We start from the raw sequence: 288358 nt of genomic DNA on the forward strand, positions 1-288358 counted from the left end.
GGGCATCTTGATAGGCACTTTCTTCCGGCACCCCCCGGATCTGGAGATTGCACCGCTGGGATCTGTTCTCCAGATCTTTCAACTTGTCCCACATCGCCAACTCCTCCGCTCAGACCCCCGCCACTGCCTGCTGCACAGCTATAATGTCCTCAATCATGGTGTTGATATGGGCTTCCACCGCATCCTGCCTCTTCACCTGCTCCTCCAGGTCTCATTTTAAATCTGCTACAGCTGTGGTAACATCGTGGCGCAGGGACTGCAGTTCTCTACGAATGTCCAGCAGCAATTCCCTAAGGGACTCCAGCGTCTCCACGGAGCCTTCCTGCACATCTCCGCCTGGTCGATCCGGATGGTCCATGCCACTCCCCACAGGGGCCTCCGACACCGCCATCCTGGTCGCCTGTGGTGGACTGGCTCCCGCCAATTTCGGGACACTCTGCTTCTTTCCCGCAAATCCATAGCTGTCCAACTTCTTCCTTGTGGACATCCTACGCGTCCGATTGTTGACTGCGGGAATACAGGGTGCAGGTGGGCGAGACAGCAATCCCCTCCACTGTGGCAATCTCCCAGGCACTCGTCACTCGGGGCTCTCCACTAGCAAGCAAGGGTGGCTATCTCCACTCGAAGGCAGGAAGGCTGGACACCGGGGGCCCCGAGCACACAACCAGCCTTCCCAGACCGGGCCAAACTCTTGCCCCTTCCAAAGGCTGAGCCTGTCACCGCCAGAGCTCTGTATGCAGGCTGCCAACTCTGTGTTCCAGCTGGGCCTCCAATCAGCGCCGAATGCACTCCCTTCAGGCTCTGCAGGCACCTGAATGCTCTGCACCCTCGCCACTTCTCTCCCTGGTCCAGGTAAGCCACGCTGAAGTGCTCTGCGATGGGTACACTTGGGCTGCTCCAGACCACAGTGCCGTCTTCCGCTCCTCCACTGGCCAGGAAGCAGGGATGGAGGGCACCGCTCACGCTGCATGTGGGGGAAGCAGGCCAGCAGTCCGCCGCTCAGCTGTCACCCAGGGACCACTCAGACACGCTCCGATAAGGGAAATCTGGGAACCCGGCAAGTTCCCCTCCTCAGGCTCCGGCTTCTGTAAGGCAAAGCCTCCGCGTGCTGGAGGGAGATCGGGGCGGCTTTCGGCGAAGAAGGAGCCTCTAGTTTAGGCTTCCATCTTCTTGGGCGATGTCACTTCCTCCTCAAGGATAAGGATTTTAACCTCTTATATTTGTAAATTTGAGACTTGGTTCAGAAAATAACAACAATAAATTATATTTTTGTACATTGGTTGAAATACTGGTGACTAAGATGTGGGTATTAATTGTCCATCATAAATTGGAGTCACTGTTAAATTTCTAGATTCACGCTGACACTGTAGCTGGGGGTCATTTTCTTCCCAAACTACCTGACCTTTGCACCTCTTATCAAGTCTGTTGACAGACTTCTCCCCAGGTTCTTTGTTTGCTACTCTTCAGTACTGATAACTTTGATGTAATCTAGGTTTGTCCAAGATTAGATATGAAGGATGTAACCTTCCATAGCTTTTGCTCACTCTGGTTAAGCCAATTTTTAACTGCATTGCAGAGCTGACACTGAGAAGAGTGTTAAGTTATAGGAACCTTTACAGTAATAGTCTTTTATTCATGTAAATGGAAAGTCTACTTTTCTCCTTTCGATACTAATGAAATTGCAATTTAATAGTTATGGTATTTCATGTCTTTAATTGTGAATGAAAAGTTTATTACAGAAAAAAGTGGGTAAGTGATTACAATGTCACTGAATGAACTGTCCCAGATTTGGAATGTCTTCCGAGATAACTACAGATAGGGTAAGCTATTTTTGAATCATGTTATTACAAGAATTAATAGACTCCTCATTGAGTGGGCACAAATTAAAATTTGGATATTAATTGTATTTTGGTAATTTGATGAAAAAATGAATTACTGATTCATAAAGAAAAACATTATGCCATTGGAGTCTGAGTATCAGACAGCAATATGTGCCAGCTGTACTACCTAGAATTACTATGACTCCATTTTACAGTATCCCTGGAAGATGAATGCTCCTTGCCTTTTGGTCATTTGGGAATTGTATCTATGTGGTATTGTCTCTGATTATATTGTAGATGGTAGAAGCTGAAGACTGCAGATTGCAACAGGCAGACAGGGGACCTATCCAGACTGCATATATGAAAATCTATGGACAGTCATATTTCTCTGATCTTTTGTGACTCCAATCTATGTTTAAAACAGTTTTATTAGGTTTTACATGTACATAGAGACAAGATCAGCCAGATCATCAAGCAGTTTACCTAAACATCACAACTGTACCCAATAGGTCCCATCACCAACCCCCAACCCCTGCCAACCCCCTTCAAACCCCCCCCCCCCCACCTTCCCACCCTCCCACCCCCCCGTGGGAACAGCCTCTAACAGTTAGGTCAATTCAACAATCTACTGCGTACAACCGGTGTTAGCGTAGAACAGAATGGTATCCAACAGCGTAGGTACAAAACACCAGCCTTAGAGTTCATGTCTGTAATAGATAATCGCTCATAACCTGCCAACTGGATCATTTGCGTGCGCCAGTGGGAAACTGTTGGGGTATGTGGTGACAACCAGCATTGAAGTATAGTTTTAAGTCCCACGAAGATAGCCTTTCTGGCAAACGCCGCTGCACCCGGTCGAATGGGCTTCATAGTAAGCTTTAACGTGAATAAATACGTATTGGTAGGTATCCAAGTGCATTTCCAAAGAGATTGTACATGTAGGCAGATACGTTTCCAGTATGCCTGAATGCCCGGACAGTGCCAGAACATATGACCCAAAGAGGCTCTCGGGGCCATACACTTCAAACAACAATCAGTAGGACTGATACGTGCCCGAAATGCCCGAACAGGAGCAAAATATGCCCGGACTAGAAACTTGTAGTATCGTTCCCTTTCTGCTACTGACAGCTGAAGTTTCATGCCCATTGAAAAGCTCCGTTTCAGTATGTCCACTGAAATAGTAATCTGCAAATCTTGTGTCCATTGCGATGCCAATAAAGCATAGTCCAATTCTCCAGCCAATTCTTGTAAAAATCTATGGTGGGTTCGTAGTGGTACAGGTTCTTGTGCCGTTAGGCAGATGGCTTCCGATAGGTGGTCTCGGATAGAGTCAGATAAGGCCGCTTCTGACAAGGTAGTGACATAGTGATGGAGCTGCCTGTGTTTGAACCAATCCGCCGGTGTTAGTACGGATGAATCACATAGCATTTGAAAAGATTGTAATTGTCCATTAGATTGCAGTACATGGAATAAATAAAATAGCCCCCTCCCTCTCCACCAGGTCTGGGCGCCCATATCCATACCTGGGGGAAAATCTCCATTACCAGCCACCGGTAGATATGGAGTCACATTAGGTCGAACGGCTAATCGCCGGCAGAGATTCCTCCAAAGTCTACGCAGGGGTAGGAGAAACACATCCCCATAATCGGCGTCCCGTTTGGGAAGGCATTTGACATGTAACATATAACTAAAATGATAGGGGGCATGTGCCAAACACTCCACCCTCGTGGCTGAGAAGTGAGATGTCCCACAAAACCAGTCATTCAAGTGCCGCATTAAACAAGCCTCATTAAACCTCCCCAAGTGCAAGAGACCCAGACCCCCTTGAGAGATAGGCAAAGTTAAATTGCCTAGGGGGATTCGGGATCTCCTGCCTCGCCATAAAAAGTGAGACAATGCACGATGATGAAGCCGGATATGTTTGTGTAGCAAATAAATGGGCAAAGTTTGTAGAACATACAGCCACTGTGGGATCATCATCATGTTGTATAACGCAATCCTGCCCATTAGTGTCAGTGGGTAGGATCTCCATGCCTGCAACCGTTGTGTGGTTTGGGTAAGCAGTGGGTGAACGTTAAGGGAATAGAGTGTTGCCAGATCTCTCGGTATACGGATTCCCAAGTATCGAATAGATGTTGGGGCCCATACTAAAGGGAAGGGGTCAGGCCATGATTCACACAGTGAGGGTTGTAATGGAAGCACTAGAGATTTCTGTTTGTTTAATGTCAGGCCGGAATATATGTGGAATTCATCCAATATCTCCAAGGCACGCTTCAAGGAACTGTGTGGCTGAGCGAGTGTAAGTAAGATGTCATCGGCAAATGCCAGTACTCTTATCTGAGATGAGCCCTCCCTCAGCCCAACCATAATATCATCCTTTAATAAAGTTCGTAGGAGAGGGTCTAGATAAAGTAGGAATAGCAGCGGGGATAGTGGACATCCCTGACGTGTGCCCCTACCAATATTGAATGGCTGTGTCAAGAAACCATTGACCAAGAGGGACGCTGTTGGAGACGCATATAACACCCGCAAGGAAGACTCAAACCAACCCCCTATTCCCATGTATTCCAGTACCTTAAATAAGTATGTCCAATCAACCTGGTCAAAGGCCTTTGCAGCGTCTAGACTGACCAATATGCCCGGGTTGGACGCTTGTTGGGCTCTGGACATTGCCAGCAACACCCTTCTAACATTCACCACCGAATGGCGGCCTTGGACAAACCCTGCCTGAGCCTGGGAAATCACTAATGGCAGGAGTGGAGACAATCGATTTGCCAATAGGCGGGCCAGTATTTTTATATCGACATTCAGGAGGGATATCGGACGATAGGAGTCTACTTCGTCTGTAGGTTTGCCTGGTTTCGGTATTAAGGTTATGGTGGCCGCATTGGCATGCAAAGGAAAGCGGCCCTTCTCCAGCGCCACCACAAAATATCCCAGGAGAGGTTCACACACCTGCAGAGACATTGTTTTATAAAATTCTGTGGAAAACCCATCTGGTCCCGGGGCAGTGTACGATTTTAGTTGTGTGATTGCTCTTTGTATCTCTGTGCCCTGGATGGGTCTGTTTAAGGTTGATCTCTGCAGGTCAGTGAATTTAGGCATACCCGCGTCTTCCAAATAATCTAGAACATCGGGGCCCATAGTTGTCGTATGACTAGCATAGAAGTTCGAAAAGTGTTTGTAGAACGCTTCAGCTATGTCGGATGGTGTTGTATGGTAAGTGTGCGTCCCAGACTTCACTCGGGGTATATATCGGCCATCCTGCCAGTGTTTAGTTAGTGTGGCTAGCAATCTGCCGGTTCTATTACCATAGCGGTAAAACCTATATTTTCTGTAGAACAAAGAACGCTTGATCCGTTCGTGTAATAATGCATTCAAGGCTACTTGTGCTGAGTTCATGTCCTCACTGAGCTGACGCGACGGGTTGTGAAGGAATTTGGCTTTCAATTGTGTATATCGCTTTTCCAGTCTAATAATACCGTGGGCGATTCTCTTGCGGCGTGCTGATACATACGATATTATCACCCCTCTAAGTACCGCCTTGGCCGTGTCCCAAAATAGGTCCGGGGTTTGTACATGTTGCCCATTAGTTGCTAAAAATTCTTCCCAGTTAGTTTGTAAATATTTTTGGAAAGATGGGTCATCGGCCAGATAGGAGGGAAATCTCCACCGGAAGTCCCCCTTGGGGGGAGCAGTCCAGGATATATCCAACCAAATAGGACAATGATCGGACAAGGCTAATGGCCCTATCGTCGCCTCTGTTACTCGCGAGAACAAGGATTCTGTTATGAGGATATAATCTAATCGGGAAAAAGTTCCATGTGCTCGTGACTGGTGTGTGTAGTCTCGTTCGAACGGGTGCAGTAGCCGCCAGGGATCCACCATGCCCAGGGACTTGCACAAAAAGGGCAGTCCCCTAGTGTCGGTTGCAGTTGGAGACCCAGACACTCTGGATCGATCAAGGGAAGCATCTAGAACTTGATTGAGATCCCCCACCACTAGAAGAGGAATTGAAGTGTCCTTAAGGCCTAGAGTAATCAACGAATTAAAATATGTGGTCGAGTAGCTGTTTGGCCCATAAGTTATTAGTAATCGGAAAGCAGTGCCTTGCAGGGTTATATACAACAGCAATGATCTACCTAGCTCGTCTTTATGGCATGAGGTGACTACACATTTTAAACCCTTTCGTATTAGCAAGCAAACACCAGCTTTCTTGCCTGTAGAGGAGGCATGAAAAACAGATCCTACCCATCCCCGCTTCAATTTCTCATGCTCCTCAGCAGTCAATTTAGTCTCCTGCAAACAGGCCAAATCCGCCTTGTGGCGTTTCAGTTGTTGCAGGATTTTGGACCTCTTTACAGGAGATGTTATACCGGCCACATTCCAGGAAATTATTCGAAGTGTGTTATCCCCTATGTGTACCCCCTATAAATTGCATAGTGACAGTGAATCTCCAAACCCACGTCTGGGCGCCCAGCCTCCCCCAGACGGTCAGCACATGAACCCAATCCATTGGCATTAGCAGCAGTCGTAAACATAGCAGATACATCTTTAATCTGACCTGTGAAATACACAAAACTGATTCCTGTTCTGTCCCCCAAGGCTGTTCCCACCCCCCCCCCCTCAAGCCCAACCCCTCCCCCCACCTCCCCAACTATCCCAACTAGCATATCCCGGAGGTATATGCAAGAGGTTCGAGGAGACACCCACGGTGCCCCAATCCTTCAAATATTTGACATACTGTCTCAAACTAGAAAGCCGTAACATAACAACAGATTCAATTGTGTAATCCTGAAAGTACATCCTAGCCAAACCCCATACAGTTACGTGATATGATCTTCAAGGAGGGTCCCCCTGGGATTCCAGCTGGGTGTTGATGAAGTCAGCTGCCTCAGAAGCCTCTGTAAATGAATGCCATGTATTTGCATGCTGAATTTTCAGGGTTGCCGGATACAGAAACAGAAAACGCTGTTTAAGGTCCTCCAGGCGTTTACAAAGTGGATAAAAGCCTTTTCTTTTTTCAGTTAGAGCCGTCGAGTAATCTTGGCTAATGCGGATAGTTGATCCTCGCATCTTTAAGGCATCCTTTTTAATCCTGTAGTGGTGTAAAACTGCAGCTTTGTGCCTGTAATTCAGGAATTTTACTATCACCACTCTCGGTCTGTCTTCCTGTGCTGGCCTCCTACCCAACCGGTGAGCCCGCTCCAGGCATAGAGTGCCAGCTTCCACTGCCTCCGGGAATTCCAATTCAAGCCAGCTTTCCAATTCCGCAGGTAGATTAGCATCAGGGATCAGTTCTGGGATCCCCAGAAACCGCAAGTTGCTGCGTCTGGACCTATTTTCCAGGTCATCAATTTTTTCAGCCTGTCTGTGCACGGTTTCTTGTAAGGAGGCCAAGTCCATTTCATGTGATGTGATAGTATCTTCAGATGCAGACACCCGATGCTCCAGCTCCGTCGTGCGGGCCGTGGTGTCAGTTAGAAGTTGTTCCAGTCGGGTCATTTTGGCCGTTAGAGCCTCCAACTGCGGCCCCAGTGCCTGGGTCACCGCCGTCTTGATGTCAGTGAGGGCGGCATCAGTAAACTCTGCAACCGCCGTCCCCGATGCGGCCGCCATCTTGGACGCGACCGGAGCAGTTTTTTGTTTGCCAGCCCTGACCGGCTTCGATCGCGGCGGTTCTTGCGATCGGGTCAGGTAGTGGTCCATCGAAGCCCGATGCTGGGCGTCTGCGGGGGACCCGGCCAGGATGAATTTCAGCGCGGTTTGTCTCGCGTGTGTGGATTGGGGCCCGGAGCCGATGTGAGAGACGTCTCACCGGCTCATAGCGTCACGTGACCTCTTGTGACTCCAATCTAAAGGATATACACTTACTTTTATAGCTTCACAAGACATCAAGATAATAACTGTGGTTTCCCGGAAGAATCTTTGGTAACAGCTGCGGGCCCGATGGATATTTTCCTCCAGCATGGGGCTGGAACGAGTGAACCGGAGCTTTCTTTGGCTAGGAGAGACATGCTCGCTGAAGCGTCAGTGCCTCCCTCAAAGCAACATCGCTATCTCCGGAGAAGCGGAGTCCTCCGAGTCGCCCTGGGGCGTTAGAGCAGCAGATGGAAGACGGAGCGGCCCGGAGTGTTCCCTCTTCAGACCAACCGAGTTCGGGAGTTGTCTCGGCAGGAGGAGTTGGGAAGCCAAGTCAGTCATCAGAGCACCCGGAGGAGTTGGAACAGCAATTGCCTCAGGACTTCCTATCATTGAATTAATCTCCAGCTGAGGCTTCAGGTACTTTAATTAAGTGGCTGGGTTCTGAACTAATACCTATGCAGAGGCCCAAGGTTTTCAATATGGAAACATTATGGGAAACAATATCCACTTTACAAATCTCTTTGGGGACTCAAATGCAGCAACTTACTACACGTTATACTACTGTTGTATCTGAAAATTTGGAATTGAAAAATAGATTATTTAGCATGGAAATTAAAGTGGATGGTCATGAGACCAGAATAAAAACTGTGGAGTCCCAGGCCTCGGTGTGAGTAAGGGACAGTGGAAATCTTAACTTCAAGGTGGAAATGCTGGAAAACATGACCAGAAGATGTAATCTTCGGATTACAAATTTTCCAAAACTACCATTTACTTCAGCGCAAGATATGTTTAAGAAATACTTGAAAGAGATTTTTGAAAGTTTCCAAAACCTCTTATCCACCTCTCACTAAAATATACTATTTACCAATTAGATCACCTGTTCAGAAACCAAACCAGCAGAATTTGTCTGCTGATAGTTTGGATTTGACAAATTTCCTTGAGAGGTCAGATAATGAGATACCGGCAACTGCAACGCTGCTTGTACAATTTGCTATTGACTCTGACAGAGAATGGATGCTCAAGTTGTTTTTCAAGTTTAAGGACATATCATTTATGACAAAATTAGTGAGAATGTATCCTGATGTGTCAGGAATAACCCAAAAGAGAAGAAAACAGTTTCTCATTTTGAGACCGAGGACCTTGCAGTTAGGGGCTACGTTCATACTCAGATACCCTTGTATCTATCAGGGGAATAGATTTGTTTATTTTGAATCTCAGCAGTTGATAAAATTTATTTCTGCTAAAGAGCAAACCTAGTATTCTTGAGAAATTTCTGTTCCAAACCTGCTCAGTCTAATTAGATTCTAGTTCCCACTCATTACCATCTTTATTTTCCTTTTAATGTTTGGGGAAAAAAATTCAGCGAATGCACAGCTTTCTCCCCCATTAATTGAGATCTAATAGTACAATCCAGTATATTTAGAATTGATCTTAAAAATGTTCTTTTTCTTATTTTTGTCTTGTTTCTTTTTATCTAAATTTTTCTTTTAGATTATTCTGTTAACTTAATGTTAGAACTGGTATTGTAATATTTCTTTGAATTGACTAATAATTATGTCAAAGCTATAAAATGAAATAAAGATTAAATTTTTAAAAAAAGATAAAACTATGGTTAACTACTGATTTTGATCGTGTTCATTCCTATGGTTGAGAATTTGAGAAGCAGAGAGACGGTTGTGAATCTGTCAGAAGAGTTTGCACAAGTTACCAGCCTGTCCACACCTTCTTTACACTTGTTCTATGATGCCTTATTGTCCAGAGGTTTTACTTTGTTTAGGTGTTAATGTTAGTTATGTAATTTATCTGGATTTTCACATTTTTCTCTTAAGTCTGCAACTGTTGTGTTTTTCCTTTTTTTCAATTTAACAAACCTGTACTATGGTTTAGAAACACTTGGGTTATGATTACCTTTCTACCAAAAAATAAACCTACACCATGCAAGCTATTTATAGTAGCACTGCAGATTTTCAGAGAATTCTCTACATTTATTGCCATTATACCTTAATTTACCTTCTTTGAATTGCTTTATTGCGTAATCTAACAGGCCCATTATGCTATTTTGATAGCTGTTGTATTTTCTTTATTATTGTCTCGTGCATTGTTCTCAGAAAATAACTATTTGTTTATCCCATATTTTTATGTACTGTAACACCTGTCGCAGGTAATAGGCCTGTCCCACATGTGGCAGTGATTTACATTTTTGATTATTTGCTGACACATCACAAGTTCTTTTTAACGATTTAAATTTAATTTGAGAACTTGGCCCTTGCACCACACTCAAAGAAGACAAAATCTGTATTGTGTATATTCATTGCTTGTATCACCTTCACATAAGTTACCTGTACATATTATGCATATATTTGGGCTTTTAAGGGTCTCCACTGGGCATTTCTTCTTCATCTTAATGCATTTAATTCTAGGTTACTATGCCCAGCACTTCTGGGTATAGGGAAATTAATCTTGAGGTTCTCTTATTTTAGGGACATCTAGGGATTTTTTGATATGCCTCACACATCTACTAGGGAATGCATATTAATGCCAGACCTCTCAGTCTGGCTTAGGCAGATATAGGGACTCACATTTTTGATTATAATATATGCACCTTATTAGTAATTATTGAATATGCGATAGATATGCCTGTGACGTGTTTGGGATCCCAGACTGTGTGTGAGAATGTGTTTGATTAGGTGTGTGAATTGTGGGTGTGTCGTTATTTGAAATGTGCATACAAAAATAAAACACTTTAGATTTTGAAACTTATGGCAATGGTTAAGTTAGCACCAAAGGGAATAGGGAAGATTTCCCAACTAACCAATTTTATGACTGAAGATGAAATATCATATACCATGTTTACATGATGGGGAAAAGTAGCCCAAAAATTACCCTGGGATGCCATGACCATTTATATCCCCAAAGTAGCAAATCACAAAAATCTGTCATGTGCTAAGGTAGAAAATTGTACTAGAAGTTGCTTTAACAGTGGACTAGCTTTATGGAACTGTTCGCATTTTTTTAATATTTCATATATTAATGCTCACCTTGTCCTTCCTTCAGGATGGTTTTGCACATGTGGAAAGCGAACATAGAATTACATTCCAGCTAATTTGACACACAATACCCAATGCTGCCTGAGTAGATTAGTGCCTGTATTAGTAAATAAAAAGCAATTGATTAATCCTAGGATTACTAAAGCAAACGCTCTGTCTCTATCCCCTCTGATAGTTATGCCTTAACTGACCAGTGTGATAGTAATGTTAACTTGCTCTCAAAAGCTGAAATTGTCTGTTTGGCAATTTCTTTAGTTGGTGTACCTGGGTTAGCATTATATGTATAAAAAAAACAACTTTTAGCCCGATTAGTTTGTGCATTCGCTAAAAACATCGATCATACCTCACACGCACTTAGCTTGTTAAATCCAGAACAAGATAACTTACCACAGTGCTAGAATGCTCTATGGTCTGGGTTACCAACTGGCCAGTGGTTCCAATCATTTTGCAGTAACTACTCATTGGAACAGGTCTCTTAATTACTCTCTGTTGTTTTATTCAATGCCTGCCTTCTTTTTTTGCTTTATGCATAAGGCCATGTCATGGTCATATCGCAAATTATCCCGAGCAGATTTGCCTTACCTCCATAAAGCCCTTAAAAATAGTAAAGTAAGGGGAAATGAAGGGACAGAGTTCTGATACAAGGCCAGATCAGCACACTGATCTTAAGCCCCTGTGAATGAATACTGAATCATTCCCTCTCTCCTCCTTATCTGTCACACATTAACCCTTATTTTATTTAAGCTGTCCATATATGGAAAGAACATCAGCTGACAGGCATTGAGGATGTGCAAAAACACAGGTATTGTCTAAGTGCTGAATTGGAGGGTGATCACGAGGTAAAGCACGAGGTAAAGGGAGGGTGATCACGATGTAAAAGCACGTATCTTTGTATTCACCAATGTAAAAGCATGTACCTTTGTATCCACCAATCATTAGACATGTAATCGAGGGAGTTACTATGATGTCATTAACATAGAAGCATAATAAAAGGGACACGGAGCTAGCCACTGGCAGTGCCTTCTTCCCGACTCGTAGCCTGTTTGTGTGTGTTTCCTGTGTTCCATCCCTACACATATATACATTCATTCATAAAAACATTAAATAAGTAAAACTTTTAGTTACCTAAATGATTGTTCTTGTACAATCCCTCTGTAGGCTGAACAGTAGGGTGATCAGTCCCTTCCAATCTTTATCTGTAGGGAACTCCAAACCAAAGTCTGACCCCTCCTCCTGTGGTTCTCTCCCGTGATACTCCCCTGGAGCCTCAGTTTCGTTTCCTAGAGCCTTGCTGTAGGGGCTCTTGTCTTCTGCTCGTGTTTTATTTTCATGAATTCTAGTAAATTAATTTTATATTTGGCGCGGGTCTTACCCTAGTGCTGCGGATTCACCCTGTGGGGACATCCTACTGTGGGAGATCGCAGACTTTTCTATAAAAGATTGTCTGCATCCAGGGGGTTCCCTGCTGCTGCAGTAAGCCCCCTGGACAGCCTGCAGGTCAGATCGGGGCTCTGGAATCGAGAGCTAACTCTCCCTGGGTTTGTCCGCTAAGGGGTAGGGCGCAGGCTGCATGGTTCCATGGAGGTACACCTGGGATTGGGACTGAACTGTGTATCTTCCCTGATTATCCTAGAGGTCCTGGTAGTCACTGACTGGGGTGACCGGGCAGGTAAGGCAGTCAGAAGACTCAAAATCCAATTTTGTCAGCTTCCTGAAGTATGATCTCTTTACTTGATTGTTTAAGCTTGCCTGCCATGCTTTTCTATGACAGCACAGAGCTCTGTGAGTAGCTATATGCATGCTGGTTTGGTGATTTGGAGGTGGGGTCCTAAAAAGGGTTTTTTGGGTGGTTTCCCTGCATGTCTTACTTCCTCCCCTCTAAAAATGCAAAATTGCCACCTACGGCAGCCATCTTGGATTTTCTTTAAACTTTTCAAAAGTATATTTTTTGCACTTAGGAGCTTTGTTTTTGTTCCAAAGTTCACAAATGGCCTCCTCAGGACATGATGGCATAGATTCATACCTCGTTTGCGGCAGATGGCTGTCAGATTCACTGCCGGTTTCCCACGAGGGGAGAGAGGAGTGCACAGTTTCCGTGCTTTTCACCTCCAGTGAGATCCCCTTTGGGCTTACTGCTACCAGCGCCATGAAATTTGCACATGGTAACCCTAATAAGGGTACAGACAGTGCTCCGGTGAAACACAAGTGCAGTTCTGGGGCCAAGTTTCATATGTCATATAAGCATTCTATATCAGAAGCATGCAGAGCGACTCTAGCCACCGGATAATTTTTTCCCCCTGGAATTTGTTAATATGATATATCTGGTTTAAAAAAGTCCATGTCTATTTCCTCAACTCAGAATCCAGCACAGCAGGTAGGATCTTCCCAAGCCCTGGATTCCAGCATGTCTCTATGGTCTCTCTCAGGGACCCCAGAGAGCAGGCAGGCAGTTCCGCAATCACTTCTGCTTCAGTCTTTATGCCCCTGCTTTCGCAGGTATTCTCGGCAGCATCAGCTGATGTGACTAATCTCACAGATCTGCATGATCCTTTTGAGATTGGGTCCCATGATCTTGGGGATGACCCAGCTGTGAGCAGGCTGTTTGAATGTAAAAGCCTGATGGATATTATTGCCGAGTCCTTATGAGAGTTGAACCTGAATTTGGATCAAACCGAACAGGTGGAATGTTCCCTGATGAGTGACCAGCATCCACATCCGCCTCATTTCTGGATACTCTGGATCTGGCTAGGATCCTTATGAAAGTTTGGGAGTCTCCGGTGGGTTCCCATTGCGAGGTTGTACCCCATGGCCCCAAAGTTCTCCAAACTCCTGACTCCACCGAAAGTAGTTTCAGCTGTGGTGCAAGTCACTAAGCGCACTTCTTGCCCTCTGATGGAGGGGTAGTCCTGTAAACTGTTCAGGACTGATGAGTGGATTTCATCCTAAAGCGCCTTTTCGATTCTATGGCGGCAGGGGTTAGGGCCACAGCGGCTACCTATTGTCGCCTGTGCTTTTCACTCCATGCTCCTCCATGATCCCAAGGATGTAATCCTCCAGGACCTAGAATTTCTGGGCTCCGGGGTGGATTATTGGTGGATGCGCTATATGATATGAGGTAGGTTTGCTGAGCTAGGTGCTTACTCCTTGTCAGCCAGAAGGATGCTTTGGATTCGTCAGTGGTCTGGAGATTCTTCCAAGGCCACATTGAGCAGGTTGCCCTTTAAGGGTCTGCTTTTGTTTGGCTAGGGTCTGGATGACCTCAGGGCCAGTGTACAGGACTGTAAACTAAAAGTCCTCCAGGGTTCTAAGCCTCGCCCAGCAAGGGGCTCAGGACAGCCAAATTTTAGTTCCTTCAGGCGTCTTTCTCCAGTACGCTTGGGCCCTGGCTTCGGGCACAAGATTCGGAGTTTCTTCCTGACCTCGTTTTGGGGGTTCAGGCTGCCAGCAATCCTCCAACAAGTGTCTTCCTGACCCAGCTAAATAAAAAGCAGTTCTGACACCAGGCCTCTGGCACCTCTCCCTCAAGTTGGGGGTGGGGGCGTCTTTCGGCCTTCCTTTCGGAGTTGGCAGAGGGTGACTTCAGACCAGTGAATCCTTGAAGTGCTCATAGACATCCTCAGATTGGAGTTTCACCGACCTCCATCAGATTTCTTCCTGGCTTCACCCATGAGGCATTCAGAAAGAGCTCTGCGCGTGTGGGCCACAATTCGCAGGCTTCTAGCTTTGGCAGCTTTAGAACCCATCCCAGAGGATGACTTAGGCTCGGGAAGATTCTTGATATACTTCATAGTTCCAAAGACATGTCTCAGAAGATTGGTGACCAATTCTGGATCTAAAGGCAGTGAATGCATTCCTGTGAGTTCCACAATTCTGGATGGAGACGGTGTGCTCAGTCCTAGTGGCAGTGGCACCAGGGGTATTCTTGGTTTCCCCGGATCTCCATATCCCCATGTTTCGGGAACACAGGAGGTTTCTGCGATTCCACGTGCTGGGACAGCACTTCCGGCTTCTGGCTCTGCCGTTTGGGCTGGCTTCTGCGCCCAGAAAGTTCACCATGTTTATGGTGGTAGTAACTATGCATTTTCGCTTGCAGGATATCTTGGTCCATCCTTATCTGGATGACTGGCTGATCAGAGCTCCCTCCCTTCTGGAGGGGCACAGAGCGGTACAACCAGTGGTTCAACTGCTGGAGCATCTTGGCTGGGTGAGAGCCACCTCGAACCAATGCAAGACTTAGAGTGCCTGGAGTCAGGTTTCACCTGGCCAGAAACTGGGGGTTCCTTCTGGACTCCAGCAAGTTCAAGATCCAGAACTCCATTCAGGACATGTTAGAGGTTCTGGCTCCTACGGTCTGCAGGTCCGGGGTAACATAGTAACATAGTAGATGATGGCAGATAAAGACCCAAATGGTCTAGCCAGTCTGCCTAACCTGATTCAATTTACATTTTTTAAATTTTTTCGTCTTAGGTATTTCTGGGCAAGAATCCAAAGCTGTACCTGGTACTGTGCTTGGGTTCTAACTGCTGAAATCTCTGTCAAAACATACTCCAGCCCATCTACACCCTCCCAGCCATTGAAGCCCTCTCCAGCTCATCCTCCCCCAAACGGACATATACAGAGACAGACCGTGCAAGTCTGCCCAGTACTGGCCTTAGTTCAATATTTAATATTATTTTCTGATTCTAGATAACTCTGTGTTCATCCCATGCTTCTTTGAACTCAGTCACCGTTTTCCTCTTCACCACCTCTCGAGAGCGCACCATAGCTGGTTGCGACCATAGAGCACGGATTTGGCCCCTTCAGAAGTCATTGTTGTCTCAGAGAAATCCACAGCAGGATCCTCTGAGTTTACCACTGCCTTGGACAGCGGCAACCCGCAGCAGCATGCAGTGGTGGTTGAATACAGTGACTCTGGACAGAGGACTTTCTCTGAGGGTCTTGGATGGGTGACTCTGACTACGGACACAAATCTTTACGGCTGGGGGGGGGGGCAGTCTGCAAGTCTGCCCCAGCGCAGGGCAGGTGGTCTGCCCTGGAGAGCGGGTGGTTGTTAGATCGCCTGGAACTGTGGGCAATGCGACTAGGCATGCTACATTTTCAGCCGTTTTTCCATTGTTAAGCTGTACAAGTGTTCTCAGGCCATCCACAAGCCTTTGTCAACCTACAAGATAGCACAAAGAGTCCTCTGCTGAGCCTGGAAGCTCAGATGCTCTTTTCCTGGGGAAAAGCATCTGGTGACCTTGTTTGCTGCCCACATGGTGGGCGTTGACAATGCTCAGGCAGACTTTCTAAGCCGGCAGACTCTGGATCCAGGAGAATGATCCTTGTCAAGGAGAGCGTTTGGGTCCATTGTCCAGCAGTGGGGCTGTCCAACTTTGAATCTGATGGCGTCCGCCAGGAACCAGAAGGTGGACAGATTTTTCAGCTACCACAGAGAGGTCAGCAATGAAGGGTTAGATGCCCTGGTACAGCCTTGGCCTCCGTGGGAGCTCCTCTAGGTCTTTCCCCCATGGCAGGGCACATTCTGCGCTGGGTGACTTCTCACGTGGGCTGGGTGTTCCTGATGGCTCCGGACTGGCCAAGAAGGCCATGGTATGCAGACCTGGTACGCTTGAGCATAGAGAGGGGTCTGCACCTTCCGTGACTACTCACGCAGGGGCTCCAAGATCTGATCAGCTTTGGTCTTATGGCTTGGCTCTTGAGCACGCGGCATTGTCAGCCAGGCGCTATTTGCGATCATCGCTATGCTCCTCCAGAGTATGAGAAAATCCACTGTGATGGTCTATGCGAAAGCCTGGAGGTATTTTCAGGCATGGTGTGGCATAAGTCCTGGACTTCTTGTACGCTGGCATTAGGAGAGGACTTGCAGTTTCTTTGCTATGTGTTCAGATTGCAGGACTCTCGTACTTGGGTCCCGCTACTCTCAGGGGTTCCCTTGCGTCTCATCCGGACGTTGCCTGCTTCTTGCAGCGGCCTCCTTTGCAGCTGACTTGTCTGACATGGAATTTGAACCTGGTTCTCCACATGTTGGGTCGTCCGCCATATGAACCCCTGGATCAGATCTCTGAAAGATCTCACCATACACACTGTGTTCTGGTAGCAGTCACTTCTGCGTGTAGGGTATAGGAGCTTCAAACTCTTTCGTGCAGTGCTCCTTTTCTCTGCATCACAGATTCCACGGTCCTCTTTAGGACTGTGCCTTCCTTTCTTCCAAAGGTGGTTTCAGCGTTCCATGTAAATCAGGAAGTTCGGCTTCCCGCCTTTGTTCTGAGATACCTAGAGGCAACGAATGCCTTCCGACTTTCAGACCATATTTTTGTTCTTGCAGGTCCTACCCAGAGGGGTAGGCCTGCTTCTAAGGCTACCATCTCTAGATGGATCCGTGCAGTAATTGCTGCTGTTTATGTATCAGCAGGAAAGAAGCCTCCCCTTGGGGTGAAGGCTCACTCTACCAGAGGACTGGCTTCCTCTTGGGCGAATCAACAGTGACTTGGGCCTTTCTCCATACTTTCACAAAGTTCTACTGCCTTGATGTGGCGGCCAAGCAAGATGCGGCTTTTGGGGCTTCGGTCCTGGCAGCGGGCTCATCGGGCACCCCTGAGGTTCTGGGTCTGCTGACACGCCCCTACTGTTCAGCCTACAGAGGGATTGTACAAGAAAGAACATTAGCAAAGGTAAGAAACCTTTCTTGTAAATCTCCTCTGTAGGCTGAACACCCACCCAGAGTTTTCTGTCCGATTCGCAGATTGCTTGACAAGTAACTGGTAAGCTGGATTTCTGTCTTTGAGTAGTCTTGCTGAGAATTCCATACTTGTCCTTTAACGTGGCATATGAGGGGTTCTGAGGTGGTTGCCCCCTTCTGAACTCTCAGGCTGTGTCTCCTTTATCCAAATTTGTACAGTTCCAAATTGTTGATTGTTCTAGTTTGCTGTTTATGCTATGTTTAGCCTAAGGCAATGATGGTTTTTAAATTGTTTATCACGAGCAGATTTGTTTATGCAGCGGGAAGTCCCTGCACCCCCTCTATCTTTTTATTTGTTTCCTGCTTTGATATAGTTCTTCCTGGCTTGGGCACTAACTGAGGCACCAGGGGAGTATCACAAGAGATGACCACAGGAGGAGGGGTCAGACTTTGGTTTGGAGTTCCCTACAGATCAGGGCTGGAAGGGATTGATTACCCTACTGTTCAGCCTTCAGAGGAGATTTACAAGAAAGAATATTATCAGAGGTAAGAAACCTAATCTTTCGTTAAGAGCTGAGGTCTATCTCCGTAGCTCACAAGAAGGGAGGCGGAGCAGTCCATTTGGTCACAGAACCAAAGGCAGGAATTTGAAGTCTATTCAGAACTAAAAGACGCCTCTTTAATTTTTTTATCCCTACAGATGTTTGTGCACATAAGTTTGGATTCCATCGGAATTTCAGGTAGGGTGTGGAATTGGTTTCAAGGGTTTTTGAAAAATAGGTCTTACCAGGTAGTCAGTGCTGGACAATACTCTACCAGATGGGTAAATGAAAGTGGAGTCCCTCAAGGTTCACCGTTTTTTCCAACTTTATTTAGGGCTCCTTTTACAAAAATGCGCTAGGGCCTTAACGCGCGGAATAGCGTGCGCTAAATTGCCGTGTGCGCTAGTCACTACCGCCTCCTTTTGAGCAGGAGGTAGATTTTCAGCTAGCACGCGCTATAGCGTGTGCTAATCCAGTGCGTGTGTTAAAAACACTAGTTCACCTTTGTAAAAGGAGCCCTTAATGTTTATCTAGCACCTTTATGTAATTTATTACATAGTTTACAAGTAAAATTGTATGTTTATGCAGATGACATTTCAATACTCATCCCTTTAACCAAATTCACTTCAGAAGTGTTAAATTAAATAGCTTTTATTCATACTCAAGTGGAAACTTGGACATCTACATTTAGATTGATATTAAATCCAGGTAAATCAAAATTATTTTTAGCTAGTCCTAATGAAAAAATTACTGCAACAACTCTACTTTAAAATGGTCAATCTTATTCGATTTGCCCTACGCTGAAAATTTTAGGAGTTATTTTAGATTGGTCCTTATCTTTTAAGGCCCATACAGATTCACTGGTTGAGAGATGTTTTATTGTTCTTTGGAAGCTGCGTACTATTAGGAAATATTTTGATTTTATATCATTTAAAATCCTGGTCCAATCTTCAATCCTTTCAATATTGGATTATTGTAATGTTATTTATCTGGGATCGTATAAAATAGCCACTAGCCTATTAAAAATCATACAAAATACAGCTATTTGTTTGATTTTTAATCTGAAAAAACACGATCATATTAGTGTATATTAGATAGGACCCTAGCATTCCAAACAGGATTAATGAATTTATGTTTGAATCTTCTTATTTCTCCATTTCTTACTTACTATCAATTTTGAAAAGATCTTAAAACCCATTTATTTAAACAATATAATATACATTATTGATTTTCATATTATTATGTAGTTATAATGTACTTTTTATCTACACTTATTTTAGCTGATATCATGTTATCCTTATTCATTAGTTTTAATGCTTGTATTAGTTACTCTGATTTTATTATGTATGATGTTATTATCATATTGTATACTGTGTACCTAATTGTGTAAACTACTATGAACTGCTGGTTAGGCGGTATATAAATAAATTATTATTCCTAAATCCTGCTTAACCAGCAAATTACATAATTGTATATATTATTCCTATGATTTTCTCAATATTCATTTCTAATTTAGTTTTTCTGGTTATTACTTGCTTAGCTGTATCATTTATTTCTATATCACTTACAAAACTTTCTTACATGCTCTTTAATATGGGTGTTTCCTTATTTATCAATTTTATTTCTAGCTAGTAAACCCAAGAACAATAAGAAAGTAGGTGACTGTTTCTTTTGTTTTTTTTATGCGTGTATATATCAACCAAATACCTTTTACACTGTCCATCTTAGGATGGCTTGCCACACCTTCATTTATTTGAGCCAAAGGGCCACATCCTCAACAGTTAATACTCACAGCATGAGTGAAAAAGGCGTGTCTGTAGTACCTTCTGGCCATTCTTTCTCAGGAGTATCTATATTGGAGATAACTCCTCTTCTGGCCAGGTACAACAAAAAAATTATGTTCCTTGAGGAGGAAAGCCAGGCCAGCAGTCTGGAATTGGCCTCAGTAAAATTTGGCTGCCTCCTGTTAACTATTTTTGTTCAAAATGATCTCTGTATAAAAATCGCTGATCTGATGATGTCAGAACACCAAAACATGATTACATCATTGCACACCACTAGGACATCCTTGAGATGCCTACAGAACGGACGCTTCAAGCATGCCTAAGTTCTGTCTACTGAAATCATGCCTAAATAGCTTAAAAGACCTAATTTGGAAATAGACATGTGGTTTAATGGTTGATTGTGTAACACAGTGGTTAGAACTATAACCTTAGCACCTAAATGTTGTTGGTTCATATCCCCCACTGCTCCATATCACAGAATAGAAATAAAAAAAAAATTAAAAGATAAATAAAATATAATACTGGTGCTAGCATTTCACTGCATACAATTTTAATGAAAAACGGCATGACATTCGCATTCTAACAAAAATAAGAAGTCCCCTTTAGCAGATTGCCACTAAAAAAATAGGAGCCCCTACCTAGACAAAAGCACCTGTGGATCTATGGTTAAAGGCACTTCTATCTGCCAAAAGCCATGGGTTCAAATCCACACGACCTTCCCTAATACCTTAACAGCTTGGTTTAACACCTGAGTGTGTGGTGCAGTGGTTAGAGCAGGGATGTCAAAGTCCCTCCTTGAGGGCTGCAATCCAGTCGGGTTTTCAGGATTTCCCCAACGAATTTGCTTGCACTGCTTTCATTGTATGCTAATAGATCTCATGCATATTAATTGCAGAAATCCTGAAAACCCAACTGGATTGTGGCCCTCGAGGACCGACTTTGACACCTGTGGGTTAGTGCTACAGCCTTAGCACCATGATGTTGGTTCAAATCTCCCATTGCTCCCTGTCACAGAAGAGAAATATATAAATAAAATATAATAGTGGTGCCAGCATTTCACTGCATAGAATGCTAATGAAAAACAGCTACTCACACAATAGCTATCCTTCAGAGCAAATGGATGTGCCTGGTGCACAATTTTGACATAATCAAGATGCACCTAGATGGCAGAATGCCACTAAAAAAAATAGGAATATGTTCTAGGGCAGGGGTGTCCACACTTTTTTGACTCACGAGCTACTTTTAAAATGACCAAGTCAAAATGATCTTCCAACAATAAAATTTAAAAAAACACAACGCACACTGTACGCATATAATTGTTAATTATCATTCCTATTCCGGGTTTTTTTCAAAGAGGTCAAAGCAGATGACTCTATGCACTGTCACCTCAGTAACAACCATACAAAAATAGACAAATACCCACCCCCTCCCTTTTTACTAAACCACAATAGCAGTTTTTAGCGCAGGGAGCTGCGCTGAATGCCCAGCGCTGCTCTCGACGCTCATAGGCTCCCTGCGCTAAAAACCACTATTGCGGTTTAGTAAAAGGGGACCATTTTGTAAAATATAGACAGCAGATATAAATTCAGACACATTTTGATCACTAAATTTAAAATAAAATCATTTTTCCTACCTTGTCTGGTGATTTCATGAGTCTCTGGTTGCACTTTCTTCTTCTGACTGTGCATCCAATCTTTCTTTCAGCCTGTATGCTTCCTCTCCTCCACACCTCATTCCCTCCCCCAACTTTTTCTTCCTCTCTCCCTGACCTTTCTTTCTTTCTCTCTTCATGCCCCCTTTCTTTTTTTCTGTTTCTCTTCTTTCCTTCTGTCTCCCTGCCTGCCCCCTTTCTTTCTTTCTCCCTGCCCTTCCCCAAGCCACTGCCACTGCCGCTGCCATCGGGGAACAGGACCCAAACCGCCACCAATGGATAACAGGCCCCAAAGCCGATGCCGCCGACGCCCCATGCTCTGCCTGCTTCGGGCCCACCAGCATTCCTCTCCCCGACGTCAATTCTGCCATCGGAGAGGAAGTTCCGCTGGCCAGAACTTCCTCTCCGACGGCAGAATTGACGTCGGGGAGAGGAAGGCTGATCGGCCCAAGATCGACCTATTGGGAAAAATGCTGCCGGGTCCTGCCTTTGAGGAAACAGAAAGTAGGCAGGACCTGGCAGCAAGAAGAGCAAATCGCAAGCTTCACTGACCTGTCTCCCGCTTTAGCCCGCAAACGGGGCTCTAACATGTGCGTGCCGGCTTCCCTTCTCTCCTCCTCCCCCCGGACATAACTTCCGGTTTCAGAGGGAAGCGAAGGGAAGCCAGTACAAGCACATGTTAGCCCCCGGAGCATAAGTTCTCCAAGTCGTTTTTTTTTTTTTTTTAATGTTGAGCAGCGGAGGCAGCAGCAGAATTCAGGAGCAGGCCAGTCAGGAGGGGAAAAAAGAAAAGGGAACCCGCTCTGCGATCGACTGGGGTCGCCTGAGCGAGCGACCTGTCGATTGCGATCAACACATTGGGCACCCCTGTTCTAGGGTATCTGACCATCCTTGGGATTTTAACTCATGACCTTTGGAAGATGGAAGCAGTGCCTTTAACCACTGAGCCACAGGTGTTTTCTTTTAGGCAGGGATTCCTCTCATGTGAGATCATAGGCATCTCAGGGTAAAAATAAGTTTCCCTCTGGACCCTGGAAAGGGCAGAGTGCTAATATAAATGGCAAAGTCTACAATCCATACACTCGTATTTATTTATTTATTTAAAAATTTATGTACCGCTTAATAACAATGCAAATTACATGCATACATATTTCACAAGTGCTAAACATATTTCAACAAGACAAACACAGTAAGACATTAACAAACGGTATCATTATCAAAATCTTTAAATTCATCCTACAAGATGGAATCACAAGATCCAATAAAATCATTTATAGGACAGGAAGGCATTAAAAGAGATTAACATTAGCACAGGAAGGCGTTGACAAATAATTATGTTTTCAACATTTTCTTAAAGTTCAATCTCCCATCACAGAATCGCAGAATACTAGGCAGCACATTCCAGAGCTTGGTGCCAGCCACAGACAGAATTGTTGCCGATGCAAGGAGCTGGATAGCCTGAAACTGCAAGTCCGGCTGCTGGAGGAAACTGTGATAGAACTGGATGAACTCCTTGCCAAGAAAACAGAAAATCACATGCAGGAGAAGTTGCTAGGGGAGTACAATACCAGCAAAGTGATTGAGGACTTGGAGAGGTTTATTGAGGAGGCCCATCAGCAACATGTGGAGGTCCCAGGGCTGGAGATCCAGACAACCAGAGAAGAGGGCCCAGGCGATATGGAAGGAGGTACCACTACAACTGATGAAGAGACTGAGGTGGAGGTTAAGGACGACCACACACTAAGCGGAAATGAGAGACCGTCTGGGGATCCACCACAGAATGGAGAGGACAGATCCTGCACCATGGATACAGACTTGAGACTTCCTAAGAATCACTGAATAAAGAAAGCAGGGATCATCGTTGGAGATTCAATCATACGCAATGTGGACAGCCATATCGCAGGAGGAAGGGAAGATAGAATGGTCACCTGCCTGCCTGGTGCACGAGTGAAGGATGTGGCCAGCAGGATCACCAGGATCATAGACAGCGTGGGAGGAGAGGACACTGTTGTGATTATCCACATGGGAACCAATGATGTGAGTGGACGGAAGTACAACAGGGAAGAAATGAAGGACCAACTCCGCTCACTTGGAAGAAAACTGAAGGTCAGGGAGGTGAAAGTGGCCTTCTCGGAAATCCTCCCGGTGCCGAGAGCAGATGGAAAGAGACAGGATGAGCTGCAAGAAATCAACGCCTGGATGAGAAGATGGTGCGACGAGGAAGGATTCGACTTCGTGCGCACCCGGACGGCATTCTGTGGAAGAAGCAGATACTATAGAAATGACGGCCTTCACCTTACCAAACAAGGAGTGAGAGTCTTGGCAGATAACATGAGGAAGACCATTGAGAAGGCTATAAACTAAGGAACAGGGAAGAGCCGACAGTCGATGGCCCGGGCATCAGATGATCCCAAAGATGGATCAACAAACAACTGCTCAGATAAATGGGACGATCAAGTTGAAATTGAAAGTGACAAGGAAAGAGTACAAGAAGATACAAAAAGGGCTGGGAAGACTAAAAAGTCCAAGAAGACAGCAACAAGGGAGCTCAACTGCATGTACACGAATGCCAGAAGCTTGAGAAACAAAATGGGGGAACTGGAAGCACTAGCAAGACGAGAAGAACTAGATATCATTGGAATAACTGAAACTTGGTGGAATGAAGAAAATGTATGGGACACAGCACTGCAGGGATACAAACTATACAGAAGAGATAGAATAGGGCAAAAAGGGGGAGGTATTGCCCTGTATGTTCAAGAGGGAGTAGAGTCTAGCAGAGAAGGAATGACGGATGGAAAGGATAAACTGGAGTCCCTCTGGATAAGGATCCCAAACCAGAGCGGAGCAGACACAAAAATTGGCCTCTATTATCGACCCCCAACACAGATGGAAGAAACAGACGCAGCAATGAAAGAGGAAATCAACCACGAATGTAGAACAGGTAACGTAACGATCATGGGAGACTTCAACTTTCCGGGGATAAACTGGAACCTAGGAACCTCAAACTGTGGCAGAGAAACAAAGTTCCTGGAACTAATAGGAGACTGCTTCCTGGAACAAATGGTGGGAGAACTGACAAGAGGAACTGCAACCTTGGACTTGGTCCTAAACGGCATAACTGAAAGGACATCAGATGTGGAAGTCACGGTCCCACTAGGGACGAGTGATCACAACAAGATCAATTTTAAAATCGGCATCGGAAAGGGAAAACGAACCAGGACTCAAACCACAACCTTTAACTTCAGAAAAGGGAATTACGACAGCATGAGAGCCATGGTTAAAAAAAGGCTCAAGAAAAGGACAGCTGAAATCAAAACTGTCGATCAAGCATGGTCCTTACTAAAAACTACTATCACCGAAGCGCAGAATCTCTACATTCCGCGGATAGCCAAAGGAAGGAAAAATATGAACAAAGGAAAACCAGCTTGGCTGACTAAAGGGGTGAAAGATGCGGTAAGGGAAAAGAGGAACTCGTTTAAAAAATGGAAATGCGAACATACAATGGAGGCCTGGAACTGTCACAAGGCCGACCAGAAGAAGTGTCACAAGGCAGTAAGAGACGCCAAAAAGGTCTATGAGGAAAAGATAGTACAAGAAGCCAAAAACTTCAAGCCCTTTTTCAGATATATAAAAGGGAAAAAACCAGCAAAGGAGGCAGTAGGCCCTCTCGATGATCAGGGAAGAAAAGGGTACATCGAGGAAGACAAAAAGATTGCTGAAAGGCTAAATTCATTCTTCGCGTCTGTCTTTACCAGGGAAGACACTGCATCAATGCCCGAACCAGGGAAAGTATTCAAGGGAGAAATCAAGGATAGCCTCACCACAGTGAGTGTGAACCTGGACATGATATACTATCAGATCGATAGGCTAAAAAGTGACAAGTCCCCTGGACCAGACGGAATTCACCCGAGAGTGCTAAAGGAACTTAAGGTAGAAATCGGAAAGCTCTTAAAATCCTTAGCTAATTTGTCAATCAGAACCGAGCGAATACCAGAGGATTGGAAGATAGCGAATGTCATTCCAATCTACAAAAAAGGATCGAGAGGAGAACCAGGCAACTATAGACCTGTGAGTCTTACGTCGGTTCCAGGGAAGATGGTTGAAGCGCTAATCAAAGACAGCATAGTGCAGCACCTGGAAAATCATGACCTGATGAGAGACAGTCAACACAGCTTCAGGAAGGGGAAGTCATGTCTGACGAATTTACTTCAATTTTTTGAGAAGGTAAACAAACATATTGATAGCGGACACCCGGTGGATATAATATACTTGGACTTCCAGAAGGTGTTCGACAAGGTTCCACACGCTAGGCTTCTGAAGAAACTACAAAGCCATGGAATTGAGGGGGATATGCTAAGATGGATAGCGAATTGGCTGGAGAGCAGATTGCAGAGGGTAAGCATAAATGGGAAGTTCTCGGACTGGGAAAAGGTGACAAGCGGTGTGCCCCAGGGCTCGGTCCTTGGGCCAATCTTATTCAATATATTCATAAATGACCTGGAAGAGGAAACAATGAGTAACATAATCAAGTTCGCAGATGACACGAAACTATGTCGGTCAGTTGGATCACAAATGGATAGTGAAGAACTCCAGAGAGATTTGAACCAGCTAGAGAAATGGGCAGAAAAGTGGCAGATGAAATTCAGAAAAATGCAAAGTGATGCACCTAGGCACGAAGAACAAGGAACATGAATATAAAATGTTAGGTGTGACATTGAGCAAGAGCGAACAGGAAAGGGACCTGGGGGTACTGATAGACCGGACACTGAAACCGTCAGCACAATGCGCGGCGGCTGCAAAGAAAGCGAACAGGATGTTGGGCATGATCAAGAAGGGAATCACAAGTAGAGCGGCTAACGTCATAATGCCGCTTTACAGAGCAATGGTCAGGCCACACCTGGAGTATTGTATCCAACACTGGTCTCCCTACCTAAAAAAGGATATAACCCTGCTGGAAAGGGTACAGAGGCGAGCTACAAAGCTAGTAAAAGGTATGGGAAATTTGAGCTACAAAGAACGCCTCAGAAAACTGAGCTTGTTCACTCTAGAGAAAAGAAGAATGCGTGGAGATATGATAGAGACTTTTAAAATACTAAAAGGACTAGATAAAATCCAGCAAGATGCATCGTTATTCACGTTGTCAAATGTGACTCGGACGAGAGGTCATGTACTGAAATTGAGAGGCGACAGGCCCAGGACAAATGTCAGGAAGTTCTGTTTCGCACAGCGAGTGGTGGACGCTTGGAACGCTCTCCCGGAGGAAGTTGTGACGGAGACCTCCATTATAGGATTCAAGGGCAAGTTGGATGCATACCTCCTTGCAAATCACATTGAGGGATACAGGTAAACAAGGTCTCATTATGAAGCACCTAGTTGGGCCTCCGCGTGTGCGGGTCACCGGACTGGATGGACCAAGGGTCTGATTCGGTGAAGGCATTTCTTATGTTCTTAATCGTAACATGAGAGACTAACATCTTAACCCTCCAAAATCAGTTTCATACTATTTTCAGATCTCAAACATTTTCTGGATTGATAGATTTAAAAAAAACCCAAAAAAACCCTTTAGTACCATTGGAGAAACTTCATTCTTGAAACCTGGTAATCAATCTTGCAGAAGAGTTAATTAACATCTGCAGTGCCCTCATCTTCACTTTAGTAACTCCCAAATAAAGTGATTTACAATAGTCCTCTCTACTCAATTTTAATGCTTGCACCACACTATGGAAATCATATGCTGGTAACGTAGGTTTTAATTTATATAACAATTGCATATAACCCATCTGAATCGTTTTCAATATTTGTTTTTCCATGGTCTAACAGCTATCCAAACATACTCCCAATACCGTCAACTCATTGTTATTTTTTTTTAATAAACTTTATTGCCAAAACAAAAAGCAGCAAACAACACAAGCAAACATCATTTTCCAAAGTTATATCTCCCCCAACCGCCCCAACCCACCCTTCCCTTTATGCAATTACAAAAGAATAAGGGGATAGCAATAGCAAAACCAACTAACATAAATTACTTTGCTCTCCAACTTAAATAAGGATCCCAAATCTTAGAATAAATACTAAAGGTATTGTGTCGTAAAGCTGTTAATTTAGACATCAGCTGAAGGTAATCCAACTGACGACATAAATCACCCATCTCAGGCATTTCCGGAGATCTCCAATAAGAAGCTAAAGCCATGCAAGCTGTCGTAAACACACAAGCAGCAAATTTCCGCTCATACTTCAAAAAACCAGGCACTCCCACATTCAATAAACAACATTCAATACACACCACACAATGCTTCTTCAAAATACGCACTAATAAACTACCCACTAAATGCCAAAATTCTTTAACTAAGGAACAACCGCACCAAATATGCAAAAAATCCCCTCGCTCCCCACAATTTCTCCAACAACCCTCTGTACCCTTCCCCAATATCTGATGTAACCTAACCGTCAACTCGTTTTTGACTAACAGTTTCTCACCCATCACATCAACACTTTCTAACTCAAAGTTATCCCTTTGGCTTTTCACCACCATTACCTCTGTTTTGTTAACATTTAATTTCAGATCATGTTCATTCATCCATCCCACAATCATTTCCATATATTGTTGCAAACATTGCTCAGCAGCGAGTGCATCACTCACCGGAAAGAAGAATAAAATATCAGCGTATATTCAGTATTGCACTCCCATCTTCTGAAACTTCGCCCCCAAAGTAGACATATACATATTAAACAGAATTGCAGAAAGAGCAGAGCCCTGAGGTATTCCTCTTTTAACCACCACAATTATGAAAACAGATTGCCCACTACTTACTCGTAAAGCTCTATATTTTAAATATGATGTAAACCAATACAAAACCACCCCCGGCTAAACCTAAATGCTTCAATTTCAACAAGAGCGAAGCAAACACTCTTATGAAACCACGGAAACATGGTGGAACGAGGATAACCAATGGGACATAGTGCTGCCAGGGTACAAACTCTATAGAAGAGACAGGCCCCACAAGAAGGGTGGAGGAATAGCACTATACATAAAAGACACCATTCCCTCGTCCGGAGTGGATATAGAACCAAAGGCGGAAGGACTGGAGTCATTATGGGTCAAATTACCAGGAAAAAGTGGCCTTGATATAAGATTGGGTCTATACTATCGTCCACCTGGACAAACGGAAGCAAACGACAAAGATCTGGCAGCAGAATTGAGGCGGGAAGGCAACAACAGGAATGTGACAGTAATGGGAGATTTTAACTACCCCGGGATAAACTGGAATATTGGAAACTCAAACTGTGTGAGGGAAACAGAATTCTTAGAGGCTGTGAGGGACTGCTTTATGGATCAGCTTGTCAAGGAACCAACAAGAGGATATGCCACTCTTGACCTAATCCTCAACGGAATAGGGGGACCTGCAAAAGAAGTGGAAGTAGTAGGACCACTAGGAAACAGCGATCACAACATGATCCAGTACAAATTAGGAGTAGGTACAGCAAAAGGGAAGAGAACCACAGTGACAACGTTCAACTTCAAGAAAGGGAACTATGATGCTATGAGAGCAATGGTAAGAAAAAAACTTAGAAACAGCTCAAGGAAAACAGAAACTGTAGAGCAAGCCTGGTCTCTATTCAAGGGCACAGTGCAAGAAGCACAACATATGTACATTCCCAGATTTAGAAAAGGGTGCAAAAAAAACCGAACAAAAGACCCCGCATGGATAAACAATGAGGTGAAGAAAGCGATAGGAGACAAGAAAAAATCATTCCGGAAATGGAAAAAGGACCAAACTGGGGAAAACTGGAATGAACACAGGAAACGCCAAAGAGAATGTCATCAAGTGGTTAGGAGAGCCAAAAGAGAATACGAAGAGAGGCTGGCCAGGGAGGCAAAAAACTTCAAATCATTCTTCAGATATGTTAAGGGGAAGAAATCGGCGAGGGAGGAAGTAGGACCGTTGGATGATGGAGACAAAAAGGGAGTGATAAAGGAGCAAAAAGAGGTAGCCGACAGGTTAAACAAATTCTTCTCGTCAGTCTTCACAAGCGAGGACACATCCAGTGTATCGGAACCCGACGTGATCTTCCATGGTGATCAAGAAGAAAAACTGTCAGCAATAGAGGTGAGCCATGAGGATATCCTCCAACAGATAGATAGATTGAAAAGTGACAAATCACCAGGCCCGGATGGAATCCACCCTAGGGTACTAAAAGAACTAAGAAATGTGTTCAGCGGGAATACTCCAACGAGTTTGCAACCTATCCTTGAAAACTGGAGAGATTCTGGAGGACTGGAAGATAGCAAATGTTACACCTATCTTTAAAAAGGGGTCAAGAGGAGACCCGGGAAACTATAGGCCTGTAAGTTTGACATCGGTTCCAGGCAAGATGGTAGAAGCACTGATAAAGGACAGCATCTGTGAGCACATCGAAAAAATGGGCTGATGAAAGCGAGCCAACATGGCTTCTGCAAGGGAAGATCGTGCCAAACAAACTTACTGCACTTCTTTGAGGGGGTAAACAGCCAGTTGGACAAAGGGGAACCTGCAGACATCATTTACCTTGACTTCCAAAAGGCCTTTGACAAGGTACCCCATGAGCAGCTACTTAGGAAGCTGTGGAACCACGGGGTGGAAGGGGACGTACACAGATGGGTCAAACACTGGTTGGCAGGCAGGAGACAGAGGGTTGGAGTGAAGGGTCACTACTTGGGCTGGAGGAAAGTCACGAGCGGAGTTCCGCAGGGGTCTGTACTTGGACCGCTGCTGTTCAATGTATTTATTAATGACCTGGACACGGGGACGAAATGTGAAGTTATAAAATTTGCGGATGACACTAAACTCTGTAGAAGGGTTAGAACTACGGAAGAGTGTGAGGACCTACAAAGGGACCTAAACAAACTGGAGGAGTGGGCGAATAAATGGCAGATGAAATTCAATGTAGAGAAATGCAAGGTCTTGCATATAGGGAGAAAGAACCCGATGTTCAGCTACCAAATGGGGGGATTAGTATTAGAGGGAAGTAACCTTGAAAGAGATTTGGGTGTACTGGTGGATACAACAATGAAGTCAACGGCGCAATGCGCAGCAGCCGTGAAAAAGGCAAACAGAATGTTGGGTATTATTAAAAATGGTATTACGACCAGAACAAAAGAAGTCATCCTGCCGTTGTATTGGGCAATGGTGCACCCGCACCTAGAGTACCGTGTTCAGTATTGGTCACCGTACCTTAAGAAGGATATGGCAATACTTGAGAGGGTCCAGAGGAGAGCGACACGAATGATTAAGGGCATGGAAAACCTTTCATACACTGAAAGATTGGAGAGGCTGGAGCTCTTCTCCCTGGAAAAGCGGAGACTCAGAGGAGACATGATAGAGACCTACAAGATCATGAAGGGCATAGAGAAAGTAGAGAGAGATAGATTCTTCAAATTTTCAAAACATATAAGAACAAGAGGGCATTCGGAAAAATTGGAAGGGGATAGATTCAAAACAAATGCTAGGAAGTTTTTCTTTATTCAGCGGGTGGTGGACACCTGGAATGCGCTTCCAGAGGACGTAATAGGACAGAGTACGGTACTGGAGTTCAAGAAAGGATTGGACAATTTCCTGCTGAAGAAAGGGATAGAGGGGTATAGATAGGGGGCTACTGCGCAGGTCCTGGACCTGTTGGGCCACCGCGTGAGCGGACTGCTGGGCACGATGGACCTCGGGTCTGACTCAGTGGAGGCATTGCTTATGTTCTTATGAGGGTACTGGGGTGGTGGTGTGGATTTGAACTCATGACTTTAGGAAGATGGAAGCAGTGCCTTTAACCACTAAGCTACAGGACCTTTTGTTTAAGCAGTGGTTCCTATTATTTTGTAAAAACATAAGATTTGCCGCTGCTGGGTCAGACCAGTGGTCCATCGTGTCAAGCAGTCCGCTCATGTGGCGGCCCTTAGGTCAAAGGCCTTACCTGCTAGACTCAAATAGGAACTGTTCCAGTAGGAACTTATCCAACCTTTTCTTGAATCCCTGAAGGGTGCTTTCCCCTATAACAGCTTCCGGAAGAGCTTTCCAGATTTTTACCAATCTCTGGGTGAAGAAGAACTTCCTTACGCTTGTACGGAATCTTTTCCCTTCTAACTTTAGTGAGTGCCCTCTTGTTCTCTTCACCTTGGAGAGGGTGAATAATCTGTCTATCTCTCCTAAGTCAATTCCCTTCAATCTTGAATGTTTCAATCATGTCCCCTCTCAGTCTCCTCTTTTCAAGGAAGAAGAGGTCCAGTTTCTCTAGCCTCTCATTGTACGGCAACTTCCCCATAGTCCCTTAACATTTTTGTCGCTCTTCTCTGGACCATTTTGAGTAGTACTATGTCTTTTTTCATATACGGCAGTGGTTCCCAAACCTGTCCTAGGGGACCCCCAGCCAGTCAGGTTTTCAAGATATCCCTAATGAATATGCATGAGAGAGATTTGCATACCTGTCACTTCCATTATATGCAAATCTCTCTTATGCATATTCATTAGGGATATCTTGAAAACCTGACTGGCTGGGGGTCCCCCAGGACAGGTTGGGAACCACTGATATACGGCGACCAGTATTGAACGCAGTATTCCAGGTGGGGGGGTACCATGGTCTGGTATAACGGCATGATAACCTTTTCAGATCTGTTCATGATCCCCTTCTTAATCATTTCTTGCATTCTGTTTGCCCTTTTCGCCGCCTCCGCGCATTGCGCAGACGGTTTCATTGACTTGTCTTCAAGGACTCACAAGTCTCTTTCCTGGGGGCTCTCTCCGAGTATAGCACCGGGCATCCTGTATTTGTGCATATGATTTTTGTTACCGACATGCATCACCTTGCACTTATCCACATTTAACCTCATTTGCCATTTCGCAGTCCATTCCTCGAGTGTATGTATGCCTCCAGCCCTGCCCAGTTATAACTGTGTCACGCCCCGTTCTGCCCCCAGCCCCACCCACAGATAGCATCCGTGTATGTGCAGACGCGATGCTATGACGTGCGTGACGTCAACACATTGCATCCACACATGCGCGGATGCCCCTTCCAGACGCAATTTGACATGTCCAGGGAAATCTGGACATCTGGTAACCCTAACTATAGAGTAAGAATGAATGAAGCGAGGGAGAAAAATAAACTGAGAGGAAATATTGTTAGAGATGGATTTAATAGAGGAGATGAAGAAGACAAGAGGAGAGAGAAAAATGACAAATGAACACAAAACCTTGGTCCGAGTTAAGAGAAGACAGAGGAAAGTAGAGACTGAGCGTGATCTTAGAATTACCTTGCTGGTTCTAACTGTAATGCTGTTGGCTCGCAGTTAGAACCTTGTAATCCCATGCATAGACTAATTTTTGTACATAGAACCATGTAATTTCTTATGAAATGAAGGAACGGTTAAGTTGCAATAAATCCTTGTGAGTGTTGTAACAACTACATGTCAGATAAAACCCAGAAGTCATCAGAGTTAAAAATATTGACAGTTGTCACTTAGAACCCTGTAATTCTAAGGTCATGTGAGACAAACTGAAAGCCTGATATACCATAGGGAAGAGGGTGGGGCAGTGCAAGAAAGGATGGGGTGCAATTATAGCTTGCTACAGCCCTGACTGCACACAGCAGGCAATTGCCTAGGGGAGGGGTGAAGGTGGGGGTGGGGGTGGGGGGGCAGGCAGGCCGGCAGGCCACGTGTCCGCTTTTTTTCTGCCTTCACAAATAGGGTAACCCTACCATGGGTGCTGGATAATTGAGAGGCTACTATGCTTGGGAAGGACAATTCTATGCTTAACATTCAATTCTGGTGGCAATCTGTTTTGCAAGTTAACAAATTTGACTTATCTTTAGCTGATAAACTGGGATCATCCTACGGTGTATTAAAAGTTTGGTCTAGCTTAGATAAATATTTGTCAGAAAATAATCATTAATATAGAATGTATTGCAGTAATAGCTCTGTGAAGCATAACACTTTTTTATATTTTTATTTTACCTGATTGTATTTTGATGTCTTTGTGTATTGTATTACTGTATTATTTTTATAAATTAATAAAATGTAAAGAATACATATTTTAAAGATTTTTTTCCCAATATATTTTTAACTTCCTCTTTCACGTAACACAAGTTATGCTATGCGTAAGTCACGTGATGACAAAACTGCGTGAGCAGGAAGTGAGCCTACGCAGTGTCAATAGTTACCCGGAGCAGAGGTAGTGGTACACACGCGTGGAGATTTCTGGGATTATCGTTGTTGGATGGTTGTCGATTGGTTCTACTACGATGTCGATAGAGATTGAATCGTCAGAATATGTTGTTTTTTTTCCTTCTAGTTCTCTTCTGTGCTTAATTGCTGCTTTGTAGAGGGAGGGAGAGACCAAATTAGTTCTGAGGTGATTGTGTGCATATGATGGGCTTTCATGAGTTTTCCCCATAGGACTAGTTTATAAGGCGACTAGTTAATGCACAGTCTATTTGTTCTGCATCAATTCCTTATTCTTTTCATATCGTGCAGTGACTTTTTTAAGATTTAATTTATTTTTAGAACGGGCTTTAAAACCCAGTGCACTAACGTGTCCTCCTCGCTTTGTTATAGTGTAGGTTTATCTTGCAAGTGTGGTTTTGGGCCAACCCCAAATTCCACCTACACCAGATTTAATGGTGTGCGACAATAGTGGTGAGAAATCTAATCTGCTCTGCTTCACGAAAAACTTGTAAACTCAATGGACTGTGTAATGCTTGAGTACCTGAATAAATTAATGTAAACTGTTCTGAGCTCCCTTGGGAGAATGGTATAGAAAACTGAATGAATAAATAAATAAAATAAATATTATAGCCCTCGAAGGAAACTAAGGGCTCCTTTTACTAAGGTGCACTAGCGGTTTTAGCACACGCACAAGATTAATGTGCGCTAGCTGAAAAATTAGCAGCTAGTGCGCGCGGCAATTTAGCGCACGCTATTCCGCGTGTTAAGGCCCTAAGGCACCTTTGTAAAAGGAGCCCTAAGTTGTTTAACTTACTTTGGTTAAAAAACCAAACAAACCATGTTTCAAACCACCCTTGTATAATCCTTTAAGAAATCTTGATAAGGTCTCCACAGAGTTTTGTTTTGTTTTTTTGCCAGATTTGCATTTTTGTTGAGATGTAAGGGTCAATCTTTTGTTTGCAGTCCCATCAGTACACCTGAGGGTTTAGAAGATTGCCAAGTATTTGTAACTGTAAAAGTATGTTAATATGGTGAAACAAATTAATGTGTGCAACTTAAAAAAAAGTACTGGATGTTTGCTCACTTGATTTTCTGGGGTGGAGAACTCCGTTCCTCAGATAAATCACTCTTAATGTTACCCTTCTCAGTGTTCTCCCCAGAAATTTTTTTCCAGCTGGGTGGCATGAAAAAGTAGCCGGGTGGGATGGGGAAATTTGGTGGTTAGAATAGGGTCATTAAATCCAGTGGTGTACCTAGTATATATGACAGCCAGTGCTGATCATTTTTTAACAACCCCATCTATATAAAAAGTTATTTTTAGTAATAATCCATTAGCCACACAACAAGGGTAGGCATCTTAAACACTGCAGTGAACACTAGAACTAATGAATGATACGGGGACTGTTTACCGCCATAAACCGCGGGTCACTGCAGTAAATCCGCAGGAATGGAGACATTTGCAACTGGTTTACCGCAGGAATGGGGACAAGAACTTTTACCGCCCGAGGGAGCGGTGAAAAGTCTTACTCCTGTGGTAAAAAAAATTGCACTCGTGTCAGACTTGGCATCTTCTCCCCAGCTCCTCTTGCGCCTATTTTACCTTCAGGAGCCAGCCATGCCACGATGAAGACAGAAGGAAACCAAAACCAAAGCCTGAGACCAATGTGATTTGAAGAATAAAATTACCCGACAACAAAAGGTAGAAAAAAATTAATTTATTTTATATTTTGTGATTAGGATATTTCAGATTTGAAATATGTATCCTGCTAGAGCTGGTATTAGACATAACTGGGGACCGCAAAGTCCAGGCTGTGCTTCTTTAGCTTCCAGCTGGCTTAGGGCTCTTTCTTTGACCAGGGGCAGTTGCCCTAGTTGCACTCCCCTAACATTATTCTTGCCATGTGTGACTAAAGTATTCTGTTAGCTTGATTTTTCTATGTAGCATTCTGTAGTAATTTGGTTTGTTCAGTTTTCACAATATTGAAGGGGATATTTGTGAAAGGGAGGGGGTTGGTTTTTGTTTAACCTTGCTGTTTTATTTGTGTTTAAAATGACAATTGTCAGAGGAGAAGCTTCCGCCCACATACACGTGGCTGCAAGGCGGCACAGGCAGGCTACGCCGGCATGTTTGTAAAGCGCCGCAAAGGTAAGGGGGAGGGAGGGAGATAGATTTGGCCAGAGGGAGGGAGGGAGGAAAGGGAACGCGCTCCTTCCCTCCCTTAAATTTCTTTATGCCGCGAAGGTAAGGGGGAGGGAGGGAGATTCTTGGACCGCTGAAGGGCGGTGAGGTGGCGAGAGAGAAGGGTGGATGCTGTGGGGACGGGGCGGTGAAGGGGACGAAGGGGACAGGGCAGTGAAGGGGACGGCGGGTAAGGGGATGGGGCAGTGAAGAAGACGGCGGGGACGGGGCGGTGAAGGGGACAGTGGTCTGGAGATGGTGCAGTGACGGGGACAGATTTTTCCCCCGTGTCATTCTCTAACTAGAACACCAACACACACGAATTGTAAAACTAAACAAGCCAGATCCTGCACAGTCAATTGATTTTGTACAGTCAATGCTAACAGAAAACCATGTCCTTTTCATACACACAGAACACAGAAACACCCTCGCCCAATATGGAATAATCACAAATTAAAAATAGAAATATGTAGACAAAAGTTAAACTAATGCAACACCACAGAAACTGACACATGTCCCCTAATACTATACAAAATATAGACAGTAGATGTAAATTTGAAAAAACTGATGCATAACCATCACAACTTTAAAAATTAACAAATAGAAATAAAACAAATAACGAGAAATAAGAAAATACCATTTTATTGGACTAATCCATTTTTCAATTAGCTTTCAGAGGCCAAATCTTTCTTCAAGACTGTACAGTGTACTGCTGTTATGATTTCCTGTCCTGACCTGAGGAAAGGGGTTTAGTTAAAAAAAAATTGCCTTATTTCCATTTCCTGTTTATAAAGTTTTATCAATACAGTTACAATGCTACTTGTGTAAAGCAACAAAAAATTAATTTCTTTCAACCTTTTGTAGTTTCTGCTATAATCATCTTCTCTTCGCTCTTTTCTTTCTATACAGCATTTGTCCTCTCTCCCTTCCATGCAACATCTGCCCTCTATCTTTGCTTCTTCCATCCAGCCTCTGCTCTCTCTACCCCTTCCATCCACTGTCCACCCTTTCTCTGCCCCTTCCATCCACTGTCCACCCTCTTTAGCCCTTTCCATCCAGTGTCCGCCCTCTCTGTTTTCCATATGGCATCTTCCCTCTTTTTATGTCGCTTCAATAAACTGTATTTCCCTAGCAACAGCAGCAGATGAATCCAGAGACCAATGGGGATAGCCCACATCTACCAGCAGGCGGAGATAGAGAAACTGATTAACAGGTGGTCCCATTGGCTGGCACTCCTCCTGTATCTCCAGTATTCTCTATCTCCCAGCAGGAATGGTCGCTATTCAACTAGCTCCTGAATTCTGGCTGTGACTGGAACTTTATTTTCTCCTGTTGAGGTTTCTCTTCAGTGAGACTGCCGTTCAGTTTCTCCTGTTGAGGTTTCTCTTCAGTGAGACTGCCATTCAGTTTCTCCTGTTGAGGTTTCTCTTCAGTGAGACTGCCATTCAGTTTCTCCTGTTGAGGTTTCTCTTCAGTGAGACTGCCATTCAGTTTCTCCTGTTGAGGTTTCTCTTCAGTGAGCTGGCAATGCTATTTCTCCTGTTGAGATTTTCTCTTCAGTGAGACAGGGGTGTCCGGCTGAACGGTGCCGGCTTTAGGGGTTACACCTGGGCCCCCCTAGGTCCCTGCCTCATCCTCCCTCCATTGCTAGAGGGTCTGACTGGGTCTCAATTTTTTTCTTCTTTCCCTTCTCTTTAAAAAAAAAAAGAGACCATAGTTGCTACATTCTGCCATGCTTTTGCTGCAAACTGGCTTCAACCGGCCCTAACAACAAGCTTGTGAGTATGTGTGGCTTTTACGGTTGTTTGAACTTCAGGTTCTGTTTGGGAGTCTTAGTACTTTGGGTTCGGTCATCGTACATTTAAGGTATGGATATTTTATTGAGGCTAAGTTTTATGACTAGAAATCCATGGAGGGAGCCGGGACTTCCCGCCCTTTGCATGCACGCGCTTGGTTTCCTTGTTGGTTACAGCGCGGCAGTAGAGGTGCGATTTCATGCTCCTACTTGTTCTCATTGTTGGGTTTCAGTGCAGCAGTAGTCCTGTTTATTCTGAGGCTCTCTTTCATCGGTGTTTGTCAAGGCCATGTGCAGCTGATTGTGCAGGTGCTGGTTTATAGCAGCGCGCATGAGATGGGATATGTTTTTTCCGGCGCTGTGGGCCGTTCTTCTGGTTATTCCCCAAGTCTGATTTTCTTTCTATGCAAGCCGCGGCAGGGTAAATTTTGCGGGGCTCAAATCCAACTATGTTTCTAGGAGCGTTGATGCAGCAACCACGTGTTAGTGAGACTCAGGCGTGCGCTTTGGTCTCCGGCAATGGCAGGAGAGCTGCAGCGTTCCGGTAGTTTGTTTCCAGCTGACTTTGGTCAGGGTATGTTGGGGCTTCTCTCCTTTCCGGTTCAGACAAGTTGTATGTTTCACCAGCTTTGGGACAAGCTTGGGCAGATTTATATGTCTATGTCTGTGTTCCTGCTGTACTCCCTTGAAGGAAGCTGCTTGGTTAATCGGACTCTGGGGTTAGCACTCAAGGGGTTTACCAGAGAAACTCTGACCTGTGCTAGGTCACCCAGTCTCGGTTTGTCTCCGAACTGGGGCGACATACGGCAACTCACGGCACGGTGAGATCAGCAGTAAGATAGTGCCCTGTATTTCACACAGGTATCTCATTGTCTTTCCTGGGGTCCCTGCAGATTGAGCCTTTGTCTGTTGGTAACTATCCTTATTTGGGCCTCTGTGCTGAGCTGCATGTGTCTAGTAGTGGCACAGGATATATATGCCTAAAGGTAGTACAAACAGTTTCCAAGTTTGGGCTGTCTCTATGGGCATAATGACACTGCGCATCTTCTTGCGGCCAGGACTCTCTTTCTTTCTCTATTTCTGAGGGGGCCTGGATTTCAGATTTCCATGCTTATCACGCTGGTTTCTCCTGTCGCCATTTTCTCATGGCACATGCTAGACGGGCCCCCCGACCAGACAGGAACGTCTGTACAGCTCCTTTTAACCAGGAGCCAGTTACCTATTCTATCAAACCCGCGGAGGATCACGCGCTATGTGGCTGTTAGCCTCATCCCTGCAGCTCTCATTAGCGATGTGAGCTTTGTCTGGTACCTGTACGGATGCTGTTGTTTTCCACGGGGCGGTAGATGCAGCATCTTGAGTCTAGTACGTATTCACTTTAAAGGACATACGTATTTTGCTCATGTTGCATGGCGTTAGTACTGTTTTCATGGTTCCAGTATATTCCTATTTTCATTGTGAAACTTGATTTTTCCTAGGAGAATCTTCTTGCAGATCCTACAGTTCTCATCCTGCCATTCCCTGACCTTCTGCACTTCATTCTGAGGGGATCTTGACTTCTTCCAATGACTCTTCAGGCTTTCTCATGAGGGAGAAAACGCTATAATGTCAGGTCAGGGGGCTGTGAAGATTTTTCAGGATGCTTGCAACTTTGCATCCTCAGGTTTCCAGTTCGTTCTTGGAGTCTCTCTGTTTTGTTTCCCTTTTCAGTGTTACTGGTCCTCAGGGCAGTTCTTGTAGTTCTTTGGGAACTAAGGGACGTTGTTCCACTTACTGCATGGTGCCCAAGACGGGGGCATTGGGCAGGCTGGATCCCATTCTGCTGAATTAGTTTCTCAGGGTTACACATTTCTGCAGAAAAACTGGGAGAATATTTACATTTTCCCTATGGACTCCGAATCAGCACTAGGTTTGCTTGCCTCTTTTTGAGCAGCGCTTTCGGGTTTGGCACATGCCAATTCACCTACCCAAGGCTTCAGAAACATTTTAGAAAATGTGGGCGGTGGTACTGTTTTGGCGCTACCAGATGATTCACCTAATTTCTTCTTGACTGACTGCTTGATTCGTACGTTTTCCAGTCGGGCCATTTGACTGACACGAAAAGGGTGGTTTCTTTTCCTCAGTTCTTTGGACGTGAATCTTCGAATTTGCACAGCGCTCTTTTCTCCTGTACTATTTATAGGTATATTGGGGAGATGTTTTTATTCATATAGGAGAGAAATGTGTTTCTTCCCAGAGACTAGGGCAATGGGTCACAGTCTCAGGTTTGCATTCTTTTTTGGTCATCATGACCCAGAGTATGGGATTCTGTACAGGTTATAGGATCCATGTTGCTGACTCCACTGGGAACTTCGGCTTGCTTTCCCATTATGACGCTACAGCAGTCGCTTTTGTTCCGGTGGTTCCCATTATTTGGTAGGTTCCTCATGCATTGCTCCGTATGATTTGGTGGCTCAGTGAGATTTCTCTTTTCAAAGGCATGCCTCGATCTTTGCTGGACTAGCTCATGGCTACCAAACATCCCGGGCTTTCGGGTTGGGGAAGCTTGGTGCCTTCCATCCTCAGCTCCAGGAGTCTGGTCTTAAGAGGCGACTCAGTACTTGTTCATTCTTCTACTCTTGAGCATGGTCAGGCTACCTTTCTGGAGCTTCAGACCATTCTTCCGGAATGCTGCTGAGGGTCCTTTCAGTCAGTATTATGATGGGGGTATTTCTCTACAGCTTGGGCAGTAGGTGATGTACTCAGTTGCCAGGTACAGTTGTTGTGCTACTTCAATGGGTGAACTCTCATCTTTCTCTTCTGTTGGCAGATCATTTTAAGGGTCAGGAAAAGAATTTGGATAGTCTTTCTCTCCGCGAAATCTGAGCATGGCCCATTTATTGGATGTTACAGTGTACAGCACTGTGTACGCTCTAGAAAGTGTAAACGTTAGTAATAGTGAAATCTTCTACATCCTGGATATTGGGAATTTTGGCTCAGGCGTTCCAGCTCTTTTTATGGACGTGAGATCTCCTGGAACACGGGGTTTCTTGTGGCCATAGCTTCGGCTCTGCAGTTTTCTGGGTTGCATGCTTTGTTCAGCGGGGATTCCTATTTCTGATTTCCAAAATCTGGGGTATCAGTTCGGACGGTACCACAATTCTTTCTAAGGAGGTGTCATCCTCTCTTTTATGACACGCTCACTTTTCCTTCTTTCTTCCTGGGAGGAGAAATGGGGAGACGTGCTTTTCTTCACTGAATTTTTTGTAAGTGCGTAGCGTTCTCCACGAGCAAGGTTTCTAATGACTTTTAGTTGTTTAGATTACCTTTTTGTATTCTTCAAGGGACACCTCAAACATATGGCGGCGTCCAAAGCCTCCATCGCTCGATGGGTCCAGGAGGACATTCTTTATGCTTGCTTGCTGGCAGGGAAGCGGTTGGCGAAAGAACTTCATGACCATTCTGCCGGAGCGATGGCTACTTCTTGGGCTCGGCCCAGAGGTTTTTCTTTGGAGAAGATTTGTCTCGCGACTACTTGGTCTTACGAGAGTGCTTTCTCTCCGCATTTCTGCTTGGATGTGGGGGCGCATACGGTAGGAGCGTTTTGTGCTTTGGTTGTTGCGGAGGCGGCGTTTGCTTCCCACCCAGATCGAGGATTGCTTTGCTACATCCCATTGGTCTCTGGATTCATCTGCTGCTGTTGCTAGGGAAGAAAAAATTATGTTCTTACCTGTTCTTTCCCTTAGACGCAGCAGATGAATCTAGAGCCCCACCCTTTCTGGATATCGTCTCTCGGTTTTTTCTTTTGTAAGTTTCGCAGTTTGTTATTGTGGCAGGTTGTTTTCTGTATTATTGCATTTTGAGATTTGTTATGGGAAAGAAGTTTTTTACATGCTATGCCTATTGATGGTTACGAATGCTTGGCCAAAGAGCTATACTGGATAATCAGGAGGAGTGCCAGCCAATAGGACCACCTGTTAATCAGTTTCTCTATCTTCGCCTGCTGGTAGATATCCCATTGGTCTCTGGATTCATCTGCTGCGTCTAAGGGAAAGAAAATTAACAGGAAAGAACATAATTTATCCCAGGACAAGCAGGCATGATATTCTCATATGTGGGTGATGTCATCTACGGAGCCCCGATGCGGACAGCATTTCAAGCAAACTTGATTGAAGATTCAAGCTTGCTGTGCTGCACCACACATGTGTGCCTCCTGCTCCACTAGAGGGCGCATCCCCTCCTCGTGGTCTCCAGTTCGTTTTTTTCCGCAGAGCTGAGAAGACCCGTTTTTTCCTAGCTCTGCCCCAAGTGCCTTAATTGCACCGCAATTTTTTTGTTTTTTCTTAGTTTAAAACTCGCTGTGCGTGTAGTTACTTCTTTTCCTGCTCATCGCGCTTATCGCGCTTTCGTTCGCGACCCGGGGGCTTCTGGGTCGTCGCGGCTGCATGGCCTGGTAGGCCGAGGTCACCTGATTTTTTCTATGTCCCGGCCTGTTACCGGCTTTAAAAAGTGCACCAGGTGCGAGCATCTATTATCGATCACAGACCCGCATCGCTGGTGCATCCTTTGCCAGGGGGCCGATCATCCGACCGAAACTTGCCCCCTTTGCGCAACTTTTCAACACTGGGCGCTTAACTTTTCAACACTGGGCGCTTCGACGACGACGGGCCCGCATGGCGGACCTGTTTGCTGCCGATCAACCTTCCACCTCGGCCTCGAGGTTGGCCCCGGCTTCGGCCCCGGCCTTGACCTCGGCCTCAGGTCCCTCGGCCCCGACTCGGGACCCGACCTCGAAGACCCCGAGTTCCCAAAAGTCTTCAGCTCCGGGTAAGTCCCCTCTTCCTTCCTCAGGTTCCATACCTTCGAAGAAGCCAACCTCGGGGACAATGGCCGGGCAGGGGGGGAGTCCCTTACCCACGGTCCCGGCGAAGCCCTCGAAGACCTCTGGGCGTGCCTCCACCACTCGGGAATGCTCAAAATCGAGATTGCCCTCGGTGGAGTGCACTGCGGCCTCGGACATGCCATCGATGCTGTCCGTGCCGGTGTTCCAGGATATGCTCCAGGCAATGATCACATCGGAGCTATCGGCTGCCTTGGCTCACCTCCACACGGCCCCGACCTCGACCTCGCGTGCGCCGGACCAGCCTGAGCAACGCGTCGAGACCCCTCGGGGCAAAGTGCGCCGTTTTCGCCGCCTCTCTTCTTCCTCAGATTCCTCTCCGAGGCACTCGAGGCGCTCGTCCCCGGCGGAGCTGCGCGGGGCGAAACGTAGATCGAAGCCCCTCGACTCCTTGGGCCGCCGACTTTCCAAATAGGCCCGGAGTTCACCACCGACCCGAGGCCGCTCGCCCTCGACTCGATCGGGGGGACCGCTATGGGTTACCGAGTTGTCTCTCACTAACCCCAAGCTGATACTGACTCCCCCTCGGTCCGGGGATCCGGTCCGAGGTTCTAGGCTTTCGCCGAGGGAGTTCGGGGAGAGGTCTCCGACCCGACATCGGTCAGTGCCCCTTACCCCAGCATCGTCCCCGAGGGGCTCCTCGAGGCGACGCAGGTCCTCGACCACGGAGCGCTTCCATAGCGCGTCCCCGGTGTCGGATCGAGGGTCCGAGCGAGAACCTCGCTATTCGAGGGAGGCTTCCCCTTCTCAGCAAAACGGAGGTCTCGTTCACCGTCCCCGCAAGGGGCCACGGGATCTCACCGACCTTCCTTCACGAGGTTCGTCCAGGACATGGGACGTGCCCTTGACATGGACTTACAATCTGACTCGAGGTACTCCAAGGAATACCTGGCGGAGCTGGATATGCCTTCTCCGCCCCGAGAGTCCCTCCGGCTGCCGCTGAATTCGGTGCTCCGGCAGACCCTCATCAGGAACCTCGAGACCCCTTACATGGTGACGGCGGTCCCATCTAAAATGGAGTCTAAGTACCGTACGGTGCCCTGCCTGGGGTTTGAGCAACCACAGTTGTCCCAACAGTCTTTACTGGTGGAGTCTTCTTTGAAGAAAGCTCAACCCTCTAGGGTGACCGCCATGGTCCCTCCAGGACGCGAAGGCATGACACTAGATAAATTTGGCCGCCGTTTGTATCAGAACTCTATGATGGCCTCTAGAGTCCTGAACTACACGTTCACCTTTTCCTCTTATCTGAAACACCTCATTGGGCTGCTGGGCGCCTTCTCGGTGGATTTACCTGCCCCTCGCCAGGCAGCGTTTGGCCTCCTCCTCGAGGATTTCTCCAACCTCCGACTGCACTTGTTCCATGCCGCGTACGACGGCTTTGAACTTTCTTCCAGGGTCGCAGCCTTCGCGGTGGCTATGCGCCGGCTGGCGTGGCTGCGGCTCGTCGATATGGACTCAAACCTTCAAGATCGGTTAGCCAACCTTCCTTGCGTCGGTAAGGAACTCTTTGACGACACTATCGAGGCAGCTACGAAGCAGCTGTCGGAACACGAACGTTCCTTTGCTTCACTCGTCCGCAGGCCTCTCGACCTTTTCGGGGATTGCCTCGCCGCTACCCCCAGAAGTCTACTCCGGCCTTTTCCAGACCGCCGCCTCGGCGTCCCCAGGCTCACTCTAGGGCTTTACCAAAATCACAGCCTACTGCGCCTGCGAAGCCGTCTCCGTCCTTTTGACGGGATGAGCGGACGGGGGCTGGCCCCCTCCACGCCTCCGCCTGGCCTCCTTCCCATCGGGGGCCACCTACGAGCCTACTACCCTCGCTGGGAAGCCATAACGTCGGACTCATGGGTCCTTGGCGTGACCTCATCAGGGTACTCACTCAACTTTCGAGAGGTTCCTCCCGACAGCCCACCAAGTGCGTGTCCTCCCAATCAGGCGCAGTTCTCCCTCCTCCTCTCCGAGGCACAGGATCTCCTTCGCCTGCGGGCGGTGGAACCGGTCCCCCCAAATCAGAGGGGCCACGGGTTTTACTCCCGTTACTTCCTGGTACCAAAGAAGACGGGAGACCTGCGCCCGATTCTGGACTTAAGGCGCCTGAATAAGTTTCTGGTGCGGGAAAAGTTTCGGATGCTTTCCCTTCCGATTCTTTACCCCTTGATCAACAAGGGCGATTGGCTCTGCTCCCTCGATCTGAAGGAGGCCTACACCCATGTTCCGGTGCACCCTGCTTACCGCAGGTTCCTGCGCTTTCAGGTGGGAGACCTCCACCTGCAATATCGGGACCTCCCCTTCGGCCTGTCATCGTCCCCCCGAGTCTTCACGAAGTGCCTCGTAGTGGTCGCGGCTGCCTTGCGCTCCCAGGGTCTGCAAGTATTCCCCTACCTGGACGATTGGCTGATCAAAGCCCCGACCAGGGAGGGGGTTATCTCAGCGACCCGACAGACTATTACTTCTCTTCAGTGTCTGGGGTTCGAGGTAAACTTTCCAAAATCCCAGCTGAGCCCCTCTCAGTCCTTACAATTCATCGGGGCCGTGCTGGACACGGTCCGTCTTCGTTCCTTCCTCCCTCCTCAGCGTCTGGAGGCGCTGGTAAATCTGAGCTGACAAGTCTCGAGATCGACCTCAGTCTCGGCGCGACAGATGATGACGCTCCTCGGTCATATGGCCTCCACCGTCCACGTCACTCCGCTTGCCCACCTTCATCTGCGGTTACCGCAGTGGACTTTGGCCTCACAATGGCGTCAGGATCGGGACCCGATCAACCGCCACGTGACAGTGACTCCTTCCTTGCAAAGATCGCTCCGTTGGTGGGCCGACTCTTCGAATCTTTCCAAGGGTTTGCTCTTTCTCGCCCCTCCACACCACAAGGTCCTAACCACGGACTCGTCGGAGTATGCTTGGGGGGCTCATGTAGACGGTCTCCGCACTCAAGGTCTGTGGTCCACAGAGGATCGTCGCTGCCACATCAACGTGCTGGAGCTTCGGGCCATTTACCTAGCCGCGGTGGCTTTTCAGCACCTGCTTCACGACCGGGTGGTTCTCGTCCACACAGACAACCAGGTGGCGATGTACTACATAAACAAGCAGGGAGGGACGGGGTCATGGTCCCTCTGCCAAGAGGCTCTGCGGCTCTGGGACTGGGCAGTCTCCCAAAACACCTCCCTTCGAGCGGTTTAGATACAGGGAGAACAAAACTGTCTGGCGGACAGGCTCAGCCGCCTCCTCCAGCCACACAAGTGGTCCCTGCATTCTCAGGTCCTGTGACAGGTGTTCAACACGTGGGGGACTCCCCAGATAGATCTGTTTGCCTCCCCCGACAATCAAAAACTGCCTCTCTTCTGTTCAAGGATATACTCCCCGGACCATCTCGAGGCCGATGCCTTCCTCCTCGATTGGGAGGGGAAGTTCCTCTATGCATTCCCGCCGTTTCCTCTGATTCTGAGGACGCTGGTTCATTTGAAATCGGTGAGGGCCACTCTGATCTTGATTGCTCCTCGATGGCCCCGCCAGCCTTGGTTTTCCCTACTACTTCAACTCAGTGTCAGGGAACCTCTACTTCTGCCTGTCTTTCCCTCTCTGCTATCTCAGAGTCGGGGTTCACTGTTACAGCCCAATCTTCAGTCTCTTCATCTGACTGCTTGGTTTCTTTCCCCTTGACTTCTTTCCCTGTATTTTAGTCGGTCAGGGAAGTGCTGGAGGCTTCTCGGAAAGTCTCGACTAGACTCTGCTATTCCCAGAAGTGGACTAGATTCTCGTCCTGGTGCTCCTCTCACCGCCAGGACCCGGTGTCGGTCCCTGTGTCTTTGGTTCTGGAGTATTTGCTTCATTTATCTCACTCTGGCCTGAAGACCAATTCCATTCGAGTACATCTTAGTGCGATTAGGCTCTTTCACTCCATCCCTTGGTCTCTCGTTTCATGAAGGGTCTTTTGAATGTCCATCCTCCCCTCAAACCTCCTCCTGTGGTTTGGGATCTTAATGTGGTTCTGGCTCAACTGATGAAACCTCCATTTGAGCCTATGGATAAGTGTCATCTTAAGTTTCTCACTTGGAAAGTGATCTTCCTACTTGCCCTCACTTCTGCTCGGAGGGTTAGTGAACTGCAGGCTTTGGTAGCGGACCCACCTTTCACTGTATTCCATCATGACAAGGTGGTTCTCCGCACTCACCCTAAGTTTTTGCCTAAGGTGGTATCTGATTTTCATCTCAACCAGTCCATTGTTCTGCCTGTGTTCTTTCCCAAGCCCCACTCTCATCCTGGAGAGGTGGCGCTCCACACTCTTGACTGCAAGAGGGCGTTGGCCTTTTATCTTCAACGCACTCAGTCTCATCGGACGGTTCCTCAATTATTTTTGTCCTTTGACCCTAATAGGTTGGGACGCCCAGTTTCCAAGCGCACCTTGTCCAACTGGTTGGCTGCTTGCATTTCTTTCTGCTACGCTCAGGCTGGTCTCGCGCTGCATGGTCGAGTTACGGGGCATAAAGTCCGAGCGATGGCAGCTTCGGTAGCTTTCCTCAGGTCCACGCCTATTGAGGACATCTGCAAGGCTGCCACGTGGTCTTCGGTTCATACTTTCACCTCCCACTACTGCCTGGATACACTGTCCAGGAGCGATGGCCGGTTTGGCCAATCGGTTTTATGTAATCTGTTTTCTTGAATTGCCAACTTCCCTCCGCCCCTTTTTCATTAGCTTGGAGGTCACCCACATGTGAGAATATCATGCCTGCTTGTCCTGGGATAAAGCACAGTTACTTACCGTAACAGGTGTTATCCAGGGACAGCAGGCATATATTCTCACAACCCGCCCACCTCCCCGGGGTTGGCTTCTTTGCTGGATATGTGAACTGGAGATCACGAGGAGGGGATGCGCCCTAGTGGAGGGGATGCTCTAGTGGAGCAGGAGGCACACATGCGTGGTGCAGCACAGCAAGCTTGAATCTTCAATCAAGTTTGCTTGAAATGCTGTCCGCATCGGGGCTCCGTAGATGACGTCACCCACATGTGAGAATATATGCCTGCTGTCCCTGGATAACACCTGTTACGGTAAGTAACTGTGCTTTTTCCTTCATGATCTCTACGGACGCTTGCTCCCAGTTTGCCCTTAACTTTGCCTCCAAGTCTGCATAAGATTGTGTTTCTTTTGCATAAAATTAGTTGTAGAACCACCATGAATTAAGAAAGAAAAAAAAAACAACAACTTTAGAGATCAGCATCGGTGGCAATTTTATAACACAGGTGCATTATTAACACATTGCTGTGGTGGTAAACCACGGTTAACTAGCACAGCCTTCAGTAATTTAACACAATTACACTTGTGCTCTGGCCTCTGTGCTCAGCAAAGCTCACACAGGCCATCATCACAAGCTATCCAGTGTTGTGTCTTCGCTGAACGTGGAGGTTGCCACATGCATGCACCAGTAAATCAGTTGGCTTCTGATACTGCCGGCTGGTAGCGTAGACGTGTAATAACAGTGTGAGCTGTGAACCTAAACATAGAGATCAACGGGTTCCAGTGTTCTCCCCAGGGCCTTTCAGTCGGGCGCTCCGCCCAGCTAATTTAGATGAGCGCCCGGCTGTAATCTCGATCGCAATCCTGCTGCTGCTGCCGCCTTCTGCTCAACATTTTAAAAAAAACCTTCTCACCGGCTTGGAGATTTACCGGGCTGACTCGGCACAGCCTGAATCACAGGAGCCTGACTTTTTTTTTTTTAGTTTTTAATGCCAGCAAGCGACTTGAACCCATGCTCCAGGGCTCTAACGTGCATGTCGCTTCCCTCCGAAACCGGAAGTCACGTCCCGAGGGGGGGAAGAGAAGGGAAGTCGGCATGCACACGCCCAGGAGCATGAGTTCGCTATAGTTGACAGGTCAGCTTACAACTTGCTCTTGCTTGCTTCGGGCTTTCCTCACTGCCGGGTCCTGCCTACTTTCTGTTTCCGTGAAGGCAGGACCCGGCAACGAGGAAGGCCCGAAGCAAGCAAGAGCAGCGAGTTGTAAGCTTCCCTCCGTTGCTGACTTATGGAAGATAGGTCAGCGATGGAAGGAAGCTTACAACTTGCCTTAGTCCAGCCCCGCACAACATGCGGCCCAAAACGGATCTCACTGCCGATATGGCTCTCACTCCGCTCTCCTTTGAAGATCAGCTCAGGAGGCAAGATTTAGCCCGAGATCAGACAAACATTAAAGGGCATTTGATGGCATCTGAGCAGATTGAGGAGAACATGTCCTGTTTTTCCATGCTTAAAAATACCACCTTGTCTAATGTAACCTCTGATCAGATCCTTAAGAGTGATGCAACTATGTATGCTGGACAGTCTCTTCCAGTAAACAGAGCTTTAAAGCCTGCAGCCATACAGAACCAGATGGTCAAAGGGCTCCGAAGTGTAGTATTGCCAAGGGATCTGTCTCACAAGTTTCTGCTGCTGGCAGATGTAAACACAGCACAAGAAATAGAGACTTGTGGCATTCTGTGTGGAAAGCTGATGCATAATGAATTTACTATTACCCATGTAATAGTGCCAAAGCAGTCTGCTGGACCAGTCTACAGTACAGTGATATGGAGAATGTGGAAGAATTATTCAGTGTTCAAGATCAACATGATCTCCTCACAGAAGAGACGGGGAGAAAGAGAGAGGCCTGGACCAAAGGGGAAAGACAGGAGGCAGATACTGGAGAGGGGGGAGAGAAGGGAAGGAGATAGAGATGTCAGACCATGGGGTGGAGTGGGAAGGAAGGAAGGAAAGGAGAAGAGAGAGATGCCAGAGCATAGGGGAGGGGTGGAGACAAAAAATGGAGAGGGGTTGAAGCTGAAATAAATCATGTACAAAGGAGAGAAAGGGCACAGGATATAGAGTTTATTGAAGGGACATAGAAAGAGGGAAGATACCATATGGAACAGAGAGAGGGCAGACACTGGATGGAAAAGGCAGAAAGGGTGGACAGTGGATGCAAGGGGCAGAGATAGGGTGGACAGTAGATGGAAGGGGTAGAGAGAAGGTAGAGGCTGGGTTGAAGGGGCAAAGAGAGAGAGGACAGATGTTGCATGGAAGGGAGCGAGGACAAATGCTGAATAGAAAGAAGAGAGTGAAGAGAAGATGACTAAAGCCGAAACGACAAAAGGTAGAAAAAAAAATATTTTTGTTGCTTTATGTAGAATCAAGCAGTATTGTAATTGTATTGATTAAAATTTATCAATAGGAAATGGAAATAAGGCAATTTTGGGGGGGAATAAACCCCTTTCCTCAGGTCAGGACAGGATACCATAACAGCTGTATACTGTACTGTCTTGAAGAAAGATTTGGCCTCTGAAAGCTAATTGAAAAATGGATTAGTCCAATAAAATTGTATTTTCATATTTCTCATTATTTTATTTCTATTTGTTAATTTGTAAAGTGGTGACTGTTATGTAGAAGTTTTTTTCAAATTTACATCTACTGTCTTTATATTTTGCACAGTATTAGGGGACATGTGTCACTGTTTCTGTCGTGTTGCATTGTATGCAGAGTCTGGTTTCTTGGTTCAGTTTAACTTTTGTCTACATATTTCTATTTTTAGTTTGTGATTATTCCATATTGGGCGAGGGTGTATCTGTCTGTGTGTATAAAAGGGACATGGCTTTCTGTTAGCAATGACTGTACAGGATCAATTGACTGTGAAGGATCTGGTTTGTTTAGTTTTACAATGTGTGTGTTGGTGTTCTAGTGCTCACTGCAGTGTTTAAGATGCTGCCTTTTCCTAGATGCACCCTTATTGTGTGACTCATGGATTATTACTAAAAATATATTTTTTTATATAGAGGAGGGGGTTGTTAAAAAAATGATTAGCACTGGAGTCCCTCAGGGTTCGGTGCTGGGGCCAATCCTGTTCAATATGTATGTAAGTGACATTGCTGAAGGGTTAGAAGGAAAAGTGTGCCTTTTTGCAGATGATACCAAGATTTGTAACAGAGTAGACACCGAAGAGGGAGTGGAAAATATGAAAAAGGATCTGCAAAAGTTAGAGGAATGGTCTAATGCCTGGCAACTAAAATTCAATGCAAAGAAATGCAGAGTAATGCATTTGGGGATTAATAATAGGAAGGAACCGTATATGCTGGGAGGAGAGAAGCTGATATGCACGGACGGGGAGAGGGACCTTGGGGTGATAGTGTCCGAAGATCTAAAGGCGAAAAAACAGTGTGACAAGGCAGTGGCTGCTGCCAGAAGGTTTCTGGGCTGTATAAAGAGAGGCGTAGTCAGTAGAAGAAAGAAGGTGTTGATGCCCCTGAACAGGTCATTGGTGAGGCCCCACTTGGAGTATTGTGTTCAGTTTTGGAGACCGTATCTGGCGAAAGACGTAAGAAGACTTGAGGCGGTCCAGAGGAGGGCGACGAAAATGATAGGAGGCTTGCACCAGAAGACGTATGAGGAGAGACTGGAAGCCCTGAATATGTATACCCTAGAGGAAAGGAGAGACAGGGGAGATATGATTCAGACGTTCAAATACTTAAAGGGTATTAACGTAGAACAAAATCTTTTCCAGAGAAAGGAAAATGGTAAAACCAGAGGACATAATTTGAGGTTGAGGGGTGGTAGATTCAGGGGCAATGCTAGGAAATTCTACTTTACGGAGAGGGTGGTGGATGCCTGGAATGCACTCCCGAGAGAGGTGGTGGAGAGTAAAACTGTGACTGAGTTCAAAGAAGCGTGGGATGAACACAGAAGATTTAGAATCAGAAAATAATATTAAAGATTGAACTAGGCCAGTTACTGGGCAGACTTGTACGGTCTGTGTCTGTGTATGGCCGTTTGGAGGAGGATGGGCAGGGGAGGGCTTCAATGGCTGGGAGGGTGTAGATGGGCTGGAGTAAGTCTTAACAGAGATTTCGGCAGTTGGAACCCAAGCACAGTACCGGGTAAAGCTTTGGATTCTCGCCCAGAAATAGCTAAGAAGAAGAAAAAAAAAAAAAATTTAAATTGAATCAGGTTGGGCAGACTGGATGGACCATTCGGGTCTTTATCTGCCGTCATCTACTATGTTACTATGTTACTATGTTACTATGGCTGTCATATATACTAGGTACACCACTGGATTTAATGACCCTATTCTAACTTTACTGTTGACGTAGGTGTTGTCCCCCCCAACACACAGACACACACATTATAAAGAATTAAATTAAAGTTATATTATCATCAAGCATCTTTCAAATGACATTATAAGCAAATAAAAATAAAATATTTTTAATACATTGCTAATTATTACCTGCATCTTTACCTATACTGTTTTGCCCTAGCTCTTACTTTGCACTATAGCAAAATAAAAAAGAAGCAGATAAAGATCAATCACACAGGTGCCCTTCAAGGCCCTCTCCATAAATTATGTGGAAGAGGTCTGGAAGTGGGGATAGCATCTATTTCATATCCTCAGTAAGACCTCAGGAAGGAACCTAGTGATCAAAACATTATTAGAAGTGTTGTACAGCCATTTCTTGTATGACTGGATGAGCTATATTTATCTTTTTTTTTTAGTTGTTTAAATTCATGCAGAAATAAATGGTTAGATTGAACCTAATGACTTCATTAACGCATTTCCCTTTTTTAAACCTCTATACTATTTGAAAGAGGGTGAATATCTAATTATTCACTTCTAGAATTGGATACTTCTTAAATTTAGTAAAAATATTCTGGCACAAATGTCAAACCTTAAAAAAGGAAGTCATATCGAGCATTGGAAAATAATAATAATTAACTAATAAAAATAGTATACATTTAATTTTCCCCACTACCAAATTTCCCCGTCCCACCCCACCTGGCTACTTTTTCATGCCACCCGGCTGGAAAAAATTTCTGGGGAGAACACTGGGGTCCTTTTAACAAAGCTGTGCTGCTGAGCCGCCTATTCTATTTTCCAATGAGCGTTTCAGCATTTAGCTTGCGCTTCGCTGAATTATTGACGTGAAGAGGAGGCGGTGCTTGGAATTTATCCCTGAGTATGTAATTAATCATTAAGAGGCTTATGCACTCACATATGAGCCTTGTAGAAACTACTTTTATCCCAAAAACATTCTCTATTTCCCAACTTGTTCTTCATTAGATTGCCAGTGACTAGTCGTCTATTACTCCTACGGTAATTATTTCTAGAGCGCTATCAGTCCCACTGCTTTCGTTTCCCGGCATCCTGACTTCTGACCCAACTTTATTTTTTGTTAAGCAAGGGAGAGAGGTTGTATCTGAGGGGGTCGGAGTATTGGAGAAGGAAAGTTGCGGGTGACTTTAGGTATGGAGGATGGGTGGGTTAGGTTAGAGAGAGAGATAGCATAGAGCAGTTTACAATAGTTACTAAATTAAGAAAAGAACTCCATTTTCTGATAGGAAAGGAAGGTGTAGGCCAAGTGTCGCGGCCCACTGGGAAGAAGGAGAGGCGCTGGTTGACTGATTACAGGACTTGCCTCTCGCGGTGAGCCTTCCAGACTAGAGAGTTGCGTGGAGACAGGAATCCTGCCCATCCCCACCTGTATCCCATCTGCCCTGCGAGGAATCTCCTCCGTCCCTGCCCGTCCCAATAAAAAGCATCAATTACTTCTGACAGGTGTTGGGTTGTTTTTTTTTTTTTTAAGTCTTAGTTTATTTAAACCAACAATAAAATACAATATAAACAAATAACAGTGAACAAAAATAAGAGATGCACCAGAAAGAATTAGAATAGAGACATTAGGTCATGTGACCATTTCTTGTTAAAATAAATGAGAGTTGGATATTTTGGCAATAAAAAGCTCATATCTGTAAAACAAACATATCTGGTTTCACCATCTGGCATAGGTAACTTGTGAGAGGTCCTTCCAAGATCCACAAATGATTTTTATTGCAGCAATGAGTAAAGAATCAAATAATACAGCATCAAATCATTTACAGCTGAATTGAGAGAGGCACTTTTCATGACAATGGTTGCAAAAGAAAAATGTGCCAAAACTGAACTGGAAACCCCAAAACAAACTCAGCAAGTATGCAATTAATGGCATAAACATGAGAGGGGGCTGGGCCTTCCACTCTGATCTTAGCCCCCCTCAAAATGAACATCTCCCTTGCTGTAGCTGGTGGGACATTTTGTTTTTCCATCATCTTGGTCCTAGTTTCTGCTTTTGTCTATCTTCTACTAATTCTCTTTCCAGGCCTCAGGAACCCCGATTCCATTCCTGTGGGAGTCCCGTAGACCTGGAGGGGGGTCCCTGTGGGACCCATGGGATTCCTGCAATCCCCATTCCTGTGCAGATCTCTATTCCAGACCCCTAGAGTGTATACCTTGAAAGCCCTGGTGGTCCAGCAGTGAACTAGAGCAGGAGTGATCTTTCACTCATGCTCTGTATGAGCTGCTATCTACAACGGCTGCTGTGAGTTCTCCCAGTTTTGTGAGGTTTTCTGTGGGAACTCCAGGCAACTATTTTAGATAGTGGCTTGCATGGGGCAGGACCGTAGGTTCACCGTTGGCTGGGGAACAGAGTATGAGCCACCTTTGCTTTTTTTTTTGTATGAGTTGGGAAGTGGGTTCTGACAGTCAGACTCTCGGCAGAATCACCTTACTGGGTCAGACTATTGGTCCATCTAGCCAGTAGCATGTCTTCACGGAGGCCAATTGAGATTACTAGTACCTGTCAAAAACTCCAAAAGTAGCAACATTTCATGCTACCTATCCAGGGCAAGCAGTGGCTTTCACCTGCCTATGGATTTTTCCTCCAGGAAATTGTCCCAAACCTTTTTTTAAAACCAGCTCCTTTAACTGCTCTTACCACAACCTCTGGCAAAAGAAGGGGAAAAGCCAAAGGAGATCTATGAATACACGACTGCAGTTTGAGTCTGCTCCATTATCCTACAAAGTAAAATTTTGGAGCAAGCAGTTTAAGTAGGGTAGAGAGTTCATTGAAGAAGACCCTCACACTAGATGGCCTGTGTAAGCAATTTCCACAGAAATATGCAAGAAAGTTGAGGATTTAATTTTGTCAGACAAAGCTTCCCGAATAACTGAAGAAATGGGCATCTTAGCAGGTATAAGGTTAGAGCAAAATGTATTCCAAGAATGCTGATGTCATGTCAGAAGGCCATGAGGCTCCAGTGCTGTCAGGAGAACTTGGAGATGCTCTGTGAAGACCAAGTGAATTTTTTTTCATTGTTTGATGACTGGAGATGAGACTTGGGTCTATCTTAGAGATCCTGAGTCCATAAGCAGTGGAAGCAAAAGTCATCTCCCACCCCAAAAAAGTTCAAGACTGGAAAATCTGCAGGCAGAGTCATGGCAACTTTCTTTTGGGATGATGAAAGACTTTTGCTTCTGGAGTTCATGCACCACAAGACAACCATAACCAGGGAGAGTTTTGCCATCACAATATCGCTTTGCAGGAGTCAATCAAGGAGAAAAGATCAGGAAAACTCACAGCAGGCATGCTGCTGCTTCACGACAATGTGCCGGTTGTGCATGTCATGACAATCACAGGCTGCCATCCAAGAATGGTTTTCAACACCTGAACCATCCCTTGGATTATTTCCTGGCTCCCTTGGATTATTTCCTGTTCCAAGTTTTGAAGAAATCTCTATGGACAGCGGTTTTCAAGTGATGAAGATGTCAAGAAAGCTGTGACGTCCTGGTTTGAAGGTCAAACAGAAGAATTCTTTTCAAAGGGGTTAGTCATTGCAGGAAAAGTTAATGAAGTGTATAGAGCTATCAGGGGACTATATTGAAAAATTTTAATTTTTTGAAAACTTTCCTACTGAGAAAAATGAATGCCTCTCATATTTCCTCCTAATGGTTTTAAAAGTATTTCCCTGTAACTTCATAGAGTGGCTCCTTGTCTTTGTAATTTTTGACAGTCTCTCTGCTATGGCCTTATCCTCCCTGAGCGCCACTTTTGCTCCTTGATCATCCAACGGTCCCACAAATTCCTCATAGGTTTTCTGCTTCTGATATACTTTAAAAAATTGTTGCTCTGAGTTTTTGCTTCTTTGGCAAGTTTCTCCCATTTATTCTTTCTTAGCTTTATTTCTCAATGCTTTGCCATTGCTTATAGAAACATAGAATATGATGGCAGAAAAGGGCCGACGGCCCAACAAGTCTGCCCACTTGAGAACCCTCCCTCCAATTAGTCTGCCCACTCAAGGACCCTTCCTCCCTATAGAAACATAGAATATGACGGCAGAAAAGGGCCAACGGCTCAACATGACATAGAAACATAGAAACATAGAATATGACGGCAGAAAAGGGCTGTAGCCCATCAAGTCTGCCCACCTTAATGACCCACCCCCAGACTTCACCCGGCTAGAGATCCCACATACATATCCCATTTCTCCAGAATTGAACACAATATTCAAGATGAGGTCTCACCATGGTTCTGTACAGGGGCATTATAACTTCGGGCCTCCGGCTGACGAAACCTCTTCGGATGCATCCCACCATTTGTCTAGCCTTGGATGCAGCTTTCTCCACCTGCTTGGCAGTTTTCATGTCTTCACTAATGATTACTCCCAAATCACGTTCTGCCCCAGTCCTAGCTAAGGTCTCACCATTCAGAGTGTAAGTTCTGCATGGGTTTTTGCTGCTTAGGTGCATGACCTTACATTTTTTGGCATTAAAGCCCAGCTGCCAAGTCGAGGACCAATGTTCCAATAAGAGCAGGTCCTGCTCCATACTGTCGGGTAAGGTGCTGTTATCTACTATGTTGCATAGTTTGGCGTCATCGGCGAATAGTGTTATTTTACCTTGAAGCCCTTGAGTCAGGTCTCTTATGTATATGTTGAAAAGGATCGGTCCCAAGACCGATCCCTGTGGCACTCCACTGGTCACCTCCGATGTATTGGAGGGGGTACCGTTAACCACCACCCTCTGGATTCTACCGCTTAACCAGTCATTGACCCTTGTCGTCAATATCACTCCCAATCCCATCGAAGTCATCTTGCTCAACAATCTGCGGTGCGGGACGCTATCAAAAGCTTTGCTGAAGTCCAAGTACACGACGTCTAGAGACTTCCCCATATCCAGTTTCCTTGTAACCCAGTCAAAGAAGCTGATCAGATTGGATTGACAGGACCTTCCCTTTGTGAATCCATGCTGCTGGGGATCCTGTAGATTCTCCTCGGTCAGGATCGTATCTAATTCTTGTTTAATAAGTCTTTCCATGAGTTTGCTCACTATTGAGGTGAGACTGACCGGTCTGTAATTTGCAGCTTCCGTTCTGCAACCTTTTTTGTGCAATGGAATGACGTTAGCTGTTTTCCAGTCCATGGGGACTTTTCCGGTACTTAGGGAAAGATTGAACAGCACGGATAGCGGCTCTGCCAGGACATCACACAACTCCCTAAGAATCCTGGGGTGTAGATTGTCCGGTCCCATGGCTTTGTTCACCTTGAGTTTTGATAGTTCGCCATGGACGCTGCTGGGTGTAAACTTGAAGTTTTGAAACGGGTCTTCCGATGTTTGCCTTGCTTGCAATTGTGGACCGGTCCCCAGCGCTTCACAAGTAAAGACTGAGCAAAAGTATTCATTTAGTAGTTTGGCTTTATCAGAATCCGTTTCTGCATAGGTCCCGTCTGTTTTCCTGAGACGTACTATTCCATCTGTGTTTCGTTTCCTGTCGCTAATGTATCTGAAGAAGGATTTATCCCCTTTTTTAATGTTTTTCGCTAGTTGTTCTTCTGTTTGAATCTTGGCCTCTCTTACTGCCGCTTTGACTGCTTTAGACCTGTTTCCTGTATGCTTGTAGGAAATAAAAGCTTTTTTTTTTTCCTTAACAAGATCTGAGATCTCTGCAGAGAACCACTGGGGCTTGTTCTTCCTCCGTCGTTTGCTTACTGTTTTTATATAGCGGTTTGTTGCCTCATGCAAGGTGCATTTCAGGATTGACCACATAGCCTCTACATTATTGGTTTCAGCTTGGTTTTGTAGCGCCTGATGGACGAAGTCTCCCATGCGTTTAAAGTCAGTGCCCCGAAAGTCGAGGACCTTTGTTGCTGTGTTTGATCTAGTGAAGCCTATCTTGATGTTGAACCATACCATGTTGTGGTCGCTGGAGGCTAGTGTATCGCCTACCGAAACTTCTGAAACGCTTTCTCCGTTGGTGAGTATCAGGTCTAGTGTCGCCTGATCTCTGGTGGGTTCCAGCACCATTTGTTTGAGTCGCGTCCCTTTTATGGAGGTTAAAAGTCTTCTGCTGCTGCTGGTAGTAGCAGAAAGTGTCTTCCAATCAGCATCGGGCATATTGAAGTCCCCTAGCAGAATCGTGTCCCCGCGTAGAGTAAGGTTCTCAATGTCTTTGATTAGTTCCATATCCCTGTCTTCATGCTGTTTTGGGGGCCTGTATACTACACCCAGATACAAGCATTTTTCGTTTCCTCTGGCCAGGTTCACCCAGAGTGATTCCCCGGAGTAGTTGACATCTGTGATTCTGGTGACTTTGATGTTATCTCTAGTGTATAGTGCTACCCCACCCCCTATCCTTCCCTCTCTGTCCCGACGAAGTAAGTTGTATCCTGGTATAGCCATGTCTCACCCATGTGAGTCTGTGAACCAAGTTTCAGATATCGCTATTACATCGAGGTCGGCGTTCGTTATCTCTGTCTCTAATTCTAGAATTTTATTGCCTAAGCTGTGTGCATTAACATACATAGCCCTCCATACTTTATGATTGCTAAGACCCTGTGTAGAATTTCCCGCCTGAGTTTGAGTGGCTTTTGCATGATTGTTTTTACTGTGTGAACTTACCTCGGTCTCAGAAATGGAGTGTCGATTCACCTCTCCTGGAAGATTACTTACTGCGCTAGTACATGAGTGGGTACCCTCCCCCAACTTACCTAGTTTAAAGCCCTTCGGAGGAGGTGGGCTAGTCGATGTCCGAAGACGTTCTTGCCTCTCTTTGTCAGGTGGAGTCCATCTGGTCCCTGCAGTCCCTTTAGTGCCTCTCCATGGTCCAGGAAGCCGAAGTTCATGTCCCTGCACCAGTCATGTAGCCACTCGTTCGTCCTCTGGATACGCTCCTCCCTGGCTCTTCCCTTGTCTCTTACAGGTAGGATCGAGGAGAAGACCACCTGCGCTCCCATCTGCCTCAGCCTCTCACCCAGGGCTCCAAAGTCCTTAGGTATGTTCTCTGGGGTGTTCCTGGCAGTGTCGTTTGTACCCACGTGAATAAGGAGCATGGGGAAGTAGTCCTCGGGCCTGATGAGTCGGTCTAGGCAGGCGGTCACGTCCCGGATCCTGGCCCCTGGCAGGCAGCAAACCTCTCTCGACTGCATATCCGGTCTGCAGATTGGTCCCTCGGTGCCCCTCAGCAGGGAGTCCCCAATGACGGTCTGTTGTTTTCTTCATCTGGGTCCTTTTTCCATTCTTTAAAGCAGTGGTCTTCATTGCAAGGCCTGTGAGCCAATGGCGGCCCACAGAAACCTTTTCCCTCTAAGCTGCTGCTTGGCTGCGCACCAGTCACTGATAGCTGCTCACACAGGAGAACTCTGCACATTCACCAATCAGTTCATCAAGCTCCAGCTCTTTTTCCCAGATTGGTGGATGTAAGAGCACTTCCAGTAGTGAGCCTTGGCTGAGACTTCCCTCCTCAAAAATCCCATAGGCTCAAGGCTGCCACCACTCACTGTGGCTGTGCAGAAGATACAGTTCAGAAGAGACTGGTGGGCAGCTTAACTCTGCAGCTCCGGAGCTGGTAAACTACCTCTGCACAGCAGGTACCTACCACCATTAAACTATAACTAAAAAAAAAAATTTCTCTGGGGGCGGGGTGGGTACGGGGCAGTCCTCCCCAGTTGCAGTGCATAAGGGGGTGCAATGTCCTGATGATTCCTCTGAGGGCCGGTGTCAGGAACTACGTCCGACAGCAGCAGTGTTCACAATTTGCTGCTCTTAGCTTTGGGCCTTTTGGGTTTTTTTTTTTGCTGAGTTCCACCTAATTTCTGTTTCCACAAAGGCGTGACTTGGCAGAGAGAAAGGTCCAAAGCCAACAAGAGCTACGAGTTATGAACACTGCACTGCCCACTAGGAAGAGTGACAGAGACAGGGAGGGGGAGGGAGAGGGAGAGACTTGCTGCACCCGACTGGGGAGAGGGAGGGAGGGAAAAGAAGGATGGACAGGGAGATACACCAGGGCATGGAGGGAAGGAGACAGATGCCAGGCCAAAGGGACAGGAAGGAGACATGGCAAACCAAGAAGGAGGGAGGGAAAGGAGCATGGAGGGAGAGATGGAAAGGGAGGAGAGAGACGCCAGGGCATGGGGGGAGAGAAGGAAAGGAAACGTATGCCTGACCAAGGGGGAAAGGAGTGGAGATGCCAGAGCATGGTGGGGGCGGGGGAGAGAGATGGAAGTGAAGAAGAGGAGAGAGATAGCAGGGCATGGGAGAAGGGAAGGAGAGACGAGAGATGGCAGGGCATGGGGAGAGGAGAGAGATGGCATTGCGTGGGGGAAGGGAAGGAGAGGAAAGAGATGACAGGGTATGAGGAGAGAAGGGAAAGAGACAGATGCCAGACCATAAGGAAGGAAGGGAAGGAGAAAAGAGAGATGCCAGACCACAAAGAGAGAGGAGGGGAGAGATGTCAGACCACCAGAAGAGGGGGGAAGAGAGAGGGGAGATGCTGGAGAGGAAGGTGGTGAAGCAGGAGGAAATGGTGCACTGGAAAGAGAGAAGTGGGGAAAAGAAGAGAGATGGAAAAATGTTTAAGATGGGAATAGGGAAGAAGAGAGAGAAGGAAGATGGTACACATGGATGGGAGGGGCACGTGGATAGATGGGAATGGAATACATGGAACAGTAGATAGAATGAGAAGGAAGCAGAAAAATTGAAGAAAGATGGATGTAGGGCAGAAAATGAAAGAGAGAAAAACAGTAATTGTATAAGAAGGCCCTGGAAACACAGTTAAGAGCACAGACAGAACGAAGTGCAGCCAGAGAGTAGAAAGAGATGATTAGAAAAATATAATAACCAGACAACAAAGGTAGGAATAATGATTTTATTTTAAATGTAGTGATTGAAATATGCCGACCCCTCTGCAACAAGGAGAGGAGCGTGGGAGCCCTGCTCCGCCCCCCTCCCGACTCAGAAGAGCCGACCTCTTTTAAAAAGTTAGCACCGGAGGATCCTGCCTCTTCTGCCGACCCCTCTGCAGCAAGGAGAGGAGCGTGGGAGCCCTGCTCCGCCCCCCTCCCGACTCAGAAGAGCCGACCTCTTTCAAAAAACTAGCACCGGAGGATCCTGCCTCTTCTGCCGACCCCTCTGCAGCAAGGAGAGGAGCGTGGGAGCCCTGCTCCGCCCCCCTCCCGACTCAGAAGAGCCGACCTCTTTTAAAAAACTAGCACCGGAGGATCCTGCCTCTTCTGCCGACCCCTCTGCAGCAAGGAGAGGAGCGAGGGAGCCCTGCTCCGCCCCCCTCCCGACTCAGAAGAGCCGACCTCTTTTAAAAAACTAGCACCGGAGGATCCTGCCTCTTCTGCTGACCCCTCTGCAGCAAGGAGAGGAGCGTGGGAGCCCTGCTCCGACCCCCTCCCCACTCAGAAGAGCCGACCTCTTTCAAAAATCCAGCACCGGAGGAACCGGCCTCCTTTGCCGGCCTGCTTCCCACTGTTCTGTCATCATACAGTCACCTACCTATCCAGATTACCTTGATCTCCAGCTGTTCCGATCTTTACCTCAATTACTGTGTCTTAATTGACAATCACTATTCCTACATCCAGCTACCAAGCTTCATTTCCCTACTGCTCTGATACCCCTTCTGTTGATCTTCCAGTTCATAACCCAGCAGACTACCCAGTTTCTCTATCCATCACCTGCCCAGCTTAGATATCTTAGTCCACCCTCTGCTAAGGATCGGGCTCCATGCCAACCTTCTTCCTCCATTGATACTAACTCCCTAGCTCTAAAAAAAAAAAAAAAAAAAATGAAGCCACCTTCTTGGCTCCTTATCCTCCTGCTCTGTTCTTCTCCCTATACCACCCCCTGCTTGAAATCCCCATCCCCCAACCTTCCCGAACCCTCCTCTGACTTTATTCTCCAAAACCTAACATCCCTCCTAATTTGACACCCTTGCCCTCTAACCTTCCCTCTTTCCTCTGTTCCTCTTCTAACACTTTCCATGGAGTTCCTTTCAAATTACTATTCATGTAAACCGTGCCGAGCTCCACGATTGCGGAGATGGTGCGGTATATAAACCTAAGGTTTAGTTTAGTTTATGTCAGTTATGAGAATTTATATATGCTGTCTATATTTTGCACTGTTCGGGAAGAAATGCATTTTTTTCTGTTTTTTTGGTGTTGTACTGCATGCAGAGCCTGGCATTTTAGGGTTTCGCTTGTGGTCCTGTATTTGCATAGGGTTTATCAGTGTTTTACATGTGTAATCAAGGCCAGGTTTTAAAGGATGGGTTTTTTTTCTGGCTCTAATAGCCTCTTTCACTTCAACTTTTAACCTCCCTACCTGTCTTTCCTCTGAGAGGGCTGGCCTAAACATTAGGTAAGACTAGGGCAGCAGTTTTGTGGGGAGGGGGCCAATCGCAGCAAAACAACAGAGCCTGACAACAACACAAACTCAAAGAACTATCTGTAAAGATGATGAAAGAGTAGTTTAAGTTTCACACACCCACACCACACCTTGATATTTTAGAAAGTTAATTGAGGGGGCTTAAGGCTGAAGTTTGCCTAGGCAAGTAGTCTCTAATGTGTGGTCGCTGAACTCCTGATTGGAGGGAGTTTGTTGGCTTATTGGGAGGCTTGGGTTAAGGATTTGTTCAGACCAGTAGGTACTGGACATCATTCGAGTGAGATACAAGCTCAAAATTATTTCTTCCTCTACTGGACATATTTGTGGACTCTCTGGCCATGTGGCCAGACAAAGCGGTCAGAGTCCAAGCAGCAGTGACACGGCTTCTGGATTTTCAGGCTGTAGAACCTGTACCAGCCAAAGAATTAGGCCTGGGCAAATACTCCATAGATTTCATCGTGCCCAAGAAAGAAGACTGGAGTCCAGTCTTGGATCTGAAGTCTGTCAATGCAAAGCAGAAGATGCACCAATTCCAAATGGAGATCGTACATTTAGTCTTAGCTTTGGTGGCACCGAGGAATTTCTGGCCCCTCTAGATTTGTCAGAGGCTTACTATATTCCCATATTTCTGGCTTGCAGGAAGTTCTGGAGATTCCATTTCCATGTGCTGAAAAGCCATTTTTAGTTCTCAGAACTAGTGCTGCCCGATTCAGGAAAAAAAATTTCAATTTGATTCAGCCTATTGAATCGATTTTTCGATTCGATTTTCCTGCCCAATTGGGTGGTTTTTTTCCAAACATCCTGGTGGGTTTATTTTATAGCCTCTTCACCCCCTTTGTCCTCTCCTACCCCAGTGGTCCTGTGGTGTAAAAAAAAATAAAACAAAAAATATTTTTCCTCTCTCTGTTAAATCCTAGCTCATGTTTGCGGTCTAACACCAGCTCTGGAAGGATACACATTTCAAATCTGACATATTGTAATCACAAAACAGAAAATAAAATTATTTTTCCTACCTTTTGTTTTCTGGTCATTTTTCAAATCATGCTGGTCCCATGTTGGTCTGGTTGTCTTCTGATCAGGCTCTCCTTTCTTTTTTCTCCGTGCTAACCATCCATCTTCCATCTCTGCCCTCCCCTTATGTTTCCCTTTCCTCCCCCAGAGGTCTGGAATCTTTCCTTTTATTCATCTCCATCCCCCCACAGCTGCAGCAATGGACCTCACCATCCACAGATCCACCATCTCTCCTTTTCTCAACTACCCTTTCATCCAGCATCTCTCTTCTGTGTCCCTGTCCCTATTCTTCTCTCTAGTACTGTCACCCTTGTGTCCCTGTTCCTATGCTGCTTCCATGCCCAGTATCTTATCTTTCCCCATATCCAGCTTCTTTCTCTCTTCCTTACCTCATGCATCCTCTTCCCCAGGTACAGGCTTTCTCCTACTATCTCTCCTGCCATCCTGCACCCTGCCCACCTACTTTGGAGCAGTATTTGTCCCTCTTGTACCCTTCCCCATGTGGTCTCCTCTCTCCATTAGTCCAGCACCTCTCCTATGCTTTCCTCCCCCTCTTTTTGGTTTGGTCTCTCTCTTCCTTTCACTTCACCCTAGGTCTGGTATCTCCCCTCCCCTCTCTTACTCCTTCCTCCTCCTCCCTCTGCACAGGCCTGCCTCCTGCCGTGAAGGCACTCTTCCTCCTCCTCCCCGCCGCGAAGGCCTGCCCCCCTGGCATGAAGGCACTCTTCCTCCTCCTCCCCACCGCGAAGGCCTGCTCCCCCTGCAAGCCTGCATGTTCCCTCAGCTTCCCCGCACTTACTTTAAGCAGCTAATACAGCAGCCTGCAGGATCGCTGGTCCTGCTCCTTAATGCACTCCTTGATGTACCTCACCTAACAGATTATCATCTTTCAAGCCAAACCTCTTTTTATTCATTTTAACCCTTTTTCAGCTATTCTCAATTCAAAACTCTATGGAAGGCTCAACCTATCAGATCTCAGCAATTTGGGGCAACAGACCAGCGAAAGAGGGCCAGTTTTCATCTTTCTGACCCTAAATATATACAGACATTCCCTTAATTACTTCAAACATAACCCAGTCAAGAAACATAAACTTAGGCTTAATTAATGTAAGATCAATTAAAAGCAAATTTCATATAATTATAGATACAATACAGCAACTTAATTTAGATATTCTTTGTATAACTGAGACTTGGCTCACTACTGGAGATGAGGCATACCTAACGTGACCATTTATTTTTTTCATCTAAAGGGGACATCTATTAATTGTCAGTCCCGCCCCCAATCCCACCCTCAATTTCTTCAATTCATTTTTCATGTACACATAATATTTTATTCATAATGGTAACCATAAAATTTTTAAAAACTACAAAGCACACTATACGCAGAGAAAATGTTAATTATCATTTATATTTGGAGGGGTTTCAAAGATGTCAAGGCAGATGTCTTTAAAATATGCATTGTCACCTCAGTAACTATAGAAAAATAGACAAATATAGTGCAAAATATAGACAGCAGATATAAATTCTCAAAACGGACACATTTTGATCACTAAATTGAAAATAAAATCATTTTTCTTACCTTTGCTGTCTGGTGATTTCATGAGTCTCTGGTTGCGTTGCCTTCTGACTCTGTTGCCTTTCTTTCATTTCTTTCTTTCTGCACTCAGGCCCAACAATTGTCCCTTTCTATTCCCTCCCTCCTTCCTTCCTTAGTGCCCCCAGTGCCTCCTTCCTATGTCCTTAGTGCCCCCAGTGCCTCCTTCCTATGTCCTTAGTGCCCCCAGTGCCTCCTTCCTATGTCCTTAGTGCCCCCAGTGACTCCTTCCCATGTCCCCCTCACTGCCTTCCAGACTTTGTCCCACCCCTACCTCTGAAGCCAGCCTGTTTGTCTGCCTACCTCCTTCCCTCCCTGCCACAGTTAAAAAAAAAATAAAAAAAGCCTCCCTCCTTCCTTTCCCCCGGTCCGCCGCCGCTGCTGTCTTACCTCCCTGCTATTGCTGCTGCTGCTGCTAATCGCAGAAGTCTTCTTTCCGACGTCAATTCTGACTTCAGAGAGGACATTCTGGGCCAGCCAATCACTGCCTGGCTGGCCCAGAACTTCCTCTCCGACATCAGAATTGACAGGGGGGACTGAAAATGGGACGGTCCCGTTCAAAACGGGACTTATGGTCACCTTAAGCATACCTCTCCTTTGCTTGCCCCCTAGGATTTTCATATATTTATAATCATCGGATAGGCAGGAAGGGAGGTGGCTTAGCTGTGCTTTTCAAACATTCATTATCTCTCTGCATGGTCCCTTCCATCTACCAAAGTAGTCTTGCCCTTCCATGTAGATCATGAAGTTCAACTACCCGTGTTCCTTCCTGTGGGATAAAAAGAAAACAACAAAGTTTTGGCATTTTTGGATGTTAGGAGAGGTTTTCTCTGTTACCTAGAGGGGAGAGATGATTTTTACCTCTCAGCTCTTCTTTTTGTGCTAACAAGCTTAGCCTCCTGAGAAAGGCAGCCTCTAAGACTTGTAGTTCCAGGTGGATTTGTGCAGCTATTGCTTGAGCGAATATTGGGGGTGGTAAGCAACCATTGAACGCTTTGAGAGCACACTCTATAACAGATGTGGCTTCTTCATGGGCAGAGTCCTGGGCAGTGTTACTTAAGGAAATTTGTAGGGTGGCTACATGGTCCTCTCTTCATACTCCCACAAAATTTTACAATGGAAGTGCCAGCACAAAAGGACACCATTTTCGGGTCCATGGTGCCCATTGCAGGCTCATTTGCCCCACCCTAGACTCGGGACTGCTTTGGTACGTCCCACTTGTTCTCACTAGAGGGGAAAATTAGGTTCTTACGTCAGTAATCATCTTTCTAGTAGAAAGGCATGTGAGTCTTGAAGCCACCCTGTCAAGCCACCCTGTCATACATGCCTGCTTGCTGTCTCAGACATGTATGTATTTCCAGATGTTGGTGTCTTTTAGACAGATCCAAAGAGAAAAAAATGAGAAAAACATGAGATTTGAGAGCTACATAAGTGTTAGTGCAGGGTGCACTCAGGTAGGTGGCTTGTTCATTTCCACCTTGTTTTCAGTAATAATTATATACTGGCTTTGATTTGTTGCAGATCAGAACAGAATTGATTGATCGGGGAATACCCTGTTTTGTGCCTCCATATCTCTCCTCTTATAGGAATTGTTAACAGCTTTGATACAAACCGAGGAGGTGCAGGAGGCAGAGCTGAGAGAAAAGTAAATAATGTCTGTTACAGGTTATAGATTGCTGTAAGACTGATTATGATTTTTGATGTATGTTATTTGTAAACTGCCCAGAATGGTAGATGTTATGTTATATAGGATTTATAATCTGCCAACTCCCTAAATTAGGTTCAAGGCAGAGTGCATATAAATAAGAAATAAACAATTATTTCAAAATATTTCACATCAGAAATTTTCAAATAAATAAGTCCTCAAAAAGTTTTCTAAACACATAATTATTATTTAAAGCATGCATTGCTACAGGTAAGCTGTTCTACAGTTGTGCAACAAGAAACATTTAAAAATAAGAGAGAATAGCTCTGAACCTAATATTATCCTAGGACAAGCAGGCAGCATATACTCACTTATGGTACGGACAGTCTGAAAGTGAACTGTCACTTTAAATTTTTTTAAGTGCTTACAAGTAATCGCCTGGTCATCGCCAGATCTTCTCAGCCATCAACCTCGAAAGCTTCTGCATTGACATCGACGATGCCAATGCTCCCCAGCATCTCAAGTTGTCTCGCCCTTATGGTATGCATTCTCATTGAGGTCAACCACTTCGAGACAACCTGCTGCACCAATGGTACCAGCTGTTGAGCCATAAGTACCAGTGCATTCTTTTAAGGTGTTGCAGATCTCAACGGCATCGAGTCCTTTGATGCAGACCAAACAGCAACATCATCGTTCTTCATCTTTACAGGTTGTTTCTCCGTCACGTTGTGCACTCATTGAGGCACCCTCTTCGAGACAACCTGTTGCATCGAGGGTACTGCCTGTTGACCATCGATCGATACCGGTGCATGTTTCTGAGAGACACTCCATGAGTTCTTCCAGAGGGAGCTTGGTAGTATGCTTAACTTGCACAAAATGCAGCTTCTAGCATCGACTCACTCAGTACCGCCCACTTAAGCATAGTGCTATGAGGCTTCAAGGTACTAGTGTCAGTTATCCATTGGAGCATCATGCTACTTTTCATGGATCTTATCCGAGATTGATGCAGTCCATCAAAAACACAATCCACTGCTTTGAAGCATTGATGCTCTTCTTCAACAAGGCATCCTTTCTCATTGCATCGAACTTATGCATCTGACTGAACAAGAGACCTCCATGTGCTGTTCTAAGAGCTGAACTAGAAAATTGCTAAGTGCCTTGTTTTTATTCTTAAATATCTCAACTGATTGAAAATAGGTTTTGCTACCTGAAATATTTTTACTCTAGAATTGATCATTGACTTTAATATTTAAATTATTAGGATTTAAAACTGCTGTTTCTCTGGATTTGAGCACTTGGGTTTCAGTAGGTTATATTTTTGTAGTTCTCTTTTTTTAGCTCAGCAAAATCAGTCAGGCACTAGTGTAGCCTTTAGAGTCATGGTTTAATACAAAACAGTGTTTTAGCCTAGATTAATGATTTAGGTTGCATTTCAGAGCATATCATCAGATTTGGGCACAAATAGCTGTTGAGGAAAATCTCTGGTGTTACCATATTTTTTCGTTCCATAAGACACACTTTTTCCCTCCAAAAAAGTGGGTGGAAATAAGGGTGCATCTTATGGAGAGAATACCTCATCCCGGTACCTTTTTTTAAAATTCTGGCGCCTTCCCTCACTGTATGTGTCTTCTTCAGAGTCTTCTTCTCTTGTGGCAGAGCGGCGCACAAGGCTGCCTGCCTGGTCCCGCGGCGTGCCACTCTGCTGCAAGAGAAGAGGACTCGGAGGCAGCTGCATCCAGCGAGAGAGGGTGCCAGAATTAAAAAAAGGTACGGGGGAGGCCAGGGCCTGCCTGCCCTACTGAATTTAAAATAGGTACCGGGGGGGAGGGCCTGCCTGCCTGCCAGCCACTAGACCTGCCCTGTACCCTGTCCTGGAGTAGATCACCAGAGGGGGGGGGGGGACAGAGCAGGTCTAGTGGCAGGGTACACCATTTAGTTCAGAAATTTTTTTTTTGCTTGGATTTTCCTCCTCTACATGTAGGTGCGTCTTATGGTCAGGTGAATCTTATAGATCAGAAAAATATGGTAATTTAATTCCCTCCCACCCACCCCAAGGCAGAGCTTTTTGATTTATAGGCTCTCCAACTAACCAGGAATAGGGCATTACTTTGATAGGATTTTTCTGCCTTTTTTTTTTTTTTTTTGTGCACCACATTATGGCTGGGAAACATTGTATCACCAAAGCTGCTGCCCAGGTTACAACTTTTGTCTCTGTGCAGACAGAAAATGTTACCCAGGCACAGGGAGTGGTTCCATGTACAAGCTGTCTTGAGCTTGAATCCCTCATGAAGGAAGTAAAAGAACTGAGAGAGGAAGTGGCAAGACGGAGAAGCATCCATGAGAATGAGAGGTACATAGATGAAATGGTTCATGAGGCATCAAAGATTTCCAGCAGTGGGGAAGAAGAGGCTATCCTGAGGGAAGGCAGCTGGACTCATATTATGGAACACTGTAAGATTGGTACTGTGACTCCCCCCACCCTTGAACTGAAGAACTGGTTTCTGTCCTGGAAGTGGAGGAGACATCCTAAGGAGAGGAAGGACCAAAGTTTGAAATCACAAAAATTACTGGATCCATGACTACTAGGAGGCATAAGGTAGTGGTAGTTAGCGATTCCCTTCTGAGGGATACAGAAATATCCATCTGCAGACCAGACATGGTGTCACGAGGGGTATGCTGTCTGCCTGATGCCAAAATACAAGATGTTACAGAGAGCTTACGGAGACTCATTAAGCCTGACAGACTATCAGATACTGCTCATCCACATTGGCACTAACGATACTGCCAGGTACCCCTGTGAACTTGTCAAAAGTGACTTTGTGGCTTTGGGAGAGAAGGTGAAGCAGTCGGGTGCATAGGTGCGTCTCACCGCTCCTTTTCAAGCTTCACTGACTTCCGATAATTTCCAGAGTCCACTTCAAATGCATCTGCCTAACTTTCAAGATCCTCCACGGCATCCTTCCTCCATTAATTCCTCTTTCTTGGAACTCCTCAAATCTTAATACCACCAGACCTACCCAAAAATCAAAATTATCCTTCCCCTCATTAAAAGGCATTTCCCACCCAGGAAAACTGGGGACTTCCCTCCCCTTCAGATTCACCGAGCTCTAGAACAACCTTACCTCCCCTCTTCGGAACCTGAGTTCTCTCCAACCCTTCCGTAAACATCTGAAAACCTAGCTTTTCTCAAAAATCTAACACTCCCTCCTCATCTGACATCCTAGCCCTCTAACATTCTTCTTTCCTCCAATCTTCATCTAGCCCTTCCTTGGAGTTCCTTTCTCACCACAATTCCTGTAAACCGTGCCGAGCTCCATGACTATGGAGATGGTGCGGTATACAAACCTAGCGGAGGAACCACGCAAGAGGAGGAGACCGTGACTCACCGAGACCCCGAGGGAGAGACACCGCACTACACCGAGGACACAGACCTGAGACAGAGGAGGTTGCCGAGGAAAGGGAAGTCTGCTATTGTGGTGGGAGACTCGATCTTGAGAGAGGTAGATAGTCACGTAGCTGGAGGAAGGGAGGACCGGCTAGTGACTTGTCTCCCAGGGGCCAAGACAAGAGACGTCACTGATAGGATCGAGAGGATCCTGGACAGAGCAGAGACAGAGGAGACTGCGGTGATAATCCACGTCGGAACGAATGATGTGAGCCGGAGGAACTTCAGCATGGCCACACTGACTGACCAGTTCAGGGTCCTGGGACGAAAGCTGAAGCGGAGTACCCGGAGGATAGCATTCTCAGAGATCCTGCCTGTACCGAGAGCAGATGCAAAGAGGCAGGCAGACCTCCAGGCTGTGAATGCATGGTTGAGGAGATGGTGCCAGGAGGAAGGCTTCCACTTTGTGAGGAACTGGACGTCCTTCTGGGGAAAGAGTAAGCTCTACCGGCGGGACGGCCTGCACCTGAGCACAGCGGGAACTAGACTACTGGCAGCCAATGTGAGGAAGGAGATCGAGAGGGCTTTAAACTGAGGAGAGGGGGAAAGCCGACAGCTGATCTGATGTTGACGCTTCGGACAACAGTATCCAGAACAGATGCTGAACGGACTGACTGCAAGGAGGAAGTAGAGAGACTGGTGGATCTTATGATCAGACAGCGAGGGAAACATCAGGTAAAGGTAGCTTGCTGGGAGGAGACTAAGGGGCATGGAGACACAGGGTGGCAAAAGCTGAGGGCAATATAGGGGTGACACAAGGCGAGGGGGATCGAACAGAGGCCAGGGCCCAGGAGGGGGCTAGAAAACCCAGAGGAAAAGCGGGGAAGTGGGGTGGCGGGAATGTGGGGAAGCTGAAAGCTACGAGGATAAAGGCTGAGGGCAAAGCAGAAGCACAAGGAACAGGAGAGGCGGCCCAGGTAAATGCAGAGGTGGAGGAAAAACGACGGGACCTGCGGTGCTTATACGCAAATGCAAGAAGCCTCATGGCCAAGATGGGTGAACTAGAGGTCGTGGCCAAGGGGGAAGACCTGGATATAATTGGAATTACAGAAACATGGTGGACAGAGGAGAATCAATGGGATATGGCGCTGCCGGGGTACAAGCTCTACAGGAGGGACAGGACCCACAAGAAGGGGGGAGGCATAGCACTATATATAAAGGACTCTATCTACTCGGTCGGGATGGATATGGCAACGAAGGCAGAGGGGCTGGAATCGCTATGGGTCAAATTGCCGGGAAACAAGGGTGCAGGCATAAAACTGGGGCTGTACTATCGCCCACCTGGTATGCCGTAAGGAGTCGGGCACGACTTGGAAGCTGAACTGAGACAGGAGTGCAGGACTGGAAGTGTAACAGTGATGGGGGACTTCAACTACCCGGGGATAGACTGGAGTACGGGTCACTCCAACTGCACTAGGGAAACAGGATTTGTAGAAGCTGTGAGGGACTGCTTCATGGAGCAACTGGTCAGGGAACCGACGCGAGGGAGTGCTACTCTTGACCTCATCCTGAACGGATTAGGGGGGGCCTGCAAGAGGGGTAGAAGTGGGAGGACCACTAGGCAACAGTGACCACACTGCAATCAGATTCACATTAGAAAGGGGGACACCCATAGTAAGGAGGACCGCAACAAATGCGCTCAACTTCAGGAAAGGGAACTATGTTGCTATGAGGGAAATGGTGTGGAGGAGGCTCAGAAACATCTTTAGGATGGAGACTGTAGGAAGCGCCTGGACCCTATTCAGGGACACCCTGCAGGAAGCACAGAGAATGTACGTCCCCAGTTTCAGGAAAGGCTGCAAGAACAAGCGGTCAAAGGACCCGGTTTGGATCTCAACAGAAGTAAAGAGGGCAATAAATGACAAAAAAGTATCCTTCCGGAGATGGAAAAAGGACCCAACGGAGGAAAATCACCAGGCGCACAGGAAATGCCAAAAGGAATGCCACCGAGAGGTTAGAAAAGCAAAAGGGAAATACGAAGAGGGGCTGGCCAGGGAGGCGAAAAACTTCAAGGCATTCTTCAGTTACGTAAAGGGGAAGCGACCAGCAAGAGAGGAGGTGGGGCCGTTGGACGATGGGGATAGGAAGGGAGTGATTAAGGAGGATAAAGAGGTAGCTGAGAGGTTGAACATGTTCTTTTCGTTGGTCTTTACGAGAGAAGACACATCTAATATACCGGACTCAGAGGAGCTCATGAGTGGGGAACAGGCCGAAAAATTGGAGCACATAGAGGTAAGTAAGGAGGATGTCCTCAAACAGATAGACAGGTTAAAATGCGGCAAATCACCGGGCCCGGACGGGATCCACCCAAGGGTTCTGAAGGAACTAAGACAAGAAATAGCGGGCACAATCCAGCATGTTTGCAACCTATCCTTGAAAACTGGAGAGGTACCAGAGGACTGGAAATTGGCAAATGTCACACCTATCTTCAAGAAGGGATCGAGGGGTGACCCCGGGAACTACAGGCCGGTGAGCCTGACTTCAATTATAGGGAAGATGGTGGAAGCTATGATCAAGGACGGCATTTGCGAGCACATCGAGAGAAATGGCCTACTGAGAACAAGCCAGCACGGATTCTGTAAGGGAAGGTCGTGCTTAACGAACCTTCTGTACTTCTTTGAGGGAATAAGCAGTCGGGTGGACAATGGGGAACCCATAGACATCATTTATCTCGATTTTCAAAAGGCTTTCGACAAGGTGCCACATGAAAGGCTGTTTAGGAAGCTGTGGAACCACGGGGTGGGAGGGGATGTGCACAGATGGATCGAGCACTGGTTGTCGGGTAGACTGCAGAGGGTCGGAGTAAAGGGCCAATATTCTGACTGGCGGGGAGTCACGAGCGGTGTGCCACAGGGATCGGTGCTGGGGCCGTTACTCTTCAACATATTTATCAATGACCTGGAAAAGGAGGCAAAGTGCGAGGTTATAAAATTTGCAGACGATACCAAACTGTGCGGCAGAGTTAGCTCCAGGGAGGAGTGTGAGGACCTGCAAAAGGACCTAGACAAGCTGGAAGACTGGGCAAACAAATGGCAAATGCGCTTCAACGTGGAAAAATGCAAGATCATGCATATAGGGAAAAAGAACCCGTTGTTCAACTACAAATTGGGGGGGGGGGGCATTGTTGGGAGACAGCAGTCTTGAGAGAGACTTGGGTGTGCTGGTGGATGCATCACTGAAGCCATCTGCACAGTGCGCAGCAGCCTCGAAAAAAGCCAACAGGATGCTGGGCATCATAAAGAGGGGTATAACAACCAGGACGCGGGAAGTCATCATGCCATTGTATCGAGCGATGGTGCGTCCACATCTGGAATACTGCGTTCAATATTGGTCGCCGTACCTCAAGAAGGACATGGCAGTACTTGAGAGAGTCCAAAGGAGAGCAACGAAACTGGTAAGAGGGCTGGAACACTGCCCATACGCCGAGAGGTTGGATAGGCTGGGGCTCTTCTCTCTGGAAAAAAGGAGGCTCAGGGGAGATATGATAGAGACCTTCAAGATCATGAGGGGCATAGAGAGGGTGGATAGGGACAGATTCCTCAGGCTGAAGGGGACAACAGGTACGAGGGGGCATTCGGAGAAACTGAAGGGAGATAGGTTCAAAACAAATGCAAGGAAGTTTTTTTTCACCCAAAGAGTCGTGGACACTTGGAATGCACTACCGGAGGAAGTGATCAGGCAGAGTACGGTACAAGGATTCAAACAGAGACTGGACGGATTCCTGAGGGATAAAGGGATCGTGGAATACTGAGAAAGCTAACCAGAAAATAAGTATAGAAACCCAACCAGGTCGTGCATGTGCAAGACCTGAGGGTTAGGACTTCGATGGGAAGATAAGACTCAATAGGAAACCAAGGTGGCCCCTTCTGGTGATTCAGACAGGTCGTGACCTGTTTGGGCCGCCGCGGGAGCGGACTGCTGGGCAGGATGGACCTATGGTCTGACCCGGCGGAGGTACTGCTTATGTTCTTATGTTTAGTTTAGTTTAGTTTAGACAGGAGAGAAGGGGATTTCGATGAACCTCCATGTGAATCATTTGCATGCAAAATTTTTTAGTGAATCAATAGCTCTTTTAGAATCGGCCAAAAATCAGATCTAAGCAGACCCAAGCGGTCTTACTGATCTGGTCCTAAGAGTCTTGAAAATCAGACAGGTTGTTTAAATTTTATACGAGATCTTACTGGAAGTCGGTGTAAACTAGCCAGTAAAAGAGTGATTGAATCAAAGTGAGATTTACAAAATATTAGTCTGGCAGCTGCTGTGGGGTAAAGTTTAAAATAAATAAATAGGGGGCGTGGTGTGGTCCCGCATGAAGAAGGTCGGATAGTGAGTGAGCTCCTCATTGATAGACCTTGGAAGTGATAATAAATCACAAGAAAGTTTACCAATTTCTTTTTTAAAGAAAGGGTAAGATTATATTATGGCTTCAGGGAAGCAGAGAAAGAGTGATTCAGTGTTTCTACCTTCTACAAGTGGGAAGCAAGCAAAACCGGATCCAGAGACGCCGTTAAAATCAGCAAAAAATGGCAACGTGGATATTATGAGAGAGTTGAAAGAAATAAAAGAGATTGTTTCAGATACTGCCAGGAAAGTGAATGATCTCACAGAGGAAATCTTCACTCTTACTAAGAGGATGGAACAAGTTGAAATTAAAACAAACAATATGGGACAAAGATTGGAGGCACCTGAAACTGAGGTTATTAAAAGCAAAGTGGAATGGAAACAAATTGAATTTCTTACCAGAGAGCTTGAAGATGTTTCTAATCGTGAGAGGAGTAATTTACACATCTTAGGTCTCCCGGAAGGGGTGAGAAAGGGAGTCCTATTTCCTTCTTAGAAAATTTTCTGCCTAAGATATTGCCTGTAAAATCAAAGTTTCCTCTCGAAATCAAAAGATCACACTGAATCCCTGTCAGAGAGATGAGAAACAAAAGGGTCCTCGTCCTCTAATTTTTAAGCTCCTAAGATATCAACAGGTTCTTGAAATAGCTCAGCTGGCAAAACAAAATAGGGACTTGAAGTGCCAGGATGCACGGATTCATATTGTTCCCGCCTTTGCTAGGAGTACTGCAATAAGAAGAAAAGGCCACAATTGAGAGCTGAGGCCACAATTGAGAGCTATGGGGGCTAAATACGGCTTACTATACCCAGCACTAATGAAAGTTACTTTTGAAAATAAAACCACTACTTTTGATCCTGAAAAGTTGCATGAATTCATAAACAAATAGGAACTGCCCATGTTAACATAGAATCGTCAAGAACTATAAGAAAATGATGGTTTGTAAGATATGAGTTTTATTTTTCTTTTGAAATTTTTGTTGTTCTCTTCATTTTTTTGAAAAAGGTGTATGGGATATTACTAATTATTTTGGAAATAAGTTTAATATTACTCTTCGTGGAACTTGGGAAAAACAGAACTATTTTTGATTCAGTTTAAATCACAGGACTCAACGGCAGAAACAATAAGAATTAGAACTCTATCATGGATTCTATGTTTTCCTATAATCTTAGTAGTGATGCATGTTTGCTTTCATAGAATCTCTATTTCCTCAAAGGTCTACTGGAATCACAAAGATTTAATATAAGATCCTGGAAAATCTCTTCATGAAGAGCTATATGAAAATACACTATTTTTTGGAGCTAATATCGAAAGTGGTGATCCCTCAGTATATTATTTGCATAGATCTGACGCATTGCTTCATGGTATGGATTATATACTGCTCATTAAAGTTGGAGGATTAATTTTTCCATATATGCGCCTGATCTTCCAAGACTTAGAAAGTTGAAAGATGAAATCAAACATCCCTTGCGCTCCTTAGAATGCAATTAAAGCAAAGTACAGCGCTTTTGTTCATGAGTAGACGGACTGCATATCATCTTTACAGTGAACTTATCCTACTATAGCCTCATCATTAAATTGTACTAAACAATATATCCAATGAGGTCTTTGGTTATTCGGGATGTAAAAGTCAAGATCATTACTGTGACAAGAAAAGCACCCGTTACAGGATGTGGAAAAGAATTAATTTTCTAACTTAATTCTGGAGAAAATATCCTCCTCTAAGTAGTTTTATGGAAAAGTATACTTTGTAAGCGTAACGAATGTCTAGCCAGTTGATACTTCAGTATCTGAGTCATCATGGTGTTCATGATCTTGATGAATGAATGTTCAAAACAATGCTTTCTGCGTCAAAGAACGAGGAAGATAGATCAATTTTAAGATTCTGTTACAGAAATGTTGAGGACATGGAACACTGTTACATGGTGATTTAAAGATCATGCCAAGCTCTGTTTTTTGTTTATATTTCAGATAAAATAAACAATTCAAGTATATAATATTATAGGAAAAAGGTGATATGATTCATATGAAATGAAATTTTAAAAGTAAATATTATATATAAAGAATCTTAATTTTATTTACTTAACAAGACATGTTTTAAAAGCAATATAAGAAATAGATTTAGGAGGCTCTTGATTGTATTTGATTAGCATATGGGTTCTTCATAGAAGTTTTATTATATAAATAAATTATTTTTAATTTAAGAATCTGATTTATACTAAAGATTTAATTAATAGGTAATGTAATGCATTCCTTAATGATATAGGATATGTTTAAATCTTTTGCTGATTCAATAATTAAATTTGTTCTGAATTTAAATTGTATAACTAATGACAATTGAAACAGTTGACAATATTTATTGAAGGTCTTAATTAAACATTTAATAAGAGGAAGATTAATTATAGACACTATTTAATAAATTTCTATATCATAAAGCATATAATTAGATGATTTATGGAAATAAGAGGAATTTGAAGCTAATATTGATATGTAGTCTATCTTAGATGTAAAATCCTTAATGTAGAGAGTTAAGTATACGATGATGTTTTAATCATATTATTAAAATATATTATTTATGAGATGATATATTTGATTATAATTAGATATGTAGATATAATAATATATTAATTCAAAGGTTCACAAAACATATGAAGTCGTTAAATTAAAACTTTGTAAAATTTTTGAATTAGATTAAGTTTTATGAACAATTATTATATATAATGAAAATTTCATATGTGATTTATTTTTGAATATTGTTTTAAAGAAGGTCTATTGGGAGTTTATCATTACTCGATCTAAGATGTGTGTCACCAAGTTAGCACTATTAATAAGGGTTTGGGGAGGGTAGATGTGGGGCAGGGTAGAGAATATAATATTAAGGGTAGGAAATCTTTATGTGCAAAATTTTAAAATATTGGAAATGGTGTCTATTCATTTTAAGTTCAATTCATCTGATTATTTAAAAAACAAATTTTATAATGGAGGTTAAGCTTTTTCACTAAATGTTAATGGCCTTATTCATCAAATAAAAAGGAAAAAAAATGCTTGCTTTTCTGAAACAACAAAATGCCAATCTATGTTTCATATAGGAAGCTTATCAGTGGTAGAATCACAAAAATTGGAAGGGGGTTGAGTAAAGCAATGTTTTTTTTGTACCTGCTCTTGGTAAAAATGCTGGGGTTGCCATATTAATAATTAAAAAGAATACAGCCAATTTTCAGTTGATAGATTCTGATCCTTTAGGAAGGTGGATACATGTAAGAATGAGCATGAGAAATAATACCCTGGACCTGGTTAATGTATATGCCCCAAATACGAATCAAAGTGAATTTTTTAAGAAATTACAACAATTATTACTCCCACTGGCTGCTTCTAATTTAATAGTGGCTGGAGATTTCAATGCTGTTATAGATCTATTAATGAATAAAAAACCAAGTAAAATTATGAAATATTTAGGATTAGATAATTTGATACAATCTTGTGATTTGAAAGATATATGGCTGATACTTCATTTTGATGAGCGGGAATTTTCTTTTTGTTCACAAGTGCATAAATCTTTTTCAAGAATTGATTATATTTTCGTTTCAAATCAATTAGTACAACAAGTGATAAAAGCTTCCATTGATCCTATTTTATTTTCTGATCATGGTGGAGTGTGGATTGAGTTTAAGTTTGTAGAACAGGAATATAGTAGGTCTGTTTGGAGATTCGATAATATATTGATTGCGGATTCAAAATTCCTTGAAGAATTTAATTTAAAAATGATTTAATTTTTCCAATTTAATACCTTGGAAGAAACTAGTATAGAAAAATTATGGGATGCTTTTAAGGCTACCATGAGAGGTAATATTATATCATATTTGGCATATATTGGGAAACAGCTTAAAAAACAGTTTTCTGATTTAGAGAAAGAAATTAAAAATTTGGAAGCTAAATTAGTTGATAAATGGGAACAAAATACCCTACAGCAGGGGTGTCCAACCTGAGGGCCGCATGCGGCCCCGTGAAGTATTTTATGTGGCCCCGGTCAAGGGCGATGCAGTGTTTTCCTCTGCTGCCCCCGGGTGTTTACTGTCTTGCCGGCTCCCTCCGTTTGCGCATTTGTATAGTCCCCAGAAACAGTTTTTATCCCAGGACAAGCAGGCAGCATATTCTTAACGCATGGGTGACGTCACCGACGGAGCCCCGGTACGGACCTTTTTAACTAGAAAGTTCTAGTTGGCCGCACCGCGCATGCGCGAGTGCCTTCCCGCCCGACGGAGGAGAGCGTGGTCCCCAGTTTCTTCGTTTCCGCGGAGCAAAGAAGACGCATGTGCTTTCAACGGCCGTTGAAAAGCTAGTTTCTGCCTTCCCGCTTGCGTAATTTTTCGTTTTTCTTCTAATTTTTCCTTTCGGATTCCCTATTTTTACTTACAAAAAAAAAAAAAAAAAACTCGTCCAGTTTTCTTTATTTTTTCAGGCCGGCCCCGGTGGGGCCTGTTGCCACCATACAGGCCTCCGGATTCGATTTTGCAAAGGCCGTGTTTCCCTTCATGCCCCCTCAACCGGGCTTTAAGAAGTGCCAGCGGTGTGCACGCCCGATCTCTCTCACCGACCCGCACAATTGGTGCCTGCAGTGCCTGGGTCCAGAGCATCGGGCTGACTCTTGCACCCGCTGTGCTACGCTTAAAAAGCGCACATTAAAAAACAGGCAGATCCAGCAAAATCTTTTATTCGGTACCGGATCTGCCATGGAACCTGCTGCGACGGCGACGGCACCACAAAAGTCGGCACCCACGACGTCGACACCACCTGACCCTTCTTCGGGGTCGTTGGGCCCAGGTAAGCCGGCTAAGAAGCCTTCCACTTCCCTTGAGCGCCCTCCTGCCATGGTTGCGACACCGGCCCTCCCGGCACCGCACCGACCCCGCAAACGCTCCGCTCCAATATCGGTGAGTGCCTCATCATCGGCCTCCTCATCGCCGGAGCGTAGAGCGGCACCTATGGTACCGAAGAAGAAAAAAGCGGTACCGGTGCCCCCCCCGGATGACCGCATCGCGGCCATACTCCAAAACCAATTACAGGAGCAGCTCCAGCAACAATTCCAACAACTGTTGCCGGCGTTGCTGGCACTGCACCTTCCGGTACGGGACCGGTCCAAGCCTCGCACTGTCCCATCGGTGTCGACCCCCCTCGGTACCGATTAATACCTCCATGCCGGTGCTCTTGGCTGAAACACCTAAAGTGCATACCCGTACTGCTGCCGACCCTTCCCGGTCCCAGGAACGACATCGGTCTTCCTCTCCCGGTACCGCCTCGGTGCGCTCAGGCAAATCTCTTTCAAAGACCCGCCATGCCGAGCCTTCCACACCGATGTCCAAACGTGCGCACCCTGACGTTAGAGACCCAGACTTGTGGGAAGACTCCCCGCACGGTACCGAAGAGGACGCTTCGTCAACCGACGAAGAACCCTCCATGACCGATACCGCCTCAAAACCAGAACAATCCTCTTTTTCTAAATTCCTTAGGGAGATGGCAGCAGCTCTTTCCATCCCCTTAGAGTCCGACTCTAAAAAGTCTCAGGCTTTCCTCGATGCCCTAGACTTTGAGCAACCTCCCAAGGAATTTCTAAAGTTGCCCGTCCACGACATCTTACGGGAAACTTTCTATAAAAACTGGGAGACTCCCCTCGCAAATTGGATAGCTTGTACCGGGTTATTCCAATCCCAGGGTTTGACAAACCTCAATTGCCCCACGAATCCCTCCTGGTGGAATCTACTTTGAAAAAGTCTCAGGGTTCCAGTGTATATGCCTCCACCCCTCCTGGCAGAGAGGGAAAAACCATGGATAAATTTGGTAAGCGCCTTTTCCAAAATGCCATGCTAGCCAATAGAGCCAACAACTACACCTTCCACTTCTCCTTCTATATGAAGCATCTGGTGCAACAGCTCTCCTCCTTACAGAAATACCTTCCTGAACGTAAGGTCCCTCTTTTCCAGCAACATATTTCCAGCCTCCTCCAACTCAGGAAATTCATGGTTCGCTCCATCTACGACTCATTTGAGCTGACCTCTCGCGCATCTGCCATGGCGGTGGCCATGCAACGTTTGGCATGGCTGAGAGTCTCTGACCTGGACATTAACCACCAGGACCGCCTGGCTAACGCACCTTGTCTGGGTGATGAACTCTTCGGAGAGTCCCTGGACTCAACAACCCAGAAACTCTCAGCACATGAGACCAGGTGGGACACTCTGATTAAACCTAAAAAGAAGACTCCACCTGCTCGCACCTACAGACAGCAGTCTTCATACCAGCGCAGGTTCTCGGCCACACCTCTCAACCTGCCTCAACAGCAGCCTCGCCGACCTCGTCAACAGCATCAATCTCAGGCTCGCTCACAGTCTCACCAACCTGCCAAGCCTCTCCCTCCGTCAAAACCATCTCAGCCCTTTTGACTTTTTCCTCCAGGGCATAGCCAGTCTCCCACCATCATTGCCTCTTCCTCAGCCTATCGGAGGTCGCCTCCAAATCTTCCTCAGCCGTTGGGAGGTCATCACATCAGACCAATGGGTCCTCAACATCATTCGCCACGGCTACTCTCTCAACTTCCAGACTCTTCCACCAGACAATCCTCCCGTAGAGTCTGCTTCTCACTCCTCCCAAACCCCCCTCCTCCTGAGGGAGGTCCACTCCCTCCTTCTTCTCAATGCCATCGAAGAGGTGCCTCCGGACCAAAGGGGTCAGGGATTCTACTCCCGCTACTTCCTGGTTCCCAAGAAGACAGGAGACCTTTGTCCCATCCTCGATCTCAGGGACCTCAACAAGTGTCTGATCAAGGAGAAGTTCAGAATGCTCTCCCTTGCCACGCTTTACCCTCTTCTCTCTCAACACGACTGGCTATGTTCCCTGGACCTCAAAGAGGCCTACACTCACATCCCAATCAATCCGACTTCACGTCGCTACCTACGGTTTCAGATACAGCACCGTCACTATCAGTACAAAGTGCTACCTTTTGGCCTCGCTTCATCGCCCAGGGTGTTCACCATGTGCCTTTTTGTGGTGGCGGCCTTCTTCAGGTCTCACAACCTCCAGGTGTTCCCCTACTTGGATGATTGGTTGGTGAAAGCACCTACGTCTCCACTTGTGCTACAAGCCACTCATCACACCATCTCTTTCCTCCATCTCCTGGGGTTTGAGATCAACTACCCCAAGTCGCATCTGCTTCCCACACAGCGACTTCAGTTCATTGGAGCAGTTCTCGACACCACACTAATGAGGGCGTTTCTCCCCTCCGACCGTCAACGGACCCTGCTCCACCTCTGTCGTCAGGTGCTCCTTCATCACTCCATTCCTGCCCGACAGATGATGGTCCTCCTGGGCCACATGGCCTCGACGGTCCATGTGCTTCCTCTGGCGCGACTCCACCTCAGGACACCTCAATGGACTCTTGCCAACCAATGGTCACAGACCACGGATCTTCTTTCTCATCCCATCTCTGTGACATCGTCTCTTCAGCAATCTCTTCAATGGTGGTTGAACTCCTCAAATCTTTCCAGGGGTCTACTCTTTCATCTACCCCCTCACTCCATGATCATAACCACGGATGCCTCCCCCTATGCGTGGGGAGCTCACCTGGGAGATCTACGCACCCAGGGACTCTGGACCCCTCAGGAGCGTCAACATCACATCAATTTCCTGGAACTCAGAGCCATGTTCTATGCTCTCAAGGCCTTCCAGCACCTTCTCTGCCCTCAGGTCCTTCTCCTGTGCACAGACAATCAAGTCGCCATGTACTACATAAACAAGCAAGGCGGCACCGGATCTCGCCTCCTTTGTCAGGAGGCTCTCAGCATCTGGACCTGGGCCACGGCCCGCAATCTCTTCCTCAAGGCTGTCTATATCCAGGGTGAACAGAACTCCCTGGCCGACAGTCTCAGCCGCATCTTTCAACCTCACAAGTGGACTCTGGACCCTTCAACACTCCACTCCATCTTTGCTCGCTGGGGCACTCCGCAGGTGGACCTCTTTGCAGCGCCTCACAACCATCAGCTACCCCAGTTCTGTTCCAGACTCTTCTCTCCTCATCGTCTGACCCCAGATGCATTCCTGCTCGACTGGACGGATCGGTTCCTCTATGCCTTTCCTCCACTACCTCTGATGTTGCGGACGTTATCCAAACTCCGCAGGGACAGGGCCACCATGATTCTCATCGCTCCTCGGTGGCCTCGCCAATACTGGTTCTCCCTCCTGCTTCAGCTCAGCTCCAGGGAGCCCATTCCTCTTCCTGTGTTTCCTACTCTACTTACGCAGCAACGTCAGTCTCTACTGCATCCCAATCTGTCTTCGCTCCACCTGACAGCTTGGTTTCTCTCGGGCTGACCTCTCCAGAGAATCTGTCTCAGCCTGTCCGTCGCATTTTGGATGCCTCCAGGAAACCGGCCACCCTCCAATGTTACCATCAGAAGTGGACCAGGTTCTCCTCTTGGTGTCTACTGCATCATCACGATCCCACCTCATTAGTGGTGGAAACTGTACTGGACTATTTGCTCTCTCTGTCCGACGCTGGCCTCAAGTCTACCTCAATCAGAGTCCACCTCAGTGCCATCACTGCGTTTCATGAGCCTATCCTCGGAAAACCTCTCACGGCTCATCCACTGGTTTCCCGGTTCATGAGAGGCCTCTTCAATGTCAAACCACCTCTGAAGCCTCCTCCTGTCGTCTGGGACCTGAATGTGGTTTTATCAGCCCTCATGAAACCCCCTTTTGAGCCTCTTGCCACAACTTCGCTCAAACTTCTCACATGGAAGGTGCTTTTCCTCATTGCCATCACCTCTGCCAGGAGGGTTAGTGAGATGCATGCACTGGTCGCCGATCCACCGTTCACTGTTTTTCACCATGACAAGGTGGTTCTGCGTACCCATCCTAAATTCCTTCCCAAGGTGGTCTCGGCTTTTCACCTCAACCAGTCCATTGTGTTGCCTGTCTTTTTCCCTAAACCCCATTCTCATCCTGGGGAACAGGCGTTGCACATGCTGGATTGTAAGCGTGCCCTTGCATACTACCTTGACCGTACCAGGGCTCACCGCTCGTCCCCTCAGCTCTTTCTGACCTTCGATCCTAACCGTCTAGGTCGTCCTGTCTCTAAACGGACGCTTTCCAACTGGCTTGCTGCCTGTATTGCGTTCTGTTATGCTCGGGCCGGTCTCTCACTGGAAGGTGCTGTCACGGCCCACAGGGTCAGAGCTATGGCTGCCTCTGTGGCTTTCCTCCGTTCCACGCCCATTGAGGAAATCTGCAAGGCTGCCACTTGGTCCTCAGTTCACACGTTCACTACTCACTACTGTCTGGATGCCTTCTCCAGACGGGATGGACACTTCGGCCAATCTGTGTTACAAAATTTATTTTCCTAATGGCCAACCATCCCTCCTCCCTCTCTGTTAGCTTGGAGGTCACCCATGCGTTAAGAATATGCTGCCTGCTTGTCCTGGGATAAAGCACAGTTACTTACCGTAACAGGTGTTATCCAGGGACAGCAGGCAGATATTCTTACGTCCCACCCTCCTCCCTGGGTTGGCTTCTTAGCTGGCTTATCTTAACTGGGGACCACGCTCTCCTCCGTCGGGCGGGAAGGCACTCGCGCATGCGCGGTGCGGCCAACTAGAACTTTCTAGTTAAAAAGGTCCGTACCGGGGCTCCGTCGGTGACGTCACCCATGCGTTAAGAATATCTGCCTGCTGTCCCTGGATAACACCTGTTACGGTAAGTAACTGTGCTTTTTGGCCAATGCGGCCCAGGGAAGCCAAAAGGTTGGACACCCCTGTCCTATAGGCTTTACTAAAGGCAAAAGTTAAATATAATGAGATTTCATCAAAATTCGTAAGGAATGATTTGTTTTCCAAACAAACTTTGTATTATGGAAGTTCAAATAAGGCGGGAAGATTATTGACAAATTATCTTAAAGAAAAGAAGGATAAAAATGATTGCAATAAAGGATGAGAAAGGAGTTACACATACTCAAATTGAAAATATCTTAAGTCAATTTCTAAATTTTTATAAAGACCTATATTCTTCTGAGCCTTAGAATTTTTGAATCTAATTATTGGACCGAAGGTTCCTGAACATATAAAAAGAAGTTTGGAAGAGCCTATATCACTAAAAGAATTAGAAACAGCGTTGAAGTCTCTTAGAGTTGGATCCGCTCCAGGTGGTGATGGTTTTACAGTAGAGTTTTATAAATCATTTCAAACTACCTTACTACCTCATTTATTAAATTTATATCAGCACCAACTAACTAAAGGTTGTATTACAGGTACTATGGCAGAATCATTAACAATCGTTTTTCCAAGGCCAAACAGAGACCCCACTTTGGTTCGAAACTACAGGCCTATTTCGCTAATCAATGTTGATGGAAAACTTCTAGCTAAGACATTGACTATACGTTTAGCTAAGGCTCTCCCTTTTATTATTGATATGCACCAAACGGGATTTGTTGCTAAGAGACATTCCTCTAATAATACCAGATTGGCTTTTCATATATTACATTTAACAAAAGCCATGAATGATCCGGCTTTCTCTGTCTCTTTGGACGCGGAGAAAGCCTTTGATCGGGTTGAGTGGACTTTTATGTATCAAGCATTAGAGTGGTTTGGTATAGGTTTGGGATTTATACAAATGATTCAGATGTTGTATAGCTCCCCTGCTGCAAGATTGTATATTAATAATAATTTATCAGAGAGTTTTAATTTGCAGAGGGGGGTTGGACAAGGATGTCCTTTATCTCCTTTGCTGCTTGATATTGTATTAGAACCCTTGTTATTAGCCATTCAACAAGCAAAGGGGATACAGGGTATTCCCCGTACAGATTGGGAATATAAAGTTTCTGCATATGCAGATGATATACTGCTTTATTTGAGAAATCCAGAAACTACCATTCCATGCTTGCTAGAGTTGATAGAAAAATTTGGAAAATTTTCAGGGTATAAGATAAATTGGAGCAAGTCAGAAATTCTTCCACTTAATTTGCATTGTACTAAAGGCTTATTTGATTCGTTCTCATTTGTATGGAAAGAAGATGGATTAAAGTACATGGTACCTTGGTTTACGAGCATAATTCATTCCAGAAGCATGCTCGTAAACCAAATTACTCATATATCAAAGCGAGTATCCCCATAGAAAGTAAGGGAAACTTGCTTGATTCGTTCTCCCCCCACGAGACCAGTGGCACTGCTCTACCCCCCCACCCCCGAGAACCGGCATTGCTCCCCCCCACTCACGAAGGCCCCCCCTGCATGATCTGCCATCCCCCCCGCGATCTAGAATCCCCCCCGCTCGCATGGCCCCCCTCTCCGCCGCGATCCGACATCCTCCCCGTACCCATCATCCACCCGAACACATCACTTACCCCCCATATGGCACCCGGCACCGGCACCAACGCACAGGATATGCCGGTGCCGGTGCCCGAAGATCTGTTGTCCTTTTTGCTGGGCCTTGAGCATCTGCGCATGCTCAAGGCCTTAGTTCCTGCTCTCTCCGAGATTCTCGGAGAGATTTTATAAATATGACATGCAAAAATGGAATTATAATAATTTTAAAAAGATTTGGGGGCCATTAACTAATTATTGTAATGAATAGACATCATTTTCCAATGAAAGTACATTTATACGTAGGGGGAGGGGGGTGGGTAGAAAGTTCTTTTAAAGGTCTTATTTATAGATAGGAATATAATATGTATATGATATTTTGAATTAAATTATATGTGGGAAGTGTGGGTGGGAGGGAATAAATTTATGTATGTAAATCATAATTGAATGAATTTCAAGTGATATGTAAAAATTTAATATGATGTTATATTGTGCACTTGTAAGATGGAAAAATGAATAAAGAATTTGAAAATAAATAAATAAATAAATAAAATACCTTTAAAACAAATAGGAGGAAATATTTTTTCACTCAAAGAATAGTTAACTCTGGAACTTGTCAAAGGATGTGGGTAACAGCGGTTAGCATAGCTGGGTTTAAGAAAGGTTTAGACAAGTTCCTGAAGGAAAAGTCTACAGTCTGCTATTGAGGTACACAGGGAGCAGCCCTTAGATTGGTAGCAAAGAATATTGCTACTATCTGGGTTTCTGTCAGGTACTTGTGGCCTGGATTGGCTACTGTGGAAACAGGATACTGGGCTAGATGGACCATTAGTCTGACCCAGTATGGCTATTCTTATGTTCTCATTCATAATCTTATAAGGACATAAGAATAGCCTTACTGGGTCAGACCAGTGGTCCATCAAGCCCAGTAACCCGTTCTCTTGGTGGCCAATCCAGGTCACTCTTTGGGTGCTAATTTGTGCAGGCATTTTTTTTCCTCATATGTCATGTTCCAGTGCAAAATGTAGTATCTTGTATTTCCTCTGCAGAGTTTAAACACTTGTGCTTTCCCACAGGGCCATGCAGGTGTGCTGGTTGGTGAGCAGAGAGATACACCACAGGCCTAAAATAAAACTGCCCCACTTAGAAGCAGTGGTGATAGGGCGAGGGCCTGAGACGGAGATAGTGGATAAGAAATGCTCCCGGCAGCAAGGTACGTACATTTCAGTGTTCTCCCCAGAAATTTTTTCCAGCTGGGTGGCATGAAAAAGTGGCTGGGTGGGGCGGTATGGGGAAATTTGGTGGTGGGGAAAATGAAATGTGCATTGTTTTTATTAGTTAATTATTATTAATTATTTTCCAATGCTCAATATGACTTCCTTTTTTAAGCTTTGACACTTAGGCAGTGTTCCAGTAGCATTTAAACCACCCTTGAAAAAAAGTAATGCAGATCCTCTTATTCCGAATAACAATTGGCCAGTATCAAACCTTCCATTTCTTTCAAAACTACCGTACTTGAGAGAGTGGTATTCAACCAACTTCAAACTCATGTTGAATCTGTTAATGCTTTGCATCCCCGGCAATCTGTTTTTTGTTTAAGACATAGCACAGAGACAGTAGTTCCTGCTTTAGGGTTCTTTATACAAAGCTCCGATAATAATTATTCCACAGCAAATGCACTGAAACCCATAGGAATTGAATGGACTTTGGTGCATTTGCCATGGGAGAATCACTACTGTGGCTTTGTAAAAGGGGCCCTTACTGAGTGAACTCCATAGTCACCTAGACCAGTGGTTCCCAACCCTGTCCTGGAGGACCACCAGCCAGTCGGGTTTTTGGGATAACTCTAATGAATATTCATGAGACAGATTTGCATATAATGAAGGTGATAGGCATGCAAACCTGCCCCATGCACATTCATTAGGGCGATCCTGAAAACCTGAATGGCTGGTGGTCCTCCAGGACAGGGTTGGGAACCACTGACCTAGATCACTGTTCTTCAACTGCCGGTCCACAAAAAATTTCTGCCGGTCCGCACAGGGCCGGCAAGATTGAGTCGGCAGTTAAATTTCCTGCCAACTACGGTAGTGTTGGCGGAAGGCTGCTGTTCCACCCAGCCTCGGACGATCAAGACAGGCTGCCGACGTAGGAGACTTCCCTCTGTGAGTCTTGCCTATTCAGAAACAGGAAGTTAAAACAAAATAGGTGGGACTCAGAGAGGGAAGGTCCCGACGTCGGCAGCCTGTCTGTCTTGATTGCCGCCCCTGCTGAATCGCTGAAGAGGGCTGCGGGGAAGGTGCAGGTGGAAGGGAGAGAGATGCAGGTGTAAGGGAGATGGTCAGCGTGCGCGGGAGCAAGATCATGGGGAGCCTTCGACAGTGGCTGTCTCCCCTTCCAGCAGCTCTCGTACTTGCCAGGGCAGTGATTCACCGGCAACTTCCTCTTTCCTCAGAGGTGGCAACGGACCCAAGGCTGCCTAAGTAAATCGCTGCTGCAAGCAAGTACTGAGAGCTGCTGGAAGGGGAGGAAGCCACTGTTGGAGGCTGGGAAGCTGCTGGATAAAGGGAGAGCTGCTATTGGACCTGGAGGGAGGTAGAAGGAGAGATGCTGCTGGGAAGGGAAGAGGGAAAGGGATGGGAAGAGAGTTACTGTTGGATAGGGGTAGGAGGGAAGGGAGAAAGAATAAAGGAAGGAAACAGCTGGCAGGGAGATTATAGGAGGGGAAGGGGGTCAGGGTGGAATGGAGAGATCAGATGAGGGAAAGGGGAGAGAGAGGAATGAGAAAGTAGAGAGAGATTGATGCTGGAAAGGGGGTCAGCAGAGAAATGAGAGAGGGATAAAGATGCTAGATCTGATGTAGGAGAGAGAAAAATAAAGAAAGCAGTAAAACTGGAATGAATGATGTAAAAAGGAGAGAGGAGGCACAGGCTAGCTTCAAGGGGAGAGGGGCAAAGAAAGAAGTCAGATACATATGGAAAGGGGAGGGGGCAGACAGTGGATGGAATGGGCAGATGCTGGATTGAAGAGACTGGGCAGATGCTGGATTGAAGAGACAGGGCAGATGCTGGAAGGAAAAGAGTGAAAAGAAGATGAAAGTAGAAACCAGAGACAACAAAAGGTAGAAAAAAATATTTTTTTTTCTATTTTGTCATTAGAGTATATCAGATTTGAAATATATATCCTGCTAGAGACATAACTGGGGGACTGCAAAGCCCAGACAGTGCTTATTTAGCTTCCAGCTGGCTTAGGGCTCTCTTGGACCAGAGGGCACTCCCCTAACACTATTCCTGTCGTGTGTGACTGCAGTATTCTGTTAGCATGATAGTTCTGTGTAGCATTCTATAATAACTTGGCTTGATCAGTTTTCTTAATAGTAGAGGGGATATATGTGAAGGGGAGGGGAGACATGGGTTTTGTTGGTCCTTGCTCCGTATATTTGTATTTATAAAATGACAATTGTACAGAATATTGTTTCTTTTTATACTTTAATAAAATGTGTTCAATATAAAATCATAACTGTGGCTTGTGCAGCTGGGACCAGATGGTTTGCGGGGACCGAGCTCACAGAGATGGGACGGAAATGGTTTTTTAAAAATTTCAGTCTTAGTAGTTTGCCGGACCACAAAATAATTCTTTTATTTATGGGTGTAAAAAGGTTGAAGAACACTGACCTAGGCCAGTGTTTCTCAACTTCTTCAAGCCAAGTACCCCCTAAGTCTCTAATATACCAACCAAGTACCCCAGTCCAAGCTCCGCCCCTGACCCCACCCCCATTATAATAGTACTAATTGTAATGCAATTTCTTCCATTCATTTTTCATGTACATGCAATATAATCTTATTAATTCACAATGGTAATCACAAAATTAAAAAAACACAAGGCACACCGTATGCAGAGAAAATGATAATTATCATTTATATTCGGGGGGTTTTCAGAGGTCAAGGCAGATGACTTTAAAATTTGCAATGTTACCTCAGTAGCAACTATAGAAAAATAGACAAATATAGTGCAAAATATAGATAAATTATAAATTCTCAAAACTGACACATTTCGATCACTAAATTGAAAATCATTTTTCCTACCTTTGTTGTCTGGTGATTTAATTCGTGTTTGGTTGGACTTTCTTCTGACTATGCATCCAACATTTCTTTCTTTCTGCCTCCTGCATGCTTCCTCTCCTCCGGACCTCATTCCCTTCCCTAACCAACATCTCTCTCTCTCTCTCCCTCCCTCCATGAGTTCAAATTTTCTTCCTCTCTCCTCCGCCCCTATTGGCACCATATCTCCTTCTCTCTCCCTCCTCTGTTATGATCTTGCATCTCTCTGTTCTTCCTCAGGGTCTCTCCCGCCCCCTTTGTCTCTTCTGTCTGCCCCTCCCATAGGCCAGCCTCTGCTTTATGTCATAGAAAGATGATGGAAGATAAAGACCAAATGTCCCATCCAGTCTGCCCCTTTGGTCCAGGCCTCTGTCTCTCTGATGCTTAAAACACCGCCCCTCCCTCTCTCCCCCCCCATATCCAGCATTTGTTCTCCTTTCTTCCAGGTCTTTCTCTGCCTCTCTCTCTCTCCCTCCTTCCTCCCTCCCTCCCTCCTTGGTCCAGAATCTTTCCACCTCTCTGCAGTCTCTTTCTCTCTCTCTTCCCTCTATACACCCCCAAGTTCAACATCTGCCCCCTCTCTTCTGCCTCCCCTTTGCTTCAGGTTTCTCCCTCTGTATTCCTTCTGCTAACATTTCGAGTCCTCCCACCTTTGTTTCAGGTCTTTCTGTATCTCTCACTCTCTTTGTCTTCCACCTCCCCAGGGCCTAGCATATCTCTCTCCTCGGTTCAGGGTGTTTCCCCTCTCTGCAGTCTCTTTCTCTCCCTCTATACCCCTCTAGTCAGCATCTGCCCTATCTTCCCCCTCCCTTTTGGGTTAAGTCTGCTTTCCCACCCCTCCTCAAGGTCCTTTTATGTCTCTCTCCTCCTCTCTTCCACACACCCATGTCCAGATCCAGCATCTCTGAAAAGTTTTAAAAGTTACCAACTAATTCATCCCTTGTAATATCAACCATACCCCCCAAACTCGCTTACATTCTTCTTTTTGAAGCTGTCCCTGAGCGCGGAAACATAACTAATCGTACCACAAAACCACCCTATACTGAGCAACAGACGCTCCTCTGAGCTCTTAACTCCCACGCAAAAATAATAGACTCCTGCACCATAGTGTCCAACTCGATTTGAGTGGCGTTCCGCCGTGCATACCTGACAAGTGCTTCCCAGTTTGATTGGTGGAGAGAAGTGAAAGGAACCTGAAAGGGACCATAGCTGAACTGCTTCAACTAATAGCCAATCTGTTGATTGAATTGGGAAAAATTCCGGAGGACTGGATAGTGGCGAATGTTACGCCGATCTTCAAAAAAGGTTCGAGGGGAGACCCAGGAACCTACAGACCAGTGAATCTAACCTCAGTACCAGGAAAGATGGTAGAGGTGCTGATAAAGGACCGCATCATTGATCACCTTGACAGACACGGTCTGATGAGGACCAGCAAGCATGGCTTCAGCAAAGGCAGATCTTGTTTGACAAACTTGCTGCACTTCTTCAAGGGAGTAAACAGGCAGATAGACAAGGGCGAGCCGGTCAACATTGTATATCTGGACTTTCAGAAGGTGTTCGACAAGTTTCCGCATGAACAACTACTTCATAAAATTGCGAGCCATGGAATTGAGGGTGAAATACTTATGTGGATTAAAAACTGGCTGGAGCATAGGAAACAGAGAGTGGGGATAAATGGACAATACTCGAACTGGAAGAGCGTCACCAGTGGGGTGCCTCAGTGCTCGGTGCTTGGACCTGTGCTCTTCAACATATTTATACATGATCTGGACAATAGATATCGACGAGCGAGGGTGATAAATTTGTGGACGATACGAAGTTATTCAGAGTAGTGAAGACGCAGGGGGATTGCGAAGATCTGCAATGTGACATAATCAGGTTGAGGAATGGGCATCGGCATGGCAGGTGAGGTTCAACGTGGATAAGTGTAAAGTGATGCATGTCAGTAACAGAAATCTCATGCACGAATACAGGATGTCCGGGGTGGTACTTGGAGAGACCTCCCAGGAAAGGGACTTGGGAATTCTGATCGACAAGTCGATGAAGCCGCCCACGCAAAAGGGCGAACAGAATGCTAGGAATGATAAAGAAGGGGATCACGAACAGATCGGAGAAAGTTATCATGCCATTGTACCGGGCCATGGTGCGCCCTCACCTGGAGTACTACGTCCAGCACTGGTTGCCGTACATGAAGATGGACACGGTACTACTCAAAAAGGGTCCAAAGAGCGACTAAGATGGTTAAAGGGTTGGAGGAGCTGTTGTACAGCAAAAGATTAGAGAAACCTAGACAGATTTAAGACTGCTCTAAAAAACCTTTCTATTTAACAACACATACAGCTAATTTTCCAGTGCAAGAGGTTCATGCTGCAGAAGAAATCCATTCTGGATTTTTCACTCTGCCTCTATTATACTTCACTGGACTTTGTAGCTCCACCTTCAGTTCTTTTCTTCTGTATGCATGTCTGCAGATGTGTGTGTTCTGCTCTTCCCATTTTATTATTTTTAATCTGATATAATTTTGTCCCCTTTTTGGGTATTTTAGTGCTTGCAGCGATTTTGAAGCTCTGCCTGCTTGAAAATTCACAGACTTTGGTCTGTAGCTGACAGGTTGATTCCTCTGGGTACCTGTGGTACCTGTTAGTCAGCTGCATAGTTTGTTCTAGAGCTCAGGGCCGTCCCTGAGGTGGTGTTACCTTCTGTTAATCAGGGGTTGGGCGCAGGCTGTTAGGCATCCTTAGGCTCAGCGGGGGTCTCCCTGCATTGTCGTGCCTCCATCCATACCGGTGCACATCCATTGCTCCGCAGGTTGGAGGTGTAGTCAGACATAGGAGTTTGACTTGCAGCCCGAAGATGAGCTTTACGGAACATTCCGAGCATTTGGCAGTGAATCTTCTCATGAACAAACCACCAGTGGAGAAGTTCAAAATTCCAGGTGTGCAACTTTATTTCAAAACTTTACTTAACAGTGCGAAGGCTCGACACACACGTGTTTCGGCCTCAATGGCCTGCCTCAGGAAAATACAATTTTATTGACATATAAAAAAAAATAACAAATAAATAAAGCAATATTATATACAAAACAACATAGAAATATACACCAATGATGTCATACAAATGTCATGATGATATCAAAGAGAAAGTAAACATATAAAATCTTAACATTAGAAGTTAAAAATAGAAATAAAATAGGAAAGGTGGAGTGGAGAAGAAAAGACGCTTAAGGGAAATGGGTAAAACTGAGGGGGGAGAAGGCCGCTGAAAGCACTGGGGAAGACAAAGGGGTGGAGAAGGACGCTGAAAGGACATGGGGAAGACAGAGGGGGAGAAGGACCCTGAAAGGACATGGGGAAGACAGAGGGGGGAGAAGGACCCTGAAAGGACATGGAGAAGACAAAGGGTGGAGAAGGACGCTGAAAAGGACATGGGAAGACGGGGGGAGAAGGACGCTGGATTCCTCGCGGGGATGGATGGGGACGGAGGGGATTCCTCGCGGGGACGGAGGGATTCCTCGCAGGGACGGGTGGGGATGGGTGGGAGTCCTCACGGGGACGGGTGGGACTTTGGCGGGGACGGGTGGGGACAGGTGGGATTTCTGTCCCCGCGCAACTCTCTACCCTGCCCCTTACCTTTGTGGTGCTTCCCCACCCGACCGACAACAGAACAGGCCCGGTCGGACAAACCTCCCCTGCCCTGTAGCCGCGAATCTAAATTACCTTCTTATAGCAGCTGGAGTATTGAAGCTGCTGTAAGAAGGTAATTTAGATTCGCGGCTACAGGGCAGGGAGGTTTGTCGGCCAGGTCTGTTGTCGGTTGGTCGGGGGAAGCGCCACAAAGGTAAGGTGACCTGACCGGCTGTGAACACTTCCCCTATTGCTGCACTCGGGGCGGACCTCCCACCCCCTTTGGTACACCATTGCCTTCTTCCTACCTGCCCTGCCGCACACAGCCGACCGGAAGTCTTCCCGATATCAGCGCTGACGTTGGAGGAAGGGAGGGCTTTGCTTAAGCCCTCCCTCCGACATCAGCGCTGACATCGGGAAGACTTCCGGTCGGCTGTGTGCTGCGGCAGGGCAGGTAAGGAGAACGAGACCCTCGGAGGCGTCCCCACGGGATACCCGTGACCCAAAGGGGGAACCCGTGGGATCCCTGTGGGTCCCGCGGGATGCCCGTCATCCCTGTTCCCGTGCAGCTTTCTACTCCGCAGTCCATTATGCAGAAAATGATCACAAGCAGCTTCATTCTCACTGGAGACAGACACCCCCCGTTCCCGTAGTTATACATTTCATTCGCAGGTGCATGATGCAAGTTCCAGAATTGATTTATGGCTAGGGGACAGGTTGCTATACTCCTGGGTGATAAGGAATGAAATCCATACTAGCACCCTTCCTGACCATGACCCTGTTGAGCTAATGTTGCGGATACTGGGGGAGGCATCTCCCAGGCCCCCCTGGAGATTCTTAGAAGCCTTGCTCAATGAGCCAAAACATATAGAACAGTTGACTAATGATTTCCAGGGCTATTTGAATATTAATGACCAAGATGGGGTATCGCCTCAGACTCTCTGGGAAGCTGGTAAAGCTTTAATGAGAGGCAAAATTATTGCCCTTCAAGCCTTTAGTCATAAAACCCGGGTAGAAAGAGAGAACACTCTACGGAGTGAATTACATACTGTTAAATGTAGGATGAAACAGGGACCGACAATGACAATGGACCCTTGAACAGGAGCTTACACAAGCATTATGAGATTTGGAGCTGGTCTCAGTGGGAGAAGCATTGTAGAAAGTGCAACAAGAACACTTTGAATTTAGCAATAAAGCTAGTAGATTACTTGCCAATAAGCTTAAGAATCAAGCTACATGTAATATTTCTCAAATATATGATGCCCATTTTTGTGATTCTACCCTTGAGATCAGTGCAGCTTTCTTGGAGTTTTATCGGAAGTTCTATAGTGCTGAGGCTGTTAAGACGAAAACGGAGATGGCTGCCTATTTGGACTCTATCCCTTTAAAGCAGGGGTGTCCAACCGTGGCCCGAGGGCCGCATGCGGCCCCATAAAGTATTTTGTTTGGCCCCGGTCGAGGACGATGCAGTGTTTTCCTCCGCTGCCCCCCCGGTTGTTTACCATCTTTCTGGTTCCCTCCTCTGTCTTTCTGCAGCATTTGTGCGGCCCCAGAAACATTTTTTTCGGCCAATGCGGCCCAGGGAAGCCAAAAGGTTGGACACCCCTGCTTTAAAGCATATCACGGATGGGGAAGTGGATTTTTATCATACCCTATTCAGGTTGAAGAGACCCTACAGGTTATTCAGGCTTTACCCATAGGTAAATCTCCAGGCCTAGATGGCTTCACAAATGGCTTGCCAAGCTTTTGGCTCCTATACTGACACGCATGTTTAATACCCTTAATGATGGGCAACCCTTGCACCATTCCTGGAGGCTGGCGACCATTGTTTTATTGCAGAAACCGGGTAAATTGCCCACTGAGTGTTCTTCCTATTGGCCAATCTCGCTTTTAGATAGTGATTATAAAATTTTCACCAAGATCCTTACCAATAGGTTGTAGACAGTCATACCTAATTTGATCCATATCAATCAGGTGGGCTTTATCTACATTAGAAATACCTTTGATGATAATAAAACAGCACTCCACCTTATTTGGTCGGCCAGGAGGACTGGCTCCCCTACTTTAGTATTGTCTTTAGATGCTGAAAAGGCATAGGGTGAGCTGATCCTTCCTGTTTTGTACCTTATCAAGGATGGGGATTCGGGGTAGATTTTTGGAATGGCTATATGCTATCTATCATACGCCTTTAGCGGTGCTACGTATCAATGGGCACTATACTGAATCCTTTGAATTGTTTCAGGGAACCCGGCAGGGATGCGCTCTGTACCCCCCTCTTGTTTGCCATTGTAATTGAATCATTGGCCAGTTTAATATGAAACTGTTCTGAGATAGAGGGCATCCCAATGGGCAATCAGCAATATAAAATTCAACTCTTTGCTGATGACGTTTTGCTATTGTTACAAAATCCGAAGAGGTCTTTAACTGCAGTTTCCCAAGTCTTAAGAATCTATGAAGAGTATTCTGGCTTCTGTATTAATATGTCCAAATCAGAAATACTGAATGTTAATATCCCACAGGAGCAGGTGTAACTCTGCAAATGTTATATCCCTTTCCCATGGGCCCGCTCATATATTAGATATTTCAGCGTTAATTTGTCCTTGGACCCTGCAGACCTTTACAAGGTAAATTATCCAGCTTTGATGACTTGGACAGATGGAAAGGTTTGACCACTAGTTGGATAGGTTGTATTGCAGTAGTGAAGATGATGCTCCTTCCTAAACTAGTATACCTGTTTATCCCAGGACAAGCAGACAGCATATTCTCCACATGTCGGTGATGTCATCCACGGAGCCCCAAAGCGGACAGCCTCGTAAGCAGACTTGCTTGAAGAACTTTCAGGAAGTTCGTGAGTGCTGCACTGCGTATGCGCGAGTGCCTTCCTGCCGAACGTAGGTCACGTGTCTCATCTGAGGTACCTCAGTTCTAATTTTTCCGACTTCGAGTTGTACTTTCTTGCACTGCGGCTTTTTTCTTTCTTTTGTTTCTAAGTCACTGTGCGTCACACTTTAAAAAAAAAAAAAAAAAAAAAACTTTACTTTTTTTTTCTTCCGTTCTTGTCCAGCCTTAGGGCCTGCTGCCGGCCCTCGATTGGCTGCGGCCGTACTTTTTTTCTATGTCCCGGCCTGTTACGGGATTTAAAAGGTGTAGCCAGTGCAACCGGGTGATTTCACTCACTGACCCGCACTGTTGGTGTATCAAGTGCTTAGGACCCGAACATTGTCCTGAATTGTGCTCACGCTGTGCTACCCATCAAAAAAGAGCTCTCCAGAGATGTCGTGTCCAGATTCAGCAGCTCTTTGGAATGGAGCCCTGTACTGAAAAGGCCTCGGCCTCGTTGGTCAAGCCCTCGATCTCCAGCAAGTCACCTTCGTCAGTGAAGGCCTCGTCTGCTGCGCCTCCTAAGGCCTCATCCTCAGGCAAGTTTGTTCTTCCCTCCGCAAGTACGCTAGCTAAGAAGCCTCCAACTGAGTCTCAGGCTTTCCAGGCAACAAGTGCAGTCGTACCAGCCTCTATGAGACCTCCTGCGAAGCGTGCCTCCAAAAATAGGGAATACTCATCTTCGAGGTTGCCCTCTATGGAGCGCACTGCTGCACCTTCTAGACCAGAGTCATTGGTCTCGATGCCTGTCTTCGAAGACATGCTGGAAGTCATCTTGACCAAGCAGCTTAGCTCTATGTTTGCTAAGTTTGCCCCTGCCTCGACCCTGCTTCCTGTGAGCCAGTCTGAGCGTTCTGTCAAGGCACGAGGAGCTATACCTGACAGGTCTCGACCTTTGTCCTCCAGTGACTCCTCGCCTCATCCTTCCAGATCCAGGTCTCCAGCTACTCAACCTGCTCGAGAGGTGGTGCAGAAGCCTCGATCCAGGTCTCATTCGAAGCAATCCTCTTCATCGAGGCACCTGTCTTGGAGGAGAGATACGGAGTCTTCTCTCCCTCGGTCTTCAAGGCCCATCGAGATTCCCTCCAAGCCCGGGCATAAGTCTCGAACCAGGAAGCCTTTAACGCCTCGGTCTTCTCCACCTCGAGGCTCGTCCAGTCCCCTGATTCCTCTGTCAAGGCATGCTACGAGGGATCCTCGTTCGCCGGTTTCTACGAGGCATGAGTCGAGGCATTCAGTCCCTTACACTCCTCGGACCTCTCCATCATGTCCTGTCAAACGTAAGCACTTTCTGACTCTGCCTATATCACACAGTGGAGCTTCTTCTGTGATTCTTATGTTGGATACAGAGATCCCTTCCCAGTATTCCAGGGAGACTTCTCCTTCTTATTCTGCAGCACCTCGCTCTTACTCTATTTCTCCTCCTGAGGGTTCTTCATCTTCGAAGTCCACATCATTTTCCAAATTCATATTTGACATGAGTAATGCTCTTCAAATTGATCTACAGTCTGAGTCTAAGTATACTCCTGAGTATTTGGCTGAGATGGATTTGCCCCATCCGCCAAAGGACACTTTGAGATTTCCCATGAATCCTGTTCTGAAGCAAACTTTCCTGAGAAATCTTGAGACTCCTTATTCTATTCCGGCTATACCCTCCAAAATGGAATCTTGTTACCGCACGGTTCCTTGTAAAGGGTTTGAGAAGCCGCAATTGTCCTCACCAATCTTTGGTGGTAGAATCATCTATCAAAAGTATAATCCCACCAAAGTCTATGCTGCAGTCTCCAGGAAGAGAGGGACGGACCATGGACAAATTTGGACGCCATCTGTATCAAAATTCCATGATGGCAAACAGGATATTGAACTACAACTTCGTATTCACCTCTTATCTTAAATACTGCATAAAGACCATGCCCTACTTCTTCTCAGACTTACCTGAGCAGCGGTTGCCTGAGTTTCAACAGCTCCACCATACTCTATCTCAAATATGTCTGTTTATGCTCCAGGCAACTTATGATGCATTTGAAATTTCATCTCCAGTCACTGCTTTTTCAGTGGCAATGTGACGTCTGGCTTGGTTAAGGATTGTGGACATGGATCCTAATCTTCAAGATCGTCTAGCCAATATACCCTGTCAAGGTAATGAGCTGTTCGACGAATCCATTGAGGTTGGCACCAAGCGTCTGTCAGAGCATGAACGGTCATTTGCCTTTTTAATTCGACCTAAGCCTAAGCCTCCAGCTACTAAGCCTTATAAACCACCGCAACATTGTTATCCACAGAAATTTACTCCAGCTTATTCCCGGCCTCCACCCAGCAACAACAGCGCCAGCAGAAACTCCAGACTCCTGCTGTAGCTAAGCCTACTCAGTCTTTTTGACAATCTAGATCAGAGCATAATGTCCATCTTCATGATTCAGTCTTCTGCTCTCCCCATCGGAGGTCGCCTCCATCATTTTTACCAACAATGGGAGCACTTTACTTCTGACCTATGGGTTCTTACTATCATCAGAGAGGGATACTTGCTTCAATTTCTTCAAATTCCACCAGATTTTCCTCCAAAAGAGTTTCCTTCCAATGTGTCGCAATTCCCCCTTCTTCTTCAGGAGGCTCAGACTTTTCTTTGCCTCCATGCCGTCGAAGAGGTTCCCTTGGCCCAACGGGACACAGGTTTTTATTCCCGTTACTTTCTGATGCCAAAGAAGACGGGAGATTTGCGACCCATCCTGGACCACAGAGCTCTCAACGAATTTCTTGTCAAAGAAAAGTTTTGAATGTTCTCTCTTCCAGACCTGTATCTGATGGATCAAGAAGATTGGTTATGCTCCCTAGATCTCAAAGAGGCTTACACTCATATTCCAATTCATCCAGCCTCTCTCAGATTTCTAAGATTTCAGGTGGGGAATCTTCATCTCCAATACAGAGTCCTCCCTTTCGGGCTGGCATCATCTCCCAGAGTTTTCACCAAATACCTGGTGGTGGTGGCTGCAGCCCTGCGGACACAGGGTCTTCAAGTCTTTCCATATCTGGATGATTGGCTCATCAAAGCTTCGTCACAAAAGGAGTTATTGTAGCGAACCAACGGACTATTTCATTTTCTACAAAGTCTTGGGTGCGAAATCAACTTTCCAAAGTTCCAGCTAAGCCCCTCCCAAACTCTACAGTTTATTGGAGCCATCCTGGATACTGTTCAACTGAGAGCGTTCCTACCCCAACAACTCATTCAGCTTTGTCAACAAGTGTCTTCCCTCATGTCCATCTTGGCAAGACACATGATGGTTCTCCTAGGTCACATGGCCTCTACAGTTCATGTGACTCCTTTTGCCAGACTTCACCTCCGAATTCCCTCAGTGGACCCTGGCATCTCAGTGGCAGCAGGCTTGCGACCCCCACTTTCTCAACACATTGCAGTGACTTCTTCGTTGAGACAGTCTCTCCACTGCTGGATGCTCTCTTCCAGTCTTTCCAGGGGTTTGTTATTTCATCCCCCCTCATCAGAAGGTTCTCACAACAGATTCCTCGACCTACGCTTGGAGGGCTTACCTAGATGGTCTCCGTACTCAAGGCCAATGGTCCAGTGCAGATTGTCGATGTCCTATCAATCTGTTGGAACTCAGAGCGATCTTCAATGCTCTGAAAGCTTTTCAGCCTCTTCTCCACGACAGGGCAGTCCTCATTCGAATGGACAATCAAGTCGCTATGTATTATGCTAAACAAGCAGGGAGAAACAGGATCTCTCCCTCTTTTCCAGGAAGCTCTGAAGCTTTGGAATTAGACAATCCTTCACAACACCTTCCTGAAAGCTGTCTACATCCAAGGAGAGAAAAACTGTCTGGCGGACCAAATTGAGTCGTCTCCTGCAACCTCACGAATGGACACTCAATTCCTCGTCTCTGCATCACGTTTTTGCTCAATGGGGAACTCCTTAGATAGACCTCTTTGCATCTCCCACACAACAACAAACTGCCTCAGTTTCTGCTCCTGGATATACTCTCCTCACCGCCTCGAGGCAGGTGCTTTTCTTCTGGAATGGGCGAATCCAATTTCTCTATGCGTTACCTCCATTCCCTATGATTTCTCAAGACTCTTGTCAAACTCAAGCAAGAGCATGCCACCATGATTCTGATAGCTCCTCAGTAGCCCAGACAACTATGGTACTCCCTTCTACTTCAACTCAGCCCCAGGGAGCCTCTACTTCTACCAGTATTTCCCTCTCTGCTTACACAGAGAGGGAAGGGTCAAGGGTCAATGGGTCTCTGCTTCATCCCAACCTGCAGTCTCTACACCTGACAGCTTACAGCTTTGGTATCTCTCAACTTACCTTCCTCTCTACAGTTTTCTCAATCTGTACAGGACATTCTAGAGGCTTCCAGGAAGCCTGCCACTAAGCAGTGTTACAATACACCCAGAAATGGACTAGATTCTCTGCTTGGTGCACCATTCATCACAAGGAACCTCAGTCTACCTCCTTGTCTTCAGTTTTGGATTACCTGTTACATTTATCTTAATCAGGCCTTAAATCCACATCCATTCGAGTCCATTTTAGTGCGATTGCTGCTTTTCATCAGCCTGTCGACGGGAAACCCCTGTCATGCTCATCATTTGGTTTCCAGGTTTATGAAAGGACTTTTCAATGTCAAACTACCTCTCATGCCGCCTCCAGTGGTTTGGGATCTCAATGTTGTTCTTGCACAATTGATGAAGCCTCCTTTTGAACCAATGGCTTTGTGCTCATCTAAAATATCTCACTTGGAAAATAGTTTTTTTCATTTGCGCTCACCTCTGCTAGATGGGTCAGTGAGCTACAAGCTTTAGTGGCAGATCCATCTTTCACAGTATTCACTCATGACAAGGTGGTCCTCTCTACTCATCCTAAATTCTTACCTTAAAGTAGCTTCAGAATTTAATCTCAATCAATCCAATTGTATTTCTAGTGTTTTTTCCAAGCCTCATTCTCATCATGGAGAAACAGCTCTTCATACTCTGGACTGTAAACGTGCTTTGGCTTTCTACTTGCAAAGCACTCAAACCTCACAAAACTGCTCCTAACTTTTTTAGCTCCTTTGATCCGAATAAGTTGGGGCATCCTGGATGGCCGCTTGCATCTCTTTCTGCTATGCTCAGGCTGGTCTCCCTCTGCAGGTTCGAGTCGCATAGAGTTAGAGCTATGGCGGTGTCTGTAGCTTTCCTCAGATCAACTCCTATTGAGGAAATCTGCAAGGCTGCCACTTGGTCCTCGGTTCATACATTCACCTCTCATTATTGTCTGGATGTTTTCTCCAGACGGGATGGCCATTTTGGCCAGGCAGTTTTATAACATTTTAATTTGCCAACATTCCCACCATCCCCATTCTGGCTATCTTGGAGGTCACCCACATGTGGAGAATATGCTACCTGTTTGTCCTGGGATAAAGGCACAGTTACTTACCGTAACAGTTGTTATCCAGGGACAGCAGGCAGATATTCTCACAACCCACCTACCTCCCCTGTTTGGCTTCTTAGCTAGCTATCTGAACTAAGGTACCTCAGAGGAGACGCGCGACCCTTGTTCAGCGGGAAGACACTCGTGCATGCACGGTGCAGCACTCGCAAACTTTTTGAAAGTTCTTCAAACAAGTCTGCTTGCGAGGCTGTCTGCTTCGGGGCTCCATGGATGACGTCACCCACAAGTGGAGTCCCTGGATAACAACTGTTATACCCAGGACAAGCAGGCATGATATTCTCACATGTGGGGTGACGTCATCTACGGAGCCCCAGCGCGGACAGCTTTTCAAGCAAACTTGATTGAAGTTTCAAGTTTGCTACACTGCACCACGCATGTGCATGCCTTCTTGCCCACTAGAGGGCGCATCCCCACCTCGTGGTCCTCAGTTCATTCTCTTCCGCGGAGCCAGAAGCCCTGTGGAAATTGTACTCTTAGTATTTGCCTTCTGTCACCGCGGCTGTGTCCCTTATTTCGACTCGGTCGCTGTGTTTTTCTTTGTTGTTCTTTTTATTTCCTTCAGTTTTCGTCAAAAAAACAAAAACAAAAAACTTTTCCGTTCGGCTCCGGGGGCTCCCGGTAGCCGCGGCCGAGGGACCTCGCTTGTTCCCGGCGGTTTTTGGGCCCATGTCCCGTCCTGTGACGGGCTTTAAAAAGTGCACCCGGTGCGATCGGCTCCTTTCGATCACCGATCCTCACCGGTGGTGCTTGCGTTGCCTGGGCCCTGAGCACCCAACCGACGCCTGTTCCCGGTGCTCTACTTTTCAGCAGAGAGCTCTCCGCTGCCGTCGGGCTCGTATGGCGGAGCTCTTTGCCGTTGACCCCGCGGTGGGGAAGGCCTCGACGTCGGCCTCGGCTTTGGCCCCGGCCTTGACCTCGGCCTCGACTCCGGCCCCGGCCTTGACCTCGGCCTCGACTCCTTCGTCCTCGCCCCGGGAGCCCGCGGCGTCGAAGCCGGTGTCTTCGACCCCCGAAGTCGGCGAAGGGTAAGTCCTCACTTCCTTCTTCAGTTTCAGCCTCGAATGAAGCCATCCTCGAGTTCCTCGACGGGGGCGGGTGGGTCGTCCTCGGCCCCGCCCCGAGCGCCGAAGTCGGGTGCCCCGCGGGAAATACTCCGGTACCGAGGTCGCCCTCGAGGGAGCACCCGCACGGCCCCGGATCTGCCGACTATGATGGGGGTTTCCCGTCTTCCAGGGACTTGCTCCGAGCTCTCATCGCCTCGGAGCTGTCCGGGGCCCTTGCGCACCTTCAGCAGGCTTCGGCCTCGACTGCCCCGGCGTCGGTGACCTCGGTCTCGGTGCCCTCGACTTCGGGCCCGGGGGGGTTTCGGCCTCAGCCCCGACCTTGCCCTCGACCTCGGTTGACCAGCCTGATGCCCAAACGCCAACGGGCCTCTCGACGCCGCGGGTCGGCTCCTCGCCGACCGGGGCGGAGACCCTGCGGGGTCTCCGAACTGCGCCTCGTATAACCCGAGGCTTTTTCCGTTTTTTCAGAGGTTTGAGTGCTCGAGGGACTCTTCACCAAGACGGAAGGGGCGTGCCTCGGTGCCCCATACCCGGGGACTTCCCGAAGGGGTTCCTCGGGGCATGGGCGATCCCCCGACCCCGTCCAGGTCGCCTCGGTGCGGCTTCTTGGGGTTCGGGGTCTGGCACGGGGAAGGACCTCATTACTCACGCGAGGCTTCTCCTTCCTTCTTGGTGAGGCGCTCGTCTCGATCTCCCTCTCCGCCTTCGAAGCCCTTCCTCTTTCTCTAGATTCGTTCTTCATATGGGAAGGGCTTTGGACCTTGATCTGGGAGCAGGATTGAAGTACCCCAAGGAGTTTTTTGGAGGAGCAGGATTTGCCCTCTCCCCCCAGAGAGACGCCTCGGTTCCCTCTCAATAAGGTTCTTACCCAGGACCTTTTTGGGGAACCTTGACTCCCCCTCTTACGGTCACAGCGGTTGCCTTCTAAGATGGAGTCCAAGTATCGCACTGTCCCGTGCAAAGGCTTTGATAAGGCACAGCTGTCCCACCAGTCCCAGCGCTCCAGACGCCTCCAAGGCTGAGGAAGGAGGAAGCTTCCTCCATCGTGTTCCTCCTTCCTCCACCGACGCCATTCGAGCAGGAGGTTCTGCCCTGCCCCTGCTGACTCTGTAGAGCCAGCTCTACTTCAGCCCATCCGAGGGCTGCACAAGGCCAGCGTTGACCCGGCCTCTCTTCAGCCCACTGCGGGCCGCCGAAAGCCTTTTTCTTTCCACTCAGTGCCTCCAAGGCAGAGGAAGGAGGAAGCTTCCTCCATCGCTGTTCCTCCTTCCTCCACCCGACGCCATTCGAGCAGGAGGTTCTGCCCTGCCCTGCTGACTCTGAGAGCCAGCTCTACTTCAGCCCATCCGAGGGCTGCACAAGGCCAGCGTGACCCGGCTTCTCTTCAGCCCACTGCGGGGCCGCCGAAAGCTTTTTCTTTCCGCTCCAGCGCCTCCAAGGCAGAGGAAGGAGGAAGCTTCCTCCATCGTGTTCCTCCTTCCTCCACCCCGATGCCATTCGAGCAGGAGGTTCTGCCAGCCCTACTTCAGCCCATATTTTACTATTCTTTTCTGTACCATATTTTACTACTGCCTGCTCCTGTTTAGATGCTAAATTCTTCTCTGCTTTTGCTTTGTTCAACACCAAACTGTACCATATTTTTCAATTGTCTTTGCTCCTGTTTAGATGCCAATCTTTTCCTCTGTTTTTGCTTAGTTCAGTACCAAATTGTACCTTATTTTACCATTGTCTTGCCCCTGTTTAGATGCTACACTTTTCTCCGTTTTTGCCTAGTTCAGCTCCAAACTGTATCCTCAGCCAAAGGTTTCTTACCAGTCTCCCACTTTCTCGGTTTGCCCCATTTCCCCTAGCACATCCTGGGCTACACACATACCTTAACTGTGCAATTTCTCCCTCGTTACCACTTACTGACCCTAGTCTCTCCACTCTAGGCACCACATGGAAAGCGCCTAGACGCCAATTGTCCCCTCTGATATAGCCCCCCTTAGTTCTAAAAAAAAAAAAAAATAAGGCTCTCCCCCTACCTGCCCCTACTCTTAGCCAGCCCGACTTAAGTTTCCCCTGCTCCTTCCTCAACCAACTCTATCCCCCCCTCGCTGCAGACTCCTCTCACACCAAACACCCCACCATGAACCCATCCTTCTGGATCCTTCTCCTCCTACTCTGCTCACCTCTCTATCCTTCCCTCTGTCTGAAACCTCCCTCCCCCAACCTACTCGACCCCGCCAAACACCAATACCATTTGCCCTGGACTCAGAATCCCCACACTGATACGCACCAGAAACTCCCCTCCAAGAAAAACCCCGAAAAGTCAACCAAGATTCCCTGAGCCCCTACCCCCTGCCAATCTTCCCAACACTGTCCCGGACTCTCTCACCCCAGTCCCGATACTTTACTGTAATGCCAGATCCGCATGCAATAAGACCCAAATCCTGAAAGACCTTCTAGATGAGCTCAACCCTGGTTTCCTGTGCATCACAGAATCATGGATCGCCAAAGACGATCAATTCACACAAAACGAACTCCTCCCCCATGGTTACCAAGGCCTCTTCTCCAGTGGCGTACCTAGGGGGGGGCGGGGGGGGCGGGCCGCCCCGGGTACCAGCCCTAAGGGGGTGTTCCCGGCCTTGCCGTTCAGTCCCCCGCCACCCCGAAGGACCGCTCGCCCCCACTGACCTTCCTGCACCACCTGTGAAGCAGCCCGCAGCAGGATCGCGAAGTCAGCGTCAGCATCCCTGCGCTGCTTCTTGCGCCGCGATCCCGCCCTCCTCTGACGTCAGAGGAGGGGCGGGACCGTGGCGCAGGAAGGCAGCGCAGGGATCGCTGACGCTGACTTCGCGATCCTGCTGCGGCTGTTCATAGGTGGTGCGGGGAGGCCAGGGGGCGCGAGCGGTCCTTCGGGGTGGGTCGGGGCATCAGGCCTTCAGGGTGGGCGCAGGGCGGGCAGGCAAGCAGGCTTTCAAGGGGGCGGGGGGTGACAGGCAGGCAGGCAGGCCTTCAAGGGGGGACAGGCCTTCGGGGGGGGGGGGGGGCAGACCTTCAAGGGGTGCCAGGCAGGCCTTCAGGGGGGTGCAGGCCTTCGGGGGGGTGGAGGCCTTTGGGGGGGGTGCAGAACCTTCAAGTGGTGCAGGCCTTCATAGGGGGGGGAACAGGCCCTTCAAGGGGGGAAAAGGCAGGCAGGCCTTCAAGGGGGGGGACAGGCTACAAGGGGGGGGGGACAGGCCTACAAGGGGGGGGGGACAGGCCTTCAAGGGGGGGGTGCAGGCCTTCGGGGGGGGTGCAGACCTTCAAGGGAGTGCAGGCCTTCGGGGGGGGTGCAGTCCCTTCAAGGGGGTGCAGGCCTTCAAGGGGGGGAAAGGCAGGCAGGCAGGCCTTCAAGGGGGGGACAGGCCTACAAGGGGGGGAGAAGCTACAAGGGGTGGTACAAGCCTTCAAGTGGGGGACAGGCCTTCGGGGGGGGGGGTGCAGACCTTCAATGGGAGTGCAGGCCTTCGAGGGGGGTGGTGCAGGCCTTCAAGGGGGTGCAGGCCTTCAAGGGGGGACAGGCCTTCAAGGGGGGAAAGGCAGGCAGGCAGGCCTTCAAGGGGGACAGGCCTACTCAAGGGGGGGGGGAGAAGCTACAAGGGGGTGGGACAGGCCTTCAAGTGGGGGACAGGCCTTCCGGGGGGGTGCAGGACCTTCAAGGGGGGGACAGGCAGGCAGGCCTTCAAGGGGGGGACAGGCCTACAAGGGGAAGGGACAGGCCTTCAAGGGGGGTGCAGGCCTTCAAGGTGGGACAGGCAGACCTTTAAGGGGGGACAGGGCCTTTGGGGGGGGGACCATGATTTAGAAGTACACGGAGGGAAGGGGGTGTTCAAAGAGACATGCATATGCCATAACTTTGGGGGGGGGGGGAAGAAATAATGGGTCTAGAAAATAGAGGATGAGGGAGAGAGAAGATGATGGACCATGGGATTTAGGGAGGGAAGGAACAGAAAGGGAGAGAAATTGGACACAAGGGATGGTGTGGAGGAGGGATAGAGATACTGGATAGGAGGGTAATTAGGAAAAGAAACGGAGAGATGGTGGACTCTGGGATGGTGGGGAAGGAGGGAGAGATGCCGGATGAAAGGGTATTTAAGAAAAGGTGGATCTGTGGAGGGAGATGAAAAAAAGGAAAGATACCAGACTTCCTGGGAAGGGAAATGGAAAGGGAGGACAGAGTTGGCAGATGGATGGTTAGCATGCAGAAAGAAGGAGACCCTGGCAAGCAAGTTATCAGAAGAAAACCAGAGCCTTGGACCAACAAGATTTGAAATATAACCAGACACCAAAAGGTAGAAAAATTAATTTTATTTCTGTTTTGTGATTATAACATGTCAGATTTGAAATGTGTATCCTGCCAGAGCTGGTGTTGGACTGCAAACGTGAGCTAGGATTTAACAGAAAGAGGAAAAGTCCTTTTTGTTTCTTTATTTTATTTACACCACAGCGCCAGTGTGGTTAGGAGAAGCCAAAGGGGGTGAAAAAGCTATAAAACCCACCAGGAGTATTTGAAAAAAAATCACCCAACTGGGCAGGAAAATCGAATTGAAAAACCCAATTCAATAGGGCTGAATCGAATCAAAATTTTTTTTTCCTGTATCTGGCAGCATTAGTTTGCGCTACTGTCTTAGACTTTAGGACCTGGGATTGGGGAGAGATGGCATCCTCAGTACTTTATAATGCAAGTGAAACGAGGGATTTGGTCAGACTTTTTGAAGGTGTCTGCAGAAAAAAATATTGTATAGGCCGGGGACATGAGACAGCAGGAAATGGGAACTTTTCTTCCTTCTATTTTTGTGAATGGAAAGGCTGAGGATGTCAGGGAGGTCAGTTAAAATATGTGCTTTATAAGAAAATATAATAACTGTGTTTTATAAATTTTATAGCATAGCTGGCCTACCCAGTGAGGTGTTCCTATTGGTGATGGTGGCAGCGTTGTCAATGTGTTGAGAGAAGAGGTGGTCTGGGAAATTCTGCTGAGCAAACTCCGGGCCCATTTCCACCCCCCAGTTAGTCCACTCCACTCAACTGATTCACACACTGAGTGGGTCTTTGGGTGTTGTTTTGGGATCTCTTCCAGTGGTTTATCTCCTTCTGGTACCAAGGAAGGAAACTTTGTTATCCTTAGCATTGACATACAGAATATGTTTGTAACAGCGCTGCTTGTGTGGCATTAGGCTATGTAGTGATCGAAAGAAAAAACAGACCTTTGCACATTTTTGCACTATATGGTGGGTGTATGAGGAGATTCACCATTTCCTGCACAGCTAAGTCCATGTGAAGTTACCTTGTGCTGTATTTGACATCTAGCAAGGTCTCTGTTTGAAAGGAAAGATCTAAACTTAAAAATGAAGTGGCCAGAAGTTATGGTAAAAGCAGATAGTGTAGCTGGTTTTTAAGAAAGATTTGGACAAATTCCTGGAGGAAAAGTCCATAATCTGTTATTAAGACATGGGGGAAGTGTCTGCTTGCACCTGGATTCGGTAGCATGGAATGTTGCTACTCTTTGGGTTTTGACTATGGTATTAGTGTCCTGGATTGGCTACCATGAGAATGGGCTACTGGGCATGATGGACCATTGGTCTGACCCAGTTAGGCTATTCTTATGTTATGTTCTCATCTGTAGGGGCCTTTGTTTTCACTTCTTATTTTAATGTATTTTTTTTTCTGGGAACTTATCAGTGTTTTTTTATAATGGGAACAAAAATGGAAGAGAATTAATGTGTGTGGAATGGGGGTGTAACCTAATTTCTTCAGCTAAATAATTTCAATCCACTTCAAACAGACATAGGAGAACTTGTGCACCATTCACACACCCTCCAACCAAAAACGTCAAAAGAAAAAACTGTTCGACAACCTCCTAGCCATTCGAGCTGCAACACTCGACCCCCAACTCTACAACCAATTGATATCAACCACAGACTGCAAAACCTTCAAAAAGAAATAAAAACCCTTCTATTCAAAAAACACATAAAACCGAACTAACACAATCAGAACTGTCCCAAGCATCACCCTGCAACTACTCCATATGTACTTCTAATGTCATGACAATTTAGACATAATTTATGTTATGTTATGTTTGGAATAATGGTTACATATATGAGGTTCAATAAAAGAAAATTTTCACTGCCTGTTTCTATTTCTGACCATTTATTCATTTCATGGTTATTGCAAAAAAAAAAAAAAAAAAATTTTTTTACATGGGGGGGGGGGGGGTGTGTGTCAAAAAATGATGGGCCCCGGGTGCCACATACCCTAGGTACGCCACTGCTCTTCTCCCCCAGACCCAATCGAAAAGGTGGTGGTCTTGCACTCCTCTCCAAATCTTTCTTCGACGTCCAGCTCCTTGAGACGGGCACCCATGCCTCCCTAGAATATCCTACTTGCCTCAGTTAATGACGAACTCCGCGCCCACCCATTGGGCATCCTGTTATTATACCGACCACCCATCCCCTTGGACCAAATCTTCCAATCTCGTCTATGAGACTATAACAACTGCCTTCCTTAAATTCCAAAGACTTCTAATCGTTGGTGATATCAATCTCCACCTCGACGACACCAATAACAATGATACATCCGAATTCAACAACTTCCTCACCTCCCTAGGCTTTCCCTCACCCACCCCATCCCCAACCCACGAAAAAGGGCATACTCTAGACCTTACCACTTTCATTGATCTTACCGCTTTCAAAACCTCAACCGACGACACTCGCTGGGAACAAGTCCCTTGGTCTGACCACTTCTTAGGGACTACCTGCCTCCCCATCTTCATGTCACATCTTCACTCCCCACCCCACTCCTCTCATTCCATAACCTTCCGCAAAAAAACCTCGAGCAATCTATTCTGGTCCAAATTCCTCAACAAACTCTCCTCAAACCCTAGACCTACAGACCCTGAATCACACTGGCATAACTGGACCGCCCTCTCCGAGTCCACCTACCACTCCCTTGCCCCATTAACCACCAAAACCATCTCCTACCCCCGAAAGGCCCCCTGGTACCTACCTCTCCACAGAGAATTGAAACAGAAAATGTCGCGCTCTGGAGCGCAAATGTAAAAAATCAAAATCCCCCCTCAGATAGACAGACCTGGAGAGCTAATATTAAATTTTACAATTCAGCATTAAAAAAAGCCAGGAAAAACTCTTCGGAGATAAGATTTCTAGATCCAACAACCAGACCAGTGGCGCTGTTCAACATATGGCGCTCACTAACTACAAAAAAAAATGACCTATCTTTTGCTCCCACCATCCTCTATCAGCCGATGCCCTTGCAAATTTCTTTAACGAAAAGGTTACCACCCTAAGACGCTCCTTCCCCCCCACAGTCTCCTATAATTCCTTGACCTCTATTGATCTCAACCCTACCTCACTTGTATCCACTCCCATTCCTGCCGACAGATCCTGGACCTCCATTCGAGCTTGTCTCCGAACCGCAAGTCTCCAAACTCTGCCTCAAATTAAAAACTTGTAACTGCTCGTTGGACCCTTTCCCCTCCTACTTATTCGAGAATATCCCTACACAGGCCATCGCTTCCCTCACTGAACTTATTAACTCTGCCCTAACATCGGGCCTTTTCTCCCCCGACATGGGACACATTTCATTGTCCCCTTTACTGAAAAAGGCCGACCTTGATCCCTCCATTCCATCAAATTACCGTCCTATAGCAAATATCCCTCTCCTAACCAAGCTATTAGAATCCATCATATCCACCCAACTCTCTTCCTACCTAGAAAGATTCTCTATCCTCCTACCCCACCAATTCGGCTTCAGACCCAACTTCAGCACCGAATCCCTCTTGGCCTCACTAATCTCTAAGGTGCAACAACTCCATTCGCGTAACAAATCTGCTGTTCTTCTTCAGTTCGACCTCTCCGCAGCCTTCGATGTCGTTCACCACGACATCCTAATCTTCCAACTCTCCGAAATAGGCATAAGCTCCACTGTCCTAGACTGGTTCTCGAAATTCCTACGCTTCCGCTCCTACACCGTTAATACAAACGGTACCTCATCCCCCCCTGGAAGCCGAAATGTGGAGTCCCGCAAGGCTCACCCCTCTCCCCTATCCTTTTCAACATCTACATGTCCTCTCTGAAACTACTTCATCTATCCCCCCTAGAAACTCTCTATTCCTACGCTGACGACATCCTCATCCTCCTCGAGACCGACTCGAACCTCTCTAACCTCACTGAAAACATATCCTCATGTATTACGAACCTCCAATCCTGGGCCCAATCTGTACAAATGAAACTAAATGAGTCCAAAACAAAACTACTTTGGCTTGGCCCTATTTCAGACCATTTACCCTCCTCCATTCCACTACCTTCCGGCCCCCACTCTCCAGCTTGAGTTTTCAAGCAAAGTCCTAGGCTTCGTCTTAGACTCCTCCCTCTCCTTCAGTGATCACCTCAACTCCCTGGTAAAAAAATGCTTCTTTAGCCTCCATATGTTGAGGAAAGTAAGATCCTGCTTTCACCATTCTCATTTCGCCATCCTCGTTCAATCCAGCATCCTCCTCCAGACTGGACTACTGCAACTCCATCTATATATGCCTAACTAAGAAAAACCTCCACAGACTCTCAACTAATTCAGAATGCCGCGGCCAAGCTTATTTTCGCAAAAGGCCAAGTTTGATCACGTCTCCCCTCTCCTCTCCAAGCTTCACTGGCTCCCAGTATACTCCAGAGTCCTCTATAAATGTGCCTGCTTAGCCTTCAAGATTCTACATGGCACCCTACCCCCCGTTATCCCACTCCTTTGGAATTCCTCTAACCCACTCTCCTCTAGATCCTCCAAAAACTGAAACTATCTTTCCCAATCTACAAAAGGTATATCCCGCGCAGGAAAACTTGGAACATCCCTCCCTTTTAGAACCACAGAACTCTGGAACAACCTCTCATCCCCGCTCAGAAATGTTAGCTCCTTCCAATCCTTCCGTAAACACCTGAAAACTTGGCTCTTTTCAAAATCTAATCACCCCCCGTTCTCTAGTACCCTGTTCCCTCCCTATCTTCTTATTCCCTCTCCTATATCCATCTTTGTAGTTTTCTTTCCTCTCAACCTCTGTAAACCGTGCCGAGCTCTGCGCTTGCGGAGATGATGCGGTATACAAATCTAAGGTTTAGTTTAGTTTAGTTTAGTCCCTACTGGTGGAGTCAGCTCTGAAGAAGTCGCAGCCTTCCAGGGTCTCTGCGGCGGTTCCCCCCGGACGGGAGGGACGGACCTTGGACAAGTTTGGTCGTCGCCTCTATTCCAACTCTTTGATGGCGACCAGGGTCCTGAATTACGCATTCACCTTCTCGTCTTATTTGAGACAGATGGTGAAGTCGTTGCCGAGGTATCATGGAGTCATGCCAGATTCCCATAAAGAGGATTTTGGGGCCTTTATGTCCAATTTGTCTCAGCTGCGTCTCTACCTCTTCCATGCTGTGTATGACGCATTTGAGCTCGCCTCTCGTGTGTCCGCCTTCGCGGGTGGCGATGCGCCGCCCTTGCATGGCTCCGTACCCTGGAATATGGACCCCAAACTTGCAAGAGCGTCTGGCCAATCTTCCATATGTTGGCTCAGAGCTGTTTGATGAATCCTTGGAGGCGGCGACCAAGCGTTTGTCTGAACACGAGCGCTCTATTGCCTCATTGGTCCGTCCTAAACCCTGGGCTCCGCTGCAGAAGCCGTTTAGACCTCCTCCGCGGCGGTACCCGCAGAAGTCGACGCCGGCCTTCTCCAGGCCTCCGCCCCGGCGTCCCCCAGCAGCAGGGCAGAGCGTCCCAACCAAAGCCTCTGGCGCAAGGAGCGTCTAAACCCGCTCCGTCTTTTTGACGTGATGCGCGGTTGGGGGCGGGCCCCCCTCCGCACTGTCAAAGGACCCCCTTCCTATCGGGGGCCGATTGCAGGCCTTTCTTCCAGCCTGGGCCAAGATCACGTCAGACGCTTGGGTGCTCTGGATCATCTCCGAGGGCTACTCGCTGAACTTCTTAGCCACGCCACCGGAACATCCGCCGGGGGCTCTCTTTGCTGTCGAGACCAGTTTCCTCTTCTCCTGTCGGAGGCCAGGTCCTTGTTAGGCCTTCGGGCGGTGGAGCCGGGTGCCCCCGAGCCAAAGGGGATGGGGGTTTTACTCCCGTTACTTTTTGGTCCCGAAGAAGACAGGGGACTTACGCCCCATTCTGGACCTCCGGAGGCTCAACAAGTTCCTTGTCCGGGAGAAGTTCCGTATGTTATCCCTTCCAGTCCTGTACCCTCTGCTAGACTCGGGGGACTGGATGTGCTCCCTGGACCTAAAGGAAGCATATACGCATGTTCCGGTGCATCCCGCCTTCCGCCAGTTCTTACGGTTCCAGGTGGGGGAGTTGCACCTCCAATATCGCGTCCTTCCCTTTGGGCTGGCCTCGTCTCCTCGGGTCTTCACGAAGTGTATGGTGGTGATCGCAGCTGCCCTGAGATCACAGGGGCTGCAGGTCTTCCCCTACCTGGACGATTGGCTGATCAAGGCTTCATCCCGGGAGAGGGTTATCTCAGCGACCCGACAGACTATCATTTTTCTTCAACGTCTGGGGTTCGAGGTAAATTTTCCCAAATCGCAGTTGTGCCCGGCTCAATCCCTTCAGTTATATCGGGGCCTTGCTGGACACGGTTCGCCTTCGTGCGTTCCTTCCCTCGTCGAGACTGGAGGCTCTGCTTCGCCTGGCCCGTCAGATTTTGCTGCAGCGCTCCGTCTCTGCGCACAGGCTGATGATTCTACTCGGCCACATGGCTTCGACAGTTCATGTCACGCCGTTTGCCAGATTGCATCTGAGACTTCCTCAGTGGACCTTGGCCTCCCAGTGGCGTCAGGATCCGGGACCCGCTCTCCCTTCCTGTAACGGTCACTCCTTCCTTGAGACGATCGCTCCGTTGGTGGACCAGCTCTTCCAATCTTTCCGGGGGTTTGCTCTTTCTCGTCCCTCCACATCGCAAGGTCCTGACCACGGACTCTTCGGAGTACGCGTGGGGGGCTCACCTCGACGGTCTGCGGAATCAAGCGCTATGGTCGGCGGAGGACCGTCTTTGTCACATCAATGTGTTGGAGCTTCGGGCCATTTTTCTGGCAGCTCGAGCGTTCGGTCATCTGCTGCGAAATCAGGTGGTCCTGGTATGGACGGACAACCAAGTGGCAATGTATTATGTAAACAAGCAAGGGGGAACGGGCTCCTGGTCCCTGTGCCGGGAAGCCTTGCGCCTTTGAGAATGGGCGACCTCCCAGAACATCTTCCTGCGGGTGGTTTACATTCAGGAAGAGAAGAATTGTCTGGCCGACAAACTCAGTCGTCTTCTCCAGCCGCACGAGTGGTCGCTAAACTCCCGAGTTCTGCGCGAGGTCTTCGACCGCTGGGGGACGCCTCAGGTGGATCTGTTTGCCTCCCCGGAGACTCACAAACTGCCCCTCTATTGTTCACGAATTTACTCCCAGGACCGTCTCGAGGCCTTCCTTCTCGACTGGGGAGGGAGATTCCTTTATGCGTTTCCTCCTTTTCCTCTGATCTTGAGGACGTTGGTTCACCTCAAGTCATCCGGAGCCACTATGATTCTCATCGCGCCTCGTTGGCCTCGTCAGCACTGGTTCTCCCTGCTCCTTCAACTCAGTGTCAGGGAGCCTCTACTTCTGCCTGTGTTTCCCTCTCTGCTGTCTCAGAGTCGGGGTTCGCTGTTGCATCCCAATCTTCAGTCACTACATCTGACGGCTTGGTTCCTTTCCCCCTGACTTCGGCGGTCAGGGAGGTGTTGGAAGCCTCGCGCAAGGCCTCGACTCGGCTTTGTTATTCCCAGAAGTGGACCAGATTTTCATCCTGGTGTACCTCGCACCATCTGGATCCAAGTTTGGTTCCGGTGTCCTCGGTTCTGGAATATTTGTTGCATTTGTCCGAGTCTGGGCTGAAGACAACTTCCATCCGGGTGCATCTCAGTGCTATTGCTGCTTTCCATCGGCATCTAGAGGGACGTTCTCTCTCTCTTCATCCTCTGGTGGTTCGTTTCATGAGGGGTTTAGTTAATATTAATCCTCCTCTGAAACCTCCTCCTGTAGTTTGGGATCTTAATGTGGTCTTGGCTCAGCTGATGAAACCTCCTTTTGAGCCGATTGACAAGTCTCTTCTTAAGTTTCTCACTTGGAAGGTGGTCTTTTTACTTGCGCTCAAGTCTGCTCGTCGGATTAGTGAGCTACAGGCTTTGGTTGCGGACCCGCCCTTTACTGTATTCCATCATGACAAGGTGGTTCTTCGCACCCATCCTAAATTTCTACCTAAGGTTGTGTCTGATTTCCACCTCAATCAGTCTATTGTTCTTCCGGTGTCCTTCCCGAAGCCCCACTCTCATCCTGGTGAGACGGTGCTTCATACGCTGGACTGTAAGAGGGCGTTGGCTTTTTATCTCCAAAGTACCAAGTCTCATCGGAAGGTTCCTCAATTATTTTTGTCCTTTGATCCTAATCGGCTGGGACATCCTATTTCCAAGCGCACCTTGTCCAACTGGCTAGCTGCTTGTATTTCTTTTTGCTACGCTCAGGCTGGTCTCACGCTCCATGGTCGAGTCACGGGGCATAAGGTCCGGGCGATGGCAGCTTCTGTTGCTTTCCTTCGGTCTACTCCTGTGGAGGACATATGTAAAGCTGCCACTTGTCTTCGGTTCATACGTTCACCTCCCACTACTGTCTGGACACTTTGTCCAGAAGCGACGGCCGGTTTGGCCAGTCGGTGTTACGTAACCTGTTTTCCTAAATTGCCATCCTCCCACCTGCTCTTTTTTGGTTGGCTTGGAGGTCACCCACATGTGAGAATATCATGCCTGCTTGTCCTGGGATAAAGCACAGTTACTTACCGTAACAGGTGTTATCCAGGGACAGCAGGCATATATTCTCATAACCCGCCCTCCTCCCCGGGGATGGCTTCTTGTGGTGCAGTGTAGCAAACTTGAAACTTCAATCAAGTTTTGCTTGAAAAGCTGTCCGCGCTGGGGCTCCGTAGATGACGTCACCCACATGTGAGAATATATGCCTGCTGTCCCTGGATAACACCTGTTACGGTAAGTAACTGTGCTTTACGGTAAGTAACTGTGCTTTCTCGCATTACCTATAACGCTCTTGTCGGGCTTTTTTTCGAAGGCTACATAAGACCGGTATTTGCATATATATATGGAAGAAATGACCGCCTAGGGTGCAGTGCTACATTTTATTTAAATCCAAGGTTCAGGGAGGGATGGGGGTGCCCCAGTTTTCACTGTACCATAAAGCGGCACTACTACAGGAGATAGCCATCTGAATCTTGTATACTGCCTGCCATTGGCTAAGGATTATTCAGACTTTTATTCCAGATTTCACATTGTGGAAACTTCCCTAGGCACCTTTGGTTGTCCTATGGGAGATTCTGCAACAAGATAACCCTTTTCTTGTGGTTATATTATGTAATTGGTACTACCTATGTAAATTGATGTTCCCAGAGAGAGAATATTTCTTCCATACTCCTATATGCATCACTTTAGGCCTTTTGGCTGAGAGAGAAGAGCCCTTTTCAAGGGGTTTGGATCAGGGCTGGGTTGAGGACTATGGGACAAATTTGGGACAATGGAGAAGTATGGCCTTTTAATTTCTTGCAGGAGGAATTTGGGTTGGCCACTCAGGTTGCTTATCATTATACCCAATTACCCTTGTTTATAACCAAGAAAGCTATTTGGGATCTAAGCTTGGGAGAAATAGCTATGGAAAGGGCTCTATAGGTTGCGGTTGGTAGGGGTGGTATTTCCAGGCTTTACCTAGCCTTATTATTGCAGGAAATGCCCCAGGATCCTTATATGGAGTCTTGGGAGAGGGGCTTGGGTATCTCCTGCACGGGAAGGACCTGGCAGAAGCTGTATAATAGATTATTCCACCTTTCGGTCTCCTATACAGTAGTGGAAAACGGATTTAAAATGTACTATCAATGATACTTTAGCCCAACTAGATTGGCTCACATGTTTAAGGGGGGGTAGTGCTCTATGTTGGAGAAACTGTGGACAATCAGGGGATTTTATTCACATGTTTAAGGGGGGGTAGTGCTCTATGTTGGAGCAACTGTGGGCAATCAGGGGATTTTATTCATATGTGGTGGACTGGCCCAGTTCTCCACTTCTTTTGGCGAATGGTGGGCCAGTTAGTGGTAAGCATCACCAAGGGCCACTGCTCTTTATTGATGGGCTGCTGTTTATTGGATGCCCCATTGCCTGGTCATCCTCCGCCCATGCAAAAATTGGCGGCTTATATTTTTACTGCTGCCAGATTGGTTCTGGCGGTGGTCTGGAAATGTCCAGTGCTGCCTGGGCAATCAGTGCTTTGTTCCAAATTAGATTATATTCAGCTTATGTCTAAATTAACAGCACTGCATGATATGGGGCTGGTAGCATACCATAAAGTGTGAGACCCATACATGGTCTGGAGAGCTAACCGTTGACAGAGACCCATTATGGGGGACTCCTTGTATTACTAGATTGTGTTTTGGTTTTTTTCTTTTTGTACAGACTGTGTACCTAGTAGGTGGAGGGAGGGAGGTAGGGGATGGAAAGGGTGGGGTGGGGACTCAGTGAAGTTGTTTTGCAAATGTGTTTAGTTGTTCTTTGGTTGTGACTTCTGCTTTTTAAGCATTATCGATTTTGTATGTTGTAAGAATATCTTTGTATCCATATTGCAAATTATAATAAACAACAAAAAATAATAAAAATTCACAGATGCCTTTTTCTGTCTTTTCCTTAGTGGAGCTGATAGCAGACTGCTGTAAAGGATATGTCGAGATAAAGCAGGTAAATTGGGATGGACACAGAGAATCTGTGACAATGAGGAGGTGTTGGTGAAGCCCGAGAAAAGCCTATCATTGCAGTCTATACAGTACAGCAAATGTATGCATTTGGAAATAGATTGTTCTGGCTTTTTTTCAGGTGTATTCTTAATTCTCTTGTACTGTAGTTACGACTAGCTATGAGTCTTTTATATTGGGCTTAAGTATTATGTGATAACCGAACAAATATGGTTTTAAGTAGTTTGAACAGCTTGCTGATTGGCAGTCTCGGCTTCATCTACCAGAAAACTGGTGATCTTTTTTGCCTTCTTCCTTCATACTTGCAGGAGAAGAGCAGTGCTTTATGTCTGAATGCTGCATTTTCTAGTTGGTCAATAAAATGGGTTGTATATCAAGAATTAAATGAACTTGAATTTAAACTACGGTTTTGTAATCATTCAAGACCATGCATTGTTCGGGCATCAGATTGAAATCAACAATTTTTTTTAATCTTGTGTCTCAATCTGCTGATTTTCTGTCATGGGGGTGGTGAGGTTGAAGATCATGCAGAATTTGGTTAGATGTGCAATGAGGATTGAACAAACTCAAAGTTGTGCCACAAAATTGAAAAGGGTGACAACTACTGGCATAGAAGCAGTGCTTTGCTACAGGCCTAGAGATTCAATCCCTCATAACAACCCTCTACTCGTTTGGTCAGTAGAGGCTGGAGATGGTGTGGAACAATGGTCACAGTCTCTGGCAAAGAAAGTCCCAATTGTTTCACAAAAGTGACACCTATAAGTAGAACTGAGGGTTTATACATACCAGATCTATACCTCATACCACAGACTATCCTGAGATGGCTGAATTACAGGGGAAGGAGGGTAGAGAAGTGAAAAGAACAAGGTGTTGACATTCTGAACAGATGTGAATAGGGCTCATGATGCAATATCCTTTTTGGGGTAAGGTCTGACTGAGCTGTCAACCCAAGGAAGCAGGATAAAAGTTAGCAGAATAAAAGGAAAAACTATTGAAAATGATAGATGATAAAAAGTCCTGATTTATCTTTGTGTTTCATTTAAAACTGATCAAGTCTTAATAAAATTTGATATACCGCCTATACATATTTAAAATTATAAAATTGGGTTAACGAACATTGTGACAAAGGGTGTTTTTTTGCTGCAGGCTTGTTAGTGTTCTGAGCATTAGTATCACTAATTAGATTTAGCTCTGGCTATACCTTAAAATTAACTGCTGCTTCTATATAGATAGGAATTAATCCAACCAGTGTGGATTTTGTGGACATTGGTAAGGACCAAAGAGTGAAGCTAAAGCCTGGACAAGTTCTCTGCATTGTAAACAGACTTTACCCCTATGCTGTTGAATTTTCTGAAGAAACTGATGAGCAGCACCCAAAGGTACTTCTGAGAGAAACATTACCAAGAGGCCATGTGAAAGTTCTCAAGGCAGTAGCATTGAAACCAGGATTGAAAAGAGCATAAAAATGGGACATTCAGAACTGCAAGCTAAGCCAAGCAGTAGTAGTGTCTCATCTGTGAAACATGTCAACATTCCCAATGAAAAGGTGGGTATCAACAAAAAATTTGTTGTATTTCATGATGTTTCAAATGCTGAAAAGGAGAGCAGGGCCCCAAGATAAACTAGTCAGGGAGTGTGCACTAGCAATACAAAAATACAACAGTAAAGTCACAAGGCAATACATTAAAAAAATAATTAAATAGGCTACAATTTAATTGCCAGCGAAGAGTTGCAGCACTATAGAAAGGCAATTACCATGTATACTCGAATATAAACCAACCCAAATATAAACTGAGGTAATTTCCCCCCCCCCCCAAAAAAAGGAGGTAAAAAGGTTGATTCAAATATAAACCAGAGGGGAGTTCAATATTCAAGTGCCTTGCCTTGCCTGGCTCTGAACCTGTTCCCCCTCCCTTGCTGCTTTGCATCCAGCCCCCTCACTCCCTTCCCTCCCCTGCCAGTCTCTTTATAATGTAGGATAACAGAGAAACTAGCTAAATGGAAACATCTTACAAAAATATATTTAAATACTTGACCTCCTGGGAAAGAGAGTAAATCTAAAAACCATGCTTAACAGCTTCTTTAAGAGTGAATGTAGAAAATTGGAACGAAAATGGAAGAAAAGTAAGTTGGAGACAGATAAATTGACTTGGAGAAGAATTATCTCAATCTACAAATTAGAATTCAATAGATCTTGAAAGACTTAGAGGTCCTTTTACTAAGGCGCGCTAGTGCTCACTAAATGCTAACACGTGGCAATGCGTCCATAGGATATAATGGACACATTAGCACGCGTTAGCATTTAGTGTGCGCTAAGACGCACTAGCGCACCTTAGTAAAAGGACCCTTTAGTATAAAGACCAATAGTAAAGCCTTATTCAAACTTTGGAGATCCCTTAGCACTATTGATAAGAATAACCATGAGACTAGTGTACTTAATTCAGAGGAACTTGCAAAGTATTTGAATGATAAAATTAAAAACATCAGAGCCTTTTTCCCTAAAGTAGAATGAGGTTTTACTTCCCGATTTGGAAATAACAAATGCTATCCCAGTGGACAGGTATTGGAAAGACCAGGTTAGGACCTTATGCAATAGACTAAGTCAGAGTAATTGCTTCCTGGATTCTTGTCCATCTTATATTTTTGAGATATTTCAGGCTAGGCTATTTCTTGGTTAACTTCATTGATAAATTGTTTCTAGATTCTGGCTATTCTTACCCCTTTATTGAAAGGTCTGTCCTTAGATCAATCTGTTCCTACAAACTATCACCAATCTCTAATATACCCCTTATTAACCAAATTGAGTCCATAATCTCTAAACAATTATCAAGTTATATAGTCAAGTTTTCCATACCATCTCCATTTCAACATGGCTTTCGCTTCAATTGCACTACAGAATACTTTATGGTCATCCTTGATCTCTAAGGGCCTGTTTACAAAGCCGCGATAATAGCCCCGAAGCCCTCTGATGTTATGAACCATCCTATTCTTGTTCAACTATTGTCTGATTTAGATTTGGAGGGTAACGTCCTCAATTGGTTCAAAGGATTTCTGTCATTGCGATCATACATGTAACATTTCAATGGTACAACATCTACCGCATGGTCTTTGGACTGTGTCCCTCAGGGTTCACCATTGTCCCCTGTTTTTAAAAAATATTTATATGACTACATTATATTTCTTTCGATTACGCTCTCACATACAGTATGCTGAATTATATTTTTATTTTACAGGAAGCAGATCTGAATTTGAACGATTTTTCTGCTAATATTAATTCATGTATTTCCAAACTTCACCATTGGTCACTTCAGGTCCAAATGAAATTAAATTAAAAAAAAAATGCTTTGGTTTGGTCCCTGAATCAGCAATATTCCAAGCACAGTTACACGTAATCTAGTGAATTTCTACCAATAGAGTTCTCTTTTAGAACATTGGAATAATTTTAGAGTCTTCTCTTTTTATCATCAGGTAAATCATCTGATTAAGAAATGTATTTTTAGTTTACCGCACATTGAAAAGTGTCTGTCCTTTATTTTATCAACACCATTTTGAATGAGGTGATTAAATTTGCGGATGATATGAAGTTATTCAGAGTAGTGAAGACACAGGGGGATTGCGAAGATCTGCAACGTGACATAATCAAGCACGAGAAATGGCCATCGACATGGCAAATGAGGTTCAACGTAGATAAGTATAAAGTGATGCATGACAGTAACAAAAATCTCATGCACAAATACAGGATGTCCGGGGTGGTACTTGGAGAGACCTGGGAGACTTGGGAGTTCTGATCGATACGTCGATGAAGCCATCTGTGCAATGTGCGGCGGCGACGAAAAGGGTGAACAGAATACTAGGAATGATTAAGAAGGGGATCACGAACAGATCGGAAAAGATTATCATGCCGCTGTACCGGGCCATGGTGTGCCCTCACCTGGAATACTGCGTCAAGCACTGGTCGCTCTACATGAAGAAGAACACGGTACTACTCGAAAGGGTCCAGAGAAGAGCGACTAAAATGGTTAAGGGATGGAGGAGTTGCCGTACAGTGAGAGATTGGAGAAAATTGGGCCTCTTCTCCCTTGAAAAGAAGAGACTGAGAGGGGACATGATCGAAACATTCAAAATAACTGAAGGGAATAGACTTAGCAAATAAAGACAGATCGTTCACCCTCTCCAAGGTAGGAAGAACGAGAGGCCACTCTCTAAAATTGAAAGGGGATAGATTCCGTACAAAGGTAAGGAAGTTCTTCACCCAGAGAGTGGTAGAAAACTGGAATGCTCTTCCGGAGTCTGTTATAGGGGAAAACACCCTCCAGGGATTCAAGACAAAGTTGGATAAGTTCCTGCTAAACTGGAATGTACGCAGGTGAGGCTGGACTCATTTAAAGCACTGGTCTTTGACCTGGGGGCTGCCACGTGAGCGGACTGCTGGGCCCGATGGACCACTGGTCTGACCCATGCAGCGGCAATTCTTATGTTCTTATGGTCCAGTCAGTTATTTTAGCTCAGCTGGGACTATTGCAATTCTATCTATGTTGGTTTAAGTAAAGGGAATCAGAAAAGGTTACAATTAATACAGAACACTGTAGCACGACTAGTTTTTGGAAAGTCAAAATTCGAGCACGTTACTCCATTGTTTAAGAACTTACACTGGCTCACATTTCATTAGAGAGCTCATGTTTAAATGTGCTTGCATTGTTTATAAAATTATTCATGGATTGTTTGACTCTCTGATACCCTTAACTTTAAAACTCCATCAAACATTTTGAGTTTTAGAACTATTCATATACAGTACATAAGTTATCTTTTCCTTCAGTCAAAGGTTTTTGATCAACTGGCAAAATTTGCTCGATCTTTTTCTTCCTATTGACTGCACTATGGAATGACCTTCCCGTTCAGATATGATCATGTATTTCTTTTCAGGTTTTCCGTAAAATTTTTAAAAACTACAATGTTTCAATGTTTTTTAGAATGTAACACCTAATGATCTATCTTAAAATCAACACATCTTTTGTAAACATATTTTTATTGTAAACTGAGTCTCGCCCTTATATCTTTAGATTAGATATTTTTTTTGCTCAACTAATTTTTTTGAAATTTTTTCAAAATAACAAATATAGTAGTTATCAAATGAGGCAAGTAACAACACCATATACATAATCAACAGAACCCCAAAAAACAATAACATACTAAGCATCATCATGAAACTGTATATACCCACACACTGATATTCATTGTGTACTCCCTTGTCCCCCTCCCTCCACTCTCCTTTGACAATCAATAATCTATGGTCCCAAAAACACACAATAATAGCTCCCCCATCCTTCTCACTGTATTTAATAGCCACCAATCTCTGAAAAAATCAATATCCAATCCCTATCCTGGGTTTTAGATAGTCCTCTCCAATTAGCAGAAATATGTTCCTGGCACACAAGTAGCTTTAAACTGTCAATCCACTCAGTTATAGATGGAGCTTCTACAGCTTTCCAATGGAGTGCTATTAAACATTTTGCTGTTGCCATCTCCTGGCATAGCAGGCAACTTTGCTACTTCAAGGGTCTCACATTCAGGAGCCCCAGTAAACAACTTTGAGGTGTGAGGAGGACATCACCTGCTATCCATACAGAAAGCTTATGTGTTTCTTGTCTCCAAAAAAGTTGTAACCGAGTGCAGATCCACCACATGTGCAGAAAGGACCCCCTGGATCTCCACAGCTCCAACAAATAGCTGCAGAAGGATACATTTTATGGAAGACGTGCAGGGGTGAAATATCATCTGGACTAATACACATGTGGAGACCTTCCTGACCTCTGAGCAAATAGTTAGCCATATGGGATTATTAATCACCTGGTGCAAATGAACTTCCCACTTAAGTTTAAACCTACAGGTAAACTTCTCCCACCCTGTAATATAGGAATATAACTCTGAAATAGGCCTTGGAACCGTCTGTAATAATATCCACAAATTTTCCAAATACTCCAAATTTTTCAAATACTCTTAGAAACATAGAAACATAGAAATTGATGGCAGAAAAGGGCCATAGCCCATCGAGTCTGCCCATACCAATGACCCACTCCCTGATTCTTACTCCCCTATAGATCCCACATGAATATCCCATTTTCTCTTAAAATCTGACACGCTGCTGGCCTCAATCACCCGCTGAGGCAGCTCGTTCCAATGATCGACCACCCTTTCGGTGAAGAAGTACTTCCTAGCATCACCTTGAAATTTCCCTCCCCTGATTTTCAGCGAGTGTCCTCTGGTTACCGAGGGCCCTGTAAGACTGAAGATATCATCTTTCACCTCTATACGCCCCGTGATATACTTAAAGGTCTCAATCATGTCCCCCCTCTCTCTTCGCTCCTCCAGTGAGTACATCCGCAGTTTTTTTAACCTTTCTTCATACATGAGATCCCTGAGCCCCAAGACCATCCTGGTAACCATTCGCTGAACCGACTCAATTCTCAACACATCTTTCCTGTAGTGTGGTCTCCAGAATTGAACACAATACTCGAGATGAGGGTCTCACCATGGATCTGTACAGTGGCATTATGACTTCAGATTTTCATGCTGACAAAACCCCTACGGATACAGCCCATCATTTGTCTTGCCTTGGACGAAGCCTTCTCTACTTGATTGGCAGCCTCATATCATCGCTAATGATCACTCCTAAATCACGTTCCACCGTGGTCCTGGACAAGGTTTCACCATTTAGTGTGTAAGTTCTGTGTGGATTTTTTTTGCCTAGGTGCATTACTTTACATTTTTTAGCATTGAAGCCTAGCTGCCAAGTTGATGACCACTGTCCCAGCTGTCTTAGGTCCTGCGTCATAAAGTCAGGCACACTGCTTTTGCCAACTATGTTGCATAGTTTGTCATCGTCGGCAAACAGTGATACTTTTCCTCTAAGCCCTTGGGTCAAATCTCCTATGAATAAATTGAATAGAATCGGCCCTAAGACGTGCCCTGAGGTACTCCACTCATCACTGCTGATGTTTTGGAGTGGGGTACCATTTATACCAATCACCCTTTGAAGCCTACCATCTAGCCAATCCCTTACCCATGTAGTGAATGTATCCCCTAATCCCATCGATTTTAGTTTGTTCAATCAGCCTGCGGTATTGGTTGGTATTGAACCAGTCTTGCCCCAGCATAAAATAATGCAGCTGCATAAAATGCAAGAAATCCCCCCTCGGATATCTGAAAACGATCCCTTAAGGTATTAAAAGCTATCATACCAGCTTCCTGAAGGAAATCCCGGAAAACCCCAAGTTCCCTCACTCCTCACCGGCAAATACTCCACTATCAGCCCCTGCTAGAAAGGTCGGTTCTCCCCTTATAGCTGCTAATGTCTTACTGCCCCCCTCCCCACTTAATCTGAGATCTACCCTAGAGCCAAAGGATTAGCTACTACACCTCGATCTACCCTATCCATAACAGAAGCCCACATCCCCCTTATCAAGAACTGAGGGCCTGCAAAATATTGCTCCAGCTGCACTCCAGGGTTATCTACTGCAATAGTTCAGTCCAAAATGAACTGTAATTGCGCAGCCTGGTAATACCACAGCAAATTGGGAACAGCTCATACAACCTGGGAGAGCCCAAAATACCTTTTTCCCCACCTGTGGGGGGGTTCTACCACCCCCCCCAAATGAATCGAGAGATTTCTTGTACAATCCCACTTTATTCCGGACCAGTGGGTTTTATGCATCTCTGACCACCAGGCACTGTAGAAAGCTTGAGATGATTGAATCCATAATTCCTTAGCACAGCAGCAGATGAATCCAGAGACTAGTGGAATAGCTCACATTGAACAGCAGGTGGAGATAGAGAAACTGATTAACAGGTGGTCTTATAGACTGGCATTCCTCCTGTACATCCAGTATGCTCTATCTCCCAGCAGGGGTTCGTCGCTATCCATCTAGCTCCTGGATTCTGGCTGTGCCGGGTGAATTTCTGTGAATTTTCATTTCTTCTGTTGAGACTAGTTCTCTTCAGAGAGAAAGGGGTGTCTGGCTGAGCAGTGCCAGCTTTGGGAGCTACAACCTGGGCCCCCTCACGTCCCCTTCTCCACCCTCCCCTCCAGTGGATTGAGGGGTTTCCTTGGGCTCTGCATTTTCTTCTTTCCAGTTAAAAAAAAAAAAAAAAATTAAACAGAGCCTCCCTGTGCTGAGCTGTGCCTTCTGGTCAGCTTACAGCTTGCAACTGCCAGCCATAACTTATCTGCTGTTGTGCTAGGTGGAAGTGTTTGGGTGAGTAGAAGTTCCTTGTTTTCGTGTGTCTGGTGCGGTTTGGAAAATCCCTAGTGGTTTTTTGGGTTCAGCGTCAGTTGTTTGGCGGGCTTTCTCCGTTTAAAAAAAAAAAAAATGGCGGCAGAGTCTGTTAAACGGTGTTCGAGATGTGGGAAGTGCAGAACACCGTTGGGGCTGTGCTCTGCCGGCTGTGCAGACGCGACAGCCGAAGATTCGTTACTGCCAGCCAGTGAATTTGAGTTTTCCCGCGCTGGGGAGGCACAGTCGAGCTCCTCTTCCCTCGCGGTTGAGTCAGCTACGCTTCAGGGCACGTCTGCGTCTGAAGGGAGTTCGGCGGCTGTTGAAGCGTCGGGAGCATTGGAGGAAGCCACGGTTTCGCTCCACTGCGCGGTGCAGGCCGGGCCGGCGGGATTTGTGCAGGGCTCATCTTCGCCGGAGTTTATAATGATGATGCACCATGCCTTTGTCTTGCAGAGCTCTCAGCCTGATCAGACAGCACATTTGAATGTTCCTTTGCTGCCTACTCCTGCTACTACTACTTCTACTGATACTAATATTACTAATGTTTCCCCTCCGGTGCAGTCTCAGGTGGCAAAGCGACGCAGACTTGCGGCTGCGGATGAGGGGGACCCTGCCTCAGTCTCCCCCTTGTCTCTGACTCTTCCAGATTCGTTGGAAAAAGGTGAGGTGATGGAATTGGACGCGGTAGCCGATGGGTAGGGACATGGATGATCCTTCCGTGCTCCATCTTTTTCACAGGGAAGAACTTTCCTCTTTAATTTCTAAGGCTTTGCAAGGATTGAACATCTCGCAGGAGGATCTGTAGGTTTCTGGGTCCGCGAACCCCCTTATGGCAAGGACTCGAAAGCCGCCTAGATCCTTTCCGGTTCATGAAGCCATGCAGGAGCTTATTGCGACGCAATGGGACACGCCTGAGGCCAGTCTGCGGGTGTCGTAAGCCATGTGGCAGTTGTACCCTATTGCTCCGAATGAACTGGAGAAATTTAAGCTGCCTAGGGTTGACGCGTTGGTGGCCACAGTCACCAAGAAGACTACCTTGCCAGTTGAGGGGGGTGTTGCGCTGAAGGATGTCCAGGATAGGAAGATTGAATCTTCGCTTAAAATGTCCTTTGAAGTGGCAGCGGTCACCTTGCAAGCCGCGGTTTGCAGTTCATATGCTGCGTGTGCATGTCTGCAATGGTCTCAACTGATGGCGGATAACATGATGGAGTCCGGGAGTTCTGTTCCCTCCGAATTGGCAGATCTGGAGTCTGGTCTGGCGTATTTGGCGGATGCCTTGTATGATATTATTCGTGCTTCTGCCAAACAAATGTCTCTTTCCGTGGTTTCTCGCAGATCTTTGTGGCTCCGTAATTGGGCGGTGGATGCGGCGTCCAAGCTTCGGCTCGTGAAACTCCCTTTTAAAAGGTCGTCTGTTATTTGGGGAGGGATTTGGATAGGTTGGTGAAGGATTTTGGTGATACCAAAACACAGCGGTTGCTAGAGGACAAGCCTAGACCGCCTTTGAAAACCTCGTCTGCCAGACCTCGCTTCAGGGACGTTAAGAGATATAGGCTGGGTAAGCCGTCCTTTCAGCCCTCTTACGGTTCCTTCGCTAATTTGAGACCTAGATTTCCACAAAAGGGTTCCTTTCGTGTGGCAAAACCCCCAACAATTCAGCCAGCCCGTGCTCCAGCAAATCGCAATCCACAATGACGGGGTCTCGGCTCTCTCCGCCATTCCCTTGGGGGGGCGGCTGTCTGCCTTTCTAGCGGAGTGGGCCAAGATAACGTCGGATCAGTGGGTTTTGGACATTATTCGAGACGGTTACAAGTTAGAGTTTTCCTCTCCCATCGCCGATTCTTTCTTGGTGTCCCGTGCAAATGGGGCGGCCAAACGAGACTCGGTACGACTCACTCTTCAAGTGCTTCTGGATCTGGGGGCTGTGGTGCCGGTTCCCCCAGAGGAGGTAGGTCTCAGCAGGTATTCCGTTTACTTCATTGTGCCCAAGAAGGGGGGGTCAGTAAGACCAGTGCTGGATCTTAAGCGGGTCTGACATTTCCGTATGGAGATGGTACGATCAGTCATTGCAGCGGTTCAACCGGGGGAGTTCCGCACGTCCCTCGATCTCAAGGAAGCTTACCTCCATATACTGATATGGCCTTCGCATCAGAGATTTCTTCGGTTTGCGATCCTAGGCCAACATTATCAGTTTCGGGCGATGCCTTTTGGTCTAGCCACGGCTCCCCACACTTTTTCAAAGGTGGTGGTGGCATTTCTATGCAAAGAAGGGATTCGAGTGCACCCTTACTTGGACGACTTGTTGATCCGCGCCTCTTCCAGGCAGGAGAGTTTGTCGATTACCCAGAAAGTGATATCTCTCCTTCAGTCTTTGGGGTGGGTCATAAACTTTCCCAAGAGCTCTCTGACCCCGTCCCAGTCGTTGGAACATCTGGGCGTGCGGTTCGACACTTGTCTGGGGAAGGTGTTTCTGCCCCAGGACCGGGGAGAGAAGTTACAGTCTCAGGTTCGTCTACTTCTCCAGTCACCCAGACCACGGGTTTGGGATTATGTGCAGGTTCTGGGTTCAATAGTGGCGGCTCTGGAGGTGGTCGCATGGGCTCGGTTCCACATGAGGCCTTTACAGAAGTCTCTTCTTTCCCGGTGGTCCCCGGTGTCATCAGGACTACGATCATTGCGGGCCAATGAAAATGTTCAGGAGGGACTTCCTCAGCAGAAATCTAATAGATCCAGGCGAATGGGAGCTGTCCGCATCGGGCGTTCGACCTGCTGGTCCAACGGTGGGTCTTCCGGAGATGGATCTCATGGCCTCATCTCGCAATGTGAAGCTTCCTCGGTTCTTCAGCAGATGAAAGGAACGGGAGTTGGAAGGGGTGGACGTGTTGGCTCTTCCGTGGCCTCCGGGTTGTCTTCTTTATGTATTTCCTCCTTGGCTGATGATAGGTCGGGTGTTGCACCGCATTTCTCTCTTTCCGGCAGGGTGATCCTAGTGGCTCTGGATTGGCCCGCGTAGTCCGTGGTATGCGGACCTGATACAGCTGTCGGCAGCCGATCGGTTGACATTTCCGGTGACTGGACTTACGACTCAGGGTCCGATCTCCATGGAAAATCCGTCCCACTTTGGTCTTACGGCCTGGCTCTTGAATGGTCACGACTGAGGCATAGGGGCTATTCGGAAAAGGTTATTTCCACTCTTCTTCGAGCCAAAAAGATTTCTACCTCTGCCTCCTATGCTAGAGTCTGGAGGGTTTTTGAGTCTTGGTGAAATGCTCGAGGGTCTTTCGCCCATCCAGGTATATCATGTCGGCTATTCTTTCCTTTCTGCAGGAAGGCTTTGCCAAAGGGTTGGCCTATAATTCCCTAAAGGTTTCAGGTGGCGGCCATTGCATTGTTACAGGGGCCGGGTATCTCGTTCAGCGCTTGCGTCTCAACCTGATGTAATGCGATTCCTGAAAGGGGTTCACCATATTCGGTCTCCTCTTAAGAAAACCTGTCTGGAGTGGAGTCTTAGCTTGTACTTGGGGGTGTTGCATGGCGACACTCATATGAGCCTTTGTCTAATGCTACTCTGAATGGATGTCACGTTGAAAATAGTGTTTTTGGGTGGCATATGGCGTCGGCCCAGACATGACAGGTGTCGGAGTTGCAGGCGTTGTCTTGCAGAGATCCTTTTTTGCGCATTTCGGATGCTGGTGTATCTGTTCGGACGGTGCCATCTTTTCTTCCGAAGTTGGTTTCTTCCTTTCATGTGAGCCAGTGTTTATTCCTCCCGGCTTTTCGGCGGAGGATTGGGGGGAACGCTTCTCTTCATTGCGTTTCCTTGATGTGCGCAGGATTGTTCTTCTTTATTTGATGGTTCCTAATGACTTTCGTCGGTCTGACCACCTCTTTGTGTTGTTCGTGGGCCGGAACAAAGGTATGGCTGCATCTAAGGCTTCCATTGCTTTTTGGGTCAAAGAGACGATTGCTTCGGCTTACTTGATGGCAGGGAAGCGGTTGCCGGAACAGCTTCGTGCTCATTCGACTTGAGAGATGGCTGCGTCTTGGGCGGAGTCCGGAGGTCTTTCCTTGGAGGAGATTTGTCGTGCGGCTACTTGGTCTTCTGGGAATACCTTTTCGAAGCATTACCGGTTGGATGTGGCAGCCCATGCAGAGGCTAGTTTTGGCACTTCGGTTATTGGCTGAGGCGGCGTTGGATTCCCACCCAGTTTGAGTTTTGCTTTGCTACATCCCACTAGTCTCTGGATTCATCTGCTGCTGTGCTAAGGAAGGAAAAATTATGTTCTTACCTGTTAATTTTCTTTCCTTTAGAAGCAGCAGATGAATCCAGAACCCCACCCTTTCTGCAGACGGTATGCCGGTTTTCTGTGTTGCGCACTTCAGTTGTGTTATTGTTGGTAGTTATATTCTGTATTTTACTCTTTGTATTTCGTTACTGGAAAGAAGTTTTTTGACTGCTCAATTTTCCTATCTCTGGATGCTTGGGCAAGGAGCGTTACTGGATGTACAGGAGGAATGCCAGTCTATAAGACCACCTGTTAATCAGTTTATCTATCTCCACCTGCTGGTCAATGTGAGCTATCCCACTAGTCTCTGGATTCATCTGCTGCTTCTAAAGGAAAGAAAATTAACAGGTAAGAACATAATTTTCCCCTCCTCCTTCTGCTAGTATTTCTTGGAGCATGCCCTGTAGATTCCAGTCTTGCCTTCTACATGCCAAGCCTATAGGATCTTATCTCTTCTGCTCGTGTTTTCTTTTGAAAGTTTCAGTAATGTTTTCGGTATTTCCCTCGCAGATTTGCCCTCGCGGGTTTGCCCTGAGGGGGACATATTTACGGCAGGAGATCACAGACAGTTGAAGAACGTCTGTTTCTGGGGGGTTTCCTGCGAGGCAGTAAGCCCTCTCGACAGCCTGCAGGACTGCTCCGGAGTTGGGAGCTAGCTCACCCCAGGTTCATCCGCTAGTGGGTGTAGTGCAGGCTGAGCGGTTTTGTGGAGGCGCAACCAAGATCGGAGCCGGACTGCATGCTTCCACCAGGTGGTTGCGCAACGTATCTGAGGGTGGCGGAGGTCACCAGCCATGGGGTTGGGCCGGTGGGGAGTCAGATGATTTGAAATCCAGCTTTACAGATTCCTGAGGTTTTGGATCTCCCTACATGCTGCTCCCATTCAACACAATGGAACAGTGAGTAACAGTGTGATAGCCTGTTTTGGTGATTTTTTGGGGGGTCTAAAAAAGGGGTTTTGAGTGGTTTCCCTGCATGCCCTACCCCCTCAAAAAAAAAAACCTCTAAAATCCCCAAATTGCCGTTTTCTGGGGATTCCTGTTACTTTCCCCAGGCGATTTATTGCAAAATCGGCACCCAACGGCCATCTTGGATTTTCCTGACTTGAATAAATCTATATTTTTTATAGTTAGGAGCTTTGTTTTTGCTCCAAACTTCACAGATGGCCTTCCCAGGTTGGGATGAATTGAATTCATTCCTTATTTGTGGCAGATGGCTGTCGGATACACAGCCGTGTTCCGCGGTGCGCTGCGGCCTACAAGGGGGGGCTAAATTGCATGGATGAGATGCCTTTTGCCTCAGGGGAGACACTTGAGCTTTTGCCCAAGTTTCCAGAACATTTGCGTTTGGGGGCTCTCAGGAGAGTTCTGGCAACATTTTGGTGAAATGCAAGCACAGTTCCGGAAAAAAAACCTTATAAGTCTTCCAAGTACTCTAAGTCTGAGGCGCATAGGGCAGCTCTCGCTTCAGGAGTCCCTTTTTTCCCCGGAAACTGTGTATAGGTTCTCTCAGGCATATTTAGTACAGAAGTCCATACCTATCGTCACTTCCACCAACATCTAGGCCATCAGTGGGGACATTGCTGCCGCTCTGCTCGAGTCTTTCGCTTGGTTCCCCAACAGGAACTCCTGAGCGTAAAAGGAGATGTCCGCGATGGCATTGGGCACTCGCCTGATCCCTCTGCTTTCACAGGGAGGTTCAGCAACGGCCGCTGATGTGGAATGTTTGGAGGAGCTTCGCAATCAGGCTCCCTTTGGTTCTCGGGATCTGGCTGACGATCCCACAGCACGCAGATTCTTCAAACCTGCTCGTCTGGAGGACCTCATCGCAGAAGCCTGCAGGAATGGACACTGCAGCAGGGTCAGCCGGTCCAGCAGGATTGGTCTCTTATGAGTGATCAAGAGGCCACTGCCTCCTTTCCTGATAACCCCAATGTGGTTTGTATCCTGTCAGAGATTTGGGATAACCCGGAGGGTCCCCTGAAATATGCTCGGGCCGTGGAATGGCTTTGTCCTATGGTGGGGCGGTTATACCAAGCGCTTTACTTCTCCTTAGGTGGATTCAGCTGTGGCTCAGGTCACCAAGCGTACTTCTCTCCTTCCTGATGGAAGAGTGGTCCTGATGGGATGTTCAGGACAGGCGTATGATTTCATCCTTATGCACCTTTTTTGATTGTGGCAGAGTCATTGAGGTGCCAGCCTTGACCTTTGTTGCACACTTCACCATGCCCTGTCAATGTGATGCTGCGTGATTTGGTCTTTCTCATCTCGGGGGTGGATTGTATGGCTGATGCCTTATCTGACATTCTGAAAGTTTTCATCAGCTTGCCGCTTCTTCAGTGTCTACTCGGAGGATACTGTGGATCAGGCAGTGGTCTGGGGGCTCCTCCTCTGAGGCCACCTTGAGCAAGTTACCCTTTAAGGGACAGCTTCGGTTTTGACCTCATGGCAAGTGTACAAGACCATAAGCTGAAGACTGCCCACGAGCAGGCCCCATCCCACCATAGATTTGGGGCATTCTAATTTCAGTACGCTCGGACGTCCTTATCTGTAGGATGGTCCTCCCTCCTCAAGGCAGAAGTACCCTGCGTCCTGGGGTCTGGCCATCAACAGTTCTTAAACGGATGTCCAGCAGCACCCCCCCTAAGAAACTGTTCTGATGCCAGGCCTTCAGCCCCTCTCCACGTATCGGGGGGCAGCTGTCTACTTTCCTGATGGAATGGGAGACCGTCACATCTAACTGCTGAGTCTTGGAGGTATTGCGCGATGGGCTCACATTGGATTTCTCCATCTTCTCTCCGTGTACTTTCTAGTTTCCTCTGTAGGCCGCCCCAAGGTGGCGCTTCGGGTGCAGACTGCAATCCGCAGACGTTTGGATCTTGCGACCATTGAACCCATGCCAGCAGGCGACTTGGACTCCAGGAGATATTCGATATGCTTCATCATCCCAATGATAGGCTCTAAAGTTTGGACTCTGAGCCAATCTCAAAGTGGTCAATGCGGCACTGCAGGTGCCCACTTCTGCAGGGAAATAGTGCGTCCCTGGATCTCATGGAGACGTATCTGCATATCCCCATTTTTCTGGCACACAGGAGGTTTCTGTGTGTTCACGTCCTGGAGCATCGCTTTCAGTTTCAGGACTCTTACCTTCGGGTTGGTGACAGCGCCCAGGACATTCACCAATTTGACGGTGGTAGTGGCAGCGCAACTTCACTATCTGTGCATCCTAGTCCATCCATATCTGGACGATTTCTGTTCAGAGCTCGCTCTCTGGCCGAGGGGATCCAGTTGCCGGACAATAGATCCTGAAGAGTGTGTCTCTCCAGGAGAGCATTTGAGTGCATAGTGCACCTCATGGTGACTGCGGCGTTCAAGCAGGCTGATTGGTCTTTCAGTTGCTGTCGAGAGGCCGGCAAGTATGGCCTTGGTGCTCTGGTGCAGTTCTGGCCACAGGAGGGTCTTTTTTACTCCGTCCCTCCATGGCCCATGTTAGGGTATCTGATGTGTTGCATATCAGAGTGCTCGGGGACCTTGATCTTAGTGGTTCCCGATTGGCTTAGACGACCATGGTATGCTGACCTGGTGCAGGGCCAGTGGGATGAGTCTGCCATGTCACCCTTGGTCCTTCTCACAGGAGCCAATTGCTTTGCAGGACCCATGTCTCTTTGGTCTTGCAGCATGGCTATTAAGTGCACGGCCTTGTCAGCCCGGGGCTATTCTATTGTGGTGATATATGTGCTGCTTCACAAGTGGAAGTCCACGGTGGCGACCTAAGCAGAAGTTGGGCGGTGCTACTAGGCTTGGTTCACTAGCCAACGGGAGAATGGTTCTTCTCTCTCAGTTCTTTGGATGCTGGATTTTCTGCAGGATTGCCTGCCACCACACACTCCCCCCACCCCCACCCCGTATGAATGTGGCATGAGGGATACCCACTCCCTCCTGCCATTGTCCCCCTCACAAACTGATATGGCAGGAGGGATGCCCACTTCCTTCTGCCGTCGGTCCCCCCCCCCCCAGCAGTTGAGCCAGGTCCCTCTCGCCATCGCCCTCCCTGTACCTTTAAGTCAGAAACAGGAGGGGTGCTCAGGTAGGTGTGGTCAGGTAGGACCTATATCAGACAGCTCTTCTTGTATGTTCTATCTCCACCTGCTGGTCGAAGGTCTTAACTATCTCAATGATCTGGAATAGTGTGAAGGACTAATGGAAAGAAAATTATCAGGTAAGGCCTAATTTCTCCATTTAATCAATTGTTGGAGCTTAGAGACAATTTCCTATGATTAAATAATAAAGTAAAATGAATCCTGATATCTTCCTCAGCTCTCCCTGTGAGGTATTTTAGTTATAAATTTATAAAAGTATGGGGATTTGGAAACATAGTAACATAGTAGATGACGGCAGATAAAGACCCGAATGGTCCATCCAGTCTGCCCAACCTGATTCAATTTAAATTTTTTTTTTTTTTTTCTTCTTAGCTATTTCTGGGCGAGAATCCAAAGCTTTACCCGGTACTGTGCTTGGGTTCCAACTGCCGAAATCTCTGTTAAGACTTACTCCAGGGGGGTCACATGATGGCAGCGCTGTGAGCAGACGTTTTGGGCTCGGGCTCCGCTTCCCCTCCGCCTACAACCCTGATAATCTTTGCTTGTCAGCTATCTCTCCTTTCGGACGGTGCTACTATCCCTAGCAGAATCCCTGTTCTCTTTGAGGGGGATTTTCCGGAGCTCCTCGCGTCAGGGATAGGCAGTTATGCCTCTTAAAACGCTGAGGCCTGGTAAAGAGAAGCCTGTCCAGACTCCCATCATGGCGGCGTCCAATGCGGCGCCATGCAGCACGCCTCAGCATGAGGACGATATGCAGGTGTCTGTCCGCCATTTATCCACTCTGCTCGACGAGAAGCTGTCCAAGCTCCATGCTGTCCTGGAAGAGGTGAAGGACAGTATAGCCGGCCATGCAGCGTGACTCGACCAGGCTGAGGAGCGGATTTCGGCCCAGGAAGACCGGGCTGAGACGGCGGAGCAGCGTATTGCCCTGCTGGAGACCAAGGTAAAAACTTTAGCGGATCGAGCAGAGGACGCTGAAAATCGAGGACGCCGGAAGAATCTCCGTCTGATCGGTTACCGGAGACGGTTAAAGACGCTGAATTGGGACAGCTGCTAGAGACCTGGTTACCGCGAACCCTGGGCTTAGAGGCCACGTTGGGCCAGGTGCAGGTGGAAAGAGCCCATTGCATCGGAGCACCGCGGGCGGACGGCGCACGACCCAGGCCGGTGATAGCCCGCTTTCTTAATTATGCTACTAAGGCAAAAATCCTGGATGCCTATCGCAAAATCCGCACATTGGATTACCAGGGCTCAAGGCTTCTGCTATTCCAAGATTTCTCTGCCCAGCTGTCTGAACGTCGACGAGCCCTTACTCCATACATGCACTCAATTGCATTCGAGGGGGATCAGATTTGCACTTCAATACCCTGCCAAAGTTCGCATCCAGCATAACAACGGGACGGTTACCTTGGACACCCCTGCAGATCTTCAATCCTTTCTGGCTAAGTTACCGGTGCCCTGACTGGGGACCTTCATACATGCCGTGGATCTTGCGCCTGAACTGGACCTGATTATCTTGGCATCAGCTTTCCTGGTGCCATCTAGTTCTGGTTTTGGGCAGTTATATTTTTATTTTCTGTTCTCTGACTGGGGACAGTCCGGCCTGATGCCATATTCAGTCTTCGTATCTGGGGGGATCCCGTTGTTAGATATGGCTATGGGGTTTGTTTGTTTTCTACCATGATCCCCCCCAGCTATCGTTCTGGCGCTGGACCCTTTTTGTATGCTGACAAGCTTGGACATCTTGCTCCTGATTTCTGTTGATGGGGGGGGCGGGGGGGCTGGGGAACTGTATGTACTATTTTGGTTACTTAGGGTGGTCAGTGGGCTGTTTTGCTGAGGTGTTTTTGGGAGGGGGTGGGGATTAAGGTTGGGTGGGGGGAAGTGCGAAGGGGAGGGTATGCGTGGGACTGGGTGTATGTTAGTGTGCATGAGGGTTGTATGTTGGCTAGCTTGGGAGTGTGGGGTTTGGTTTCCTTTCTGGAACCGCCTTGCCCTTTTTTTTTTTTCTTCTTCTTTTTTTTTGGAATACCTGAAGGATATGATTCTTTATTGGTTTGTGGGGGAGGGACCTGGCTGGGGGGTCCGTCCCCATTTTTTATGGGGTGGTTGTGCATTCTTTCTCTCCCTGTCGTGGGCTTATAGAGGATGGTTCAATTGAAGCTTTCCACCCTTAATGTGGATGGGCTTCACTCCCCTATCAAAAGAAAGAAGGTATTGACATGGATGCGCAAGGCGAGCGTAGATATAGCTTTTCTGCAGGAGACGCACCTTAATACCGTAGAACATGAGAAATTAAGACGGGAATGGGTGGGGGAGGTCTATTATTCTTCCTACAGTAGCCGCCATCGAGGGGTTGCTATCTTGATCCACAGGCAGCTGCCCTTTCATTTGCATAAGGTTGTCCAGGACGGGGAGGGTAGATTTGTGCTGGTGCTGGGGGAGTTATGGGGACATAAATTGGCGCTTTGTAATATCTATGCACCCAATATTTACTCTCATCGTTTTTTTTCAGGGTTGATGGCACGGCTGACACAGTACCCGGGCTACCAATTTGTGCTAGGAGGGGACTTTAATATCACTGCTGATCCCACCTTGGATAGTGCTCCCCCAAAGACTTTTCCACGGGGCCATGGTGGTAAAGGGGTGAATTTTCTCACTCATCAACTCGGGCTGGTGGATATCTGGCGGGTGTTACACCCTACAGAACACAGTTACACTTTTTTTTCTAACCCCCATAATCTTTATACTCGATTAGACTACTTTCTGCTGTCCTCCTCCCTACTCACGGTGGTCGCTGGTGTTGACATTGTAGACGCACCCTTGTCGGATCACTCCCCGGTATTGCTCTCTCTTCAGATTACGGCGGATCCCAAGGAACACATCTGGCGATTTCCCTGTCATCTGTACAAGGACCTTGCTTTTCGCAGGTATCTCCGCGATAAATGGTTGGAGTACTATGATAATAATTTCCAGCCCGACATTGACCCGAGCCTCTTTTGGGAGGCCTCCAAAGCAGTTATTCGGGGCTTTATAATAGCCTATACCGCGGGCAGGAGGCGACGCCAAGAGCGAGAGTTGCTGGAGTTGTCGGGCGAACTGCAACGGTTACGCCGCAGACATCAAAGTAGCTTGTCCCTTACAGATAAAACTAGATTGACGGAAATTCGGCGGCAAGTAGATCTTATTCTAACGGCCCGAGCGGAACGGGATATTTACTTTCATCGCTATCGCCTTCAACCGCTGGGGAGGCAAGGCAGGGTAGTTTACTAGCCCATTTAATTAGACCATCCCGCAAGAAGCAGGTGATCACGTCCATTACAGATTCGCAGGGTCGGAGGCATACCACAGAAACTGCTATTCATCAACAATTTGTGAAGTATTATCAGGAGTTGTACGCCCATCGGCCGTTCGAGGATGGGGAGAGAGATTTGTTTTTCCAGGACGTCGTGCTTCCTCAACTCGCGCCCGCACAGATACACCAACTGAACGCCCCTATCACTAGCTTGGAAGTGTCCATGGTATCAAGGGGCTCAAACTTACCAAATCTCCGGGCCCAGATGGCTATGGGCCTGAATATTACAAGATTCTATCGGACATCATTGCGCCATCTCTTGGGGCGGCTTTAACACTTCACATTCCCAGAGAGCCCTCGACAGCTACAATATGGCCCATGTTGTTCTATTGCCCAAACCTGGAAAGGACCCATCCCAGGTGGGCTCCTACAGGCCCATCTCCCTTCTTAATCAAGACGCGAAATTGTTGGCCGCTATATTGGCGAAGCGTTTGAACAATTTTCTGCACCTACTCATCCATGAGGATCAGGTGGGCTTTGTGCCGGGTAGATACGCTTCTATGAATTTGACCCGTGCACTTATGGCTATTCACTCTCGGCGGGGGAACGATAGTAGAGCGGCTATAGTTGGCCTCGATATGGAAAAGGCGTTCGACAGCATTTCGTGGTCGTACCTTTTTGGGTCATGGGACGCTATGGCCTGGATGGCGCCTTTTTGGAGTGGGTTCGTAGTCTCTATTTTTCTCCTCAAGCCCGACTTCTGGTAAATGGTCATAAGAACATAAGAACATAAGAAGTTGCCTCCACCGGGATCAGACCAGAGGTCCATCGCACCCAGCGGTCCGCACCCGCGGCGGCCCATCAGGTCCATGACCTGTCCAAGTGTTCCCTGCCCTAAAAAAAACCTATCCTTACTTCTATCTGTATCCCTCAATCCCCTTTTCCTTCAAGAATTTATCCAAACCTTCTTTGAATCCCTGTAGTGTCTTCTGCCCCACCACTACCTCCGGGAGTGCGTTCCATGTGTCCACCACTCTCTGGGTGAAGAAGAACTTCCTGGCATTGGTTCTAAACTATCCCCTTTCAGTTTCTCCGAGTGCCCCCCTTGTACTTGTTGTTCCCCACAGTCTGAAGAATCTGTCCCCTGTCTACCTTATCTATGCCTTTCAGGATCTTGAAAGTTTGTATCATGTCTCCTCTAAGTCTCCTCTTTTCCAGGGAGAACAGCCCCAGCTGTTCTAGCCTGTCGGCATATGAGAGGTTTTCCATACCTCTTACCATTTTCGTCGCTCTTCTCTGGACCCCCTCAAGCAATGCTATGTCCTTCTTGAGGTACGGCGACCAATACTGGACACAGTACTACTCCAAATGCGGGCGCACCATTGCACGGTACAGTGGCATGATGACTTCCTTTGTCCTGGTCGTGATACCCTTCTTGATGATACCCAGCATTTTGTTTGCTTTCTTTGAGGCTGTCGCGCATTGTGCTGATGCTTTCATTGTTGTATCCACCAGCACACCCAGGTCTCTTTCAATGGGTACTCACATCTAGCAATGTTCCCCCCATTGTATAGCTGAACATCGGGTTCTTTTTCCCAACATGCATGACCTTGCATTTCTCTATATTAAAACGCATCTGCCACTTTTTGGCCCACTCTTCCAGCTTCGTTAGGTCCCTTTGCAGGTTTTCACAGTCTTCCGTGGTTCTAACCCTGCTGCAGAGTTTGGTGTCATCTGCAAATTTGATAACCTCACATTTCGTCCCTGTCTCCAGATCGTCTATAAATATATTGAACAGGAGCGGTCCCAACACCGACCCCTGCGGAACTCCGCTCGTGACCCGTTGCCAGTCTGAGTATTGGCCCTTCACTCCAACCCTCTGTTTTCTGCCCGCCAACCAGTGTTTAATCCATCGGTATACATCCCCCTCCACTCCGTGGTTCCTCAGCTTCCTAAGCAGCCGTTCGTGGGGTACCTTGTCGAAAGCTTTTTGGAAGTCGAGGTAAATTATGTCTATGGGTTCCCCTTTGGTCTATCTGGCTGTTTATTCCCTCAAAGAAATGTAGTAAGTTTGTGAGGCAAGACCTTCCCTTGCAGAAGCCATGTTGGCTCTCCCTCAGCTGCCCATTTTTTTTCCATGTGCTCGCAGATGCTGTCCTTAATAAGTGCTTCCATCATCTTACCCGGAACCGAAGTCAAGCTCACCGGCCTGTAGTTTCCCGGGTCTCCTCTTGATCCTTTCTTAAAGATAGGCGTGACATTTGCTATTTTCCAGTCCTCCGGGATCTCCCCAGTTTTCAATGATAGATTACATATTTGCTGGAGTGTTTCCGCTATTTCCTTTCTCAGTTCTTTTAGTACCCTTGGGTGGATTCCATCCGGGCCCGGTGATTTGTCGCTTTTTAATCTATCTATCTGTCGTAGGACGTCCTCATGGCTTACTTCTATTTGCTCCAGCTTTTCATCTAGATCCCCACTTATAATCTCCTCAGGTTCTGGTACATTGGATGTGTCCTCGCTCGTGAAGACCGACGAGAAAAACTTGTTTAACCTGTCTGCTACCTCTTTTTCCTCTCTTACCACTCCCTTTCTGGTTCCATCATCCAATGGTCCCACTTCCTCCCTTGCCGGTTGCCTCCCCTTCACGTACCTAAAGAACGGTTTGAAGTTTCTCGCCTCCCCAGCCAGCTTCTCTTCGTATTCTCTTTTTGCTTCCCTAACCACTCGGTGGCACTCTTTCTGGTGTTTTTTGTGTTCCTTCCGGTTTTCCTCAGTTTGGTCCTTTTTCCATTTTCTGAATGATGATCTCTTGTCGCTTATCGCCTTCTTCACTTCCTTTGTTATCCACACCTTGTTTTTTGTTTGGTTCTGTTTGCGCCCTTTCCTAAACCTGGGGATGTACATGTTTTGTGCTTTTTGCACCGTGTTCTTGAGTAGGGACCAGGCTTTCTCTACGTCTCCATCTTCCGTGAGCTGTTTCTGAGTTTATGTCTCACCATTTTCCTCATAGCTTCGTAGTTCCCTTTTCTGAAGTTGAGTGCCATCGCTGTGGTTCTCTTCACTTTTGATGTTCCCATTTCTAGTTTGTACTGGATCATGTTGTGATCACTGTTTCCTAGTGGCCCTACTACTACCACCTCCTTTGCGGGTCCCCCTAGACCGTTGAGGATTAGGTCAAGAGTGGTATCTCCTCGTGTCGGTTCCTGGACCAGCTGCTCCAAGAAGCAATCCCTCACAGCCTCCAGGAACTTTGTTTCCCTCGCGCTGCTGGAGTGTCCAATGCTCCAGTCTATCCCAGGGTGGTTGAAGTCTCCCATAACCGTCACCCTTCCGCTTTTGCATTCCTGCCTCAATTCTGCTTCTAGGTCATTGTCACTTGTTTCTGGCTGTCCAGGTGGGCGATAATAAAGTCCCAATTTTGTGTCGGTTCCCTTTCTTCCTGGTAACTTAACCCATAGCGATTCCAAACCTTCTGCCCTTGTTGCCGTATCCATTCTGGTCGAGTGAATGGAGTCCTTTATGTATAGCGCTATTCCTCCTCCCTTCTTACATGTCCTGTCTTTCCTATAGAGTTTATAACCTGGTAGTACTACGTCCCATTTGTTGTCCTCAGACCACCATGTTTCTGTGATTCCAATTATGTCTAGGTCCTCTTTGTTGGCCATGACTTCCAGCTCTCCCATTTTGGTCCGTAGACTCCTTGCATTGGCGTACAAGCAATTTAAGTTTTGGTTTTTTACTTTCCCTGTTGTTCTTCCTTGTGGGTTGATTCTCTTGTTGTCCCCTTCTTGGGGTGCCAGCCCCTGAGTCCCATTTTGTTCGTCCCCTTCCCATGGTGTGATTTCTTTGTCCTCAGCTGTCTTCCTCATTTTCTGCATGTCCTTTTAGTTCCTGCTGTTTTTCCTTCTTTTCGCTCTCTAATTTCACTTGTTCCTTGAACTCCTGTAGGTCGTCTTTGAGTTCTTTTTTGCAATTTTCCCGCTTGCCTTGGAGGCCTACTTTGCATTTTTTCCCTTTCAGTGTCTTCCCTTGATATTCCTTCCCGAAGCGTCGACAACCAGATCGACTGTCAGCTTTCCCCCTCTCCTCAGTTTAAAGCCTTGTCTATTGTGCTCTTGACGTTATTTGCCAGCATTCTTGTTCCTGTCGTGCTCAGGTGCAGTCCGTCCCTCCTGTAGAGCTTGTTCTTACCCCAAAAAGTTGACCAGTTCCTTACAAAGTGGAAGCCTTCCTCTTCGCACCATCTCCTCAGCCATGCGTTTATGGCTTGCAGCTCGGTCTGCCTCCTTACATCTGCCCTCGGTACTGGCAGGATCTCTGAGAAAGCTATCTTCCGTGTCCTCAGCTTCAACTTCCTTCCCAGGGTCTGGAACTGCTCGGTTAGTGTAGTCCTGCTGTAATTTCTTCTGCTGACGTCGTTTGTTCCAACGTGGATTATCACCGCTGTCTCCTCTGTCTCCGCTCCTTCCAGGATCCTCTCGATTCTGTCGGTGATGTCCTTCGTTCTTGCCCCTGGGAGACATGTCACTAGCCGGTCCTCTCTCCCTCCTGCTACGTGACTGTCAACTTCTCTCAGGATTGAGTCACCCACTATGACTGCAGATTTCCCCTTCTTCAGTTTCCTTTTTGGTCTTAAGTCTGTATCTTTGGTGTGGTCCTCTACTTCTCCTTCAGAGTTCTGGTGGGTCTTGGCCTCCTCTCTCTGCTCGGATATTCCACAAAGTCCTTCTCCCCCGGCGTCTGGTGGATTCCGTCCTCCATCTGGTGGATTCTGTCTTTCATCAGTTGGGTCCTGTCCGACTTGCTGGTGATCCTGTACCCCCACCATCCTGCAGGGCCTCCTCGATGAATTTCTCGAGATCCCTAACTTGCTCCCCAATGTGGCTGTCTCTGGTGGGGTCCTCAGTTGCCCAGCACGGTTCTTCTAAAGTACGGAGCCCCTCCAGCTCCTGGACCTTGACCTGCAGTCTCCCGACCTCATTCTTCAGGCTTTCCAGTTCCTGACACCGACTGCATATGTACGCCTGCCTCCCGGAGGGGAGATAGTCATACATATGACACTCTGTGCAGTAGACTGGGAAGCTCCGCTGGGTGCCTGCTGCCTCCATTTCTTCTTCTCCTTTCTTTAGTCTCTCAGTGTGTGTGAGGTGTAAAAGTGGTGCCTGGCGTGCAGCTACCTGAAAAAGAAGAGAAAGAGAATGAGTAAGAGAAGAAAATACCTACAGTTTGTGGTTTAGATGTAGCTGCTGGGCGCCTGGCTCCTTCACAAGGCTCCTTCGCGCTCCGACGCTACTGGTGACTCGTGGGGGTGGGCGGAGCTTTCTCTCACCGCTACCCCACTCTGCCTGCCTTCGCCTGCTGTTCCTCCCTCGTGTCCTCGCTCTCTCCTAAGCCTCCTCCAAGCTCTCTCCTGGTGCCTGCTTGTGCCTGCTACCTCCCCGACTCGGCCCGAAGCAAGTGCCCTGGCGCCGCGGTTCTCCTCCTTTTAAGGGGGAGTCCGGGCGCTCCGACGCTACTGGTGACTCGTGGGGGGTGGGCGGAGCTTTCTCTCGCCGCTACCCCACTCTGCCTGCCTTCGCCTGCTGTTCCTCCCTCGTGTCCTCGCTCTCTCCTAAGCCTCCTCCAAGCTCTCTCCTGGTGCCTGCTTGTGCCTGCTACCTCCCCGACTCGGCCCGAAGCAAGTGCCCTGGCGCCGCGGTTCTCCTCCTTTTAAGGGGGAGTCCGGGCGCTCCGACGCTACTGGTGACTCGTGGGGGGTGGGCGGAGCTTTCTCTCGCCGCTACCCCACTCTGCCTGCCTTCGCCTGCTGTTCCTCCCTCGTGTCCTCGCTCTCTCCTAAGCCTCCTCCAAGCTCTCTCTCCTAAGCCTCCTCCAAGCTCCTCCAAGCTCATCTCACCATCCCTTTCCCCCTGGAGAGAGGGACGCGTCAGGGCTGCCCGTTGTCACCGCTACTGTTTCTCCTTGCTATTGAGCCTTTGGCGGTTAAAATGCGATCGGATCCGGTTATTCAGGGCATACGGATAGGAGCGCGAGAAAGTCGCATTAATCTTTTTGCAGATGACATTCTCCTCTATTTCGAGGATGCTTCGCTTCACCTGCCCAGGGCCCTACAGGTTGTTCGGGGCCTTTGGGAATAATTTCGGGCCTCCGAGTCAACTGTGCCAAATCTGAACTACTTCCTTTAGCGTCCGAGCATCCGGAACGTTGGCATGATGGGCTTCCCATCCCACCTGTACGAAAGCCGATGCGCTATTTGGGGGTCTATCTGAGCACACAACCCTCTCTTATATAATCGCTATAATGTTCTTCACCATCTTGAGGCTATCCGTGCCCTTTGCATCAAGTGGAAGATTTGCCCCTGACCTTATGGGGGCGGGTGGCTTTATTTAAGATGGTTTTGCTCCCTAAACTGTTGTACCCTGTTACAGACTATTCCTTTGTGGATTACTACCAAAGATGAACGGACTTTTAAATCTATTTTGAGCTCTTTTATATGGCGAAACAAGGCAGCCAGAATTAGCTCCAGTACTCTATCTTTGGATGTCCGGTTGGGAGGTTTGAACTTACCGGATATTCGGCTGTATAATGTAGCGTCTTTGATGCGGTTTGTGCATGAAGGTATTACGGGAGAATGCAGATTTTCCCCATCGGGCTGGATGTCAGCATGGTGCGAACCTCACTCCTTTCTTTCCTTGCTGCATGTGGAGTCGCGGAGGGTGATAGGAGCGGGTCCTCGGTTCGCTTTTTTGCGTCCCCTGCGCATGGCGTGGAGGTGGTGGCGCCGGAAACAGGGCCGTACCCCTCAGGCGTCTCCTTTTCTTCCTTTGGTTGGTAATGCTGTCTTTCTTCCGGGGATGGGTGCCTCGGGATTTAAGCTATGGGAGTTAAGGGGCTGTGTCAGTTTACGCCATATTCATGAGACGGGGGGGGGGATTTTTCCTACCTTTGAACAACTCAGGGCCCGATGGGACCTTCCCGCTACTCATTTTTGGGCCTACTTACAGGTGCGCCATTACTGCTCTTCACTGGAGCGCCAATGGGGGATGCAGTGGTCCTTGGGTAGATGGGATGCCCAATTGGTGATGGTACCAGCACAGATGAACCGGCTAGCCACCTGGTACAGGGTCCTCAAGTTCGCCCCTACAGCACCTTATCTGGAGAGGGTAGCTGGCCTGTGGTCTCGGGATTTGGATGGTGACTATACGGGAGCCCAAGTGTTGGATCTTTTTGCCAATATTTTTCTCCTGGCGGGGCCTGCTGATCTTAAGGAAATGCAATTCAAAATTTTGCATCGTGCCTATATTTCTAGAACCCGGGGCAAGATTATGGGTCTCTGGGATGATGCTCGCTGTTCCCATTGCCAGAAGGCCCAGGGCACCCTAGTACATATGTTTTTGGAGTGTCCACATGTGGCTCTTTGGCTCCAGGTTCTTCCCTTTTTGGACGACCTGATTGGGAGAGGGGTGCCTAGGGAATATGGCTTGTTGTTATTGGGGGATCAGAGAGATCTTCTTCTTGGGGGGTTTACACTACCGCAGCGGAAATTTCTATACACTGCGCTTTTGCTGGTGAAGAGACTGCTGTTGCAACATTGGGTGTCGCCGACTCCGGCTTCTTTTCACCAGTGGCTCCAGAGACTGTTGGAGGTTGCTGCCTTTGAAATCCATGCTTACAAGGATGCCCTCTCTGGGGATCACCAATCTTATGTTTTCTTGTGGAGAGCGGCCAGACTGGCGGTGGAGGCGGCGGTTTCTGCGGCCTCTTCATGACTCAGTTTGTTTGTTTTTAATTTCCGGCACTGGGGCTTTCGACCCCTCCCCCCCCCTTCTCTCTCAGGCTGGTCTGTGTGGATGGTATGTATGGGTTGGTATGACTGGGGCTGGGTGGGGGGTAGTATGGGTTTCCTGAGTGTTGCGATTAATATGGTACGGTCTGTTTGAGTGGTGCTTGCTATTGGTTTGGTTGTGTGGTATGGATGTTCTGGGGTTGATAAACTAAATGTTTATTGCGGCTATGGCTTACTTTCCCACGGGAGGTTTTTCCTTCCTTTGCTTTCACTGTTGGGAGACTTTTGCTCCTAGTGTTCGGGCTTTGCTGATTTATTCTTATATTTTTTTTTTTTTGGGAATGTACCTGTTTGCCCTTGAATCTTTGTTCCTTATGTTTATTGGTAGTTTATGTCTGCTGCCCTCGTGGGCGTGTTCTCTTGTTCTGGATCTTTTGTTCATTGATTGTTACAGGGCTATTGGCCCTGAGTCTTGTATTGCTGTTGGCTGCTTTAACAATAAAAATTATTTACAAAAAAAAAAAAAAAAAAGACTTACTCCAGCCCATCTACACCCTCCCAGCCATTGAAGCCCTCCCCTGCCCATCCTCCTCCAAACGGCCATACACAGACACAGACCGTACAAGTCTGCCCAGTAACTGGCCTAGTTCAATCTTTAATATTATTTTCTGATTCTAAATCTTCTGTGTTCATCCCACGCTTCTTTGAACTCAGTCACAGTTTTACTCTCCACCACCTCTCTTGGGAGCGCATGGAGGGGGAGGTTAGGGAAGGTGGTTTGCCTGTATTGTTTTAATAGTGAGCCTGGCCTATACTGAATTAAGTCTAAACAAGACCTGACTATACTGAAACCTAGTGCTGAGAGAGTGAAGATGCTTTATAAGTTATGCTCAGAGAAGTGAAACTCTGAAGAGGGGGTGAAAACCCTCTCTTAGGGTAAGAGTTTACCGTCCAGTCATTGCATAGGAAGTTCAACATCCCTCTCTGAGAACTAGTGAGTAAAAATATGAAAAAATTTTCATTTCAATACTATACTATATCAATAGTATTGAAATGAAAATTTTTTCATATTTTTACTCACTAGTTCTCAGAGAGGGATGTTGAACTTCCTATGCAATGACTGGACGGTAAACTCTTACCCTAAGAGAGGGTTTTCACCCCCTCTTCAGAGTTTCACTTTCTGAGCATAAATTATAAAGCATCTTCACTCTCTCAGCACTAGGTTTCAGTATAGTCAGGTCTTGTTTAGACTTAATACATATATTTGGACTGACTTTTTGTTATAAATATTTTCCCTGTGTAGTGTGAACTTGGCCTATACTGAAGCCATGTTTCCATTTTCCTTGCCCTCCCCAATTCTTTTGTCTTGTAACTGGGAACAATATTGTCTTTTATGTTTCAGAGTCATACTGGGCATTGGAGCCAGGGCCTGAAGACCTCTATGCAAGACCCTACCATGCAGGTCAGAATTGTAATAATTGATTTGAATGCAGACAAACAGGCTCCACTTACTGTATAATGCCCCTTACATAACGTGACCATTAATTTTTTTCATCAAAATGGGACATCTATTAATTGTCAGTCCCGCCCTGCTCCTAATCCCGCCCCCAATTTCTTCCATTCATTTTTCATGTACACATAATATCTTATTAATTCATAATGGTAACCATAAATTTTTAAAAAAACACAAAGCACATTGTACACAGAGAAAATGTTAATTATCATTTATTATTTATCAATACCGCTATACGTCAAACTTACAGAAGGCCTAGTAGCCAAACTCCTCACCAATTATCTGGATGACCATAACATACTCCACCCCATGCAATCTGGCTTCAGAACCAACTTCAGCACAGAGACACTTCTAGGTTCCCTTATGGACACAATCAGACAACACCTCAGCACAGGGAAAAAAATGCTTCTCATACAACTGGACCTGACTGCAGCATTTGACCTAATTGACCATAATATCCTTCTGCAAATCTTGGATGCAATAGGTATCTCAGATAAAGTATACTCTTGGTTTGAAGGCTTCCTAAAATCCAGAACCTACAGTGTAAAATCAAACAAAGAAAAATCTGAACCTTGGTCAAACCCCTGTGGAGTACCACAGGGATCCCCACTATCCCCTACCCTCTTTAACCTATACACCGCCTCCCTCGGAATACATCTGGACAATCTAGGCATAACCACCTATAGTTACGCAGATGACATTACCATTCTCATACCATATGATCAGCCAAAGGCCACCATGACAAATATACTATATAGAACACTAGAAACTGTTACGACCTGGATGAAAGATCACAAACTTAAACTCAACCCAGACAAAACCAAATTCATCCTCCTCGAAAATGACAAAGTCCAAACCGTAACCAACTTAGAACTAAACTCAATCAACTACCCCATCCAAACCACCATAAAACTACTAGGAATGACTATAGACAGATGCTGTACCATGCAACCGCAAATAAATAAAACAATACAGAAATCCTACGCAATCATGAGAAACCTGAGACTAGTCCGGAAATTCTTTGAAAGAACACAAATCCAGCTTATAGTACAATCCCTAATCCTAGGACTGCTGGACTACTGCAACATCCTCTTCCTTCCATGCCCTGCTACTATGACCAAACAACTACAAACAATCCAAAATACAGCTTTGAGACTCATCTACTCATTGAGAAAACATGACCATATCACAGAAGCTTACATCAACTCACATTGGCTACCAATCCAAGAAAGAATACAATTTAAATTCTACTGCATGTTATTTAAAACCCTAAACTGAGGCAGCCCATCCTACCTGAACAACCGCCTCTCCAAGCATCCACAACCAGACACAGAAAAACGCATTCCCCATTCATACCCCCTCCGATCAAAGAAGTAAAACGATCAAAACTACATGACCGCCTCCTGGCCACTCAAGCCGCAAGGCTAGACAACCAGATCTCCAACCTTCTGATGACCACCCCAGACTACAAGACATTCAGAAAAGAAATAAAAACTATACTTTTCAACGCTAAAATTGACAAAAGATCTACTCTTTACTACCCTAGTAATGACAATTTTGCTTCCATTGTAACCCCCTTCTATAATTCTTTTATAAGCCGCCTTAATCTTAACAAACCGAGATATGTCAAAAGATCCACTCTTTACTACTCTAGTAAATCAATTGTTCTCCCTTTGTAACCCCATTTTATAAATTTTTGTAAGTCGCCTTGAACCGCAATGTAATGGCGGAATAGAAATCCCTAATGTAATGTAATGTAATATTTGGGGGGTTTTCAAAGATGTCAAGGCAGATGACTTTAAAATATGCAATGTCACCTCAGTAACTATAGAAAAATAGACAAATATAGTGCAAAATATAGACAGCAGATATAAATTCTCAAAACTGACACATTTTGATCACTAAATTTAAAATAAAATCATTTTTCTTACCTTTGTTGTTGGGTGATTTCTTTCTTTCCTTCCTTCTTTCTCTCTCTCCATCCCCTTTGGATCCAGGTCTCTATCTCTTTTCCCTCTGTTACCCTCCCCAGATCCAGTGTCGGTTCTCCTTTTATCTTGCCTCTCTCTGCTCTTCCTCAGGGTCTCTCCCCCTTTGTCTGCATCTGCCTCCTGTCTTTCCCCTTTGGTCCAAGCCTTTCTCTCTCTAGTCTTTCTTCTGCTTACAACCCCCCCCCTCCCCAATTTCTATGCCTCTTTCTCTCCTTCCTTTCTCCCTCCCTCCTTCCTATGCCCCCCTCACTGCCTTCCAACCTATGTCTCACCCCCTCCCCCAAAGCCTGCCTTCCTACCTCCCTCCCTCCCTGCCGTACCAAAGCCAGCCTGCCTGTCTGCCTCCCTCCCTCCAGAGCCCGAAGCCTGGCATACCGCTGATTCAAACCACCCACTCCCCCCCCCGCCACCTGCTGCAACTGAAAGAAAGGAAGGTCCAGGCGTCGGCCCACAAGCCTTCTTCCCAACTACTGTAATTCCCTCTATAAAGGAATAACACAAAAAGAAATTACGCACCTGCAGATTGTGCAAAATACAGCTATTAAGGTTATATTTAAGGTCAAAAAATATGACCAAGTCACGCCGCTATTTATCAATGCCCACTGGCTTCCTATAGAACATAGAATTCTTCTGTTAACATTTAAAATCCATTCTTCCAATTCCCCTAATTTCTTGAATAGAATACTGATTCCTCATGATCCCCAAAGAACCTTCCGCTCCATTTCCCAAAACTTTCTTGCTGTACCTTCCCTGAGACATATTAATACAATGTGACCATACATTTTTTTTTTTCAATTACCGCTCCCACTTTGTGGAATGCCGCTCCAAAGTATTTAAGAGAACACATGACTATTTCAGACTTCAAGTCTAAACTCAAAACCTACCTATTCAAGGATGCTTTTAACATTAAACCGTCCTGTTAAGATGCTCTCTTTCTCTTTAAACCTGATTGATTCATGAGATATCTGCTCCCTTCCTATTGTCCGTTCCACTTGTTCTTTTTCTATAAATAATGTAGTCTTACTGACTCCCTTCAGTCTTGCAATTGTTAAGTCTTGTTGTACCTTGTATTTTTTTAAATACATGTATTTTCAATATGGTATGTACATCCGCCTTAAAGTCTGATTTGGTGGTATAAAAAGATTTTAATGAACTTGAAACTTGACGTCAATTCTGACGTCGGAGAGGAAATTGCGGGCTAGCCCAATCACTGCCTGTCTGGCCCGGAACTTCATCTCCGACATCAGATTGATGTTGGGAAGAAGGCTTGTGGGCCGGCGCCTGGACCTTCCTTTTCTTCAGTTGCAGCGGGCAGCAAGCAGCAGCAGGCGGTGGTGGACCCGAGGGGGGTTGAATTGGCGATAGGCCAGGCTTTGGGCACTGGAGGGAAGGGAGGCACACAAGCAAGCTGTCTTTGGCATGGCAGGGAGGGAGGGGATACAATCACCTGTCCCATTGCCCACACTCACAGCTTCAGGACGCTGTCTCTGAAAACGGGACATTTCGGCGTCCCGAACTGTGTGTAGGGACAACGGGACAGGGGATCTAAAAACGGGACAGTCCCATTCAAAACGGGGCATATGGTCACATTACCCTTATGTCATATTCCCCCTAACTGTCCAAGTATCCTGTTATTGGAATACTGTATTTTGAAAGTAACAAAATGCTACAGACCCAAACAATCATTCTTATATTCCTAATAAATGAAGTAACACTGTTCTTTTCTTTTCTTCTCATAGTTACTTATCCATCAGTCCAACTCACATATTTCTAGAGCCTTCAGAAGCAGCATTCTAAATACAAAGTTTATAGAGTTTCTTTGCCACTGGGCTTCCTCATCGGCTCATATATTTATCTTAAATAAGTAATTTTAAGCTGCTTTATTTATATGTTTAACCTATATCCTCTATAATAAAATCCTAAGCATGCATACACACTTAGGACGGCATGTTTCCTGACAGTGTGCTGTGTCCCTCCATGTCGAATTCCATTTTCGAACACGGAGGCCGGAAACACGCCGGCGACTCCCCCCTCCTGCCCTTACTCACTGCCAGAGAAACCTCCATAGACATCGGAACGGGGGGGGAGGGTACAGGCGCCCCTGCCGGCATCTACTTCTCTCCCTCGCCTGCTCACCCTCCCGCCACGTTTCACTTCAAAGAAAAGCTCTGCGCTGTGCTGCCGCTGGCCTCACCATCTCTCCACTGTGGCCCGCCCTCTGACAACTTCCTGTTTCCGCTAGGGCTGGCCGCAGTGGACCACGAGGTGGTCGTTGGGAAGCGGATAGGTGCTGGCGGTGGTTGCGGTAAACAAATACTGGTGGATTAGCAAATTCCTCTTAGATTTCCAAAATAGACCAATTTTTAAGGATAATCTTTTTTAAAATACCACTCTGAGAGGAAAAAGGAAACACTGCTACAATTGTCTTCTTGTGTTCTAGATTGATATTGAAGTAACAGCTCCCTATTAAAAACTTTGCCCGTAAAAAAGCTCATCTAATGACATCCTCAGGATATCCATAGGTTCTAAAACGATCCATCATCAAAACTGCCTGAAATTTTAAAATCCTACTTAGAGGAGCACATTCTGCGAATCCGTAAGAATTGACTTGCTGGCAGACTCTGTTTCAAATGGGCTGGGTGAAAGCTATTGTGATGCAGGTAGGATGTTCATGTTGTGGTTTTTTTTATAAAGAGTCGATGATAATTTATTTTGTTGGCAAAAAAGATGAACATCTAAGAAATCAATCCAATTAGGCTGAAAAGTGATTGTAAATTGAAGATGCTTGGTAAGAGAATTCATCCAGCTGAAAAATTGCTGTAAATGTTCAGTACTTGTCCAAATGCAAATGATATCATCCAAATACCTCTTCCAGAAAAGGACATGGTAAAAAAAACTGTGACTGATAAATGTACTACTATTCCTCAAATTTTGCCACAAATAATGTGGCTATTGATGGGACCAATGGGGCCCCATCACTATTCCCTGAATTTGTTGAAAAAATCATTTTGAAAAAAGAAGTACAGAAAAACCTTGGATTGCAAATAACTTGGTGAGCAAGTGTTTTTCAAGACAAGCAAACCATTTTATTAAATTTTAACTTGACACACAAGCAAGGTCTTGCAGTACAAGTACATACAGTATACAGCCGATGGTTCTCTCTCTGACACTGAGGGAGTGTAGTGACTGCTCTAAACAAGCAAGGTCTTGCAATACAAGTAACTATGAGTATACATACATCACACAATCACAACTGAACCGATGGTTCTTCTTTCTCTGACACTGCAGGAGTGTAGTGATTGTTCTAAATGTGCGAGGTCTTGCAATACAAGCACGTGTATTATTTTGTATTAAAGTTTTTGGGTTGTGGAACGAATCGTCTTGAGTTTCCATTATTTATTATAGGGAAATTCGCTTTGATATACAAGTGTTTTGGATTACAAGCATGTTTTTGGAATGAATTATGCTCGCAAACCAAGATTTTACTGTAATTCTTATTTATTACTAAGGATGCCAAGTAGAGAATGACACGGGGAAAAAATTTGTCCCCGTCCCCGGCCCACCATCCTCTGCACCGCCCTGTCACCGCCATTCCCTTCACCGCTCCGTCACCGCCACTGCTACCCCATTCACCGCCCCGTCACCGTCACCGCAGCATACATTTATTCTTTCTCTGAGGTCTCCCTTTCCTGCTTTTCTTGAGCAATGCAATTTACCTTTTGTTCCATGTCAGGCAGTGATATATGAATCTCGTTTTGTGGAAGGTTTGCTGACTTAAGGCTTTACCGAAAAGGAGCAAGGTGTGTATTAGAGGGAAGAGAACAGATGACTCGTGGTTCTAATTACCAGGCCCCCTCCGCAATAACATTGCACATGGATATGAAATGATCCTTTTTCCAGTGCAGAAATGAACAAAAGGCTGTTACTGCATGATCTGCATAGTACTGTCCATTTAACAGACTGCAAAAAAATGATTGGGTCCTGATTTTCCTATGGTAATTCAGGATTTTTGCAATTAAATAAAGGATTAAATATCTCTTAAAGGTGGTGGGAAAGCATCTGGCCAAGCATTTGCAGGTTACCGAAAATGGCTGATTTCCTAGTCTGGGAATGGCACTGCTGTGTGTTCCATTCGAGCCCCCTGTGGGCATGTCATTGCATAGTGAGCATATTTCAATATACTAAGGGTATGATGCATAAAGCTCCATCAATTCCAGTTAAAAATGCTGGGTTGGGAACGATTTCCTTTTACCAGGCTATGCTCACACAACTAGTAATGCTGTTTGTACGGTAAAAGAGGAGAGGGGCTGTGCCTGGTACTTGCTTAGCAGAGCAATCGCTAGGCACAGCTCCTCTTCCTGATCAGCTGATCACAGCTCTTGAGCCGGCAGGGGACGCTGCGAATCAGCAGAGCAATCGCTAGGCACAGCTCCTCACAGCTCTTGAGCCGGCAGGGGATGCCACGAATCAAATGAGGAGCCAGTATATTGGGGGGCGGAGTCAATGCGGCAACGTGCAAGTCGGGTAGAGAGTTGGAGGAGACAGACCACATGGCGGAGACAAACATGGCCGCCGGAAAAAAAATCAAACACCCGGTCCCGAACCAAAGACACACGGTGAAGACAAGGTAAATAGCGGTACTTAGAAGGGGGTACATTGGCCTGTGGGGACAAATCTTTTCACCGTTTTTGTGGGCGGTGAAAACTTTTGTCCCCGTGTCTGCGGCGATTTGGCTATGGAGTCTCCATAACCCGCAGCCAAACCGCCGCCACGCCGCGGCTCCCTGCGGGGATCGCTCCCCGTGTCATTCTCTAATGCCAAGTCCATTAAGAATGCGTTGAGGGGCTAATCTTTTCATTATAATTTTATAGATCACCCCTAGTGCTGCCTCTTGAGATATTTTGGTGTATAAAGAAACGATATCAAAGGACACCAAAATCACTTGATGTGGAAGTTCAGTGTCACCAATTAGCTGTAATACATGAGTATTTATTTATTTTTAAAATTTCTATAACTTTTTTTCCAAAATGAGTTACAAGGAATTACATACATAAAATATTAAAAGTCAATACAAATTAAGAACAAAAGCAGGCAGATTCAATCTTATATAAAGTCAATTATTCAAAGAAATGCATCTACAAATAGTTGAGTCTTTAACATTTTCCTAAATGAGTTCCTCTCTCCCCATTTTCGAATGTAGGAAAGATTTCACTTGCTTTGCTCTAGATTGTAAAAATACATCTATAAATTGAGCTAAGGGTTCAAGAGCTGAATTTCTCACTGAGACTATGGGTGTTAACAAGTCCTTGTGTACCTTTGGAAGAAAATAGATTTGAGATGTAGTCAGATAAGGAGGACAAAGAAAAGATTTTTCTCTTGATGCTAACATCCCCACACGAAATGCTTCATCTACCTTCTCCTTAATTTGAGATTGTAAGCTACTTTCAAAATTACTTTAATTGTTCAGATAAGTGGAAATTATATAACTTTAGCTGTTCAGATAAGTAGAAATTATATAAATATATGTTAAACATATAAATAAAGCACTTTAAAATGACTTATCCTCTATAATAAAACCCTAAGTGCACATGCACACTTACGAGGCCGTGATCCCTGCCGCCGTGATGTGTACCTCCGTGGCCGCATTCCATTTGCGGTGCATGGGGCGGCTTGCGGTGCGTGCGCCGGCTTGGGGCAGCTTGCAGTGCGTGTGCCGGCTTGGGGCAGCTTGCGGTGCGTGCGCCGGCTTGGGGGTGCGTGCAGTGGATTAAGCGGCGGTTTGTCTCAGCAATGGCAGGAGGGTGTTGTGCGGGTGCTGTGAGGTGTCCCATGCTGGTAAAAATTCTACTACTGCTCCATAGGGAAGTGGAGGGGGATAGGAAAAGGGGGCTGCTTTGGGGGGAGGAGTGTGCTGAGGGGCAGACAGCTATCTGGGTTAGAGACAGAAGAGGGCCACGGAGAGACAGGCAGGCATGGCGCAACAGAGAAATACAGGCAGGCAGGGGGCCAGGGAGAGAGACAGACAGAAAGAATGACAGATAGGTGGCCAGAGAGACAGACAGAAAGAAAGACAGACAGCATCCAAGGAGAGAGAGGCAAAGAAAAAAAGACAGACAGACAGCGACCTAGGAGAGAGAGAGAAAGAAAAAAAGACAGACAGACATCTATTCTAGCACCTGTTAATGTAACGGGCTTAAAGACTAGTTTAAGATAAATACATGAGCCAATGAGGAAGCCCAGCAGCAAAGAAACTCTATAAACTTTGTATTTAGAGTGCCGCTTCTGATGTCTCTAGAAATATGTGAGTCGGACTGATGGATAAGTAACTATGAAAAGATGAGAAAAGAACAGTGTTACTTCGTTTATTAGGAATATAAGAATGATTGTTTGGGTCTGTAGCTTTTTTGTTGATTTATACACAACAGACTGCACTTAAATATACTGTATTTTGACCAGTTAAAGTAATTTTGAAAATAGCATGCAACCCACATGTATCTGTGCAGTAACAAATGCTGCCACATCTTCATGTTTGTACCAGGTTTATCAAGATGAAAGGGTTGTGGTTATCAAGGACAAATATCCCAAAGCCCGGTATCACTGGTTAGTTTTGCCCTGGGAAGCTGTCTCTAGTTTGAAAGCCATAAAAAAGGAGCATTTGGAATTACTACAGCACATGCACAAGATCGGGGAAAAGGTGGTACAAGATAATCTGGCTTCTGACAGTGTGACTTTCCGACTGGGATATCATGCCATTCCTAGCATGAGGTAAGAAGTAATAATATATTCATATGGTCTACATCAAGAACCTGATTTTTGTAACAGGACACCTCTATGAGAAGACCAGAAAGGTATTTTATAAGCCTGTTTATAAAGTGAACCTAGAATGTGTCTCTATTGTTTATCTGTTTTTATTAGTGATTAAAGCACATGCAAATATCTTCAAACTTCCATTAGTAAACAAAGCAGTATATAAAAAGGTTAACAATTGAGGCATATTCAACAATCACCCTTACTGATTCTTCCTTCTCCTCCTTCATCCATCGATACCCTGTATAGCATTTTAGTAATGTAAGTGGCCTATGCTTTTATTCTGAAATCCCATCCTCTGTCCCTTTCCTTTCCATAAACTCATAATAGTTGATCATTTTTACCTATTATCTCTTCCATCCATGGTATTTTAGGATCATGTACAGGCCCTAGGAGACAGGAGTGGTATATATTTGAACCATATCAACAAAATGTTTCCTACATTTCAATTTACGTTTAGCATTCTGGGTTTCCATTATTGAGGTCCAAAACAAGAAAAGAAACTGTGGACTCAATGTTCCTTGGTCAGATGATTTATTAGAAATATAATCCCCTATTGATAATGTTTTATTCTATACAAGCAGGTGCAATACGGACCCGACACGGTCCGTGTTTCGGCATAAAAAGCCTTCCTCAAGGGTCCTAAAATGATAATTGAAATATGACTATACTAAAATATTCTGTGTGAGTGATAATGAGGTGCCATTGTGTCATTTGGTTCCCAAGATATATAGAAGATTGGACAGTGTGATTGGAATAATAAATCATGAAAATGATTATGTGCCAATGAAGATGGACAAGTATAGTCGCCGATGAATGAGATTGTGAACAATGTGAATGGGGGTGATACATATGTGAGAGAGAATGTGGGAAAAATGAAGGGAGTGATGGTGCGAAAAAGATAGACCAATAGTCCAGATGATATATGGCTAGTGATGCTAGGACAAGAGATATTGAGATTCATACAATACGAAAGAACTGATGATAAAAGCAAGTGTTGGATAAATTTAAAAAAAACTAAATGTAAAAAACCTATATTAAAAAGTAATAAATAATGATGAGTTATATCACAATACACAGAATAAAAACCAAGTGAAAAACAGCTGCTGAAAGCTGTGAAATGCAAATAAATTAATCTTAAAAAATAATGCATAAAAAGCCAAACGGGATGGACGGGGGATGCTTAGAAAAAGTAAATGGCATACATACCAATCATGATACAAAAAAGAAGCAATGCCTTGCTAAACAGATTTAAAGATATTATGTATCAAAAAGAAGGCTGTAATGGAAGCAATGCAAAAAATGATAAGAACATAAGAATTGCCGCTTCTGAGTCAGACCAGTGGTTCCTCGTGCCCAGCAGTCCACTCACGCAGCGGCCCTTTGGTCAAAGACCAGTGTCCTAACTGAGACTAGCTTTACCTGCATACGATCTGGTTCAGCAGGAACTTGTTTAACTTTATCTTGAATCCCTGGAGGGTGTTTCCCCCTATGACAGCCTCCAGAAGAGCGTTTCAGTTTTCTATCACTCTCTGGGTGAAGAAGAACTTCCTTACATTTGTACGGAATCGATCCCCTTTTAACTTTAGAGAGTGCCCTCTCGTTCTCTCTACCTTGGAGAGGATGAACAACTATCTACTATGTCTAGTCCCTTCATTATCTTGAATGTTTCTATCATGTCCCCTCTCAATCTCCTCTTTTCAAGGGAGAAAAGGCCCAGTTTCTCTAATCTCTCACTGTACGGCAACTCCTCCAGCCCCTTAACCATTTTAGTCACTCTTCTCTGGACCCTTTTGAGTAGTACCATGTCCTTCTTCACGTATGACGACCATTGCTGGATGCAGTATTCCAGGTGAGGGCGTATCATGGCCTGGTACAGCGGCATGATAACCTTCTCCGATCTGTTCATGATCCCCCTTCTTAATCATTCCCAGCATTCTGTTCACCCTTTTTGCTGCCACCACAGATTGCACAGACAGCTTCATTGACTTGTCGACCAATACTCCCAAGTCTCTTTCCTGGGGGTCTCTCCAAGTACTGCACCGGACATCCTGTATTCATGTATAAGATTTTTATTACCAACATATATCACCTTACACTTATCCACGTTAAACCTCATTTGCCATGTCTCAGCCCATTTCTCGAGCGTGTTTGTCACATTGCAGGTCTTCACAATCCTCCTGCGTCTTCACTACTCTGAATAACTTTGCATCGTCTGCAAATTTAATCACCTCACTCGTCGTACCAATTTCCAGGTCATTTATAAATATGTTGAAGAGCACGGGTCCAAGCACCGAACCCTGCGGCACTCCACTCATGACGCTTTTCCAGTCTGAGTACTGTCCATTTACTCCCATCTGTTTCCTATCCGCCAACCAGTTTTTAATCCACATGAATATTTCACCCTCGATTCCATGGCTTGCAATTTTTCGAAGTAGTTGTTCATGTGGGACCTTGTCGAATGCCTTCTGATGTATATTAAAACAATAATGCGTATATGTCTGTGCCCCTTGGCTGAAATGAAACCACAACATTGAAACTAACAGCTTGACTGCAAAATGCTCTAGTGGATACAAAGACAAAAGTGTTAAACCATAATAAAAAGATGTGCTGTTGTGATAGATAACACATAGCAAATAGACATGAAATGCACCTAAGAAATAAAATCAAAGTGACTTACCAAAAGACACGAAAAAATAAAATAAAATGAAGAAATACCACTATGCACTAAACAAGAGGATGATAGAAGGAATGTGGTATCATGTGAATGGTGGGAGGAGTGATGTGATCATGTGACATGAGTGCAGAGGCCGCAAAGAATACAAGTAAAAAAACCCAGAAAAAGTAGCACATTGACTATATGGATTCAGCACAAACATACAAATAAAGACATTTTCATATCTGTGCTGCCTCTACTATATTTAGTCAATGTGCTACTTTTTCTGGTTTTTTGACTTGTATTCTTTGCTTCTTTTTCGCATCATGATTGGCCTATATGCCATTTACTCTTTCCAAGCATCCCCAGTCCATCCCGTTTGGCTTTTTATGCATTATTTTTAAATTAAATTTTTCAATAAAGTACACATAATAGGGGAATAATATGTATTCTACAGGTCTGGATACAATAGAATCTGGCATCATATCAGTCAAAACATGCACAGAGAAAAAAAAAAATATATATATATATATAGAAATAAAAAAACATAGAATATGATGGCAGAAAAGGGCCTACGGCCCAACAAGTCTGCCCACTCAAACAACCCTCTGGTATCATAAATAGGGAGTGAAAAATATTTGTATTCAAAAAACACTACCCTGTATATGCTATAGTCGTGATTAAACAATGCTATACATATGTGAAGATTAGCTCAGAGACATGGAAGGGTACCACGGAAGGAAAAAAAACCCCTAAACCACCTCACCACCCAATCATTGCTAAATCTTTCATACTTTTAAGCATAAATTAGAGCCAAATTAATACTGAATTAGTGCAATAGAGTTCTAAAACTCATAACTTATTGAAATGCATAGGAAAATAGTAAAACTTAGCTAAAGCTAGGTTCCTTGTTTCGACGTGAACACGTTTCATGCTACTGCTTTAGCAAACCAAACAGCTTAGAATTCAGCCGCACTGAAAAGAATGCAAACTAAACAAAGTGGATAAAAAAGAACAAAAATTAAAGCTACATTACTAAAGAAAGAAACTAAGAAAAAGTATCATGCCAACATAGTAAAATGTATACTTAAAAAAGGCATTTTAAGTGCTGGTTACCTTTACAAAAAGCAGCTCATTTCTTAGAGGACGCTCCCACTGGCTTCTTAGCAGCAAAACACCAACTGAGAGCTGATTTTATTAAAGGATGCACGTCAGCACGTGAAGAATATAAACAACGTAAAATATGTGGTGGTTAACCTATCAGAGCGGGAACTGCACTTAATCTAAAAGAAAAATCAAAGAATAAATAAAAACTGAAAAATATCCTCAATTGAAAACTACACCCACTACAAAAAGGCTTGCCATTCAAGTTCACTATTCAGTCTATCGCTGCTCTTTGTTCCATAAAATCTATGCCAGTTTGCCCCCTCGAGGTAGTTGAGGTACCTCCAACACTGATGACCCCGCCCACAAATTCCTACCGGTAGCTCCCTCTTTAAAACCACCTCCTTTGCAGCGCACGCTTAACCTTTAGTTGCACCCTGTTAAGTTGCTCTCACCTCTGCACACCACAGCTTGGAATATCTTCCGTATTTTAATCGATGTTCTCCCCGTTTAAATTTTCTTTTTTTTTTTTCTTTGCTTTGCCTATTTACTTAAATTATTCAGTACGTTTATCTACTTAATCCTAATTCTACTATTATCTTCCCCTTCTTAAGTTGGTATCCGCCTTTCAAGTAATCCTCATTATTTTTTTATAATTGTATATTTTCTTTTACCTCAATGTGTTGTCATTTTGATTTTAACAGGACCTCTTGTTCCCAGAGAAGACTGCTGCTGCGAAGCGGCGGTGCTGATGACCCCACCCACAAATTCCTACTGGTAGCTTCCTCTTTAAAACCACCTCCTTTGTGGCGCACGTCAAAGGAGCACACTCAAGGAGCAGGTCCTGCTCCTTTATGCGCTACTTCTTGCACACTCTGGCTCAAGTTCCTTTTTTACCATTCTTAGTCTTGGAAAAAACATATTCTTCTTTCTAAACATCCTTCTTCTCTATTTCTCCTTCAACCAGTTCAGCTTCATTTACCTTTCCCCTCTCATTCCCAGCTCCCCTCTTAACGATGCCTTCAATTCAATGGCCTCCATTCCAGTCATCTGGGGCCACCGACCTTCCTCCCAAGGTTCATTAAGAAACCGGCCTAGGTGTCTTACCACCATTCCTTCAACCCCAGCCCCAACAGCTCATATTTTATCACCACCACAACAATACTTCAAACCAAATTTAGGTCTCCTAAACATATGGTCTATCAAAAATAAACACCATCTAATACACGACCTAATTCGCCAACATAACTTACATATTCTTTGCCTAACAGAAATCTGGCTAACTCAAGGAGAAGAGGCTTATATCAATCAAGCCTGCCCTAACAATTACAAAGCAAAAATCCAATGTCTACCAAACAATAAAAAAGGAGGAGGCTTAGCTGTGATATTTCCATTCTTCCATTCCTCTACAATTTGATCTTTCCTCTCTAAATAACTATATATCCAGTCGAAACTTTCCAATTTTCTATAAAAAACCCTCAACCTCTTAACTTCCTTTTTATTTATCTCCCTCCTCCAGTCACAAAACATTCACTAACTGCTCTCATATCTGCAATCATGGATTTCAGCATTGCCCATCCCAATCCTATAATTCTCGGTGACTTTAATATACATTTCAATCTACCCAATCACCCCAACACATCAGAGCTCCTAACTTTAATTACAGATCTCTCCCTGACTCTACTGCTCTCATCTCCTACTCACTTCTTAGTCCAATAGCAATCAGTCACATTTTCCAAAAACTTCAAACTTATTCCCTTCCTTGGTCAGATCACGTTTTTATTCACCTTCAACTAAATTTTATAACCCAACAATCCACCACATCACAGAGCACCTATATTTCCAGAGATATCAATAATGTCACAGCCTCCGCCATCCAAAATTCCTTTAACTTAAACCTACAAGATTTCACCAATCTCACCATAGAAGAACAATCTTCTCTCTGGAAAACTACAACACAATCTCATATGGACCTCCCCCCCCTCCCTTCCCTGGAAAAAAACAACCAAATCACAACCCAAAAAGAAACCATGGTATAATGAAAATCTCATCCTCCTTCGCCAACAACTCCGCTCTACCGAACATAAATGGCGACAAACATGGTCTAACAACTCCCTCCTTCAATACAAAAATTTGGCTACTCAATACAAAATAACTATACAACAAGCAAAAAAAAGAATACTATTACTACAGCTCACAACTCCTTGGCCCTCTTCAGTATAGTCCGATCACTATCCCCTTACTCTAATAAGAACCCCTCCCCTACTTGAACAACACCAGCATCAGAACTCGCAAACTACTTCGACAAGAAAATCAACAATATCAGATCAAACCTAGGACAATCTACATCTACACAATCTCCAGAATCCTCTGATCAGGCCAATCTTTTATCCTTCAGCTCATTCTCTAATTTTAAACTTCCTTCTTCAGCTGATCTTCTCAAAGTTTTCCAATCTTTTTACCATTCTTAGTCTTGGAAAAAACATATTCTTCTTTCTAAACATCCTTCTTCTCTATTTCTCCTTCAACCAGTTCAGCTTCATTTACCTTTCCCCTCTCATTCCCAGCTCCCCTCTTAACGATGCCTTCAATTCAATGGCCTCCATTCCAGTCATCTGGGGCCACCGACCTTCCTTCCAAGGTTCATTAAGAAACCGGCCTAGGTGTCTTACCACCATTCCTTCAACCCCAGCCCCAACAGCTCATATTTTATCACCACCACAACAATACTTCAAACCAAATTTAGGTCTCCTAAACATATGGTCTATCAAAAATAAACACCATCTAATACACGACCTAATTCTCCAACATAACTTACATATTCTTTGCCTAACAGAAATCTGGCTAACTCAAGGAGAAGAGGCTTATATCAATCAGCCTGCCCTAACAATTACAAAGCAAAAATCCAATGTCTACCAAACAATAAAAAAGGAGGAGGCTTAGCTGTGATTTTCCATTCTTCCATTCCTCTACAATTTGATCTTTCCTCTCTAAATAACTATTATCCAGTCGAAACTTTCCAATTTTCTATAAAAAACCCTCAACCTCTTAACTTCCTTTTTATTTATCTCCCTCCTCCAGTCACAAAACATTCACTAACTGCTCTCATATCTGCAATCATGGATTTCAGCATTGCCCATCCCAATCCTATAATTCTCGGTGACTTTAATATACATTTCAATCTACCCAATCACCCCAACACATCAGAGCTCCCTAACTTTAATTACAGATCTCTCCCTGACTACTACTGCTCTCATCTCCTACTCACTATCTTAGTCCAATAGCAATCAGTCCACATTTTCCAAAAACTTCAAACTTATTCCCTTCCTTGGTCAGATCACGTTCTTATTCACCTTCAACTAAATTTTATAACCCAACCATCTCACCACATCACAGAGCACCTATATTTCCAGAGATATCAATAATATCACAGCCTCCGCCATCCAAAATTCCTTTAACTTAAACCTACAAGATTTCACCAATCTCACCATAGAAGAACAATCTTCTCTCTGGAAAACTACAACACAATCTCATATGGACCTCCTAGCCCCCCCCCTCCCTTCCCTGGAAAAAACAACCAAATCACAACCCAAAAAGAAACCGTGGTATAATGAAACCCTCATCCTCCTTCGCCAACAACTCCGCTCTACCGAACATAAATGGCGACAAACATGGTCTAACAACTCCCTCCTTCAATACAAAAATTTGGCTACTCAATACAAAATAACTATACAACAAGCAAAAAAAAGAATACTATTACTACAGCTCACAACTCCTTGGCCCTCTTCAGTATAGTCCGATCACTATCCCCTTACTCTAATAAGAACCCCTCCCCTACTTGAACCAACACCAGCATCAGAACTCGCAAACTACTTCGACAAGAAAATCAACAATATCAGATCAAACCTAGGACAATCTACATCTACACAATCTCCAGAATCCTCTGATCAGGCCAATCTTTTATCCTTCAGCTCATTCTCTAATTTTAAACTTCCTTCTTCAGCTGATCTTCTCAAAGTTTTCCAATCTATAAATGCCCCCAATAATCTAACAGAAAGCATCTCTCCCATAATCCTTAAAAAATTCTTTTCTATTTTTGGCCCATTTATACTGGAAATGATAACCAAAAGTCTAACCTCCAACCTTGTCCCTAAAGCTTGGAAATCCACTCTAGTATTTCCAAAACTGAAAAACCAAAATCTAGATAATATAATCACCGGCTAACTTTCGTCCTATTGCCAACCTGCCTCTCATCTCAAAGCTTATGGAAAAAATAGTACATAATCAGCTCATAGAATTTATTGATAAATCCAACACGCTTCACCCTCACCAAACAGGGTTTTGTTCCAATCATTCCACTGAATTATCTTTTTTTTAATTCTTTATTCATTTTTGTATGTTACAACAAGTGTATCAATTAAACTCATATAAAACTTAAGATGCACACTTGATTAACTCACATATTAGCATCAAATTTACATTTCATTAGGAAATTAGTATTCTATAATGTTAAATATTATGTAAGAAATCTAAATTTATATCATTCTTATTAAATATAATAATCACCCATCCCTCCCTCCCTTCCAGTTCAATAATACATAAAATCATCTTTATTGTGAATTCATTCAAATATTGATATATTATGTAATAATCAGAAATAAAATCCCACCCCTTTTCCCCTCTAATCAAATATCTTATCATGGGAAGAGTTAATCATTCATTACAAAAATCTGTTAACTGTCCCCAGACTTTCTGAAATTTACTCACATAACCTTTTTGCGTTGCAATGGTGAGTTCCATTTTGTACATATGACATACAGAATTCCACCAGAAATTGTAATTTAAACCTGTCAATATTTTTTCCAATTGTATGTTATTTGTTGTATTGCTATTCCAGTTAAAATAAACAAAAGTTTGTTGTTATTTGACGAAATTTGACTTCTTGCTCTCATAGTTGTTCCAAATAAAATAGTATCATATGTCAAGGCTACCGGGTTTTCTAACATCCTATTAATTTGAGGCCAAATTGATTCCAGAATGATAAAATAAAATGGACAATAGAATAAAAGATGATCTAATGTCCCAGCTTCAATATGACAATGCCCAGCATCTATTAGACTTAGAACTATCTATCTTTTGTAAACGAACAGGGTCCAAAAAGCTCTATGCAAAAGAAAAAACCATGTTTGTCTCATAGATGCTGACACCGTACATCTTAACCTCCAAGACCAAAGTCTTGGCCATTGAGATGCATTAATTTGATGCTTTATCTCAATGCTTTATCTCATGAGTTCCCCTTTAAAAATTAAAAAGCTAAGGTGGAGGCGCTAAGTAAAAAATTCTACATTTATAACTCAAGAACAAGATAAAAGTGATAAAAAAGTATATACAAAAGATAAAAAAAGATACATTTGAGATCCGGTGAAGATCGGGTTCGGTGAGCTCTGCTCACTTGAACTATTGGGCAATTTGACCACTCTGAAGATCGAGTATCTTAAACATTTTCCTAATGAATGAATTTGGAGATCAATCAAACTGGAAATTTCCTTTGACATGATACCATAGATTGATTCCAGTTATTAGTATAGCCATCATAGTGTTCTTCTATATCAAGGTTTTATAAAGAGCATAAAATATTTATGGATACCTGGAAAACTTTAAGAAATATAAGTAATCTAGCTCCTATTCCAATAAGTAAATCAACAACTCAAACGATTTGGTTAAACCCCAAGATCAAAATTGGCGGTTTTAAAATCATCTGGAAGCATTGGATGATGGCAGGTATTCGTATTTTGGAGGATGTAACACTGAATTATCTTTACTCGGTCTTATCACTACTATACACTATTTTCTAGACCGAAAATCTGTTCTTCTTGTTTCTCTTGACTTATCCGCTGCCTTCGACACTATCTTCTTATTGATCATCTCAGGAACTGCGGTATCTCCGCACTACTATTTAATATCTTCATTTCTCCTCTTCTTACCCTAGCTCAATCTATCGGCTTTACAATTTTCGCATATGCAGACGACATTCAATTGCTTCACCCCGTCGATTCTACAAAAACAAACGAAATATAAGAAATTAACTATAAACTTGACAAAATCAGTGACTGGCTCCAAATAAATAAACTCTCCCTCAACATTAATAAATCCTGTGGTATACTCTTTCCAATAAGGAACAACGAAACAATAACATGAAAAATCTTCATTAAATCCTGCTCCGTAAAAATCGAACCAAAAATAAAACTTCTTGGAGTAACCATAGATAAAGACTTAACCTTCCATGACCAGATAAGCTCTGTAGTAAAAACTTGTTTTTACAAACTAAGGCTTATCCGCTCTCTAACCTCAATCCTTGAAACTAATGCAATCATAACCCTTGTGCACTCACTGGTTATTTCCCATCTAGATTACTGTAACTCTCTATATAATGGACTTCCACACAAAGAATTACATCGTTTGCAGCTCATACAAAATATAGCAATCAAACGTATACATAAAGCAGGGAAATATGATCATGTAACTCCTCTCCTGAAAGAAACATAGAAACATAGAAGATGATGGCAGAAAAGGGCTACAGCCCATCAAGTCTGCCCACTCTGCTTACCCACCCCCTGTCTATGCCCTAATGACCCAATTTTCTTATCTTGACCCTCGTAGGGATCCCACATGGGTATCCCATTTATTCTTAAAGTCTGGCACGCTGTCTGCCTCGATCACCTGCACTGGAAGCTTGTTCCAATGATCAACCACTCTCTCTGTGAAGAAATACTTTCTGGTGTCGCCATGAAATTTTCCGCCCCTGAGTTTGAGCAGGTGCCCTCTTGTGGCCGAGGGTCCCTTGAGAAAGAAAATATCATCTTCCACTTCGACACGTTCCATGAGGTACTTAAATGTTTCGATCATGTCTCCCCTCTCCCTACGTTCCTCGAGAGTATAGAGCTGCAATTTGTTCAGTCTCTCTTCATACGAGAGACCCTTGAGCCCCGAGATCATCCTGGTGGCCATCCGCTGAACCGATTCAATTCTGTGCACATCTTTACTGTAATGTGGCCTCCAGAATTGCACACAGTACTCCAGATGAGGTCTCACCATGGCCCTGTACAACGGCATTATGACTTCAGGCTTTCGGCTGACGAAACTTCTATTGATACAACCCAATATCTGCCTTGCCTTAGATGAAGCCTTCTCCACTTGATTGGCAGTTTTCATGTCTGCACTGATGATTACTCCTAAATCTCTGCTGAAGTCCTAGTTAAAGTTTCTCCGTTCAAGAAGTACGTCCTGCATGGATTTCCGCTTCCGAGGTGCATGACCTTACATTTCTTAGCATTGAAGCCTAGCTGCCAGGTTGAGGACCAACTTTCCAATGTAAGCAGGTCCTGCACCATATAATTCTGTAAACTGCATTCACTTACTATATTACATAGTTTACCTTGAAGCCCTTGAGTCAGATCCCCTATGAATATGTTGAAAAGGAGTGGACCCAGGACCGAGCCCTGTGGCACTCCACTGGTCACCTCTGATGTTTTTAGAGAGGGTACCATTAACCACCACCCTCTGAAGTCTGCCACTCAGCCAATCATTGACCCATGCAGTTAGTGTCTCTCCTAACCCCATCGATTCCATCTTGCTTAGCAGCTTGCGGTGTGGGACACTGTCAAAAGCTTTACTGAAGTCCAGGTACACGACGTCCAAAGACTCTCCCAAGTCCAACTTTCTTGTTACCCAGTCAAAGAAGCTGATGAGATTGGATTGGCAGGACCTACCCTTGGTGAATCCATGCTGACTGGGATCCCGAAGATTCCCTTCATTCAAGATCGTGTCCAATTTGCTTTTAATTAGTGTTTCCATGAGTTTGCACACTATTGATGTGAGACTCACCGGTCTATAATTCGCAGCCTCTGCCCTGCAACCCTTTTTATGCAGAGGAACAACATTAGCTAATTTCCAGTCCAGGGGAACTTTCCCCTTACTTAGGGAGAGATTGAATAGCTCAGCCAATGGTTTCGCCAGGACATTGCTCAATTCTCTGAGCACTCTTGGGTGCAAATTGTCTGATCCCATGGCTTTGTTCGCCTTGAGTCTTGCCAGTTCACTGTAAACTTCACCTGGTGTGAACTCAAAATTCTGAAACGGGTCTTCTGTGCTTTGTGTTGCCTTCAACTCGGACCATGTCCCTGTGCCTCACAGGTGAAGACTGAGCAGAAGTATTCATTCAGTAGTTCGGCTTTATCGGAATCTGCTTCCACGTAACTTCTGTCCGGTCTTCTAAGGCGTACTATCCCACCTGTGTTCCTTTTTCTGTCACTAATATACCTGAAGAAAGATTTGTCCCCCTTTTTAATGTTTTTTGCCAGAATTTCTTCCACTCGAAGTTTTGCCTCCCTAACTGCCATTTTGACCGCTGTAGACCTGGTCCTATATTCTACCTTTGCCTCTCTTTTCTCCGTGCGCTTGTAGGAGAGAAACGCTTTTTTCTTCTCCTTAATGAGGTGCGAGATCTCCGCGGTGAACCATTGGGGTTTATTGTTTATTATTAGCAAAGACATGAAAACTGCCAAGCAGGTGGAGAAAGCTGCATCCAAGGCTAGACAAATGGTGGGATGCATCCGTAGAGGTTTCGTCAGCCGGAGGCCCGAAGTCATAATGCCCCTGTACAGATCCATGGTGAGACCTCATCTTGAATATTGTGTTCAATTCTGGAGACCACATTATCAAAAAGATGTGCGGAGAATCGAGTCGGTTCAGCGAATAACCACCAGGATGGTCTCGGGACTCAAGAACCTCCAATATGAGAAAAGACTGAATAAACTGCAGCTATATTCGCTCGAGGAACGTAGAGAGAGGGGGGACATGATTGAGACTTTTAAATATATCACGGGCCGCATCGAGGTGGAAGACGATATCTTCTTTCTTAAAGGACCTTCGACCACAAGAGGTCATCCGCTGAAAATCAAAGGCGGGCAATTTCATGGCGACACCAGGAAGTATTTCTTCACCGAAAGGGTAGTCGATCATTGGAATGAACTTCCATTGCGGGTGATTAACGCCAGCAGCGTGCTCGATTTTAAAAAGAAATGGGATATGTATGTGGGATCTCTAGCCTGGTGAAGTCTGGGGGTGGGTCATTAGCGTGGGCAGACTTGATGGGCTACAGCCCTTTTCTGCCGTCATATTCTATGTTTCTATTTCTTTGTCGTTTATTTACTGATTTTATGAAGCGGCTAGTTGCTTCATGTATGGTTGATTTCAGTGTTAACCACTTAGTTTCTACATCATCGGTCTCCGCTTGGTCCTGCAGCGTCTGATGGACGAAATCTCTCATGCGTGCGAAGTCTGTGACCCGGAAATTTGAGTACCTTTGTTTTCGATGTTTGATCTAGGGAAGCCTTTCCTAAGGTCGAACCATACTATGTTGTGGTTGCTGGAGGCTAGTGTATCTCCTACTGAGACCTCTGAGATGCTTTCCCCGTTGGTGAGTACCAGGTCGAGGATCGCCTGGGCCCTAGTGGGCTCCGTTACCATTTGTTTGAGACGTGCTCCCTTTATGGAGGTTAAGAGCCTCCTGCTACCGCTGGTTATTGCTGAAAATGAGTTCCAGTCTGCATCAGGCATATTGATGTCCCCTAGCAGTACAGCTTCTCCTCGTAGAGTGATATTCTCTATGTCAGTGGTTCCCAACCCTGTCCTGGAGGAACACCAGGCCAATTGGGTTTTCAGGCTAGCCCTAATGAATATGCATGAAGCAAATTTGCATGCCTATCACTTCCATCATATGCAAATCTCTCTCATGCATATTCATTAGGGCTAGCCTGAAAACCCAATTGGCCTGGTGTTCCTCCAGGACAGGGTTGGGAATCACTGCTCTATGTCTTCAATTAATTCTGCGTCCATGTCTTCCAGTTGTCTTGGGGGTCTGTATACCACACCTAGATACAGGCATTTTTCTCTGCCTCTTGCCAGGTTTACCCAGAGGGACTCCCCGGTGTACTTGACATCTGTGATCCTGGTGGTTTTGATGTCCTCTTTAATGTATAGAGCTACCCCCCCCTCCTAACCTGCCCTCTCTGTCCTGACGAAGTAGACTGTAGCCCGGTATAGCCATATCCCACCCATGTGAGTCCGTGAACCAAGTTTCAGATATTGCCACCACATCTAGGTCGGCATTCCTTATTTCAGCCTCCAATTCTAGAATTTTGTTACCTAAACTGTGTGCATTGACATACATGGCCTTCTATATCTTGTGTTTGCTAAGTCCCTGTGAGGCGTATCCTACCCGAGTCGGTGTGACTCCTAAAGAACTGTTTGCAATGTGGGTACTTACCTTGGACATGGAAGCGGCGTTTCGACTCACCTCATCAGGATAATTCCTTTCTGCACTAATATGTGAATGGGTACCCTCCCCCGACTTACCTAGTTTAAAGCCCTGTGAAGCAGGCGGGCTAGTCGGTGTCCGAAGACGTTGTTACCCCTACTGGTCAGATGGAGTCCGTCTGGTCCCTGAAGTCCTTGTAGCGCTTCCCCATGGTTTAGGAATCCGAAGTTCATATCCCGGCACCATCCCTGTAGCCACTCGTTCGTCCTCAGGATACGTTCATCTCTGGCTCTTCCCTTGCCTCTAACTGGGAGGATCAATGAGAAAACCACCTGCGCTCCTGTCCGCTTCAGCCTCTCACCCAGTGCTCCAAAGTCTCTGGTGATGGTCTCCGGTGTGTTCCTGGCAGTGTCGTTGGTTCCTATGTGGACAAGAAGCATAGGAAAGTGGTCTCGGGGCGTGAGTAGTCTATCCAGACTGGCGGTGACATCTCGTATCCTGGCTCCAGGCAGACAGCAGACCTCCCTAGATTGCATATCCGGTCTGCAAATTGGTCCCTCGGTGCCCCTCAGCATGGAATCCCCGATGACTATTACTCTGCGCTTCTTTGGGGGGAGCCGGTCAGTTGTCCCTGGAGATGAAGCTGTGTGTTGGGCCTGCTCCTGTTCCTGCTCCTGTTCCTCATCGGCAGTTCCTTCCTGAAGAATCTGGAATCTGTTCCGCAGGATGAGTTGAGGGGTTGATGTATAGCTGCCCTGTTTGTAAGAAGAAGGAGAAGATGAAGAGATTGAAAAGGGGGGGGGGGTCTCCTATGTTTGCCCGTGGAGGAGGTCACCAGCTGCATGGTGTCAGTGCCACTAGCCATTTCCTGTATCCCAGTTGTTGGTTTCAAAGCTGATGATTTGGGCGTCTCGAGGATGGACTTGTCATGGGCCTGCTCGGTGATTTGGGACAGCTCCTGGACGACTCCGTCGATGTAGGCCTCGTCCTCTCGGATGCTTCTCAGGCGTATCACCTCCTCCCTGAGGCGCCTTAGTTCCTGCATGAGATCTCCATCCAGCTGCGCGGCCTCCTCTGTCTGTGTAGAGACTGTAGTGTAGCGCTGGGGGATGGTCTCGGTCTGCACAGAGACCTCTGTCCATCGTCCTGGGTCCTCCTTCTTCTGCACGCAGTCTGTGGTCGCTTCCTGGATCCCCATAGCGACTAGAATACTGGTCTTGATTGTAGACTTCGCGCTTCTTGTCCTCCCTGCCATTGCTAAGTTGTAATTGAGGTCTGCCTGTCAGTAAGGTAGAGAATTAGGAAAATTAGAAAAATCTGTCTGTGAGCAGGTGTGAGATTTTGAAAGAAGCCCATTGGTTACCCATCACGCACCGTATCACCTATAAAATCTTAATGCTGGTTTTCAAAATCAAACTCTCACGTCTTCCATCTTTTCTTGACAAACTTATTATCCCTCTCTGTTCTCCTCGGACCCTAAGATCAGTAGATCAAAACTTACTGGCCGTTCCTTCCATCAAAGAATTCTACTACACTAGGAAAATTAACTTCTCTGTAGTTGCTCCGACCTTATGGAACGCCATGCCATCTCAACTTCGTCATGAAAATCTTCTCGATAAATTCAAGACCAAACTAAAAACATTTCTTTTTCAAGATGCATATCATAATCTCTAAATACTTCCTTCCCCAAAACCAGTAAAATTATCTCAACCGCTTTTATGAAGCGACCCTATCCCTGATGTTATATCCTCCCCCCAATTCCCTTCTTTTAACTTTCATTTTAATAATGTATTTATTGACCTTTCCATCACCTTAATACCCTCAAATTCATGTAAGTCCTTGTCTATTGTCTTTTAATGTTCACTCCTCCCCTTATATATACACAATTATTATTTTACTTTTTATCTTTTTTTTTTTTAGCATTGTAAACCGGCCCAGGTACATGTTGATGGTCGGTATATTAAACACAATAAAACTTGAAACTTGAGACTCCATAGGATGTAAATTAATCCAGTATTGGACTAAAGGAGCTGTCAGAACTTGCTTTTGATCCTGCTCAAATGTTCAGTAATCCATGTACTTATGCTCCTTATAGTGTGCCCCACATATAACGTTTGACATGGACATTGTATTATATAAACGACTCCACTGGTTGTACAATCAGAAAGATGTTTGTTATACAATGTCCACTTGGGTAAAGACAACGACTGCAAGGATACACTATGCACACAGATTTTGCATTTACCACACATCACATGTCCTTGTGTGGATGAAATAGAAGCATCCTTGGTGGATTTAAATTGAGCTCTCATTAGATGATAGAAAATGCAAAACGGGGTGGCTCCTGAAACACAGTGTGGTACTGTAACACATTCCAATTAGATCTTATATGTTTAATCTTGAATGCATTATAAGAATATGCCTAGACATGCCCTAATAAAAATCCCAGTAGATATATTAATTAGTTCTTTGCCTGCTTGGGAAATGTTTGAGGACAAGGGGGAATTTTTAGCAGCTTTAGTGAGGATGGTTCATGTAGAAGATTTGACAGAGTGAAAATTTGAAATTATTAAGGCTTTTGTCACTCCGGAATCATTATCTTACAAGTCCAGCATTCTGTTGACGTGTATAGGCATGCAGAGATATTGGAAGGCTGAGGTCACACTTAACTCCATTATATATTTTATCTTGGTGAGGGACAGATGGGGGAAAATGCTTGAGTACCTGAACAAATTCATGTAAACCATTCTGTGCTCCCCTGGGAGAATGGTATAGAAAATTGAACAAATACAAGGTAAATAAATAAGGCCTATGTAATCGTTGGTTTCAGGCTTTGAAGTGTAAAAAGGGTTCTAAAGATCCAGAACACTACATAAAGAATGCAGTGAAATGGCATTTACTAGCTGGTGATCTTTCTCCAAATATCTGGAGGAGGAGAGATCCAGAGGCCAGATATGGGCTCCCTCCTGCCACGGAGCAGGCAGGAGGGAGCCCAACCTCTCCTGCCCCAGCGACCGGCGATTCCCCCGACACGATCGGGGCAGGAGGGAGCCCAAGCACTCCTGCCCTGGTGAATCCTCCACCCCCATTAAGTTACGGGCAGGAGGGATCCCATGCCCTCCTACTCCCGATGCCCCCTGAACCCCCGATCGGCCCCCCACCTGCCAACCCCACGAACCCCCCTGCCAACCCCGCATCACCACCCCCCTCCCCCCATACCTTAAAAAAGTTGGACAGACGGATGGGTCCCAAACCCTTCCGTCCGGCAGGCTCGCCATCTGCAGAATTGTGGGCCTAAGGGCCTGATTGGCCTAAGTGCCTCAAGCTCCGCCCACAGGTGGGACCTTAGGCGCCTGGGCCAATCAGGCCCTAAGACCCATCCGTCCAACTTTTTAAAGGTACGGGGCGGTGTCGGGGGTGGGGGATGGTCTCACGGGGTTGGCGGGTGTCACATGGTCGGTGGGGGGCCAATCGGGGGTTCAGGGGGGGCGGTCGGGGGGGGCATCGTGGGCAGGACGGCCTGGGATCCCTCCTGCCTATATCTTAATGGGGTGGGGGGTGGGGGTTTAGCCAGGGCAGAAGGGCTTGGGCTCCCTCCTGCCTCGATCGAGTCGGGGGGGGGGTCGCTTGGGCAGGAGAGCTTGGGCTCCCTCCTTCCCCGATCGAGTTGGGGGGGGGGGTGATGGATCGTGGCACGAGAGATTGGCTATCTCTTCTGCTGCAATAGCGATCACCCCTCTACCTGATCTGCCACAAAACGCGGCAGGGGAGATAAGCCATCTCTCCTGCCACGATGGTTGCAGTGGGGGGTGGGCAGGTTGCCGGGGCTGCTGAGCTGATCGCGGCAGCTGCGATCAGCTCAGCGGCCCCTTTTTCAGCACTTATACCTGTTTTGACTTGGTCTAAGTCAAAACGTATAAGTGCCGACTAGGCAACCTGCCTAAACTTTTAGTTATACCTACTGTACGCCTATGTCTAGGTCGGCCCACCTCCCACCCTTTCCCCTCCTCTAAAAACGCCTCTTTTCGCTCTATACATTTAGAGGCAGGGGAAACGTCTAAAACCAGCTTTGGTTATGGGTACTTGGACGATCAGGTTTTTGATCGTCCAAGTACCCATTTAGGCAACTTTTTAGATGGTTTTTTTCTTTGATTATGAGCCTTATGTCAAATTATAAACAAAGAAAAGTGGTGCAAATGCCTTTATGTAATTTTACCTTGTGCTAAAAAACAAAAGCTAGCACCAAATTTGGCATATTCAGTAGCTAGCCTCCACATATAGAATTTGCTGCCTAATATCAGAGGCAGAGCCAAATTACTTGCATTTTAGATAGGTATACTGTAGATTGAAAGCTCTTTTTTTTAAGATTCCTTTGGGTAGATGGGCTTTTCTGTTTATGACTTTTTGGAGTTGAAGGAACTGATTATATTTTTTTGCTGTTTGGTATATTCATATGTTCTGCGATGGATATGATTTATTTTTAGATTTTATGTGAGGTTTTAAAAAAGTTTGTAAACTGCATGGAATGGTCAGGTACTAGTTATGAGAGGTACAAATAAGCTACTGTGCAATCCTGTGGGGAAAAATACCTATGAAGTTTGCCATGAGGTGTGCTGCTCTTTTATTTTTATGATTATTATTATTATGCATCAATTAAAACTATATAGGGCGATGGGTGTGACCGCATCTGGAGTACTGCGTTCAGTACTGGTCACCGTACCTTAAGAAGGATATGGCGATTTTTGAGAGGGTCCAGAGGAGAGCGACAAAAATGATAAAGGGCATGGAAAACCTCTCATATGCTGAGAGGCTGGAGAAGCTGGGGCTCTTTTCCCTGGAAAAGCGGAGACTTAGAGGGGATATGATAGAAACTCATAAGATCATGAAGGGTATAGTGAAGGTAGAGAGGGACAGACTCTTCAGACTAGCAGGGGCAGCAAAAACTAGAAGGCACTCAAAAAATTGAAGGGAGATAGGTTCAGAACAAATGCTAGGAAGTTCTTCACGCAGAGGGTGGTGAAGACCTGGAATACGCTTCCAGAGGAGGTGGTAGAGCAGAGTACGGCTTTGGGGTTCAAAAGGAGATTGGACTAGTTCATGAAGGAAAAGGGGATCCATGGGTACAATTAGAGGATTACTATACAGTACAGAAGGCTGTACAGTAATAGAGTAGTAGAGAAATAGATCACTACAGGTCATTGACCTGGGGGGCCACCGTGGGAGCGGATTTCTGGGCATGATGGACCTATGGTCTGACTCAGCAGAGGCAATGCTTATGTGCTTACTATAGAGAGAACCAAATGCTTGTGGAAGAGATGTAATTATTTCAGGTTTGTAATATTTAAATGTCATCCTTTTTTCATTTGCATTTTTAGCCATGTACATCTTCATGTGATCAGCCAGGATTTTGATTCTCCATGCCTTAAAAACAAAAAGCACTGGAACTCATTCACTACTGAGTATTTCTTAGAGTCACAAGGTAATATTCTTTTTTTTTTCATTTATGCACAACTTAATGTTATCCAAGTCTGTCCATGAGGCTGTCTCTGTCATACAACTCTGTTCTGGACACCCTTGCTCCCCCTTTTCCCCGTTCTGTACCAAACCTCATCCTTGGCTCACTCCCAGTATCCATTGCTTACGTTCCTGTACCCGCTGTACTGAGTGCCTTTGGCTCAAATCTTACACACATGCTTTCTTCACTTTAAATTTATGCTGACCTCCTTTAATTCTGTACTTACACAGGTCAAGCAAGACTACTACATCCATCCAACTAACTAAGGTTTCAAGGTTTATTAAATATTTGATGGATCGCTATATCATTATACAAAGCGATGTACATTAAAATACAATTTGTTAAGATAATAAAAACATACAATTCATTAAAGTAATAATAACATACAATAAATAAACATTAGATTTTAGACAAGACCAACAACAATTGGGAGGAAAGGGAGGTTAAAGTTACATATCGTAAAAAGAGAAATACATTTAAGGATAGAACATCAAGGAGGTATTAAAATACTTGAAACGAAAAATTAATTTTTTTTTTTTTTTTTTTTTAAATGGGAGAATTTGTTTTTTATTTTTATGTATTAAAATTTTTTTTAAAAAGATAAGTTTTAAGAGATTTCTTAAAAGAAGGAACATCTTTTTCGTTTTTTATATATTGGGGCAAAGAGTTCCACCATTGGGGGCCGACGACCGAAAACATTTCCAATCTACGGGTGCCTATAATTTTCAAAGATGGAATTACTAATAGGTTTTGGGAAGATGATCTGAGAGAGCGTGCAGAACAATAACTAACTAACTCCCTTTCTTCCAACCCCTGTTGTCTCTTTGCCACACTGAACTCCCTCCTCAAAGTGCCCTCACCTTTGATCCCTCCTTTTCTCTCTTTCCCCGGACTATGGCTGATTATTTTTATGACAAGGTCCACAAGATTGCTCTTGAATTCATTTCAAGGTCACATCCTTCTCCCCTTCCTACCATCCACTCTCTTGAATTTCAAACTCAAACCACCCCTTCATCCTTCATCCAAATAACTTAGGAAGCTCCCCTTGCCTAGTCCCACCCTTTGGACCCTCCAAAAACTACCACTAACTTTTCTTTCTTCTCTGAAATCACAGAGGAAGAAGCTGCACAACTTTTGTCTTCAGCCAAGCCTACTACATGCCCCTCAGGCCCTATTTCCACCCCTCTACTTGACCCCTACCTCGCATACTGTTATCCTTCCCATCTGCTATATTCTCAACATATCCATTTCCATTGCGTTGGTTAAACTGCTTCTCAAAAAATCCTTGCTGGACCCCTCCTGCCCATCCAGTTGTTGTCCTGTCTCCCTTCTTCTGTTCCTATCCAAGCTACTCGAGCGTGCTGTTCTCTGTTGCTGCCTGGACTTATTTATTTATTTATTTGAAACTAGTCTTTAAGCCCGTTACATTAACGGGTGCTAGCATAGATGTGTGTGTCTGTCTTTTTTTCTTTCTCTCTCTCTCTCTCCTTGGCCGCTGTCTGTCTGTCATTCTTTCTGTCTGTGTCTCTCCCTAGCCCCCTGCCTGCCTGTATTTTTCTGTTGTGCCATGCCTGCCTGCTCCATGGCCCCCTTCTGTTTCCCCCCCTCCCAGAGCAAAGCATGATTGCTGTCTGCCCCCCAGCACACCCCTCCCCCCCAAAACAGCCCCCTTTCCCTCTCTCCCTGGCCCCCTTCTGTTTATGAAGGGCATAGAGAGAGTAGAGAGGGACAGATTCTTCAAACTTTCAAATAATAAAAGAACAAGAGGGCATTCAGAAAAGTTGAAAGGGGACAGATTCAAAACGAATGCTAGGAAGTTCTTCTTTACTCAACGTGTGGTGGACACCTGGAATGCGCTTTCAGAAAGCGTAATAAGGCAGAGTACGATACTGAGGTTCAAGAAAGGATTGGACAGTTTCCTGCTGGAAAAGGGGATAGAGGGGTATAGATAGAGGATTACTGCACAGGTCCTGGATCTGTTGGGCTGCCGCGTGAGCGGACTGCTGGGCACGATGGACCTCATGTCTGATCCAGCAGAGGCATTGCTTATGTTCTTATGTTCTCCCTCCCAGAGCAAAGCATGATTACTATCTGCCCTCCAGCACACCCCTCCCCCAAAGCAGCCGCTCTCCACCTTGATAGTACATTCCCTCTGATGCGATCCTGCCCCTTGGGATTACGTCAGAGGGAACGTGCTACCGAGGTGGAAAGCAGCCTGCAAGGTTCGCTACAGCCGGCTGGCTAACCTCAGCAGGATGCTTTGAAGAGGAGGGGCAGACACCGAAGAGCAGCAGCGGCAGCAGCGGGCCTTACAGTGAGTGAGGGTGGGAGGGGGGAGTCGCCGGCGTGTTCCCTGTGTCCGTGTTCGAAAATAGAATTCGGCAAGGAGGGACACATCATGCTGTCAGGGAACACGCCGTCCTAAGTGTGCATGCGCGCTTAGGGTTTTATTATAGAGGATTATTTATAACTCACCTATCCACAAATCTAAGCGGGGAACAATAATCGCATACAAAATCACACTAAAAGATACAAACAAATAAACAGCAGAAAAAAGAACTGCTCTAACTCAAACTGTCATATGACTTGCACCAAAATGCACTCAAACACAGTTTTCACCCACTTTCTAAAATCCAGAGCATGTTCGATTGGCACAACGACAGATGTAAGGCATTCAACAGTGCCAGACCCTGCACAGAGAGCATTGGACTTGCAGTTCCCTATAAGCCTCATGGCTGCTAATGATGGAACTTCTAACTTAAACTATCTGAAGACCGCAGCTCACGCGAAGGACAATGCCACTGCAAAAGAGAGCATACACTTGACGGACAATTATGCTGAAGCCCTTAAACATCACACAAAGTACCTTAAATTTGACCCACATGCCAATAGGCAGGCAATGAAGCTCTCGAAGTATCGGTGTAATGTGTTCGAATTTTGAGGCATGAACAATAAGGTGTGTAGCAGCATTTTCTGCTAACTGCAGTGCCTGCAGGACACATTTAGGCAAACCTAAATAAATGGAATTACAATAGTCAAGCAAAGGTGCTATCATCTGAAAGATAGTCATGCAATAAACGCAGCTTGAAAAACATGCCAGTTATCACTGCCTTAATTTTGGCCTTAAATGGCAAAGTGGAATCAAACACAACTCCCAGATACTTACAATGCCTTCGCAATGGGACAACCTCACCTGCAAGGGAAATCTCAGATGAACAAGATACCAAGTTCTTCCCACGGCCAGTGTATTACACTTTGGTCATAGCGACGTTTAACTCTAATTGATTTTGAGACATCCAGTCCTGAATAACACAAAAACAGTCATTCAGCTATGATAGAGCTTCATCTTGTGATTTTTCAACAGGAATGAGAAATTGAATGTCGGCAGTGTAAAGATGAAACATAACACCCAACATATGCAAAACCTTACACAGTGGGAACAGGTAGATAATAATAATAATAATAACAGTTTATATACCGCAGGACCGTGAAGTTCTGTGCTTTTTACAAATATTAAAAGATGGTACAAATAGATTGAGCTTAACAGGGTGGAAGCTAGTGATTAACAGCTCACGGGATCAGTTATTGAGCAGAGAGAGTACAGGTCAACTGCCTAGATATTTCAGGAACAGATATGTTTTTAGGCGTTTCCTGAATTCCCCATAAGTAGTAGGCGTAAGTAATTGTTCTAGATCTTTACCCCATAATGCTGCCTGATGTGAGAAAAGGTGTTGATGGTGTCTTTTGAGTTTACATGCTCTAACTGGACGGGAGACGAAGTTCAAATGTGAACTTCTCTTATGTGTGTTGGCTGAGAAGGAGAAAAGGTCAGTTATGTATTTAGGGGCTAGACCATATAGTACTTTAAAGCAGAAACAGGCGAACTTAAACTTCATGCGTGCCTCCATCGGTAACCAATGCAGTTGTCGGTAGTAAGGTGTCACATGATCAAACTTCTTCAGCCCGAAAATCAGTTTGACCGCTGCATTTTGCACTAATTGTAATCGTCGCATATTCTTTTGGGAAATTGCTAAATAGGCGATGTTACAGTAATCAAGTTGACTCAGTATGAGGGATTGTACCAGGATTCTAAATGCTGGCATATCAAAATATGCTCTAATGGATCAAAGTTTCCAGAGAGTGAAAAAACCCTTTCTGATTAAGGAGTCTACCTGGTCCTTCATGGTTAAGCATTGGTCTAGTGTTACACCCAATACCTTCATAGTAGACTGGATAGGATAACTAAGTTTATCCCAGGACAAGCAGGCATGATATTCTCACATGTGAGTGACGTCATCTACGGAGCCCCGACGCGGACAACTTTTCAAGCAAACTTGATTGAAGATTCAAGTTTGCTGTGCTGCACCACGCATGTGTGCTTTCCTGCTTCACTAGAGGGCGCATCCCCTCCTCGTGGTCTCCAGTTCTTTCGTTTCCGCGGAGCCAAGAAGTCGTCTTTCTTGCCTCTGCCCAAAAGTGCCTTCTAGCACCACGATTTTCTTATTTTCTTTATTTGAGAGTCGCTGTGCGCGTGTTGAGTTTTTTTCCTGCTTCGTCGCAGTTGCGGTTACTTTAGTTCAGCACAGGGGTTCCCGGGCCGCGGCCTATATTTTTTTCTATGTCCCGGCCTCTGACCGGGTTCAAAAAGTGCACCAGGTGCGATCGTCTTCTGTCCATCACAGACCCGCATTGTTGGTGCATTCTCTGCCTGGGGGCCGACCATCCGACCGAGTCCTGCCCCAGGTGTGCTACCTTTCAACACCGGGCCCTCCGTCGACGAAAGGCCCACATGGCGGATCTTTTTGCCGCCGACCAGCCCTCGACCTCGGCTTCGGCCCCGGCCTTGACCTCGGCCTCGGGTTCCTCTACCCCGCCTCAAGACTCGACCCCGAAGACCTCGGATTCGCAGAAGTCCTCGGCTCCGGGTAAGTCCCCTCTTCCTTCCTCAGGTTCCGCACCGGCGAAGAAGCCAGCCTCGGGGATGCCGGCCGGGCATGGTGGGAGTTCCTTGCCTACGGCCCCGGCAAAATCTTCGGGACGTGCCTCCACCACAAGGGAATACTCTAAATCGAGGTCGCCCTCGGTGGAGTGCACTGCGGCCTCGGACATGCCGTTGATGCTGTCCGTGCCGGTCTTCCAGGACATGCTCTGATATCGTTGGAGCTGTCCGCTGCGCTGGCCCACCTTCACCCGGCCCCGACCTCAACTTCGCGCGTGCCGGACCAGCCTGAGCCTCGTGTCGAGGCCCCTTGGGGCAAGGTGCGCCGTTCTCGACGCCTCTCATCCTCTTTGGATTCCTCGCCGAGGTCTTCGAGGCGTTCTTCCCCCGCGGGGCGAAGCGTCGCTCGAGGCATGTTGAGACTTCGGGCCGCAGGAGTTCTAAGAAGGCCCGTAGTTCTCCTCCGTTGCGGGGTCGCTCCCCGATGTCTCATTCTGGAGGGCCGCTGAAGGTGACTGAGTTATTTCTAACTAACCCTTGGCTCTTATTGACTCCCCCTCGGTCCGGGGCTCCGGTCCGAGGCTATCGCCGAGGGAGTTCGGGGACAGGTCTCCGGCCCGTCGCCGGTCGGTGCCCCGTACCCCGTTGTCATCCCCGAGGGGCTCCTCGAGGCGACGCAGGTCCTCGACCCCGGAGCGCTCCCCGTGTGCCTCCCCGGGGTCGGAGCGTGTGTCAGAGCGGGAGCCTCGTTACTCCAGAGAGGCTTTCCCTTCCTTTTCTTCGAGGAGGCGGTTCACCATCCCAGCACGGGGCTCCGGGAGCGTCCCGCCCTTCCTTTACGAGATTCGTCCAGGACATGGGTCGAGCACTTGATTTGGACCTCCAATCTGACTCTCGGTATTCCAAGGAGTATCTGGCGGAGCTGGATATGCCGTCTCCGCCTAGAGAGTCCCTCAGGCTGCCGTTGAACCCTGTGCTCCGGCAAACTTTTATTAGAAACCTGGAGACTCCCTATATGGTGACGGCTGTCCCCTCTAAGATGGAGTCCAAGTATCGCATGGTTCCTTGCCCGGGGTTCGAGCACCCGCAACTGTTCCACCAGTCGTTACTGGTGGAATCCTCTTTAAAAAAGTCTCACCCCTCCCGTGTCTCTGTGGGGGGGTCCCTCCGGGTCGGGGGGCAGGACCCTGGATAAGTTCTGCCGCAGGCTCTACCAGAACTCTATGATGGCCTCTAGGGTGCTGAACTACACGTTTACCTTGTGGTCCTATCTTAAACATCTGATTGGACTATTGGGGGCTTTCCAGGTGGATCTGCCGACCTCCTGTCAAGGGGCGTTTGCCCTACTCCTGGAGGATTTTTCCAATTTGCGACTCCATCTATTCCATGCGACCTCTGATGGTTTTGAGCTTTCCTCCAGAATCTCTGCTTTTGCTGTGGCCATGCGTCGGCTGGCTTGGTTGCGCCTGGTCGACATGGACCCCAACTTACAGGATCGGTTGGTGAACTTTCCCTGTGTAGGCAAGGAGCTGTTCGATGACTCCATTGAAGCGTCTACAAAGCGCCTCTCGGAGCATGAGAGGTCATTTGCTTCCCTGGTTCGGCCGAAACCTAAGCCGCCTGCCTCCAGACCCTTCCGGGCCCCCCAGCGCCGCTACCCGCAGAAATCTACTCCGGCTTTTTCCCGGCGTCAGCAGGCTCATCCTAGGGCTTTGCCCAAGTCCCAGCCGGCTGCGGTTGCCAAACCGTCCCCGTCTTTTTGACGGGATGCGCGGTTGGGGGCTGGCCCCCTCCGCACCGCGGTCAGGTCTTCCCATCGGGGGCCGCCTCAGAGCCTTTTACCCTCGTTGGGAGGCCATCACGTCAGACGCATGGGTCCTTGGCGTGATCTCATCCGGGTACTCTCTCAACTTTTGGGAAATTCCTCCCGACAGCCCTCCGAGTGCGTGTCCTCCCAATCGGGCGCAGTTGTCCCTTCTTCTCTCGGAGGCTCGAGATCTTCTTCGCCTGCGGGCAGTGGAAGTGGTCCCTCCCAGTCAATGAGGGAGGGGGTTTTACTCCCGTTACTTCTTGGTACTGAAGAAGACGGGGGACCTGCGCCCGATTCAGGACTTGAGACGCCTCAACAAATTCCTTGTGTGGGAAAAGTTTCGGATGCTTTCCCTTCCGATTCTTTATCCCTTGCTTGTCGAGGGGGATTGGCTCTGCTCCCTCGATTTGAAGGAGGCCTACACGCATGTCCCGGTGCATCCTGCTTATCGCCGGTTCCTGCGCTTTCAGGTGGGGGACTACCATCTGCAGTATCGGGTCCTCCCCTTTGGTCTGGCCTCGTCCCCTCGAGTCTTCACGAAGTGTCTCGTGGTGGTTGCAGCAGCTTTGCGCTCTCAAGGATTTCAGGTTTTCTCCTACCTGGACGACTGGTTGATAAAAGCGCCGTCCAGGGAGGGGGTTATCTCAGCGACCCGACAGACTATTATCTTTCTTCAAGGGTTGGGGTTCGAGATAAACTTTCCAAAATCCCAGCTGTGCCCCTCTCAGTCTTTGCAGTTCATCGGGGCCGTGCTGGACACGGTTCGCCTCCATTCCTTCCTTCCTCCTCCGCGATTAGAGGCGCTGGTCAATCTGAGTCACCGGGTTTCACTGCAGGCCTCGGTCTCAGCGAAACAAATGACTCTGCTGGGTCATATGGCCTCTACCGTCCATGTCACACCGTTCGCCCGATTACATCTGCGAATTCCTCAGTGGACGTTGGCCTCTCAGTGGCGTCAGGACCGGGGCTCGATCACTCGTCCCGTCACTGTGACTCCTTCTTTGATATGGTTGCTCCGTTGGTGGATCAACTCTTCCAATCTTTCCAGGGGTTTGCTGTTTCTCGCCCCTTCGCACCACAAAGTCCTCACCACGGACTCCTCGGAGTATGCTTGGGGGGCTCATCTGGACGGCCTGCGCACGCAAGGAATGTGGTCAGCAGAGGACCGACGCTGTCACATCAACGTCTTGGAACTTCGAGCTATTTATCGGGCGGCCGTAACTTTCCGACACCTGCTTCACGACCGGGTGGTTCTGGTCCGTACGGACAATCAGGTGGCGATGTATTATGTAAACAAGCAAGGGGGTACGGGGTCCTGGTCCCTGTGTCAGGAAGCTCTTTGTCTCTGGGAGTGGGCGATTTCCCAGAACATCTTCCTTCGAGCGGTTTACATTCAAGGAGAGCGAAACTGTCTCGCGGACAAGCTCAGCCGACTTCTCCAGCTGCACGAGTGGTCCCTGCATTCTCAGGTCTTGCGACGGGTGTTCGACAGGTGGGGGACACCTCAGATAGATCTGTTCGCTTCCCCCCTAAATCACAAACTGCCTCTCTTCTGTTACCGGATGTACTTCCCGGATCGTCTCGAGGCCGACGCCTTCCTCCTCGATTGGGAGGGGAAGTTCCTCTATTCGTTTCTGCCTTTTCCTCTGATTCTGCGGACGCTGGTACATCTCAAGTCGGTGCGGGCCACTCTGATACTGATTGCTCCTCGGTGGCCTCGCCAGCCTTGGTTCTCCCTGCTTCTGCCTGTTTTTCCCTCTCTGCTATCTCAGAGTCGGGGTTCTCTTTTACATCCTAATCTTCAGTCTCTACATCTGACAGCTTGGTTCCTTTCCCCCTGACTTCTCTTCCTTTGTCTCAGTCAGTCAGGGAGGTGTTGGAGGCTTCTCGTAAGGTCTCGACTAGACTTTGCTACACTCAGAAGTGGACCAGATTCTCGTCCTGGTGTTCCTCTCATCATTTGGAACCTGTGTCAGTTCCTGTGTCTTCGGTTCTGGAGTATTTGCTTCATTTGTCTCAGTCTGGTCTGAAGACATCATCTATTAGAGTGCATCTTAGTGCGATTGCAGCATTTCATCAGCACCTCGACGGAGAGTCCCTTTCACTTCATCCCTTGGTTTCTCGTTTCATGAGGGGGTCTCTTGAACATTCATCCTCCTCTCAAACCTCCTCCTGTGGTTTGGGATCTTAATGTGGTTCTTGCTCAACTTATGAAACCTCCGTTTGAGCCTTTGGGTTCATGTCTGCTCAAGTTGCTCACTTGGAAGGTGATCTTTCTGATTGCTCTCACGTCTGCTTGGAGAGTTAGTGAGTTGCAGGCTTTGGTGGCAGACCCGCCTTTCACTGTTTTCCATTATGCATGACAAGGTGGTTCTCCGCACTCATCCTAAGTTTTTGCCAAAAGTGGTGTCTGATTTTCATCTCAATCAGTCCATTGTTTTGCCCATGTTTTTTCCCAAGCCCCACTCTCATCCTGGCGAAGTGGCGCTCCACACGCTTGACTGTAAGAGAGCGTTGGCCTTTTATTTTCAACGCACTCAGTTTCATCGGACGGTTCCTCAATTGTTTTTGTCCTTCGACCCTAATCGGTTGGGACGCCCCGTGTCCAAGCGCACCTTGTCCAACTGGTTGGCTGCTTGTATTTCTTTTTGCTACGCTCAGGCTGGTCTCGCGCTGCATGCTTGAGTGACGGGACATAGGGTCCGAGCGATGGCAGCTTCTGTAGCTTTCCTCAGGTCCACGTCTATTGAGGATATTTGCAAGGCTGCCACGTGGTCTTTGGTTCTTACTTTCACCTCCCATTACTGTCTGGATACTCTGTCCAGGAGCGATGGCCGGTTTGGCCAATCGGTTTTACGTAATCTGTTTTCTTAAATTGCCAACTTCCCTCCGTCCCATTTTCATTAGCTTGGAGGTCACCCACATGTGAGAATATCATGCCTGCTTGTCCTGGGATAAAGCACAGTTACTTACCGTAACATGTGTTATCCAGGGACAGCAGGCATATATTCTCACAACCCGCCCTCCTCCCCGAGGTTGGCTTCTTAGCTGGTTATGTGAACTGGAGACCACGAGGAGGGGATGTGCCCTCTAGTGGAGCAGGAAGGCACACATGCATGGTGCAGCACAGCAAACTTGAATCTTCAATCAAGTTTGCTTGAAAAGCTGTCCGCATCGGAGCTCCGTAGATGATGTCACCCACATGTGAGAATATATGCCTACTGTCCCTGGATAACACCTGTTACGGTAAGTAACTGTGCTTTATTGATGCATAGCGGTGTTTTCATGTCAAATGGCTGTGGCGAAGGTACAAAAAAATTTTGTTTTTTCTGAGTTAAGTTTCAGTTTGAATTCAGTCATCCATTGCTCCATCAAATTTAGTGCTTCTGATGCCTTGGGAGTAATTTCCGAGAGAGAGTTAGTAAATGGAATGATGATCGTAAAGTCATCTGCGTAACTGAATAATTTTATCTCCAACTGGGTCAATTGCAGACCTAGTGAGGACATGTAGACATTGAAAAGCAATGGGGATAGTGGTGATCCTTGCGGTACGCCAGATGGATTGCTCCAGGTATCGGAGAGATCGTAATTGAAACGTACTTGATAGGTACGGGACATAAGGAAGCCTCAAAACCAGTACAACACCTATTCCCTAATACCAATTTCATCTAGGCATTGTAACATTTTCCCATGGTCAACTAGATACTGAACAGGACCACTGACAGGGCAGATCCCTGTGGAACCCCGCAGGGCAAAGAAACCCAATCTGACTTTTTCTCATTCGTTTCAACAGAAAAAGATCAGTTTCCCAGGAATGATCCAAACCAATCTAACACCGTGCCTGAAATGCCCATTGCCCGTAATCTCACTAACAAAATTTGGTGATTAATGGTGTCAAAAGCCACAGACACATCCAGAAACACCATAAAATACAATACACCATGATCTAACCCACTCCATATGGTATCGAGCACTGAGAGGACAAGAAGCTCGGTGGAATCATCCAAAATAGCACTCTTATCCCAAAAAACTGCTGTAACACAGCTTTTTCAAGAACCTTGGCCAAAAAGCCTAAAGATGAGATTGGATGAAACTGTTCCAACACAGTCCCAGACATACGAGATTTCAGTAAAGGACGAACTATGGCCTTCTTTAATGAAAGGGGAATATGCCCTTCACTTAACAATTTCGAGACCGAATCCAGCATAGAAACTAAAACCCCAGGAGGACATGGATCAAGAGAACAAATAGCCCTGCTCAACCCCTGAGTAATCGCTTTTATCTCTGACTCAGGCACAGCTTCAAATTCCATCCACCTTTCAACTCGACAGATTCTCGATCCTCTACAATTTGGCTTTCACCCCCAACACTCCACAGAGACTGCCCTCACTAAAGTGTGCAGTGACTTGTTCATGGCCAGATCTAAGGGCCTTTACTCGATCATCATCCTTCTTGACCTGTCTGCTACCTTTGATGCTGTTAATCACAGCTTACTCTTTGATATGCTTTCCTCGCTTGGATTCCGCAAATCTGTCCTCTCCAGGTTTGCCTTCTATCTCTCCTTATCTCTCCCATCGCACCTTTAGTGTATGTGTTGGTAAGTCATCTTTTGCTGCTACCCCGCTAGCGGTTGGCGTACCCCAGCATTCTGTCTTATGACCTCTTCTCTCTATATACCTCTTTCCTCAGCATCCTGATCTCCCATGGCTTCCAGTATTGCCTATATGCTGATGACTCCCAGATCTACATCTCTATAGCTGAAATTTCACCTAAAGTCCAAGAAAAAGTCTCTGCTTGTTTGGCTGACATTGCTGCCTGGATGTCATGCTGTCATCTGAAGCTAAATATGTCCCAGACTGAGCTGCTCATTTCCTTTTAAACCCTCTGCTCCTCCTCCTCCATTCTCCATGTCGGTAAATAATACTGTCATCGTTCCAGTCTCCTCTGCTCGCAACCTTGGAGTCTTCTTTGATTCCGACCTCTCATTTTCTATGCACATCCAACAAACAGCTAAGGCCTGTTGCTTTTATCTCTACATCACCAAAATTTACCCCTTCCTTTCTGAGCACACTACCAGACCCTTGTCCATACTCTCGTAACCTCACACTTAGATTACTGCAATCTATTTCTAACTTGGTCTCCTGCAGTGTCGCTTCTCCCCCTTGCAATCTGTGCAAAAGTCTGCTGCACAACTCATCTTCTACCAATCTCGCTACACTCTTACCAACCTCGTTACACTCATATCACCCCTCTCCTTAAATCATTTCACTGGCTCCCTATCTGCCTTTGCATACAGTTCAAGGTCCTATTGCTGATCTACAAGTGTGTTTATTCTGCTGCCCCTCTATCTCTCCTCTCTTCTTATACACCTCCCAGAGAACTCCATTCCTAAGATAAGCTCCATTCCTAAAATAATCTGTACCCTTCTCCACTGCCAATACCAGACTTTGTTCCTTTCATCTAGCTGCCCCCTATGCCTGGAATAAATTATCCCAGTTTGTCTGTCTAGCCTCTTCCATTACCTTGTTTAAATCAGACTGAAAACATACCTTTTTGATAAAGCCTTAAATCCATAATCCTACTCCCCACTGCCCTCCAACCCAGCCAGCAGATTAATCATTCCCTTTAACTGTATCCATGACATCCTGTTTGTCTGTCTTGTCTGTTTAGATTGTAAGCTATTTCGAGCAGGGACTGTCTTCTTTGTGACTCTACAGTTCTGCATACTTCTGGTAGCACTGTAAAAATAATTAATAGTAGTAGTATTTCCCAGTTGGCTAGATGTTATATGTGTGTGCTCACTGCAAAGAGTTCCTAATTCTCAGAGTACGAGTACGTTCCCTTGAGGCTAGAGTAGTAGACTTGGAGCAGCTGAGGGAGACAAAGAAGTACATAGAAGAGATCTACAGGGATGTTGTAGAGATGTCCCACCTCCAATCTGGCAGCCCCTGTGCTGCCTTGGAGGAGGGAGGTCTCCTAAAAGGAGAGCATCACCCATGTGAAGTAGGAATTAATCTTGCACACCAGGGAATGCAATATCTTCTCAGGATGTGTCACCAGGGGCTTCTGCTCAGGAGGGAAGGGTTAGGGCAGCTGTTGTAGTTGGTGATTTGATCATTAGGCATGCAGATGGCTGGGTGTCGGGTGGGCGTGAGGATCGCCTGGTCACTTGCCTGCCTGGTGAAAAGGTGGCAGACCTCACACATCACTTAGATAGGATTTTAGACAGTGTTGGTGAGGAGCCGACTATCTCGGTGCATGTAGGTACCAATGATTTAGGAAAATGTGGGAGGGAGATTCTAGAAGACAAATTTAGGCGCTTAGGTAGAAAGCTGAAATCCAGGTAGCATTTTCAGAAATGCTCCCAGTTCCATGCACAGGACCCAAGAGGCAGGCAGATTCAAATTCTCAGTGCATGGATTTGTTAGGAACTGGGCAACTGATTCCGGAACTTGGAGACGTAACTGTATGGACATGTAACTGCTGAGCTCCCACTCCTAGGCATCTGTAGAGCATTTTTAAATTGATTTTAAAATTTTTCCCTCAGAAGCTGATACACTCAATTCTTTTTAACAATGACTTCTATCAAGCAAATCAAAATTGAGGCGACTTCAAACTCTGGAGGAAAAGCTAAAAGGCAAAAGGCAGAACCAACCACACCTTCAAAGGCTATGTTACCTTTAGATACCCTTGATATGATTGAGATGCTTGAGGAACTAAGAAGTATTAAAGCAATGACTGCAACAAATACTAAACAGCTGGCAAACCTAGAACAAAAGATGGATGTGGTAAGCAGCAGTGTGGGGCAACTAGAAACAAGAGTTGGGAAAATTGAAATGGAGCAGGTACAGTTTAAAAATGATCATAGAATATTAAAGATTTAGAGAACAGATTTGGTGGATATGGAAAACAGATCCAGAAGAAATAATTTAAGAATTTTGGGTTTGGCTGAGGGAATTGAAGTGAAGAATGTAATAACCTTTTTGGAGGAGAATATACCAAAAATATACCATTAAACTAAAAGAGCCACTGGAGATTGAAAGGGCACACAGAATACCAGGTAGAAGGGCTAATGGACAGTCAGGACCTAGACCAACAATTTTTCGTGTTCTGCGTTTTCACATGTTTTCACATGTTTTGGAAATATTAAAAGTCGCAAAGGAAAAGAGAAACTTAACTTATAAAGACTCAAAGATCCTTTTTGTTCCGGACTTTGCAAGGGAAACAGCAAATAAACGCAGACAATTTTTGACAATGAGATCAAAATTACAGGAAATTGGTGCAAGATATGGCCTCTATTATCCTAGTGTAATGCGGATCACATATAAAGGTAAAACTATTCAATTTGAAGACCCTGACAAACTACAAGAATTTCTGGAACAACAAGAAACACCAATGCACTGACTTAACTGTCCTGTGAGTTGTGGGGTGCCATAGGAGGAATTGTATGGTATGTTTGGACAAAATCGATTTTTTAATTTTTTTTTTAAATTTATGTGAGTTGTGGGAAAGGACAGCTTTAATTTATTGGCTTTATGTTTTGATTCAATGGATATGGCTAACGGTTTCTTTGGACTGTCAACTGCCATGGAACAGAAGATCCTGAGGATATTATAATTACCTGTGGATATAACTGCATGATTGGATAAAAATCGATCTCAGCTTCATTTTTAGCGAATGACAGGTTAGAATTGGCTTGTTACCGCCTACTGGAACATTTTCCAATCAGTGGGCATGTTTCAGAAGCTGGAGACATCAAAGTAAGGGAATGAAGAGATTTTCAGCTACTACAAATGGAGCGTGAGAGGTCAGACAGTATATATTGAGTGAAGATGGTAAGGATTGGATTGGACAACACGGGTTGTGTGGTTGCAGTTTCCATCATTCATCTTTATTGTGTAGGCAGCACATCGTGGGCATGGCTTGATATCATCAGCTGGTGCTCCAGACTCTTGTCTGTAGCTGATAGATGAGGAGCGAATCGTTCGCAGGTGCAAACTCTGTGCTCTCTCATGCCGAGCTGCATCGCAGGTCTGCTTGGGATGCCAAATTTGCTCCTGCATTTCTCCTGACATGCTGTTTCCCTCAGTATTCAGTGAGAGAGTTTGTTTCCAGCACAGCTGTCAGCTTCGAATTACTACACTGTTAGAGGGGACCTGGACTCTATTATTGTTTCCGGAGCCTGCTTTTTCAACTGACTGGGGCAGATACAACGGCTCTGTTCAGAGCCTTTCTCCTGTGCTCGGGTGTGAGAATCAGCCCATCCAGCCACATCAGCTGACTGCCACTGTTATAATTTGACCATTATTCAGCAGCAGATCTTTAAATCCTCAAACGCGCCAATGGCGTGTAACAAGATCACTCCTGCATTTCTTCTGACATGCTGTCTCCCTCAGTATTCAGTGAGAGAGTTTGTTTCCAGCACAGCTGTCAGCTTCAAATTACTACACTGTTAGAGGGGACCTGGACTCTTTATTATCGTTGCCGGAGCCTGTTTTTTCAACTGACTGGGGCAGATACAACGGCTCTGTTCAGAGGCTTTCTCCTGTGCTTGGGTTTAAGAATCAGCCCACCCAGCCACATCAGCTGACTGCCGCTGTTATAATTGGACCATCATTCGGCAGCAGATCTTTAACAAGAACACTCCTGTAACAAGATCACTTCTGCATTTCTCCTGACACGCTGTCTCCCTCTGTATTCAGTGAGAGAGTTTGTTTCCAGCACAGCTATTCAGCACTATTCTGCAGGAACCAGTTCAAGAGCAGCTGGAGAACATTTGTGACTCAGTCCTTCTCCCCGTAACAGGCCAAGCTCAGCCAACTGCTATGTGACGGGATCATAACAACTCTCCTTGTCATCTCTCTCAGTCTTAAGGAACGGTCTTTGCCCATTTCACCTTAGATCCCGCCCTGGTCCTTGGGGAATGTCCAGACAGGCACATGCCACTCCGCTCCGCAGCCATGCACGATGTCGCACAATATTACCCTTCCCTGAAAGTGCCTTCGTGCTGGGGAGCTTCAAGATAGATTTATTCTTTGAGAGCAAGAAATATGGCTGCAAGAAGAGGTGATCCATTGACATCTTAGGAAGTCACCTTGAAAGGGTATTGAAATGTGACTGTAAGAAGCTGCAAAATAAGTCTGTAAGAAGCTGCAAAATGTGACTAAAAATCTGCAAAAATGGTTTATGTTTTCTAGATTGATAATTTTAGACTTCTTAATTTATTTCCTCCTAAACTTGATTGAAGTTAAATTTAGAGATGTAAGTGGTTAATTTAAAATATATGTACTTAAGGAATGAAATTTTGTCATGAAATTGATTTTAGTTCAATTGGATAATATGTGTTATGTGCTAAATACATTTTAAAAAAAGAATTAATAAGTAATATGTGTGAAGTCTAATATATTGTTTATTTTATTCTATAGGTATATTTATGATTCTGGTTATGTTAGGAAATTTGAAATTAGTCTTTGATCTGTTAGGTTCTTTTAATTATTACATGAATATTGGTTGGATAAGGGACTTATGAAATTATAGATAGTTAGATAACTCTATAAATTTCTTTTTTCATGAAATTCATTATAGTATTAATTAATATTAATCATTAATCTTAATTGTGGTTGTTCAAGAATCATTTTAGAATCCTGTTTATTTATTATAGGTAGTATTCAAGTTTTTATTGTATTAGTATTGTATTGTATTCTGGGGTGTATGTTAATGATAATTTTCAGGGGAAATATTTAGGATGCCTGGGGGATTGGGTTTCTTGTCTATATGCGTGCTTTCAAGTTGTCATATGATTTTGGGGGGTGGGGGGGTCAGGGGGATTTTATGGTAGGGGTGGGGACGTGTATTGATCAAAGGGTGTTGTTAGGTGTTAATGGAATTAAAGGGTATGTTTTCTGGTTCCATTTCCTTTTTATAGTGGTTAAATGATTCTGAAAATATTTTCTCTAAATGTCAATGGTCTCAGTCATCTGATTAAGAGGAAAAAAAACACTACATACAGGAAACACATTTAAATGCCATGGAAGCTAAAAAGCTAAAGGGTGGGTGGGTTAAGCATTGGTTTTTTGCTCCTGCTGTAGGGAAAAAAGCAGGGGTGGTCATCTTAGTTAATGGAAAATATTCAGCTATTTTCAAATTGATTTCTGCAGATCCCATAGGGAGATGGGTACTGGTAGATATAAGCTTGGGGAAAGATGCTCTGAGGCTTGTTAATGTCTACGCACCTAATTCAAATCAAAATATATTTTTTAACTCTTCAACAGTTGATTCTGCCACTGGCTTCTTCTAATTTAGTGCTAGCGGGGGACTTCAATGCAGTTATGGATCCGATATTGGATAAAAAACCTAGTAAAATACTAAAATAATTAGGGCTAGATAACTTGGTACAATCCTGTGGTTTAAAGGATACATGGCGGATTCTTCATTTTAATGATCGGGAATTTTCTTTCTGTTCCCAGGTACATAAATCGTTTTCCAGAATAGATTATATATTTGTATCAGATCATTTAATGCAGCAGGTTACAAAGGCCATCATAGATCCAATCATTTTATCAGATCATGGTGGAATTTGGATTGAACTGAAAATGGATGAACAAGATTACAGTAGACCTGTCTGGATATTCAATAATACATTGCTTGCAGATTCCAACTTTATTGAGGAATTTCAATCAAAAATTACTGAATATTTTCAATTCATTGTTTCAGATGATATCTCTTTAGAAACCTTATGGAATGCTTTTAAAGCTACTATGAGAGGGCAAATAATCTCATATTCGGCACACGTCAGAAAACAATAAAGAATTTTCAAATTTGGAGCAAAATATTAAAGACTTAGAATCACAATTGGCCTTGAAATGGGACCAAACTATTTTTACAGGTCCTCTTAAAAGCTAAATATAATGAGATTTCATCTCAAATGGCTAGAAAAGAATTGTTTTCTTAGCAGGCTCTGTATTATGGAAACTTGAATAAAGCAGAAAGAGTATTAGCTAATTACCTTAAAGCTAAAAAAAGGAAAGTAAAAATTGTGGCTATCACAGATGAGAATGGGGAAACTCATTCTCAATTTGGAATTATCTTAAAACAATTTTTGAAATATTATAAAGCTTTGTATTCTTCCGAGTCTTATCCAAATAAGGAAATGGAGGGTTCAGAGTTCTTAAAATTACTTAAGGGACCAAAAATTCCCAATCATATAAAAGGAACTCTTGTTGCGTCTATATCAATGAAAGAATTACAAGCAGCATTGAAGTCCCTTAGAGTTGGATCCGCTCCTGGTGGGGATGGTTTCATTGTATAATTCTATAAATCATTCCAAATTACCCTATTACCACATTTATTAAAATTATATCAGGTTCAACTGATTAAATACAGGAACTATGGCTAAATCTTTAACAATTGTTTTGCCGAAGCCAAATAAAGATCCTATGTTGGTTTCAAATTACAGGCCTATTTCTATGATAAATGTAGATGGTAAACTTTTGGCTAAGTTATTGGCTTTGCGCTTGGCCAAGTCTCTCCCTTATATTATTGGTATGCACCAAACAGGGTTCGTTGCTCAAAGGCATTCTTTAAACAACACTAGGTTGGCTTTTCACATTTTAAATTTAACAAAAGTCATGGATGTCCAGCCTTCTCTGTATCCTTGTATGCAGAGAAGGCCTTTGATTGTGTAGAGTTGGACCTTCATGTATCAAGCAATGGATTGGTTTGGTATTGGTTCTAGATTTATACAAATGATTCAAACCTTGTACAGCTCCCCTTCTGCCAGATTATATATTAATAATACTTTTTCTGAACATTTCTTTCTGAAGAGGGGAGTTAGACAAGGGTGTCCATTATTTCCTTTACTGTTTGATATTGTTTTGGAACCCTTGTTATTGGCTATTCAACAGGCAAAGGAGATTCAGGGTATTCCTTACGCAGGTCGGGAATACAAGGTCTCTGCTTATGCAGATGACATATTGCTTCATTTGAGGAATCCAGAAACAACCATTCCACATTTACTAGATTTGATTGAAAGATTTGGAAAATTTTCAGGATATAAAATAAATTGGAGTAAATCAGAAATTCTTCCACTTGTCAAAAAGGATTGTTTGATTCATTCCCCTTTCTTTGGAAGGAAGAGGGTATAAAATACTTAGGAATTTGGATTTATAAAACGTTGGAAGAAACAAAAGTAAATGAAAAGTTTTTATTGCTAAAGGTCACGGAAATGTGTGAACAATGCAACCCCTTACATTTGTCTTGGTGGGAGAGTGTCCAAACAGTTAAGATGATGATTTTGCCTGTGGTTTGTTACCAAATGGGTATGTTACCAGTGTTTTTTCATAGGTCCTTTTACAAGAAATTAAATAGTATTCTTACAAAATTTATTTGGCTGGAGAAAGCAGCAATAATTGCTTTAGTATCTCTACAAAAGCCAATTGTGGAGGGTAGGGTAAATTTTCCAAATTTTTATAGGTACCATCAAGCCTATATAATGCATCAGGGTATGAATTAGATCCTCCTCAAGCTCATGGAAAATCTTCCAGACTGGTTATATTTGGGATGGCAACTCCTGTCTCCACTGAGATTGTATCAAGTTTTGAGTATCAAGCTGCCTAGATTGTATAAGGACAATAAAATTTTATTGGACACTTGGGAGACATTATAATTTATTAATAATTTAACAGATATTCCAATTCATAAATCCATTTGTCAGTCCCTTTGGTTGAACTCCAAGATTCAAATTGGCGGGTTTAAGGTCACCTGGAAGCACTGGATGAAGGCGGGCATACATACTCTAAATTATGTAGTATTAGATGGAAAGCTGCTTGATTTTTCACGACTGCAACAAACATTTGGTATTGCTAAATCTCAAAGTTATAGGTGGTTGCAGTTGAAGCAGGTCATTCAGGAGGGGTTCCCTGATTGAAAAAATCTAAAAACTCAGTATAGTTTGCCATTCCTTTGCTTCCAGACGGATTTCTTGGGTCACCAGGCTGCTCAGTGGTATAAATTAATATCTGGATTTTTGAATAAAAAAATCAAAAACTGGTCTTTGTGACATTTGGAGCATTGAGATAAAGCATCAGATTACTACATCTCAATCGCCATGAATCTGGACTTGGAGGATGAGATGTACGGTGTCTGCATCTATGAGACGAACGTGGCTTTTTTGTTACATAGATCATTTTGGACTCCATAGAAACATAGAAGATGACGGCAGAAAAAGGCTACAGCCCATCAAGTCTGCCCACTCTGCTTACCCACCCCCTGTCTATGCCCTAATGACCCAATTTTCTTATCTTGACTCCGGTTAGATTACAGAAATTAGATAGTTCCAAGTCTAATAAGTGATGGCACTGTCATCTTGAACCTGGGACATTAGATCATTTATTATTCTATTGTCCCTTGAAACTTCAATTTTGGAGATCCATTTGGGATCAGGTGAACGAAGTAATGACAAACCCAGTGACACTGTGCTATTTGGTACTTTGATGAGAGCTAAAAGCCAAATATCATTTCCCTAGAAAAGCGGAGACTTAGAGGGGACATTATAGAGACTTACAAGATCATGAAGGGCATAGAAAAAGTGGAGAGGGGATAGAATAGTGTTACCTGATAGTTTGAATGTATCACAGTTTTTGGAGTCATCTAAAGACATAATTGATAAACGAGCAACTCTTCTCGTGACCTTTAAGACAGCTTGAAAAACAAGATATTTTAAAATTATATTTCCTGAAAAAACAAGAGATGTTTTGTGGTCAACGGGTGATAATTTTTCCAGATGTCTCTAGACAAACTCAGTTCAAGAGGAAACTGTTCCTTCAGCTAAAGCCTAAGGTTTTGGCAGTTGGAGCAACTTTCTTTTTGAAATTTCCATGCAAATGCCTGATTTCGTATGGAAGTGATAAATATGTGTTTTTTGATCCAGTCCAGTTGGAAGATTTTATTAAAGAGAAACCTTTGCTGAAAGTTTAATTTCTAATATTGATTTTACTTTTGGAGGATGATGTATAATATATATAAAAGCCATTTGCCTGTTCCTAGATAGTGGACAGATAGATTTGATTTGATGTTTTATTTTTAAAATACTGGCGATCAGCAATTATGTGGACTAGGACATGGTTGATTAGTTTCCTTAAATATTTTTGTTGTTCCTTATATGGAATTTACATTTGCATTTTTTTGTGCTCATTCATGAATGTTTGTTACTGAGGTATTGTAATGAATAATCAAATAAATAAAGAATTTTAAAAAAAAAGAAGAAAAAAGAAAAAGTGGAGAGGGACAGATTCTTCAAACTTTCAAAAACTACAAGAACGAGAGGGTATTCGGTAAAATTAAGAGGGGACAGATTCAAAACCAACGCTAGGAAGTTCTTCTTCACCCAAAGGGTGGTGAACACCTGGAATGTGCTTCCAGAGGGTGTGATAGGACAGAGTACGGTATTGGGGTTCAAGAAGGGATTAGATAATTTCCTGAAGGAAAAGGGGATAGAAGGGTATAGATAGGGGATTGCTATACAGGTCCTGGACCTGATGGGCCACCACGTGAGTGGACTGCTGGGCATGATGGACCTCTGGTTTGACCCAGCAGAGGCACTGCTTATGTTCTTAGACAACACACTAAAAACGTCAGCACAAAGTGAGGTGGTGGCCAAAAAAGCAAACAAGATGCTAGATATTATTAAAAAAGGAATGGTTAATAAGACTAAGAATATTATAATTCCTCTTTCTTGTACAATCCCACTTTATTCCGGGACCAGTAGATTTTATGCATCTCTGACTACCAGGCACTGTAGAAAGCTTCAGATAATTGAAGTCATAACTCCTCCCTCTGCTAGCATATCCTGGAGCATACCCAGTAGATTCCAGTCTTGCTTTCTTCATGCCAAGCCTGTAGAAGCTTATTTTTTCTGCTCGTGTTTTCTTTTGATAGTTTCAGTAATGTTTTTGGTATTTCCCTCACAGGTCTGCCCTCGTGCTGTGAAGGTTCCCTGCAGAGACATCCTTGCAGTGGGAGATCGCATATGGTTAGAGATAGAGAATGACATGGTGGCTGTTGCCCACCGAAATGGGGAGAGAAAAAATAGTGGTCACTGCAGAGACGGGGGCAAGGCCATTCACCACCCCATGGAGCAATGAATGGTCTTATCTCCGCAGTGAAGTAAGGGAAAGCGTGTGGTCCAGCAGCCCTCTCCCGCCCGAACACCACATCCTACCATCTCTCTCCCTTCCCCTCACCTTATGTGCCAAATTAAATTTTTCTTCGTCCAGTGGCACGCTTTCAACAAGTTGCGCACGCAGCTGCTTAAGTTGAATCTTCTTCTCTGAAATTCTGTTTCACACAGCGGGTGGTGGATGCTTGGAATGCTCTCCCGGAGGAGGTTGTGACAGAGACCACCATTCTGAGATTCAAGGGCAAGTTGGATGCTCACCTTCGTGCAAATCACATTAAGAGATATGGGTAAACAAGGTCTTCAGGGAACACCTGGCTTGGCCTCCGCGTGTGCGGGTAGCCGGACTAGATGGGCCTAAGGTCTGATCCGGTGAGGGCATTTCTTATGTTCTTATGACACAACCGGAAACAGGAAGTTGCGTCAGAGGAGAAGATCGAACTCAAGCAGCTGCGCGCGTGACTTGTTGAAAGCATGCTGCTGGGAGAAGAAAAATTAAATTTGCCACATAAGGTGAGGGGAAGGGAGAGAGATGGCGGGATGTGTCGATCGGGCAGGAGAGGGCTGCTGGACCGCATAATCCATGACCACGTATGTTCCCTCATAGTAGGAAGGAGGGAGTGAAAGGGAAAGAGATGCTGGGCCAAGGGGATGAAGAGGGAGACAAATATTGAATCCACAGCAGGAAAGAGAAAGGGGAGGACAGGCAGGTGAGACAGATGCTGGAAGTGGGGGGGGGGGGGAGAAAGAGGGAAAGAAGCTAGGTGGGGTTGGAGAGGAGAAAGACACATTGGTGTGGAAGAGGAAGAGAAGGGAAATCTGGATGCAGGAAGGTAACAAAAACAGAGAGGAAATTATGTGCATGGGGGCATAGGGACAGACATAAAGGAGAGATACTTGTGGGGGAGAATTATGTGCATGGGGACATAGGGACAGAGATATGGAGATGGTATATGAACACAGGGGGCAATGGAGGGAGTATACAGATAGAGGGGAGATATTAGAAATGGGGAAAATAGGAACACAGAAGGGATATGGTTTGTGTGGATGGGATCAAATGGTTTGAGGGGATGGGACGGGGACCTAGCTCGCAGGGAAAGGGCGGGGACAAATTTTTTCCTCGTGCCATTCTCTAGTTGGAGAATGTCTGCTTCTAGGGGGATTCCCTGTGAGGTGATCCTGGAGCCTACAGGACAGATCGAGGCTCCAGGATCAGGAGCTAGCTCACCCCAGGTTCGTCCACTAGTAGGTATAGCGCAGGCTGAGCAGTGCCGTGGAGGCGTGACCAGGATCGGAGCTAGATTGCATGCCTCTGACAGGTGGTTGCACAACATTTCCAAGCTTGGTTGAGGTCACCGGCCATATTGGTCAGGCCGGTGGGGCGGTCAGAAGACTTGAAATCCAGCTTTACAGCTTCCTGAGTCTTTGGATCTTCCTACATGCTGTTCCAGCATTGCCTGCATTCTCTCACATTCAGCACAATGGAAGTGTGACAGCCTGTTTTGGTGATATTTGAAGGTCTTAAATAGGGGGTTTTGAGTGGTTTCCCTGCATGCCCTACACCCCCCTCCTAAAACTCTAAAATCTAGTCGATGACTGTTCAAATGGAGCTGTCAAGTTAAAGTCCAGCTCCATTGAACAGTCATGGACAAGAATGGACATTATGCTACAGGAAGGTTATTGATCATCAGAACGCCTGAATGGTGGTTAAGAACATAAAAATTAATAAATTGGTCCAGTTGATGAAGAGAACTGATTGAGGAAACACTGGAAGGAGTTTAATTGGACTGGTGTGGGTTTGGGTCTCCTACTTTGAAGTATTTATTGCTTAGGGTTTTAAAATATGATAAGATTTAGGGTATTTACTGTTATAATGAAAAATAAAAATACATTATTTATAATTATTTTTCTGTTGTAATGTATGTGTGGGATATACTGTAGCTCATTTAGGGCTCCTTTTACTAAACAATGCTAGAGGTTTGTAGAACAGGCTGGTGAGGTAAATGCTGCAATGCTCATAGAATTTCCATGAGTATTTACCGCACTGACATGCACTAAAAACCTCTAGGGTTGTTTAGTAAAAACCTATTTTTGTACTTCTCCTGCTTTTAAAAATGACCCACTTGATAAAAAAGGCTTATGTTCTATAATAATGTGTTTTGAAATCTGAAGCGTTTTGTGTTTTGCAAAGCATATCTTAATTCTGTGCTATCTTGTGTTGGGTTTTTTTTCCTTCAGATGTGATAGAGATGGTAAAGAAAGATGGAAAAGTGAGTGTGAAAGAAGGAGTGGCAGAACTCCTGAAATTGCCTTTGAGATGTCACATATGCAAGCAAGAGCAAGCAACCATTCCACATCTGAAGGAGCACCTGGGAAAGCATGGCCTTTAGTGATGCTGCAGCAAGCCCTCTGATCTTTAGGAGTTCATGCAAGATTTTAGCTCTCAAGTAGCACATGTAACATTTACTGATGTTTCTGTACTGTTTGTTACACAGGTCAGCATATTTTTGTTTATAACTTTGTATATAGAACATGGAGGTGCTGTAAGAAGAGACACTCAATGTTTTCTCTGGAATCTGTGGTTTTCATTATTTCCATCGAGTCTTGTTAATTATATGCACATGAATCTTATTAAAACAGCAGAAACCTGATGAGAGTAACGGTCACAAGTGACCCACAGGACAGAAACCAAATAATGTATATAATAAAAATGACCCAACACTGGCTATGTTTCGGCAAAATAAAAATGCCTTCCTCAAGGATCTTATAGAGTCCTTGGCCATCTTAAATATAAAAACCTAAAAGTCACAAAAAAATACAAGTAGTCTTGTGAGCTGTGTTGCTTGTCTGTAGCCTCTTAACTACTTGGGATTTTTTGTGACTTAAGCCAAGGGCTCTATAAGACCTCTGAGGAAGGCATTTTTATTTTGCCAAAACATGGCCCATGTTGGGTCATTTTTATTGTATACATTATTTGCTTTCTGTCCTTTGGGTCACTTGTGAATGTATACACCTCTGTTGGCATTGTTTGTTCTTGGTTAGAAACATAGAAGATGATGGCAGATAAGGGCCATAGCCCATCAGGTCTGCCCACTCTACTGGCCCACCCCCAAGTCTACTATCCTAGGGATCCCACTCCTGGTGACAGGTTCCCTTGGCTTAACCCTCTAAGGGATCCCACATGGGCATCCCATTTGCTCTTAAATTCTTGCACGCTGTTTGCCTCGATCACCTGCACTGGGAGCTCGTTCCAAGGATCAACCACTCTCTCGGTGAAGAAATATTTCCTGGTGTCGCCATGAAATTTCCCGCCCCTGAGTTTGAGCGGATGCCCTCTTGTGGCTGAGGGTCCTTTGAGAAAGAGAATCTCTTCTTCCATCTCGATACGGCCGGTAATATACTTAAACGTCTCGATCATGTCTCCTCTCTCCCTACGTTCCTCGAGTGAGTACAGCCACAAATTTTTCAGCCTTTCCTCGTACAATAGATCCTTGAGCCCCGAGACCATCCTGGTGGCCATCCGTTGCACCGACTCTACTCTCAGCACATCTTTTCGGTAGTGTGGCCTCCAGAATTGCACACAGTATTCTAAATGAGGCCTCACCATGGTTCTGTATGATGGCATTATGACTTCAGGCTTCCGGCTGACGAAACTCCTACGGATGCAACCTAACAACTGTCTTGCCTTAGATGAAGCCTTCTCCACATGATCCTTAAAAAGTCACTACAGTACCATCAAAACAAAAGTGTATGCAAAGATAAACTTACTAGCAATTTTTCATTTTTGAACTCTGCTCAGAGACATGAAGGCTGATTACTCCGCCTCACCCACCAATCATTGCAGTGTTCAAGAAAAACTGACTCTGTGAACATTCAATAACTTAAGTGCTAGCCAAAAAACATTGCTATGCTGACACTGTAAAGTGTATAAATATCTTCCAATATAAACTTAGCTTTGAAAAAATGTGACTGGTTCCGACGTGCCACGTTTCCTTGCTGCGTCAGGGAACCGACAAAACAGCTATCTTAAAGCTGGAGGTGAAGTCACATAATTTTGAAAAACTCAGGTTCGTAAAGTATGTACGCTAGCGCGCCTTTGTAAAAGGAGCTCCAATTCTCCCTTATAATAACATCACTTTTACCAAATTTTCATGTACACATGATTCTTTCTCTTATTCCTTCTTTTTCTCCTCTAATAGTAGCAGATTACTTACTGGCTGTTTTCAGAGATATTAGTACCCCAATTTTCACAATTAATAAAGTGAATGCATTTATTACCACCCTTTTCCATTTTCCAAACCAGGCATCCAGCCATCCTGTGAGTGAGATGTCTATACCTGAATACTCTGCAATGTGTTTAAACCTTGCAAAGCCCTAGTACTATGTTATTGGGAATGAAAATACTTCCCCTTTTTCAGCTAACATTATGTCTTGGGCCATTGGACGCCTAGTGGCACAAGCATAGCAATTGCTCTTGTGTATCCTTTTCACAGTAATTTAACCCATTTTACTCAAGCATTTGAGCCTCTCCATCTCTATTTCTGTGGTCTGTTTTAAGTATTTTACTTCTGTGACCTGAACTACCTTTGGATCCTCAGGAGGCTGGAAAGGTGTATTTTTGTTTAGAAAATTGTTTCTCAGTGTATTTGACTACCTTACTCTTTTCTAACCTAATTCTGAAACAACAAGGTACAGAATCTGTCCCCATGACCAAAATTCCTATCCCAAATAAAGTATAATTAATGCTTTGTACCTGATTCTGTCCCTCAATTTGTTTTTGCCATGAGGTTTGCTTAATGGTCATATAAATTGTGATACACTGTCTAGTTTCACATTTAGGATTTGGATATCCCTTTACACTGGAAATGAAATGTTTTATCTTAGAATGTGTTCGAGCTGTCCACCCTGCAGCTTGGGTGGTCTACCATACCTGTCCCCAGTTGGGACATGAAGTGTCCAGACACATATTTTTCTACTGGACTGTATCTTTTATGTCTTGATACATCTCCATAGTCTATTAGGGACAATGCATCAAACTGTATTCTGTATCGCCTGGTAGACTGGTATAGTCCTTACGAATGGGTTATACCTCACTGAGAACAAACTTGTATATCAGGAGTGCTTCACCCCAAGCAATCCAGTCTATCTCAGTCTCCATAGAGCACAGTTACGTACCATAATAGGTGTTATCCAGGGACAACAGGCAGATGTTCTTACATGTGGGTAACGTCATCCACGGAGCCTGGATGCTGACAGCCTTGTAAGCAGACTTGCTTGTAAAACTTTAAGAAAGTTCGTGACTACCGCACCACATATGCACGAGTGTCTTCCCACCCGACAAAGGGCGTGTGTCTCCTCAGTTCAGATAGCTAGCTAAGAAGCTAACCAGGGGAGGTGGGTGGGTTGTGAGAATATCTGCCTGCTGTCCCTGGATAATACCTGTTACGGTAAGTAACTGTGCTTAATTCCAGGACAAGCAGGCAGCATATTCTCACATGTGGGTGACCTCCAAGCTAACCAAAATGGGATGGTGGGAGTGCTGGCAATTCAGGAGAATAAATTTTGTAACACTACCTGGCTGAAATGGCCATCCTGTCTAGAAAATGCATCCAGACAATAATGAGAGGTAAAAGTATGAACCGAGGACCAAGTAGCAGCTTTGCAGATTTCTTCAATAGGAGTAGATCTAAGGAAAACTACTGATGCTGCCATGGCTCTAACTTTATGGGCTGTGACTCAAGTCTGTAGCTGTAGTCCAGCCTGAGCATAGCAGAAAGAGATGCAAGCAGCTAAACAGTTGGGAGATGGTGCGCTTGGAAATTGGATGTCCCAACTTGTTTGGATCGAAGGACACAAAAAGTTGAGGAGCAGATCTGTGTGGCTGAGTCCTTTGCAAGTAAAAAGCCAAACATAAGAACATAAGAAGTTGCCTCCGCTGAGGCAGACCAGAGGTCCATCTCGCCCAGCGGTCCGCTCCCGCGGCGGCCCATCAGGCCCATTGCCTGATCAGTGGTCCTTGACTATTCCTATAACCTACCTCTACTGCTATCCCTATAACCTACCTCTACTCCTATCTGTACCCCTCAATCCCTTTGTCCTCTAGGAACCTATCCAAACCTTCTTTGAAATCCTTTAACGTGCTCCAGCCTATCACAGCCTCCGGAAGCGCGTTCCATGTATCCACCATCCTCTGGGTGAAAAAGAACTTCCTAGCGTTTGTTCTAAACCTATCCCATTTTAATTTCTCTGAGTACCCCCTTGTACTTGTGGTTCCCTATAATTTGAAAAATCTGTCCCTGTCTACCTTTTCTATGCCCTTCAGGATCTTGAAGGTTTCTATCATGTCTCCTCTAAGTCTCCGCTTTTCCAGGGAGAACAGCCCCAGCTTTTTCAGTCTGTCAGTATATGAGAGGTTTTCCATACCCTGTATCAGCTTAGTTGCTCTTATCTGGACTCCCTCAAGTACTGCCATGTCCTTTTTGAGGTACGACGACCAGTGCTGGACACAGTACTCCAGGTGCGGGTGCACCATTGCACGATACAGTGGCAGAATGACTTCCTTCGTCCTGGTCGTGATACCCTTCTTAATGATACCCAACATTTTGTTTGCTTTCCTTGAGGCTGTGGCACACTGTGCCGACACCTTCAATGTTGTGTCTACCATCACTCCCAGATCTCTTTCAAGGTTACTTACCCCTAGCAGTGATCCCCCCATTTTGTAGGTGAACATCGGGTTCTTTTTCCCTACATGCATGACCTTGCATTTCCCTATGTTAAAGCTCATTTGCCACTTTTTGGCCCACTCTTCCAGTGTCGTTAGGTCCCTTTGGAGATCTTCGCAGTCTTCCGTGGTTTTAACCCTGCTGTAGAGTTTGGTGTCATCCGCAAATTTAATGACTTCACATTTTGTTCCTGCCTCCAAGTCGTCAATAAATATATTAAACAGGAGTGGTCCCAGCACCGACCCCTGCGGAACTCCGCTCGTGACCCATTGCCAGTCTGAGTAATGGCCCTTTACTCCAACCCTCTGTTTCCTGCCTGCCAGCCATTTTTTGATCCATCGGTGGACCTCCCCTTGCACCCCGTGGTTCCATAGCTTCTTAAGCAATCGTTCGTGTGGTACCTTGTCGAAGGCTTTTTTGAAGTCAAGGTAAATGATGTCTATGGATTCTTTATCCACCTGGCTGTTTACCCCCTCAAAGAAGTACAATAAGTTTGTGAGGCATGACCTACCCTTGCAGAAACTGTGCTGACTCGACTTTAGCTGCCCATTGTTTTAGATGTGTTCAGAGATGCTGTCCTTAATCAGTGCTTTCATCATCTTTCCCGAGACTGAGGTCAAGTTCACCGGCCTGTAGTTTCCCGGGTCACCCCTTGAACCCTTCTTGAAGATGGGCGTGACATTTGCTATTTTCCAGTCCTCCGGGCTCTCTCCGGTTTTTAAAGATAGGTTGCATATTTGTCGAAGTGGCTCTGCTATTTCGTTCCTTAGTTCCTTGAGTACCCTTGGGTGAATGCCGTCTGGACCTGGTGATTTGTCGCTCTTTAGCCTGTCTATCTGTCTGAGGACATCCTCTTGGCTTACCTCTAGTTGGTCCAGCTTATCCTCCTGATCCCCATTTACGATCTCCTCGGGTTCCGGAATATTGGATGTGTCCTCCCTCATGAAGACTGACGTGAAGAACTCATTTAACTTGTCAGCTATCTCTTTTTCCTCCTTTACCACTCCCTTTTTGTCTCTCATCCAAGGGCCCCACTTCCTCCCTTGCCGGTTGCTTCCCCTTTACATATCTGAAAAACGATTTGAAGTTGGTTGCTTCCCCCGCCAGTCTCTCCTCATATTCTCTTTTTGCTTTCCTTACCACTCGGTGACATTCCCTTTGGTGTTCTTTGTGCTCCTTTTGGTTGTCCTTTGGTCCTTTTTCCATTTTTTGAACGATGCTTTCTTGTCACTTATCGCCTTTTTCACTGCATTTGTTATCCACACTGGTTTTTTTGTTCGATTTTTTTTTTTTTGCACCCTTTCCTGAACCTGGGGACGTACAGGTTCTGTGCCTCGTGCACCGTGCCCTTGAGTAGGGTCCAGGCTTTTTCTACGGACTCTATCTTCCTTGCATTGCCGTTGAGTTTCTAACCCACCATTTTCCTCATGGCATCATAATTCCCTTTTTTGAAGTTGAGTGCTGTCGTTGTGGTTCTTTTCACCTTTGATGATCCAATTTCTAGCCTGCACTGGATCATGTTGTGATCGCTGTTTCCTAGTGGTGGTAGTAATGCCACCTCCTTTGCGGGTCCCCCTAGCCTGTTGAGGATTAGGTCAAGAGTGGCATTTCCCCGTGTTGGTTCCGTGACCAGCTGTTCCATGAAACAGTCCCTTGTGGCCTCCAGGAATTTGGTCTCCCTCGTGCAGTTTGAGTGTCCAATACTCCAGTCTATCCCAGGGTAGTTGAAGTCCCCCATTACCACCACACGTCCGCTTTTGCATACCTGCCTCAGTTCAGCCTCCAGGTCCTGGTTGATTGCTTCCGGTTGTCCAGGTGGGCGATAGTACAGACCCAATTTTATGTCTGCTCCAGTTCCTCCTGGTAGCTTAACCCATAGTGATTCCAAGCCGTCCGCCCTTACTGCTGTTTTCATCCTGGTTGAGGGTATGGAGTCTTTTATATATAGCGCTATTCCTCCACCCTGTCTCTCCTGTAGAGTTTGTACTCTGGTATGGCCACATCCCATTTATTGTCATCAGTCCACCACGTTTCTGTAACTCCATTTATGTCTAGGTCCATCTTACTGGCTATGACTTCCAGCTCTCCCATTTTGGCCCTTAGGCTCCTATCATTAGTGTATAGGCAATGTAAGTCCCGGTTGTTTGCCTTCCCTGCTGGCTTTCCTTGTGGTTTGGCGCTCCTGCCGACCCCCTCGTGGGTTGCCAGTCCCCGAGCCTCGACTCATTCATCATCCTCCTGCGGTGTGTTTGTTTCATCCTCAGCCTGTTTCCCCATTTTTGGTTGCCTCTCTGGCTCCTGTTGTTCTCTCTTAAACCTGCTTCTGTTGTTCTCTCTTAAACCTGCTTATTAGCTTCATTTGTGCCTTGGGCCCCTGCATTGCGTCCTTGGGTCCTTTTTCCAAAAATTCCCACTCAATCCCGAGCCCTCTTTTACAATGTCCTTGCTCAGTATCCTTATTTGATACTTTTGTCCGAAGTGTCGGGGTCAGATCGACTTATCGGCTTTCCCCTACTCCTCAGTTTAAAGCCAAGTCTATGCCGCTCTGGATGTTGCGTGCCAGCATCCTCGTCCCAGCCGTGCTCAGGTGCAGTCCGTCCCTTCTGTAGAGCTTGTTCTTTCCTAAGAAAGTTGTCCAGTTCCGTACAAAGTGGAAACCCTCCTCTTCGCACCATCTCCTCAGCCAGCCGTTTATTGCTTGCAGTTCATTCTGCCTCCTTGCATCCGCCCTCGGTACTGGCAGGATCTCTGAGAAGGCTACCTTCCTTGTCCTCAGCTTCAGTTTCCTCGCCAGGATCCTGAACTGCTCAGTTAGTGTGGTCCTGTTGTAGTTCCTCCTGCTGAAGTCGTTGGTTCCAATGTGGATTACTACTGCTGTCTCCTCCGTCTCGGCTCCCTCCAGGATTCTCTCAATTCTGTCGATGACGTCCTTCGTTCTTGCCCCCGGGAGACATGTCACTAGTCGGTCCTCTCTCCCTCCAGCTATGTGACTGTCCACTTCTCTCAGGATTGAGTCTCCCACTACGATTGCAGATCTCCTCTTCCTCAGCTGTCTTTCTGGTCTTAGGTCTGTATCAGTGGCGCAGTCCGCTAATCCTTCCTCCGGGCTCTGTTGGGTCTCCACCTCATCTGCCTGTCCAGATCCTCCGCAAGGTCCTGCTCCCATGGCGTCTGGTGGATTCTGTCCTCCAACTGTTGGTTCCCTTCTGATATGCTGGTGGTCCTGTGCCTCCACCATCTTGCAGGCCTCCTCGATGAATTTCTCGAGCTCTCTAACTTGCTCCGTGATGTGGCTCTCTCTGGTGGTATCCTCAGTTGCCCAGCACTGTTCCTCTATGGTGCAGAGTTCCTCCAGCTCCTGGACTCTAACCTGCAGTCTCCCGACCTCCTTCTTCAGGCTATCCAGTTCCTGGCATCGACCGCATATGTACGCCTGCCTCCCGGAGGGGAGGTAGTCATACATATGACACTTGGTGCAGTATACTGGGTAGCTCTGTTGGGTTCCTTCAGCCTCCATTACTCTTTTCTCGTTCCTATGTCCCACGGTGTGTATGAGTGGTGCCCAGCGCGCAGCTAGCTGAAAGAGTAGAGAGAGAAGAAAAGAATGAGTAGAGAAGAAAGTACCTGTGGTTTATTTTTCAGAAGTTAGATTTTGCTGCTGGGCAGCCTGGGCTCCTGGCTCCTTCTCAAGGCTTCTTTGCAAAGGCGCTCTCGCGCCAAACGGCTGCGCGCCTTTGGCTCCTCTCCTTTTATGGGGGAGTTTGGCTGGTGACGGAGGGTGGGCGGAGATATCTCTCGCCTCTTCCTCTCGACTCCGCTTGGAATATTTTCCACCCCTTGGCTCTCCTCCCCTGCTTTCAGCTCTCCTCTCTTGGTCTGTCCGCTCCGCTCTCAGTCTCCTCTCTCTGTCCGCTCCACTTTTAACCCCCTCTCTCTATCCGCTCCGCTCTCCGGTCTCCTCTCTCTGTCCGCCCCACTCTCCGGTCTTCTCTCTCTGTCCGCCCCACTCTCCGGTCTCCTCTTTCTGTCCGCTCCGCTTTTAACTCTCTCTGTCCGCTCCGCTCTCCGGTCTCCTCTTTCTGTCCGCCCCGCTCTCCGGTCTCTTCTCTCTGTCCGCTCCGCTCTCCGGACTCCTCTCTCTGTCCGCTCCGCTCTCAGCCCTCTATTCTCCTCACTCTGTCTGCTCTCCGATTTCCCAAACCCCGCAGATTCCTCCACTGCTTACAGTCCAGAGTATGAAGAGCTGTTTCTCCAGGATGAGAATGAGGCTTTGGAAAAAACACTGGAATTGCAATAGATTGATTGAGATGAAATTCAGAAACCACTTTAGGTAAGAATTTAGGATGAGTACGGAGGGACCACCTTGTCATGATGGAATACTGTGAAAGGTGGATCCGCTACTAAAGTTTGCGAGCAGATGTGAGAGCGATGAGAAAAACCACTTTCCAAGTGAGGTGTTTGAGATGAGCCGAAGCCATTGGTTCAAAAGGAGGCTTCATCAATTGAGCAAGAACAACATTGAGATCCAAAACCACTGGAGGTGGTTTGAGAGGTGGTTTAACATTGAAAAGTCCTTTCATAAATCTGGAAACCACAGGATAAGCAGATAGGAGTTTCCCATCGATAGACTGATGAAAAGCAGCAATCGTACTAAGATGGAGTCGAATGGATGTGGATTTAAGGCCTGATTAAGATAAATGCAACAGGTAATCTAAAACTGAAGACAAGGAGGTAGATTGAGGCTCCTTGTGATGAATGGTGCACCAAGCAGAAAATCTAGTCCATTTCTGGTTGCAACATTGTCTAGTGGGAGACTTCCTGGAAGCCTCTAGAATGTTCTTTACAGATTGAGAAAACTGTGGCGTGGCAGTTAGGTTGAGAGGTACCAAGCTGTCAGGTGTAGAGACTGTAGATTGGGATGAAGCAGAGACCCTTGACTCTCTGTAAGCATAGAAGTAGTGACTCCCTGGTGCTGAGTTGAAGTAGAAGGGAGAACCAAGGCTGTCTGGGCCACTGAGGAGCTATCAGAATCATGGTGGCATGGTCTCATTTGAGTTTGACAAGTGTCTTGAGAATGAGAGGGAATGGAGGAAACGCATAAACTGATTCGTCCATTCCAGAAGACAAGCATCTGCCTCGAGGCAGTGAGGAGAGTATATCCTGTAGCAGAATCAAGGCAGTTTGTTATTGTGGGAGACACAAAGAGATCTATCTGAGGGGTTCCCCACTGAGAAAAAAATGTGATGGAGAGGCGAGAAATTGAGTGTCCATTCATGAGGTTGGAGAAGACGACTCAATTTGTCCGCCAGACAGTTTTTCTCTCCTTGAATGTAGACCACTTTTAGAAAGGTGTTATGATGGATTGCCCAGTTCCACACCTTTTGAGCTTCCTGACAAAGAGGGAGAGAACTGATACCTCCCTGCTTGTTGACATAGTACATGGCGACTTGGTTGTCTGTACGAATGAGGACTATTTGATCATGAAGAAGATGCTGAAAAGCTTTGAGAGCATTGAAGATCGCTCTGAGTTCCAACAGATTGATATGGCACTAACAATCCATTCTGGACCAATGGCCTTGAGTATGGAGACCATCGAGATGAGCCCCCATGTGTAGGTTGAGGAATCTGTCATGAGGACCTTGTGATGAGGGGGCGTTTGAAACAGTAAATCTCTGGAAAGATTGGAAGAGAGCATCCACCAGTAGAGAGACTGTCTCAATGAAGGAGTTACTGTAATGTTCTGAAAAAGTAGGTCAAAAACCTGCGCCCACTGAGATGCCAGGGTCCATTGAGTAATTCTGAGGTGAAGTCTGGCAAAAGGAGTCACATGAACGGTAGAAGCCATGTGACCTAGGAGAAGCATCATGTGTCTTGCTGAAATTGAAGACAAGAGAAGTCACTTTTTGGCAAAGTTGAATCCGCATCCTGACGTTGAAGGAATGCTCTGAGTTGCTCAGTGTCCAGTACAGTTCCGATGAACTGTAAAGTCTGAGAGGGTTGTAGATGGGATTTGGGAAAGTTGATTTCGAAGCCCAAACTTTGGAGGAACCACATAGTCTGTTGGGTCGCTACAATAACCCCTTGAGATGTTGAATCTGTGAGCCAGTCGTCCAGGTTTGGGAATACCTGAAGACCATGGTTGTGCAGAGCTGCTGCCACCACAACTGGGCACTTGGTGAACACTCTGGGAGATGATGCCAGGCCGAAGAGTAGTACTCTGTACTGAAAATGAAGATTTCCCACCTGAAATGTGAGGAACTTTCGAGATCTAGAGAACATAACCAATTGTTCTGATCTAGAATGGGATACAAGGATGCCAGAGACAACATTCAAAATTTTTTTCTGACAAGAAATTTGTTGAGTGCTCTGAGATCCAAGATAGGTCGCAGATTGCCCATCTTCTTCGGAATTAGGAAGTAGCAGGAGTAAAACTCCCTGCTCTGCTGTTCCAGAGGAACTTCCTCAATGGCAAGGAGATGGAGCAGGGCCTGGGCTTCCTGAAGAAGAAGGGTGGTCTGCGATGAATTGGAAGGATACTCTCTTGGAGGCAGATATGGCGGAATCTGGATGAAATGAAGAGAGAAACCTTCCCTGATGATTGAGAGTACCCAGAGATTGGAAGTAATGAGTTCCCAACGGGAAGAGGAGAGGACAGAGGCAGAATGATTGAGGTTATGCTCTGTTATTAGATAGTCAAAAATACTGAGAGGCCTTGGGTGCAGCAGGAGTCTGAGGTTTCTGCTGCCTTTGCTGTTGCTGCTGTTGTTTCTTAGGGGGTGCCCTTGAATAAGGAGCCGGCCGCTGAGGAAAATGCCTCTGGTAGTATAGAATAGGCCTGGAGCCCTTAGAGGTAGAAGACTTAGGCTTTGGCCTGATGATGGAAGCAAATGATTTCTCATGTTCAGACAAACGTTTGGTAGCTGCTTCGATAGAGTCATCAAACAACTCATTGCCTTGACAAGGAATGTTGGCCAGATAATCTTGAAGATTCGGGTCCATGTCTACAGTGTGAAGCCAGGCAAGCCGGTGCATTGCCACCAAGAATGCAGTGACCCTCGAGGAAAGTTCAAATGCATCATATGAAGATTGAATAAGATGAGTGCGAAGGTAAGCCAGAATGTTGCACAGCTGTTGAAACTCTGGAAGCCGATGCTGTGGAATATATTTGGCAAAATCAGGCATGGGGTTGAACAAATGTTTAAGAAGTGAAGAAAAAGTTGTAATTTAAAACTCTGGTTGCCATAAGTGAATTTTGATACAGGCGATGGCCCAACTTGTCCATAGTCCTGCCTTCTCTGCCAGGTGGGACGGTGGCATAAACTTTGGCAGGATTGGTTCTTTTTAAAGAGGACTCCATTAGCAGGGACTGATGGGATAACTGAGACTTTTCAAAGCCCTTACAGTGGACCATCCTGTAGCGAGATTCCAACTACGCTGAGGAGGAATAAGGTATCTCAAGATTTCGTTTGAAGGTCTGAGAAAGAAGTTGATTAATGGGTAATTTTAGAGACTGCCTAGAAGGATGAGGCATACCCATTTCTTCCAAGTACTCCGTGGAGTATTTGGAGTCAGACTCCAATGTGATGTCCAGATCCTTACTCATTTGACAGAGAAACTTGGAAAAGGATACCTGATCTGAAGAAGGACAACCTCGTGAAGGCGAAGGTGACCTCGAGGCTCTTCTCATTGCAGAGAACGAAGGTGAAGCTTTTCTGGGGTACTGATACCTGAGATCTGAATCCATAGGTAAAGATGACTCACTGAGAGAATGCATAGAATACCTCACAGGAGAAGAACTCGAGTAGCGAGAGTGGTAAGGCCTTGACTGAGGAGTTGGAGGCCTCAAAGAGATGATGCCTGGATAAATGAGACCTGTCTCGAGAAGACAATCTGGACCTCGATGGGTATCTCAACAGCTGATGTGGAGAACTGTGCCTCGAATCACGGTCCTGTGAATGAGTCAGATCCAGCTTGGAAGATGAATGTCGAGTCCTCGCCCTATGCCTCGAAAAGGGCAATGCCTTATGAGAGGAAGGAAGGTTGGAAGCCGGAGATCGACGCCGAGACACCAAAAAGGGTTCACCAAAAAGGCTCCTTTTGTTGAGGTATCTCGAGGCACTCGTAAGGACTCAGCTCCTTGCATAGAGTGTGCAGACTCCGATCGAGATACTCGCAAGTACTCGACTCCTTGATTAGAGTGTGTAGATTCAGCTCGAGGCATTCTTAAGGACTCGACTCCTTGTATAGAGTGACTAGGATGAGCTCGAGGCACTGCCAAGGACTCGACTCCTTGTGATACTGCTGAGTGCTCAGGCTGGACTGCAGGAAGCAGAGTCGAGGCAGGAAAATTGGGCAAGCATGTTACCAAACTCCTGATGCAGAATAGTCTGGATCATATCCTGCAAAACCGGGTCTGAGACCAGTGGATTTGGTACATTTGGTGTGGCTATAGTCTCCGAGGAAGATGAGGAAGAATGACACCTCGATTTGGAGACATGCTTCTTGGGAAGTTTCGAAACCATCGGTTCTAAGGATGGCATGCCTGGAGGAACATAGGCAAACCAAAAATTGACCCTGGGTACTCCACAGATCCAAGGAACAGACGAAAACAAAAACAACTGTGGAGAAGATGTCCAAGATGCAGGCTTTATTGAAGATACAATCTTTTAATCCACATGATAAAATGTTTGGGACCCAAACAATGGGAACTAAGGACCCAACACGGTCCGTGTTTCAACTACCCTTCCTTTACACAGCACCCTTGAGCAGGACTGTATTTAGTCTTTGATCCACATTTCTTTTCTTTAGGACTTTTCAGGGACTAAGGCAAAAAATGAAGACCAAAAGTGAGGTACATAGGAAAACTCCACAATAAAAGTCACCCTCACTGGTTAGGGATTGATTGTAGAATGGCCTAAGAACTTATCTAGATATATCATACAGTATAGTTCTTACTGGCCATGAAATCATAGCAAAAAATGCTAACTCTTTAAGTTGATGTGTTACTTTTTAAATCCAATTGTTGATCTAATACAAAATAACAAAATCCCAACAACTTGTGAATTCTTTTTACTTATCCTTTTATTGCAGTGTCATTTGCATGCCCCGACGGGACCCATTTTGCCTAAACAGGCTTTCTCAAGGGTTCAGACAAGGAGCACTGCACAAAGAATTATAACATATCTTATTAGCATCCCTGAAACTGTGTTATAACTTTTACATAAATGAATATATTGCGAGGCTGTCTGCATCTGGGTTCCGTGGATGACGTCACCCACATGTGAGAATATGCTGCCTGCTTGTCCTGGGATAACAGGTGGTATGACTAATTCGGCTTCCCTCTTAGTACTGTTGGAATTTTGTTTTGGACTCCTGGGTTCACCTTTTGTGCCGGACGGAGCTTGGACGCATCCGGTTTGGGGATCCGTCCGACCTTGTGGGTGTTAAACCTGGCGGGTCTCGTGCTGGGTTCCTCTCCCCACCTTCCTCCACCTCCCCAAATATTTGTAGAGGTGCCTCAGCCGGGGGCTGGCCCCCTGGTTGGTCAGCCCTCCAGCTTTGAGAGCCATGGAGTCTGTTCTGTTTAAGTTAAGAAAAAAAAATCCTGAGGTGTGCCGGTCCAAAGGGCTCATTTGCCCTTAAAACTGCCTTTTTTTCTGTGTTTTCTCATCTAACCAGCACTTTTTCTTGCAACTAGTGCAGTTTTCGGCACAATGAACACTTTTAAAGGGAAAAAGTGCTCATTCTGTGCAAGCGTTGTGCAGGATGGAGCAGTGAGGCAGCCTTGTCGGCAGCGGATGCTGGCAGCCAGGGCACCCCGCCGCTTGTACCTCACGAGTTGGTTTCAGATCGCAGGGAAGCCCAGGCTTCCCCTGACGCCCAGACGGAGGGTTCCCCAGCCACCGTCGGTCAGGGAGAAAAGGATTCCCTTACAGGCAGAGCGGCTGGAGATTCACTTTTCACATCGGTCGGTTCCTCAGCCTCAGCGTCGGGAAAGTCCCAGGCTTTTCAGACGTGGCAGGCCGCAGGAGCTCTGATTTTAGCAGTTTCGGATCCAATTTCGGTGGGAATCTCCTCCTTCATTCTGTTACCTTAGGTGACCTTCCCACTGTTCTGGAAATACATGGGCAAGGTGTGGCAAAGTCCCCTGCTGGGGCAGGGAGTCCCTTGGGGACGCCGGGGTTTTTTCCCCTTGAATTTATGTTAGCACTTCGTAAAGCTTATGTGCTGGTGGCTGGAGGTTCCTTGTCCACTCCAGGGGTCTTTGGGGGGTGGGGTTTGCCTTGACATCTTCCCCGGTGCGGCCTCATGCAGCGGTGTTTTTGCCCCCCTCTACTCCTCTCTCATCAAAGCGCCCGAGGATCTCTTGGGACGAGGATTTTTGCCCAGAGGAGCAAGATGTAATTGATGAGGACCTGAACCCTTGGGGAGATTTCCAGGATCCTCTTTGGGGGTCAGATTCTGTCAGCGAGGGGTTCGAGCACCCCCCTGCTGGCGAAGATGCGTCTGTGGTATGCATTTTTCAGCAGGAAGAGCTTCATGAGCTGATTCTTCAGGTCTCCTTGGTTTTGCACTTTGACACTATGTCGGAGCCCTCGTGTACGGTGGACCCCTTACTTAAGGGGATCCACTCTGCTTCTGGCTCTTTTCCTATGCATCAGGATATTTGGAACATTATGCTCACACAGTGGCAGGTGCCGGAAGCTCCCTTTCATTTTGCGTACTCCATGGCCAGCCTGTATCCCATACCTGAGGGGGATAGAGACACTCTGAAGTTGCCTGTGGTGGACGCGGTGGTCTCGGCCATCTCTAAGAGGCATACCATGTCTGTTGAGGGCAGTGCAGCCTTGAAGGACATGGAGGAGCGCAAGTTGGAATCACTTTAAACAGAGTTTTGATGTGATAGCTCTGGCAGTCCAGATGACAATGTGTGGCGGGCTGGTGGCTCAGACGTGTTTTCGCTGGGCCGAGCACGTGCTTGACAGTAAATTTGAGGATTGGGAACTGCTAAAGTGAGAGGTGGCAAAGGTTGAATTGGGATCTTATCTTTCAGATGCCATGTATGACCTCTTGCGAGCTTCTGCCAAGTCGTTGGCGTTTGCAGTGGCAGCTCGCCGTACCTTATGACTTTGCACTTGGTCGGCGGGCTGGGCTTCCAAAGCTAAGTTGGCAAAGTTTCCCTTTAAATAATCTTGTTTGGTGAGTTGGTTCAGACTCTTACTGATTCTAAAGTGCCTCATTTGCCTGAGGATAGGAATAGGCTGCTGGCTCGAGGTGGTGCTGCTCATGGGCGTGATATCCGCCGCTTCCGCAGTGGTCAAGGGGCTGTCTCTTTTCAGTCTCCTGGGCTCTCTAAATGCAGGTTCTTTCAGCGCAAGCAGTCATTTTGTGGGGCCCGCCGGGTACCCTGCCGCCCATCCTGTTCAATGACTCTCAGCCGGCGCCAATATTGGTTTTGGTGGGCACCTGGCTGAGGGATTTTGATCCAAAATGGGCAGACATCATGTTCGATCAGTGGGTTCTGGAGGTGATTTGGGACGGCTATGCTCTGGAGTTCACCCGTTTCTTGCCAGATCGTTTTCTTGCTTCTCCCTCGCAGGTGGCGTGGAAGCAGCAGGCCTTTCACCAGACCCTTCAAAGATTGTTAGATCTCCGGGCAGTGGTTCCAGTTCCTCCACAGGAGTGGGACACAGGTTGGTACTCGATTTACTTTGTGGTGCCAAAGAAAGAAGGGACCTTTCAACCCATCCTAGATTTGAAGGGGGTCAACAGGGCTCTTCACGTGCCTTCCTTCCACATGGAAACAGCAGTCTGTGATTCTGGCAGTTCAGCTAGGGGAGTTTCTGACTTCTCTATATCATACTAGCACATTCCTATTCGGGTCTCCCATCATCGCTTCCTGTGCTTTGCGATCTTGAGGCAACACTCAGTTCTGTGCACTTCCCTTTGGTCTGGCCATAGCTCCACAGACTTTCACCAAGGTGATGGTGGTTGTTGCGGCGGAATTGCAAAAAGAGGGCATTCTAGTTCATCCCTACCTGGAAGACTGGTTGATTCGAGCAAAATCATTCCAGGAGAGGGCTCAGGTGGTAGAGTTTCTACAGTCACTGGGATGGGTAGTCAACCTTTCCAAGAGTTGGTTGTCTCCTCAGTGCCTGGAGTATCCAGGAGTGGATTGACATCTCCTTGGGGAAGGTCTTCCTTCTAGAGGCCCGGGTGAACAAATTGCAAGCTCAGATTCGCCTGCTTATGGTGTCCCGGTGTTCTTGGGTGCAGGATTTCTTCTAAGTCTTGGGGGTCAATGGCAGCTTCCCTCGATGTGGTGAGGTGGTCGCGAGCCCACATGCGTCTTCAGTATATTCTTCTTCAGAGGTGGTTGCCTCAGAGGCACAGTCTAGATCATCCTGTTCTGCTTCCGGGCTTGTCTCGGTGCAGTCTTCGGTGGTAGCTCCAGACCTCCCATCTTGTACAAGGGGCGAGTCTGATCAGCCGCAGTGGATGTGCTACTCATAGATGCCAGTCTTCTCGGTTGGGGAGCTCAGTGTCTTAGAGACCAGAGCAATCCGTCTGGTGCTGTTAGCCTTTCAGTCCTTTCTGATGGGAAAGTCAGTTAGGGTTCTTTCGGACAATGCCACAGTGGTGACCTATGTCAATCATCAGGGGGCACCAGGAGCACGTTGGTGGAACAGGAGGTGGCTTTGCTCATAGTCTGGGCGGAGTCTCATCTTCAGGAAATATCAGCCTCCCACATAGCCGGAGTGGAGAATGTTCAAGTGGACTTCCTCAGTTGTCATGTGCAAGATCCCGTAGAGTGGTGTCTTAAGTCCTGTGGCCTTTCAGTTGATAGTGCAGTCTTGGGGTCAGCCCCTCATGGCCACAAGTGTCAATGCCAAAACACCCCACTTCAGTCATCGCCGAGACGGTCAGGCCGAGGGCCTGAATGCTCTGGTTCAACCATGGCCAATGGAGGGGCTGTTGTATGTGTTCCCTCCGTGGCCATTAGTGGGCAGAGTTCTCCGCATAGTTCGTCATCCAGGCTTTGTGGTTCTGGTGGCTTCGGATTGGCCCCGACGACCGTGGTAAGTGTATCTGGTGAGGCATCTGGTGGCGGATCCTCTTCCTCTGCCTCTCTTGGACGACCTTCTGACTCAGGGTCCCATTCCAATGTTCAATCCAAGTCCCTTCTGTCTTACGGCTTGGCTCTTGAAAGGGATCGCCTAGGTAAAAAGGGGTATTCAGATAAAGTGATCTCAACTCTCTTGGGGGTCCCGGAGACTTTCCACCTCTCGGACTTATGTGAGGGTTTGGCGTATATTTGAGGAGTGGTGCGCTGCACATGAAGTGGTCTCTTCCACTCCAGAAATGTTAAAACAGCAGTCAGAGATGCCAAACTCCGGATGGAAGAAAATCTAGTTAACAATATTAAAAAAGGAGATAAATCCTTTTTCAGGTATGTTAGTGACAGAAAAAGGAACACAGACGGGATAGTGCGCCTAAGGAAACCCGACGGTAACTATGTAGAATCAGACTCAATAAATACTTCTGTTCAGTCTTTACCTGTGAGGCGCTGGGATCCGGTCCAAAGCTGCAGACAAGGGAGAGCTCAGAAGACCCGTTCCTGAACTTTGAATTTACCACCGGCAGCGTTTACCAAGAGCTATCAAAGCTCAAAGTGAACAAAGCCATGGGACCGGATAAACTGCACCCCAGAGTGCTTAGGGAATTGAGAGATGTCCTGGCGGAGCCGTTAGCTGTGCTCTTCAATCTTTCCCTAAGCACGGGAAGAGTCCCATTGGACTGGAAAACAGCTAACGTCATTCCGCTCCACAAAAAGAGATGCAAGTCGGATGCAAATTACAGACTGGTAAGTCTCGCATCAATAGTATGCAAACTTATGGAAACGTTGATTAATCACAAATTAATTTTAATTAGATACGATCCTGAGCGACGAGAGGCTGAGGGATCCCTTCCAGCATGGATTTACAAAGGGAAGGTCCTGCCAATCCAATCTAATCAGCTTCTTTGACTGGGTAACAAAAAAGCTAGATATGGGTGTTAAACCCAGCGGGTCTCATGCTGGGTTCCTCTCCCCACCTTCCTCCACCTCCCCAAATATTTGTAGAGGTGCCTCGTGTATTTGGACTTCAGCAAGGCTTTTGATAGTGTCCCTCATCGCAGGTTATTGAACAAGATGAGTTCATTGGGACTAGGAGAAACATTGACTGTATGGGTTAAAGACTGGCTCAGTGGCAGGCTCCAGAGGGTGGTGGTAAATGGTACTCCCTCTGAAACACCGGAAATGATCATTGGAGTGCCGCAGGGCTCAGTCTTGGGCCCAATCCTATTTAATATCTTTGTATGGGACCTGCCTCAGGGACTTTGAGGTAAAATTGCATTATTTGCTGATGATGCTAAACTGTGCAACATAGTGGGCAAAAGCACCGTGCCAGACACTATGACGCAGGACCTACACTTACTAGAACAATGGTCTGCAACTTGGCAACTGAGTTTTAATGCCAAAAAGTGTAAAGTTATGCACCTTGGTAGCGGAAATCCACACAGAACTTACACCCTGAATGGTGAGACCTTAGCAAGAACTGTTGCAGAACAGGACCTAGGAGTAATCATCAGTGAAGATATGAAGACTGCCAATCAAGTAGAGAAAGCATCATCCAAGGCTAGACAAATGCTGGGTTGCATCCGTAGAAGTTTTGTCAGCCGGAAGCCCAAATTTATAATGCCATTGTACAGGTCCATGGTGAGACCTCATCTGGAATATTGTGTTCAGTTTTGGAGGCCACATTATCAAAAGGATGTGCCGAGAATGGAGTCGGTTCAGCGTATGGTCACTAGGATGGTCTCAGGCCTCAAGGATCTCCCATATGAAGAACGTCTAGGTAAGTTGCAGCTATACTCTCTCGAGGAACGCAGAGAGGGGAGACATGATAGAAATGTTCAAATATGTTACTGGCCGTATTGTGGAACAAGACATCTTCCTTACAAGACCTATGGCAACAAGGGGGCATCCGTTAAAAATCAAGGGTGGGAGATTTCATGGTGACACTAGGAAGTACTTCTTCACCGAAAGGGTGGTTGATCGTTGGAATAATCTTCCACTTCAGGTAATTGAGGCCAGCAACGTGCTCGATTTTAAGAAAAAATGGGATCAGCATGTGGGTTCATTTCGAGGAGGGTTCTTAGAGTGGGCAGACTTGTTGGGCCAATGGCCCTTTTCTGCCGTCATATTCTATGTTTCTATGTTTTCGTGCTTCCTTGCCTAAAATCTTAGAGTTCTTGCAGGATAGCCTGGATAAAGGACTGGCTTGGTCTCTCCGGGTTCAGCTTGTGGCCTTGTCAGCCTTTCGTGGGTTGTTGAAAGGTCAGCATTTGACTGCCATTCCTGATGTGATTCACTTCTTGCGGGCGGCCAGATTGCTTAAGCTTCCCATGTGACTCTCTATTCCATCTTGGGATCTGAATATGGTTCTGTCAGTTCTAGTGCACCCACCTTTTGAACCGGTGGATGACTGTTCTTTGAAGAACCTTACTCTTAAAGCGGTCTTCTTTGTGGCCATTACTTCTAGATGCGTTTCTGAGCTGCAAGCTTTCTCTTGTAGGGCTCCCTTAGAGTTTTCTAGGGAGCAGGTTGTCTTGAGGCCTGTTCCTTCCATTCTACCAAAGGTAGTTTCTCCTTTTCATGTCAATCATGCAGTGGTCCTCCCGGTGTTGGGTAGCCGGGAGGGCTCTTCCGAGCAGAGACAGTTTCACAAGTTGGATGTCGGTTGGGTCCTTTGCTCTTATGTGCAGAAGACCCAGGAGATCAGGAAATCAGATCATCTCTTTGTCCTTCTATCAGGTCCTCGTAAGGGGGATGGTGTTTCTAAGACTACCATTGCATGTTGGATCAAGGAGACTATTGCTTCCGCTTATCTTCTGAAGAAAAAGTCTGTTCCAGAATTTCTCAAGGCTTATTCCACTCGGGGTCAGGCAGCTTCTTGGGCTGAATCTTCTCTAGTGCCTCCAGTGGATATTTGCAAGGCTGCAGTTTGGTCTTCTCTGCATTCCGTGTGGATGTTCATGCATGTCGGGCCGCGGTATTTGATGAACGTGTTCTGGTGTCGGCTCTTCGGGGGTCCCACCCTTTATGAGTACTGCTTTGGTATGTCCCATTCGTAAGGACTATACCAGTCTACCAGGCAATACAGAAGGAGAAATTAGGTTCTTACCTGCTAATTTTCTTTCTGTTAGCCTGTAGACTGGTATAGTCCCCCACCCTATCTGTCTTTGTACGGTGATTACGGGTTTTTGTTTTGCTCGTGTGCCGATTTTGTGTTCTCTGCGGGTTCTAGTATTTTTCTAGGGCCGGAGAGAAGTAAGAACAGTGGCTATGGCTCAGCTGGCTTAGCTAGTGAGCTGTGGGAATGTTTATTATACCAGGATTAAGTTCTATACATGTTCCAAAAGTAATTTATAGATATTTGTTGTTTTTATATCCTGTTCGGAGTGTGTTTTACTGTTTTCAGTTGAAGTCTTTTCTAGATTCTGCTTAGTTTTTCGGCAGACTGGATTGCTAGGGGGGAAGCTATCCTGATATACAAGTTTGTTCTCAGTCTCCACCTCCTGGTAGCAGTGAGGTATATAACCCATTCATAAGGACTATACCAGTCTACAGACTAACAGAAAGAAAATTAGCAGGTAACCTAATTTCTCCTTTATTACCTGTGGATTGTTACTCTCTTTTACCATGATAGTAAATTGTACCTGTTCCGAGAGTTCAGTGTGTGTGTTCCTCTGTACTTCCATACGGAGACTGCAATACTTGCGTGGCTCTCATCCAGCATGAAAAACCAGAGGATCCATTTCATCATGTTCTGCACTAAGCCTGACATGTTTCCTTGGTTTCACACACCTCTTAGTATTAAACCAGAAAAATATGGATATTTCCCCCCAACCCCAACAACAAATTAATATTTCAGCAGTTGTAGTTTTTGTACCACATTCCCCAAATCCCATATGTGTAACACTAACTGTTAGCAAAGAAACAATGTCCAAAGCAAAAATTCAAAGAAATTCAGAGCAGCATAAAACATTAAAAGTCCAATATAAAAGGATATTTTTGCTGAGATAGTCATTTTGATGATGGGGAAGGCATAGAGGATTCTCGTCAGATCACTGCACACACACCACTCGGCAGGCGCTTCCTTGTTTCTGGTATGATGAGTCCATCCTTTTTCTCGTGTTCTCAGCAGTCTCTGTAGTGAGTAGTATTTGGAACGGTCCTTCCCACTCAGGCTGTAACTTGGTTTCGCTCCGGAATCTGTTATCTCTAAGGATGTTGGTTGAGCCAGAAATCCATTCACCCCTGAAGAGAGACAGAGGCAAAGACAACGCCTGTATATGCCTTTTAAGGAACTGGTCCCCTGTTTAAACAATGCGAGCCCCTTTGCTCAAGGTAATTTGGTTTCTAGAATCAATTTAAGACTGGTGACATTTATTTGCTTAGATCATCTTTTTAAACAATAGTCCTTATGGTTATGTGAAAAATGAAAATACTAATATTTTCTAATAGTGTTAATTGTTGCAGAATAACACACAGGTGGTGAACACTTAAAGGGTATAACATTTGTATATGATATGTCTAATCAGGTGTGATCAAATAACTACAGAGAAACTATAAAGATATTACTAATACATATAGTTCTAATAAGGCAGGGGGGTCATATAATCAGAACCCTAAAGAGGTAACATTATAGAAAATATATTAATAAAGTGGTACTGAAAAACTAAATGGTAAAATTCCAGAAGGAGTTTGTCTAACATTGTGTACATATGATAGTATGAAGTATTGCTAACTCAAAAAGTGGGAGGGGACATCGCTGAGACATTGAATACAATGCCTACAGTTAAGTGAACATTGTATCAAGAGGTGTCAGCAGAACTAGTCATAAGGACTATTGTTTAAAAAGATGGTCTAAGCATGTCATGTGAAGGGTGAGCATGTGAAAGGAGGGAACAGTGCCCAAATAGAGGCAGCCATAAATATGGTCAGGGTCTGAAGAATAAGGGGAATGGAAGAAAGTAATTACGGGTGGAGAAATAGGAAGTAGGTGTGAAGGATTTGAGTGTGAACTGTACTGCTCTATCCAATGAGCAGACAGGCAGGAGGGGCTAACTAAAGATTGTACATACTATATATTCAATAAATGTACTATGCCAGGTGTGTTCATCTTGCCAATTTATGTGCAGAGGGTACCCTTTTTGGGCCCAAAAAGTAAAGAAATTATATTACATTACTTTACTCAGACTCTTACTCATCTTGTGGGTAGTGCTTTTCTCACAGTTAGTTCTGCTGACACCTCTAATACAATGTTCACTTCACTGCAGACATTGTGCTAGATTCACAATGCAAACCGATCATGCACTGATCAATTTGCGACCCCAACCCAATTCACTAACCTCTCCTTCGATCTGTGCATGTAAATGAGGGGAAACGGCATGCAAAGTAGGCAGGGATGCGATTCACAAAACTTTTCAGGGAACACCGACTGGGCTGGCCGATCCAAAAAGAAGCGACTGTTGAGGACCAGTCGCTCAGGTCCTCTCCGACTGCCCTGCCTTCTGCCGCCCTGCTTTTCTGCCCCATCTCAGCTCTGATCTCCTGCCCTTCCCTGCACTGCAAGCCCGTGGTTTTAACCCACAGGTTTAAAGCGGGTTAAAACCACGGGCTTGCTGGGCCAGAAAGTTTAAAAAATAAAAAAAGTTGCTACTCTAGCGATCTGTGTAGTGGGTGGGGGGCGTGTCAACGATCGTCTCTATTTGCATGCAGGCCTTTTGTGAATTTGTCAGCCTGCATACAATCAGGCATGGATCGGACACGGAATTGGGGGTTAGTGAATCTAGCCCAAAGTATTCAGTGTCCCAGGAATGTTCCCCCTCCCACCTTTTGAGTCAACAATACTTCTTACTGTGCATACAGTACTAGACAAATTCCTTCTGTTAGAATTTTACCAGTAGTTCATTAATATATCCTTATTGGTATAATGTCACCTCCCTAGGATATTTATTATATGACACTACCCTATTAGAATTATATGTATTGGTAATATTTTTTTCACATCTAATTAAATGTATTATATGTAAGTGTTATATCCTTTAATGTGTTCATCCCTTTGTATTATCTTGCAACAATTAACATCATTAGAAAATATATTAGTATTTTCATTTCTCACACCCTCATCTCCTGCATGGGGTAAGTAATAGACTTACTATTGAATGTAGTGCATCTTTGGAATTCTGATACTCCTTCATGCACACATTATTTGTGATGAACTTCATAGTCTAAAAAAACTGATGCTTTTAGCCATGTGTAGGCTGTCTTTAGGTGCTTAAGTTTCAGTGCTTTAGAAGGGCATATAGTGGGGGCATTTTTGTTAAGTATATGTTTAAACTGGAGTCTGCACAACTTTTGTGCTGTTTGTCAGTAATAATGTAGCTATGTGTATTCAGTTCCCATGTCAACCTTGGAACTCTTCAGTATGCAGAAAATTTCAGGATGATATAACAGTGACTTCACAATCAGAAGATGTCATGGTTACACTATAACTAAAAATAGTTGCATATGCACTTTTCTTATTGCAGTCTATTAATGCTACATAGAGTGACTATGGAAAATACCATTGGAGCAAGTGAACCAGAAATTACTCTGAAAATGGCCATACCTGCTAATGCAGTTACAGCTTACTGTGAAGAGGGAAATACAAATGCAACATTTAGTGAAGCAGAAGGAAATGAAAAAAATCCAAAGATAGTGAAGAAAACAAAGGCAGTGATCATAGATTTGGGAACAAGATATTGTAAAATGGGGCATGCTGGCGAGAGTAAGCCATTCTCTGTGATTTCTTCAGTGGTGGGTAAACGGCAGATTACTGATAAAAATGGAGATAATCAAAAAAGTTTTGTTGGTCAAGAACTTCTGACTGCTAACATGGCCTTGAAATATGTCAACCCACTGAAACATGGCATTGTAGTAGACTGGAGCTCTGTACAAGATTTTTGGGAATACATTTTCTATAAAGAGATGAAGATCCTTCCTGAAGAGCATGCTGTCCTGGTTTCAGACTCTCCACTGAATCCTACCATCAACAGAGAAATATATGCAGAGATGATGTTTGAGATCTTCCATACTCCAGCAATACATATTGCCAATCAGTCCATTCTTTCCATGTATTCCTATGGTAAAATCTCAGGTCTGGTGGTGGAGGTTGGTCATGGAGTTACTTATGTGGAGCCTATTCATGAAGGTTATGTCTTATACAGTAATACTGGATGGGTGGACTATGCTGGATTAGACATTACTAAATACCTGATGAAGTTACTAAATCACTCTGGAAACAAGTTCACCAAGGAAGATCGCCACATAGTAGAACATATTAAGAATAATTGCTGCTATGCCTCATTGGAGCTTGGCAAAGATTTGGGTTTACCTCTTAGTGAGTACATAGTAGAATATGAACTGCCAGATGGAAATCTCATTACTATTGGTAAGGAAAGATTCCTTTGTTCTGAGGTACTCTTTAAACCATCACTTATTGGATCAAGTCAACCAGGACTGCAGACCCTGACCACAATTTGTATTAATAATTGTGACACTACTCTAAAGCAGGAGATGATAAATAACATCTTGCTATGTGGGGGTTCCACTTTGCTGGATGGGTTTCCAGAACGTTTTCAAACAGAATTAAAGGCAGCCTTACCTTATGATAAAACCACCATCATAGCCTCACCTCATAGAAAATATTCTGTCTGGATTGGTGGTTCTATCTTGGCATCACTCAAATCCTTTCAGCAGCTCTGGGTTTTCAAAGATGAATATGGTGAATGGGGGTCTTCTGCCATTCACAGGAAGTGCTTCTTAGGAAGAGATCCATAGAGTAGTAACTATATTCTAGACCTTAACATAAAATGGAAATAGACTATTTAAAAGATTGTATTACAGAGAACAAGTATCTAACATACTAAATTGTTAAATAAAGTTTGATTATTTCAAATTTAAAGTGGAATCTGCTAAGGTAGCATTTGTCAATAACTCACAATACTTTGTCTGAAAAATGTAAAGAAATTGTCTTAACTCTAGCTTTTCCAGATCCACACTATTTCAAATAAATTCTGCTCCACAGTTGTAACATTGTCAAACATTTCTCGATCAATAATTAAATGACAGCATTTGGGTTGTTTTGGTTTATTATATAAATATTAAGAATAACTGAACCACATTTGATGCTCAAATGTTATAACTTAAATATGTCAGAAGCACAGATACTGTTTTTGTCTGGACAGCCAGATTCATGTCCACATAGGAATTTTGATTCATGATGTTAAGATTCCTATTAAAGAACTAAGATATTTAGAAAGGGTATTAGGTGCATCTCTATTCTTCCATTCACAGTTAGGTGATCACTTCAGTAAGCTTAAGGAGGTAAGAGACATCTTTTTTTAAACTGAAGGTAAAGAATTTTAGGATGGTGATCAAAACATTAGTTATACCCATAATCCACTGGTTAAGTGTAGGACAGGATTAATTAATTGAGGGTCCCTAGGTACACAAGGACACTGGGCTCCCTGCCCCGCCCTCACTCCACCATGCCCCACCCTATGTATTTACTTCTTTATTTCCACTTTATTTCTTTTATTTTAAAATTCAAAACAAAGATTATCATACCCGTGCCAGTGTACAGTTTTTCTTCTATGCAACCTCCAAACCTCTCTGAACAAAACTCGCCTTCCTTCCTAGAGGAAGAGATCTTCAGCTGGCAGGGCTTTGGGAAGCCCACCAATTTATATTTTGCATTTGGGTAGGAGGCATGGGGCATAGCTGGAAGAAAATTTAGTGCCCATCATTTTATTGGACTAATACAATAATACAATAGCTTTCAGAGGTTAAAACCTCTTTCTTCAGACCAGTAAACTATACTGCTGTTACAGTATCCTTGTCCTGACCTGAGGAAAGGAGTTATGGTCTCTGAATTTGTAAAAAAATGTATTAAAATTAGTTCAATAAACAGTATAATCTTATTTCCATTTTCTATTAATAAACAATTATCAACACAGCTACAATAATACCTTATCCTAAAGCAAAAAATAAATAAAACAAATAGAAAATTTTTTTTACCTTTGTTGTCTGGTTTCTGCTTTCCTCATCTCATCATTCTCTTCCATCCAATGTCTGCCCCTTCTAGAAAATGTTTGTCTCCCTCTGCCCTCTCTGCTCCTGCCTCCTCCCCCACTTGGTCTAGCATCCATCACCTTCCCTCTGTTCCCCTCATAGTCTGGCATCTCTCTCTCCTTCCCTACCCCTGTGGTTTTTAGCATCTCTTCTCATTTCCTTCACTCGGATGTGATATCTCTGTATTCTTCCCCGTTCTTTGGCATCTCTCGCCTCTCTCTTCTCTTTCCTTTTCTTCTCTGGTCTTCCTTCTCTATTTTCTGCCTCTGTGTAAATTAAATTGTTTCTTACTATTCAGCCCTCGGTTTCTTTCTTTTCACATGTCTACTCACAGCTTGCCACCCCTTTCCTTCACCCCTCCACTATCTTCTTCCCCCCATCCAGCATGTGGGAAAGCAGTAGCAGTGGTAAGGAGGTGAGGGCTGGGCACAAATTCTCCCCACTTCCATCATCTGCCCTGCCCTTTTCTCCCCACATCCATCATCTGTCCTCCCTTCTGTCTCCCTTCTCCCCACTTCCATCATCTGTCCTGCCCTGTCCCTTTCTTCCCACATCTATCATCTGCCCTGCTCCCTTCTCCCCACTTCCATCATCTGTCCTGCCCTGTCCCTTTCTTCCCACATCCATCATCTGCCCTGCTCCCTTCTCCCCACTTCCATCATCTGCCCTGCCCCATCTGCCCTGCTCCCTTCTCCCCACTTCCTTCATCTGTTCTGCCCTGTCCCTTTCTTCCTGCATCCATCATCTGCCCTGCTCTGCCTTGCCCCCTTCTCTCTCTCCCTTCTCCTTAGGCCCATCTCACTACTCACCTTTCACAGATTTTTTTATTTTAGAATGACGACGCCCCCCCCCCCCGATCAGCAATGCGGGCCCCCCCATCGATGGAAAGTAATACAAACGAGCAATGCGAGTAAGAAAGTCAAGGGGAACTAATTTTGCAAGCGGTGCTGCTTGCCCAAAGCTTCCCTCTGACACGCTCAGGTGGAAACAGGAAGCTGCGTCAGAGGGAAGCTTTGGGCAAACAGCACTGCTTGCAAAATTACAGTTCCCCTTGCCTTTCTTACCCGTGTTGCTCGTTTGTATTACTTTCCATCGATGGGGGGGGGCCCACGTTGTTGATAAGGGGGGCCCGTGTTGCCGCTCAGGGCGGGCTGTGTTGCCGATCGGAGACCCATCACCATTAAAAAAAAAAAAAATACCCTCCATCGGGCCCCCATGACCATTTCGGGCCCTAGGCATGTGCCTACTGGGCCTATTTGATTAATCCGTCCCTGGTTAAGTGGTCTAGGTGACTGCCTAGGCTATGCATGGGAAAGATGGACAACAGGGATGCACACTATTACTTGGGATCAGGACTTTAGGCTGTTCCCAGTGCATCCCAGGAGCTGTTCTAGACACGGTCTGGCTCAGAGCATTCCTTCCTCAACGTCAGGAGACTCTTATTCATCTCTGCCACAAAGTGTCTTCCTTGACTACAATTTCAGTAAGACACTGATGTTTCTCCTGGGTCACATGGCTTCTACAGTTCACCTGACTCCTTTTGCCAAACTTCACCTCAGAATTCCTCAGTGGACCCTGGCATCTCAGTAGGCACAGGCTTGTGACCCACTTTCTCAACACATCAGAGTGACACCTTTGTTGAGACAGTCTCTCTACTCTCTTCCAATCTCTCCAAAGGTTTATTATTTTAAACCCCTCCTCATCAGAAGGTCCTCACCACAGATTTTTCGACCTATGCTTGGGGGGCTCACCTAGATGGTCTCCATACTCTAGGCCATTGGTCCAGCATGGATCATCAGTGTCACATCAATCTGTTGGAACTCCTTCACGACCAGGTAGTCCTCATTCGGACGGACAACCAAGTCACCATGTACTATGTCAACAAGCAGGGAGGAACAGGATCTGTCCCTCTTTGCCAGGAAGCTCTACAAGTGTGGGATTGGTCATATGCTAGATGTAATTTACTTGGATTTCAGCAAAGCCTTTGATACAGTTCCTCATAGGAGGCTGTTGAACAAACTTTAAGGGCTGAAGTTAGGACCCAAAGTGGTGAACTGGGTCAGAAACTGGCTGTCGGACAGACGCCAGAGGGTAGTGGTTAATGAAAGTCACTCGAAGGAAGGAAAGGTGAGTAGTGGAGTCCCTCAGGTTCGGTGCTGGGGCCAATCCTGTTCAATATGTTTATGATTGACATTGCTGAAGGGTTAGAAAGAAAAGTGTGCCTTTTTGCAGATACCAAGATTTGTAACAGAGTAGACACCGAAGAGGGAGTGGAAAATATGAAAAATGATCTGCAAAAGTTAGAGAAATGGTCTAATGCCTGGCAACTAAAATTCAATGCAAAGAAATGCAGAGTAATGCATTTGCGGATTAATAATAGGAAGGAACCGTATATGCTGGGAGGAGAGAAGCTGATATGCACGGACGGGGAGAGGGTCCTTGGAGTGATAGTGTCCGAAGATCTAAAATAGGCGAAAAAATAGTATGACAAGGCAGTGGCTGCTGCCAGAAGGATACTGGGCTGTATAAAGAGAGGCGTAGTCAGTAGAAGGAAGAAGGTGTTGATGTCCCTGTACAGGTCATTGGTAAGGCCCCACTTGGAGTATTGTGTTCAGTTTTGGAGACCGTATCTGGCGAAGGACGTAAGAAGACTTGAGGCGGTCCAGAGTAGGGCGACGAAAATGATAGGAGGCTTGCGCCAGAAGACGTATGAGGAGAGACTGGAAGCCCTGACTATGTATACCCTAGAGCAGTGGTTCCCAACCCTATCCTGGAGGACCATCAGGCCAGTCGGGTTTTTGGGATAGCCCTAATGAATATGTATGAGAGAGATTTGCATATAACTGAGGTGACAGGCATGCAAATCTGCCCCATGCATATTCATTAGGGTTATCCCAAAAACCCGACTGGCCTGGTGGTCCTCCAGGACAGGGTTGGGAACCACTGCCCTAGAGGAAAGGAGAGACAGGGGAGATATGATTCAGACATTCAAATACTTGAAGGGTATTAACGTAGAACAAAATCTTTTCCAGAGAAAGGAAAATGGTAAAACCAGAGGACATAATTTGAGGTTGAGGGGTGGTAGATGTTAGAAAATTCTACTTTACGGAGAGGATAGTGGATGCCTGGAATGCGCTCCTGAGAGAGGTGGTGGAGAGTAAAACTGTGACTGAGTTCAAAGAAGTGTGGGATGAACACAGAGGATTTAGAATCAGAAAATAATATTAAAAATTGAACTAAAGCCAGTACTGGGCAGACTTGCATGGTCTGTGTCTGTATATGGCCATTTGGTGGACGATGGGCTGGGGAGGGCTTCAATGGCTGGGAGGGTGTAGATGGGCTGGAGTAAGTCTTAACAGAGATTTCGGCAGTTGGAACCAAAGCACAGTACCGGGTAAAGCTTTGGATTCTTGCCCAGAAATAGCTAAGAAGAAAAAATTAAAAAATTTAAATTGAATCAGGTTGGGCAGACTGGATGGACCATTCGGGTCTTTATCTGCCATCATCTACTATGTTACTATCCTTCATAACACCTTCTTCAAGGAGCGAAAAACTGGCAGACAAATTGAGTCGTCTTCTACAACCTCACAAATGGATACTCAATTCCTTGCTTCTTCATCACATTTTTTCTCAGTGGGGAACTCCTCAGATAGATCTATTCGCGTCTTCCCACAACAACAAACTGCCTCAGTTCTGCTCCAGGATATACTCGCCTCACTGACTGGAGGCAGATGCTTTTCTCCTGGAGTGGATGCATCTGTTTCTCTATGCGTTCCCTCCATTTCCTCTCATTCTCAAGACACTTGTCAAACTCAAACAGGAACATGCCACCATGATCCTGATAGCTCCTCGGTGGCCCAGGCAACCTTGGTACTCCCTTCTACTTCAACTCAGCAGCAGGGAGCCACTGCTTCTACCAGTTTTTCCCTCTCTGCTTACACAGAGTCAGGGGTCATCCCAACTTGCAGTCTCTACACCTGACAGCTTGGTACCTCTCAACTTAACTGCCACTCTACAGTTTTCTCAATCTGTACAGGACATTTTAGAGGCTTCTAGGAAGCCTACCACTAGACAATGCTACAATCAGAAATGGACTAGATTTTCTGCTTGGTGCACCACTCATCACAATGAGCCTCAATCTACTTTGTCTTCAGTTTTGGATTACCTGTTCCATTTGTCTCAATCAGGCCTCAAATCCACATCCATTTGAGTCCATCTCAGTGCCATTGCTGCTTTCCATCAGCCTATCGAAGGGAAACCCCTCTATGCTCATCCAGATTTATGAAAGGACTTTTCAATCTCAATCACCTCTGAAACTGCCTCCAGTGGTTTGGGATCTCAATGTTGTTCTTGCTCAATTGATAAAGCCTCCTTTCGAACCAATGGATTCAGCTCATCTTAAATATCTCACTTGGAAAGTGGTTTTTCTCATTGCTCTCACCTCCGTTCACAGGGTCAGCGAGCTCCAAGCTTTAGTTGCAGACCCATCTTTCACAGTATTCTATCATGACAAGGTGGTTCTCCATACTCATCCTAAATTCTTACCTAAAGTGGTTTCAGAATTTCATCTCAATCTATTATACTTTCAGTGTTTTTTTCAAAGTTTCATTCTTACCCTGGAGAAACAGCTCTTCACACACTGGACTGTAAGCGTGCTTTGGCTTTCTACTTGCAATGCACTCAACCACTTAGATCTGCACCTCAACTTTTTGTCTCCTTCGATCCCAACAAGTTGGGACATCAAATTTCCAAGCACACCATCTCAAACTGGTTAGCTGCTTGCATCTCTTTCTGCTATGCTCAGACTGTAAAGCATCTACAGAATCAAGTCACAGCCCACAAAGTCAGAGCCATGGTGGCATCAGTAGCTTTCCTCAGATTTACTCCTACTGAGGAAATCTGCAAAGCTACTACTTGGTCCTCAGTTCATACATTCACTTCTCATTATTGTCTGATACTTTTTCCAGACGGGATGGCCATTTTGGCCAGACCATTTTACATAATTTATTCTTCTAAGTTGCCAACACTCCCACCATCCTATTTTGGTTAGCTTGGAGTTCACCCACATGTGAGAATATGCTGCTTGCTTGTCCTGGGACAAAGCACAGTTACCATAACAGATGTTTTCCAGGGACGGCAGGCAGATAGATATTCTCACAACCCACCCACCTCTCCTGGATGGCTTCTCTGCTAGCTATCTGAACTGAGGAGAGACGCACCCTACGCTAGGCGGGAAGGCACTTGCGCGGTGCAGCAGTCACAAACTTTCTGAAGTTCTAAGTTTCAAGTTTTATTAGGATTTTATATACCGCCTATCAAGGTTATCTAAGCGGTTTTACAATCAGGTACTCAAGCATTTTCCCTATCTGTCCCGGTGGGCTCACAATCTATCTAACATACCTGGGGCTATGGAGGATTAAGTGACTTGCCCAGGATCACAAGGAGCAGTGCAGGGTTTGAACCCACAACCCCAGGGTGCTGAGGCTGTAGCTTCAACCACTGCGCCACACACTCCTACAAGCAAATCTGCTTGTGAAGCTGTCCGCATCTAGGTTCCGTGGATGACGTCATCCATATGTGAGAATATCTTCCTGCTGTCCCTGGATAACACCTGTTATGGTAAGTAAATGTGCTTAATCTCTCCCTTCAACTTCCAAAGGCTTCTACACTATTTTCCTTCATTCTCTACCTTTCTGGAAGCTTGTAGCAATTGTGTGATTTCTTAACAGGTGCTAGAAAACAGCAAGTTCACAGAAAGGCCACTAAAGAAATTGACTCTAAGATTCCATTACAGTTCGATGTGGTTTACAACTTGAAGAAGCTGAGACAGTCTCAGGAATTACAAATTTAAAATTGTACAGTACAAATCCTCTCGTATAAGAATTTATCAAATAGATACGTTTTCAAGAGCTTTCTAAAATGTTAAGAACGTAAGAATTGGCGCTGCTGAGTCAGATCAGTGGTCCATTGTGCCCAGCAGTCCGTTCATGCGGCGGCCCTTAGGTCAAAGACCAGTACCCTAACTGAGACAAGCCTTACCTACGTACATTCTGGTTCAGCAGGAACTTGTCTAACTTTGTCTTGAATCCCTGGAGGGTGTTTTCCCCTATAACAGCCTCTGGAAGAGCATTCCAGTTTTCTACCACTCTCTGGGTGAAGAACTTCCTTACGTTTGTACGTAATCTATCCTCTTTTAACTTTAGAGAGTGCCCTCACGTTCTCTCTACCTTGGAAGAGGGTGAACAAACTGTCTTTATCTACTAAGTATATTCCCTTCATTATCTTGAATATTTTAATCATGTCCCCTCTCAGTCTCCTTTTTTCAAGGGTGAAGAGGCCCAGTTTCTCTAATCTCTCACTGTACGGCAACTCCTCCAGCCCCTTAACCATTTTAGTCACTCTTCTCTGGGACCTTTTGAGTAGTACTGTGTCCTTCATGTACGGCAACCAGTGCAAAAGGAGAGACACCTTTATCTCTAACTGCTGCTTGAAAAGAAAATAATCTGTTGAAGTATCTTTTATATCAACAGTCCTTAATAGAAGGAAAGTCAAAGTATGTCAAAATTAATTGCAAACATTTTGGGACAGCCAGAACTAAATGTTCCATAAGGTAGTCAGCTGTAAGGCCAAACAACACTTTGTAGCATAGCAACCCAAATTTGAAAATGACCCAAGCCTCAACAGGCTACCAGTGTAGCCTGCGGTAGAAAGGAGTGACATGGTCTGATTTTTTCAGGTTAGTGTTAATCATTTATATTGAGCACACACAAAAATTAGCAATACAAAAAGAACAACAATATAAATAACGAATATTAGGCTCAAACAATTTTCAATATCAATCATCAGTCCCACCCTACCAATCACTTCTCCCACCCATCCAACCCCCCACCCAATATCCAGAACAGAACAGATGAATATAAAATAAATATGTTTTAAAGAAATTACCTAAACTATATTCTCCCCTCCCAGAACTGCATAAAAATAAATAAATACAATTTATATATCAATATATAATATATCAATGTGACAAAACATATATTGCAACAATATAATCATTATAAATGTAAACATTATAACAATACAATGCTAATAAAACCCCCTCCCTTCATCTTCCCTCCCCTTTCTCAGAACTGCAAAAAAATTCCTTTTCAATAACAATGAATCAAAACACAACTTCTTGCCGTTGGAGATAAAGAGTAAAAAGGTAGCCAAAGCGTGAGCAACACTCATCCCTTCTTGGTTTCCCAGTCAGAAAGAAACATACTTTCCATAATTAAAAGATGTAGCATATTGGAATGCCAATGACAAAAAGTAGGATGTAATGGTTTAATCCAAAGAGAAAGAATGACTTTCAAGCCTGAAAGTATGGCTTTTTTCAGAAAACCTTCCTCAGACCACTGCCTCCCTCCATGGACCAGGAGCAGCGTGAGTAGAACGTGAGCAGGAAAAAAAGATCTTCCAGGGCGTGGAAGTGAACTCCGCCCCTCCCCACCGACATTGCACCGCTGAGCCAGTGGGAAGGCTCAGTGTGAACGCTTCCCCAGCTTTAATTTAAATTCTATTCACTGTCTCCCTACTTTCCTCGGACCAGCACCTCCCTCCACAGACCAGGAGCAGCGCGAGCAGAGCAGGAGCAGGAAAAAAGATCTTCCAGGGTGTGGGAGTGAACTCCGCCCCTCCCTACCAACGTTGCACTGCTGAGCCAGTTGGAAGGCTCAGTGGGAACGCTTCCCCAGCTTTAATTTAAATTCTCTTCACTGTTTCCCTACCTTCCTCGGACCAACGCCTCCCTCCTTGGACCAGGAGCAGTGCTAGCAGAGCGGGAGCAGGAAAAAAAGATCTTCCAGGGCGTGGGAGCAAACTCCACCCCTCCCCACCAACGTTGCACTGCTGAGCCAATAAAAGGCTCAGCGTCTAACGGCACCTAGCCATTCGGCGCGCTGTCTAAGGCGCGTGTCAAAGGTGCCTGCCTTAGTGAGAGCGCTTTTCCAAAGCGACCTACCAACTCCTTCAAAACTTAATCACAACTACAACATCCACTCCCAACAAACCTTCACACAAAACCAAGACTCTCTACAGCACATCTCTAAAAACTCACACTCCTACCCATCCAGATACAACACAAGAACAACCTAATCACCAAGTTCCACTCCTAATACCGGGAACTGCGGTACCCGGGCGTGGGAGAGCACTCCGCCCCTCCCCGCCGCTGCCAGTCACTGAGCTAGTTGGAAGGCTCAGCGACTGAAGTTTTGAATTTTACTTAGTCCTACAACCCTCATCTTCCCCTCAACGGTCTGGGAGCTACGGCACCTGGGTGTGGGAGAGCACTCCGCCCCTTCTCGCATCTGAGCCAGTTGGAAGGCTCAGCGACTCAAGTTTTGAATTTTACTTGGTTCTACAACCCTCACCTTCCCCTCGACGGACCAGGAGCTGCGGGACCTGGGCATGTGAGAGCACTCTGCCCCTCCCTGCTGCTGCCAATCGCTGAGCCAGTTGGAAGGCTCAGCGACTCAAGTTTTGAATTTTACTTAGTCCTACAACCCTCATCTTCCCGTCAACGGTCTGAGAGCTGCAGGACCAGGGCATGGGAGAGCTACCCAGATACAACAACACAGAACACCCACTCCCTCATCAGACCCTGAAAAGACAACTTAACGCTCAACAAGCCAAGAAGGAAAAATCTTCCCCACAACTACCCACAGCTACAATATACGCCACACTTAGCACCATGATGATGCCTACACTCTGAAAATACCCACAAGCTATCCTACTGATTACCCTGCTCCTAACTAATTGGAAAGCAGCTGCAAACAACATCTCCCAAATACCAACTATAGCAAATTCCAAGGGAATTACTCATCCAATCAGGCGACTCACAATAGACAGAAACTCAAACTATCAGACATACACATACCAACCCGCCCCACAAACAACAAGAAGACTGACAAACCCATACAAGGCCAAAACACAACCCAATCAAAGATCACTCATTTACCCAAAAACAACTCGCAATACACCAATAGACTACACCACTCTCACATGTGCTTATGTAAACATCAGAGCCATAGGCCCCAAGGCAGAACACATAAAGAACTAGATAGAAGAAGAAAACCTAGACTTCCTTTTCCTCACAGAGACCTGGCTTACTTCTGACTCAGACCCCAGAACAACAGAAGTCTGCCCAAAGAGTCACAAGATAACAATGATCTGCAGAGAAAACAAAAGAGGAGGAATAGCCATCATAGCCAGAAACACCATAAACCTAAAAATACAAGACAAAACAACCACATAATACATGGACCTACTAGCGTGTCAACTTTCAAGCTCATCACTCAAAGGTACACTAACATGCATGCTCTGCTACATAACCCCAGGAAACGAACACAGCAAAACCAGAATTCAAAGACTTTATATACTGAAACTTACTAACGACAACCTACAACTTAATTCTAGGAGACCTCAATCTCCACCTCGAAAACCAATCCTGTAAACAAGTAGAAAACTTACTAACATACCTCAAGGCCTTAACATACAAAATATTAGACCCTCAAGCCACACATGAAAAAGGACACCAACTCGACATCGCAGCATTCATGTCTCAACAACCCACACAACCAGAAATCCAAACATCAAACGGAAACTGGTACCATTCCCTCTGGTCAGATCACTACACTTACTCCTTCAAAATCAACTGGACCATCAACAAAAACACACTACCTACCCAAAAAATAACATACAACTCATGTAATAAATACATCAACCCCACCATATTCTGGACAAAAGCAGACACCATAATCCAAGACTGAAATCCCAAAGATTCATCCCACAATGGAACCATCTAAGAACAATAACCCTGGATGAACTAGCCCCAGAACAACCCAAAACCAGAATCCATAGAAAATCAAACAAATGGTTCGACAATGAACTACTCCTACTCAAAAGGCAATGCAGACAACTAGAAAGAAAGTGTAGAAAAAGTAGCCAATAATCCACCAAAAAAGCATGGAGAACACTGAGCCAAAAATACAAACAAAAAATGAAAAAAAAGAAAGTCATACTACACAAAGCAAATAGGAGAAGGATCCCAAGACACAAAAAAGCTGTTCCAAATACTAAAAGAACTCACCGACACCACACCCTATCTGACAAATAACAACTTCCCCCCCTCAGCCACATTCTTCAAAAATAAGATCACAACTATCAGAGCCACGTTCAATGGAACACCTATGCACCTAGAAGAGATATCAAACCCTCCCTAGAGAAAGAAGCAGTCACAGCTGACAGAACCTGGTCTCACTTCTCACCTATACAATGGTCAGACTTCAACAAACTGTATAACAAATACAGCCATGCAGCCTGTGACCTTAACCACTGCCCCCCATACCTACTGAAACCCTCCAGTACACTATTCCTTACCCTACTCCTACAATGGATACAAACTTTACTCACAGATGGCCTTTTCCTACAAGACCTCAGCAAAATCATCATAACTCCGATCCTAAAAGACCCCAAAGGAACAACGGACCAACCTTCCAACTACAGACCCATAGCCTCAATCCCACTTTATGTCAAGCTTATGGAAGACCTTGTATCTAAAGCCCTAACCTCATTCCTAAAAACCACAACCTACTCCACCCCACACAGTCTGATTTCAGATCCAACTATAGCACGGAGACCCTACTAGGAACACTCATGGATACCACTAGACAACACCTCAGTACAGGGAAGAAAATGATGCTCATACAACTAGACCTCTTAGCAGACTTCGACCTAGTAAAACATGATGTCCTTCTACAAACACTAGACCCTATAGGAATCTCAGGTACTATGTTGGTTCAAAGGCTTCCTACAATCCAGAACATAGAGTTAAAATAAACAAAGAAAAATCAGAACCATGGTCCAACCCTGCACAGTACCCCAAGGATCACCTCTATCTCCCACACTCTTCAGCCTATACATTGCTTCCCTCAGCTCCTACCTAGACAAACATGGCCTAACCTCCTACAGCTATGCAGATGACATCACCATTCACCTCCCCTTCGACCAACTGGAGTTCACAATGATAGTCACAATACACAAAACACTTGAAACAGTAGCAACATTGATGACAGAGCATAAACTAAAACTTAACCTGGACAAAGCAAACTTCATCCTCCTAGAAAACAGCAATACCCCAACCTTAACAAACAATAATAAACTCAATCTCATACTCCATTCATCCCATGCTAAAACTCCTTGGAATACTAATTGACAGAGGCTGTACCATGCAACCACAAATGAACAAAATAATAAAAACATCACTATGAGAAACTTCTTCGACAGAAAACAATTCCAACTTTTAGTACAATCTCTAATCCTAGGCTTAATAGACTACAGCAATATACTATATCTCCCCTGCCCAGCAACCATGATAAAACAATTACAAACAATACAAAACACAGCCCTAAGACTCATCTACTCACTGAAAAAATACGATCACATCACAGAAGCATACCACAACTCACACTGGCTCCCAATACAAGCAAGAGTACACTTCAGATTCCATTGCCTACTATTTAAAGCTATAAATGGAGAAAGCCCGACCGACTAACTCAAACTACCTCAACCAGACACAGGAGAACCCACACACTATTCACACACCCATTTACCAAAAATGTCAAATGAAGAAAAATGTACGACAACCTATTAGCTACCAGAGCAGCAAAACTGGACAGACAACTCACAAATCTGCTATCCTCGACCACAGACTACAAATCCTTCAAAAAAGAAACAAAAACCTTACTCTTCAAAAAGTACATTAAACCTTTATAACAGAACCAGACCCCCCAAACTTCACCAAAACACCATCTACATAGCAAATCAAAAATATTCAAAGCACTCATTAGACATTTATTAGTATCTTGACAATTCTCTTGTAATCCACCAAGCATTCTCTTGTAATCCACTTAGCATTGTATAAAAATAGTAGAAAATCTCATGCCCTGTTTACCTTCCCATTAATACAGGGCTGTAAAAGAAAGAAATTTTTGGACCATACTTTAGCAATCCAAGCAGCTTCACATGACAGAGAATTTCAATTATAGATACAGATCCAAGATGGCCCCATGCAGGGTTGTCTGAGCCACACTCTCCCTGAAGCTCGCTCGAATTTATTTACTTCGGTATTTTTTTTTTTTTTTACTTGCTCAGAGCAATGCCGAAGAGGAGGGGACGCAGCGCTGCTGGAGCCTCGCAGTGCTCCAGAACAGCCGTTTTCGGCAACATCGAGGAGCTGGTGAGGAGAATGCACGGCACGCCGATATCTTCGGGGAGTCCCCTGCAGGAGACACACGGTGGAGGCGAACCTGTGCCGTTCTCCATAGGGTTGGAGACATCGTTGAGCCCCGATGTGAGAGCACCTCCCCCACACCCTCAGTCCACCAGTTCCCCGCGAGCGGAGGCACTTCCAGAAGTCGGAGTTCACCTCCTCTCGGAGGCTAAGGAGAACGAGAGGGGGACTGGGTTGCCGGATTCCTCGGAGCAGAGGAACCTGAGCGTTGAGACTGAGGAGGAAGCGGCAGGGGATAAACGAACCAGACAGGACGTTCAACAAGAGATGTTGCCAGAGGGTGAGCTAACGCAATTAAAATTAAAATTACACTCTGTTCAAATTGAGAAGCCCCAGGAGGTAACATTGGATTCTCTGTGGGATCTTGTAGCTAATTTGGCAAGATCTATAAATCCGCAATTACAACACCTGGAAAGAAAATTTAATGATCATGAAACTGAGATTAAAAATTTCAGTTAAGAAATTGAGGGCTCTAAGATTTCAGTACAGAATGTCCACCAAGAATTAAAAGTCACCAAGCAAATCACTGAGAAATTAATTAAGAACAATACTAATTTAAGAAGGAAGATGGAGGCAATGGAAAATTTTTCTCGAAACAATAACCTTAGATTGATTAATTTCCCTAGGGCTCCTATGATAGCCCCTAGGGAAATGTTGAAACGTTATATGATGGAAATATTGGAGCTCTCTGAAGAATCATTACCACCATTCATGCAGGTTTATTACCTTCCGCAAAGGACTCAGGATCAACAACAACAGAAATTGGGACAAGATTTAATGAATATATCTAATATCTTGGAAATATCTGACAAAGAATTAGTGACCCCAGCAACTTTACTTTTGACGGTAGCTCTCGCATCAGATAAAAACTGGTTGCTGAGACTTTTCTTTAAAAATAAACAAAAATAATTTTTAGGTTGTAAAATTCAGATGTTCCCAGATTTAGCTAGGAATATGCAGAGAAGGAGACGTGAATTTTTGTTATGGAAACCTGGTGTTTTGGCCCTGGGGGCGACTTTTTACTTGCGACATCCATGTAAATGTGTAATTATCTACCGTTCACATAAATTTGTTTTCTTTGAGCCATCTCAACTGACAACCTTTCTCTCAACTTCATGTTTGGAGAAAGAGAAAACATGAATGCTCAGTTTAAGAAAGGGTGCATTAACCTCATTCAACTAGTCATTACTTTGTAAATGTGATTTTCTTTTTCATATTATTCACCGATTACCCACCTTGGATCCTTTTGAGGACTTGAGTTGAAATTTATGCTTATATTTGATATCTTTTATATAGTTTTATATTGTTTGTTGTTATATTAGTTTCTTGCTGAATTTCCTTTCTGTACAAATTAATGCTTGATTATATTGAAAAATTCAATAAATAAATAATAATAATAATAAAAAAAGAAGAATTTAAATTATAATTGTTTGGACCCTGTTCTTATAAACATTTCAGAACTCAAATGAAAACTTATCTCTTTTCAAAATACTTGGTTAAATAATTTCTTTTTGTCATTCTTAAATTGTCTTTACAGTAATTTATAATCTTCTCTCCGCCTTTTCTCACTTTGTTATTGCTGCTAGGTTATCAATTTGTCTATGCTGCTAGTTAAATAATTTCTTTCTGTCATTCTTAGATTGTCTCTAGTTTATAATTTATAATCTTTTATAAACCGCGTAGAGCTTACGGTTACGCAGTTAAGAAGCACGATGTTATGTTATGTTACATCGTAAGGGTGCTCTAGTGCTCTCTCTCTCTGTCTCGCTCTGGCAAGATAGATCCGTTGGGAGGAAGCACTTCTGCCTTTCTTGGCAGCCCATTGGGCTGGAGTCGCCCATGTTCTGGCAGTCTTCCTTGGCCGCCATTTTCCTAGTCTCAGGAGCCGTTCCAGAGGGTCTTGTTGGTTTCAGCAGAGATCTTGAAGGCTGGGTGCCTTTTCAGTCAACAAACAGCATGGAAGCTAGAGTCGGAGGCATTGGTTTGGCCCTCGCTGGCTCTTCCATTCCTGTCTCATGTTCCCCCCATGGCTTCTGATAGGTCTGGTCAACTGCTGGACAGCAACACATTCTGGCCTGGTGTTTCTAATTTGGCTTCGCCCGTGGAGTTAGGTGGAGCCAGAGCAGGCTCCCAGTTGGTTATCCCTGGTTTTCCTTCAGGAGGGTTTAGTCAGAAGTCTGGCAGTGGCCTCCTTGAAAGTTCAGGTTGCAGGCTTTGCATGTTTTCGGGTATGCAGAGGAGCTAGTTCACTTACTGCTTTTTTAGATCTGACCAGGTGTATGAGGGTAACGCTTCATTTGTGTCCTCCCTTCTGTCTTCTTTTCCCTTCATGGACTCTTAACATTGTTTTACAGGGCCTTGATGAGGCTTAGTTCTTCTAGATCTGTTGATCACGGTGTTTTTTTCTGGTCACCATCGCCTCTGCACGGTGTATTTTGGAGTTTCTGCTCTTTTGTGCAGAGAACTTTTTTTCTGTATGATAGATACGGGTGTATTCCTCCATATAGTATATTCCTTCTTGTCAACGGTGGTCTCGGCTTTCTGAGTCCATCAGGAGGTTAGATTGCCTGCATTTCATCGAACAGTTTCAGAGCGTGAAGATCAGATCGTCTGCAAATCGTCTGGAGGATCTTGCTCCTTTATTTGGAAAGGATAACTGAGTTCTGGGCTGTCTGATCACTTTTTTGTTCTCATTACTGTGCCTCACCGTGGTAGGCTGGCATCCAAGTCCTCGATCGCTCGATGGTTTCGAAGGGCCATTTCCGCAACTTACATCGCCCGCAGCATGCAGCCACTGTTTTCACTTACAACTCTCTTGACGGGAAGGGTGGCATCATCGTGGGCTGTATCTCGCTCAATTCATTCTGATGAAATTTGCAGGGCGGCTCTTGGACTTCTCTTCATACTTTTACTGAATGGATGTGGTGGCAGAGGGCCGCCGTGTGTGCGGACTGCTGGGCATAATGGACCCCGGGTCTGACCCAGCAGCGGCAATTCTTATGTTCTTATCTTCTGCTGCCATTTTTCAGGATCTCGGTTTTCTGGGCAGGCTCTTCTGTCCCTCCTTAACTTCTGTGGCTTTGGTACATATGGAATCTGGAAGGGACATACCAGAATAGAAGATTAGGTTTATACATTCGATAATCTTCTTTCTGTTAGTCCCTGGATGATTCCATATGACCCGCCCTCACTGTATTCACTCAGTTGTGTGGGGTAGCCTGCTCTTTTCTGCCTCGGTTACTCTCATTGCAGGCTTGAAGATTTTCCAGCCAGTTGCCAGATCCTGTGGGGAATTTCTATGAGTACAGTGTTCCCCCGGTCATTCACGGTCGGCGGTTCACGGTCCCAGTCATTCACAGTATTTTCCGACTGCGACCGCCGACCAGAAGAGGACAGCTGGAGAGGCAGGAGAGAGCAGCCGGAGCACTGGCGAGTGAAGGAAATCACTCGCTGTATGCTCCAACCGCCTCTTCCTGCACTAAAGTCGGGCCTTACCATTCAGGAGCTGTGTGTCAAAGCAGCTCCTGATTGGTAAGGTCCGACTTTAGTACAGGAAGAGGCGGTCAGAGCATTTCCTTCACTCACCGGTACTCCAGCTGCTCTCTCCTGCCTCTCCCACTGCCCTCTCCAGTCTCCCCCATGAAAAACAGTATTCGTAGTTTTTCAAGATTCGCGGGGGTTCCTGGTGTATGGAATCCTCCAGGGACTATCAAAGGTATAAACCTAATCTTCCATTCAAAGAGAAAAGCAAAAAGTAACAAACTCCATGTAACAAGCCCACCTCATTGGGACACAATAATACTGAATTCCAAAGAGGGATTAAATTTTATAATATAGTATATAGTATAGATAAAATTATCCAAATAAGGCACTGATTGTTTACCTTTAAAGTGCATATTTTATGTACTACTTCCCCAAACAAAACTTCATTGAAAAGGAATGTAGTTCATATTTATCCACAAAGAACCTCTTAACCCTTTAATGCAGAATAAAGGATAGTTTTCAGTTTCTTATGAAAAGCCAGTAAAATTTTCTTCAAGACAGACTTTCCCCAGGAAGCTTGGTTCAGAGTTCTGTAGTAAAGTGAACTGAGGGCTGTGTTGAGCCATGTCCAGAAATGCAGCTGTATAAGTGACATCATAATTAATGATGTCATCATTTTACCTCCTCCAAGGAAACCATACTCTCTGCCTCCTGTCATATTTCCTGCCGTAAGGCTTTAGAGATAAATTTACATTAAAGGATGAAAAGAAATGTCAGGAAAAAAGGCTCCAATCTCTATCTTAAATCCTGTAGAAACAGCACAGCAAAAACTTGATAAAAAGGCTGCACCGGGCAAAACAGATGCAGTACCTAAAGAGAAAAACGTGTCTTCACTATGTAAAGTAGAAAGAGTAGTGAAGGAGACCAGATCAGTGATCATAGATATAGGAACAGGATACTGCAAAGCTGGATATGCTGGACAACCTACACCTTCCTGTGTGATTTCATCTACTGTAGGGAAGCATTTTCAGAAGAGTGCTAAAACTGGAGACAAACGTAAAGAAAGCTTCATTGGACAGGAACGTATCAATGCTAAAGTACCCTTAAAACTTGTCAACCCACTGAGACATGGTATAGTAGTCGACTGGGAATGCATACAAGATATTTGGGAATACATATTTTATAAAGAGATGAAGATCCCTCCTGAGGAGCATGCTGTCCTGGTATCAGATCCTCCACTGAGTCCTACTACTAACAGAGAAAAATATGCAGAGATGATTTTTGAGACTTTCTGTTCTCCAGCAATGCATATCTCTTATCAGTCTAGACTCTCTATGTATTCTTATGGAAACACTTCAGGTCTAGTTGTAGAATGTGGTCATGGTGTTTCCTATGTGGTACCAATCTATGATGGTTATACTATACCTAGCATCACAGGAAGAGTGGATTATGGAGGAGAAGATATTACCATATACCTAATGAATCTATTAAATGAGACTGGGAAACAAATTTAAAGAAGAACATCTTCAAATCTTAGAAGACATTAAGATAAAATGTTGTTACACTTCTTCAGATCTTGATTATGAAATGGATTTACCACTCAGTGAATACAGAGCAGATTTAGAACTTCCAGATGGTCATCTCATCACCATTGGCAAGGAAAGATTCCTTTGTTCAGAAGCTCTCTTCAAGCCATCACTCATAGGGTCAAATCAACTAGGACTTCACAGTTTGACCATGTCCTGTCTCAATAAATGTGATGACATGTTAAAAAAGACCATAATGAACAATGTCTTATTGTGTGGCGGTTCCACCATGTTAGAAGGGTTTCCAGGGCGTTTTCAAAGAGAACTGAACAATCTGTGCCCACAAGACAAACTGCTGACAACAGCTTCCCCAGAAAGGAAATATTCTGTCTGGATTGGTGGTTCTATCCTGGCTTCTCTCAAGTCCTTTCAACAGCTTTGGGTATTTAAAAGGGAATATGAGGAGGACGGGCCCCAAATTGTCTACAGAAAATGCTTCTGAGTATGAAATAAAGAACAATCATGACCTATTAGGTTTATATTGCCATTCAATGAACCTCAAACAAATGCATCATCCCTAAAAATTTAAGATCTAAATGGTCATATTGTCAGGTATTGAATAAAATTGTAAAAGATTATAATATATCTCATGTTGAATACATTGAATCTTCTCATTTGCATTCAGAGTATAGTTAAGTTCAATCAATCTTCTGGAAGAAAGATGAACAGAACATGGCTCAGGCGAAGGGAGAGTAGCAGTAACTTCACTAGTAAAAGCTTGTCAATGTAGCACATAGAGGAGTCATTTTAGAAGGGTTATGTGCCATTTACATGTATAAAAAGCCCGTTTACAGATGTATAATTGGAAGAAATTTAGCATAATAAATGCATGAATTTATTCTTTATTCCCGCTGTTCCTATTTTTCTCTGTGCCTTGCATACCCATCCTATGCAGCCCTGTCTATCATAGGTACTCAGCCAATGAAAGCAGGCTGCCTGAATTTTGTTCCCATTTTTAAAGCAACCCTTGAGCTACTAGGTTGCTGTTTTGTGACCTTTTAACCAGTTGTTTTTTCTTGTGCTTCCTGCATGTTTTTGGAAGATCATCTGGAGGTTTAAGAAAATTTACAAAACCTTGTGGAAGTGAAGGAGGGGTTTGTGCTTGAGTAGGGTTACCATATGTGTGAAGCCAAAAAAAAGGACACATAGCTCCACCCCTCATCCTTGCCCCTCCCCTCCCCTCGGCAGTTGCCTACTGTGTGGAGTCAGGGTTGCAGCAAGTTATAATTGCACTCCGTGTGACTTGCCCTCCATGGTGCCCCATCCTATCTTGTGCTACACCCCTGATATATCAGACTTTCAGTTGTGAGTCTATAAAATACTGAGTGGAGTAGACCAACCCTTGAATTGATAACCATGTGGAAACAACATTAAACAGTCCTCCAGCTGTAACAGATCCAAAGCGACAGAGGCAATTGCAACACCAACCAAACACCATAACAGCAGGCTCTGTTGGCTTTATTTCAAAGCATAGCATACCTCACCTTCCCAACCTTTTAAAAACATTCAGCAAATGGTCATGTATAATAGACAGCTCCAGAGATCTCAGCAACACATGAAGAGCACAAGTTACAGATTGTCAAACCCCCTCCCCCCCAAAAAAACCCCAACAACTCTCTACTGCTGCTGCATGGGGTCTGGAATTACGAGTCCAGCTGGCAGTGGCGTATCTAGCATATCATTTTTTAACACCCTCTTCTCTATGTGGAAAAAAATATATATTTCTAGTAATAATAGTCCATGAGTCCCACCTAGGAAAAGGCAGAATCTTAACCATTGCAGTGAGCACTAGAACATCAATACACCCACTGTAAAACTAAACAAACCAGATTAGTACAGATCGATCCTGCACAGTCAATTCTAATAGAAAAGCATGTCTTTTTTCATACACAGATACTTATTGTATACTGGGTGAGAGTGTAACTGCAAACTAAAAATAGAATATGTAGACAACAATGAAACTGCACTCTAAGAAACCAGATTCTAGATAGAATGCAGCACCACAGCCTTCTCTAGACCATGGTTTGTTTGTTTTTTTTCTTCATGAATCGCTGTTTTTCTTTTATTTCTTTTAAAAAAAAAATGTTAATTTCTTCCGTGCGGCTGCCAGGGCAGGCTGCTCGGCCACAGCCCAGGGACTTTGACTTTATGACGGCTATTTTTCCTCCTATGTCCTGGCCAGCAATGGGCTTCAAGAAGTATAGCCAGTACAATTTCCCTCACGGACCCACATCGTTGGTGCCTCAAGTGCCTTGGGCCGGACCATCAACCAAAGTCGTGCGAGCGCTGTGCTACTCTTCAACCTCGAGCCCTTAAACGTCGTCGGATTTTAGTGGAGAAGCTTTTCGGGATGGATTCTTCGACCACTCCCTCGACTTCGAAAGCGGCCTCTGTCCCACCTTAGACCGAGGGCCCTTCTGCCTCCACTACTCTGACCTCGAGCCTCATCAGACCTTCTTCTTTTGCAGCAGCTCTTACCTCGACTACACCTGCTGTATCTTCCCCTGCATCCTCAGGTCAGATAACTCAGCAGAAAGGTCCAGCGGTGGTAATCAAGGTGGCCAAGACTTCCAAGTCGAAGCACATTTCCACTACCTCTGTGGAATCTCCACATTTCCACTACCTCTGTGGAACCTCCAGCCAAAGCAGGTAGTCCGGTTTCAGACTCGGATCCATCCTTGCCGGCTTCTTTCCAGACCATGTTAGAGAAGCAATTCATTCAATTCCTCACTAATGTGAGTGCCTGGTCTGGCATCTATGCACACGAAGCAAGTAGCAGATTCTTTGCAAATGCTTCGACAGGAATCCTCACACTTCATACAAGGAGCAGAGTCTTTGGGAGTGCCTCGAGGTTCCTCCATCAAGCCTCCTGAGCTTCGATCCACAGCTTCTAGCCCTATCCATTCAGGGGTCAGTACTGGGACCGCTGCTGTTCAATATATTAATTAATGACCTGGAAACAGGGACGAAGTGCAAAGTTATAAAATTTGCGCATGACACAAAACTCTCCAGTAGGGTTAGAACTGTTGAGGAATGTAAAGAACTACAAAGAGACCTGAACAAACTGAGTGAGTGGACAAAAAAATGGCAGATGAGCTTCAATGTAAGAAAATGTAAAGTCTTGCACATAGGAAAGGGAACCCGATATATAGCTATACAATGGGAGGGATGGTACTGGGAGAAGGCAACCTAGAAAAGGACTTGGGGGTATTGGTGGATATAACAATGAGGCCAGTGGCACAATGCGCAGCGGCCTCAAAGAAGGCGAGCACAATGTTGGGCATTATCAAAAGAGGTATCACGACCAGAACGAAGGAAGTTATCCTGCCACTGTATCGGGCAATGGTGCGCTCGCATCTGGAGCACTGTGTCCAATACTGGTCGCCGTACCTTAAGAAGGATATGGCGATACTCGAGAGGGTCCAGAGAAGAGCAACAAGGATGATAAAAGGCATGGAAAACCTTTCATGTGCTGAAAGGCTAGAGAAGCTGGGGCTCTTTTCCCTGGAAAAGTGGAGACTTAGAGGGGACATGATAGAGACTTATAAGATCATGAAAGACACAGAGAAGGTGGAGAGGGACAGATTCTTCAGACTAGTGGGGACAACAAAAACAAGAGGGCATTCAGAAAAATTGAAAGGAGACAGATTCAGAACAAATGCTAGGAAGTTCTTCACTCAGAGGGTAGTAGACACCTGGAATGTGCTTTCAGAAGAGGTGATAGGACAGAGTACGATATTGGGTTTAAAAAATGGATTGGATGATTTCCTGAAGGAGAAGGGGATTGAAGGGTATAGATAGAGGGTTACTATACAGGATATTAAATGATTAGGGAATAAAAGGTTTAGGTAAAGGATCACTTACAGGTCATGGACCTGGGGGGGCTGCCGCGGGAGCAGACTGCTGGGCACGATGGACCCCTGGTCTGACCCGGCAGAGGCAATGATTATGTTCTTGTGTTCTTATTGATAGCAACATCTGCTGCCATCTCCGGGGCGATGTCTCCTCGATCTTTGAGATCTGCTTCCAAGCACCACTCTCACTGACGATCGAGGCCTTCCTCGAGGCATACTTCTAGGCATACCTCTTCTTCCAAAGAGCGTCCTTCTTCCACTAAGCTTCGATCTACGCCTTCCAGCTCTACTAGACCACCGACTCCTCGATCGAGGTCCCCGCTTCCAGACCTCGATGACTCAGTGGTTTCTATTGCTTCATCCAAGTCTCCTTTTTCTTTTGATGCCTATTTTCCTGCCGAAGCTTCATCTTCAACCCAGGCTGCCTCGATGTTCTCGAGTCCTTCTCGAGGCAAGGCTGCTGACCTGGACCTTCAATTGGATGCTGGTTCTAAATACTCTAAGGAGTATCTCGAAGTCATGCATCTTCCTCAACCTCCTGCTGAGTCACTTAAGCTTCCTCTTCACAAGCTTTTGTCTCAGACTTTTACACAATGCCTGGAGACTCCTTATGCAATTCCTGCTGTTCCAGGCAAGTTGGACTCCAGGTATAAAACTCTACATTGAAAACGATTTGAGAATTCGCAGTTGTCTCACCAATCCTTACTTGTGGAGTCCTCCTTGAAAAGGTCCCATCCTTCCAAGGTTTATGCTACCATTCCTCCTGGAAGGGAAGGGAAAACTATGGACAAGTTTGGACGTCACCTCTACCAAAATGCCATGATGTCCTCTAAAGTCCTCAATTATAATTTCCATTTTGTCACTTATTTCAAGTTCCTCATTGATCTTCTTCCTAAATTTCTCAGTTATCTCAAAAGCACTTCGAATTTCAAGAAGTCATAGCTAGTCTGTCACAACTCAGATTACATCTACTTCAGTCTTCTTATGATGCCTTTGAGTTGTACACCAGGACGATTGCTTGTTCTGTAGCAATGCACTGCCTAGCCTGGCTTCGCACCATTGACATGGACCCTAATCTTCAGGACCACTTGGCTAATGTTCCTTGTGCAGGCAATGACTTCTTCGATGAATCTGTCGAGGCAGCCACCAAGAAATTGTTCGAACATGAAAAATCCTTTGCTTCTATTGTCAGACCAAAGCCCAAGCCAGCTCCTGCCAAGCCTGCATGCCCTCCTCCAATTTTCCAGAGGCGTTTTGCTCTGAGAGCGGCTCCTTATACTCGCCCTCCTCTCAAGAAACAGCAGAATCAGAAGCAACAGAATTCTCAACCTTCTGCTGCACTTAAGGCTACGCAGCCTTTTTGACTGTTTAACACAAAGCATAACCTCCACCATTCTGTCTCTGATCTATCTTCCCCCTATTGGAGGTCATCTCCATTATTTTTACCATCGATGGGAGACCATACACTTCTGACCTCTGGGTGCTGTCAATCATCAGGGAAGGATACTCTCTTCATTTCACTCAGGTTTCACCAGAGCTTCCTCCAAGAGAGTATCCTTCCAGTCCATCCCAGACTGCCCTTCTTCTTCAGGCAGCTCAAGCTCTGCTTTATCTCCATGCCATCGAACCAGTTCCTTTGGAACAGCAGAACAGGGGTTTTTACTCCCGTTACTTTCGAAGAAGACAGGCGATCTGTGACCCATTCTGGATCTCAGGGCTCTCAACAAATTTTTAGTCAAGGAAAAATTTTGAATGTTGTCCCTGGCATCCCTTTATCGCCTTCTCGATCAAAATGACTGGTTACGCTCTCTGGATCTGAAGGAGGCCTATACTCATATTCCCATTCATCCGGCCTCCCAGCAATATCTCAGATTTCGGGTGGGGAATCTGCATTATCAATACAGAGTGCTGCCCTTTGGCCTGGCTTCCTCTCCCAGAGTATTCACCAAATGCCTGGTAGTGGTAGCAGCAGCTCTAAGGAACCATGGTCGTCAGGTATTTCCCTACCTAGATGACTGGCTCATCAAAGATTCAACATCTCAGGGGGTTATTGTAGCGACCCTACGTGGTTCCTACAAAGTTTGGGATTCTAAATCAACTTTCCCAAATCACAACTTCAACCCTCTCAAAATCTACAGTTCATAGGAGCTGTTCTGGACACTATCCAACTCAGAGCATTCCTTCCGCAACCACAGCTGGAAGCTCTCCTTCAACTTTGTCATACATTGTCTTCCTGCTCTTCCATCTCAGCGAGACACATGATGGTGCTACTGGGTCACATGGCCTCCACAGTACATGTGACTCCTTTTGCCAGACTTCACCTCAGAATTCCTCGGTGAACCCTGGCATCTCAGTGGACGCAGGTTTGTGACCCACTTTCTCGACACATTGCAGTCACTCCTTCATTGAGACAGTCTCTCCACTGGTGGATGCTCTCTTCCAATCTCTCCAGAGGCTTGCTGTTTCAAATGCCCTCCCATCAGAAGGTTCTCACAACAGATTCCTTGACGTATGCTTGGGGCGCTCATCTCGATGGACTCCGTCCTCAAAGCCACTGGACCAGTATGGATCGTCAGTGTCACATCAATCTGTTGGAACTCAGAGTGATCTTCAAGGCTTTCAAAGCTTTTCAACATCTTCACGACCAGGTAATCCTCATTCGGACGGACAACCAAGTCGCCATGTACTATGTCAACAAACAGGGAGGGACGGGATCTTCCTCCCTTTGTCAAGAAGCTCTGAAGGAACAATAAGCCACAGTGGTTTACTGCGGAGATCTCAGACCTGATCAAGGAGAAGAAAAAAGCATTCATCTCTTACAAACAATCAGGGAAGCAGGACTCTAGAGCAGACTACCTGGCCAAATCAAAAGCCGTCAAAACGGCAGTCAGGGAGGCTAAATTCCTCATGGAGGAGTCTCTAGCAAAGAACATCCAGAAGGGAGATAAATCCTTCTTCAGGTATATCAGTGATAGAAGAAAAAACTCGGGCGGGATTGTACGTCTTAGGAAACCAGACGGAGACTATGTGGAAAAGGATTCGGAAAAAGCCCAACTATTAAATGAATACTTCTGCTCAGTCTTCACCCGAGAAGCGCCAGGGCTCGGCCCTCAGCTACAGACAAGGGTTGGCTCAGTTGACCCATTTAGTAACTTTGAGTTTACCCCCAGCAGTGTCTATGGTGAGCTGTCAAAGCTCAAGGTTAACAAAGCAATGGGGCCGGACAACCTGCACCCCAGGGTGCTTAGGGAGCTGAGTGATGTCTTGGCGGAGCCACTGTCCGCGCTCTTCAACCTCTCCCTTAGTACAGGCAGCGTCCCGTTGGACTGGAGGACGGCTAACGTCATTCCACTCCACAAGAAAGGCTCAAAGATGGAGACAGCAAACTACAGACCAGTGAGTCTAACATCGATAGTGAGCAAACTAATGAAAACTCTAATCAAACACCAATTAGATAAGATCCTGGATGAGGAGAATCTACGGGATCCCCGACAACATGGATTTACTAAGGGGAGATCCTGCCAATCCAACCTGATCAGCTTCTTTGACTGGGTAACGGGGAAGCTGGATATTGGGGAGTCCCTGGACATCGTGTACCTGGACTTTAGCAAAGCATTCGATAGCGTACCACACCGCAGGTTACTGAGCAAGATGAGTTCTATAGGATTAGGTAACACATTGACGAAATGGGTTGGGAGCTGGCTTGGAGGTAGGCTCCAAAGGGAGGTGGTGAACGGCACCCCCTCCGAAATGACGGAGGTGATTAGTGGAGTACCACAGGGCTCAGTCTTGGGCCCAATCCTATTCAACATCTTTATAAGAGACTTGGCAGAAGGGCTTCGAGGTAAAATAACATTATTCGCCGATGACGCCAAACTGAGTAATGTAGTGGGCAAATGCACAACAGACGAAGATTCAGTGCCCGACAACATGATGCACGACCTACTCCTCCTGGAGCGATGGTCTAGGACATGGCAACTCAACTTCAATGCCAAAAAATGCAAAGTTATGCACCTGGGCAGCCAGAATCCATGCAAGTCTTATACCCTTAATGGTGAGATCCTAGCAAAAACGGTAGCAGAACGAGACTTGGGGGTAATCGTCAGTGAGGACATGAAGTCTGCCAATCAAGTGGAGCAGGCTTCGTCCAAGGCAAGACAAATCATGGGCTGCATACGAAGGGGTTTCGTCAGTCGTAAGGCGGAAGTCATTATGCCATTGTATAGATCCATGGTGAGGCCCCACCTGGAATACTGTGTGCAATTCTGGAGGCCGCATTATCGCAAGAATGTGCTGAGACTGGAGTCGGTGCAAAGAATGGCCACCCGGATGGTCTCGGGACTCAAGGATCTACCATACGAAAAACGGCTTGACAAATTACAGCTATACTCGCTCGAGGAGCGCAGAGAGAGGGGGGACATGATCGAGACGTTCAAGTATCTTACGGGCCGCATCGAGGCGGAGGAAGATATCTTCTTTTTCAAGGGTCCCACGACAAGAAGAGGGCATCCGTTGAAAATCAGGGGCGGGAAACTACGAGGTGACACCAGGAAATTCTTTTTCACTGAAAGAGTGGTTGATCGCTGGAATAGTCTTCCACTACAGGTGATTGAGGCCAGCAGCGTGCCTGATTTTAAGGCCAAATGGGATCGGCACATGGGATCTATTCACAGGGCAAAGGTAGGGGAGGGACATTAAGGTGGGCAGACTAGATGGGCCGTGGGCCCTTATCTGCCGTCTATTTCTATGTTTCTATGTTTCTAAGGTTTGGGACTGGGCAATCTATCACAACACCTTCCTCAAAGCTGTCTACATCCAAGGGGCAAAAAATTGCTTGGCGGACAACTTGAGTCATCTTCTACAACCTCACGAATGGACACTCTATTCCTCACCTCTTCATCACATTTTTTCCCAGTGGGGAATGCCTCAGATCTCTTTGCAATTCCCCACAACCAGAAACTGCCTCAGTTCTGCTCCAGGATATATTCTCCTCATCGCCTCGAGGCAGATGCTTTTCTTCTGGAATGGACGAATCTCTTCCTGTACGCATTCCCTCCATTCCCTCTCATTCTCAAGACTCTTGTCAAGTTGAAGAACGATCATGCCACCATGATTCTGATTGCTCCTCGGTGGCCGAGACAACCTTGGTACTCCCTTCTACTTCAATTCAGCAGCAGGGAGCCATTTCTTCTACCAGTTTTTCCATCTCTGCTTACACATAGTCAGGGATCTCTGCTTCATCCCAACCTGCAGTCTCTACACCTGACAGCTTGGTACCTCTCAACATAACTCCTCTTCAGTTTTCTCAACCTGTAAGAGACATTTTAGAGGCTTCTAAGAAGCCTACCACTAGACAATGCTATCACAAAAAGTGGACTAGATTTTCTACGTGGTGTTTTTCTCACGATAAGGAGCCTCAACATTCCTCCTTATCTTCTGTTTTAGATTACCTTTTGCACTTATCCACCTCTGGCCTCAAGTCTACATTGATCCGAGTCCATCTCAATGCAATTGCTGCTTTCCATCAGCCTATCGAAGGGAAACCCCTCTCTGCTCATCGGTGGTTTCTAGATTCATGAAAGGACTTTTCAATGTCAAACCTCCTCATTTAAACCGCCTCCAGTGGTTTGGGACCTCAATGTTGTTCTTGCTCAATCGATGAAGCCTCCATTTGAATCAATGTCTACGGCTCATCTGAAGTATCTCACTTGGAAAGTGGTGTTTCTCATTGCCCTCACTTCTGCTCGAAGAGTCAGTGAGCTGCAAGCTTTAGTTGCTGATCCACCTTTCACTGTGTTCCATATGAAAGGGTGGTCCTCCGTACTCATCCTAAATTCCTTCCTAAAGTGGTTTCAGAATTTCATCTCAACCAATCCATTGTTCTTCCAGTGTTTTTTCCAAAGCCTCATTCTCATCCTGGAGAATCAGCTCTTCATACTCTTCATACTCTTTGGCCTTCTATTTGGAACGCACCAAACCACACAGAACTGCTCTTCAACTTTTTGTCTCCTTCGATCCAAACAAGTTGGGACATCCAATCTCTAAGCATACCATTTCCAACTGGATGGCTGCTTGTATCTCATTCTGCTATGCCCAGGCTGGATTACACCTACAGAGTAGAGTCACAGTCCATAAAGTCAGAGCAATGGCAGCTTCAGTAGCTTTCTTCAGATCTACACCTATTGAGGAAATTTGTAAAGCTGCTACTTGGTCCTCGGTTCATACTTTCACTTCTCATTATTGTCCGGATGTTTTCTCCAGATGTGATGGCCATTTTGGCCAGAGAGTATTACAAAATTTATTCTCCTAATTTTTCCAACGCTCCCACCATCCCATTCTGGTTAGCTTGGAGGTCACCCATATATGAGAATAGGCTGCCTGCTTTTCCTGGGATAAAGCACAGTTACTTACCGTAATGGGTGTTATCCAGGGACAGCAGGCAGCTATTCTCACAACCCACCCACCTCCCCTGGTTGGCTTCTCTGCTAGCTATCTGAACTAAGGAGACGCGCCCTGTGCTGGACGGGAAGGCACTCGTGCATGCTCAGTGCGGCTGACTTGAAACTTCTAGTTTCTACAAGCAAGTCTGCTTGTGAGGCTTCCGCATCCGGGCTCCATCGGTGACGTCACCCATATGTGAGAATAGCTGCCTGTTGTCCCTGGATAACACCCGTTACGGGAAGTAACTGTGCTTTATCGCCTCATATGACATGGGGATAGATGATTCAAGAATGAGATTAATTTGTCCCAAAATTGACTTCCAGAAACCAAGTATCAATGGACAAAAATATAACAGATGATCCAAAGTCCCTATATTAATATGACAATGCCAGCATCTATTAGATTTAGAATTGTCTATTTTGGATTCTGGAACTTGGAGGCTTGGTGGATGGCTGGCTAGTAGTTGAGCTCCCTCCTCTGTGCATCATCTATTAAATTTTTAAGCAACAATTCTTCTACTTAATTATAAAATCCTCTAAAATGACATCAACTAAGCAAAAGATGCAAGAGACTCCTGCCAAAACAACAGGAAAGATTAAAAGACTAAAGGAAGATCCACAGATCCCTAGTGGGAGTCCTTTGCCAATGGATGCATTGGATGTAATAGAAATTATGGAAGAATTGAGAAACATCAATTTATCATTAATAGAAAAGAGGAAGGAAATGAACTTCATGAACAACAAGCTGGACATAGTAAATAATAGAATGGACAAGATGGAAAAAAGAATAGAAAAGGTAGAAAAGATACAACATAAAAATAAAGAAGATCACAACATGTTAAAAGAAATGCAAAAAAAAAAAAAAAATGACGGATCTGAAAAATAGATCTAGGAGACAGAACATAATAATATTAGGATTAAAGGAAAGAATTGAGGGTAAAAGTATGATGTTCTTCTTGGAAGAACCTATACCAAAAATCCTGCCTCTTAAATAAAAAATACCAATGGAAATTGAAAGAGCACATAGGATTGGAGTGAGAACAGCTCATAATAAAGGACTGCCAAGCCCAGTAATAATAAGATTATTAAGATTCCAGCTTGTACTTGAAATCTTAAAAGCGGCAAGAGAAACAAAAAATTGCTCCTCATCCCAGACTTTGCCAAGGAGACTGTTCAACTAAGAAAACAATTCTTACAATTGAGACAACCATTGAAGGATATTGGTGCTAGATATGGATTATATTATCCAGCTTTGATGAAAATTACATAAAAAGAAAAAGTTTATCAATTTGAAGATCCAAATAAACTTAAGGAATTCCTGTCATCACAAGAAATACCTATGAACTAGAGATTATTATATGGATGCTGGTGCGGAAGGCAGCAGGCACCAGCGAAGAGGAGAGGAGGAAGCTAGGAGAGAAGGCAACGAGGGAGAAGGCAGGCAATGCGGGGTAGCGGCGAGAGGAAGTTCCACCCATCCCCAAGGGTCACCAGCGAGCGTCACCAGCGAGCCCGGACTCCCCCTTAAAAGAGAGAGAACTGTGGCACCAGGGCAGCCAATCCAGCTGGTGCGGGAGGCAACAGGCACCGGCGAAGAGGAGGAAGCCAGGAGAGAAGGCAGTGAGGTAGAAGGCAGGCAACACGGGGTAGCGGTGAGAAGAAGCTCCGCCCATCCCCAGCGTCACCAGTGAGCATCACCAGCGAGCCTGGACTCCCCCTTAAAAGAGGGAGAACCGCGGCATCAGGGCAGCCGATCCAGCCGGTGCGGGAGGCAGCAGGCACTGGTGAAGAGGAGAGGAGGAAGCCAGGAGAGAAGGCAGCGAGGGAGAAGGCAGGCAACGCGGGGTAGCGGCGAGAGGAAGCTCCCTCCACCCCCCCAGCGTCACCAGCGAGCGTCACCAGCAAGCCCGGACTCCCCCTTAAAAGAGGGAGAACCGCGGCACCAGGACAGCCAATCCAGCCGGTGCGGGAGGCAGCAGGCACTGGAGAAGAGGAGAGGAGGAAGCCAGGAGAGAAGGCAGCGAGGGAGAAGGCAGGCAACAAGGGGTAGCGGCGAAAGGAAGCTCCGCCCAACCCCCAGTGTCACCAACGAGCCCGAACTCCCCCTTAAAAGAGGGGGAGCCAATGGCACGCAGCCGTTCAGCACGCAGCGAAGGCAAGCGGCAAAGGCGCTCGCCTTAGTGGGAGCGCCTTTGCGAGGGGCCTTGAGAAGGGCCGAGCAAAAGACATCCAAGGACTCCAGAACACCAGAGAACAGCAGGGAGGTAAGGAAAAGTGGGCACACGCGCAAGGAGAACACACACACAAGAGCACACACAAAGGAGAACACACAAAAGACACACACAAGAGAGGGAAGGATAAAGAGGCAGCAGGCTCCAGGAATAAGAAAGAGGTAGGCCCAAGGAGAGGACAGCACTTACTCACAAGCAAAAAGAAGCAGACGAAGTAGGCAAGAAAGAGCCAAGCACAGGAGAGAGCATACACACACACGCAAAGGCAAGAGGAGAGAGCACCTAGTGGACTAAAAAGAGAAAGAGAAATGGAAGCAGCAAAAACCCAGAGGAGCTTCCAGTGTACTGCACGGAGTGTCATATGTACGACTACCTCCCTTCGAGGATGGAATATAAAATATTTAAGCATTTGGATAAAAAACATGTTGGAAGAAACAATGAAAGTGAATGAAAAATGTTTAATACAGAAGGTAACAGAAATATGTGAGCAATGGAATCCTTTACATCTTTCTTGGTGGGGGAGAGTTCAAATTATTAAAATGATGATTTTGCCTGTGGTTTATCAAATAGGTATGTTACCAGTTTTTTTCAGGGGTCTTTTTATAAAAAGTTAAATTGTATTCTTACAAAATTTATTTGGTTGGGCAAAAAGGCTAGAATTGCTTTTGTTTCTCTACAAAAACCAATTACAGAGGGAGGGGTAAATTTTCCCAACTTTTATCATCAATCCTATATTATGCGCCAAGGTATATATTGGATCCTCCCAGAGCCCGTTGATAATATCCCAGATTGGTTGTGGTTGGAATGGCGACTCATGTTTCCTCTGCGATTATGCCATGTACTTAGTACCAAAATGCCTAGGTTGTACAAAGAAAACAGAATATTTGTAGACACATGGAAAACATTAAGATTTGTAAGTAATTTATCACCTATTCCAATTCACAAATCAACAAATCAAACTATATGGCTAAACTTTGGCGGATTTAAGGTCATCTGGAAGCATTGGATGATTGCAGGAATACGTGTATTAGAACACAGTTCTTCAACCGCCGGTCCGCGGACCGGTGTCGGTCCGCAGGAAATTTTTGCCGGTCCACACAGGACCGGCAAGATTGACTCATTTTAACTTCCTGCCAGTCCGCGCAGGACCGACAAGATCAGCATCGGAAGCGTGCGCTGGGCCGGAGAGATCTTGGGGAGCCTCCGACAGTGGCTTTCTCCCCTCTCTGCAACTCTCCTTTACTTCCCAGTGCAGCGATTCACGAAGGCAGCCTCGGGGCTTTTGCTGAGTTGCGACTGCCTCTGATGATGCAACTTCCTCTTTCCTCAGAGGCGGCGCGACCCAACAAAGGACCCGAGGCTGCCTTCATGAATCGCTGCGCTGGGAAGTAAGAAGAGCTGCTGGGAGGGGAGAAAACCAAAATCAGAGTCTGGGAAGCTGCTGGGCAGGGGAAAAAAGAGACAGCTGCTACTGGAAAGGGAGAAGGAGAGATGCTTCTGGGAGGGGAGGAGGGAAAGGAATCTGGGAAGCTGCTGGGCAAGATAAAAAAGGGACAGCTGCTACTGGAGAGAGAGAAGGAGAAGGAGAGATGCTTCTGGGAGGGGAGGAGGGAAAGGAATCTGGGAAGCTGCTGGGCCAGGAAAAAAAAGGACAGCTGCAACTGGAGAGGGAGAAGGAGAAGGAGAGATGCTTCTGGGAGGGGAGGAGGGAAAGGAATCTGGGAAGCTGCTGGGCAAGATAAAAAAAGGGACAGCTGCTACTGGAGAGGGAGAAGAAGAAGGAGAGATGCTTCTGGGAGGGGAGGAGGGAAAGGAATCTGGGAAGCTGCTGGGCAAGGAAAAAAAAGGACAGCTGCAACTGGAGAGGGAGAAGGAGAAGGAGAGATGCTTCTGGGAGGGGAGGAGGGAAAGGAATCTGGGAAGCTGCTGGGCAAGATAAAAAAAGGGACAGCTGCTACTGGAGAGGGAGAAGAAGAAGGAGAGATGCTTCTGGGAGGGGAGGAGGGAAAGGAATCTGGGAAGCTGCTGGGCAAGGAAAAAAAGGGACAGCTACTACTGGAGAGGGAGAAGGAGAAGGAGAAGGAGAGATGCTTCTGGGAGGGGAGGAGGGAAAGGAATCTGGGAAGCTGCTGGGCAAGGAAAAAAGGGACAGCTGCTACTGGAGAGGGGGAAGGAGAGATGCTTCTGGGAGGGGAGGAGGGAAAGGAATCTGGGAAGCTGCTGGGCAAGGAAAAAAGGGACAGCTGCTACTGGAAAGGGAGAAGGAGAGATGCTTCTGGGAGGGGAGGAGGGAAAGGAATCTGGGAAGCTGCTGGGCAAGGAAAAAAAGGGACAGCTGCTACTGGAGAGGGAGAAGGAGAAGGAGAGATGCTTCTGAGAGGGGAGGAGGGAAAGGAATCTGGGAAGCTGCTGGGCAAGGAAAAAAAGGGACAGCTGCTACTGGAGAGGGAGACGGGGAGATGCTGCTGGGAGGGAAGGAAGGGAAGAGAGTTACTGCTGGACAGGAGGAGGAGGGAAGGGAGAATGAAAAAAGGAAGGAAACAGCTGGCAGAGAGATTAGAGGAGGGGAAGGGGAGACACAGGCATGAGAAAGTAGAGAGATTGATGATAGGAAGGGGTCAGCAGAAAAATAAGCAGAGGGACAACGATGATAGATCTGGTGTAGGAGAGATAAAAATGAAGAGAGCAGTGAAGCTGGAATGAATCATGTAAAAAGGAGAGAGGGGCACAAGCTGGATGGAAAGGGGAGAGGGACATAGAAAGAAGACAGATACCATATGGAAGGGGGAGAGGACAGACAGTGGATGGAAGGGGCAGATGCTGGATTGAAGAGACAGAGAGGGCATACGCTGGAAGGAAGAGAGTGAAAAAAAGATTGATAGCAGAAACCAGAGACGACAAAAGGTAGAAAAAAATAATTTTATTTCTATTTTGTGATTAGAATATATCAGATTTGAAATATATATCCTGCTAGAGCTGGTGTTAGACATAACTGGGGACTGCAAAACCCAGGCAGTGCTTCTTTAGCTTCCAGCTGGCTTAGGGCACTCTCTGACCAGGGGGCAGTTGCCCTAGTTGCACTCCCCTAAAACTATTCCTGTCATGTGTTACTTCAGTATTCTGTTAGCATGATATTTCTGTGTAGCATTCTATAATAATTTGGCTTGTTCAGTTTTCTTGATAGTAGAGGGGATATATGTGAAGGGGAGGGGAGACAGGGGTTTTGTTGATCCTTGCTCTGAATTATTTGTATTTATAAAATGACAATTCTACAGAATATTGTTTCTTTTTATACTTTAATAAAATACATTCAATATAAAATCATAATTGAGGCTTGTGTGGATGGGATCAGATGATTTGTGGGGACCGAGCTGGCGGAGATGGGGCGGAAACGGGGTTTTTAAATTTTAGTCCTAGTAGTTTGCCGATCCACAAAATAATTTTTTTTTTCTGCCGGTCCACGGGTGTAAAAAGGTTGAAGAACATTGTATTAGAAGATGTTATTTCTAATGGTAAACTACTTGAGTTTTCACAGTTGCAACATAAATATGGCCTTAATAAATCACAACATTTTAGATGGATGCAACTGAAGCAGGCCATTCAGGTGGGGTTCCCTGAATGGAAAAATCTTAATAATCAATATAGTCTGGAATTTTTATGCTTTCAGGTGGATTTCCTGGGACATCAGGCCACTCAGTGGTACAAATTAATATCTGGATTTATGAATAAAAAAACAAAGACTGGTCTTCGGGACATCTGGAGTATTGAGATTAAGCATCAAATTACTGCGTCTCAATGGCCACGAATTTGGTCTTGGAGGATGAGATGTACAATGTCTGCGTCTATGAGACAAACATGGCTTTTCCTGTTACATAGAGCATTCTGGACCTCTTTTCGTTTACAAAAATTAGATTGCTCTAAGTGTGATAGATGTTGGCATTGCCATCTTGAAGCAGGGACTTTAGATCATTTATTGTTCTATTGTCCATTTATTATGACTTTTTGGAAATCAATTTGGGGCCAAATTAATAATTTGCTAGAAAATCATGTGGCCTTATCATATGATACAATATTATTTGGTATGTCTATGAGAGTTAAGAGTCAAATATCTTCCAAAAATAATAAACTCTTACTTATTTTAACAGGAGTCGCCATACAACAAATAACAAGTAATTGGAAAAATTGGATCAGATTAAACTACAGTTTTTGGTGGAATTCAGTGTGTTACATTTACAAAATGGAAAGAACACTAGCTATTCAGAAAGAGAATTTTAATAAATTTTAAGATGTGTGGGGCCCATTAACAAATTTTTGCAATGAATAGAAATTATTTTCCCATCAGGCCGCTCAGTGGTACAAATTAATATCTGGATTTGTGAATAAAAATCAAAGACTGGTCTTTGGGACATTTGGAGTATCGAGATTAAGCATCAAATTACTGCATCTCAATGGCCACGAATTTGGTTTTGGAGGATGAGATGTACAGGCCACGAATTTGAACTTGGAGGTTGAAATGTACAGTGTCAGCATCTATGAGACAGCATCTATGAGACAAACATGGTTTTTCCTGTTGCATAGAAAATTCTGGACCCCTGTTCATTTACAAAAATTAGACTGCTCTAAGTCTGATAGATGTTGGCATTGTCATCTTGAAGTAGGGACTTTAGATAATTTATTGTTCTATTGTTCATTTATTATGGATTTTTAGAAATCAATTTGGGGCCAAATTAATAGTTTATTAGAAAATCATATGGCATTATCATATGATACAGTATTATTTGGCATGTCTTTGAGGGCTAAGAGCCAAATATCTTCCAAACTCATTTATTTTAACAGGGAACGCCATACAACAAATAACATGTAATTGGAAAAATTGGAAACTACAGTTTTTGGTGGAATTCAGTGTGTCATATCTACAAAATGGAAAGAACATTAGTTATTCAGATAGGGAATTTTAATAAATTTCAAGATGTGTGGAGGCCATTAACAAATTATTGTAATGAATTGTAATGAATAGGTATTATTTTCCCTGAATTGTACAAATGAAAGAATGGGATGGGGGAGGGGGGAAATGATTGTTAATGTAATAATTATATAGCAAATAATGTATTTTTGTGCAGTTTTCCTGATATATCAATTGTATTACATTATTGAAGTTTGAAAATCAATAAAGAATTATATAAAAAAAAAAGAATTGTATATTTTTTGTAAACGAACTGGGGGGTCCAAAAAATCCTATGCAATAAAAATAACCATGTTTGTCTCATAGATGCTGATGCTGTACATTTCAACCTCCAAGTCAAAATTCATGGCCAACAAGATACAGAAATATCTCGATGCTCCAAATATCTCTAAGACTATTTTTTGGCTTCTTATTTAACAATTCAGAAATCAGTTTGTACCACTGGGCGGCCTGATGCCCTACTAGATCTGTCTGGTAGCAGAGGATCTGCAAGCTGAAATAAGTTTTTTTTAATTTTTCCATTCATGGAACCCACTCTGAATAGCCTGCTTCAACTGCAACCACCTATATTATTGAGACTTTAAAATGATTGTTGCAGCTGTGAAAAATCAAGCAGTTTTCCATTAGACATAACATCACCTAATGTCCAAATACCTGCCTGCATCCAATTCTTCCAGGCGATCCCAGCACTGCCTATTTGAATCTTGGAGTTTAACCATAAGGACAGCAAAGTAGATTTATTTTTATTTTTTTTTATATACTCATTTTTATTGAGCAGAAAGGATACATCGATACAAAATAAAAATACAGATCCAATAACAATCAGAGCACGAATGATGAATGCATTCAGTGTATACAATGTAAAGGGTACAAAGGTATAAAGGTACAAGCAGTTCAGCGTAAGAGGATATAACTGTAGAGCATAACTGTAATGTAATGTCAGAGTTCAGCTGTCCAGGCATTATACAATGAGCAGACATAAAACTTAGCAGCATCGTGTGCTATGATTGTAAGCAAGAGTAACAATTCTGTAATCCATAATGCTCAGTGATTATATGATATACAATAGCAAGGGCTTTCAGAGAGCCCCCAACCCCCCAAACACCCTGTCACTCTCATTCACTCAACCAGTCATACACCATGCACACTCGAGCCGATTCAGGTAAGCATGAAAGAAAAGGGCGTAGATGAGATGGAACGCATTGAAATGAATTGATTTGCAGTGAAATGCATTGGCAGGAGGTAAAGGCAGCATTTAAGTCAGTGATAACGAAAGATGAGAAGTGAAATATGAAAAAAGACGAGCAAAGATAAATGACAAAGAAAAAAAAAGAGCGGGGAAGAGAAAGGAGAGAAGAAGAAAAAGGGGAAAAAGGAAAAGCAGAGCAGATGGTGAACTACTCGAGGCGGAGACGTGTGGAGCTAGAAAGTCATCTCCAACAAGGCAAACTTTTCTAACCATGTTTCAGAAATCGATCCCATAGAGCACTGTATTCCTTCCAGTGTTCCTGAGGACGCGAAGAATAAGTTTGAAGTTCATAAAGACCCAGGACCTTCATGCGAGACGTCCAGAGCGGGTAAGCCGGTGCCTCAGAGGACGCCCAATGCTGCAGAATAATCTGTTTTCCCAGCATAATCGCATGAAGGACAAATTTTTGAGAGGATGTGTTGAGCTGCTGATGGGATAGGTCCTGCACATCCCCCAGCAGTAATGCAGCCGGGTTCCAAATCAAGGTGCAACAAAGGGTTGAATCAAGGCTAGCTCGGACAGAGTCCCAGAAGGTGAGGGTAGGACAGAGAAAGAAAGAATGCAGATAGGTTCCTGGGGAGAGCTTGCACTTGGTACAAAGGTCATCCTTCCAGAGTTTCATAATAAAACCTTTTTGACGGGAGAGATATGCACGGTGCAAAATTTTGAATTGCGTTTCTCTCAGCGAGACATTTTTGAGAAAAAAATAGGTATTGTGGAAGAAACTCAGCAGATCCTGGAGAGAAACCTCCATTCCCACATCCCTGCCCCACTCATCCGCTATAGATTGGAGGCATAATTCCCCCTGAAAATCTCGTCCCTCCTTATACCAGGTAGAAATCTTGTTTTTATGAGGAGGAGTAAGTAAAGCTTTCTCGTCAAGAGTACCACAGACCCATGATGTAGAAGGGACAGTAGAGAAAGAGGAGAAGTAATGTTTGATTTGTATATAAAGGTAAACCTGTGTGGCGGGGAGTCCCCAGTGGGTGCACATAAGGGGGAAAGAAGGAAATTTACCACCCCCCATATGCAACAAGGCAAGTACAGTGGTATCTCGTTCAGAGCGTTCCTTTAAGCCTGGCAGACCCCGAAGTCCGGGTACAAATCCCGGGTTGCCCAGTAAAGATAAAAAGGGAGACGGGGTAGGAACTCTGTGTTGTAGATGTCGCCACCATGACCACGCTTTGCGGAAGGCGCGTAGAAAATCTAAGGTAGGGGAGCACACTGGAGCTGTTGGACCTGAGCTCCCATGAATAAATGATACAAAGGATATAGGGGAGCAGCAGGAAGTCAGAAAGCCCGGCGGGGAATATGTACGGTGTGAAGTCAACTGTTCATGAATCCACCGAAATAAAGCTGCCACATTGTAAAGGCGAATGTCTGGTAGGCCAAGGCCTCCCTGCTCTTTGCTTCATATTAATTTATGAAATCCGATGCGAGCCCTCTTATCCTGCCAGATGAACTTGCAAATAATGAAATTATAGTGGCGCTCATCCTCCCGACTGACCCAAAAAGGTACGGTTTGGAGGGCGTATAGAAGTTTGGGGAAGAGGACCATCTTAACCAAGGCTACTCGGTCCATCATAGACAGGGGTAGGGAGCGCCACCGATGACAAAGAGATTTGATCTTCCCAATAGTCGCTGAGATATTAGATTCATAAAGGGCTCTCGGGTCTTTGTATAGGAGAATTCCCAAGTACTTCAATTTCCCGGGCGCTATGCCAACCCCCAGGTGTTCAGACCAAGTATTGCCCGGTGAGTCGTCAAGGAGAAGAGCCTCAGTTTTGTCATAGTTAATTTTTAATCCCGTAAAAGAGCCAAAAGAGTTAATAATGTGCATTAAATGGGGGAGATGAATATCCGCGTGATTTACATATAGCAGCATATCATCCGCGAACATACTGATACGGAGCTCCGACCCCCCCACCTCCAGGCCCTGCAGAATGGGGTCTTGACGGATGCGGATAGCAAGTTGCTCAAGAGAAAGAAGAAAAAGCAGAGGTGACAATGGGCAGCCTTGTCGTGTGCCACGGCCAAGAGTAAAGAGGTCCGATATCCCACCATTGATCAACAGTTGTGATTTGGGCGAAGAGTAGAGAGCGGATACCCAGTGTACAAAGTCCCCAGAGATGCCATACTTTGCAAGCACCCAGAAAAGGTGGCGCCAGGAGACCATATCAAATGCTTTTTCTACATCTAAACTGGTTATTAGTGTTCTGTTCTGAGCCCGAGAGGGCGTTTGGAGAACTGCCAAAACCTTTAGCAGGTTCATAGAGGCATGTCTTCCGGGAACAAAACCCACTTGGTCCTCGTGGATCAGTTCCGGTAGCAGAACATTCAACCGTGTCGCCAAGATTCCAGCCAGAATCTTGACGTCCTGATTCAGAAGCGAGATTGGCCGATATGAGCCTAGCTGGTCCGTGGGCCTCCCCGGTTTCGGTAAGATAATTATATGAGCAGTGTTATGCGTGTTTCCCGGGGGGGTGTCTGAACGAAGTCCCATAAAGTAATCCTGGAGGGCGCACAGAGCGGGGGGCTTTAAGAGTTTATAAAATTCCGGTCCAAATCCGTCAGGGCCCGGTGTTTTGGCTAGCTTTAACCGGCGAATAGCTGACTGCAATTCCTCTCCACTAATTGGCCGACTAAGAAGAAGATTTTGAGATTCAGAAATGTTAGGTATGCGCAATTCCAAAAAGAAGGTATCCTGGGCCTGATCGTCAGGAGCATAAAGCTGCTGATAAAAGTGTAGGAATTGGTCCGTGATCTCCCGTTGTTTGGTATATAGGGTACCCGTCTTATCCTTAATTTGTGTGATAACATGCCGGGTGCGAGAAGGCCGGATTAAGTTTGCAAGTAGTTTACCAGTTTTGTTGCCCCATGCATGCAGTTTATATTTGTAAAAGTATATACTTTTGGTAGCCCTTTGAAAGAGAATATCATTAATTTGACATTTAACTGTGTGAAGTCGGTCCCTCAGCTCCCGCGCGAGGGTGTTTATATGGGAACGCCGCAGATCTTGCAACTCGGTAGTTAGTTTCAATAGGTCCCCATCCCTCTTCTTCTTGGCAGCTGCAGAGTAAGCAAGCACGTGGCCTCTCATAACGGCTTTGGCGTCCTCCCAATACACCACCGAGCTGACATCATCTACGCTATTTGTGGCAAGGAAGTCCTCCCATTTACTCTCTAAGTAGGGTTTAAATTTAGGGTCAGAGTACAGATGAGGAGACATCCGCCAAATCCTACCCGGGGAAGCAGAGGAGAACTGAAAGGTGGTTCCCAGAAGTGCATGATCCGATACTAGTGGAGCGGCCATAGCAACTTTAGACAGCTTCGGGAATAGCCCAACAGAGACAAGTATATAATCAATTCTAGTATATACATTGTGAGGGTGGGAAAAGAATGAGAAATCACTGTCATCCAGGTTCAGGGTCCGCCAAGCATCCAATAATCCCAGTTCTCGAAGAAGGAAGGGTATACCTCTATCATAATGACCTTTAGTAGCAGTTTTAGCGGGTTTGCGATCCACCAGGGGCTCCGCCACCACATTAAAGTCCCCCCCCCAAATCAGTTGATGAGAAGAATAAGGCGCTAAGAGCCCCACTATTGCAGAGAAGAATGCATGAGAGTAAATATTCGGGGCATAAATAGAGCCTAGCACCAAAGGAACTCCCCACAGCTCTCCAATCAGGAATAGGTATCTACCCTCGGGGTCATTAAGCTCCCTATGAATAGTGAAGGGAATTTTTTTATGAATCAGGATCGCCACCCCTCTCTTCCAGGAGGAGTAGGCAGAGAATCCCACCTGTCCCACCCAGTCCCTGCGAAGTTTAAGATGCTCAGTGGTAGACAGGTGAGTCTCCTGAAGGAGTGCTATATCACAGCGCTCTTTTTTCAGGTAGGATAAAATTTTTGTGCGTTTCACCGGGGAGTGGAACCCATCCACATTCAAAGAATTGACAGAAAGACTAGCCATAGAGGAAAACATCAGAGTTACATAGCAGAAAACAAGTCCCATAATCGCCAGAGACAGGGCAGGGGGCGTCCCAGCCAAATCCCCCCAACCCTGCATCTGCGAGGTGTATGCATCCATCCCATAGCCATAGCCACCACACCAAAATCAACTCCTCACGCCACTGCCTCTCAAGATGAGCACAACCATTCATACCACAAACATACCCCCACACGCTCACATCCCCCCCCCAATCCTCCCAATTCCATTTTCTTTCCCCAACCCCCCCTCCCCAGACTAGTTAGTCTACCCCTACATAACATTACAGCATAGAACAAAAAACATCAACTCCGGGTCGCCCCATAGCAGTCAGATAGTAGTGGTGTAGAAAGAGGGAAAACCCACAAGAGATGAAGGAGATGTTGCAGTCAGTGCAACCAGAAATATATACCATAACATGCTTCAGGTGAGATTATTGAGGAAACAACCAGAAATACAACTATGTACAGTAATTATCTAGGATAGAATGCACGAATAGAAGCAACAGCAGTAACCAAAATATGACTGGATGGTAGCCAGTAGAGGGAAATCCCCATGAGGGTGCTCAATAAACATTAGGTGTTGAGAATTACCAGGGTATAATATTGTTGCAATCGTAGATCCATCGAGAATGGAGGAGTTAACCGGTCTGTAAAAGAAGAATAAATCCCACATCAGCGAACTTCAGGTCAGGTCCCTGCTCCCTAGGGTCCCTTCCATAGGGGCCTAAAGCAAAATCAGGCCACACATATGCCTCTCGGGTGTATGAACGACGAGGGAATCAAATTCCGCAGGTTCCTGCCCCATTCATTCAGCCACTCCTGGAAGGTACCGACCTGAAGGGAGTTTTTGAATGAATTGTTCCATTGCTTGTGGTGTTTCCAGAAAAATGACCTTGTTATTATGAAAAATTCTTGCACTTGCAGGGTACTGAAGAGTGACTCTGATGTTTCTTTTGTAAAGCTCATTACAAAAGGGAGCCATAGCTCTGCGCTGATAGGAGACTTGAGGCGAGAAGTCTTGAAAGATAAGAATTTTCTGCCCCTCGAACTGCACAGCAGCCCCTCTGCGATACAGGGATAGAATTCTCTCTTTAGTCGCGTAGTTGAGGAAACGCGCTATGACCGGGCGCGGGCGTTGATCTTCCTCTCTGCGTATGCCTACCCGGTGAGCTCGTTCAATTAGCACCGGGGTCAGAGGCGGCTGGAGGTCGAAGATCATGGGCAGCCATGTTTCCAGTCGGGTGCGGAGATCCACATCGCGCACCGAGGCAGGTATCCCTATGAATCTCAGGTTGTTTCTGCGACTGCGATTTTCTTGGTCCTCCGCCCGATCTTTCAGTGTGACGGCGGAGGTTTCCAACGAGCGCAGCCTTTCCTCGAAATTATCGGTGCGGGCCTCCTGTTGGGCTATTCGATCCTCCGCTCGTTGCAGTCTGTTGGATTGTGTTTCCAAGCTTTCTCGCATCTCTTCCATAAATGATTGGATCTTGGTAAGTTTATCATCCATTACGAGGGTTAGAGAGCGAGTAAGTTCCTGCACTGCGGCCTCCTGAAGCGTAAACATGGGCACCTCGTGTTTCTCCGCCATCTTGGGCGCCGGCGAGGTGAGTTTGGCCTTCACTCCTCGCTGTGTTTTAATCGGCATGCCCCACAGGAACCCAGCTGAAAAGGTGATTGTCGTGTGCACCGAAGCTTTGGGGTAAGTCCGCTGTGAAACCGCGGGCCGCAGGCGCAAAAAATTCGGGTTTTTATCAAAGATTTGAGACGGGGCAACCCGGAGCTGAGGAGAGGCACGTCCAATCAGGTCTCTAGCATCACGTGACCCCCAAGTAGATTTCATTATAGGAACATCTGTAAGTTTGTCAATAAATTTAATTGTTTTCCATGTATCCAATAAAATTATGTTGTCCTTAGCATATCTAGGTAATCTGATACTTAGTACATGAGATAGTCGCATAGGGGACATAATTTTCCATTCAAGATATAACCAATTCGGCTGATGTTCCATGAGCTCAGGGAGGATCCAATACATCCCTTGACGCATTATATAGGCTTGATAATACCTATAAAAATTGGGAAAATTTACCTCACCCTCCGCAATTGGTTTTTGTAAAGATACTAAAGCAATTCTTGCATTTTTCCCAAGCCAAATAAATTTTGTCAGACTACTATTTAGCTTTTTGTAAAAGGACCCTTGAAAATAAGCTGGCAACATACCCATTTGGTAGCAAACTACAGGCAAAATCATCATTTTGAACATTTGAACTCTCCCCCACCAAGACAAATGTAAAGGGTTCCATTGCTCACACATTTCCGTGACCTTTAACAATAAAGATTTTTCATTTACTTTCATCGTTTCTTCCAATGTACTTTTTATCCAAATCCCTAAATATTTTATATCATCTTCCTTCCAGATAAAAGGAAACGCATCAAATAATCCTTTTGCACAATGTACATTTAATGGAAGAATCTCTGATTTACTCCAATTTATTTTGTAACCAGAGAATTTTCCAAATCTATCTATCAAATCCAATAAATGAGGAATGGTCAACTCATGATTCCTCAAATGAATCAAAATATCATCTGGATATGCAGAGACTTTATATTCCCGATCTGCATAAGGAATACCCCGTATCTCCTCCGCTTGTTGAATAGCCAATAACCAGAGAAATTTCCAAATCTATCTATCAAATCCAGTAAATGTGGAATGGTTGACTCATGATTCCTCAAATGAATCAAAATATCATCTGGATATGCAGAGACTTTATATTCCCGACCTGCATAAGGAATACCCCGTATCTCCTCCACTTGTTGAATAGCCAATAACAAAGGTTCCAAAACTGTATATGGTTACCTATTAAAAATTTGTGGAAAACAATAAGGTTAGAGATGAATAGTATGCATATGTATGTTTGAGTATGATGTTACACTCTCTGTATTAGGGGGGAAGGGGGCACTCTCTGTATGAGGGGGGAAGGGGGAATGTTTATTTTAGACATATGTTTCCTTGCTTATGTTACATAAGAACATAAGAAGTGCCATCTCCGGAACAGACCCTGGGTCCATCAAGTCCGGCGATCCGCACACGCGGTGAACCCTGGCATAGTATTAGTCCCCATACTCTAAGCTTCTCATAAGATATGCGCATCTAGCTTAACCTTACCTATGTTACGTTAATTGTTAAAACATTTTGAAAATATATTCTACTGTCTAATTGTTTTATGTGGAAAAATGTTTTCAATAAAAATATTTGAACTTAAAAAAAAACCCAGATGTAAATAATTTGTTATTTTCAAAGTTTGTAACTGAATTTCAAGAAGTGCCTCTCTCCTGTTCCCAGAGAAGGAAAATAAACTTGCTCCCTCTTCAATCAAACTGTGATAGCGTTTTTTAGCGTGGGGAGCCACGCTGAATGGCCCATGTTGCTCCCGATGCTCATTGAGTTCCTATGAGTGTCGGGAGCAGTGCGGGCCATTCAGTGCGGCTTCCTGCACTAAAAACTGCTATCGCAGTTTGATAGAAGAGGGCCTTGTAGTTTTGGTTCAAACAACCGGTATGTTCTGAATTATTAAGAAGAGAGCGTGCTCTGGCCTGCCAGCTGGAGTTCTGGTCCTAGCTCACAGCCCAACCTATAAACATACCTTGTGGCAAATTCTAACCCAGCAGCTGGGTAAAAAAGGGTCTTGTACAACAATATTTAGCACTAACCAATTAAGGTCCAGATTCTAAAAACTTTAACGCCATCATTAAACTGTTTTCCAGCAGTTTAGCCTGTACGCAGTTTAGCGGTGGACAATCAAAAGGGGTTATCTCTGTCTTTAGTGAGTTTTGTAGCAGTCTCCGACACTGACATGCAAATGGACTCTTCAACATTGAAATGAGCCCTCCGGTGAATCCTTAAAAACTGCTGAGCCATTTTCAAAAAGCGGCGTCGGCTTTTGGCAACAAAATTAAGCGACTAGTCAGTGTCAGAGACTGCTAGAAAGCCCCTATGTTGTGATGCAGCAGGAGACATGCCCATTCTCTCTGCTGCATCACAACACCTGCAGCGGTGGCGAACACAACACCCTCCCCCTGGAATGGTGTCACTCTCTCCTGCTGCATTAAACTCAAAGCTATAACCCGACCACCCCCCACAGCAGGAGAGATGCCCACTTTCTCCTGCTGCACTAAACTCAAAGCTGTAACCTGACCTGACTGCCCCCTGCAGCAGGAGATGCCCACTCTCTCCTGCTGCACTAAATTCAAAGCTGCAACTCGATCCCCCCCACAGCAGGAGAGATGCCCAGTCTCTCCTGCTGCACTAAACTCCCTGCTGTGACCCACCCCTTCCGCCCGCAGAGGGAGAGATGCCCACTCTTCCCAGCTTTCAAGTGATGCCCGTCCACTGTCTCAGTTGCCCCCTCCCCCTTACCTCAAAATGGATCCGGAGGGACGTGGATACCCTCCTTCCACCTGCTGCGTCATCTAAAATGGGCCTTTCCCTCCCCGGAGGGGCCTGAGGCTCTTATTGGCCTGGACACCCCATAGGAGCGGCCTTAGGCATCAGAGCCAATCAGAGCCTTAGGATCCTTCCCAATGCCTTAGAGGTTATCAGTAAAGCAATACAATAAATCTTGCCAGATAAGCTCAAAGAGCCATGTTTCTATGTTTCTATCCTCATATACTTTAACCTGTGGTTCTTCAAAAACACAAAGGAGATGCTCAAACAATAAGAAACAAAAAGAGGAAGTGAGTAAAAGAAAAACTCAGTTTAACATACCATAATAAAATTAGTTATATCGCTTCTGGAAGGAAGACTTTCTCCAAGCTGGGGGCGAAGGGAACCTCGAGATACTCCAGGCACTGAGACAGAATCAACCAGCTCTTGGACAGGTTGACCACCCATCCCAGCCATCACAGAAACTCCACAACCCGAGCCGTAACCCGGGAACTATCAGTCGTCCACCACGACCACAATAATCTTGGTCAACGTCCACAGAGCCGTGGCCAGACCAAAAGGAAGTGCACAAAACTAATAGTGCCGTTCCAAGATCGCAAAGGAACCTCTGATGGGAGGCGCGAATCAGAACATGCAAGTAGGTCTCTGTCAGATTGAGAGAAGTCAGGAATTCCCCTGGCTGAACCGCCAGAATGACATATTTCAGGGTATCCATATGAAAACATGGAACCCGGAGCGCTCTGTTGACCCCCTTCAGATCCAAGATGGGCCAAAAAGACCCCTCTCTCTTGGGCACCACAAAGTAAATGGAATACCAGCTGGTGCGAAACTCCTGAGGCACTGAAACTACCACTTTGAGACCTAGCAACCTTTGTAGCGTCTGACAATTTATCTCTAAAAATTATAGCCAATCCCCCACCCCTTCCCTTTACTCTTCCTAAGGATAAGATTTTAAAATTAGGGGGAAGACATTCTTGGATGATAATGTCATCATCAGATAGCAACCAAGTCTCTGAAAGTAAAACAAAATCAGGATTATTTCCTCTCAGCCAATCATTAATTAATAGAGATTTATTTCTCATAGATCTTATGTTCAAATAGGATAGGCCAAATTCTTTAAGACTCATTCTTTTTTAGTGTAAGATCTATTAGGTCTGTAAGAAGCTGAATGAACTGGAATTGCAAAGGGACCAGATTCAGTGTAATCATAGAGAGTCCGATGTTGAACTATTGGAAATTTGATCTTTAGATTATGTGTGGAAGAGTAGTGAACGGGAATTGGGAAGGGGTAAGACAAAATAGTTGCCTTATTTCTAGAAAGAAAAAAGAAATATAATCAGACAATGATGCAACAGAGCCATATTGAAATTGAAGAATAAGCATAGATGAGTGGAAAAAGCTTCCTGACTTGCAAGAGTCCTGTAATTCGCTTCACCAAAGTCGCTTCATCAAGGCACGAACTAAGGTGCAAACGCCTTTGACAAACGCCGTTAGCGCGGTTGAATTTAAAGCCAGCTGTCTGATGATGATCAGTCAACTGATAGGCAGGCAGTCGGGCTCCTGTGTCAGGAAAGTGCTGAGAGCCGTTGAATTGTAGCCAGCAGATGGTAAAAGGGCTGCTTAACAGTATGAAGATCTTTCCGAGTTCTGAAATAAGGCTGCCGATGAGCAGGCTCTCCCAGCCTGCAGTCCGAAGGATAGCTAGCAGAAACCATTGTCAGAGGCATACTGGAAATTACATTTGACTCCAGTCTGTAAGGGACAGGTTTTCCCTCTATTCTTCTCCAGTCTCTCACACCTCACTCACCTTCCTTATCAATGAAACTAACCATTGTTTCAAACAGCTTACAAAAAACAGGGTACTTAATTTCAATGGATTCTATTGAAGTTCAATAGATTCTATTGAAGTTCAATAGATTATGTTTTTAGAATAAGACTCCAATCTATAAAAGCCAGAGAGTGGTAGAAAACTGGAACGCTCTTCCGGAGTCTGTCATAGGGGAAAACACCCAGACAAGTTCCTGCTGAACAAGAACGTGCGCTGGTAGGGCTAGTCTCAGTTAGGGCACTGGTCTTTGACCAGAGGGCCGCTGCGTGAGTGGACTGCTGGGCATGATGGACCACTGGTCTGACCCAGCAGCGGCAATTCTTATATTCTTATGCATCACCCCATCTCTCCCTGGAATATCACCTCTCGCTCTTCTCTGTCTGGAACATCACCCTTCCCCCCCCTCTCTCTCTCTCTACCTCTAATCAGGAAGCTGACTTTTCTCTCTCATTCATAAGAGCACAGAAGCAGTCTCTGTATTTGTAAAACTTATTTCTACAATTGTAATGCTTGATGCATCTTTATAAATCTTTCTTTTCTGTAATATTAAGCTTATTTCTGCACAATATATATATTCTCTATGTAATCACTTCTGGCTGTGCTTGTCATTTGATTTTACTTCCTAATGAATCTTCTGCGAGGGTATTGAACCCGGGACTTGAGAGTTGCGCAGGGACAAAAATCCCACCTGTCCCCGCCAAAATCCCACCCGTCCCCGAAAGGAATCCCACCCGTCCCCACGAGGAATCCCTACGTCCTCACCCATCCCCGTGAGGAATCCCCTCCATCCCCGCAAGGAATCCCCTCCGTCCGCGCTCGTCCCTATAAACTTCAGAAATAATTATTTCATTTAATTATGCTACTGAATTAAAGGCTCTAGTAGAGAGAGACCCATTTACAAATAAGCAAAGACACTTTATTAATTTGGAAACATTAATTGGGAAGAATACATACTTTGTAAACGGGTTTCTACCAGAGCCTCAAATGTAAATATAAAATATATATACTCAGTTGATGAGAACCCCCAAGCTGTCAGCTGAGGACTTCCTTTGCAGTTGGCCATGGGTCCCTTTTGCCAAGTTTGGCAGGCAGTAGTAGCATCCCTGAGTCACAGATGCTGGCACCTCAGTGGCTCATGGATGTTGCCAGTGACTGCTGTGCTTGGTGGAGGGGAGTTCTGACCGTCTCTAGAGGAGGTCCTCTGCTGGCGGTGCATGGGGATCTCCACCAGTCACAGCAAGGGTCAGCAAGTACTTCAACACTGTAGAAATAAAACCAGAAATGCATTTCCTTTTCTTTTTAACACAATACAAAGGCATCTGCTATATACATTTCCCAAAGCTAACATATTTTAGTCAATAAATTCAGTTTAAGGTAAGTGGACTTAAAATGTTTTTGCTCAAATGAATTAAGTACTACTTTTGTGATGTCCTGGATTGTATTTATTGCACATCTATGACAGAGGTGCCTTTGCCATTATTTCATGCTGTGAAGAAAGGAAAATAGCCATCAAACTCAACCCTTTTCCCATATTTGATAAGCTAGGAACATCTTGCAATGTATTAAAAGTCTGGTCTAGCTTAGATACCCTGGACTACTTACTCCTTGTGACCCCGGGCATGTCACTTAGGGCTAGATTCACTAAGGACACCTATCGTGTCCCGACCACTTTGCATGCATGGATTGGAGGATGATCAGCCATGAGGTTAGTAAATGGGGTCGCAAAGTAGGAAGGACGCAATTCACTAAAGAAAGCACACATACTGGGCTGACCGATCCAAAAACAAGCGACTGGTAAGGACCAATCGCTTGAGCAAAAACCCTGCTCTCTGCCCCGATTCTCCTGCTTAAAGCCTTAACCCTGCCGGTGAACTTTAGGTGACCAGCCGCGGCTTTGACATATGGGGCCGCGAGACAGCTCTTGATTGGTCCAGCGCCATGACTCTCCTGCCCTTCCCCGTAGTGCAAACCCGTGGTTTTAACCCATGGGTTTAAAGCAGGTTAAAACCATGGGCTCGCAAGTAAAAAAATAGTAAAGTTAAAATGTAATAAGTTTCTAGCTCTACCGGGCACGGAGGGCCAGCGCATGCACAGACCATCTACAGGCAAAGAAGATGGTCTGTGCATGCGTCAGGATCACTGGTCAGTGATCCGTGCGGTCGGTTGGGGGCATGATTCCGATCACCCTCATTTGCATAAGGGCGCTTCGTGAATCAGTCCCCCAGGCACAGATCGGATTCAATCCATGGCCATAGTGAATCTAGCCCTATGGCCCCAATTCACTAAAGTCAGGTGTAGAGACGATCGCTGCTAACCAATACGATTCACAAAACGGCCCACCAAGCGTTTTTCCCCTCAATTGCCTATTTTCTGATCCAGCCATGCAAATTTGTAAAACCCCATGCAAAATAGCCAAGTGATTGATTCACTAACATTTGCTTGACTATTTTGCATCAGGTTTTGCATGATAGTGACTCAATTGCTGTTTGAAAATCATCCAGAGAATTGACCAACAGCGATTGAGTCGCTATCTTTAGTGAATCTGGGTCTTAATCCTTCACTGCCCCAGGTATATTAGATAGTGAGCCTGCCAGGACAGATATGGAAAAATTATTTAAGTACCTGAATCTAAATCATTTAGACTATAGGTGGCATATAAATACCAAAAATAAATAAATATGTAAAAAATGGTCATTAGTGCAATAGCGGCTTTGTTGCATATGATTTTTATTTATCCAATTGGATTTTCATGCCTTTGTACATTATTAATGTATTAATTAATAACATTTTTAAAAAATACTTAAAAGGACTGTAAGATAAGCAACTTATCCTATATAATAAAATGCTAGCCGCGCAAGCTGCATGATCTGTGATCCCTGATCTGTGATCCGTAGGTCCATGGTCAGAGTGCGTATGCGGCGGACAGATCGGGAAAGCACAGCACAGCCGGCGACTCCCCCCTCCCTCCCGCCCTCCCTCACTGCCAAAACCACCACCTCCTCCTTCTCGCCGGCTAACCCACTTTTAAATGAAGAGAAAAGCGCTGCACCGCGCTAAAGCTGGCTTTGCTGTCTTCTGTCCACTGCGGCCCGCCCTCTCTGACTACTTCCTGTTTCCGCTAGGGTTGGCTGCAGTGGATAGAAGACACCGAAGCCAGCGGCTGTAGCCACCGATCTCCGTTCCTCCGGCGGGGGGGTCTGGGAGGAGAGGGATCACGGCCACTCAGCGCCCCCACCGAGGAGCCCAGCAACTTTCCACTGCCCGGGACCCGAGTCATTTGTCGCCCCCCCTTCCCTTCCCTCGGGCCTGACTGGCGATTTAAGCAGTGTGTGCAGCAGTCTTCACACGCTGCTTCGGACCCTTCTACTGCCCTGATTTGCTCCGGACTTGCCAGAGTAAATCAGGGCAGTAGAAGGAACCGAAGCAGCGTGTGAAGACTGCTGCACACACTGCTTAAATCGCCAGTCAGGCCCGAGGGAAGGGAAGGGAAGGGAAGGGGGAGCGGCAAAGGACTCGGGACCGCGTTTGTAGTCGCGACTGTGGGAAGGGAAAGGGGGTAGAGGAAACGCTAATGCTGCTGCACAGGGAACTGGTGTGGGGGAGGGAAATGGAAGGGGGAGGGAATGCTGCTTTGGACAGACAGACAGAGGGAGGAAGGGAGACAGAAAGAAAAGAAGAAAGACACAGGGGCAGGGAGATATACAGAAAGACAAATAGACAAAGGGGGCCAGGGACAGAGACAGACAGAAAGAAAGAAAGACAGCGGGAGTCACGTCAGGAGGGGTGTGGGATGCCACAGAGGGAACTTTTCCAATGGGTGCAACTGGGCGGCTGTCGGGAACCTCTGATCAGGGGCAGAGCAAGGTAAGTGTATCATAGGGATAAGAAGGAGGAGGGGGGGAGAAAAAGGAAGGGACGCCTACTGCTGGACAGGGGGAGAAGGAAGGTGCTGCTGGACAGGGGGGAGGTAAAACAAAGGGAGAAGGGCTGCTGCTGCATAAGGAGAGCTGTGAAGGGGTTGTGGTGGACATGGGAGGTAAAAGGAAGGGAGAATGGACAGGGGGAGCAGGCAAGGGGTGGTGATGGACAGCCAAGGAAAAAGAAAGTTAGAAAGAAAGAAAGCGGCTAAGGAGAGAGAGAGAGAGAAAGAAATAAAGAGAGAGACACACACATATATTCTAGCACCCGTTCTGAAGTTACAGAGATGCAAACTGTCAATATGAGAAACATTCGTCCTAGAGCCTCCTGCTCCCCACCCGGTCGTAGCAGGTCCAAATTGCTCTGAGGGAGTTCAGGTTGGCAAATTCCTCCTGCTCTTGAGTAACTTTTTTAAGTGGGGGGGGGGGGGTGTAACAACACGTGAACCAGATCAAAAATTATTAGAAACCTACTACCCGGGATCCCACCTCCGATCAAGATTAACTTTTTCACCAGACAATACAGCAAAAGAGAACATAAAACCATGAGTGAAAACTTTAAACAGGATATTGAGTTTTCTCTCATACCGAGGAACAGACTGGGACCATATGCAGCGAAGCTCGTCTTCTATTTCCTGCCTGCCCTGCCGCAGCACACATAGCCGACCGGAAGTGTTCTTCGATGTCAGCACTGACGTCGGAGGGACAGCTTTGCTTAAGCCCTCCCTCCGATGTCAGCACTGACATCGGGGAAGACTTCCGGTCGGCTATGTGTGCTGAGGCAGGGCAGGTAGGAAAAATAAGACGAGCCTCGCAGCTCGAGTTGTATTGAACCCCGCAGGATCCCCACGACCCTAGGGGGCATCCCCACGGGATCCCCGTGACCCGAAGGGGGAACCCGCGGGATTCTTGTCGTCCCCGTTCCCATGCAGCTCTCTACCCGGGACCTGGCGGATTGTAAGGCCGCCTCAACATTACCCTCCAAACCTTACATTTGAGGGGCTAAACCTTACAGTCTCCACCATACGGATTGGGTGCGCTCAGTCTGTGAAAACCTGGATGTTCCAGTAACCTGAAGGTGGGGTATAAGGCAGCATGCTGTCAGAGGAGAAGCTTCCGCCCACAGACGCATGCAGCTTCAGGCAGGCTCCAGTGGCTTGAACAAGTTACTCTGTAAAGTTAAAATGCGCCGCGAAGGTAAGTGGGAGTGAGATGCATGAAGGGTGCTGAAGGGTGGTGGAAAGGAACAGACGCTGAAGGGGGGTATTGAGAGGGAAGGGTGGTGGTGGAAAGAAAAGGAAAAGACGCTGAAGGGGGATGGAGAAGAACAGATGCTGAAAGGAAATGGGGAAGAGAGAGTGGAGAGAAGACGCTGAAGGGAAATGGGGAACAGAGAGTGGGGAGAAGACGCTGGAAGGGAAATGGGGAACAGAGAGTAGGGAGAAGACGCTGAAGGGAAATGGAGAACAGAGAGTGGGGAGAAGACGCTGGAAGGGAAGAAGACAGAGATGCCAGACTGCTGTGGCCCAATGGGTTACCACTCCCTCTTCATGATGGTTGAACTATTGCTGTGGTTAAATCTATTTCACATGGTGTTCTAAAGATTCCAACATGAACCCACCATTGGCTTCAAAACCTTTCCAAACATAAGTGTTGTTTACAAAAATGTGGCATGCCCAGGAAGAGTAACAAAACTCACGTGGACAGGACTAGTTGGAGTTTGTAAAGCTACAAGTTAGGAGGGTTATCCTATTTACAGAGCTTTTTTATAGGTCAAAAAAACTATTCAAAATTCAAAATTATCCAGTTATGTATAGGTTAAATGGAATGTAGAGAGGTGTCATGTGATCATATTTTCTTGCATGACCTAGAAGTCTAATTGCTGTATTTTGTAATAATAAATAAACCACCCACTATTTGTAAAACAAGGGAAAAACTCTCCTGAAGTAATGGAGGGGGATAAATCTTTGGGAGGAAACATATGATTGGTATAAAATCCCTCTCCCCAAATGGCCAAGACCCAACCCTGCACCTTCATTCCCAATACCTGGCTCCCCTTCCTTCCCATGCTCCCGCCCCCTTCTGACTATATGGGTAGCCCCCGCAAGCCCTCCTTCCTACCCCACTGAACCCATCCCAATACTGGAGCTGTTCTTGGAGACAGGCATAACTTTTTTCTGACTGTCTTTTCCTTTGAATCTGTTTGTAATGCTCTTTTTCATTGCAGAGGATAGTGATAGTGACCGTCAGAAATTCCCTCCCCACCCTTACCTGTTTCAACTCCCCTTTACCCCATGCCAGCCCCTACCATAATCAAAATTACAGTTATGTATAGGTTAAATGGAATGTAGAGAGGTTTTATGTGATAATAATAATAACTTTATTTTTATATACCGCAATATCACAAACAATTCAGAGCAGTTTACAGAGTAAGAGACTGCATATAGACTGCGATATTACATACAACTTTCAAAATTACATTAGCATGTTAAGAGTAATCAATTTTATCTGGAAGTGTTTTGAACATATTCTCTTGTATGACCTAGCAGTCTAATTGTATTTGTAATAATAAATAAACCACCCACCATTTGCAAAACAAGAGAAGAGCTCTGCTGAAGTAATGGAGGGGGATGAATCTTTGGAAGGGAACATATGGTTGGTATAAAATCCCAGACCCTGTTTGTCTTTGACTCCATGGTACTGCAGAATAAGGGGAAGAGGCTTGGGATCTGATACACTTGACTAAATTCTAAAAAGAATCAACACTTGAGCTAGCCTAGCCATAGTGCTATTACAATTTGGAATAATGTGCCTGTTTGCATTTTGATGGATCTTAATTACTTAAGGTTTTGTAAAAATTACACAACTTTTTTATATGGCTTGTAACATTCCTGTTATAAGGATATTTCATTTATTGTTTTTGTATTTTCCCGTGGATTTTATGGCCTCTTTGTATAGGACACCATTCTCAACAGCTGCCTAAGCAGACAGATGACTAACCACCCCAATTCTCTAACCGTTGTCCATGTCATAGGTGCTGGCTAGATAATCACGTTGCTCCTGAGCTGATGAGGAAATCTTCCTGCCCCATTAAGCTCAGCGGCCACAGCAGGAAACCCCCCAGAAATAAAAGTGCTGTAGTTTGTAATGATTAAGTACATTTAACAACTATATTTTTAAAACTGTTTCATGGTAGTCCTATTATTAAGTTTCAATGTTAGGATTTATTTAAATCATTTTTATTGAGCATACATAAGAACTAACAATACAAAAAGAATAGCATTATAAATATAAAATATTAAGCTCAATCAATTTTCAATAACAGTCATCAATCCCATCATATCAACACACTCACCCCACCCATCTAATCCCCCATTCAATATCTATAACAGATGTATTGAGCATATACAAAATCTTCAATGTTAGGATTTAGAGTTTGAAAACAAAACCAAAAACTGTGGATGCAGATGTTCTGGAGATAATTTATTAAACACTGACATATAAGAAGCATTTTTTTGCTACTTCAGCTTGTCTGCGGTGTTCTTTGTTCACGTTTAAAGACAATAGAGTTTTCAGTCCAATTCTTTAAATGTGAGGTTGCAAACCATTGGACCCCTGAGGAAGGCGTGTTCGCCGAAACACGGACCATGTAGGGTCCGGTTGGATTTTTATCACAGTATTTTTTATCATTGTACTTTTTTAATTGAATTTCCATGGTTTTATATGTCAGTGTTTAATAAATTATCTCCAGAACATCTGTATCCACAGTTTTTGTTTTTGTTTTCATCAGTGGATTGTTTTCACTGTGGATCATAGGATTTAGAGTTTACCTCCTATTTAATTGTGTTCATTTTACTATCTGCTTTGTTACATGGGATCTATCTTTGTGCTGGGGACCTGGTTTGTCCATTCTATGTGTTCACTGGGATGATTTTACCTCTATACTATGATACTTTGTGTGATGGCACGGTTACCCACAAATAAATTATTATACATCTACTGACTGATTCCTTACTTTCAATTGCCATGGTAATTTACTTTAGCCTCAAAAATAAAAAGACAAAATGAACATGAACAGTTTGCCCAATACATTAGCATGATAATAGCTACATGTAATAAGAGATGTTTCTTTCTATGAGCTCCAACACATTTAAACCTGAAATGCTCAGATGTTTTGGCTCCATTGCAATTGTGGTAAATCACCTTTATTAATAAAAGTTTCAGGCAAAGATCTCATTACTAAAGACAAAGGTATGTAAAGTAATGGGATGAATCCACATCATAGAACAGTGCGATCCTAAAAGGAAGAGAAAATACAAACAAGTGAGTAAGAGGTGTCAAACCAAAAAAGAAAGTAAATAAGAGAAATTAATGAGTGCTACATACCTCAAGTAGGCGACCTGGTTGGTTGTATTGGCATCGAGGTATCTGCGTGTCATGTAGAAGGACATACAGGTAACATTTTATATATTCCCCTTCCTTGCCGTTAGGGTGGATCCAAAAACGGGAAGTTCATGAACCAATCCCATTGCAGAAAACATGCAACAACCACACAGGGAAGGAGGCTGCAAGAGGAGTTTGGAAAATACAATGGGAAATAAATTACCCTGAAAATGTTTTTTTTTAATCTGCACGTATTAGTCTTGCACGTATTTGCCCATGCGCGCATTAGACCTGCGTTCAATTGATGCTAATCTTATTTGTCTGCATGTGTTTATCTTACGCACATTTGACGGTGTACCTACTGGGTCAGACTAATGATTAATCTAGCCCAATATACTGTTTCTATTAGTGGCCAGTCTAGGGCACAAGTACTTGGTAGAATTTCACAAAATAGCATGATTCCATGCTACAGATCCCAGAATAAATAGTGGCTTCCCTATAATCTATGTTTAATAGGAAGAAAATTAATAATACATTTAAAGAACTTAAAGGGGAGAGGCAGGAGGGAAATGCTGAGCAATGTTAGGAAATTCTTCTTCACAGAGAGGGTGATAGATGCCTGGAATGCCCTCCCGAAGGAAGTGGTGCAGAGGAAAATGGTGATGGAATTCAAAACTGCATGGGATACAAATAGAGGATCTCTAATTAGAAAACAAAGGATATAAATTAAAGAGACCTAAGGCCGGTATTGGACAGACTTGCATGGTCTGTGTCCCATATACGGTGATTTGGTGTAGGATGGACTGGGGTGTGCATCAATGAGAACTCCACTAACTTGGAACATGAGGATGTTACTGACTAGACTTTACAGTAGATATCCTGCTAACAACGAGATGGTTGGATAGGCTGGAGTGAGCTTGGATGGCAACTTCAGAATTTGGAACCTAGGATAATACCAGACTCTACAATATCAAAGAAGAGACAAGTTAATTTAATCATGTGTTTTGTCTTGTTTTTTTTAGATCTTTATTCATTTTTAAAACTTTCAACAAGTATAACATAAGATACAATCATTTTATACTTTAACATCACTTAACATACCATCAAAATGTAACTCACATCAAATATCCCCCTCCCTTATACCCAACTATTGTTCTTAAGCATAATAAATCAGAAAATATTCCCTCCCCTCATGTATTTTTTAATGGGTATAACTTATGGGTAGACTGGATGGTCTGTTCAAGTCTTTATCTGCTACTATTTACTATGTTACTATATTATTTCTGAATCAAAAATACTTGGATATACAGATAAAGCTGAGGTGACTCAGATATTGTGTGAATGCACGTGTTGAAAGTTTGTGAGCTGATTTCATATCAGAAGCTTTTTTTTTTTTTTTTTTTTCTTTTCCTGGGATGGTCAGCTTAGGGATAAAAGAATTATCTGTTCTTTTGCACATTTAGTTAGAAATACATGACCTTAGCCTAAGAAGGAGGTTAGGATTTTGCTTCCTTTCATTTGTTTACAGATAAGATAGTAGCAAACATCCGATCTTCAGAGGAACTGCTGGTTCCAGACAGGTGACAGGACAAAAAGTCAGCAGTACCCAATGCTGGTGAAAAGAGTTTTCTTTTAAATACTTTAATTTTGCATGCACATATATAACACTTTTTGTATTTTATTGAACTTTAGGACTGAGAAACACTCTCTGGTTTTAAAAGAATCATATAGTCAAATACCTGTGGATCTGGATATCCTAGAACAAAGTTGGTATTAAGCTGAAATGCTTGAATATTATCTCTAACTATTTTGGTGTAATGGTAAATTAGCTTTGCTATTCATTTATATTTTTATTTAATAGATCTTGTTTAAACAATATTTGATAACAATTGTTGGACATAATTTAATTTTCTTCCACCCTCAATTGTTATTAGGATTTATTTTTAAATTGCAATAAATAAATAAAAATATCTAAATGTTTAACTTCTGTGTTGGTATGAATTGAAGGGGAAACCTATTCAAACATCTGTCTGTTCATTTAATTGTATAATTAAATTGTAATATAATTGCATCAGATCACCACTAGGGGGTACAGCAGACTAAGGACATTGTCACAAGCCCAGCACTATAGCTAGCCTTGTTCCAGGTAAAAAGCCTAGAAACATGAGGAGAGCTGATCAGTGCAACAGCTCTATTCCTAACATGGGCCAGGACTCAGATTCTGGGAAGGTTTCCTAAGAGCAGGAGCCCTGGGAGGATTCAGGACATTATGGGGACAAAAGCACTTTAAACCTAAGCCTTGTACTATTAGGACACAGGCTAAGAAACAGACACTGCCTTCTTTAGGCACACACCTGCTTAGGTTAATTGCAGAGTAGGAGAAAACCCAGGGAAAGTTGAAGCCTGCCCATCCCCCACATAGGCTTGGGCGTGGCACTCACAAACTAAGGCAGCTTGAGCAGTGCAGGCCAGAGAGAGACAGAGCTGAGCCAGGAGAGGAATTAGACCCTTGGTTAGGTGATCCAGAGGTCAGGCAAGGAGAGGAAACAAAAATGTTGGATTTGGAAGAATCCTTACCTATTAATCAGCTGCCATGCCTAGGATCAGAAGAGGCAATGGACGTGAGTTGAAGCTTTCTTTTTGACCAGTTTTGGCTGGAGTAAAGAAGCTGACACTGCTTTGTGTTTGTGTTGTGGAAAGGATTGTGTTTTGCTGGCTGGTTTTGTTCCCAGCATCTTGAAGCTATTTTGAAAGTTTGCAAGGGCAATTGTCAGGGAAGGAGCCCTGCCTGAAAAGGACTCTTTTGTTTTTCCAAATTTGTTGGTGAAGAAAATGCAAAGGCTGTTACAGCTGCTACATTAGAGCATGCTAAACTCTGAGAGCACTTGTCCGTGCTTTCTGCAGAACTTTGTAAAAAAAAATTTTCTGCTTTTGAAGTTACAAACCACTCATTTCTGCAGTGGGGATTGGGGGGCAGAATCCACATGAGATCCAAGGGTTTGGATTGCGGGGCCTAACAGGCCATTACTTTAAGTGGATTCAGCAATTCCCCTGTCCTCCAGCTTTCCAGAGTTGGCGGGGGATCCTGACTACATTTAAGCAGGCACAGTGAGATTGGTTGGAGAAAGTTTTGTGATTCAATGAACACTGAAATACCTGTTTGTGTTTTGTTTTATTTTCACTTGGAGAAATGCCAGAAGTTTAAATTCCTAGACTTACCCTGAAACAAGGGTGTGGCCAGCCCTGCGCTGACCCGTCAGCCAGAGGGGCTGCAGTGCAAAGTGCAGGAACAGGTGAACTATTTGATTTTTGGCTTTATTTTATAGTTTTGTTATCACCTGTAAGAAGGAACTGTTAGACCCTGATTTACAGGGAATAGAAGAAGCAGAGCCACTGGACTAATGCTAGTTTTCTTTTGATACATGTTTGAACATTGGCTTAAGTACCAAATAAAGACTTCTTTATTTGAACAGTGGCTGGACTGTTGCCTTATTGTGGATTTTTATTGTGAATTTTGGGAGCTTTGCCATTCTGACCATTATTTTTCCAACCAGGACCTTCACCTTTTGGAGGTGCGCCAAGGTCATACATAGCGCTCAGCGAGGGTACCCGCCTCAGGGCCTGGCAACCGCTGCACAACAATGTTTTAACCTTTTTTAAACCTAGATATACTCACTACTTTATCCACATCCTCTTGCAACGAGTTCCAGAGCTTAACTATTGAGTGGAAAAAAAATTCTTCCTATCTGTTTTAAAAGTATTACCATGTAACTTCATTAAGGGCTCCTTTTACAAAGGTGCATTAGGGCCTTAACGCGCCGAATAGCATGCACTAAAATGCCACGTGTGGTAGCCGCTACCACCTCCTTTTAAGCAGGCAGTAATTTTATGGCTAGCGCGCGCTAATCTTGTGCGTACGCTAAAAACGCTAGTGCACCTTAGTAAAAGGAACCCTAAGTGTCCCCTAATCATATGAACATAAGATAAGCCTTTCTGGGTCAGACCAATGGTCCATCTAACCCAGTATCCCACTTCTAACAGTGACCAATCCAACAAGTACCTGGCAGAAACCCAAATAGTAACAATATTCCATGCTAACTATCCTAGAGCAAAGAGTGACTTCCCCCAATAGCAAATTATAGACTTTTCTTCCAGGAAATTGTCCAAACCTTTTCTAAACCCTCATATGTTAATTGCTTTTACTACATCCAAAACTTACTGTATTTTTCGCTCCATAGGATGTACTTTTTTTCTCCCAAAAAAGTGGGTGGAAAAAAGGGTGCGCCTATGGAGCGAATAAAACCTCCCGCCCCCCCTCCATGGCTGTTACCTTATTTTGACTGCTGCCCGCTGCCCCTGGGCTCTACTCCTGCTGTTGCTCCTGCCCGCGTAAGCAGAGGAAAGGAAAGGCCAGGCGGGTACAGCGATTGCACGCCGCTGGCCAAGAAGCCTTATCCCCGATGTCAATTCTGACGTCGGACTGAAGGTCCGGACCAGCCAATGGCTGAGGGGAGATATGATTGAAGTCTACAAAATCCTGAGTGGAGTATAACAAGTGGATCGATTTTTCACTCCGTCAAAAATTACAAAGATTAGGGGACACTTGATGAAATTACAGGGAAATACTCTTAAAACCAATAGGAGGAATTTTTTTTTTCACTCAGAGAATAGTTAAGCTCTGGAACATGTTGCAAGAGGATGTGGTAAGAGCGGAGAGCATAGCTGGTTTTAAGAAAGGTTTGGACAAGTTCCTGGAGGAAAAGTCCATAGTCTGTTATTGAGAAAGACATAGGGGAAGCCACTGCTTGCCCTGTATTGGTAGCATGGAATATTGCTACTCCTTGGGTTTTGGCCAGGTACTAGTGACCTGGATTAGCCACTGTGAGAACGGGCTACTGGCTTGATGGATCATTGGTCTGACCCAGTAAGGCTATTCCATCTCAAATTCATCCAGAATCTGAAGCAGCTCAGGAGACAGCTGACAAACAAAATACAGGCAATAAACTCGTTAAAAACCAAGAGCTACAAGCTGGGACAAAGTACTAATCAGGGCTCTAGGCATCCCAGGCAAACACAAGCTATCAAACCACTTTTGTAAAGAGCCCTATGAGGTAGTGACTCAGATGCCAAATCTGCCAGTATACAAAGCTGACACTTAAAAGTGGAAAAGGTTCTAAGAAAACTCTACAGAGACATCACCTACTCCCCTTAGGTCAATAAGTCCGATTGCCACAAACTGAAAATTCTACAACATCCAGGCCAATACAAACAAAAGTTAAGACATGAAACTTGCTCACAGAACAAACAAGAAATCTGTGAACTCTCTACCAAATACCCTGAGGGCTGAACAAAACTTAAAGTGTTTCCTTTTTAAAGACGCCTTTGAGTAATATCCTCATACTTTTCTTACACTCGCAGCTGGTGGATGACAAGATGGCGGAGCTGGGACCTTCAACTAAGGCAGAGTTCACTGAAGGACAGCTGAGACAGCTTACCTCAGCGGTAACGATTGCTTTGGTCCTGCAGATGGACAAATTATTAGGCCAGATCCTGCATTTGGAAACATTACTGGGTGATACTGTCACGCGCACTACGGAGCTCGAGGATTCCGTGTTGGAGGATTCCGCGCAGGCTATGAGTGCTCATCTTATTCAGCTGGAGCGGCGCTTAGCTGACACAGAAGGAAAATTGGAAGATCTTGAGAACAGATCTCGGAGGGATAATTTTTGGTTTTTTGGTGTCCCAGAAACTGTGTCAGATCGGCAGTTATCTACTATCTTCAAGGATTGGCTTACAGCAGAGTTTCCCTTGCCCTCTGGTATGGGCTCCTTGTGTCTACAGCGTGCACATCAGGTGGGCCGTTTGGCGGAGGATCGGCAGTGACCTCAGGTAGTAGTGGCCAAGCTTCATAATTACCTCCACAAGGTGAAAATTTTGAGGCATTACCGTCTTAGAAGGGACACGCTCAAATATGATGACTCTCCCATACGGATTTTTCAGGACTATTCCATGGCCCTTCAGGATCGGCGTCGGAAGTTCCAACCTTCGTGGGCTACCTTAGCAGAGAAAAAGACCCTGTTCTTGTTTTTGTATCTGGCCATCCTAAAAATTCATTCCAACGGGGTCTGGAAGTCCTTTGACTCTGTGGAGGCCACACAACCTTTTGTGGCTCAGCTCTCCTGAGACTTTGTAGAGAACTCTCACTTTGCTGGAACACTTTGTCAGCCTGGCAGTGTTTTCTTTGCTGTGGGAGCTGTCAGGGTGTTGTGCTGCTTTCCTTGGCTAGTTGTGTTTGTATTTACAAATTTCTTTTTTTATGGTTTTGTATAGTGCTCTGTATAGCGCTGTGTATGATTTACTGTGTGTGTGGGCCCGTTGCATTCTAATGATCCCTTGGGGCTCCACTGGGAGGTAGGTCCTACTGGTGAGTGCAGCAGATGGGGGTTTGGGGGGTTTGGGGAGAGGGGTGGGTGTTGGGTTGGGACAGTTTTTGGAGTTGTTTGGGGTATGCTTTGGATACTGGGGTGGGGGTATGTCCGGAATTCTGGCAGTTCTGGAAGAGAACCTTTTTTCTTTTTGGTACGCAAGTCATCTGTGCACGTCCCCTACCACCCCGTGGCTCCACAGTTTTCTTAGTAGGCGCTCATGAGGTATCTTGTCAAAGGCTTTTTGGAAATCCAGATATACGATGTCTATGGGGTCACCCTTGTCCAATTGTTTGCTTATCACCTCAAAGAAATGCAGTAGGTTTGTTTGGCATGATCTTCCTTTACAGAAACCATGCTGGCTTGTTCTCATCAGATTATTTTTTTCTAAATGCTCATTGATACTTTCCTTGATCAATGATTCGGCCATCTTTCCCGGAACTGAGGTTAAGCTCACCGGTCTGTAGTTCCCTGGGTTGCCTCTCGATCCCTTTTTGAAGATAGGTGTAACATTTGCTGTCCTCCAGGATTACCCCTGTTCTCAAGGATAGGTTACAAATCTGCCGCAGTAACGCCGCTGTTTCGTCTCTGAGTTCTTTCAGTATTTTCGGGTGGATTCCGTCTGGGCCCGGAGATTTGTCAGTTTTTAATCTATCTGTTTGAGTACGTCTTTGAGGCTTACCTCCATGCATGATAATTTTCCCTCTTCATCCCCCTTGAGGATTTTTTCTGGTTCCAGCACATTGGATGTGTCTTCAGTAGTATAATGGGTACACCTCATGTCAAAATGATTGACAGCTGTCAGAGATAAGGATCGACCAATCAGTGTTCGCTTCCGGGTTAAGCCCCGCCCACACAATGGGAATGAATGGTGGTAGCCTCGCCCATGCCCCACCCCCACCCATGGCCCCGCCCCCTCATGTCCCACCCCGGAAATGCACTTTCTGATGACATCACTGGAAATGGGGGCGTGTTTGACCCCAGAAATACACTTTCTGATGACATCACCAGAAATGGGAATGCCTGCCCTACCGGAAGTGCATATTCTGATGACATAGGCGGAAATAGGGTAAATGAAGCATCGGAAATGCACTTTTATGACCACGTAGGTGAAAATAGGGGAAACAGACTTAGTCAAAACCCTCCCGGAAATGATGTGGCCAGAAAAAAAAGTGTCTTTAACAGTTTTTTTTAGTTAAAAGACAGGTTTTAAGAGCTCATGGATAGAGCAGATCACAAAACAAAAGACATTCACAAAATCTTTCCTGTTTTAAAACAGACCAGGGGCAGAAACAATTGAGAAAAGGTTGCATTTATTTATTTTTTTCTTTTCTGGTTTTAACACACTTTCAGTAGGAATTCTGAGCTAATGGTTAATGGGCCAGCTCCCCTATTGTCATGGTAACAGCTGATAAGCCCCTTGCAGCCCCCTCCCCTGATAAAGCCAAGGGGGGAGAGGTGGAGGTGTGTTTAAACATGTCTGAACATGTC

At 45.5% G+C, this 288358-nt stretch overlaps 3 protein-coding genes across 3 annotated transcripts; all 3 read left to right on the plus strand.

Annotated features, from left to right (window-relative positions):
• The first annotated feature begins 33486 nt into the window (after window positions 1-33486).
• Window positions 33487-199368, plus strand: APTX (aprataxin). Its single transcript, XM_033918223.1, is given in 9 exon segments — window positions 33487-33585; window positions 86367-86503; window positions 117178-117224; window positions 118468-118603; window positions 118606-118784; window positions 146380-146439; window positions 155020-155246; window positions 174742-174845; window positions 199041-199368. Coding segments are annotated over 9 exon segments (1125 nt in total). The 5' UTR covers window positions 33487-33502; the 3' UTR covers window positions 199193-199368.
• LOC117347370 (actin-like protein 7B) lies at window positions 199174-224806 on the plus strand. The gene is made up of 2 exons (XM_033918210.1): window positions 199174-199297; window positions 223163-224806. The coding sequence occupies exons 1-2, from the start codon at window positions 199272-199274 to the stop codon at window positions 224451-224453; spliced, it is 1317 nt and encodes a 438-aa protein (XP_033774101.1). The 5' UTR covers window positions 199174-199271; the 3' UTR covers window positions 224454-224806.
• Window positions 224807-242330: 17524 nt separating this feature from the next.
• LOC117367924 (actin-like protein 7A) lies at window positions 242331-243588 on the plus strand. Its single transcript, XM_033961038.1, is given in 2 exon segments — window positions 242331-243059; window positions 243061-243588. Coding segments are annotated over 2 exon segments (1257 nt in total).
• Window positions 243589-288358: the final 44770 nt, after the last annotated feature.

Source organism: Geotrypetes seraphini, chromosome 1 (assembly GCF_902459505.1).
Source record: "Geotrypetes seraphini chromosome 1, aGeoSer1.1, whole genome shotgun sequence".
In the NCBI taxonomy this organism is placed as follows: Eukaryota; Metazoa; Chordata; class Amphibia; order Gymnophiona; family Dermophiidae; genus Geotrypetes; species Geotrypetes seraphini.

What these genes read in the sequence shown, in the direction of transcription:
- LOC117347370 (XM_033918210.1), top strand. Translation starts at nt 199,272, where the DNA reads ATGTTTCTGTACTGTTTGTTACACAG. An exon ending in CTGTACTGTTTGTTACACAG is followed by an intron (nt 199,298 to 223,162) that starts GTCAGCATATTT and finishes TTCTTATTGCAG; the next exon opens with TCTATTAATGCTACATAGAG.